The following is a 265,712-nucleotide window of genomic DNA, read 5'->3' on the forward strand; positions in this document are numbered from 1 at the left end:
TGAAAATGCATATATCGACATATAAATGTTTTACTACTCATTTACGACACGATGTACTAAATAACATAAAGCCTTCTAAGCATATTAAATGATATAACCTTTGTTATATGTTAACCGTCTCTGTATATGGATATCCTCATCGGGATAAACTGTTTGACCAGACTTGAGTTAGCTGTTTGAGGGGCGTCCGAGAAGTTGCAGTCTTTATGGATGGTCAACGTCTTTATTTCATTATAGAGACGTTTTGGTATGGATACTTGTGCCGTTTGCAAGCACTCATACCGAAAGGTCGCTATTATGCATAAGTAATTTTAATTGTCATTCCAATAGACTTGAGAGATAGGAGATACTAATAGTAATTCCGTGCCTCTTGGAGATAATAAATGATGGAGGTTACTATGTATCATCATCTCATGTTAACCATCTCTGTGAATGGACCATTGGCCTTCATACGAATAACAGATTGACGAGACTGGAGAGAGTATGAGGAAGTCATGACGTTATATGAACTGGGCTGACCTTGTATTTACGGTCATGTTCTAAAGTACACGGACAATTCATATTGACTTAATCCAAAGCTTGCAGAGTAACAACATGATATGACGATTACTCTCATATTCAGAATCTTCAATACGAGTGGTAAAGATATTGCCTGCACCCATCACGATGTGCCTTTGAGTACCAAACAGATTGATTCCTATTATATTTCTTAAATTCATGGTTCAAAGTGGGTATATCTCTCCTACAAGGTCGATTTACAAACATATAATCACTGAGCATATTTAGCAGACGTAACGTATGGTGTGTATGTTCTTCCTTGAACATGTTAACTTTACATGAGCGAGTGACGGGTAGTTTAGCCATTGAGGGTATCTTGAAGATTGGCCGGCAAGGGCAGGATCGACACTAATTTGTTTAACAACTTTGGTCTACAGAGCACTGGTATTCATGTATAACATCCACAAACACTGATGACTGGCATTTGCAGATGGAGAATACTGACGTGGCGGGGAACGATGGCAACATTACTCTCGCCAATATGACACGAATCCTGCGTATCAGAATGTAAATGTTGTCTATGACAGTGTGGGAAAATCAAAGAGCTCATGGTTGGTGGTTGATGCTTTGAATATTTTTATATCGACTGATTAATAAGGCTTACTTAGCAACCACATTAAGTGTATGAATTACCTTACTTAACAACCACATTAAGTGTATGAATTACCTTTCTTAGCAACCACATTAAGTGTATGAATTACCTTACTTGGCAACCACATTAAGTGTATGAATTACCTTACTTAGCAAACCACATTAAATGTATGAATTACCTTACTTGGCAACCACATTAAGTGTATGAATTACATATTTATTTTGAAGGCTCAGTAGGCGAATGAGTCTTCCAGAAACACGACCGTGTCTACAGATTTATCAAGCACAGTTGTAGAAGAACATTAGGCCAAAAATCGGATGCAGCATATGGACTTTTTAACTGTACTCACTGTATTCCGTTTTTTTATTCTGTGTGTGTCTGAAGTTATAACATTTGATGTAGGCTGAGAAGTGGTTTCCTATATTCACTTAAGGATATCGAGAAAAAAACGAAATGTGAACTTGAGATTTCCTGAATTTACCAAACAGGGGTTCAGATGGCAGCCAAGAGAACTTGATTGTTGGAATGAAAATATATCTTTTGAACGCGTTACGGACGATGTCACGAATAAGTGTATCCATGCTCGAACGCATACTCATGCACACACGCACACACGCACACACGCACACACGCACACACGCACACACATAACCTCACCAGTGCTAATAACCTGCCACGGACAAATACACACTTAGCTGTCTGATTGTTATGTGCCATATATATGTATTAAAACACCTGAGAGGTATCGATTTTGCGTTTTGTGAAGAAATACTTAAAATCATCTTTATGCCAGGTCCATAACTCAAAACTCTAAGTTAACTGTAAGCAGGCAATACATGTTTGTGAGCTCCCACGTCAGCCTGCGTGATCATGCCCATTGCGTCACATGGAAGATGAAACACCTTCATTGTACACACATACACGTAATAACTGACTAAAACAGCAACCCCTTTAAACCGGCCGCGTTATCTACGTCCCCGGATTAACAGGTTCGAGAATTGCCAGGGGTTTTCCCTGATCGATACAGGAGGAATATTCTTTGTAAAATGAAGAATCGACATTAACACAATGCATACGTGCGTAATTTACCTAGTGATGATGTTGGTTGTGGGTTTGAATGCGAATTGTACAACAATTAATTCGCGGGATCTGTGAAGCAAAGAGGCATATGTTTACCCATTCAGACAAACTGAACAAATCCTCTTGGTCCTGTGCAACTACTCGACGTCATCGGAATATATATTTGGTCAAGGTGATATGACAGATCAATATAACCTTGTGCAAACAGCTGTTGTTCAACGCCTTATATATTTGCCCAGCTACATTTTGACTCCAAGGTTTTACAAACGTACGCTTTTGGCTGTATGAGCTCTTAACTTCAAGGCGCTAGTTAAAGAGCCTTGCGGTCAAAATCCCTCACCATTCTGGGACTGTATTCGTATATTGGAATGAATTCCATTGATTTGGTTGCAGTCACCTGATAAAATGTATTCAATTGACGATATTTGTGTAACCAACCAAATAGTTTCATGATCTCTCATTTGAACAATTATTGGTTGCTAATCATTATGCTCAACAGAAAATACAGACGCAAAAGGGTTTCGACTTTGTCCACCACACAGCCATTTGTCAAGGCCGACCGTTAGTGTGTGCGTGCGTGTGCTTCGTGTGTGTGTATGTGTGTGGTGTGTGATGTGTGATGTGTGGTGTGTGTGTGTGTGTGTGTGTGTGTGTGTGTGTGTGTGTGTGTGTGTGTGTGTGTGTGTGTGTGTGTGTGTGTGTGTGTGTGTGTGTGTGTGTGTGTGTGTGTGTGACTTTCCATAGTCGCTATGTCTTTGAGGTTACATGGTATCGCTGGTATGTCAAGTGAAGGCTCCAACAAAATGGTTTTCGTTCTGTACGACATCTGCGCCCTTGTAGAACACCAGACACACCGGGTAAACATGTAAACATCGAATGGCTACACACTACATCACCATTCAATAATGTGTGCGTTCAAATTCTAAAACATCAGTTTAACAACCATGATGACATCTGTTTCAGACACAACACACACTGACCACTGTGTTTTGGTCACATGATCATCGGTCACAGCCACCAGCAATCTCTGAGTGTAGTTGTGTCAAGTGGTATGCGGGCATGTTACGGTCAGGAGGCTCATTTCCGCCAGACACACATCGCGTTAAGATGCTTTATAGTCAACAGAATACTTGTTGTGTTTGTCCCCTGGCTTCATGCAAATTATTAATATCACTGTCACTATAAGCTATTGTTTTGGCAGCCATTATGAGCAACGGGAGTAAGTCAAGTTCAACGTGGTTCAAGTTCGGGTCAGAGAATAGAGCTACAGACAGTTATATTCGGACACCTAAAGAATAAAAGTCAAATGTTACACATTTGTGAAGAATCATCATACCAATGTTCAATTTCTGTTCAATTTTCCGTTGCTTATGGCAACAAGTCGATCAACATGCACACAGCCGAGAACGCCTTTAATTATGAAATGGCAACAAGTTGATCGACATATGCACAGCGTCGAGAAAGCCTTTAACATGGCGGTCCATGGAATTGTGCATTGTGGAACCACACGTAAGTTGATCAGTGTGATGCCATTACTTAAACAGCAGTCAGAAAACTGAACTGAAATTATGTGTACAGAGCAGGGCTGATTTCACGTTTGCCTGTCAAATTTTACAAAGATCCATCCTAAAACTCACTTCATGAAAATTATTCCCAGATCGACTTGGAGTGAAATAATGTATCTGAGAGGGATACTCACGCCTAAACTACACGAGTGCATGGAAATGCGGACTAGTACAAGCAACTACGTATGGACATGAATACACGTCGCTGTATAAATGAATGAATTACAGACTCTTCTTCTAATGCTGTTTCCCCTCAACATTTACAATGATGAATAGATACTATGTTCGGAACACACAGAAAGAAGCTGGCACTGCTCTAAATTTGCTTGATGGACTTGTTTTTACACGCTTTGGATAAATTTGAGTAAATATCGTTTGAGCTGCCTCTAGTCCTGGCAAGGACACCGATGAAGTCCTCGAGGAATGCATCACAATGCCCCCTCTAGAATTCATTGTCTGACGTTAAGGAAAAGTCTGATTTCTCCTGTCAACTCATTTGACAATGCTGTGCTACTATCCAGTGTTTGCACTATCCATACTTTGCCTGTTATTATAGTCACATTTGTCTCACACAGGATGATTGAGTGTCTGACAGTTCCTCTCCACTTGTGACATTTATGCATGTTACGACTGTTATCGTTACATGTATCGTGTCTACAATAGACTCTAGAAAGTGTTGGAATATATTAGTTGCAACTGTAAATGACAGTAACTGAGTGAATTACTAGTTGAGATGACGTGGTGTTATTTGAAGAGTATTCAACAACAGTGAGTAGGGGTTCCAGAATGGTTTTATACAACGATTAAGGCTATGTGCCTTTGTTGTGTGCATACATTTTACTGTTCTAAGGCTTATAGTACCTATAATAATAGACAGTAGACTTATATTGATAAAACAGAGCAATTCAAGGACATTTTCTATATGTCTTGTTTCTAATCTATTGCCAAACATGTTCTGGATGACTGTTTGGAAACACCGATTCCTGCTAAGTTCTAATCAGGAATGAAATACATAAATCTAAGTGTCACTACTAGAACCTTTCATTTTTCGTGAAGTGTAAACCGGTGTCACTCCGACTGAACGAGAATGTGACTTTATATTCCCTTTGTGAATGATATAAACTTCAAATGATGAAGCTCAAGTTTGTTAAAGGTCAGTGCTGTAAGCGCGTATTGAAACAGCCCTGTATTTGATTCTCGTGTGATATTTAACAAACAGACGTTTGTTTGATAAAATAATCGAAGGAAGAGTCATCAGGTTTGTATCGTCTCCTAATGACTGCCTTGCGTGACAGCCAGCGAAGTCATTACCCATTAACATCCACACTTTATGTGGTCTGTGCTGTACCAATCCACAGTGTTAAAAGAGCAAATAGCAAGAGTTAAAAGCCCATTCGTTAAGTCCCCGTTTAAGCAGAGTTCTTACCAGCAACACAACACATAACAACTCATAATTTACAGCATACTGCGCGAACGTGGGCTGGAATCTCATTGAGCTGCTAAGTAGTTGGCTGACTTTATAATGTAGAGCCCGATCGTGGTATGAAAAAAACTAATGACGATAAAAAATCACCATTTGTCTGACATACCGACGGGAATAACTATATTCAAATGTTAAAGCTATTAATTTTCATTCTCCCAGATCACGTGGGAGTAATCGGATGTATTACATGTTTAAACAAACTTCATCTGGCCTTATACTAAGGCTTCAGTTTTAAATGTCTGCTTCAATTTCCGATGTACATTATCTATGTTCTTTGTTACTTAAGTTTGATAATGATGCATTGAAATACGAGTTGAAATCTATTCGCAGTGAACCTTTCATTGCATCATTATTCTCAGTAATATTGTTCTAATAGGTGCATTGTAATGACTATACTACTCCTGGGTGTAGTGGATAGTGTGTCTGCCAGTTGGAGGGTCCGAGGTTCCACCTACTGACCTGGTCATACCAATCATAGTAGTCGGTGAGACCGCCCACATGTACATGTGTTTTATATTAGAGCGAAAAACATGGACTGTTTGGCTTAGAGATATATTGCTGTGTGAACGCAACATGGAAACCGTGTGTCACCTATGTGAGCGAGCCTGTCGTAGGTCTTCTAAGCCAGATCTTGATGTCGCTACAGCATAGAATTTACTCACTCACGCATCCTATGCGGGGTGGTAGCTATAGGTTAAAGTGTTCGCTCATAATCCCGAGGATAAACCAGGTTTGATTCCCCGCACGTGTACAATGTGTGAAGCCCATTATTGTGTCCCCCGCCGTCATATTGTTGGATTATTGCCAGAAGCGGAGTAAAACGTTACTCACTCACTGTACCTTTATTTTAAAAGTGCCCAATGGAACTTCACTTGTAAAGTACATAATCCAATATGATTCCTGATCCGTGAACACCCCCGGTAGAATAGATCTTGAGTAACCCATGCTTGCCACAAGAGGCGACTAACGAGATCGGGAGGCCAGGCGTGCTGACTTGGTTGACACATGTCATCGGTTCCCAGTTGTAGAGACCAATGCTCATGCTGTTGATCACTGGCTTATCTGATCCAGACTCGATTATTTATAGGGCGCCGCCATATAGCTGTAATATTTGTCGCAAATCTAAACTCACTCACTCACTCAATATGATTACTTGTGAGCAACGGTTACTCACTTCGCCTTTTGGTCACTTGTAAACAGATCAATATCCAGGCTTGTTCAATGCGAGTACTTTGGTTACAGGTCAAGTGCCGAGTGAAAATAATCAGTCTCGAATATCTGCCCATACAGATTCAGTTAGGTATAAAAAGCCAAATCGTGCTGACAAGTATATGAATTGATCACGAAATCAGTGCTGACACTTGTGTTCACGAACGGTGAAGGATCCAGTAGCTAACGCCACTTACACAATTGTCACTGAAGGAGTAACTGGCAGTGAGTCAGACCAGAAACTCTATGTAAGGGTCATAGCTTACACAGGTACATTGAGTCGTGCATCATGTACATACATGTATGTCCTATTTGATAAATCCTTTGAATTGCATGTACCGTAATTTTTCAGGAATGAAATCCAAAATGTCCTTGTTGACTAAACGTTTGCAAGAGATTTCACTTAGCAGTCGGCAGTCGAAACTTCTGTTATGTTAACTAATGTTAATTGGCTACTGGTTAGGGTTAAGGTAGCTGCTAACAATTAACACTGACTCACCACTAACCATTGTGTCAGATGCTGCATAATTTGATTACATGTCACGTTATACCGACGGCTTCCATGCTATCAAATCACTGTTCTGAGTGTGGGTTAATGCTCATTTATTAACAAAATATTGACATACACCTTCTAAGAAATAGTACTTGTAAACAACATAGTAAGTATAGTATTTATCGCAAACAGAGATTGATGAGGATGTCCTATATTGTCAGCGATCCACGTGTTTGTTTTATTGTAACTTGCGCTAATCGTCTCAATTTTAAGTGTAATGCCAAATTTGACCAAATCTTTGGCTCCATACGTCACCACAGTTAAACTCATTAGAGCTATAAATTGACTGTAAAAGCGATCTCTGAAAGAATTATTGGCAAATGTGATTCTGTCTATTTAACCATAACTCATTTCCGAAGCATTTTGGTGAACGGAGTCCGAAGCAGGGTAGTTGTGTAAAGAAGTGGCTTCAGGAATACTGGGGTTAGAGATGAATCCAAAGAAGTGTGGCATTAAAGACAAGTGCTTTATTTCTGAAGTTAACATGTCTAAGATTCACATGTCAGCATTGTGTATTTTGTCTTCTAATTTTATAAAGATTTTATGCAAATAAAGCCCTGCCACATATGTCATACTTGGGATTAAACTTTCTTAGTAAAGTACAAATTTTAGTACTTTTTTGTTGAGTCCCATCCGGGATTCGAACCCGCACCATCAGAGTCAGGCACCTAATCGCCAGCACACAAAGTCAGCCGCCTAGCCCGCTCGGCCACCGCGATTTCCACTAAATGGTATTGTGTATTCAAATAAAGCCCTATAGAGAAGTTCTAAGTGCCAGCTGAGTTTAGCTTTGGATATAATATTTACTTCATATGTTTTTATTGACAATGAGATGGATAGAGTTCACGTATCTCATGTACTTCCTAGACAATGCCATGTAAGGTTTTTATGTGTCAGGTGCTCTTAGGACATTTTCCGGTTTGCAGTTCCAGTTACATGTAGAGTGTCACAGTTCCAGATACATGTAGAGTGGCACGTGACATGTAAAATGGTTGCTAGTCCTGTAGAAACATGTGCACATGCTGAAAAGTGGAATTGTAGTGGACAACATTTCATGTTTCACAATGGAGTTTTAAGCAAAACTCTCTTGAAAACACCTTATAAAGCGGAGCTTCAATCTTGTGAAAGTAGACATTAAAGACCAAAGATGATAGACTATTATCAGACATGAAGAAGACGTTGACAGTGGAACATCTGCAATAAGACTGTCGGCATATACTTCAGTGTCCTTTTGACACATTGAATCTTAATGCATTGAATAGATTGATATCAGTATGAAAGTAGTTGAGGTGATATCACCGGTCTCTGATATTTTTAGTTCAGGTGCAGGGCGAGTATTTGCGTATTTTACTCAATTAATTTCAAATCTGGGAGTACAAAAACGCATAAAAATCACTTAAAACTCAGTGGCTCTATAATACCTGCGTACTTTCCTTTACTCAACTAAATTGTATGATAATTCGTCCAGACGCCGGGGCTCTACAACAGAGTGAACAAAATTAATGTTATGCAATACATATATATATACATATGCTAGTCACAGCCACTGTCCGAAGGTTACCGTAGTAGTCACGTGACTTCAATGTTGAGTGTTTGAAAATGGCTGCCAACTATTTGGCAATTTAAGAATTACTAAACATTTAGGCCTACTGAGAGGACTCGGACGTGCTAACCAATAAGGATAAGAAACTCTGTGTGAAAGTACTCAATACTTTAAACTAGTAGGAGTATAAATAATGCTAGTTGCTCCCCAAAAGGTGAAATTACTCATACATAAACAGACATGGGAGTAAATACCTAATTGCTTGAAAATTTATCTGGACCTCTGCAGGTTGCAAATGAAGGTAAATGCATTGGCAGCTGGACATATATGGAATGATATCAGATACCAGATACTTACGTTAGCCCTCTGGTCTAGATTCTGACGTTTCATTTCAATCATTCGGATTCATTTGCATAATGGAATAACGTTCTCCCAGAGGATATTTATATGGAATAGTGGTGCAAAATGTTGAAATACAAACACCTTTGTGCCGAACACGATTGATTCAAAGTAAAACCTTGGCCCTGTAGCTTTCTACATTTATTCATTTTATCTCAGGTTGTAACCTTGTATAGATGGAAGTATTTACGTAGGTTGATTGTACTACGTCACAATGGAGACAGTGAGGTAGCCTTGTGGTTTAGGCGTTCGCTTGTCACGCCAAAGACCCGGGTTCGATCCCCCACATGGGCAAAATGTGTTAAAGCCACTTCTAGTGTCCCCCGCAGCAATATTGCTGGAATATTGCTAAAAGCGGCGTAAAACTAGACTCATTCATTCATTCGACACAATGGTGTTTGACTGCACTGTATAAAGTCAAAGGATTTCAGAGCAACACTCACCAAGTTCACTACTACCAGTATAGCGTTTTTCAGCTGCACTGTATAACTGAATTTCCACATATGCAAAGAAATATACATTGTGTTCAAAACAAGCGATGTGGCTCTTCTGTCATGGTTATAAAATAATATCAGTAAATTAAACACAATCCGTTTTCACAATTGTCTCCTAATACGATAAATGCAGTGTGGAGAAGGCGACAACAAATCGCGTCCTTTCTGCACCACATCTTCAAAAATAGCTTGATGGAAGTAATATCCTTTCAGAAACATCTGTATGTATCAGAGTCATATATATCAGCTATAGAGGTATATCAGCTATATTGGTTGCTTTTTGACGCCTCAGGGGCGAAGACGTGTTGTCTCTGTAATGAACCGCAGGTGCCATTTTATCACAAACCTTAAACAGCCAGCGTGTGTCAACGCTCTCTATCAAATACCAGTTTACTCCACCTTCAATAATAAGTATCTTAGGGATACCGATTCCAGGGAAGTTTTGTCTGAGAAATAGGGCTGTCAAGGGCATACTTCCTATTTATTTGCTCTAACAGAATCATGTATATAAGCAGTAAACGATTTGAACGACATTGCACGTTAAGGGCGTGTTATGACAGAAACTGTAATATATGGGCTTCTGTATGAAGAATCTTACATGCTACAATCAGTCATCCTCTCATCCTCGAGCAATCAACAGTATTACATGTATTCCTTAAGTCTATGTACAGATTTGATGGACAAGACCTCCACTTTTAAACCTACCGCAATTTAATCTGACCAATAGGTCTTGCTTACTAACCGGAACAATATCTCAGCCATTACAGGAATTCCGGCTAACTATGCGGTGAAATATCTTACGGTATGAGTACATTTTTAGTAGATTATTGTTTACCACTGGGCTTATATTCCTGTTGTGTGGCGCCAGTCTACTTATAATCTGAACCAGACGCTTTGCTGATTGACTTTGCTTTGCTGAGTTTGTTCCACGGGATCATAGGCGCCAGCTGACCTGACCCCCGATCCATACAGTCACATCTCACGACGAGAAAAAAACGCTAGATACCGATTCAAACACAGAAGCGCCACGAGGGGGATGTTGTCACAGAGCATTTGATGCTATTATTGTCTTACCATTTTGACGGGCTACCTTGGAGTAACGTCGAAGAGCCTCGCCGATGTGCATCCTTGTGACTGACAATCACAGGCTGTCAAAATGTCTGGCTATGAACGTCTTGTCCAGGTATGTCTTTCAAGCAATGGTTGACCTCTTGTGTCTCAAACTGTCTTGGAAGCGTTGACAGACCTACAGTCGTAAGCAATTCATCGAATTAGGAACTAATTCCGGCGTCTGGAGTTCCTGGTACGTCCCACGCGTCAACAGTTGCGTCCACACCTTTGTCAGCTGTAGACAGACTGTCAGCACTGCAACCATTGGGGCGAGTTTGGGGTCATTAGTTGAGATCATCCTGTAGTCGTATTCCCTTGTACTTATGATTACACGATGCCATTTAGAAAGTGGTCAAATGCAACATATGTCATATTTGGGATTTCACTTTCTTGGTAAAGTACAAATTCTAGTACTTTTTTTCGGTTGAGTCCCATCCGGGATTCGAACCCGCACCCTCAGAGTCAGGCACCTAATCGCCAGCACACAAAGTCAGAGCGGGCTAGGCGGCTGACTTTGTGTGCTGGCGATTAGGTGCCTGACTCTGAGGGTGCGGGTTCGAATCCCGGATGGGACTCAACCGAAAAAAAGTACTAGAATTTGTACTTTACCAAGAAAGTGAAATCCCAAATATGACATACGTTGCCCTTGTACTTAGTTCTAATTTTGCTACATGAGTTTTACTGGACACAACCTGTGTTCATGGAACATGGGTCTGTGCACAGCGATGAGTCCTGGTGGGAATTCCGGGCTAGCATTTGTCCCCAGTCGTCTCGGGCGACTTAATGGCCTGGGTGGTAGTATGTCGTTAAACTCTGTTAGGATGGACAATCGCTCACATTATCCATCAATGCAATGTCTGGTCCAGATACAATCATTTTTTTACGCAGAACGTAAAATATTTCTCAGTGCAACTTTTAAAATACAAAGAAAAGAACAATCCATGCACCACATCGGTTTCCTTATTGTGAAAACATAATGCAGTTAGGTTTTTTTCTAAATTCATGGTTTTGGATATGGGTCTGTGACGAAATGAAGCATTGCTATGTCGTCTGCATCTGACTTGAATCAGGATCTGGAGTCAGAATGAATGATCGACCCCATAATGACCCATGACCGACGCAAACGGTGTTTATTTGTGCGAATAGCATGAAGAGCCAAGTACTTGTCCAGCACCATCTATTTTCGTTGAGGTATCCTTTGCTTTCCTTCACCCATGAGACAAAATAACACAAGTCAGTCACGGACGTACCAGCTGTGCCACTAGTCATAGACAGGAGGTACCGTTAAAACATGATGGCTGCAAGAAACATTTTCATGGAAAAGGTGGGTACTTCATGGAAAAAGTGACCATCATCGCAATATTGTCCTCTACACAGTGAGGATTAATATATATTACAAAACCTTTATACAAATAGTTCACGCTGTGGCTACATGTGAAAGAACTTCAGCACCATCGTATAGAACTCGGGTAAATGTGTCAAAAATAGTAATGATCTGGAATCATTTGAAAATATCATGCAGTATTACAAGAGGGAACATAAAATAACTCGTAAGGTTCATTAGGACCTTTTTGACGAATCCTGTCTGATCAGATTTCTGCAAAGAAACCCTTCAGGACTTGACGACCGTTTTCCGTAAACACGGTGTTAAATTTCGCTCGCTCCGAAAATGAAGGTCTGTCATGTCCTCCGCATAGATACAGTGTGTGCGATGTCATGGAATAAGTTCTGGGATATTATTTCAATTCGGTGAAAGATGAAGGAACGCCCACACTATTCTACATTCTTCAGTCATTGTGTTATTACATTCTCTAGTCTTGACATTATGACATATACACTCAGCACGAAAATAGCCGTCTATTCAAATTTCTCGCTTGAGCAAAAGGCGAAAATATCACATATACTTTCAGTCTACAAATAGAGTGAAATATTCAATTTGATTTCAGCAATTTCAAAGAGACAACCAAGATCGAATCTATGGTGAATTACTGCATTCTTAAGTTTCTGTGTATAAGGACCAGATGTGATTGATGTATGTGCACGAGACAGTAATCTGTCAAAGATTTCAGATAGCCCCGTCATTGAAATACACAAGGAGATTTGAATGGCTAACGTGCGAATCTTAAGAACACACATACCAGCATGTAGATCTAAACCACTAACTGACAAACACACTGATCAACAAAGACATATTACCATTATTCAACAGATTTCAGGAATTGATTCCAATGACGTTCTTTTCCTAAAGAAACCAATGTTGTATTTAAAGCTTCAGCAACCATTTCTGTTGAACACACAATGTAAGATATGCAATGACATTCATCATGACACCATTGGAAATCCTGAAAATCGGATTCAAGTGAAAGCTTCAGAGACAACAAACCCTCCACAACCACCGCCAATTGGTCACTAAATCTAATCCTCATTCTCATAAGGTGATGCAACTGACATCAAGAATTTGAGCCAACGACATCCTCAAGCGATTTTTAAAATGCTTATTCTTCAACACATAGACATTTTTTTAGGGGGGGGGGGGGGTAGTGAATCAAAGTTGATTAATCTTTCCACGATTATCCAGGAATAAAACTCAAGCAACATTGAAGCTAAATGCCTATTTTCATCTGATTATAAGCGTTCACGCAAAAGAGCATGTGGAGTGTGACTTAAATGGCGATGTAGATGGTTAACATGCCCGAAAACAACTTTCAAAACTAAACGTTTGCACTAAAAATATCGGTGAATTATACACATTTGCCTAGAATGTGCAGGGATATGCACAGGAGACATTGTGCAGTGAGGGGTTCAAGGACCGTCGTGGCTGTATGAATTTTGAAGTATCAGAATTCAATAAATTCAATTTTACGTCTTGGTGTAGCATTAAATGTAAATTTCTGTAGACTTCAATATTCCTTTGTTGCCCGATTTCTCAGTGTAAATGAACGTTCGCACAACGCCACCTCCTAAATTTCATTCTAACAAACATTCCCGAAACATGCCTCTGATAAACGCAGATCCACGTTAAGCCAAAACTGTGTTGTGCCCTCTGAGCATGGAACAAATTTCTCCATATAAGTTGTTTGCAAACATTCGAGGCATTGATTAAAGATTTCTCAGCTGGGCAAAGCCAATGGATCTGTCCTTGTTAGAGCTCCTGGTGATCACGGCTTTCCAGTAGAAATTGAAATTGGCCCTCTCACAATCAAAACACATCTACACGAGTATTGCTGAAATACTAACAGCTGTCACTTCCCTCTTATTGTTGAAACAAATTTCATTAGATGACTATTTTTGTCAGAGAAGGCGGTGTTCCGATATTGGCCTTCTTCTAGTTTTCTGCATCAACAACATGGATGATTTGAATTGAAATACACGCGGCCTCTTTGACTGGGATGGAAAATAAGTTTGATTTGAATCCGTTATTGAATCCGATGTTTTAGCACTGAACTATTGTAACGTTTATCACGAACACCCTCATTGGTTTTTTGCTTAATATTATTTGGGAAGTTATAGCGAAATGATAATTCTGGTTCTGTTCGAATTCCAGAAACAGCATCAAAGGAGACTATAGATGAACAGAATAGCATGGAGGATGAAAGAAAATATGTTCCAGGCTTGTCATAATACATTCGTAACAAACGTTAACGAGTAGGCTGACTGATGTTATACTCACACTGATATCAATCGTATGTTATGTTTGGCCTGTCCACATGTCATGAATTTAAATCAGCTGCACTTTACAACATACAATAGAACAAGTATATATGGGTGACAACTTTATTTCTAGAACACAGCGTTTCGATACAGGTTCTTGTATCGTTTACATACATGAAAACTATTTAAGATCCTGTATTGAAACGTTTTGAAATATTTACTGACTCGTTGAATGTTGTACCCTCGATCTAACAATGTATGTGATGCTCAATGGGGTATCGTCTTATCTTTTTCATACTCATGAGCAATGTTCGTTCACTCTTCACCTCTTTCACAACCAGGAGCATATAGTCAGTATGCCACCATGTATTATCATTCGATCTATCTATACCAGCATCCAGAGGTAGACACGAGGGACCCTTGCATAAGCAGATGCCTTTCTTTTTGTCCTGAAAGTTTACTAAAGCACCTTGAAAGACGGGTGGAAATGAAGTGTGCACCCCGTTTTCTCAACAGTGTGCACACCCCGCACCTCCTTTTCTCAAAAAGATGTATCCGGTCCTGCCTTGAGATATTTCTGTTTAACCGTACAGATGACTCTGTTACAAGGAATCTACGAGTTGTGACAAGCACAAAGCAGTGTAAAGATACTGTGTGATTTGGCCTGTTGTTTTCATTTACAAATATTCCACACGTATTATAGATATATCTAGAAATGAAGACTGGACCAGACAATCTGATGAAGATAGTGTAAGGAAAGAACTGGATACCACTGCAACCAAGACAACGAGCTAAATCAACCGATCAGTATGTTCGCTTCTACCGACCAGCAGGTGTCGCTTTTCCTTTTGGTCATGCTACAGATGCTCTGTGCACTCAGGTAACAGACACTGGACTCGAACACCCACTTGAATTGCCGGAACATGTCAAGAGACTTCCTTTAATTCACAGAGATCGGTCCATAGGGTAGACCAACAAATCAGACCAGAGGTTGCCCCTAAATGACAGAGATCGGCAGTAACAGTGCCCTTTATTTACAGCTAGTCATGAACTATAGCTGATATGAAATGCAATAAAAGTCATGGACCCGTGTGTCGCATCGTTATTACAATGTTTTTGTGGTGTGGGTGTACATTGTATTATATTGTATTATCAGAATCGTTCCTCAACGCTGTGGCAAATAATCATGACAGAAGAAACGAATAATGCAGTAAACATTCTTAATTCACATCTTTATTATTTGTAGATATTAATCATATAATATGTAGCAGGGAGAGCTAAGGGGTTCATGGAATATTCAAACTGGTTCACCATCGGCTATCTTTTATTGCCAAAATATTACATTTCTAACCATTTGCACTCACCGTTTTACTCACCGAAACAATGTCTATATTATGTGCCAGTTAATAAGAGAAGAAAGGAATTATGCAGGCGTGGTCTGTTCGTTAATTCGACACGAACAACACAACTATTATTTCTCACTCCTAATGTACATACTAACATCAACAAAGACAGGTAATATCTGTTTTTTTCGTTCAAAGAATCTTTTGTGATTGCTTCCCACGTTAAACCACGAACATACTACCAGTCTATGTTGATATCCACGTGTACCTTTGGGGCGAAAGAGAATAGTTATCTCGTTTGTATCAAATGAAACTGATGTTTGGCCATGGAATGTTCCGTTTGTACTGACAAACTAAACACGACTATTTAGGTTGTATTTTATTTATTTATTCATTTATTTATTTTAGTATGGTTTCTGTTTTGTTTATTTTTGGGGTTTGGGTTTGTTTGGTTTTTTTTGTCTATTTGAGTTATTTGTTAACGTCACTGTCCATCTATAAAAGTATTATGACGAAATGGAAGATATTTTCTTTCATCTTCTGTGCTATTCTAGTTCGTCTATAACCGACTTTGATTCTATTTCTGGAATACGGATACTCCAAAAACAGAAATCTTGATTAGCGTTTCTCCTTCATTTCCGAACTAATATAAAGCACAAATTTCAATACGGAGGTTCGTGATAAACGTAACGATAGTTAAACGCTAAACCATTATATCGTATTCCATAGCGATAATGCGGAAATTGATTGCAAGATCAATGAAACTTTATTTCCACCCACACAAACATGCAGCATGCAGCATTCCATCCTATTGGGTCCCAGGTTGATGCAGAAAACTGGCAAGAGACCCGGAACAACACCAATTCTGACAAAAGTAGCCCTCTAATGAAATTTGTTTGAACAATAAGAGGGAAGTGGCAACTGTAAGTATTTCAGCGATACTCACGTAGATGAGGTTCGATTGTGACCGCTAGGAATGGGCTGATTTCCATTTGTCCTGGAAAGCAGTGAAAGTCAGGACACTTTAGCCAAGGCCAGTTCCAATGGCTTGTCAAACTGATGAATCTTTGATCAATGCCTCGACTGCTTCATAATAACTTATATGGAATGGGTCGTTTAATGCTCAGTTTGGTGTTACTTTTCTTCACGATGTCACTTGAGGGGGCGCAAAACTACAAAAGCTCCGAGGGGTCAAAATGTTTTTTCTTTCCTAAAGCAGTATGAATACTCGTTTATCGCGGGATACTTTCGGGATACTCCGACAGGTTTGGTTTAGAAAGGGTTACAGGAGATGCTGTTGAGTCAATTTAGTGTCACATTTCCGTTAATGCAACTTGTCATTAATGCTGCAACAAGAAATGAAACTGAAATTGTTGTGGTGATTTACAGGCACTGCTGTCGTATTGCTCTTGTTCACATTCGGTCTTTCAGCCAATAATTTGCCAGTTTACTAATATTTGCTTGACTTGGTGGTTCAGTAATCCCCGAGGTTTTCCGGAAACAAGACATCAATTTACCATGAATGTTTCTTGCAGCCATACTTTTGATAGTAGACGCGTTTCAAATATTAAGTGTTCTTTGATTATTTTTAACACCAGAAAGTGCAGTATCATGGGAGTTCTGATCAATAGACGTGTGGCCTCAGGAAGCAGATACTTACCTGTTCATGCCGTCTGTGTCAGTAACGGCTGATACCAAAAGGAAAGGATCTTTTACCTATTCTCGCAACGTCCTGGTATCATCACCAAGCTTGTGTGATTTAGTTATGAGATGTGCAAAATTATTTCTCTCCTTACTCAGACCTGCATTTGTTTCGGTCGATACTTTGGACGTTTATATTTTAAGGTTTCCCATCTCATTTGTTTCACCCATGTTGTCCTTTCGGGCACTTTCACTCCGACACCGACATTCTCGCATTGGAAACATACAAAACTCATTTTGGAGTATCAGAAAAAGCCATCCCAACTATTAAGCTAGCATTTCAAATACTCCATACGATAATGGAAGTGCGAGTCAACTTAACTCATGATCTGCTAGTCCTATAGACTGAACCTGTGACATTCAGAAATATAATGATGTCTTCATTCTGAAAACATCATGAAAGACGTAACATGTTGTATCGCTACTCAGCTCACACATTCCAGACAAGGTGGTTTCAGGTTGGGGTATCGAGCTTATGTGTCAGTCAATGATCAGGTTTAACATCTCTAGAGTGTGTGTAATTGGGCAACAGAACCGATGGGTGCCCTCGTGGTGTTGACGCCAAATTGCAGAAACTCTAAAGAAATATGGCCACACATGAAATTAGAGAAAGCAGTCAATAAGTTTGAATAATGAAAGTGGAACATGTGAGGCTATCGATGTTAAAACATATAAAATATTAAGGTGTTTTGTAATGTTTCAACAATGAAACGTTACATAGTTTCTCTGGGAAAAGCTTCAGAAGTCAATGAATTTACCGATTTGTCAATATTGCTTACTTTGATCATATATCATTAATGCATAATTGCTCAAGATTCTGATGCAGAACGGTATCTGAATTCTTGACATAGCTAAACTCATGAATCAGGCAGACATCACGTCAATAGTCTGTGTATTCTCACTGTGTCGACCAAATCTTACTTGGGTTGTTGACGTCATCACCAGCCAATGGATGCTTCGATGTTGTGTGGCTCGACGCGATATTTTCCCTCTGTTGCAGTGTTCTGCTGAAGCGCAGATGTCGTTTAGTGAGAAAACCAATTTGTCTCCACTCTCGTATGATTCCAGCGATTCCCTCTTGCGTCACAGGCACAACGTTTCCTCCTACAAGCCCTATTTTGAACACCAGTGATAATATGTATCAGACTACAGTTGTTTACAAAGGAAAGAAAACCAGGGGGTTAAGCTGCTATATTTGACACATTACTTGTTACACCCGTAGTCTACCTTGATGGACAAAGTTGAAAAAAACATGTGAACTTGCATTTCCTGGTTAAATACAATTATCAGCTTTCAATAATTGTCAAAATGCAGAGAAAATTATACGTTTTGGCTGAATACACAATTAGCATCGACTGAGTAGACTAGGTGACTATAGCCAGCGGAAATCGGCTATACGATCGAAAATGTTGAGAAATGTTTTTCGGTATCACTGTTTCATGGTTTTGAGAACCCCATCACAGGTGACTCACTTTTAATTGAAAAGAATTAAAAGTTTGAAATTAAACATGTCTCCGTAGATACATATGGCGTTGAACTATAGCTGAAAAGTGTAATTCTATTGATCTGTCACATCACATTCCATAATTATGTTCTGAGTCCAGCGGTTGCACAGGACCAACATAACTTCACTTGGATTGCGTCCAAAATTCGAACTCTGTTTCAATGACTAAACTCCTTCCTTTTCAGTTCAATAGACAGAAGCAGCAAGCAGAAGCGACAAAACCCCTTTTTAGTTTTTGTTTATTTTGTGTGTGTGTGTGTGTGTGTGTGTGTGTGTGTGTGTGTGTGTGTGTTAGGTGCATTGAATTCGGAAATATGTGTCACATATCTCCCATCACATATGTTGAAAGCTTTAGTGAGGCCTTGTCTGTCGTAACCTTGCCCAAACAACTTCGGAGCAAGAGTGGTACATGACGCTCTTCAAAATCCTGATAAACATGAAGAAACAGATTGATGACAGACGAAGGGTTTTAATTGTTGGGATTCTCGGATTCCAACCGACGACGACCATTACGACTTGTATATGACCCACGTCTGCACCACGTTATTGGCGCGTTTTTTCAGGTGGTGATCAAATTTCCCTCAGCCGGAACACCATCATGGAATATTGTGTGTCCGACTATAGAGATAACATATCCAGTTTAAGGCTGCTGAATGTAATTACATGTGGCCCGATCGTGTCACGATCATGCAATCTGACATGCTCACGAACATGTTTTGCTTGAGGAAATTTAACAGAGATTTAAATCTCTGTTGTGAATCCGACATGGAGATGGTGTTAAATATATTTATGCAAAAAGTTAATTATCCCTGTTAGATTTATGTGTTTAAGCCCAAGACAAGTAACGCATGACGATTGTTCAGCTAGGCATTCTGCATTCAAAATGTACTTGTCCGAATGCGTGTGGGTATTGAAACTTGTAAGTTTTTGCGTTTGCACGTGCGTATGCCTTCTTGTCTGTGTGCGTTTGCGTTTGTACATGCATTCGTGGAAAAAGAACCCACTTCCTGACATCCAGACTTAATATATCAAACTTATACTAGGATTCAAACAGCAAAGTATTCAAAACTGCAAGCTCAACCTTTGTGCCACTGCAGTTTCAAGACAATTTCAGTTACAAGTTCAAATTATCATTTCTTTCTTGATATCCTATAGCGAATGAGAGAAACCTGTCATCCTGATCTACTGTACGCATAACGTTAGTCACAGAACTTTAGGTGGAACGTACAAACGTTACGCGTTAACCACAGTGCTTAATGTCCTCTTGCCGTATCTTATTGTTCAAAGAGACTGCTCAAGATACGTAACAGACTTCACTTACTGACACTGTATAAGACCAGTGTCACTGTAGCACGTTCTAATGCAGCAGTGCTCTTTGACTTTGTGAACCCACTAGGGTTTCAGAAGGAATCACTGAGTTGAGATCGGTCTTTTGAATATATATGCAATTCACATGCTTCATGTGACTGCTAATAAGCAGTTGATATCAGATTAATCCATCAGCTACCAACAGCAGCTCTTTTATTTTCTCAAATGTCATAGACCACTTCATTAGTTTCATAGAATGGCACGATTCGTGTCCAGATAGCCGGAATAATGTTACAATTGTTCCCTCTCACCGTCACATGTGCAAGGTTCAGGCCCCAGTATTTGTGGATGATACAGTAGTGTCCTGTATGTAGTGATTGGTGTTGATCCTGCCCCAGATGAGAAAGAATAGTTCTTGTGTTGTTTGACTTTGTCAGTGAAACTAACCTTAGAATAGATTTGTTTTAAACTGACACATAGTCCAGCAATCGTTTCGGGTAAGGTAGTAAGTGCGTAACACTAGTGAAAACATTATTTTGAAACTTTATAGAACGATACAAGCTTTTAACAATAAGTTACGCTGACGATATGAATGAAGTATTCGTTTTCATAAATGCGTCCATAATGACATTGTAAATTGTGTACTATTTCATTGCAACTATATCAACAATAATTTATCACTAGTAGTTAATAAAGGGTACCGTCTTGGCCGATCCCCTTCAGTTACAGGCATCCTCTTGATCAATCTCTGAAATTCAAGTGCCTTCGCAGGTCAAATGTCTATGACATGACGAAAAGGTAAATCGACACCTTCTTATCGTTGGTAAAAAATATATAGATCGGATGATTCAGCTCGTTGACTTGTTTGCAGTCGCACCCCGACTTTGCCTTATAATGTATATCGCGGATCTATCTCTCGCAACCTACGTTTCTACATATATCTATCATAAAGCCCGATTATTTCTGAATGTAAAGACCCGTGAAGGTCCCGGGGTAGAATAGGCCTTCAGCAACCCATGCTTGCTTTAAAGGGTGACTGTGCTTGTCGTAAGAAGCGACTAACGGGATTGGGTGGTCAGGTTCGCTGACTTGGTTGACAAATGTCATGGGTTCCCAATTGCGCAGATCGATGCTCATGTTGTTGATCACTGGATTGTCTGGTCCAGACTCGATTATTTACAGACCGCCGCCATTTAGCTGGAATATTGCTGAGTGCGGCGTAAAACTAAACTCACTCACTCTGAATGTAAACAACAAACATTTTTTCACAGTTTAAATACACTACCTACACTGTTGTCACCAAATATTGCAAATATTGATACCGATGAATCACAATCTAATTGGAAATCTGTTCATGATTGAACTTTCATTTGAACGCAGAATGCCAAAAACATCAAATCAACTCTGGACAAAACGCTTCATACTGTTCATCTCCAAAATAGAAGTCACTTAACAAACTATCATCATTCCGTTTTTTTATTTTCCATGTGAAGTTTTAAATTAACTAGGGTAAAGTAACAGTAGTACTGTTGCAGGAACAGCCTCAAGGGGCGAAGCAAGCGAGGCTTAGGATGTCAGCATTTAGGGGTTGTATCAAAACTAGTCTGGACTGGGTTCTGAGGAAATTCCTGATTCGCTTTCACTACTTTCATAGTGTACACTTATGATGACTGGTTGACTGGTGGCTTTAGCTAAACCACTGCATGACGAAACATTTCTGTAAAGCCTATGATATTTGGAACTGTTTGAATAATTCACGTTTAACTGACGAGAAAGTAAACTGAAATATTATTTAGAATCATCCTGAAAAAACATTAATCTTTCATACTGACTGAATAAATAACGAGTCGATTACTCCTATTCAGCATCTCTAATACGAGTGGTCACTACTAGTTTGTCTGGAACAATCACGTTCTGCCTTTGTACCAACAGAGTGAATCCTCTGAAAGTGTGTAGATTCACAGATCCAAGTTTGCTATATCTCTTCTTAGATCGATATAGCATTATGAATATTAAGTAGAAATGTGTTTTCCGCCTTGTATGTATTGGCTTGAACATATTAAAATTGCAAGAGAATGTGCTTCCCGGTTTAGGGACCCGGGACGCTCTGGCATCCAGTTTCTCGAAGACTGACTTCATGGAACAGGATCAACACAAATCTGTACAACGGCTTTGATCTATGTGACACTGACATTCATGTAAAATACCACATACACTGATAACTGGTACTTGCAATATTGACGAGGCGGGAAACAATGACAACATTATCCCGCCAATTTGACACGAACCCTGTCCTTGTATCACTGAGACTGTGGTCCATGACATTTGCGAAAGTCGAAGACCTGGCGTTTGTTGTTGGATCCGTTCATTTGACATCAGCTGATTAAAAAAGGCTTATTAGCTGCTACATTAAGCTTACGGATTACATATTTATTTAGAAGGCTCGGATCGAGTAAAGTGGGTAGAAGAGGCTTTCTGAAACTCGACCGTGTCCACAGGTTCATGAAGCAGTGTTGAGGAAGAATATTCGGCTGTAATATGATATAGCGGAAGAGATCGGACGGGTTTACATTGAATACGGTGCTTATTCATAATGTATTGTGTTACAGCTAACGCTTTTTGGCGCCTGGAGTTCTGATATCTGATGCGTACACGTGCGTATGATGACAGGAGATGGTTTCTCTAATTCGCAGAATTATTTAGAGAGAAACGAAACTAAAAATTTCCTGAAACTTTTAAAATGGTACTGTTACGAATGGTTCAGCTGGCTTCCTTTGTTGTTTGAATTCTAACATAAGTTTGAAACGATAGGTGTGTGTGTGTGAGACGGATCTGCACATGCATGTGCAAACGCAAACACATGTGAAAACATACATAAGCCCCAGCCGGCTGACAGTTATGTGTTTCATATGTTGTACCCAAACACACAGATAGAGTGAGTGAGTGAGTACCGTCTTACGCCGCTTTTAGCATTCCAGCTATTGGAGAGGTATTGATTCAGCATTTTGTGTAGAAATGTTTAAATCATTTCCGTGTTGTGCGAATACCTCAGCAAATGGTTGTGAAACCCCATTTCAGATTGTATTGTCATGGTTGTTGGGCCAGATGTAATTACATTCAACAGCCTTAAACTGAACAAGTTATGGTCTGTGGTCTGGAATTCAATGTTCCATGATGGTATTCCGGTGGAGGAACATTTGCTCACTGAGTGAACATACGCGACGATAACATGGTGCAGAGGCGGGTCATTTAGCTTCAAGGGCATGGTGGCCGTGGGTCCCAATACGAGAATCCCAACAATTAAAATCCTTCGTTTGTCGTCAGTCTGTGATCTCTGTTTTCTTATCGATGCGGAAATGGTTTTGTCGCTTTTATATATTTAACTAAAGAGATTGTAGATTATTCATTCAGAAGTTAAAGTCATGTTGACCGTATATAATCCTGTTATCGTTTTCGTGCTCCTGTGCAACTATTGGACGTTATCAGAATATAATTGCGCAAGGTGATATGGCAAGTCAATACACCTTTCTGTTAACAGCTGTTGTTCGACGCTTTATGCATTTACCAGAGATTCAAAAGGCAAATTTACAAAGTAAGGTCGTTGGCTTAGTATAAATACGAGAGGTGTTGGTAATCTCGGCTGTCACGTAAACGGTGACACATGAAACGTACCAACATGTCACCATCACATTTGAGATTGTCTCATCGTTTTGGTTTTAGCACAGAACACAAGGTTTGTTTACTTAACCTACACAAGTGGTACAGTGAACATACAGCTGTTTACATGTTCTGTGCACATATACATTTGTTGAAGCATCTATCAGCTTCAGGAACCTGTCAATACTGGGCTATGTATGATTATCCCAAATATGACATATGTTGCACTGGGATATGTATGATTATCCCAAATATGACATGTGTTGCAATGGAATATGTATGATTATCCCAAATATGACATATGTTGCAATGGGATATGTATGATTATCCCAAATATGACATGTGTTGCAATGGGATATGTATGATTATCCCAAATATGACATGTGTTGCAATGGAATATGTATGATTATCCCAAATATGACATGTGTTGCAATGGAATATGTATGATTATCCCAAATATGACATATGTTGCAATGGGATATGTATGACTATCCCAAATATGACATATGTTGCACTGGGATATGTATGATTATCCCAAATATGACATGTGTTGCAATGGAATATGTATGATTATCCCAAATATGACATATGTTGCACTGGGATATGTATGATTATCCCAAATATGACATGTGTTGCAATGGGATATGTATGATTATCCCAAATATGACATGTGTTGCAATGGAATATGTATGATTATCCCAAATATGACATGTGTTGCAATGGAATATGTATGATTATCCCAAATATGACATATGTTGCAATGGGATATGTATGATTATCCCAAATATGACATATGTTGCAATGGAATATGTATGATTATCCCAAATATGACATATGTTGCAATGGGATATGTAATTAAATAGTTTTGAATGTGTGCCTGTAGGACCCGAGCTTTGTTTAGAAAAGGAGAATCCGTGAAGTTCCCGGTCAGAATTGGTCTTGAGCAAACATGCCTGTCGTAAAAGGCGACAAACGGGACCGGGTGTTCAGGCTTGCTGACTGGGATGACATGTGTCATTGTATCCCAGATACGCAGATCGATGTTCTTGATGCCGGTGGTCCGTTGTGTGTTTACCGTCTGTATCCAGTACTGAATCTATATTCCGTTTTCTATTTTCTGTATGTTAAGACTGCACGGAATGCATGTATATCGGAACATGCTTTTCAAACGATACGTATTGCAATATTCATATTCGGTCAAGAACATATATGAGGTTTTTGTGATTATCTTTATGATTTTGATTAAAATCTACGTAGACTTTCATTAACAACAAATGTTTTCCTTCGTTATTCAATGATAGAATGGTACACTGTAATACTGTAAATTGGAAATGAACGAAAATAGAATCTCTGTCTATGCAATCTAATTTTGAGATTGCTGTTATCGGAACCATAGTATGTTTAGGGACTTATAATGTAGAAAATAGAATTGACATGTTCAATTAGTGTCACTCACTCACTGTCAAACACTTACGTTGCTAACATATCATATCACACTACGTACCTGAATCACAATACATTGCAAAACAATTTACTTGCCAGTACACAGCCCTAGTTTACAGTTTTGTCCGATTGCTGGTGTTATTTTTCTTTTGGCTTTGTTATGGCACACAAAGTGTTCGCAGTCTAGACTGCCAATTGTCCGATTTCCATTTGTGAAAGTCGCAGTGGCTGAGGGAGTGAGGCGGCTGACTTTGTGCGCTGGCGATTAGGTGCCTGACTCTGAGAGTGCGGGTTCGAATTCTGGATGGGCCTCAATTCCCAACTGTAGCATCTGTTACACGTGCAGTGTAGCTGGCTTTCACACATTTTTACTCCCAAAACACTGCCTGTTTTCCCAACTTGCCTTTTTGTACCGAAACCCAGATTTATACAAAAGTTTCATAACTATTATCTGAATATAGTCAAGGAATGTTCTGTGTCCATGTGTTTCAGCAAGATGAGTAAGGAAATGAATATTTTTGATATGCCGTCCTCTAACAATTCTCTTTCTGAAAACAGTCAAGTTTGTCAACTATCAAAAGAGGACGGTTGTGCATTGTTTCGATAATTACAACTTCTTCAACTGTCTTTCAGACAACCCAAGTGCACATACAGTGCGTTTAACAAATTTACCTGGTACATATTTAAGACCACACCTTCCACTTTCGCCTTTCAAAAACTCATAAACTGTAATTATATGTTCCCTATGAGTATAATAACGGTACAGCTGTACCCCGTTTACCGACTCAGATAGTCGATGTGCATATATGATTATATAGGCATATATTAACCGGTTGTTAAGGATGGAATCCAGTTACAGAGAAAAGGTTATGGGTTGATGCAGTAAACAGAAATTGAGTCAAATTCTGAACATTTAAATTGACAAAGTATAGTATTCCCAGAAATTATTGAGAATCATGTTGCGTCATGTAACTCATTACGTTTATTAACTTCTGGAGTTTTACTTACATAAACATGTTAAAACATCATCCTTTTACAGTCTCAGTCTTGTTTTAGTACTTTGTTAGACCTCCTCGCTCAGCAATGCATGCCTGAATACGCCTAGGCACACTACCCATCAAAGTTTGTAGGTAATCGTGTGTGTATTAGACCACCTTGGCCTTCATATCTTCAATATTTCTCAGTCCCTTTTGGTTTATTCTGTCCTTCATGACTCCCCACACATTCTCAGTTGGGTTTAGGTCTGGGCTGTAACTGGGCCAGTCTAAAACTTGAACATTTTCGCCCGACAACCACTGTTTTGTGTAGCGCACAGTGTGTTTTGGGTCATTATCATGCTGGAAAATCCAATCATCTTCATACAATGTTTGTGCTGTCGGAAGAAGGTGACCATTTAGAATGTCAACGTATCTTTCTTTTGTCAAGTTTCCCGTGAAAACACACAATGGCGTCACTCCGCGAGCCGATATGCCACCCCACATGTGAAACTTCGGGCTACGTTTTGGTCGCTGGTAGATAGGTTTGACAGTATCTTTGGTCCAAATTTTCACACAATTAGGGAAAAACCAAACAGAACTTTCATCCGAAAAGAAAACATTATCCCAATCTTGACTTTCATGAGCCCGACACCAGTTTAAACGTTTTTCCTTTTGTGCATCTTTCATCAACGGCGAGGGAATTCCACGTTTTTTCACCCAATTAAGTCTCTGTAATTCCTGCCTAACTGTTTCATTGCATACCTGAGGACTTCCTCTGCTAATTATTTCATTTCTGATGTTCTCAACACTTTTCAATTTGCCCCTAATCACAATCTGCCCAAGTCTTCGGCGATCCACAACACTGAATTTCCTAGGCCGACCTGCCCCTGCTTTGTGCTCTATCCCGGTTCCTGTTTGAATATTCTTCAAAGTTCTGTATACTGTAGACAGAGGAATACCATGTCTACAAGCTAACACTTTAGCATCAGCCTCACCCCTTTCAAAATCATCTAGAATGAGCTTTCTTTTCTCTCTAGCTGTAAATTCTGCCATGTCAACACAGGAAGCCGTCTGCTCAGACAAGGGAGATAACTCTTGACGTAATGAGCTGCCTTCTAAGCCTTCAAGAGTTGTCTCCCTTATTTAGTATGCTTAGTGCATAGTGAAAGCCCTTTTTCCAATCCTAGCATCATTAGAAAAAAAACAAAGATTTTCTCAATAATTTCTGAGAACACTGTAAACGTGACATATTGTGCAATGGTAACGTCATTCAGTGTATTTGTTACCGTCATTGTCGATATAAGAATGTGTTATGACAAACCTGAAAAATATTCCCCATCATCCTCTGTGCTATTCTAGTTCGTCTATAATAGAGTTTGGTTCTATTTCTGAAATACAGATATTCCAAAAAGAACAACAACCTTGATTACTGTTTCACTATAGTTCCAGTAATAATATTGAGCAAAAGGTTCAATTAGGAAAATCGCGATAAACATAGCAATATTTCCTCACCAAAACATCATATCATATTTATGATTGTAGCAGAACTTGATTAAAGGATCAAATCAAACATTATTTTCAACCCACACAAAGATGCAGGTTGTATTTCCATTCAAATGAGTTCTGCATTGAATAGCATCTCCTCTCACAAAAATAACTATCTAATGAAATTTGAATGAACATTTAGAGGGAGGTGACACCTATTAATTTTCCTGCGATACTCACGTAGATTAGCTTGGGGTTGGCCCGATTTCCATTTGTCGTGCGAAGTCGTGGCCATCAAGAAGCTTTAGCCAGGGCCAACCCCGATTGCTTGTGTAGCTGGTGAATCTTTGATCAATGCCTCAACTGTTTACAAATAACTTATAATGAATGGGTCGTTTCACGCTCACTTTGGTGTCTTTCTTCACGTTCACTTTGGTGTCTTTCCTTCTTCGCGATGGAACCAGAGACAGTGCAAAACATAGGACTTAAGGCATGTTTAACGCAGAAGACTTTCGGGACAGTGAAAAGCCTGAAACGACCGTCGATATTTGCACTACAATAATTACTGCCGTCGACACCAACTTAAAAGTTTATACGACAATATGTGTGTTCTGACTTCCTAAAACACCAGTGACATAGATAGTAGGTGCATCAATGTTTAAACGTGTTTATTAGCATGTCCACTCATGTCTGTTAGTTATTTAATTCTGTTTATTGGCACGTTCGTTCCAGTTGCGCAGTCAGGTGTTCAGACATACATGACGTTGTGCTGGACAGTTAATGGGATGTGCATGTCAGCTGCTGGTTCCTTGGTTAGTTGGTTAGTGGTTCAGATCTGTATAATCGTGAGTGGGTTCATAAGACACGCAGGTTAGCCATTCAAATTAACATGTATTTTAATGAAGTGGTTATCTGGTAAGTACAATAAAAATCAGGCAGATTATTGTCTCGTGAATATACAAGTCTCATCAGGTCCTTGTGCAAGTGTGCTGCTTTCCTTCGTCACGGGAGCTCCACGATGTAGTAATTCACCATAGGTTCGCCTCAGGTACCATCTTTCAAAGGTCTGAATCACGTCACTTAGAAACACTTCACTGTATTTGTAGACTACAAGTACTTGATATTTTCCCATAGTTGCTCAAGCACGTACTTTGAATAGACGGCTATTTTCGTGCCGTTTGAATCGGGTAACACAAAACTATTTTGAGAACGTCTGAAGTGTATTTGTCATAATGACACAAGAAATAACACTGGAGAAACTAGAATAGTGTGGGAGGTACGTCATGTTTCGCCAAATTCCAAATATATCTCAACTGATGTCTAATGATACTTCATACACTTTGCCCATGTAGAAGACATGTCAGGCTGTTCGATGAGCGACCTAACCTTAATTCTGTGTGTACGAAAAAGAGTGTCCTCAAGGGTTTCTGTGCATATCTCAGAATCATACGACAGTCGAGCAAAACATCGTAATAAACCTTAAGACTTGTTTCCTATCTCCACATGTAATACTCAATACTATTTTGTATTGATTCCGAAGCATTAATCTGTTTTGACATATTTACTCGAGGCCTATCCGATGATTGCACTGAACTACTTTCAAAAGCAACCAATGTGCGAACTATCTGAGTAAAGTTTTCCGTTAATCTTCATAGTGTAGAGGGCAATGCTGCCATGAAGTTCATTTCTTCCTTTTGTTCTACAAAGAAATCTCATCAGTGAATTAAAGCTCATCTTAGGTCGTTCATCAAATACTTGGCCTGCTGGTTGTTATGCTTTTGTTGATTTCAGCACATGGGTGGATCGATCAGTCGGATCTGAAGTGTTCCGGAATCAAGACCTAACATTCCCTGAATATGGTTCGCCGTATCAGATGGCGCTGAACATATTTCATGTCACAGCTTGTGTCCCGATCACTAATCTGTTACCACACATTTTCCATGGTAATATCCGATGGTGTGACCTTCTTACAAATACAACCATTGTGTGAAAGATCTAAGTAAAGGTTTTCATGTTGTGTATATTAGTGTGACGTTGGTCATTTTCCTGTCGCAGTCTTCTTGTATGATAAACATGCCCTATCAGTCAGCGAATCACAGGTTATGACGCATTACCGCTGTGGTTCATCTTTGTTTTTTCAAACAATACCTGGCCCGCTGTTTACGAACATTTCCTTGATTTCGGGCTCACGGCTGGTTCGCTCGTCCCTGGGACGTTCATTTACCCTGAATATGTTTCTTAAACACATAATTGTGATAGATGTATGTAACAAATACTACTCAAAAAGAGAAACGCATAGCTGAAAATTGTTATCAATTTGTACACTTAAGGTACAGTAATACAGGACAGTCATGAAGAAAACCTGAATGAACATTAACGGTCCAATGCAAGAAACTGTACGTCACAAATGACAAGTGTCACCATTAGCATCAGTGGTTGCTAGGCATCGGTGTGCCATAGACTGGACCAGATTCCGGATGAAGTGCCTGGGAATAAGTTGGTCCTCAACCCTCAAGGCCACAAACAGAGCATGTAACGTCTGTGGCTGAGGGTCACGCTGTCGCACACGACGATCCAATTCGTCCCACATATGTCCAATAGGGGATCGTGAGGGCCAATCAAGAGCCTGAACGTCGTTCTGGGCAAGGAAATCCCTGGTTATTCTTGCTGTATGCGGCCGAGAGCTGAAAAATGACGTTCTGGCGGTGAGCCTCAGTAAGTCTAGGCATGACTTTAAAACCCCTTGTAATGTTGTCAACTGTCGCAAGAGCATTAACCCCTCCCCTACCCTACCCCAGCCTTTATTGGAAATGATGCATGAAACGTGCGTGCAATTTATTGCATTTATTGAGGAAAACATATTTTGGTGCGTTTTGGGGAGTTGTCCTCAACGTCAATAGATTCAAACTCAGAAATGTTTGCACCACCCTACTATCAATGCGTGTCCTTTTCTCTTTGGAGTAGTTTATGACGTATTTTTACATTATTTCCAACAAAATCAGTGAATTTCGCTGCAGTGTATGGATCTATGGATCTATTTTAGTCTCATTTGTTTCCATGCTGCTGTCTCATAGTGTAGCTCCGGTTGGTCTTCTGTAACTTATGCTTGTCGTAAGAGGAGACTAACGGGATCGGGTGGTCAAGCTCGATGACACAGGTCATCGTATCCCATTTATGTAGATCGATGATCATGATGTCGATCACCGGATTGTCTGGTCCAGTCTCGATTATTTACACACCTCAGCCATATCGCACGGAATATATTGCAGGGTGCAACGTACAACAAAACTCACTCACTCTTGGTGTGAACACCTTGGAGATGCATCTTTTCGGATTTTACTTGCACACCAAGCAGTCGTATTGTCAGAACACTGTTGAAATCAGCGTTATTTCAGCCCAATCATTCTATTTTAGAAATATGGAAATGAATACCCCAAAGACGTATATTTACATTTGTGACTTCATTGACAACACGCATGTACATTCAGATTTTGAACATACAAATAAGGGAATCTAAAGAGCTAAGCTAGCATTTGAAATGTACCACCCAACGATAGACACTTGACACATGAGTTGCGAATTCCATTGACTGAAATTTTGACATTCAGAAATACGAACATGTCTGTACACCGAGTCTCAAGGGTGAAATATTATATCGTCACTCAACTTACACATTCTGAACAAGGTGGTCTCAATTTGGGTAATTTAGCTCACGTATCTATGAAAACGATCTATTATGAGATCTCACAGCTCTAGATTGTGTAATTGGGCAACCTAAAGGATAGAGGCGCTCGCGGTGTTGACGCCAAAAATTGCGAAAACTCTAAAGTAATACGAACAAACATGCAATTAGAGAATGTCAGCAATCTTTTAGAATCCTGACCATACTACAAGAGATTAGATCAATGTGACTTCACTCAACAGTATGCTCTTATGAACAGCAAAATGTACAGTTCACATACTTTTCCTGGGACAGGATTTAGGCGTCAGTGAATTTACTAATCATGTAGATATTACTGAATTTAATCTTTTGCTGCACAGCAGCATTATCACTGGATTGTCTGGTTCAGACTCGATTATTTACAGACGGCCGCCATATAGCAGGAATATTGCTGAGTGTGGCGTAAAACTAAACTCACTCACTCACTACTTAGTGGAGTTTATTCCGATAATGCCCAGTATCTTCGTGTATCCCAGCACTAAAGGAGGAATACATTCATTCACTTTGCGAACCATGTTTCAGCCATAGTCCCGAAGAAAAGTCCTGGAAATTCTAAAACTTAATGAAACTACCCGATTAAACCGAACATGTTTTCTCAATGTCCGGTGTAACGTGATTATACTTTTTATGTCAGTCATTAGTATTTTATTTCCTCCAAAGTGCCTATCAGAGTTTCAGAAAGACTCATCTGCCCACTGAGTCGATCGAGTACTCTGAATAAATACCTGATTTACATGCTTAATGTTGCTGTTGACAAGCTTTACTAATCAGTCGATGTCAAATGAATTATTGGTCATTAACAACCAACACCAACTCTTCGATTTCTCAAAACTCATAGATCACACTTTCAGTTTCATACTGTGGCAAGATGTGGCAAATTGCAGAGAATAATGTCGCCATTGTTCTACTTCCACACCAATATATTATCCATCAGTGTTTTACTTAAATGACAGTGTTTTGTTGACCGAACAAATTTGTATTATACACATTTGTGTTGATCTTGCTCCATGAGGTAAATCTTCCAGATGCCATTGGATGTCAGGGTAACGAACTAGAAAGCACCAGCAAATGCTCTGGTAAGGTTAATGTGTTCAAGTAAATGCATACAAGACAGAAAATACAGTAGGTAAATATTCATAGTGCTATAAGGTACATATGACTAGGACTGCACAGTATTACCACTATACCTGTATATCGCAATACCCTTTTAAAACTATACAATAAGGCATATTACAATAATTTTCTGAAAACTGGTATATTGGGTAAAGAACATGTATGAAATTTTTGTGACTATCTTTAGCATTTAAATTACAATCTACATCCTTCCATTCACGAAAAATATTTTCAGTTACAAAACGGCACACTGTCATGCAACAAATTGTATAAAATGAAAGCAGAATCCATGCCAACATAACCTAATTTGCTAGTTTGAAGGTTTGTGTTGTTTAAGATTTTTAAAACTACTAAGGCAGTTTAGTTTCAGCCAGCTAAACGTACTCATATTATGAAACATTTCTAAATATTATACAGTTTATATGGATATTTCTTTATAGATCATGATGTCACAACCTACACAAACCGGGCATATCTAAACAGCAACGAAAGTTGTGGTCCATACTTGAGACAAAATCCGCTGAACACTGGCTAAAGAGGTCCTTCCTGAGCATGTCGCGTGGTCTGTCAAAATCCGTGGTCTGTCAAAATCATACCCATAGGACTTTGCGAAACTAGAAGACTCCACTGATGATTGGTACTGAGTTGTCTACAGTGTAAAGTAAGCTGTTAGACAGACCAGGAATTACCTTACCATTGTTTGAAAGCGGCTTTAAACCCAAACTGTTTTCACCACTGTTACTTACAATGCTGCACGACATGTACTGTGTCATGACTGTTACATATACGTGGGTGAAACTATGCAGCACCTGTCGATTCCCTGTCCTCATTATCTTCAATCACATCACTTATCAAAACTTGCTACAAAGTGTTTACATTGCCATTTGTCTTCTTTCCTCGTTGCTTACTTCCTCACGACTTCCTCGTTGACGTTATCACGTCTGCAGATAACACAACGTCTCAATCAGCATCTGAAAACACCTGTGCATCCAGACGTAGAATTAAAGCAAGGTAGCAGTCGTGTTGTCTAAATCCTTCCCACATTGAACCCAAGAACAGTCCGTATTGATAAACACATTTTGCGTGAGGAAGAATAGTTATCGTCCATCTTGTACTTGTTTAAAGCTTTCCTGCATTATGTATTTATTCTATAATTAGATGTCAAGAAAGAAGTGAATTATTATGACACAAGAGTGATTGATTGAATCAGTGGGTGGATAAAACAGTTGGGGAAACAGATATTCTAGTCCTATTATATTATTCATAACAATTATCATGTTGGATCAAACACGTGCATTAAACAAATACCTATACATTTTGTATCATGTCATTGAAACAGACCAGTGTGCACTGGTTGTAAAGTATTTAGAATGACAGCGTTTGCCATCTTTTTGTACACTGACACTTACAGTGAAACTGAGAAACAAATCGTCATTGCTTTTCACACAGAATTATAACTGGACTTATAAATTCACTTTTGATTTCAATTTCTTGAAACTCTTAATTACTTTCCTAAAACAAACTCCCTTTTGACCGATCTCTGTCCATTATGGGCACCATCTGGACTGGTATCTGTAATGTACGGACACTCTGTGGCGAATAAATGTATCTGGTGATTTCACTCGGTACATTGTTTGTTCGCGTGTGATGATACCTTGATCTTTGCTCAGAATATTAATTTGATCACTGGATTGTCAGGTCTAGTCTCGACTTTATACGTCACAGTCTTCTAGTTGAAATGTTTCCGAGTGAAAATATCTTACAACGCAGAGGTGATAACGTCCGTAATATTACTGAGAAAAAAATCCAATTACGGGCTTCCCGATAGTTCATCGTTAAAATAACACGCCGTATTCCACAGTGATGATGGGAAAATTGCAAGATTGCAAAATCAAATCAAACCTTATTTTCCACTCCACACAAATGTGTAGCATGTATTTCCTTCCAAATGAGTGACGGGTTAATGCAGAGAAACTGGAAAGGGTGTTCATGGCGGAACATCACCTTCTCTGATAAAAATAACCATCTAATGAAATTTGTATGAACAGTAGAAAGGAAGTGACAACTATTAGTTTTCGTGGGATAGTCAGGATAGTCGCTTTGATTGCGACCACTAAGAATCAGCCGATTTCGATTTGTCCTGGAAAGTCGTGGCCATCAGGAAGCTTTAGCCTGGGTTAGCTCCAGTCTCTTGTCTAGCTGTTGAATCTTTGATCAATGCCCCGACTGCATTCAAGCAACTTAGATGGAATGGATCGTTTCACGCTCAATTTGGCACCTTATCTTTTTCACAATGTCAGTTGACATGCTGCTCAAGTCTTAAGCGATATGGGGAGTTTGTTCGTCCACTGTTGGAGGTGATGTTACACGAAATTTAATATTAGATATTTGATATTGATAGTTGATATTAAAGCACATGCAGTCAAAGTTTCATAAATGCAACATGTTATATATGCTGCAACAAGAAACTGAAAACTCAACATTCAGCTGGGATGTACATGTGTGTGAACCTATTACAGAATGAAAAAGACATAACAACACTGATAATCCTCCCGCGCATAATTAGGTACATGAAACGAACACATAGTACGTCATGTAGTCGATAATCACAGCAGTTGAGACAAGCATTTTCGTCATTGTGTGTTCTTTTTGACCACCTTGTTAGCCATGTAAATCACATGTCTCATACGTTTTCAAGTGAACGCTTATAATCAGTTGATAATTGTTATCTCCCTTCACTGTTTGCTTGGTTTTGATTCCGGAATAATTCTGGAAGGATCTTCCCTATATCTCACAAGCTTCTGGCGACGTGATCAGCAAACCAAATAATGTTGCCATCGATTTAACCAGCATTGTGTATACACCTCTGATCTTACGCGTGAACTCATGTCTTAGAAAGAGGATTGGGGACTTAGTGACCAATTGGCATTGCTTGTGCAGGATTTGTTGTCTCTGAGGTTTTTACATTAAACCCATTTTCAAGATTTTCAATGGTGCCATGATAAATGTCATTGATTTAATACATATCTTACATTGTGTGTTCAACAGAGATGGGTGCTGACGCTTAAACTTAAGCATATTGGTTTCTTTAGGAATAGCACGCCACTAAAATCAATTCCTGATAATCCTGTGTTGAATAATTGTAATATATTATCGATGTTAATTTTTCGCGTATTGATGCTGGTAGTCCTATACGTCATGTGAATATTATAAGGATTGACAGCAGTGATTACATTGATGGCATGAGATTTGATGGGTTATTGATGTCAACATTAATTGGCTCTCCTTCCACAGCAATAAGTACGTTCATTGACATCAGCTGTCATTACCACGGTTTGTGTATTTGAACACAAATATATCATGACACATTTGAAAAATCAATGTTGGAGGTGCTTCAGTTGGCGTCTGTAGTTCGTGTCACGACTGTTAGTTGTTTCTTTTCACGACTGTTGTTGTTCACGTAACTCTGTTCGCGTGTGTATATCTTATCACAGTTGTAAGTAGGTAAAGTCTGCGTGTTGGTGTATTGGTTAGTAGGTTAGGCAGGGAGCTGTAGATCTTATTCACTTCACGGGAGCTTCACGATGCAGTAATTCACGACAGATATCATCTTTGATACGATTGGAATCACGCCAGAGTGAATATTTGATTTATCTGTGGAGTGCCAGCTCTGAACAACGTTCCCCACTGAATAATTTGAGGGGACGGCTGATTTCGTGTCATTTGAATCGGTAAAGTGTATCTGACATAATGTCACGAGAAATAATAATAATAATAATAATTTGATTATGGGCGTTACGTCATGTTCAACAAAACTACATTCATGTGACAATACATATTTGATGATATTTCATGCACTGTGGCCATGGACAGGACAAGTCCGACCACCACCATCGGAATGACGAGCTAGTGTTGTATTTCCTGAGCTAGCCAACTTCGGTAACTCAAATGTTTACGACAAACGGTCTTCATGTCCTCAAGGGTTTCTGTCAGACCTCTGATCAGAAGACTCGAGAAACGTCCTAATGAACGTAGAAGGTTTCAATGTCTTTGCTTGTAAGACTCTACGGATTCTTGATCACTAATCTGTTTCGACGCCTTTACCATAAGTTCAGTGGCAACCTGATTTCATACAAATATCATCAAATGTGACAGTACAGACTTTTATATTCAGCTCGAGTACAGTAGTCATATTTGCTTGAGAACAATGCCAGAATCTGTATCGAAACGTCACTTAACCCGAATAAAGAAGTTGGTCATCCATAAAGTTTGCCCTTATCCTACAACAGCTGTAGAGGCAAACACCCAAACTCCCTCAAAACCATGTCAACTCATGTAGATATACCAGCTCTAAGACTCCCCATAGAGAATTTCAACTTCTAATTCTGTACTATAGTACAGAGATATCATACAATTTACATCAAGGGACAAGATTCAGTTGTCATTTAATTGACTGATTATGTATGTACTACAGGCTTTGATTTTAAACTATGACGTTCCATTAATACGCAGATTTCTGGCGTTGAATGGTATCAAAATATATTGTTGTTGTTTGGGTTCTTTTTTTTCTTTTTTTTGTACTTGATGTTTTGGGGGTTTTGGGGGTTTTTTTGGGGGGGTTGTTTTGTTTTGCTATGTTTTGTTTTGGGGTTTTTTTTGGGAGTTTTTTTTTTGTTTTATTTTGTTGTTGTTTCTTGTTGTTTCACGCTGCACGAGGTTCCATCAGTAAAGAGATAATCGTGGGGGGAGCCAATCCATGAACACTGATCTTTACAAAATGGGAAACGATAAAGGTCTGTCCGTGACAACCTCAGAATAGGACGTGGACCTGTTGCCGAGTGTCACGTGTCACTGTTTACGTGACGGCCGAGGGTACCGACATCTTTAAACAGGAAGCGACCTCGCCTTGTAGATTTGTCTTTAAAAACATGTCTGGATTTATGCACAAAGTGTTGAACAACAACTGTTAACTGTGTTGATTTGTAATATCACCTTGTCCAATTATATTCCGATAACGTCCAACTGGTGCACAGAAAACGTTATTAAAATTACATTCATTGTGAACAGAACGTTGAATGGGTAAACCTCTTTAATCCAGTATATAAAAGCGCCAACACCCTATCCGCATAAGAAAAGAAATAACATACAGAGTTCATACTGATGACAGAAAAGGGTTCTTATTGTTGGGATTCTCGGATTCAATCCCCAAACCATTATTTCTTTGTAGTTAAATGACAGACATCTGCAACGTGTTATTTGCACAAAACGTGTACTTGTCCCAATGAGTGTGGGTACTGGCACTTATGAGCGTTTATACTTCCATACACGTTTGGTTCCCGTGTGTTTGCGTTTGCGTGTACATGCATTGTGGACAGATCACCGTACTCCAGACATCTGGCTCTCACACACACCTAATATGTTAGGATTTAAACAACAACGTATTCATGACTATCAGCTGTGACGTTTGTGCCACTACCATCCCTGTTATCATACACCACTGTACGCATCATATGTCCTTACATCAGACGTAAAAAGCATTGACTGAAGCATAAATATGGAAAACAGTATCCACAGTACTTAATGTCCTCATGATGTGCCTTATTTCTTAATTCTTATGAGACCAATCCGCATACACATTACAATTCATTTATTGTAAATACATCCGATCGCTCACGCTACTTCACGTTTTGACCTAATGTTCTTTTACAACAGTGCTCGTTGAATCCGTGGACACGGTCGACTTTCAGAAAGCCTCATCCGTCCTCTTTACTTCATCCGTGTCATCTGAATAAATATGTAATTCATATGCTTAATGTGGCTGCTAAAAAGCTTTATTAATCAGTCGATGTCAAATGAACCGATCCAACAACAAACACCAGTTCTTCGATTTGCTCAAATGTCATAGACCACACTGTCAGTGATACAATGGCAGGATTCGTGCCAAATTGACGGGAATAATGTTGCCATTGTTCCCCGCCTCGTCAATATTGCCCATCTGCAAATCCCAATCATCAGTATTTGTGGATGTTATACATGAATGCCAGAGCTCTGTTGACCAAAGTCGTTACTTGATCTTGCTCCGTGACGTCAGTCTTCAAGAAGCCTTTAGGTGTCAAGGCATTCTTGGTTCTAGGGCTAAACTGGCCTGCACATGCTCCTGCAAAGTAGCATACTTCCCATCAAAAGTTTAGACTCACTAGTGTAAATGTAGCTACTTACTTAAGTCAACTGTTTTAAACTAGATTTTGAAACATTTTCCATGCTGTTTACACACGAAATGATGTATTGTTATGCAAATTCGGAACGTTGAAAAGAGTGTTGCCATGAGTTTGTTAAATAAATGATGAAACGGAGAGAAATTTGTCTGATTCTTAACAAAATTTTACAGAAGAACGATATTTGCACATGCACGATATTTGCACATGCACGATATTTGCACATACTTTTCAGTAATTTGATACATGATCCTCGTGCAATTCATCTGCATAAAAGTTTCAGTTTGTTCCCCATGGTTACTGGAGAAATTCACCTTCGAAATAACCACAAATATATACATAACAGAAAGTGATTGCTTTAAGCGAGTGTAAATTGTTGCTGAGTAGTATATGTTCAAGGCAATACATACAAGACTAAAATATATTTCTGTTAAACACACTTACTGCTATAACCGTGAATTTACACACTAAATAATGAATCACTATATTACATAGAATTTGTTTCCGACACACCGTTCTACAGATGGCCGAGTTTGAACCACGGATTTAACATGTATCACTCTGGTGGTACAAAGGCAGGACTTGATTGATCCAAATAAACTCCCGACCACTCGAATCTGAAATGATGAAAAGGGGTTATGATCTTTTTTTTGTTCACATTCGGCTAGTGTTTGTTATTCAATCGGTTTGTGTTTTTGCAGCTTTTTTTCAAATACTAAGGCAGTCAAGTTTCTAGCCAGCTGAAAACACACCTATATAATATTACTCATACTATGAAACATATCTAAATATAATACACTTTACACAAACTTTTCCAAATTAAAGTTTCTGAACCTATATATGTGACCAGGCGTACCTGTATTGTGACCAGAGTTGTGAGCCTTATTTGCTACACAATCCGCTGAACATTGGTTCGAGTAACAGATCTCTTATGAGTATAATTCGTGGCCTGCCACAATGAAAGGATTTCACAAAAGTTAATGAAAATTCAATGATGCGTAACGCTGGGCTCTCGTCTTTGAATATTAAGTCCAGACTCGGTTACTACACAGGTCGAAGTCACATCGCAGAAATTGTGTTACTTAATGTTGCTTGAAACCGGTTTTACAACCAAATCACTTTCACCATTGTTACAATGTTGTGTGGGCATGTACTATGCTCAAGTTTCTTATTGCACACACTTTAATTCGCTTTAATTAACAATCAAAATTGACGATTGAGTTCAAACTTGACAATTATCGTTAACACATTTTGGGGAATCAAACTTAGAGTTCACTCACATAGAATCAGCAAAATTGTACAAATTAGGATACCTCAAAGTCTGTATATGGAATGAATTTGTCGATTGATGTAGTCCATAGGTACTTGGGTCCATACTCTGCGAAGATGCGCACAATATGTCGATCTTGACGTTGTGCACTTCGTGTTGATCTGAGGCCTGAAACCATTCATGCAGTCGGTAGATTGGCCTAACATGAACATTGAAATGATTGGCTACCCACCGTTCAGGCTGGTCGTCCTATAGCTTAGTTCCTCTGATCTTACCTTTCGTAAATCGTGGCATGACGGTTGTGTTGAATCAAGAATGATTTCAGACGAAATGGTTTCACGTTCATAACAGGATTTCACAATATGAACACTTTCACGGAAACTTTTACCACGTCTACCTGTTTAGATCCGTTCAGTCGATGTGCTTTTCGTTCAGTCGACGTGCTCTTTGACCATAAAACACACTGATCTTGATAATAACTGTCAATTTGGATTGAAAAACATGTACAAAAGGGTAGAATCAGGATAAAACCACAACACTGTAACAAAACCACTTTGCATTTAAAAGGTGACGTTTCTTTTGCGGTTCAGTATACTAGTATGTGTTGTCACTGTTACATACACGTTGTATGGTATTATGATCTTCAATCAAGCCATCTATCAACCCATTTTCTAACATCCTCACTACTAACTTCCTCACGACGTTGTCGTTGACTTTATCTCATCTGTAGGACAGGATAACGTCTCAGTCAGTTTCTGATAGCAGTTTTAGACACAGACGTAGAATTCAAGCAAAGTAGCAAACTTGTCTAATTCCTAAGAACAGTCTGTGTTGAAGAAATTATAGTTATCGTGTTGTAAATGTTACATGAAGCTGAATTTTTGGACTTTTGTCGACATTATTTGCTTATTCACTTATTAGATAGCAAATAAGTTCGGAGTGGGAGGGTAAAACAGCTGGGTAAAAATATTCTAGCCTTATTATAACAGATATTATGTTTACTCGTTATTTTGTTATTAAGCAAACACCGTGTACATGTTGTACCATATCAGACCAGTTTGCACAGGTTGTAAAGTATTTAGAATGACAATGTTTGTCTGGAATCTTTTTGTACACTGACATGGGGTACTAACTGTGAAGATGAGAAGAAATTCACCATTGCTTTTCATACAGGCAAATATTTTGACTTTGAAATTCACTTCTTACGTTTTGTAGAAACTCTTCATTGGGTGTCAAAAACAGACCCTTTCGGTCGAAGGGCGTCAAAGAGCGTGACAACAGCTCAGGTAACAGTCAGCCGAGCGAGAGGTACGCGTAACGGTTTGTCTTACGGGTTGAGCGATTGATTAATCTCACACAATGAACTTAATTACTGATGTTAAAGCTTTTATTTACAAGGTCTATGACTTCTACCAGTCTGAAACTTAACGGTACAGACCACTTTCCGCATTTGATAAATTTCTGAAACGTACATCTTGTGCTGTTGGGGTTCCAGAGCAGCATTATTAAAACAACGACAAACTCCATCTGCAAACACGAGTGCCAGTGACGAGAGTGTATCAAAATCCACGTATCAAAATCCGGAAATTGAAAAACTTGATTCGCTTCAAAAACAACTTGTCCAGAACAAACTCCGGAGTTTATGTAGCAAGAATAGACAATTATGGCGCATATTGCAAAAAGAAATGGAAGCTGGACATTCCCTCTCAATATCAGGGTACCAACTTTGGAAACTGTTTCGAAAGATCGGATTTCTGTACACCAAAGTTTTTGGGGAAGTGAGACGTGTTCTTTGAGAAAGATCAGATTTTGTGCGAATGAGAAATAATTATTTACGTACATTACGTCAAAAGAGGAACGAGGGGTTTGAGTCTGTTTGTCTTGGTGAGACGTGGTGAATGCAAACCACACTGCAGAACCGCAATGGGTCGCCAGAAGACTGCCAGTAAGCAATGGTGAGCGACTCATAGTGCTTCATGCAGGTTGTAAATCTGTGGGATTCTTACCTATGTGTTCTCTTCAGTTTAGGGCTAAAGCCAAAGAGGAATGCACAGGTTTTAATGGAATGGGTACAAAAACGTCTGGTACCGGTTTTGCCATCAAAGAGCTTAATTGTCATGGACAGTACTCCATATCACCGGATACTGCTACGAAAGTCCCAACCTCAAATTCAAGGCCGTCAGACATGATAACATGGTTAGAAAGCCATAATGTGCCATTTCCACGTAACACAACAAAACCCAAACTTTAAGAAATCATTAAAATCAACAAAAGCACACCTGTGTATAAAGTTTACCAGTGTCTGAAATTACAAGGTGTGATGTCTTACGTTTGCCGCCTTATCACTTTGAACCCGACTGAACTGATCTGGAGCATCATCAAATCTGACATTGCTCAGAGTAACACAACGTTTAGAATGACACACGTTCAAAATCTAGTCCGCGAATCAATGGCTAAGATTTCACAAGACGCGTGAAAAAATCATTTGACAAATTTGAAAATGCTGTTGAGCATAAGTCCTGGCTTCAAAACGACAAAAGCGACAAAATAGGCGAGTATCAGTCCCGAGTGCACTCTGATGGCTCTGACAACCGCGACTCCATGTCCAATTCAGAAGCACAGGATGATGACATTTGATACCATCCCCAACCGATGAAATCAACATCTCACGTGCCTCTCACTTACCTGGCTGTTACCTGAATTGTTGCTTAACCCATGTCAGAATTCTTGCAGTATGAAATGAAAATAATGATGGTTTCTTCAACAGCTTTTAGATTTTGTTGCCAAAACATATACCATTATTATTCTGCAGAGTTGATGTGTTTTTTACTTTGCGTTAGTTTGATTCATTTACGATTCTTTGTTTTTGAGTTAGGGTGCAAATCATTGGGGAGATTCTGACTCAAAGGTACTGTGCTGTTTGCATATAAATGTAACTTCATCTTTGCCCAGAATATTTATCACTGGATTGTCAGGTTCAACTTCGATTTTATACATGTCACTGTCCTTTTGAAGGAGTGTTTCTATGTGAAAACAACTCACAATGTAAAGGTTATAAGGAACGTGATTTTATTGAACAAAAATTCCAATCAAGGGGTTTGTGGTTAAATAGTTCAACGTTATACAGCATGCCATATTCCATAGTCATGATGGAAAATGGATTGTATGATCCAATCAAACCTTATTTCCACTTCACACAAAGATGCAGCATGTAAATTTAGTTCCATCAAATGAGTCCTGACTTGATACAGAATACTAGAAACTGGAAAGAGGCCCATGGCGGAACATCACCTTCTCTGATAAAAATAACCATCTAATGAAATTTGAATGAACAGTAGAAAGAAAGTGACAACTATTAGTTTTCGTGGGATAGTCAGGATAGTCACTTTGATTGCGACTACTAAGAATCAGCCGATTTCGATTTGTCCTGGAAAGCCGTGGCCATCAGGAAGCTTTAGCCTGGGTTAGCTCCAATCTCTTGTCTAGCTGTTGAATCTTTGATCAATGCCCCGACTGCATTCAAGCAACTTAGATGGAATGGATCGTTTCACGCTCAATTTGGCACCTTATCTTTTTCACGATGTCAGTTGACATGCTGCTCAACAGATATGCCTTTGGCGATGTGGCGAGTTTGTTCGTCCAGGATGCACTTTTGCACGAACGTTACACCCACCAAGAGAAATTTGAAATATGATATAATAGCATATGTTGTCAATATGTTTCATAAATGCAACATCTATGCTGCAAAAAGAAAGTCTGAAATTATTGAATAATTTTACTCCACATTGAGCTGAGAAGCACATGCATATGAAACTAAATGGAATGGATATAAATACACTGAATATCCTCACACAAAGCGCACACTTAAGTGTACAAAAAGAGCACAAATATTATATAATGTAACCTATAAATGGACCAGTCTAATGTTGACCACCTACACTATTATGTAAATCACATTCCACATTCCCCGTGTTCTTTCACGTGAACGCTTATAATCAGTTGATAATTGTTATCTCCCTTCACTGTTTGCTTGGTTTTGATTCCGGAATAATTCTGGAAGGATCTTCCCTATATCTCACAAGCTTCTGGCGACGTGATCAGCAAACCAAATAATGTTGCCATCGATTTAACCAGCATTGTGTATACACCTCTGATCTTACGCGTGAACTCATGTCTTAGAAAGAGGATTGGGGACTTAGTGACCAATTGGCATTGCTTGTTCAGGATTTGTTACCTCAGGTATTCACTAGAAACTAGATTTCCAATGGTGCCACGATGAATATCATTGATTTAAAACATATCTTACATTGTGTGTTCAACAGCGATGAATAGCACGACACGTTCAATCGGTGACCATTTTCTGCCGAATAATAGTAATACATTATTGACGCTGGTCGTCGTTTACGTCATGTGATCATTATATGGGTTGACAGTAGTGATTTCATTGATGGTATGAGATTTGTAGGGTTGTTGATGTTCAGCAGCAGTCTGAAATAATCGGCTGTCCTTGCACTGCAACATAACTATGGTTTGTGTAAGTCATGTTGAAGACAATTCCAATCATATCCCGAAGCATATCTAATATTACTATACCCATATGGAGGACATGTCAGACCTTCGTCATCGGAATGACTCTGTTAACACTTTTGTTTTCAGTGTTTACGGAATATGGTCTTCATGCCCACAGGGATTTCTGGCAGACCTCTGATCAGACAGGAGCCGTGTAAAAAGTCCTAATGAATTTGATTGGTTTGGCCGTTCTTCCACGTAATACTTCATATATTCTAAAGATTCTGGCTCACTAATCTGTTTCGACATCTCGTTTACCATACCCTGCGTCACTGGCATAGCGAGCTTCTGTTGAATGTACTCCAACTTTGTTAACTCAGTGTTTAAGGAAAACGTCCTCAAGAGTTTCTGGCAGACATCTGATGAGGCTGTGGTTGTAAAACGACCATGATTCTAGATCACTAATCTGTTTCGACGCCTTTACCATATTTCATTTCTATGATGTCTTTTATATAACACAACTGTGGTGCATAAGCATGTTTTTCTCCTGCAGGATTTTATGAATATAATGACTCTTTGAGGTAAATTGGATGTGATCTTCCAACAATGCTACCGGTACGTACTCTTTTCAACCAATCCCTGACCACGTGTTTCACTTCGAGACGTGTAGTTTGGTCGCCCCTGAAACAATGCTCGGAATTGTACCGAATATGTTTCTTTTTATCACTTTATTTAGCTATTGATACATTTGTGGTTCAAGTAAATATACGAGGTTATGGACACGGGTAGTATCTAATCCCTACACTATAGGAATACATGTGCTGTTGTGATTTATGTGAAGAGGTTATGGCAAGATGATCAAAAGGTGATGAAGTGAAAAAGGCAGCAAATTTGTCCATTTCATACAGGGGGTATAGGTATATTTTAATCCAGCAAACTGTGGATGCGAATTACATGTCTTCCACATATATAATGTTTTCTTGTGATGACAATCAGGTGTAAGGCATCATTTCGTTTTTCTTTACGTCCAATAAAATATGTTTTGTATCCAGAATTAATTTTGTGCCTGAACCTTGTTCAGTGCGGGCTTTTAGTTGCTCTCACAACGTCTTCACATGAACACACTCAGAAGCTATGTGCATAACTGATTCAATTTTAGCATTACAGAATGTGCAAAAAGCGGATTGTGTCAGTCTAGAGTTAAACAAATAAGTATTTGTTGTAATGTTTCTTTAGACAATTGTATATTGAAGCCATCTCATCTGTGAATTACAAGTTGTTCTGAAAGATAAAAACTCTCCCGATTTGTTCTGATATATCTACCTTGATATCTCATATATGTACCATTTAAGTTTGTATTCTACAAAGTAGAAAATCTTGCATCTTTTGCGTTCTTTATAGAGAATATGTAAATCATTGGGAATAAATGACTCCTCTACTTTACATAGAAATAGCTTTTATCGAAAGTAAGTACGATTTTGTGGAGTTGATGATACCCCTTGTTTTTTAAAATAAAAACAAAACTTGTAAAGTTTGCATCCTTGCCCACGCTTCGTGAAACAAGTGTCCAAATATGTTTCTAGCAGTTGTAATTTAGATACGTAATTCAAATATAATAAATGTTTTCATAATTTCCACCACTATCGGCACGCAATATCGTTTCTGTGGATTTCTGGTCCATCGGTCACTATATTCACGTTTATATGTACAGATACATATATACTTACTCAATTACTTGAGCATATTTTGTTATTGGCGTGGCTATTGGCAGGGGAAGACATGTAACCCTTTTGACGAACTCATGGAGTACATTGTTAGATATGGAGTATCAGAAAAACGCTAGGCTAGCATTTCCAATACACCATCCCACATAGAACTGTAATTCACCCTGACTCATGATCTGCTAATTCCACTGAAAGAATCTGTGGCCTTCAGAAATATCATCATGTCTTCACACCAAGTCTCGGGAATAAAATATTGTATCACTAGCCAGCTTACACATTCCAGTCTAGGTGGTTTCAAGTTGCGTAATTTAGCTCACGTGTCAGTCAAAACGATCTACGATGATATCTAACTTCTCTAGAGTGTGTGTAATTGGACAACAGAACGGATGGGTGCGCTCGTGGTGTTGACGCCAAATTGCAGAAACTCTAAAGTAATACGAACAGACATGAAATTACAGAATGCAATCAATATTCTAGAATCCTGAACATACCACAAGTGATGAAATCAATGTTACTGCATAAAATATTAAAATGTTTGGAAAGGTTTTCACAATTCAAAGTTGCACATTCTTTTTGAGGTAAAGATTTAGATTAACTGATTTTACTGATGTTGTAGGTATTGCTGACTTTGATCTTTTGCGATGGTTCTCAGTTATATCTCCAGACCCTGATGTGGAATGGTGTCCGAATTCTTGATAGAACTAAATCAATGAATCATGCAGACTTTATGCCAATAGTCTGTGTATTCTTGCCTTTGTGGACCCAATCATATTTGAGTTGATAGTGTGTTGATGTAATTAGTGTCAACACTGGCTGGTGCTCGCCATGAGCTAACTCATTGTACAGCACAGAAGACGGACTTTGGTGAGGCTTCTGATTTTGAAAATGTCATGATAACGTTTATACTAATGGTACTGGTGACAGTGCATATATTATCAATATTCATTATATTGCTGATTTTGTAGGTACTGACGATAGTGACAATTTTGTATGTTGCTGAAATTAGTCACATTGCTTATAATGCTGATATTAGTGGTACTGTTGACAGTCGATATATTGCTGATTAAGTAGGTATTGACGATAGTGACGATGTTTGATGTTGCTGATTTTAATAACATTGCTGAGAGTGTTGACACAAAAGTGTTCTTGACGATGTTGCAGATTTTGCTGATAACCTTGCTGATTTTACAGTTATTGAAATGGCCGTTTTTACAGAGAATGACTATTCAGGAATTTGGCTGATAATGTTGATAATACTTCACATTACTGATTTTGCTATTACTGATATGGATTATTTTACCCACTTTTCACTCATTCACTCACTCACTCACACACTAAGGAACAGGGAATGGAACATCATATGTTGTTTCGGCAATGTTCATACACCAGCATATGCATTAGGCACCTGTTGGCACCTGTTTCATCTAATTTATTCTGGTCTGGTTCCAATCGTTGAGTAAGGTTCCTCATCAATATCAGACCCGTGAAGCTCCCGGGGTAGAATAGGCCTTCAGCAACCCATGCTTGCCATAAAAGGCGACTCTGCTTATCGTAAGAGGCGACTAACGGGATCGGGTGGTCAGGCTCGCTGACTTGGTTGACACATGTCATCGGTTCCCAATTGCGCAGATCGATGCTCATGTTGTTGATCACTGGTTTGTCTGGTCCAGACTCGATTACTTACAGACCGCCGCCGTGTAGCTGGAATATTGCTAAGTGCGTCGAGAAACTGAAATCACTCACTCACTCATCAATGTTATCATTTTCTTTGGTTGATTCTAAATGTATCATCACCATATGTTTCATGTATTCCGGATTCCGGTGCCTATCATTGAGCAGGTGTTTATGGATCTAACCATTCGCCATGATTAATTCTGTGGTTGCCAGTACCTTATCTGAGCTAGAGAATTCCACGGAGGCCAATACAAAGACTTCAAACAGCCTTGACTTCTCCTACAGACCCTAAACTGTCACGTCATATTGACTAATAAGGAAATATGACTAATATGATTGTGTTACTATAACGTTACTGACTCCTATCACGGATACGGCTCTCAGTTAGTTTAACAACATCTGTGTTAGAAAAATGGGTTTCGTCAGCAAGCATAAATCCCCCGCACTAATGAAATACCAATCATAAATAAGACAGTACAAAAAATATTGAAGATATTACAAATCATAAAAAAATGATTCAGTAAAAGTATAATAGAATCATAAATTGTAAATTAAAAATGATCTTGCCAATGAGTATCTCAAAACGGCACGATTATCAAAGCCCTTGATGTCACGTCGCAATTATTAAAAAATAGGATACATGACGTAGACTTATATTATAACGATAACTGTGAGTCTGAAAATCAATAAATATGTTGTATCAAAAGTAAATACCTGTTACATGTTTGTCTGTTTAAATCGCTACATCCTAGTCTTAACTTACTGTGAATAGTTTAACTGTTACCAGTTTTATAAGTAACCTATAAACATTACTCTGTGATTTTCTAAATTATGTGAAAAAATCAGTATGACAATATCGCTTATCCAAATTCATCCAATCCACGGTAAAACAAACTCTTACTGATTTATGAAACCACGATATCACATATGATCATCTAAATGTATGTTTCCAGTTGTCAAATAAAAGTGACAAAATTCTTTTCCATGTTCAAAAATAACCAGACTCGGCTTTCTGTTGAAACATACAATTCATTTAACGTAAAAGGCAAAAATATGGTAGCTAAATATTTGAGTGGATGATTGAAAATCCCACACGACCCCAGACAAGTAAGAGCAGAATGTCCGGACCAAACATTCCAGTTACAAGAGAAGAATAATTTACTACGAGAGATTTCGTTCAGATAGTGACATTGCCAGGTGTTAAAGGCTGAGCACAGAGTGCCCCACTTGTCACAACCTTTATCTACACATATAAACAAAGGCAAATCACTCGTAGAGCCTTTATAGCAACGGGAGCATGCTGTAAGAAAGCATATATTCGTTGCTGATGCAGCAAATGTTGCTCCACTTTAACGCTTTTTGAAATTTATGAATGTTCCAATTCCGATCAAAAAGGACATACAACTATTCAGCATCTCCTCAGAAAGAGCATGTGTGAGTGTACATCAAAGTTAAGAAATTAGTTCAAAGGGAAATCCGTAACTGGAGTGTGGGCAGTGTGCAGTGTCTTTCTCTTCATCGTGACATTTTTGAAAAGTAAAATCGATAAAACCTTCTTTAATGAACATTTTAAAACCCAACGAACACATTATGAAAATGTTCGTATTCCTGTCTCAGCCCGGGATGAAGGTGAACAGCAGAGCATCCATTATGGTAGGAGCATCACCACAGGCTCAATGAATTAGTTCAGATATGGCTCTTAGTCCTGTAAGTGGAGATGTGAGTATACCAGGTGCGTGGGAGGACATCTCCCATGCACAACAACGGCGTCAGGTGTCTCATAAATAAAAGTGTGATATTATCGTTATTGTGCGAAATGTCAAGGAAACATGTTCTTATATTCCCTTGATAAAAGTACGTCTGTCATACACCATACATTTGTAGAAACCGACCCAACACATATTGATTCAACTATTTATATTATGTGGGTGCGGATGGATGGGTGAGTGCGTGTGTGGGTGAGTGTTACAGGGCATCACGCTGTTCTGTTAACTGTGACATAGATATGAAATGAAACTCACACAATATACCAGTGGCAGGGGGGTAGAGTAGCAGATAAAGCGCTCGCTCGACACGCTGAAACACAGGGTTCGACTCTCCACATCGGTACATTGTGTGAAGCCTATACCTGATGTCCCCTCCGTGATGTAGCTGGAATACTGCTAAACATGGCGTAAAACATACTCACTCACAGGTAGTGGCACTATAGTAAGGTGGGATACATTGTAACCATTAATTGAAAGATTCATTTGCATTATTCAGAGTGAGGAAGTTGGTTCTACGTCTCCTTTTGCAATATTTCAGCAATATCACAGCGGGGAACACCTGAAATGGGCTTCACACATTGTACATTTGGGGAATCGAACCCGGGTCTTCGGCGTGACGAGCGAACGCTTTAGCCACTAGGCGACCCCACCGCCCGCATTAATCAGACAATTACGTGCTTATGAAACTGAAACAGAATTCTATGCTTTGAAGCCTTGACCTCCTTTGCGTATCTCTTTACAACACATACAAATATCATATACACAGTCTTCGATCAATCAACAACACGTGAGGTTTGTATCAATCAATACAACTTCGCCTGAGGCAGACATACAATCCATTCAAGCCTTGTGACACACGTGTGTGTACGTCTGTGTAGGTACCTTAACGCATATATCAGCTCTTTCATCTAATGCCCGTAGGAAATTGTGATGTCATTGGTCTCCGTTGCTGCCAATGAATCTCCGCTGCTGTCATATCAGCGAACGGTCAACGATGAGCCAGCCCCAGTTTAGATTCTTGATATGAGTACGTTATATGTGTCCTCCGTTATTATTGTAGTGCAGATAGATCGACGTCTCTTAAACCATGGCTAGAAAAGCCTACATTGTTAATATAAATTGCATACCTTATCAAACCAACTTCATGAATATAGGACTCCTAATAGAATATCATGCTCGCGCTTTCATTTAATAATCAAAACAGCATGAAAAATGTACGGACAACAGAAATTACATGATGACACCGAGTGTTCACAAAACAAATACTGATATATTTCGGGGCTTCAGAGTACGTTTCTTTATATGTTTGCATTCGGAACATATCACTTACGAGGACAAAAATGTACCTTGCATTTATTAAAATATTTGTGGATAGGTTTTCGTAACAGGAACTACCTACTTCATTGTTTATGTCACTAGCTTTGGCATATGTGTTCACGCAAGAAAAGAACACCTTACACAAATCAAACAATCGTGTACTATGAACGTTTACCTAAACCAGGTTTGTCAAGTATAACAGTGAAATAGTAAGGTGGGATATTCAAGCTTGTTACCCGGTAACCTCATGCAGGAATGACGTCAGTTGGGTTGTAGAGGCAAGAAGGAGGTCAATTAAGTAAATACATTTTATAGAATCAGCGAGTAGGTTATATGGATCTGTGTTTGCACATTGCAACGTATGTTGCTTTGACTCAAGGACATTTAAGAACATTTAAGTACTGTATAATTTTGATCATTTTGAAGATTACTTTTATCGTATCACTTCTGCCAAGACAATCAAACAAGTCCGTATATATGTTAAACTGATTTCAAAAGTGATTTCAAAAGACGCTGATACACACTCAATGAAAGAACCAGATGTGTTACAATTTGTCCAAGTTCAAATATAAAGGCAGGGGTCATGGCTGGTCATATGGCGCAGGTAATATTGTTAGTACATGGTTTGAAAACATCTCGTGATGTTGACCAAATGAATTCAGTACATTTCATCTCACACCCACAAGAAGTCTTGACTTGTTATAAACACATGCAAAGGCTAGTCAATTGTTTACCGGAAAAGATTTGGGAAAGTATGGTACGTCAAAATGGGGAAGTGCATCAAATTTGGAAACATCCCCTACACATCTACTATGAAAGACTTTGACACTCGAAAATTGACATGTATTAGAACTGTTTAGCGTTCGAAAACAGTTTAATATTTAGTTTAGTACCCCCTATTCTGCAGATACACTTTGAGTTAGGGTAGTAACATGACATGCAGAGGTACAATGGCGTACTGACGGTGGTTATTAAGACCACCATACACCCCACACACCCACCCCACCCCACAATTCAGCATGTCAAGCATTTCCATTTTTAGCAGGCCATATTCCATAGAAAGTAGTTTAATGGATGTAAGGATAGGTACGTTATATATAGCACACGGACCTTCTGAAGGTGGCCTTTAGACGCTGGTATGATGAAGAGGAATATTTTTTATGAATATACAACTTTTTCAGTGCAACAGATGCGCATTCACTGTTCGGTGAATGTGGATACACTTAATAATCTATGTAATACTCGGATGTTATCTTAATCATCATTAACTAAGATATTATTACATGTTATTCGTATTTACAGGTAACTTTGTTCATGTTTTGTAATAAGTGGTAATTCAACAAATACGTGTATGGCGGCTTAAAATGAAACAGGGCTATTCCAGATGTTTGGATGCAGGTATTTTATTTAGTGTTTGTAGGTTTGCATTTTTTCGGTTGCTGTGTTCAGCCAAATACACTTTTGATAACGTTTCAGCCAAATCAAGTTAAAGCGTGTACCTTTCTGCGACTTTATATTGTTCAATCTCAGGTGTATTTAGATACCGTGATGACCTTGACCGAGGTAGCAATCCATAAACTATACTGGCGAGATGATAAGCAGGGCTACTATTGAAAAAAGACACAACAACATGGGTAAATTCAATATTTATTGTTATCGTGTTTGGTTCAACATGACAAATGCATTTGGTTCACATGACTGAAGATCAACAAATCCAATTCCTCATAGCGTTAAATATATTACTCATTGTTGTACAATATAGAGTCTTTGTACATCCCATCACTCTTTGCTGCATATTCCGTTAAAAATGTACAATCCGGACAATATCCAGCGAACACCACCGGATCACCGAGTTCTCGGATTGTCAATTATGACTTTTGTTAAAATCACCAGAAACCGTCCCTATATGCACCATAGTTTATACAGCCACATTCATACATGTAAGAATGAGCCAGAGAGTTGACTCATCCACGGATCTGGATGGACATCCATACATGTAAGAATGAGCCAGTCAGTTGACTCGTGCCCCATTCTTGATGGACATCCATACATGTAAGAATGAGCCAGTGAGTTGACTCGCTCCCCGATCTGGATGGACATCCATACATGTAAGAATGAGCTAGTCAGCTGACTCGTTCCCCATTCTTGATGGACATCCATACATGTAAGAATGAGCCAGTGAGTTGACTCGTTCCCCGATCTTGATTGACAACCACACATGTAAGAATGAGCTAGTCAGTTGACTCGTTCCCCGATCTTGATGGACATCCGCACATGTAAGAATGAGCCAGTGAGTTGACTCATCCACGGATCTGGATGGACATCCATACATGTAAGAATGAGCTAGTCAGCTGACTCGTTCCCCATTCTTGATGGACATCCGCACATGTAAGAATGAGCCAGTGAGTTGACTCGCTCCCCGATCTGGATGGACATCCATACATGTAAGAATGAGCTAGTCAGCTGACTCTTTCCCCATTCTTGATGGACATCCATACATGTAAGAATGAGCCAGTCAGCTGACTCGTGCCCCATTCTTGATGGACATCCATACATGTAAGAATGAGCCAGTCAGTTGACTCGCTCCCCGATCTGGATGGACATCCATGCATGTAAGAATGAGCCAGTCAGTTGACTCGCTCCCCGATCTGCATGGACATCCATGCATGTAAGAATGAGCCAGTCAGTTGACTCGCTCCCCGATCTGGATGGACATCCATACATGTAAGAATGAGCCAGTCAGTTGACTCGCTCCCCGATCTGCATGGACATCCATGCATGTAAGAATGAGCCAGTCAGTTGACTCGCTCCCCGATCTGGATGGACATCCACACATGTAAAAATGAGCCAGTCGATTGGGGTAGGGTGGTTCTCATGACGAACCTGCTTCAATCACCAATGTTTGTATTGCGGATACTGATCTTACTCATCGATCCTGATTTCGTTCCGATTGAGCGAACGTTGACTTTATAGCGAGGAACAGTTCACATTTTCAGGATTTACACTCGTACAGACATGACGATAATGAACATTACTCTGGTACCCTGTACACACACTGTAAACACACGATGTGAACAAGGTGTGAACAAGGAACACGGACATTCCGTATGTAAGAGTGCGGGGTGCATACCCAGCTAATATCACAGAGATATATCCACTAATCACAGCATCCTCATACCCATAACAAAATATATCAATAAACATTCCATTCCTCATCCAAACCCGTCCACATTGGACTATGAGCAATTCCCACATAGATCTATGTTTTCCAGAGTTGTGTGTATAAGGATGAACCGGTCGTATAAAATATGTATGAAAGTAATCTTACATTTTAATAACCAATGTTAATATGAACAGTAACATATATCAACAACAAACAACCATTTGAAAGACGTTTCGTGGCCTGTGTGGAAAGTAAAAGATTGTCTGGGCGTTATAAGAATCGACTATTTGTGTATAACAAGCATTACTTGTTCCTAAAATCCTAGACACGGTGTTGTAATGAGACCTTCCAGAAAGACAAATCTTTACCCCAGAATGTTATAGGGTAAAAAGCAATTCTGAAAAAGGCTTTGATTGAATCAAAGTGCTAATAAAACTAACATCCTGTCTCGTACACTTGAAAATCCGTTACACATACCGCACCTGTGTAGAATTGTCGATCTCTTGCAGCTGTCTTCCTGAGCATCTTACAGACATTTATCAATGTTTCCATATATGGTCATTACCCACGGGCGCTTTACTATGGCAACACGTACAGTAGACCATGGACTTCGAACAGCTGTGACGTAAATTTGCTTCATGAAGTAGGTACAGGGTCATTATCGATCATTAGAGAACAGAGGACTTGGTACTAAAATCTTATGTCTTGACATGGTTCCTGTGACCATTACAGACCATGTCTACACCCTACACCTACAGCGATTAGGTAAGCGTGACTCAGTGGGTAGACTGTTAGGCTTTTATGTGTGGACATAAGCAATAGTAACTGCCGTCGTGAAATATTTACTGTACGAGTAATTCCTGTACTTTGCCTTCATTTTTCAGCTCGTTTGTGCGAAATGTGTAGTTCAGCAGTAAAGGGACAATAATGCTGTTGACCAACTCTGGTATACAACTGTTTCCTGCATAACTATGTCACGAAGCAGAACAGCAGAACAGGCTTACAGTATCTGTTTCGCCTCAGCTCATTGCTGTGCACATACTGGTGTGCCTCATTGTATATCATCGTATACCTGTCGGTGTGGCTCATGCTAATGTTCAGTTGTCGGTTCGTTTCCGACTGTGTCATAAGCACGTGTTTATGACTCATTATCACACGGTTCCCAACATCGCGGGTCTGCTGTGGACACACAGGCAAATCACTTCATCAACCAACACAGGAGCATCCGTTACCACTCAAAATAGGGAATTGTAACGGACATCGCTTTTGCAATCGGCGAGTCAAATCTTGAAACTACATCATTACTTGTTTTGAAACAGATGTCCCCATCACATACATTTTAAGGGAAGCTGAGAAACAGACTTGGCATTCATTCGTCACATCATTGAAACGGGTTCGATTCGTGTAAATCCGGATACTCATTCAGCTCATTACGACGGGGTGTATTCGGAACCAATGTATAGCACGATTAATTCTCTTTAATATCGCTGGTTCAAGAAATATATGACATCGTCATGGTATTTGATCGGGGGATATGTTCGAAATTGAAGGCAGTCAATGCATGTCGGGTTACGGGTTCCAAATCCAGGAACATTCGGTTTTCAGTGCTTAAGAAGGGTTTCTGTAATGGACAAATAGTACGACACAATTTGAAATTGTTAGACATATAAGATGTGTTCATGTGAATGGTCAACAGATTTACTCTTATAAATATTTTATTCGTGTGCGTTTTCAAGCAAAAGTCTAATTGTACAGGTCATGCTAAGATGTATCATAGGGTTTAGTTTCACGCCGATATTAGCAATGTTATGTACTGAGAAGGAGGGGGACACAAAAATGAGTTCCACACACGAATCGAATAATCCGTGATGAGCGAACGCTTAACCGCCGCCCCATCCATTAAAAGTTTCTTTGTTTCCGGATGGGCGAAAATTTGTTCATGGCAAATTAAAGACATACAAAGACACAGAAGGATGTGTAAACACATGGTAAAATACTACCAATAGTCAAGGACGTTATTCTCTTGCTAACATTTACTCCATCAGTTAGTAAAACCAAAGTTTTTCACTCGTTCATAAAATAATCAAGCTAATAAAGACATGTGAATTTAGAAATGATACAAATTTCAAGTTGTCGCCTGATTGGTATACTAGTGGTAATTTCATGAACATGGTGCGACTCGTTCTATACCTCATGGCGATATCTGGTGTTCTATATTCCCTTTGATCCTGAAATTCATTCGTTTTCTATAATAATTAGCATAACGATCTACCTACTAATAACATTGAAAATTATAATATTTATAACTGTATTAATTCAGAAACTTACTTCACCGCGTTTTAAGGAAAATGTGTATTTTGAAGCTTCGTTCGTTGCTTTTTGTTGAAAATACGAATTTAGTTAATTCGTATCTACATATATTTATTATAAAAATCAAACTATCAAGTTTGCGTCTTTACGACAAACAGGGATGTCACGAAGTCAATGTTGTACTGCTATAAACAGTGAAAGCAATTAAAATATGTCTACCCGTATGTATCATACCTCACATTCACACAGGCACCCTGCATTATGTCTTCTTAGCTGGGACTTCTCAGCCAATTAAAATTGCAGGAATTTGAAACTGTCAAGGGTGCTGAAATCATTTTATGTCACTGTGTTCGCTGAGAAAATAATTTGTAACAAACTCTGAGTGAGCCCCAGAGGGTGTAATTGCCGGTACATTCTACGTTCCACAACACTTGTGACACTAAACATGAAACACGTGTAATGAATGATATACTTCCTGTGTGACACGCGCGACATGCATCGCACCTCCGAGTTATGTCTAACCATCCTCATTTGCTTATTAACGGGTGTCGCCAGTATGAGCACAATCGAGTTATCACAATATGACTGACCAGACAGTCAGTGTTACTTGTATGTGGCCAATGTATAGAGTTTACATGACCTTCCATCACAGTTTCAGTCAGTGTTAGGTCACTGTAGATCCATACTCATCTGCCTGTCTCAGTGTCTCATCGTTGCTTTTGAAGCCTTCTTGAGGAATGATAACCTCGGACAACATCCCCGAAGAAGCTTAATATACACTTTCCTGAAGTCTCGCATGAATAACGGGTAAATAATTGGGTTGATCAAGCTATTGCAGTACCCCAACCACACAAATCCAATGAAAACTTTTGGCGGTACGCACCTGCAGAAAGCATCTGTGATGTTACACACTAGAAATGGCGCCCAGGTTACGACATATGCCCCCACTATCACCCCTAATGTCACTGTTGCCTTTCTGGTGAAAGGTTCTCTTAGGGACTTGTTGGAGACATCCTTGCCCAGTAGAACGTGACTCGGAGCTATGAGAGTTCCCACAAAAAATGCTTGTCTCTTAGCTTCCTTGGACACACGGTAATACAACACAAAGGCAATGATTATTGGAAGCAAGATGGTAACAGTGGAGGCTGTCAATGCATATGGGAGACTGACAATGAAGATACACTGGGGCTCAGTACTAAAGATTGTCAAGTTTTCTAGCGATGGAAGATCCGGGTTGTGCCAACCGTTCTGAATTGGAACGAAGGATGTACATATGGCGATTGTCCAGGCTGATGACAGGAGTAGAAGAGCCCTGGAATGTGTCATTAGTGCGTTGTAACGAAGCGGTGTCATTATAGCGAGGTATCTGTCCAGACTTATCAGACACACATTGAGGATTGACGCGCTACACAACATTACGTCAAACGACGCCCATATTGAACAGAAGTCGTTCCCAAGTATCCATTTTTGAAATATTTCGTTCAATGTGGCTGGTACCATGACCATGGTGGCCACAAGTATGTCCGCAAAGCTTAACGACACAATGAAGAAGTTCGAGACGGTCCGCAACTTCTTGTTGGACGACACAGCCACGAGCACCAACACATTTCCAGCGATCGTCAGAAGTATTATACAGAATAAAGTGACACCAGTCAGTATCCTTCCTATTGTTATGGTCTCCGTGGCGACGTCGTGAATCACTGGTCCGACCCCTCGGGCCACGAGGAGGGTAGCGTTGGTCTGGGCGGGGAAAACAATGTCGCTAAAACGGCTTGTGAGACCCTCTGACGAGACTAGGTTGGAAAAGTTCATCGTCCAATTCAGAAGAAAAATACACTGAAGCGGTGCATGGATCGGTATATAGCACAGTGGTCGATCGATACTTTAGCCAGCATACAACGAGAAGCCAGTCCGCGCTAACCTGTGGGGGTGGGGAGAGGAAGTTCACAGTGACTCGTCAACACCACTCCCCCACTTCACAATGCTGTGGCCTTGAGAGTGTTTGAATTGGTAAAAGTAGGAAGTTGTGTCTCCTTACACCTACATGCACAGGACAAACAGATCACGTCTCTGTGGCCAAACGGTAGTAAATACAATCAGAATTACTTCTACAGTGGTGCCATTGAACAAATAGTGTCGTGTGCTGTCTGTTTCACTGCGTTCTTAAAACACTTTTCATTGAAGTTAGTGTCAGTATCAATTTTCACATATTTTAAAATCGATCTCAGTTTCACTTGGGGTTACCAAGTCTCATTTCGCTTCGTCTTATCCTGCTTTTGGTGAAGACTAATCGCCCATGGAACTTCAAACTTTGGCTCGATCGGGTTGTTGCTGTTGTTGTTGTTGCTGCTGCTGTTGTTGTTGTGTGTATCAGAGAAAAATAGTCCAAACTTTATACACACTGAAAACAGACAAGAGTAATGTATTCCTTTTGTGACCTTTCAAGCCAATCTGTTATTCCCAGGAACTGGGTGTTTACGAGAAGATTGTCATCTTCCGCAATCGGATTCCGCTGATGCTGGATCTCGGTAAGTCCGTCTAATGGTCTGCTAGCATGGTGCCACCGTTCCCCAGCTCGGATCTACAAGAGAGAACACAATAATTCCTACACTGACGTGATTCCAGAACAATGGGCATAAAGGGAGGCTACTTGTGGAAGATAGTTCAGGTGTGTGGTTAACAAGCCACAAGTGGCAGAGGTAATACACAGAGAGTGAAGGCGGAGACGGACGTATTTCGACAGACTAACGATCAGGGCCTTTTTTCTGATAAAGTAGTTGTAACCTTCTTCCTATGCTTTAACACACGATGCCCCGAGTCTGCGGGACCCGTGAAGGTTCAGGGGTAGAATAGGCCTTCAGCAACCCATGCTTCCCATTAAAGGCGACTATGCTTGTCGTAAGAGGCGACTATCGAGATCGGGTGGTCAGGTTTGCTGAATTGGTTGTCACATGTCATCGGTTCCCAATTGCACAGATCGATGCTCATATTGTTGATCACTGGATTGGGTGGTCCAAAACCGATTATTTACAGACCGTCGCCATATAGCTGGAATATTGCTCAGTGCGGCGTAAAACTAAACTCACTCACTCACCGAGTCTGGGTTTAAGTAGGACAGTATTACAGCTTTATGGGACAGTATGACCACCTTATGTGAATCAAGGATTCGAACCCATTACCATTGGTTTGGTGTACGCCTATCGGCACAACGAAAGTGGCGAATTAAACATAAGGGCCATCCTGCCCACGACCAACACGAAGATGTGGAGCTATAATCCTGCAATCTTCACGAGTCGTGTGAGAAAATGAAGCAATTATGAAGATACCTTAACAACAAAGCAGACCTTTGTTTGGGCCAGGTAAACACAGGTTGTCAGAGAGATTACTTCAGATTAATCAAACACGACGCGGAAGCTAAAACTGTAGAATGTTTGTTCAATTCGAGTCACTCAATATTCCATCTTCGAGATTCTGTAGCAGAAAGTCTCCAAAGTAATTCAAGATTTGACAAAGAAAGCAACTGAGGGAAACGCCACCCTACCCCGAAAACACGGCGCGTTATTCTTGATACTCGTCTAGAGACGGTTACTCAAACAGACTGATATTGTTAAAATAGATTGTGACGTGACGGAAGTTGAACCAGTCAACTAACACTGATTGTTATCACTATCCAGTATCTATTTCAAGCACCTGATAATCATTCTCGGCTGAAGTCCATGCTGAGTACTAACAATCATTGGGTCGTTCGCACTTAAAGGAACATCTATATTATTTTTCTACATCTTCAATAATGAACAGAACTTCCATGGCCCCAGCAGGAATGCACCCGACGTCAACTAATTGGGCAGTCTTTATCATGTCACTATCGATTTTACTTTCCCTGTAACACATCATACTTTTAATATTGATGTATCGTATTCTTTGGGGGAAAACATTTACAGTATAAATTATTCCGGAAACTGTGTTGAAAGTGAAACTGAATATTGATTGCACCACACATTGACATTTTACCTGCGGGTTTCCGTCTTTGCGTTGTCTTAGTGACGATGTCTGGATGACGTGTTGATTGAAGACAAGAGACATTCTACTTCCCTCGATCATTAATAAATTAGCACTAATTCATGTTCAGGTATAACGCAACTTACAGACAACATGAGATAAGAACCCTGACCTAGGTATTACAAAGATCCGTTTTGCCGACATTCATACAGGACACCAGACCACTGACTCTTGTTATTGTTAATTTCGCCATGGAGTCTAGAGTAATGACATTTTGACCATGAGATAGTTCTGTGATCATCCTTGTTCATATAAAGCATCTGCACTCAATCAATTCCGAAAAGACAGTTTAATGAAGTAGCAACTACTCTCAGATCTATTTACAGGCTATTAAATCAATTTAACCAAAGCAAATAAAAAAAATCTTGCATTAAGTAGTTTCTATTTCATAGTCTAATCGACATGCCTAAAATATGTACGAACCTTGATCATATTTCAAGTTAATATGACCGTACGTTATTTGTTTATTGTACAATGTGTTGTTGGGTAATGCCAAGTCGTCATCGAGGCGGTCTGTAGAGATTTCCTTTGAAACAAACGGAACCAAATTGCATTATGTTTTCAGCAGATCGTTCTTCGTAATGCCAAAACAAATTAAACCCAGATGTGTGGTCTCGTGCGCATAGAAATTGGCTCCAGTGCATGCAAAACGTCACAATTCCAATAAATCCTCAATACTAGCTTACCGCAAGCAAACTGAGCTGCTGACCTTGAAACGTTTTTTTTTTCTTTGAATATGAGTATGGTATTACGATGTTAGCAATATTCCTGCATAGACCATTACAGAGTTACAGATGACCGATCAATCCGGCTGCACACTGCATGTGAAGCAAGGCACCGTCTGTAACCTTTTACACCAAATGAAAAGTGCGATCAAGCTGAATTTGTAGACTTAAACCTAGAAAAAATATACGTTCGAGTTGTTGATGTCATAAGGGGATATTTTAAGGTCATCAATCACAGAAAAAATACACTATATCCTTTTTGGCTGATGATTTTTAGGCACAAAATGTTTCAGATAAATAAACGTGATCCCGAGAGCTTGATACGTAACACTGGCATCTGACAGTTAGAAATTCCTTTGGTGAGATCTACATGTTTACCTCTTGCCGGATACGGAGCGAGGACGTCTGATTGCAGTAGTTATTTAACAGCACTATTAAGCAACAAATCAGCTGCTACCTTTTGTTGGCATCCGAATTTAGGACAGGTATAGGTCATAAAATATGTTGTCATAGCAACTATTTCAATCAGGAAAATTCAAGAACTATTTCCTGATATATCTATGAAATACTCCGCATGTTGACAAGAGGACTGATTTCGTAGACTGGATGTGATCAGAAACATATTAAACAAACGTTATGGATAAGAACAGTTTCTATATTTCGTTCAGCCCTCACGCAATAAAGGAGTTGTTTTCCTTTTAGTTTGTTCAATAGTGTACTTCTTAAACGACACTCAATCAAGTTATACAAAACACTGTTATAACAGCAGGGAACAATACACACAAAGACTCAATGTGAACAACTTCTGTGAACCTTGAACGTGCGACTACCGACCGTAAAAGTGAGTGAGGGAGTGAGGGAGTTTGCGTCGCTTTTAGCAATATTCCAGCAATATCACGGCGTATCCATATGGGATACTGAAATCGGATCTTCGGTGTGACGACCGAACACTTTAACCTGTAGGCTACCCCCATCACCGTAAGATGGTGAGATCACGTTCAGAAATGATGAGTTTCCACCTGCGACCCCGACGAAGAATGACAGTGAGAAACGGGCTTGACGTGATCAATAGTATCAGCGGTATGCTCTTCTGGGCCGACGTCAAGTCAAAATAGATTAATGCCTGCCGTCTTCACGGTATTATGTATGATACTAGGATGTTGGTAGGACAACCATACACAGCTGAACTAATCAAAACATTGGTAAACACAGTCCCAGGTATGAGACACATTTATGGTTCATCAGACAATGCCTCATTAACGTCTAAGTAAAACACTTAGTGAGACACATGTGTGGTACATCAGACAATGTCTCATTAACGTCTAAGTAAAACACTTAGTGAGACACATGTGTGGTACATCAGACAATGTCTCATTAACGTCTAAGTAAAACACTTAGTGAGACACATGTGTGGTACATCAGACAATGTCTCATTAACGTCTAAAGTAAAACACTTAGTGAGACACATGTGTGGTACATCAGACAATGTCTCATTAACGTCTAAGTAAAACACTTAGTGAGACACATGTGTGGTACATCAGACAATGTCTCATTAACGTCTAAGTAAAACACTTAGTGAGACACATGTGTGGTACATCAGACACTTAGACTTCTTATGATAGTCAGACAGGCTATGTAACTAAAGACATGGCTACTACAGGCAGTCAAGCAGACTATTAACAGCACTTCTACTGACGGTCAGACAGCATATGTTGGTGACGGCAAGCTTTATATGGACAGAAGACAATGTTACTGATGACAACGCTGTTTAAGATATGCTACTAACTAATAATAACTAATAATATTCTAATAACTAACATAACAGTCAGACATGCCATGATACTAACGACAGTACATACTTGTTACATACGACATGTTTTGCATAGACAGTCATACAATGACACCAATCACAGGGGGTGGTTGGGTAGCCTTGTGGTTAAAGTGTTCGCTCTTCACAAAGAGGACCCGGGTTTCGATTCCCAGCATGTGAAGCCCATTTCTTGTGTCACCCACACTGATGCTGCTGGCACACTGCTACAAGCGACGTAAGACTACACATATGCACTCACGCTCTCACGCACTCACGCACTCACGCACTCACGCACTCACGCACTCACGCACCAATAACACAAAGCCGCTATACACATGAAGTATGGACAATACGGGTCCAAAGACCAAAGATGTATCATTCTTGACGATGGATTAAGTGAGTGCGTGTCGTTTACAGCCGTTTGAACACTGTTTCATTTTCGGCAGTTTGACACCGAACTTCACGGGGCGGTTGGGTAGCCAAGTGGTTAAAGCGTTAGCTCGTCACGCCGAATACCCAGGTTCGAATGCCCACATGATCCCATTTTTTTGTGTCCCCCGCCGTGATATTGCTGGGATATTGCTAAAAGCGGCGTAAAACCAAACTCAGTTAGTCAGTCAGTTGACCTTCACATTTTGCATAGATGTGTGGAATCTAGGTATTCGGGGTTTCAAGTAAGTGCTGAAATCTCTAATTAGACAGACACAGACGCAACCCAAGCATACATCCTCCGAATCAGCCACAGCGGCGGTGTACCTGAACAGTCGCTTGGTAAACCATCTGACATACCCGTAGGGAACAATTTGAACTGATCATCTTCTTTCTACAGAAGTTAGATAAGAAATCAAATTGAAACGATTGTTTCTCTTTTCGTTTCCGCTGTTATTTTATTTGGCCTGGGATGCAATCACAGCAACAAAGAGATTATCTAATAACATGATCGGCACTGATACGGCGCAATCCGTCTCCGCTTATTCAATAATTCACTACGACTGCGGCAGTTTTCCCAGTCTGAAAGTTGTCTCCCTTTATCTAATTACATCTGCGTCTTTATAGAGGAAGTCGACGCGAGCGTCATTGAGACAGCATCAGACATCAAACAATTGTGCCAGGGAGGACAGACACAACAACTGAACATACCCTGTGGGAGAAATCTAGATCTGAGTGGACCGACATAGGTGGCACTCACGCACCAGACTTGGAAACATTTATCCTAGTTGTTGATAAATGTCGGAGGATAATCCCCTATACACTTGGTCAGGCCCATGGGTCAAATTGTCTAACCTATGAGGTTTCACAAGAGTGGCCAGGTTTGGTTGGTTGATGAAATAATCATGTTATTAATCCCTATTTTGTGGGGCCCATGTCCTTGGTTGATAAATACACTGGTCAAAAATAGTTAGGGTTATGTGCGAATTTAAAATTTTGAATAACGATGTATTTATTCATTGACACACTGACAAAATGTCTGTCATAAAAATACCAATACCCCTAATTTATTTTGTCCAGTACATATTTCATTTCTGCTGCCTCAGCAAAAGGAGACATTGTTGATAGATCTCTTAAGCGTCTTTCTGCTATATTCCAGAAGTATAGTGTTAGGAGGGGACCCAAATCGGATTCACACAATGTAAAGATGTCAGGATTTGAACGATACCTTTAGCGGCATCGGTGGACGATGAAACCACTAGGCTACCCCACAGCCCCACGAAAAACCATACTACAAGAAATCGATGAAATGCGTCACTCTTCATCACATCCGGTATAGTCGAACACGATACTATGAATACGCTTTCGTCTCGAGGTTTGTCAGTTTATTCTATTTTATCTTATTTCATTTTATTTCATTCCATTTTCTGTTTATTTCATTTTGTTTTAGATTTATATATTATGTTTTATACATTTCTTTAAAGTATTTTGTACGGAAGCATAGTAGGGCCACGATGAAAAATGTTTTGTCCCATTATCTCCCACGAGGGAGACACTATGTCCTACGTAGGACCTCATATCTCCTACGTAGGACAAACTATCTCCTGCGTAGGACTTATAATAAAGACTAAAATTTTTCTACTACGCTTCCGTAATTTTTTTTTTTGTTTTGTTTTGGGGGGATTAATTTTTTGTTTGCTTGTTTGGGATTTTTTTTTTTTTTTTATGTTGTCACAATTTGTTTGTTTGTGTTTTCGGTTTCCGAAGTGGAATGTGTCAGTCTCCATGTTCAACACACTTTGAACTAAATAAACATGACATAACACGATCCATTTATCACTGGCATGCATGTATGAAACGAAATACTATGCTGGGGTGCGTCTTTTATACTCATTGCGTTAACACAAGTTCACCTTCAACATACAACAGTTTCTATGATAGATTTACTCGCTGAACAATACTGATCTCCTCGGGATGTGTATTCGTGAAGAATATGCAACTGTCCTAATACTTCACGATATATTTTCTAGCCCTGGGCATGTATGTTGGTGAGGTTGATTGCATCAGGTCGGACCGGTTCTATTGTTTTGTTTATTTATTTATTGTTTAACGCGCACTCAGCAATATTTCAACTAAATAATAATGGATGGAGTCGGTAAATACTCTGGACCAGACAATCAAGTGATCAACAGCATGAGCCGCGATCTATGCATTTAGGTTATGATGTGTGATATAATGTGTGAACCCCATTTCTGATGTCCTCCGCTGTGATATCGCTGTAATATTGCTAAAAGCCGCGTAAAACTAAACTCATCCCCTAGCACACTTGCGTATTGTCGTCAGGCCATCATGTGGAAGAATCTTAGTAAATGACTTTGCATGGTTGTAGCCTGCTCGCGGTTCAGGGCCACTGGTTAGGTTACCCACAGATTGGATAAAACACTGGTTGCCATAATGACCTGACATGTTGCCAACTAAATCATAAATCAACATACACTAATTCCTTCTCATTACCACTAATGCAGAAGTCTGCACCATATTAAAGCATTTAAGACACGCACAACTCGAGATGAACACCAGTGTGTCCGGACGGGTCATGGTGGCCAGACAGCTGGAGATTATGTGCAACTGAATCACCGGCTTAATTACCCCTAGTCTTATGAAGCTTGTCATGGGGACTTGGACCAGACAGGACAGACAGGATGACCAAACAACCTCCGTCCTGGTCGACAGGGTAAACACAGCAGGGAGTCTCTGTCCACTTCTGTTGGAACGTGAAAGACGCAACGCCTCAAGACACGATCGGTTATGTTTTGCCTATTACTTTCGGGAATTAAAGTGGCAATTTAAAATCAATTTTCTGTGTGTGTAGTAATCGTATCTATTATTACTGTTCACACGGTCGGCGCGGAGTGTGATGAGAAAGACATGGTTCCTCCAGGTGATGATTTCCAGGAATTGGTCTTTCAAACCCTTTGCCCGGGACCGTGTACACAGAGCCGACTGAGATTGAGAGTTGAGTGTCCTCCAGGGCAATGAATATCCACAACATACAATGTAATCCAATATCACAAACACGAAAAATATCTAAGAAATGCTGTCTTTTCTGAAAGCAAACCTATTCCGCGGTTTCTGTGTGTTGTTTTCTTTGAGGTTTATTAGGTTTGGAAAGAATAAAACCAAGAAATTCTTTTGATGGGGAAAATACCCCGCAGATTCTATCGATTTACGTAACATCAGTTAGATTGTTCGGAGATTGTTTTCTATCAAGAGACCAGAGGCCCTCTATCCGCGAGCCGTGACACAGCAAACAAATATTACATTGCTAGTTCTAAAGTTCAGATGAGACACGTTTCTGCACCAAGCGTTTATCCCACACAGAGATATGCATCATCGCCATCGCGAGTGGGCAGATTGTGTTCCTTTCAGGTCCTTCTTTGACTGCCTGCAAGGAGCCGTGATGATGGGCCAACCCTGGCGTTTCATGCCTCAGACTTGCTTTTAACCACGTGTGTGAAGTCAATAGCTTTTGAGATTGAGGCATGCCCCTCTATCTGGAATAAAACACCGGGCAAGCGTTGTATGTGTGCGGCGCCTCGTACATTAGAAACCCATGCATGTATTTCAATATACCTATAACTGTAAATAGTAATAGTGATAGACCACTTACATGGCTCATATATCCAGGCACATTGTCTGCCGTCCGGTCATAAGACACCATCGTACTTTCCGATACTTTTTCAACTCCCTGAGGAACATACAGGCATGCTGCCTGTCATGCCCAATGAACTAAACTCTTACATTGCCAGCACGTCCTCGCATATACTCATTTTATAACTGGGTGGACTGAGACAATGTGGAACTAAGTATATTGTCCAAGGATACCATGTGCCCACCTCGGGTGCCCAACGTAGGTGTTTCCACCGGGGACTGAGCCCGGGCCTTCAGAGTGATAGATGACGCCTTATCTTCTCTAAGAGTTTATAACTCAAAATAAAACCTCCGCCAGTGGTACATGAGTACATAAACTGTACTGCAGAATGTAAAAAGTATGGAAGAAGGTGACAGGAAATGTACTAGAACTAGAACATATACACTGGATGCATTTACCGCGTTTGATTTGAGGTTTAGTACTATACTTCTTTATACTTTATACTTTATACTTTATACTTTATACTTTATACTTTATACTTCCCTCGTATGAACATCTAAAGATGTCATGTCATTCATCCCCAGTAACTTTGATTATTTTTACATATTCTTTCTTTTCTTGCGAGATTCGTCCTTCTCCCTCTTTCTATTGGCACTTTATGATTTGGTGGTATGATATATAGAACAGGTTTCCATATGTTTTCTGATTGCAGTATTTGTCGAGTGAAGGTGAGTTTTTGAAAACCTTGTAATATTGTCCTTTGGACGAATCATCCATTTCACTTGTCGACGATTGTAAAAACTGGTGTTTCAGGATAGATTCAGTTTTTGATATAATCCAGGACTGAGATGTTTTATGAAAGGGATTTACAAATACATCTGGTATATACCAAATATTTGTTTCACATGAATCAGCCAGGGATCACTGTTCATGATATAATCTAAGAGATGCTATTTTTGGTTTGGATGAAGATTTCAGTTTGCACCAATAAGTGATTATTCGTTTAGAGATTTGGGGCTGAATATGTTGTATTCCAAGTTATCCCTAAACTATAAAGTTCGGGGTGTTATATCTAAGACCGATAGCTAATTGTAGGAATTTAAGATGAACACGTTCACTGACATCGCAATTTTCGAATCCCCATATTTCACATCCGTACAGTAAGGCTGGTATAACTATTAAATGCAGTGAATATGGTGTCTACAGGTAACTGGATATTTCTTTTCTACTCGTTTCAGCTGTGATATGGATGCTTTCATGTCGAGTTTAAGCATGTTTAAAGACAAAGTTCAAACGCCCATTTCTATGTAATAATATTCCTAATATATTTAAATGTATATCTATCGGTAATCTCAACCGTCTGATCACTGAGATAAAAGTGGTGGTTTTGGGGGTTTTTTCGTGTTTTTGTTTTGTTTTTTTATTAGCTGCAGACCCAGAGCAAAAACAATACAAACACTATTTTAGTTTTATCAGTATAACATCACGTTTCCATGTTGCACACTGCACTATTGCGCTCTGCAGATATGATGTCTTATACTCTCTGTGAATGAGGATGTTGTTAGCACCCACATAAGTGCGATTTGCAAATACCTCGGACTTCTGATTTGCTTCATATATTGTTTTTGAAACAGAATAACCCATGCATGTATTAGGTACCTCTGGACTTACAAGCGTAATTTCGTATAACAATTGATAAGTCAATATGAAAGGCGTTGTTCCGTTCACCCAGAGGATTGTCTTGACCCCACTTTATGACTGCCCTTGGTGGATAATTGCTCTTATAATGCCGCACGCCGCCATATTCCATCTATATTGCGGCGACCTGACCATCTGATCCCGTTAGTTGCCTCTGAAGACCAGCAAGGAATCAGTGATCCCTCAAATATAACAGTTATCTCCGGATGTTACTACCCTAGGTGCCAGGATAAGCAGCTTACACACACACGCACGCACGCACACACACGCGCACACACACACATGTACGCACGCACACACACACATCCCACAACTCCTATACTGTGTATGCAATATACCAAATATATCCCCGTACCGTTACGCTCAATAAGTAAAACGAAAGACGAAGAAAAATGACAAGAATTGAATTGAACAGAAAACAAATGAATAAATTAAATCAACAACAATACCTGTAACGAGTATTTGTATACAAGATGTCTAGCTGTGTCGACCCGTAGTAACATTCGTTACTTGACTTTGTGAACATCAATTTCTGTGTATTGTACATAGCGGCCTGTTGCTGTGAAGGCTTACACCGCTATCAAGCTAAACTAGATACTATTAGCTTGATCATGGTTAAGCTACATCAAAACGTCGGTCTAGTAAACAAGAGTATATTATTCATAAAGTAGTATGCATAGTTATTTACTCACCTGCTCCTAGGAGACCAGTCACACAAGCACACCTACAGGTTTGATGCATTTGAAAATATGTTTATGTACTTAACACGTTTCTGGACGCATGACGTCTTTCACTCGAGCGTTTCCGTGCGGTAAATGTCAGGTGTAATTAATACAAACAAAGCACACTGGGAGGTCTCGTTTTAAACAACACGTGTTTGGTTCCAACATCATGCTGGTAGAAAAGAAAGCAATAATCATATAATCATGCCACTTCAAAATACTTGAGGTGACTGTATTTTCTTTTCACTGAAGAGGCTTACTATTGTTACAATGCAGGGCGAACACTCATATTTTATCCGTCAAAATTGCAATTCTAATCAGTTCGAATTCATGTTCAGAAACCCATGCTTGTCATGGCAGGCGACTAAAAGCATCAAGGCTTCATGACGTCACTGGTGCATGTCGTAGTTTCCAAGTCACTCATGATGTCAACCATTGGAGTGTCTGGTAAGGGTTGATCAGTTACAAATCATATTCACATATATACATTATTGTTGGACGCGACGTTAAACAACAAAGAAACAAAATCAGACCTCTTTATTACATACTGCTACATTATATGAAGCCAAGTGTATTTATGCATATACTCTTATCGTACCTCACACATGACTGTCGTTTTCTAATTGGCTAAGCGCTGTTCTATTATTTTCAATGTACCTCGCTTACACGCGATGTATTATTTTCAAAGTACACCGCTGGAAATTAGTCTGTAGTATTGAAAACAAGACCCGATGTGTCATATCTCTCTTGTTTATCTCAGTTTCCTTTTCATCATATACACTATGTTCCGGTAAGCATCTCAAAAATACAATTTCCCGCATGAACGGGCATTTCATTGTGAATTACCTGAGGGAAGTTTACCTGCATCAGAAATTGTAACTATGTAATGTGAATAGTGGATTGCTTGCTTTGAAATTAAGCAACATGACATTTTCTGTTTTTAAATAATAATGTAGCAATTGTATATGTTCTTAAAATGAAACTCATTTGGAGTTTATACTTAAATGTTCATGAATGCTAGCTTGTTCTCGTCACCATATGGCTGGAATAATACCGGCATAAAGCCCAACTCAACTCAATTCAGCTTAAAATACCTTGGACATTAAAAGGGAGAGTATCAGCAACAATGGCCTGGGCATTAATGACGTTTGTGAATGTGTTGGATATCAATCTGAGCTTCAGCCAATTCAATTCCTTACAAAATCAGGTCAGCAGTAGATATGTCGGACATGTGGTGCATCACGTTTACGAACATTGATTCCTCATGTCTTGGTAGATATAATAACAGTCTTCATGCCCTGGTCAGATGGACAGTCCGGTCACTCAGTAACAGGGTCAGTCGAACCACAGTTCCAGTGAACATTGTCGTCATGGTTACTGAATGTTCAGTCCCAGTGGTCACGCACAGCGGTTGACAACATTCTTATAAGATTGTGAAATTCAGATTTATCTAAAGGAAAATATTGTACAATTTGAAAAATAATTTATTTGTGAAGAATGTTGTTATTTTAGCATGTACACATCTTAATGTTTTCAAGATACTTCTCACTTATTTTTGTAATAATCCACATATGGAAAAATTCACCTTATTTATGAGATAATGCTCTAAGTCAGTTCTAAAATGTTAATCATTATAAGTACTCTCTATGATTTACGAGAATGAAATGTTGGTCTGTTCTGTTCTATTCTGTTTGCTCAGCATACTATTTTTCCATCTGAAAAGGTTCTGACTATTGTTGCACCTAAGTGTACTGGGTAAATTCTGACATTTTTAAATCTAAAAGGATGTGTGCAAAAATATTGCACGTACAATTCAATGAGCTCCGGGTAAATAGTTGACAGCTGTATCTTAGCATGTGCTACGTTCTAACAATTGTTCCGCCTTAGCATGTGCTACGTTCTAACAATTGTTCCGCCTTAGCATGTGCTACGTTCTAACAATTGTTCCGCCTTAGCATGTGCTACGTTCTAACAATTGTTCCGCCTTAGTATGTGCTACGTTCTCAATAGAGTTTCTTCCTACCATGTGCTACGTTCTCAATAGCGTTTCATCTTAGCATGTGCTATGTTCTCAATAGCGTTTCATCTTAGCATGTGCTACGTTCTCAATAGAGTTTCATCTTAGCATGTGCTATGTTCTCAATAGCGTTTCATCTTAGCATGTGCTATGTTCTCAATAGAGTTTCTTCCTACCATGTGCTACGTTCTCAATAGAGTTTCATCTTAGCATGTGCTATGTTCTCAATAGCGTTTCATCTTAGCATGTGCTACGTTCTCAATGGCGTGCCATCTTAGCATGTGCTACGCTCCAAATATTGTTCCATCTTAGAATGTATCAGGTAAATTCTGACTTTTTGCAAGTAAGATGATATCCATCAAAAACTATTGTAATGACAACTGAATAAGCAATGAGTATGCAAAACCCTGGTTATTGTTATAGCTCAGAATGCAATGATAATGACAATATAATAAGCTTCAAGTGAATCATGACACGTTTTATAATACACTGTACAGTAAACACTGATTTACTATGTAGCACATTGGTGTCAGCACCCGATTTCTATAATGACTGCATTATATTCTAAGCATAAAGTATTCAGTGCATTCGAATATGCCTGCATCATTATGTATCAACACCTCACACACACGTTCAGTACACGTGCTTCATGCTACGTACACATATATTACTGAATTCTAGTCAGTAATTATGTTTAATCTTGGAATGCAGCAAGTACACACGTCGGGAATATTTGTACCAGTGGCCAGGACATTAGTTCTGCTCCTAGATCCCTATTGTATTTATACGGTAAGTTAGAGATCCTCTGCCAAATAACTTAATGCTTTCATATATTCAAACATGTACACGCACACGCACACGCACACGCACACGCACACGCACACGCACACGCACACGCACACGCACACGCACACCCTCGCCAAAACGTACCATCTATTTCATTTAGGAATTCTATCCCTAAAAAGGTGTTCCACTTCGTGATACAGATGCACACGCACACGAAGGAATACACACACATACATACATACATACATACATACATACATACATACATACATACATACATACATACATACATACATACATACACACACACACATACACACACACACACACACATACATACATACATACATACATACATACATACATACATACATACATACATACATACATACATACATACACACACACATACATACAAACATACATACATAGGTCAAAAAGGTGCTTACCAGCTGTTTCTACCAGGGAGGACTACATACCACTGTACAAGATTTCCGAACAAGCATCAATATCTCATTTTGGAGCAGGGTTTTAGGTCGTGGAATCTTGATTAGTTTTCATGTTCGTTCATTTGTGATTTAGATTATCAGGGATCGATACAGTACGCAGATTTTCCGTATTGTATAGCATAAGCCAAGGCCTGGGAAGGGTTTCGGAATATGTAACATTTAATGAAGTACGTTAATCATATATGCATTGCATACATGTGACTCTAATTGTTTGCTGAGAACTCACATCTGTATGCATTGCAGGATTTGCCCATTGTTTATGTGATATAATGTGTAGAAGGCCACTCGAGACTATAAACGGGGATGTTCACGTCAAATGTTGTGTTTCGACTTCAAGCACGTTTGTTTACTGGCAGTCAAATTAAAAAAATGCTTTGAGACAGTGTTCTTGACATAATTCCATAGAATAGTTTGAACATCACAGTGTGTATTACGACAGTCGTTCTTTCAAAAAGCAACTTAAACAGTAGGTGGGATTATTAGTACTATTCAGAATTTTCAAGTAAAAATTGTTTCCAAATAGCATAGTACACAGTGCGCGTGTGTGCCTATGTAATACAGATATTGCATACAGAAGGATATTCAAAAGCATAAACAGCTGAAACAGACTTTTTTTACATGCACTCAAAACATATATGATAATTTGTATAAAAAGCACTTTCAATTAATATTGGTACGCACCAGGCAATGTAACGCTAGGGTAGTATTAATTAATTTGATGTTCACTGACCTGGTCGTCGTGAAAAGAGCATTCCGTCACGGCTTGCTGTACCAGGAATCACAACACAGTGGTTGTAGGCTGACTAGCCACACGCTGTGGCCTGTGCACATGAATCCTGTCAAACTGTTCACAACAGTGTCACACTGCTCACAACAGTGTCAAACTACTATTAATAGTGTCAAACCGTTCGTGTTTTGTTTAATAATGGTTGACATATCATGCATTGTTGATACATGTTTCTATTCCGGGAACAGCTGTGATTGTGCATAATCGGGCATGGTGCATATATTTAATCATGTTTAATTCACTTCAATTATTAATAACGATGTTTTTAACATTTGTTTTGTCAGCAGATGTTTAACTTGGCATATTAAAAGGTCAGTTACTGTCATTGGTCCTTTGGAAATATTGTTTCGATTGATGACAGTATAAGGAAAAGATAGGAGGATATCCGTTTCAGTTGTTTAGCTTATTCCGGTACACAGCTCCCTGTTCTTCAGGGCGTAGGGTACAGTATTGTTTAAAGTTTTCGCTCGTAAACCTGCAAACCCGGGTTCGATTCCCCACATTAGTTCAATGTGTGAAGCCCATTCCTGGTGCCCCCTGTCGTGATCGATATTGCTGGAATATTGCCCAAAGAAAATTAAAAAAATAAATTCACTCACTATACCCGCCTTCTGTATAAATTTGTCCGCCACTGAGTTTTTGAAAGCTTTCCTCTTAGATACAAAAAAGTATTGATATTCGCCCGCATGAATAAAAGCTGAAAATTACTTTCGCAAGTAATGAGAAAATGCTATTGTTATCTGCGTTTTGACTATATTCGATGATCACGGACACAGTAACGAATAAAATTAGCAACTCTCCGAAATTCGAAAAAATGGAGTGTTGATTTCATCGAAGTCACCTTAAAATAATCTACAACCCTTGATGTATCGAAGTCATCGTCAGACAACATCAACAAGTAATCGTCACAGCACCTCAACCTTCCAGCATTCTAAAACCCTTAGTGTGTCAAAGTAATCGTCACACCATTTAATTATTCGGGACAATAATGCATTTACAATGCATTGCGACACACAAGGATTGATAAAGAATATCTCTTGTGTATCTAGTTCACGTTTCTCATCCATGTTTGTGGATTTCAACGTCCCGTTATTCATATAGGATGAAACATGCGACGGTAAAAGAAATTAATTTGGTCAATCGATATCATATTTTTAATTTGTCATGTAACATGACATGTAACATGACATGTAACATGATATTTTTGTGTTATAGAACAAACGATGTCGGTGGATCGATTCAATATGTGAATTGGTGGTTGTTACCTTGAAACATAATTTACACCAGATGATACATTATGTAATGAACTTCGAAATATGTTAAGTCTCTTAAACATCACATTAGGTACATGTATCAGATAATACCTACCTCCAGTTACCTCCAGTCAATTCCCGCTCAATGCTACATGTAAGGTAGTGTTCAGAACGAGGGACATTCCGACACACGCCCGTCTCCCACGACGTCCCGGCAGCGTCATCACGTGGATCACCAGAGAGACCATCAACGACCCCGACATGAGGAAATGGACAATGATAGACGGCTTCAAACGGTAAGCGCTCACTGTAATTCGCCCGGCGGACCGAGCTAGCATTCACTGTCAGCCTCGTAGTTAGATAAGCTCATTGGGACATTGGCACTTCTCTGAAGAAGTCCTGGAGAGCTCTGGAGAATCCCACTAAGAAGATGCCACTGACGAAGTGATTCTGGACACTGGGTAAAATCCCTCCAGGCCGACTACACCAATGCCTGCCTTGTCGCTCGGTTGTAGTCAGTTCTATTGCAATAGGTAGGAGATCAAATCAATTGAACCTCTAGAAGCCCAGCCACCGCATTGGGCAACTAGAAGGCGAGCTATAATAGTGATATCGCCCTAAGCTGGTAGTTAAAGATCGATTTCGGCCATTTACATGACAACGTTAAACTGTTTTCTTTCACAGAATTGACGACTGAAGGATTAGGTAACAGAGTTTAGGGATCGTAAACCTGTAGACGTGGCGTGACATGAGTCAACACTTGTGTAAACTGTCAATGAATCATGTTGATGAAGTAGGTGAAACAGTCGCACAGTAATTAGTCTGACAGATTATGGCAGTTTGATCTCTGCTAGCGTTCATCAGCCACAGACGTAAAATCCTGGACTGAGACTTTAAGAACACTTTATAAACTTTTATTTTGTAAAGGTTTGCATATAAGTGGCGTCTACCAAACAGCACAGGGACACAGGTAAAACGTCATTGCACAGGAAATGTAAGGACAATTATAATGGAAATGTAATACATTATATTTCCTTGGTGCATGTGCTGTGTATAACAGACACGAATGTAATAGTGGTCATAAGACCTTGAAAACAATAAGTGAACTAAATGAACTCAACTACACAGGCCAAATAGAATTCTGTGATAAAGTCATGCAAGTAAACCAATTCTGGAATTAAAATCATAATGCCTGCATCTAAATTTAAACACCTTTTTAAAGAAATTTCAATTAAATGTCTTTACGAAATCTCAGAATACGCATTCGGTGACATAACTTTGTATGGATAACACAGTGTGCGCTTGTCCGACATGGCCTTTGACCTCATGCTGCACAGTCCCTGACGGGCCAGCGTGATTCCCTGGGTCAGTTACGCCTGCGCAATATTTTGTCAGCGCAGGCGCAACAGAGCCAGGGAGCCGGGCTTCTGACGGTCGTGTGCTCTGATTACATTAGGCATGCATTTAAACAGAGCTTACAGACAGTACACAGATTACATGTAATCGATGCATTATGATTACATGTATAATTATATAAGCTGATCGTCGCACACCCAATTTATTTTGTACGGTAGTAAAAATGCAACTGATCATAACAATTGTCAATTAATAATGATCATCATTGTCAAAACATTCTTATCATCATCGCCCGACACTCCCTGTTGCACATGATGTTTTGTGAAACCCCGTGCCCCCACCCAAGAGCCGAGATTATTCCTAATTATATTAGTAACCTATAATCCCGACTTCTGCATGATAAATATACTCATGGTATACCTCAATCATAACACAATTAGTTGTTATAAGTGTATATCAATTCCACATACTGTTATTCATTATGCGACACGTCTTACAGATCTGTATTTTATATATGTTCGTCCGTCGCACTGAAGACCTGGGTTCGATTCTCGACACGGTTGCAATGTATGAAGCCTCTTTCTGGTGTCTCGCTGCTGGTGTTGATGGAATATTGCTGATAGCGACGTAAACCCTCACTCACTTCACATCTCACTAGGTACTCTCGTTCATGGGGGTATTCACTGTCAGTCTCTTAGTGGATATTCGTTTATATCGCTTAGACACAGTTTTGGAAAGACATATAGGTGTGTCCTACCCGAGCACCATATTAAAAGAAACAGATGTAAAGAAACCACTACCTCCTCAATCAAAGATAGACTTCACCACGTAAATATATGAGTGAGTGAGTTTAGTTTTACGCCGCACTCAGCAATATTCCAGCTATATGGCGGCGGTCTTTAAATAATCGAGTCTGGACCAGACAATCCAGTGATCAACAACATGAGCATCGATCTGCGCAATTGGGAACCGATGACACGCGTCAACCAAGTCAGCGAGCCTGACCACCCGATCCCGTTAGTCGCCTCTTACGACAAGCTGAGTCGCCTTTTATGGCAAGCATGGGTTGCTGAAGGCCTATTCTACCCCGGGACCTTCACGGGTCACGTAAATATATATTAAGGCCCCGAGGTATACGGATCGAAAGCTAGATGATTTTCCCAACAAAATGAGCTATAAATGGTCAAAATCGGATCATTATTTCAAAGTTATACGCCACGGCTCATCGAAAACAGCTAATTCCACACATAGATCACAAAAGACAGCGAAACATCACCTTTGAAATTCTATATTAATTCCAGCCACGTTAACAGCGCCTATGTAGAGCTAGATTCGATCGGCAGTTGCATTTCACGGGTCTAAATTATATTGCAACATCTACATGTTTTTCCGCGACAGTAGTCAGGTATTTTCTCCAAAATCATCGGAAAGCATACTCACTTGTAGGCCATTTTAAGTGGGGAAATCTAACTTTGATTGAGGCGGTGAATGCCACCGTTACCTTGCTTTTCTTTGATATAGTACTAGGGTAGGCTCTATACCCCAATATATCTTACTAACACTGTTTCTAGGCGATACAAGCCCCTGTGTTTTCGCTATCACACGTAAACCCTAACTGACTCTTACACTTACATCTTTGTGTATTAACATACACAGTCAGATATATTTCACTCATGGTTCAACGAGACGGAATCGTGTGAAAAGACATGATGTCTCACATTACTATAGAAATCATTTCACAAAACCGGTACATAATAACGAGACGCGTATTACCAAACATTTACGTTAGTTTTACAATAAAACGTGGGGACATAAACTCCTTCCTTGTTTGACTCCATCGCTACCTTGGCTGTTATTAGTTTCTTTTATCACTATCTTATAAACTCATATAAGAAAACAGAGAATGGATTAATTTTACGTGACGTCAGTGACACTAGTTATTATATAGATTATCCTTTCAACTGTTTCCTGTTTCCCAGAAATGAGCTTCACTCATTGTACCCAAGTGGGGAATCAAACCCGGGTCTTCAGCGTAACAAACCAACGATTTAACCGCTAGGCTACCCAGCTGCCCCTTTACAATGAGGTAGTGGCAGTATCGAGATGATTATTTAGATAAGATCGATGTCAAGCCTTTTATTTGTGTTTACATTTGTTCCTTGAACGACGTGCAAATACACCATCTGTATGACAGAGATGTGTTAATAACTGAGTTTGGGACAAGCGATACATGCATCATGAGTATAGATCCACACAACCTGGACTCGATAATATGGATCGTGCATTTAAAATATTATCACCAACAATAGGCACCGTCATACACGGCGTCATCAAACACCTGTAAATATTTGAAAGAACAAAAATACTGAAAAAGATGCCATCAAAACGGATATGCTGTATAAGCCGTTTGTAAATCAAGGTTCTTTTCAAAGCCTTGCAGACCGTATAATTCGAGTGTCATATAAGGTTGTCATATAATTCCACGGCCATTAGTGTGGTGTTCCTCTATATAGAGTCGCTGTTATTAACCCCATTAAACATGCAGCTAACGCAGTGGCTATGTAAATGTCATGTTTCCAAATATAGCTATATTCAAATATATCACGGAGGTGTCTATTTCTGTGGACTCTGCTACTATTGGAAACACTGGGGACGTGAAATCACAAACACAAGCAAATTACCCTGAGCACGTCACAAGGTAAAGTTTAATATGACGGTAACACGAATAGCTCTCACTGCATTCATGACGTAGGAAATCTGTCCAGAGATCAGTGTTTAGTTGCAGCAAGAATATACGAGGATATTTACGTCAGAGCGTACTACATAAGTTTCTGTTTTGGACATGGAGGATCTTAATCTGGCATTCATCAGTCTTAAAATATATTTTTGTTGCAACAGATGTTACAGCTGATTTTGACCTTAGTAGAATGTGTTTTAGAGGCCATTTTAGTTTTACCATTCGGTCATAGTGTGCAACACTTGGAAATTTCCTTTTTGATCATTTTGGTGAGCACATGGTGTCAACACTGTTCAGTTCATATGTGGCCAGGGGTCAGTGGGACACAAAAAGGCTACAATCTATCGGCATAATGTTTTTTTCGAAACTGTTAGTGTAATTAGACCTTCATTCAGTCAACGATGACATCACTGTGACCTCAATGTGACTCCTTGCTAGTTTCAAAGTTATGTAGTAGCAGCTCGCTCACTCGCTCGCTGCCACATTGCTTAACCGTCTTATTCAACGTCTTATTCAGTATCCTACTGACTATCTCACTCACTATCACGCCCTCGGTCTTAGTATCTCACTCACCGTCTTAGCCATTATCTCAATCATTTTGCCACTCTCTCGCTCACTCACTATCTCACTCAACATTTCAATCACTATCTCACTCCACATCTGACTCACTATCTCACTCTCTATCTCACTTTCTAACTCTCAGTCTCAGTATCTCACTCACCGCCTCAGTCATTATCCCAATCATTATGTCATTCTCTAGCTCACTCACTATCTCACTCCACATCTGACTAGCTATCTCACTCCATATCTGACTCACTATCTCACTCCACATTTCAATCACTATCTCACTCCATATCTGATTCACTATCTCACTCTCGGTCTCAGTATCTCAAGCTCCGTCTCAATCAAAGTCGCACTTCATACTTCACTCACCATCTCACTCTATGTCTCATTATCTCACTCCGTCACCGAGTATCTCACACCACATCCCAATCACTATCTCATTAGTTTTCTCAATCTTAATCTCACTGTACACCTTACTGTCGGTCTCACTATCTGACTCTCGGTCTCACTATCAATCAGTTTCTCACTCACTATTTCACTCTAAATCTCCATGATCTCAATCATTATCTCATACTTAAATCCTTCGCTATATCTCACTTTCTATTACGCTCTTGTCTCACCTCCCCACTCACCGTATCAGACATTATACAATTACCATATCACTACTGTCTCACTATCAGTCTCACAAACTGTTACACTCACCGTATCAGACATTATACAATTACCATATCACTACTGTCTCACAATCTGCCTCACAAACTGTTACACTCACCGTATTAGACATTATACAATTACCATATCACTACTGTCTCACAATCAGTCTCACAAACTGTTACACTCACCGTATCAGACATTATACAATTACCATATCACTACTGTCTCACAATCTGCCTCACAAACTGTTACACTCACCGTATCAGACATTATACAATTACCATATCACTACTGTCTCACAGTCTGCTTCACAAACTGTTACACTCACCGTATCAGACATTATACAATTACCATATCACTACTGTCTCACAATCAGTCTCACAATCTGTTACACTCACCGTATCAGACATTATACAATTACCATATCACTACTGTCTCACAATCAGTCTCACAAAAAGTTACACTCACCGTATCAGACATTATACAATTACCATATCACTACTGTCTCACAATCTGCCTCACAAACGGTTACACTCACCGTATTAGACATTATACAATTACCATATCACTACTGTCTCACAATCTGCCTCACAAACTGTTACACTCACCGTATTAGACATTATACAATTACCATATCACTACTGTCTCACAATCAGTCTCACAAACTGTTACACTCACCGTATCAGACATTATACAATTACCATATCACTACTGTCTCACAATCTGCTTCACAAACTGTTACACTCAACGTATCAGACATTATACAATTACCATATCACTACTGTCTCACAATCAGTCTCACAAACTGTTACACTCACCGTATCAGACATTATACAATTACCATATCACTACTGTCTCACAATCTGCCTCACAAACGGTTGCACTCACCGTATCAGACATTATACAATTGCCATATCACTACTGTCTCACAATCTGCCTCACAAACTGTTACACTCACCGTATCAGACATTATACAATTACCATATCACTACTGTCTCACAATCAGTCTCACAAAAAGTTACACTCACCGTATCAGACATTATACAATTACCATATCACTACTGTCTCACAATCTGCTTCACAAAATGTTACACTCACCGTATCAGACATTATACAATTACCATATCACTACTGTCTCACAATCTGCCTCACAAACTGTTACACTCACCGTATCAGACATTATACAATTACCATATCACTACTGTCTCACAGTCTGCTTCACAAACTGTTACACTCACCGTATCAGACATTATACAATTACCATATCACTACTGTCTCACAATCTGCCTCACAAACTGTTACACTCACCGTATCAGACATTATACAATTACCATATCACTACTGTCTCACAATCAGTCCCACAATCTGTTACACTCACCGTATCAGACATTATACAATTACCATATCACTACTGTCTCACAATCTGCCTCACAAACTGTTACACTCACCGTATCAGACATTATACAATTACCATATCACTACTGTCTCACAATCTGCATCACAAACTGTTACACTCACCGTATCAGACATTATACAATTACCATATCACTACTGTCTCACAATCAGTCTCACAAACTGTTACACTCACCGTATCAGACATTATACAATTACCATATCACTACTGTCTCACAATCTGCCTCACAAACTGTTACACTCACCGTATCAGACATTATACAATTACCATATCACTACTGTCTCACAATCAGTCTCACAAACTGTTACACTCACCGTATCAGACATTATACAATTACCATATCACTACTGTCTCACAATCAGTCTCACAAACTGTTACACTCACCGTATCAGACATTATACAATTACCATATCACTACTGTCTCACAATCAGTCTCACAATCTGTTACACTCACCGTATCAGACATTATACAATTACCATGTCACTACTGTCTCACAATCTGCCTCACAAACTGTTACACTCACCGTATCAGACGTTATACAATTACCATATCACTACTGTCTCACAATCAGTCTCACAAACTGTTACACTCACCGTATCAGACATTATACACTTACCATATCACTACTGTCTCACAATCAGTCTCACAAACTGTTACACTCACCGTATCAGACATTATACAATTACCATATCACTACTGTCTCACAATCTGCCTCACAAAGTGTTACACTCACCGTATCAGACATTATACAATTACCATATCACTACTGTCTCACAATCAGTCTCACAAACTGTTACACTCACCGTATCAGACATTATACAATTACCATATCACTACTGTCTCACAATCTGCCTCACAAACTGTTACACTCACCGTATCAGACATTATACAATTACCATATCACTACTGTCTCACAATCAGTCTCACAATCTGTTACACTCACCGTATCAGACATTATACAATTACCATATCACTACTGTCTCACAATCAGTCTCACAAACTGTTACACTCACCGTATCAGACATTATACAATTACCATATCACTACTGTCTCACAATCTGCCTCACAAACTGTTACACTCACCGTATCAGACATTATACAATTACCATATCACTACTGTCTCACAATCAGTCTCACAAACTGTTACACTCACCGTATCAGACATTATACAATTGCCATATCACTACTGTCTCACAATCTGCCTCACAAACTGTTACACTCACCGTATCAGACATTATACAATTACCATATCACTACTGTCTCACAATCAGTCTCACAAACTGTTACACTCACCGTATCAGACATTATACAACTACCATATCACTACTGTCTCACAATCAGTCTCACAAACTGTTACACTCACCGTATCAGACATTATACAATTACCATATCACTACTGTCTCACAATCAGTCTCACAAACTGTTACACTCACCGTATCAGACATTATACAATTACCATATCACTACTGTCTCACAATCTGCCTCACAAACTGTTACACTCACCGTCTCACTACCTCCTTCACTGTCTCAAATCTGTCTCAAACACTCTCACATTCACCGTCTCACTACCTCCTTCACTGTCTCACAATCTGTCTCAAACACTCTCACATTCACCGTCTCACTACCTCCTTCACTGTCTCACAGTCTGCCTCAAACACTCTCACATTCACCGTCTCACTACCTCCTTCACTGTCTCACAATCAGTCTCAAACACTCTCACATTCACCGTCTCACTACCTCCTTCACTCTTTCACAATCTATCTCAAACACTCTCACATTCACCGTCTCACTACCTTCTTCACTGTCTCCCAATCTGTCTCAAACACTCTCACATTCACCGTCTGACTACCTCCTTCACTGTCTCACAATCTGTCTCAAACACTCTCACATTCACCGTCTCACTACCTCCTTCACTGTGTCACAATCTGTCTCAAACACTCTCACATTCACCGTCTCACTACCGCCTTCACTGTCTCACAATCTGTCTCAAACACTCTCACATTCACCGTCTGACTACCTCCTTCACTGTCTCACAATTTATCTCAAACACTCTCACATTCACCGTCTGACTACCTCCTTCACTCTCTCACAATCTATCTCAAACGCTCTCACATTCATCGTCTCACTACCTCCTTCACTGTCTCACAATCTGTCTCAAACACTCTCACATTCACCGTCTGACTACCTCCTTCACTGTCTCACAATCTGTCTCAAACACTCTCACATTCACCGTCTCACTACCTTCTTCTCTGTCTCACAATCTGTCTCAAACACTCTCACATTCACCGTCTGACTACCTTCGTCACTGTCTCACAATCAGTCTCAAACACTCTCACATTCACCGTCTCACTACCTCCTTCACTGTCTCACAATCTATCTCAAACGCACTCACATTCATCTTCTCAGTACCTCCTTCACTGCCTCACAATCTGTCTCAAACACTCTCACATTCACCGTCTCACTACCTTCTTCACTGTCTCACAATCTGTCTCAAACACTCTCACATTCACCGTCTGACTACCTCCTTCACTCTTTCACAATCTATCTCAAACGCTCTCACATTCATCGTCTCAATACCTCCTTCACTGTCTCACAATATGTCTCAAACACTCTCACATTCACCGTCTCACTACCTCCTTCACTGTCTCACAATCTGTCTCAAACACTCTCACATTCATCGTCTCACTACCTTCTTCACTCTCTCACAATCAGTCTCGCAAACTGTTACACTCACCGTCTGACTACCTTCTTCACTGTCTCACAATCTATCTCAAACACTCTCACATTAACCGTCTCACTACCTCTTTCACTATCTCACAATCTATCTCTAGGACTCTCACACTCACCGTCTCACTACCTCTTTCACAATCTTGCAATCTCTCTCACACACACTCACATTAATCGTCTCGCTACCTAGCTTATTCTTTATCTCACAATCTATCTCACACACTCTTACATTCACCGTCTCGCTACTACTTTCACATTCACCGCCTCACTACCATTCTCGCAATATCACAATCTATCTCAAACACTCTCGCATTAACCGTCTCACTACCTCATTCTCTATCTCACAATCTATCTCAAACACTCTCACATTCACCGTCTCACTCACACAGTTGGTTAAGCTCACACTGTTATAACGCATTAAGCAAGGTAGACAACCCCCGCTCTACCACGGAATAATCAATCCGCGTTGTCTTCATAGATGCAGTATATCCCCGTCGAGCACCTGCAGACACCATTCTCGGCAGCGTGGCATTTATTGTATCTATTGTACACGTACTGTCCGTTTCTCATTATGCTTTTCAGTTTTCCTCAAACCGAATTCATACAGGTAATTAATTCGCTAAAATTACTCCTCTATGCACTCGTTAAACAGCAACAGTTTAACAGTAATCATTTATGTTTCTATGACATTCATAAATTACCATTTCAACTTGTTTTGAGCGTATTTGAGAAAAAGATTTCTTTGTAGAAATATCACATCATCAACCACATGATCAATAGTTCCAAGAGTATTCCCATGACGCATGTAATCGGATTATTTCAAAAAGTGTGGGATCAATTTCATAAATTCATGTTGTTCCACCTGCTTCAAAGGTCACAATGACCCTGTTTCTGGGAATAGTCACAGGATTTGGAATTTCGCACAACACGCTGGAAGCCATGACACTTCAGAACCAAATTTAAAACCAGTCGCAGCCATTACCTCAAGCTAATTGTCTATTCATCATAGATTACCATTTCACGTAATACCCAGATGTACCGTGTTATCTTCAGTGGGAAGTATAAGATTTATATGATGTCAATCTGTCAGATCAAGCACGATGCCACTGTGTTATTGTATGATATTGGGCGTTGTGTTTTATCTGCAGATGAACATCGCACCATGATATTATTATCTTACTAATGCCCTTATGTAAATAAAAACGATATACAGAAATGGATATAAACTGACGAGAACAAAAAACTACACAAGTGTAATTGTTGCTGCAATCCTAAATTTGCGTTCTAACTAGTAACATTATTGATGGACACTGATTGTATAGAGCGCAACCATGTTTTATTTGCCAAACAGCAACCAAAAACATTTGTACGTGTTTTGTTCGATTTTTTACATAATTGTGATTATTATCATATGCACGAGCAATTTTCGTGAAGAGGATATCAAAACTGTTTGTCGTGAAGACTGAACAATCATTAGACAAAAATCTCAAGATAAATGCCACGACTGACGTCGGCTCATCGGGAACGGGCCACGGGAATATCATAAATATGTGTTTCCAACAGCCACATTGCAAGGACATTGGGTTGCACAAGGCAAACCATAATTTGGCTGTTTACCCGTTTCAGTATGACTGGTCAGATATGTGATCGACCCAGAATTGTACGTCCCAGTGTCAGAACACCCCAAGAGGATCGCTATATGCGCGTCATTCACTAATGCCGATGAAGTCATCAGCAGCCACACCATTGAGTCATCGTGTGAGCCGATTCACAGTAACAAGACGACTTTGTGTTGCTGGTATATGGGCACACCGACCGCTGCGTTGCATGACCTTGACTTTCCTGCATCGTTGGAACCTTCTGAAATGGTTCTTCTGGAACCTTATGTATATGGGATTTTAGTTTGAAAAAGGAACATTTCAACTTTGTATATTTGTATAAGATAAGCTTTGGGTTCAACTTGAAGAACTGGAGAAATGGTTGTTAGTCTGGAGATCCAGAATGTTGCTAGTCTGGAGATTCAATGTGTTACTAGTCTTGATACGTGATGTTGCTAGTCTGGAGAAGCAGGATGTTGCTTTTCTGGAGAAACAGGACGTCGCTAATCTGGAGATCCAGGATGTTGCTAGTCTGCCGAAGTGATGTTGGTGTTTGCTAGTCTGGATACCAGGATGCTGCTAGTCTGGAGATCCAGGATATATTCCAGCAATATCAATTCGGATAATACGAGATGTGGGATTCACAGACTGTACAAACGTGTGGACTGCGGCGTGATGAACGAGCACGTTAATCGCCAGGCTACCTAGCCCGTCCCTCTGCCGAAGTGGCGTTGGTGTTTATAACATAGATTAGACGTTACCCGTGGGACAATCAACCATATAACAAGAATTCTAGAAGGCAAATGTAACAGTTAAATAAATAAGCTATCTGAATGAGATATCAAAGCGTCAATGGCATCATTTACGTACGTACTGTGCCATCATCAAGGTACATCCCAGGACAGCACCCTTTTCTTATCATGACTCAATTACCGGTCCTCCTTATTGTGTAAGATTGGACATTTCGGAGTATGTTACAGGTTCCTAACATATCAATTTAGTCAATAACGACCAGACCATTATCGATTTTAGAGCAAAGTTTGAAGAAAAAGAGGACATTTTCGACTTTTTTAAGGTGATTTACTTCTTGTTGGGTCTTAGGCACGGCTTCGCGTTCAGAACCGATTAGCCAAATGTCCTCTACATCTGATGAACGGGATGCCAGGTAATATTTCTGTTCCTGGTTTGAAGTGATCAGATTTACGGGGTTTAATGTAAGTACCGTCACTCTCGTAATTTGGTTATTAGGTTACACACGCGAGAAAAACAGACTTAAGCACGATGTAAGGTTCATATGAAAGTAGATTTAAGTTATTTTCATCTAATCGTATTCGATCTGGTGGAAAGGAATTTCCATTTGTCATAATTACCAAACGTTGATGAAGTTCATATCTTGGAATTTCCTTTTTCGGTCTATTTTTGTTTTAAGTTGTTCAGTCCCAGTGGGGCTAACGAACAAATCAGGCATAAGAGATAGTAGAATTCTGGCTTTTTAGACGCACAGGTCATGAATAATGACTCAATCTAAGTTTCTTGCTATGATTGGGAAAGGCCACAGTTCATCTATATTCATAAAGTTTCCTGTCATTCTTTTTTCGTGGAAATGTCAAAATGTTTGGGTGAAAATATATTCTGTAAATTATGTCTGGTGGTTTTTGTAATCTTTCTATTAAGCCTAAGACATAATGTCATCCGGGGTGGGGTCTGTTGTAATCAGGGTAGTTGTAAGGTACTGATGTGTACTAAGGTGAGGTGATCTCTCATTGTGCTGTCTCTCTATCAAAAGGATATGGTTATCCATAAGGGTGTTGATCTATCTCAAGAAACGTGGTGATCCAGGTTGTCCTTTCCGGGTGTTGGTCTATCTGAAGCCCGGTGTAATCTACTATTATGTAAAACGTCATCTTACACCCGAGTAGTGATCAGTCTGAAAGGGTGGCTGCGATATGTCATCAAGGTGATGGTCTACTTGAAACAAGGCGGGTTTGTCATTCGAATGGTGATCACTCTAAACAGAGTTTTGTGATCAAAGAGATAGTCTATTTGAAACAAGGGGGATTTGTCATCCGGATGGTGATCTGTCTAAATGGGGTTTTGTGATCAAGGTGATAGTCTATTGGCGACACGGTGGGTTTTGTCATCCGGGTGGTTATCTACTTAAAAGGTTTGTGGACACGGTGATGGTCTGCTTGAAGCAAGTTGGGTTTTGTTATCCGGTTGGTGTTCTATCTAAACGGGGTTGTGTGATGACGATGATAGTCTATCTGAAACATGGTGAGTTTTGTCATCCGGGTGGTTATCTACCTACAAAGGGTTTTGTGGACACGGTGATGGTCTGCTTGAAGCAATTTGGGTTTTGCATTCGGATGGTTATCTACCTACAGCGGAGTTTATAATCAAGGTGATTGTCTATTTAAAGAAAGGAGGGTTTTGTCATACGTGTAGTGATCTGTCTAAAACGGTGTTTCTAAGCAAGGCCATTGACTATTTGAAGAAAGTGATTGTGATTCGACAAAGTAACGCGGCAAGCTATTCCTTGTCATTTCAGATCATTGTCACACAATTCTACCAGTTCTGCAAATCAAAGGTATCAATAAAACAAACATGTTTGACGATTCCAGATATAAGTAGAAAGACCTTGGTCGAGACACATCTGATGATTGTCGGTAAGGTTCACCAACGATGGAGAATATTCCAGATCATCATTCTAGTGATCAGTAATGTCTAATATGTTTACAACTTAAGCAAGGATTGGTAAACATCGGCAAACAATGCTGATCACACATGTCTGCTGTGGACGTTTCAGTCGTATGTAAGATGGCCACTAATTAAATATAATGCGAATAGTCGTAGGATAATAGCATCATGGAATCTAAGTGTCAACACAAAAAGCTGGAGAGACTACAGTAGCGTTAACATGTGGGTACAAGATCTGGAATACGTGTATTGCTCACAGCCAGAAATGGTACACACATTCAATTTGACGATAGTAAATTAAATCTCATTGAGCCTTCGTTCATAGTGACCAGCGGCTCTCTGAGCAATAAATAGCAATTCTCGGTTCCCAATTCTGACCAAATGAGGTTCCAATTTAACATCTGGGCCACAGCGAGTTGCCGGCGTTAGAGAGTTTGTTTGTTTGTCGTTGACAAACTCATCACTCATAATTTGACTGAATAGGTTTCCGTCCTCGATGTATCTGCTGTGATCGCAAGGATGGCTTCAATGTCAAAGTAGTTTAGGATTATAACCGACCCCGGCAGCTCCCAAATGGGATTGCTGGTTATTGTGATTTGTAGTGTGGCTGCGGTGAAAGGTTTGAAGGCTGGTATATTCATCATACTTCGCTCTGACATCGGGGAAGATCAATTACATACAAAGCTACAAATAGAAAGATTTAAGAACCCAACGCCCAATATTTCATACATTGTGTGAACTTTGTCCAAGTTACATTTGCATATTATTTGAATGAGCTACTGAATTTACTGCACCGGTGCATTCCCTCTGAAGGACTTCGTTCAGTCTGCATACCATGCCTGTAAATGAGAGCAATGGCATGAGAAAGCGGCATCAGGTTTGGGTGGCTGGTTGGTAATCAAGGTCATACATTTCATTTGTATAAGATGAGACTTTGATAAAGACGCTTTCGGGGTGAGAGGTTTATAGCTTAGGCAATGTTCCTAGCTCTCAGTTTGAGGAGTTTATACTATAATTTGAAACGATCCTTAGTACGGTACTACTCCCATCCTGGATTCGAACCCACACCTTTCAAGCTGCCTGCACATATAGTGTGCGATTTAACTCACCCAAAATGGAAGTCCGACAACCGAGCTTAATGTATCGTGAGTCCATGCTTCTTTTTCATGGAAGGTTAGTATAACGTGGGACACATGTTCACATGATACACCATGCTTCCACAGATATCAACTTTCACCAGTTCGATAGTCATATCAATAAGGGCATTTTACAGCCTGTAAAAAGAAACATGCAAAATCATAACTTTTTTGTTCAATTTCATCTCAAGCACGGTATTTCTGAAAGAAATCACGAAACATCATTCCGAAAGAATCTTCCTATTTTCGAGACACGTTTCTGCATCATTTCCTTTCCTATCAGCTTGTTATCCAACATGTACAGAACTTTACACACGATGCACCTTCACAGAAATTTCCAATCAGTCCGAGCATATTTTACTCTCACTTCGATACAGGGAACATTCAAGTGCAGCAGATTTCGATTTGAATTAAAATCCCTCACTGACCATACTAGTTAATGTTTTGTGCATTCAAAATAGGCATGCGTGTAATTTCTTTAAGTTCTTGTTAGAGTGTACATTTAAATCATTCTTAATCCAGACATTACTTTTTGTGTATCTCTTCTTTCAGAGTCCTGCCATCATTGGGGCTATGATTTGTGTTCTCTTGTAGCTGTTGTGGGATGGTGAGAAGACATTGATTGTCCAGGATCAATGATGTACTCATACAATGGGCCGAATTCTCTGTTACGGTTTGCAGTGTGGGCAATCTAAAGAGGCGGATTTTCTGCCCAAATACTTCACTTGATGAGCTGTGATAAAGCAAACGAGGAAAAAAGCTCTCCCCGAATTATCCAAGAAATCATCTGGAGGTCGTTGTGGGGAAGATCCATGGCGGATGATTGCTTGAGCCTGACATGAGATGACGGGGAAACGAATATTTACTTATAATGCTTCCCGGCGGATAAATGATTCATTTTGTCGTTCCAACTAGGAGGGAGTATCAAAGGTTATGTTTGACCTGTGGTCTCTGTTTAGATATGGGGGGATCTCAAGATGCTGGAGCTGCTCAGCTACAAATGCATCATTATCTGAGGATGGGCAGAGATCGATAACCAAATGAATGTGAAAGGTGTATGGGTATCAGATATTCCAGTATTGACAGTATCAGCGAAGATGATTCTAATGAATTATAAGTTTGGTGAGTTTAACGCCGTTGTCGGTAAACTGCTTGATTACAAATTATTTCTATTTGGTGGTTACTGTTTAAGAAATCAATATTGATGATAATGATGCTTATGATATTAATTTAAGAAAGAAGATATTGATGTTATCTACCGGTAGGCTCATAACAGTTATGATCCTACTACAATGGATTTGAACTGTCATCAGTCAGAAGCTCAAATGTTACTGTAACAGCTCACTGAAAGAGCATGTGGAGGAAGCAGTGAAGTCTGACTTTTATGATCACAAAAAAGGGCGTGAATAAAAAAAAGGGCGTCTATTATTATAATTTTTTATGATACAATAACACGTTGTTTCATCTTGCATTCAGGTTTATCTGTTTTTAAATCATTAATGCTATGTTTACTTTATTATGCCCAGGTCTACATAGAGGCTGCCGAAAATTACTGTTTATGGACAATATATTTTGTTCTGTGTTATTAAAACACAAAATGTTATACAGTAGAGGTTTTGTTTTCACAATCTTGTCTGACAACAGGGGGTCATTGCTAAAGGAAGAAATGGACAAGAAAGCGCTGAAGAGTTTTACTTATCAATTAGAGTTGCCTGTTTTATTTGTTTCGATTGATTCACGGATGAAACCTAGCATGCTGATAATCACATGTTCTGCAGAGTTAAGGGCAATACTGATCGTCCGTCTACAAGATGGGATGTGGAGTTTACCATCAGTCAGTACCGTCTGCTGTTGTCATGCTCAGTATCGATTCCTCCACTCCTTCCTGTGTTGAAGGCACAGTGGAGTAGTCTCATGGTCAGAGCGTCCACTCGTCACACGTTCAATTCCCTACATGGGTAGAATACGCGAAGCCCACTTCTGGTGCTCCCTGTCGTGATATTGCTGGAATATTGATAAAAGCGCTATAAAAAAAACATACTCACGCACTCTTGCGTTGGACAGATGTTCATCTGTAGGTGGAGTTGAAACTGACGTGCATGTCCGTCGAGGTCAGCCCACAGATGGCTCAGACCGGGAAATCTGGACGGCCATGTCAAGACATCGACGTTTCAAGAATGAAGATAGTCAGAAGTGAAGCCAACTGTTTCATGTTGAAATAAACCCTCTGTTGATTGACAATGGGAAGATCGTGATGTTGAAGAATTTAGTCGATGTGCCGACTTGCTGGCAGATTTCCCTTAACCACCAAGTCCGATCGTCGTGTGTAGGATATGGCTCATACCACACCATCACGCTTCCGTTATCGCACCTGTCGACTTGGCCACCGAGCTTCGGTGGAAAACGTTAATTTTGACGTCAGTAAACATGTTCTCTCCCATCAGGTTTCATTACTGCTGAGAATCACTACCAGTAGACCCGCCGCCATTTTGTCAAAGTTCATGTTTATAGTGTGAACATCCATTCGTAGGTGGGCATCGAACTTTACCAATCAATGCTTCCGGTCGTCTGGTACCATTTCCCACTTCTTGCCGACGATTCCTTATTGTTTCGTATAGTCCAATATCCATGCAGGAAGCAAGAGTACTGTACCTCCCCATGGTGCCTGGTATGGTGATCTATCTTCAGGTCCTGGCCACCATTAGCCTGTTTTTATTTGGCATTTTTTTCTGCAGTAATAGATTCTATTACAAAATGCAAGTATTAAACCAAATCTGTGATATACTTGTATTTTGACATCCTTCGACGACAGGTTTACACGATATAGATTTATTGTGGTTTAATTCATGTTCTCGTCACATGGCGGAAATGCTGCCGATGTGACGTTAAATATTTAGTCACTCATTCACTCACATGTCCTCAAATTATCAATGTTTCGAGTGGCGTCAACAAAGTCCACTTTAAGACGAAAGACCCCGGGTTTCATTGGTAATATTCATGAAACAAGGCAAAGTTCGAACGACTAGAGGGTGACATCATTTCACTGAAATCAATATTCACAGAGTTAATTAGTCTTCTTGTCATGGTTTTACAAATTTCAAATATTTAAGGAAAGTCCGTTCGATTAATGGTTTCTAAGAAACCTATTTTTCGGCCCCAAAAGAGGTCTATTGTATTTCTTACATTAATTTCTGCGAATCCTCACCGATAAATAGTCCGTAAAAACAGTAACAAACGATACAGCAAACACAGTGCAGCTGTCGAGTTCGCTCCCCAACTTTAGCAATGACCAAAGTAAGGGGTAGATAACTCATCCTGACCTCAGTGATTGGTGAAACCCTAGCCATGAAGGTACCCTCAGTTTACGTTGATTTGAAGCAAATCCCTCCTTCAAAGATCGGAAATAGTATGTGCACTACAGACTGGATTAAATGGAAGAGGTGTAAGAGCTATGTTTAGAGCTAGACTGGTTTAATAATTTTGTATTTTGAAAGATGTGTTTGAAAAAATGACTTATTGGTACACATTTGCCATTACAGTAATGAAACGTGTCTTATTTTAAAGAAAAAAGTATGTACTTAATAAATCATACCTTAAGATATATTTTTGTTCATGTGACAAAGGCATTTGTAGAACACACTTAAATGAATGACTTTAACATGTGGTCTGCATTTTCATCAATTTCATGATCGTGTTACCTCCCTTTAAAATCTAAGCCTCCTCGCTAAAGTTGCTATGCTCAATGATTTTTCTGAACATGTCATATTATTACAAGAAAAATTACATTATCTCATAAGGAGCTTAAGAAAGAAAAAAAATATTTTTATGGATTTTTATGAAAACTCCTGCAAAATAGCACCACCAGGAACAAATAACAATCAAACAAAACAGAAAAAGTGACAACCGTACATAAAATATTCACCTTTGGCGAGAAAAAATGAAATCTTTAAATCACACATGTGTCTTGTGTCCTTATCAGAGCTGATTGGTGGGAAAGGGTGTCCAAAGTGATTTGACAAATAGCAAAATAGTGGAGAAAATATAGGCGGAAATGGATGAATTGTTCAAGAACATACATTAACGTTATTGCACAAAGTTTGTCAACTACAAATTTAAGAGGGGAGGTGTTAAAGAAACTAAGTTTAAGATGTGTTTTTACTGAATAGTTGCAGTGAGTCAAAGCATGGTATATGGTTAAAATCAAGTCAATATGGTCTATGGTTAAAATACAAGTTTCTTGTTTTGTGTAATATGTTGCAGTCATCAGTGATTGTCAGTATGATAGCGCCAATCTGTTTAGTTTTGTCTACTCCTAATTGATGATAAATCTATTTAGGGAATGTATAATGATTTTGATGATCACTTAATCAGTGAAAATTATGTAATACCGTGGGACAGAGTCATCACCTAGTCTGTCTGGTCTGTCTGTTCAAACCCGTGAAGGTCCGGGGTAGAATAGGTCCTCGGTAACATATGCTTGCCATAAAATGTGACTCAGCTTGTCGTAAGAGGCGACTAAAGGGATCGGGTGGTCAGGCTCGCTGACTTGGTTGACACATGTCATCAGTTCCCAATTGTGCAGGTCGATAGTCATGCTCTTGATCACCGGATTATCTGGTCCAGACTCGATTACAGACCGCCACCATAATAGCTGGAATATAACTGATTCCGGCCTAAAACTAAACTCACTCACTATACTCACTATGTTCGTCTGTAATCAGTACATTTCCGGAGAACTTGAAAACCGGTCATCCAATATTTCTGAAACTTTACATATACACCAACCAAGTATTGAACATGTGATATTTTCCAGACTTGGAAATGTTTCCAGGTTAGGGTTTGTTTGTGAAGCAGAAGAAAGATCTAAGGATTTAAGCTGAACTGGTGGGATAGTCTTGTCACATTGATAAAATAACAAGTTTTCAAAACAAATATAAAATATTTGTGCAAATGCTTAACATAAATTTCTGAAAATTAAATGATAACGTTAAATTACTAAGACAGACAGGCCATGAACTCTTTACAGGCAAAACCTGAGTGTTTAATTTTTTCGCATTGGGGTTTTCCCAATTCGTTTAATTCGCAAATTGCCTCCATTTTCTAGACTTAAAGTCCTTTTCCTATTAGTGAAAAAGCGACAAAACTCACACAGCATTAGTCTCACTTTCGTTCTTTCGCACGTGATAGTCATTTCCGCCATTTTGGATTTTTCCTTTGCATGTAATACTTATTAACGCAAACCAGTCGCGTTTTAAAATTTTACGTCAGTTGTATCTCAGTACTGTTCATGGAAATGCGAATACCGCATGTACATTATATACGCTTGTGTTATATACGCTTGTAATTGGTTATATGCGTTTGAAGACGAAATTCCTCATCTTAATGTCTGAGAATACATCCTATAGACTACCTAGGTGTCTACATGTAAATGACACTTCTGTAATGTTACTTTCAGCCAGTGTAGCTCTTCGTTAATGTTTGCACATGCGTTTAAAGACGAGATCTGTCGTCCTGATGTCGAGACTGAATCTCATAGACGTTTGAACCAGCAATACAACGCCATTCTGATGGTTGATGTCGTTCCAGAACACAGTGACAGGTTTCAAGCTGTCATCACATTGTGACTGCCTTAACACTCTGAAACGATCTGCGGAACATCAGCAGTGTTAAGGTGTGTACCCAGTGTACAGTGGTCTCCGAGAGGCTGGTCTCCAGTCACGTTGGGAACATACATCTGTAGCCCGCTGACCCGTTATCCCAGAAACATCAATTAGGCAGATCGGGACGGGGGCTCCAGTACCTTCGACTTATAAACTGAGACTATGGTGCCCGAGTTTGGATGGATCCCAAACTCCAAATTACCGAAAACGACTGCTGTGGAGGGGACAAGATAACGGACAAGATTATAAGAACTGGATGAAACCCCAAATGCCCTTCAGCGGGGCAAGAATGCAGGTGTGTGCTCGCTCCAAGGCCCGTCTCACAAAGCTATCGTAGCGCTCCTACTGTCGTACTCCTATACATAGACTTACGACAGTCGTGTCGCTATGATAGCTTTGTGAAACGGGTCGGAGGGATTACACACGTGTTGAATGAATTGAAGACCGCCCTCGAACGACGTGCTGTTCCGGTGAATGATACCGAGGAGAATAGTCCCTTTGAGAGCATGGAAGGATCGTGCCAAATTCTGATTTCATCACGTTGATCAGGCACGAGTTATTGACAGTTGTTTGTTCTAAGAACTATGACTTTTTAGTGTTCAGTTCCTCATTTTGACGGGAGATCAAGCTGATTGTTGGTGAGCTACAACAAATATTGTGTATGCTATAAAAACAGCATGTAGGCCGCTATATCAATTGCATGCAAATCCTTTGGAAGACTCGCATTTGTAAATGTCATATATACGAATATATACGAATATATATTGTAAGGGAGGTTGAGCTGCGCTGAGCTCTCCGGCTGATGACCCTTGAGGGTAAGCGGCGAGGGATATCCCGGGAGGTCCGAACGAAGTTCAGTAGTTGGGCTCTGGCCATGGAATAAACACGAAGCTACGCCCCCCCCCCTGTTATCGTATATAGAACAATACGATAGTACCCATGTGGGAAATCGAAGCCTGGTCTTCAGCGAGCGGACACTTTAGCAACTTGGCTACCCCACTACCCCTTATAAGATCCGGAGCATGAACAATATGAGTAGCTACAAGCAGGAACGACAATGTTTTAATTGTGGAAATATGGCACTGAAGTATAGCTTTTCAACAGCGGACACCATACACTCCAACAGAGCAATTGGTTGAATTTATTTAGCTAATAAATAGAAAAGTGTACAATACAAGTATTCTGAACAGAGTTTCCCCTAGGAATTTTTAGCAGTCCGCAGCGCCCTGCCATTTTTATTTTGCGCCCTGCCCTTTTTCTAAGACGCCCTGTGCTGTTGTTCACGGACTCGCCTGTTTGACACTTGTCACTCGGTCCGAATTTTAAGAAGAAACAATAGAGTTGCTCCCCTTCGCAAATTGAAGGTTTTGACAACAATTATTTGTCAGTGTTTCAATAACGACGATGATTTGCTCTCGCCATTAATTGCAAATGTGCGTTATTTCACAATGCCAACTATGGAAAGAACCAAGGGGAAAAGGGAAGAGGCTGCGAGGGTCGAAGCTAGGAAGTGTCGACGACTCCTTGATTTCTTCGCGAGGTAGGTGGCTATGTGTGGATACAGTTGGATACTGTTTTGTTACTGACAACCGAGAGTTAGTTGCTTTGACCGGTTTTTAATCACTAGTCCAAGAAATCTCAGATTACATGCTGACATATGGCGGGTACCCAACAACCCGTGACGTTATCCACATTAGGATAAATCAGAGGAGGTTACTCCTGAAATGAGTCGTCTGGAACACCGATGCGCTTAACATTACAGATACAGACTAAACTCTTCCGGAGTGGAATCAATTGAAGGAACTTTTCTCCAATGATCTTGACACTAGCTCCCCTGCAGCCATGCTGGCTGAAAACACTGACAAGTCTGAAACCACAACTGGGCAACCTGTATCCATGTATAGTCAAGCTGCTAAGTATTTTTGCTACAGTCATTACGAGGGTTTCTCAAGAGTGAAGCTCATTGTTACTGACCACAGGAACAGACTAAGTGTGAAGAACTGCAACAGGTTCTTGATGATAAGCATGAGCACATCTTCCACAGCTGACACTGACATGGACAAGGTTGTTGCAGAATTTCTGTCCAGGAAGAACAGAAGAATTTGAGACTGAACAGTTCCTGCTTTCTTAAAAGATTTCTGTGCAAAGAATACAATGACGGATATCAACGCTAGACTATTTCGAGTTTTCATTTTCTGTGAAATAATTGTAACGTATGCGTGTGTAACCTAAACTTGGAAGTCTGTCATTACATGCCCCTTTTTGAAAAGGGTGTGCTTTTTGACATTTTGTTGCCCTGCCCTTTTTCAATCCTGGGGGAAACATTAAGTAGACGTTTTTACAGCTATGGTCAGCTTGTATCTACAGATATTATACTGACATCTGGTTAAATAGCTCGAGGGCATAGAGAATGCAGATTTCATTAAAGTCATTCAAAATTAGTTTTCACTTCTTATCGCATTGGGTCGCAACCCAGCTACCGATAACCCGAGAGAGGTTAAATTAAAGGCACTTCGACTAGTATTTCAGTTTTATAAGCTTCATGTCGAAGCTGCGAGTATTAATGCATGAACGGAACCCATGACAACATTGACGCTGGCAGCTGTTGAGAAACCTAAGGGGGTCTCTGGGGCAGCTATGGGGGTCACTATGGCAGCTAACCGCTGACGTTCCAAGTTGGAATTGGCTTCAGCAACCTATGTTTGTCATAAGAGGCGACTAAAAGGATCGGACGGTCAGACTCGCTGACCTGGTAGACATATATCATCGTATCACAACTGCGTAGATCGATGCTCATGATGCTGATCACTAAATTGTCTGGTCCAGACATAATTACTTACAGATCACCGCCATATAGCAGGAACATTGCGTACTGGCATTTTATAATTTAGGACGTACAATGTTGAACTGCTTTGACAACGGTTCCAGAATCTGCCTCGACACGTCACACTCACCACAAGAAGTTATCCATTAAGTGCGTTCAATATTGTGAGTAAAATTTCGTTCGTCTGAAGGAGGAACCATTTGAACCAGCGCACCATGTCCAGTCAGCGTTTGATTTGTAGGTTTAAAACCCGAGGACAAACCTTTTCAGAACTTTTAGAAACATATGGATCTGTACATGACACGACTGACTCGTTCGACCCCGCATTGATTCCAGGCAATCTTACATACAATATACATGGCCCACACACATTTCCATAATGTACCAGACTTAGAGGATCGATAGAAACATAATTACTTGGTCCTCTCCTTCAGAAGACGGCAGATATGCCAGATTCCACAGATTGTGCAGATGATTTGACACAAATGTAATTAAGGTAATGTAGCACACTGACATAGTGCGACTCTCATCCCGAGTTCCACGAGATCTCTTCGCTGAACGTTTACAGCGGCTGTTGACACTGGACACACACGTGGTATTGGTGATGGGGTTTAATATCGGCTTTACAAAAATTGGGACGTGCATAAACGTGTGTGTCGAACTACTGGTACAAGTAAGAACTTTGTGGGGTTTATTTATAGTGCCGTTGTAGCAACCTTAGCGCTATGACACATGTCATATGTCTAAGCCAAGGTCACGATCATTTTAACGCTATGATATCTTTGTACAGCGGCCATCCTGCTGGAGAACATACCAAAGTGTACTGCAGCTGGCTCGTCAGACCGATTGATCCTTGTGCATCCCCTGAGCTGGGTAACAAGAAGTATTATTATGACGACGCCATCGGATCGAATCTCACAAACCCTCACAGACTCTTTATCCACTAGCTCATGGAAACGGTTACACACACCAGTTTAAAGAGTGAATGAGTGAGTCAATATTTAACCAGGCATCTGCACTTCCTCAACCATACAACAACAAATTAAACACTCATCAGAAACATGTACGCATGCTGATAAGTCAGCTACATGGCACAACCCATTTTAACCAAATACGACCATAAACTATATAATTATATCATACTAGACCGTCTTGGGTCTATGGGGTCCTCCTACATGGGCGTCCGGATTTAATAGCACTCGCCCCAAAAGGCTGACCTGCGTGCACATGTAGCAGAGTCATTAACAGTGCACAGGAGAGTTCACATGCTCATTGTTTTCAAGTATCATGACAATGTTGTTAATAGCTCTAGCTAGCTGCAGTGGATGAAATGGCCTCACAAATATTCTGGATGTTGACAGCTAAAACAGTCTAGCTGTTTGGTTACGTGAATTCGTAATCCAAAAAAGAAGCCTGACACGTACGTTCAATAATCATGTTCTTTATAAATTTATTTATATTGACCAATATGCTTCGGAATCATAAATCTAGAGACGACATTCACAAAGAAAACTTTTGCCTCCCAAACGACCTCCACAGATATTGCATATTATGATTGAGAACTGCCATTTTCTACCAAATCTATAAATATTCATCATTGGACAATGTTTTCAAAAAAATACACACGAGTGTAGATACAGTCATGCGGGATGAAACACATCGTGTTTGACAACAGCTTTGTGAAATACGAGAAAAAAACTTGAGACAACATTTGGTATTCATCCCAGGTTTGTGCGTAGGAATTTGAGATTTGTCCCCAGATGTGTGTGGCAGGACACCACAGTCAGAGAACTTTGTTGATTGAGATCCCAGATCCCTAAAAGATCTGGACGTGTTTGCGGCAACAAGTCCATTAAGGCTATGGTATTGCTAACACTTAGGCATTTTCAGTATTGGCAAGCTGTACTGGCAGTTATGACTGTAAAGTATGGTGAATGTTGAATATAGCATTGCCAGTGTTGACGAGAAAAGTGCTGACGAGTAATCGGAGTGTGATTGTGCCACCATGCTCGTCAAACAGACTGTCAGTAATGACGTCAGTAATAATCCCGTGTTGGAACCTAAGCTCTACAGACAAACTATACTTTATTAATTTGATAAGTTGGACAAGCTACGCTTTGTCGATAAGTCACAACTTCTGTGAGTGACTTTGACCTCCACATTCGCTACTCATGTCATTCCGGCACCCACGGAAAGAAACGAGTCGTTACGAATGTGACTTCTACACAAGAAGTGCCAAGTGGAGTTAACGCATGACGTAAGTTGTGATGGGGTATGACTGCAAGCCATGATTTCAAGACACTGTTGACATGGAGCGTTCATCATGCACTACCGTACTGTCAACTGCAGATCGTCACTGATTTGAATTAAAAAACAACATCATCCACACGAATAAGCATGGGGCTCTGTGTGTCGGTACGGCACGCTCACCGACTTACTGAGTGAGTGAGTTTAGTTTTACACCGCACTCAGCTATATTCCAGCTATATGGCGGCGGTCTGTAAATAATCGAGTCTGGACCACACAATCCAGTGATCAACAACATGAGCATCGACCTGCGCAATTGGGAACTGATGACATGTGTCAACCAAGTCAGCGAGCCTGACCACCCGATCCCTTTAGTCGCCTCTTACGACAAGCATAGTCGCCTTTTTATGGCAAGCATGGGTTGCTGAAGGCCTATTTACCCCGGGACCTTCACGGGTCGCTCACCAACTAAGATTCCGTTCTTGCTGATTCGTTGCGGGTCCAGAAACATGAGGACATGTTTAACTTGTTTTACGTTCAACTGGAATATACCTATCATAAATATACGTAAATGCTATCATACATGTTTGTATGTATTTTTAATTGTATACATAACACTTGACCTGCAATGGCCAAAACATAGACATGTAACCTGTATATATGCGTTTCAGCTTTCCAATATATTTGAATTATGGATCTCTGGTCTTTACACTGAATAAAATCATGTCTTTTTGTCTGAATGTACCTTCACTGTATCCGAGGTCTATAACGCACAGTCAAGAACAATATATCCGTCGTTATCCCGATGTCTTTCAGTCTACCATATCTGTTGTGTCAACAACTTTTGTTTTATGTACCTACCAGCATGAGGTCAAACTTAGGAAAATACTTAAAGTTTATTTAATAAATATGACGAATGAGTCAATATAAGTTTGTTAAACATCACGGCATTGTCACGGTTTGGAAAATTTGTATGTATTCCTTATCCCTTGTCTGTAAAACATTTCTCTCACGGGTTAGAATATTGTTAAGCAATTACACAATATTCTGGCAGTTCAAAATTCAGAGGTAGAACAATTACACTGGAGTACAACAAATACAAGCCGTCTATGGCAGTAATAAATTCCCCTACCAGCATCAATAGATTCTAAAATATACCAAGGCTGGGTACCATCGTGAAAACATGCTCTTCACACAATCTGTTGGTAATGACTATTGTTTGAAGAAGATTCAGGCATTCGTTTGTAGCTAAAGTGTCTCTTTTAAATCGTCCAAGAGTATTTTTAACTATGTCAGGTTAACGAATGTGTTTTTCATAAAGATTCCCGATCCCCCTCAACGCCGATAGCATCTGAAAATAGAATTTTCCACACAACTGCTTACGTTAGATAGTGTTCGAACAGTCTTATGAACCTCTTCCGAATCATACTGTAGACAATACAATCAACATTATTCAGTTATAAATCACATTCGTGAAAGATTAGTATTGTAACACACTTTAGTCCAGAGCTAACAGCGCTTCAAACAAATGAAAGAGAAAAATCCGAAGAAACAAAATGAGCTACTGAAAGCAGCAGGGACATCATCTTAACTGTGCAAACAGGCATATGTACACAGGAGTATTGCACCTTCCACCACTGTGTACTAATCAGCGATCAGGCTAATAAAACACCGCCATTCCTTATCAGAACCCAATACAGTCTGACTGGTCATATGGACGTTTCAGCCTCAACGAGATCTTGGAGAGTCTAATTATCTCAGCTCACAAATGGAGCATGGCCACTTGAACAGTAAGCAGTCCCCCTGGAGATGGAAGCGATTGAAAGCATTTGAAGCCTACACATGAAGGACAGGCATTTCTGTGGGCAATAAGTAGGGAGATTGTCTGACAGAGGGGCTGTTGTAAGCTATACCCCCTGGGCCCAGCGACTGGCAGAGTGATTTCTCCTCACAGGACAGCGGACATCTTTATTGACCGCTAGCATGTTAAGTGCAAATTTGATGATTTGGCAGTTTCTGACCTTCAATATAGGACTGGACAGACTTATGGATGATGTTGAAATGTGCGGTGATGTAGTGCTGCCGTCACGACAGACACTGTCAAATGTAATTATATAAAATTATCGAGATATATTGCAACTTTGAGGCACCGTTTCAAGTGGTATACCTCCCCCATGTGTGATTACAGGATCAGGAACTGTGATGATTAATCGCTGAGACGAAATGAACACTGCGCCCAGTCTCTGACGCAGACCAGGAAACACATCTGCGATATATCCCTAGCAAGTCTGCAATACCTTTGGAAGTCTGAACTCTTACGTTTCCGCAAATATGATTTTACACTGTGCCCCTTGCTAACATACACTGAGGTCTTTTAAGCCAGTTATATCATTCTTAAATCAATTTAATTTCCGAATTTAAATGTTAGCCAGGTGGTTTGATTCGTGTTGTTGTTTTTTTGGTTGGTTTTTAACGCCGCACCCACCAATGTTCCAGCCTTCTGACGTTGTTCTGTAAATAATCCAGTCTGGACAAAACAGCATCCGCAAATGGGATACGATGACAAGTGGTGACAGTGGTCATAACAACAGTGGCGACTTCACTGTACTCAATGTGCAAAGCTCACCAGTCGATGTCGTCTTCGAATTAAGTGTATGTTCGAATATTTGACACTTTCAGGATTGTTCCGACTAGCCGTACGTCCCTCTTCCTCGAGTCACCCTATAGTTTCATACAATTGGGGAGAGGCTTGGGGCATTTATAGTTTCGCTTTCATTTATTAGACTGCTTGGCAAGTGCTGTTGGGAGATGTATGGCTAAAGGACGTTACAAAACTAATATTTCTCGAATCTAATTTATAACTGAATTTAGTCTTCTGGGTCGAGGAGACCCCAGTATGAACATTCTGGGAAACTCCTATTTATTATTTGAAAACGTCTATAAACACAGCCTGGTCTATGAATTTTATAGATATACATGCTTGGTAATTATAATAATTACAATAATTACAAAACAGAAAATATAGGGTTTTAGGGTTTAATTAATGAGAATTAGATAGTGCTTCCCTATCAACTCCTCCTGACACATACCTTGGAAATTGTAATACACAGCTAGTATGAAACCAACAACTAGTATGCAGAAAGCCGTATTAATCGTGGTTGTGGGAAATGGTATGTTTCTCTATCATTTCAGGGTAATCCGACCGGAACTTTGTAGTCATTCACCTCGAGAGTCTGTATTTATGTCGACGAATCGAAATCAGCTTTACGTTTCCTTTATGAGAATCATAAAGGCCTGGCGACGAGAGTCGCCTACTGGCCTCGAGACTCCATACCTGACCTCAGCGGCCTTCTACGTCCACGTTATGTCGTACCACCACAATACATCATCCTAATGTAACGCAAGATACTCCCGATAAGGACGGACAGATATTCTCAGACTGATTGCAGGATATTTGTCATACAAAAGAGCTTATCAGGAGGAAATTCCCTTTACGCTAGAATGGCTGCGGCAGTAAGCGTGCTGACATGTTTACGAAGGACCATCCATTACGACGGTATCTATAGGGCTGTAAAGGCTAACCTTACATGATACAGCGGAAGGCAAGACACCAGCAGGACCAGAAGGGGTTCCTAATGAGGACTTTATTACATGATATGTGCTAGAACGAGCATGGAGGATATTAGATTGCAATCAGTGTTGATTATCAGGGGACAGCTCTGTTTTGCGTGACTGTAGTTGGATACATGTTGGTCGCCTGCAGGGGTACAGGATTTACACATTCAGGGACATTTATAATGTTATAAAGATATACATAGCTCCATGGTCGAGTGTTGTTTCGACTACGTCTTAGCAGCCTGTGTAAGATCGGGATTACAAGGGATACTAGAGAATACACATTTAAGGAGCGATGAGCTGTAACACGTTATTTTGGAGATTACATTTCGTCAGAAAAAAGTTTAGTACTTTGGGGGCCTAGTTCTATCCGGGATTCGAACCCATGCGTTTAGGGTGACACACTTTACGAAAGCACAGATTCTGATATATTATTACAGGATATTTATATAGCACACATATCGATACACTAGTGCATGCACATGGCGTTGGGGTCTTTCCATTGTCAGAGGTCTACACAATGTACATGTTCCAGACTACTAGCTGTCAGATTTCCATTTTTGTTAAACTCTAAAATAACAGATTCATAACACCAGTGCACGCAGTCAGTGATCTAAGTCACTCATCCGGCACATCTTCCACAAACGTTTCAAAGAGAATGTAATCCCAAAGACAGCATATGTTTCGCATGACCATTTTTTAAAAGGCACTGTGGGTAGTCATATCATTCGGACGTGCCAGTGGACGTTGACCAGTGGGTAACACAAAGTACGGGATTTGGACTGTCAGTTGTCAGACTTCCGGTTTTGTGTGAGGTTTTGAATATCAGATAGCGCTCAACCCTCAAAAGTACAAAAAACCTACACTTTACTGAAAAAGTAAGTTCGTTAGTTTAGTTTAACGCCTCACTATATTTCAGCCATATGGGGGCGGTCTGTAAATTATCAAGTAGGGCCCAGTGATCAACAGCATGAGCATTTATCTGCGCAATTGGGAGAAGATGACAAGTGGTAACCAGGTCAGCGAACCTGACCACTCGATCCCGCTAGTCTCCTCTGTCGGCAAGTGTGTGTTATTGATGATCAATTTTAACCCGGATCTTCACGGGTAACTGACAAAAATGTAAACTGAACTAGACCATATCTTACCAGAGATGCTAGTGATCATAAGCAAACCACCTCGCACCGTCGCCGTACAAAGCCATTGATCACCCGAACCATTTCACCAGAAGTGACAAGCAGAGGTAACTAGGCAGTAATTCTGCGAGCCGGAGCCAGTGACATGAAAATATCATTTTTGAAAACAAGGCAAATAAATATATTAAAACACAACTGTACAACACCCAATACACCGACCCTCCCAGCCTCACCCCCATCCGAACACCCAACACACCTAGTCTCCCACCCTCACCCCCATCCGCACACCCAACACAACTAATCTCCTAGCGCCACCCCCATCCGAACACCTAGCACACTTGGCCTCCCAGCCTCACCCCCATCCCAACACACCTAGCCTCCAGCCTCACCCCCATCCCATCACACCTAGCCTCCAGCCTCACCCCCATCCCAACACACCTAGCTTCCCAGCCTCACCCCCATCCCAACACACCTAGCCTCCTAGCCTCCCAGCTTCACCCTCATCCCAACACACCTAGCCTCCAGCCTCACCCCTCCCAACACACCTAGCCTCCAGCCTCACCCCCACCCCTACGCACCTAGCCTCCAGCCTCACCGCGCCCCCCCCCCCCCCCCAAACACACCTAGCCTCCCAGCCTCACCCCATCCCAACATACCTAGACTCCCAGCCTCACCCCCATCCCAACACACCTAGCCTCCAGCCTCACCCCCATCCCAACACACCTAGCCTCCCAGCCTCACCCCCATCCCAACACACCTAGCCTCCCAGCCTCACCCCATCCCAACACACCTAGCCTCACACTCACCCCCATCCTAATACACCTAGCCTCCAGCCTCACCCCCATCCCAACACACCTAGCCTCCCAGCCTCACCCCCATCCCAACACACCTAGCCTCCCAGCTTCACCCTCATCCCAACATACCTAGCCTCCAGCCTCACCCCCATCCCAACACACCTAGCCTCACCCTCACCCTCACCCCATCCCAACACACCTAGCCTCAACCTCACCCCATCCCAACACAACTAACCTCCCAGCCTCACCTCCATCCCAACACACCTAGCCTCACCCTCACCCCATCCCAATACAACTAACCTCCCAGCCTCACCCCCATCCCAACATACCTAGCCTCCCAGCCTCACCCCCATCCCAACACACCTAGCCTCCCAGCTTCACCCTCATCCCAACATACCTAGCCTCCAGCCTCACCCCCATCCCAACACACCTAGCCTCACCCTCACCCTCACCCTCACCCCATCCCAACACACCTAGCCTCAACCTCACCCCCATCCCAACACACCTAGCCTCCAAGCCTCACCTCCATCCCAACACACCTAGCCTCACCCTCACCCCCATCCCAACACACCTAGCCTCCAGCCTCACCCTCACCCTGACGCTCAAAACCTCTATCCCAATCCCACGATGATAGTTTAATGGAAGAGTGTTTGTACAGATCTTACCGTTTTTGCTTTTTCCCGTCATCTTTGAATATATACATAAAAGTGACGGAACCTGTCCTAGTATTAGAGCAACCTCCACTGTACGACCAGACTATGTAAATGACAGCCACACTCCTTTCCATAATCATTGGAAATAGTAAAAATAGGACATGTGGACATGACTTACTACGTCAAATTTGGAAATGCCCCCAGTGTGTCTACCATAACACATTCTGGAAGCTTAATATGGCATCGAAGGCCGCGACCATGATCAAACAGCTTTAAAGCAAGAATAGTGTAACGCTCTTTGAAATCCTCCAAGAAAGAACACGCTTAATTGCACATGAAAAAAAGTTGTCAAAAGTAGACACCAAAGTCTGGAGCTGTTGGAATACTGCTCGACATGAAAGGGAAGATTACTGTGGCAAAGTTGAAGCTATCCCTCAAGTCAACATTGTAGGGGGAGTGGAGGGATCGCTCCTTTTGTCAAACAGATCTAAGTATGAAGTAGATGAGGTGATCTCACTGGTCTTCTATTTCTGGCCCAGGTGGTTAAATCTGTGGAAGGAAATGTGATCAATATTGAACAATGTTAGATCATCTCCTAGTCTGTAGCTTAAGTGACACTTATTTGCTCAATTCCCTTGTTTTGATTTTGTCATTTCGAGCAGAAATTCCTAATCGTATTAAACATGAAAGACATCAGCAAGAAGAGGGGTATAACCCGCGCCTACGGTTAGTGCAACAACGTCTTTACGCAGACAACAGACAACCATGCTCCCATATTCACACACAGACTTAAGATTGCCGCCGTGATAACTCTCCTTCTCATATTCAGCCGTAATGAGACGTCCCGTCACTGGAACACAGACTTGTGATAGTGTCAAAGATGGACGCACAACAACAATGGATGTCTGGCGCTGTTGTTGGTATCAGTGTTTTGTTCGCTTGTTGTTTAACGTCACATTCAACAATATTACATTTATATGGTCAGTACATTATCGAGTCTGGACCAGACAATCCAAAGATCGAGAACATGAACATCGCCCTACGCAGTTGGAGCACGAAAATGTGTCAACCATATCAGCCAGCATGACCACCAGATCCCGTCAGTCACCTCTTGCCACAAGCATGGGTTGCTGAACACAAATTCTAACAGGGATCTTCATGGGTACCATTGGCTGGATTGGTGAGCTGGAGTCAGATGGGATGACATGCATCGGGCTATTGCTATCATTGCACTCCTTGAACATGAACTTTCATTCTGGATAGGGAGTATAAGCGTTAACAAACGTTCCAAAAACAGGTATCTTGTAGAAAACCATTTCTCGTTATCACCACCCTCCAACACAACGCATGGGATGCACGAACACCGTAGACTCATGCAAATGCATGAGGCGTAATTCTTGATTTTGAGGTCGACCATTAATTTTAACAATCGTCTTAAACCACAGAGTTGGTATTGTTTCTTTCTGGCTGCTTTCTGTTTGAAAATAATAACCGTACATATGCAAAGTCTACATCATACACCTGTCAGTAGCGATTACTTTACAAACAACCATGGTCATAAGGAAGAGCAAGTGGTGATGTACTCTCAAAACATTCATTATTATCATATCAACATTGATTGACGCAGATAGTTTTATTTTCAATCATAAAGTAAAAATGAGGGTCCCTTACTTTCTTAAGAGTATTCACACGTGCAGACACAATGCTTCCTGAGGGTCAAGTCTATGATAATACGAGAATCGATCCCTGTGGTATGCCAGCCTAGACATCAAGTCTTCGATCCAGTACCACCCGATCAATTTGTGCGACTTTAGTTTGCAGGGTTCTTGTCGTTCCTCGACCTCCACGCTGGGTGCACCCGCCTGTAGTTTGACAAATATATATTCACTGTGCGTGAGCGACGGAGATGGGTTTGTCGAGTCTTTGATCAGTATTTCGGTTATATCATAGAGTGCCAACTTAATGTTGAGGAAAGCCCATAGTGACACGTCCCAGACGTTTACCGCTTGGAGAAACCCATTAGCGCGGATATGGTGGTGGCAGAACTATTACCAAAATCGGACAAATCGCTGCTTTTAGCACAACTGCCAACAACGACACGGCGGGGGGCTGGGGACACTAACGCTTCACACGATTAAACATCACATCCAAGGGACTGCATCGCTCCTGCCGTTTCCCTTGAAAGTAATACCACACGAGGAGACGAACATAAGGTGCGAAAGACGTTTTTTACATAAGCAATGACACAGGGGAGCATAGTTACAAACCGCTCTAAACATATTCTACTCCTCAGTACGGCTTAACAAACATCATGGTGCTGGGAACACATGGGGAAACATACAATGGGAACATTTTCTTCTCGACAATAGCACATAGGGAGACAAACATAGGATACTGGGGACACATTCTGCTCAGCAATACCGCTAGGGGAGACATACATGGTGTATTCGGAACACATTCTTCTCGACAATACCACATCGGGAGATAAACATAGGATGCTGGGGACACATTCTGCTCAGCAATACCGCTAGGGGAGACATACATGTACATGGTGTATTCGGAACACATTCTTCTCGACAATACCACACCGGGAGACAAACATAGAATGCGGGAACAGGTTTCATCCATCGAAACTCGCCCTGTGTAAGGGGAACTCTTGCCGTAGTGGAATCCGTACTGTAATGGATTCGTTGTTTGGAATCCGTAACATTCAACTTCGGGATCGGTCCGTTGATGCATGTAGTGCAGAACTGAAATAGAATGATTGTACTTCGACGGACAATCAACGTCATTTAAGTAACTCATTCCTCAACATTGGAAGTGCAAAAATGGAACTGAGGTGAAGATTGTGTGTCTGACTTTTGAATTTGTTCAGATAGTGTTCCTACCGGAGTCTTCAAACTCACTGGATTCACACAAGTGCCTCATTTGCCTGTAACCAAAATACACAGAATTAGAAAATTGAGTTCATCCAAGAATACGCATTTGATGCCTTCTCAAATGCTTCACCTTAAAAATTTATGTTTCGTCAGCTGTCGATACTGAAATGGAATACACGCTCACTTGCTGTAGCATCAAGACAGGCAGCTAGGAAATTGCCTAAATTTGGAAAGTTCAACTTCACTCTGTAAAGTACAACCTGATTTTGTGACAGTTATTCAATATGCCTTGATCGAAAACTTCATTGATTTACGACCAAAAATACCTCTTTAAAATTTACCATTTGTTACTGACAATAAAGATATTATCGTGGTTAAAAATTGGGACCAAATATTTTTGAAATTTAATTATTTCAGGCAATAGCAAGTTAATGTACAGAGTGGGTAATTCAATCTTTAGCTGTGCCAAATGAGCCTGACAGTGATATAGCCATAAAGGCTAGAGTGCGAGGTAGTTTCCAAATTTCGCTAGTAGGGCTAGCTATGCCTCAAAGTTTATAGCCCAAAAAATAATTCACCAGAACAACCTATAAAGCACACGATTACAAAAATAAGGGATTAAAATATTGTCGGCATGACACGTGTTTCTCCATTAAGCTGCTGATATGGTGAACATTTTTATCGGACCATAATCTTGTGAGCTTTAACTGTGTATAATTAAAACTCAACAAGTCACAGAGAGTTTCATATCTACAAACTGATCCCATGAAAATTCACTAACCAGTCGGGTCAAGACAAGATATTTTCAGAACGTTCCACGATAATTCAAACATCTGGGAACAGTCAATACGATCCAGTTTGAACCCAGTTGTTCAGTTGCAGGTACGTGTTGCTGGATGTGTTCGCTTATGCTTTTAGACTTGAGGCTATCGAGACATTGCAAACATTTCGTTGCCAACATTTTGGTGATATAGTAACACAATACGCCTCTATTGATGACAGCAATATGTTAACTGGGAGAGAAGTGAGCCAAGACTAGTATTTTCAGCTCTTATTTTGAAACGTCAAGACATGACAACTCCCCTTTATCACTGGGTCCCAAAGAGAGATGCATTACATCCTTCAAATTTACTACAAAAATTGTTCTAATTTACGACAATCCTTCCTGCGTGTAATATATCAACAGCAAGCAAATGAGACTACTGGAATTAGGATTATATGAAATTACATTAACTCAAATGATTTTCTAAAACGGTTACAGCTTTAAAATCAGAACAAAACAAGGTTGAATTCTGTCAAAAGAAATGAGTTTTCCACGAAATACGCAAACGATCTCCGATGACAAAAACACGAACACTGCAAACATTAATCCACGTGGTAGTTTGTCAAAGACAAAAGCAAATGTCACCTGAACTTTACGGAGAAATCAATTTGCTGGAATCCGCCATTCATGTAATAAAAAAAGCTATGCAGAATGCGGGAAAAGGACATGACAGAGGCAACAAACAGACATCTCTATGCTCCCTGAGCATGCCTGAGCTCCCTCTGCTTATTAGTACATATGAATCGGAACTGCAAAAGTCAGAAAGGGGAACTTAGCCTTACAAATAGCCCAATCTTTGACATTGCCGTGATGTCTTGAAGCATAACCAAAGGGAGATAACTCTAGACAGGCGTCAGTTGTGGTCCTTACGGTTCTAAACTCTCATTTATATCAATAATATTTTCTGAACCGATGATATTGTCACACACTTTGAATACTTCAAATTAACAGTCACAGCAAATTGGTATTTTTATGAAACCCTTGAAATGAAATAACATTGTCCACTAAGAAAGAAATCCTTCTGTTTTGAAGTTTGAATCATCGAACTTTGTGTATTGCATTCACAGAACTTTACAAGCGATTTTACGGACGCTTCAAAAGTGCATCTATGCATTACAGTATTATAGTGTTATCGAGTGTTATATAGTAGGTTTACTCTTGCCTGTTAGCATAATTGTTTTAAAGAAGAGCAATCATAAATTTGATAATTAACAGTAGCGGCATGAGTGTATGTACAACTGAATTCTCTTTTTAAGCTGAGTTTGGGTTTCTTGGTGTTTTGTTACGAAAACTATATGCTCAGCATCCTCGACACTTTTCCAAGGTGTAAGTTCCGTAAAATCTCCAATAGTCACTTGTCGTCGTCTGAGGCTACGAGTGTGTCTTCTGCACTATAAATACTAATTGTTTGATAGACATTTTAAAATTTGATGAATCTATAACAAAGCATGCACCTATATATGGACATTCTCTTCCCACAGAGGTTACTTGTCATATCTGACTGTGGGAAGAGAATGATATATGGATGACAACTTCTTCTTTATTGCATAGAGCGACATTTCGGGGTAGATTCTTACACCGTTTTCTATCTAGAAGTGTTCGAATCTACACCGAAGCGTCTCTCTACGCAATAAACAGGAAGCTGTCACATGTGATGTGGTTTATGCGTCACTATGTGAACTGATTTGTAAGAGACACGTCGTACAGTATACGATTAAAAAGTAATGTTCAACGTGACCTTCAACCCAATTTCACCTCTCCAGACACGAATGGGAGGTTCATTTAAATTAAGAGTGAAAACATTTAGTGTCATAAAAGGTAAACAGCATTTCGCCATCACGGATACATTCTAGTCTTAACTGGCGTTCTCGCTTGCTGTGATCATCTTTGTGAACGGAGGGAAGGGTCTGCTTCATCTTAGTTACTCCGTCAAGATGATGATGATGATGATGATGATGACGATGATGATGACGACGACGATGATGATGATGATTTGTAGAATTTACGAGACCTTTCCGATATAATTACTATGTGACTGTTTTTTAATAATGTGATCAACTACATAGTTCTCACAGCCGGTAAGTGATCCCGTTATTCTCTGCCTGGTAGCATGATAATAAACTCAAAACACACATTAGGTTAGAATGTGGAACAAGCAGACGATCTGCCAACAGCAGTGTCCAGAGAGAACGTTTTCTATGGACATATTCAGCAAACGTGAAATGAAACCTGAAAATCATAAGCAAATAGCTACGCTTAACTGGGAGTGTTTGGTAAATGATTCAATACAAGCGTGCCTAGAAGTAATTGCGTCACTGTATTGTATTGTGATGAGAGAAATCACTGGTGTAATCTGAGTCACAGTGGGGATGCACTCTTCGTAGCCTGGAGTTTTAAGATAGATGTTGCAATGCTCCTTTTACACTGTTCTTTTTTTCAGAAATCTGATAAAATTTTCTTTCATTTGACAGCAATTACCAATGAACAAAGGTTAGGTTACCTGTGACGTTTCAAACAGCACAGTCATGTCACGGTGACACCATAGCGGTTGCCTCGAGGCGACATTTCAAGTAAGGATTTAACATAACAAGACGTGAAATGAATAGATTTGTAATACATGTACACCCGCAAGAAGTCCAGCGGACTGTATGGGTCTGTTTTTGTTAGATACGTATCTCGTTCAAGCACTACTTTACGACATTCTTTTCGAAATAAATCGTACATGAAGCTGTATATTACCCGTGATGAGGATTCTAAATGCACAGTCTATATACGATGTCTGAGTAAATATTAATGAAACTAAGTGAATAGTCAAAGAAACTGAACAAAGTTTTCTTATTTGGCTGACCCATGATATCGTATCCTAATTACGTAGATCGATGCTCATGTTGATCATCCGATTATCTGGTCCAAACTCGATTATTCACGGACCGCCGCCATGTTGGCGGGTTTGAATCCCGGATGCCACTCAACCAAAAAGTACTAGAATTTGTAATTTATTAAGAAAGTGAAATCCCAAATATGACATATGTCCCCGCCATGTTGCTAGAATATTACTGACAACAGTGATAGATAACAAACATGCCAAATCATTCCAAATTGTTCATCAGGTGAAGACGCAGGCATTAGTGAGAAAGGGTAGTGCAGTCTTATCTGTGAAAATTCAAAATGGTGATACAGATATACATCTTTCTTGCAATGAGTGCCACATTCTGGTGTAGGTACTAACACCTGTATCAAGCAAGAAGTTGACTGTACACATACCTTGACTTTCCTTCACTGCCATATAGCTGAAATAATGCAGGGTTAAACACAAATCAACACCCTAACATCACCAATCCCTCCACAACGAGCAGGGTCTCTGTAGCCACAGTGTTTTGTTCAGTGACTTCAGCATTGAAAATATCACAATGAAGACCTTGCTTTTCTTTACTCTTTTATTATTTCTCTTGATAAATAAAATATTCAATAAAAATACAAACAGGTGTTGACATTGTATAGTACTGAAAGCAAAACATCATTATAGATTATACACATCTGAGTGAATATGAAAAACTGATAATTTTAACTAGAGAGTCCCATTCGTACAAATATAAGTTCATCAGAAATATTGCCAGTCCTGCAATACAAGTCTTCTTCATGGTTAAGTGGCAATGTTGGTAGGTACTTGGTAAATAGTCACAATGTTATTGTGGTAATTGTAAATTTCCAGCACTACCATAACACTGATGGGTGTATTTCCCCAGGTCCATCATACACACCCTGAAACTAGTACAACCAATGCTATGCAAGTCAATAATATGTAATACATCAAAATTAGGTCAGACCAATTTTATTTCTGGTTACACAGATTTTGTCCTCAGAAAATCTAAAGACAAAGGGGGAAAAATAAAAATGAAATCACCACAGTAATATTCTTTCTAAATACTAAAAGTATTTTACTTTTGGCAGTTAATGAATTGCATATGGGGCAAAAAAGAATTGAAAACAAATTTTTTGTAAGCTTACATTTTGAATACAACATTAGAATTCTGTTTTTGAGCAGGGAAAATTACTTCTAACGTTTTCTTAGTCTTGAATAAACGTGACCAATGGATCCATAAAACTAGAGATAAGATTGGTCTGGCCTAATTGCCTATTTTCTTTAACTGAAGAAAGTCTCTTGAATCCTTTTCATTATATTTTATTAAGATAATTTAAGATTTCTTTTCAGTACAATATGCTCATTTCAGCGACTAGATGTAAGTGAAATTATATCCTACAATCCAACCTACTGATGAGGCTATGTAATGATAAAGATACCACTCCCTCAAGGTATCGGCAGTGTCCTCAGCTTCACATGAATTGATGGGCAGGTGGTAATGGCAGCTGGGATGAGTGAGCGAGATAGGTTTAACACTGTTTTGAAGGAAATCTGTTTTATGAGAGACAATCCTTGAAGAAACATCCAAATGATGTGGATGTTTAGTTTTGATGAACCAAATGACATGGAGATGCTTCTGGCAGACAAATGTTTGTTTGTTTGTTTGTTTGTTCAACTGAACACTTAGCAGTTCTCCAGCTATATTATGTCAATCTAAATAATGAAGTCTGAAAATCCAGTGATTAACATCATGAGCATAGATCTACAAAAATAGGAAAGGATGGCATGTGTCAACCATGTCATCACGCTCAACCATCAATCTTATCAGTCACTTCTTACGACAAGCATGGGCTGCTGAAGACCCACTCTAGCCCAGAATGTCACAGGTCAACAGATAAGTGACCACAGAGGGGTTCCACTGAACAAACTGTACATGCAGCAACAACCTTATTTACGGCTAAAATCTATTGATGCCACATCTACAGCTGCGGGAAGACCTAATGCCCAATCATGGATTTCCGTGTCAACACAGAGAATACACATCATTTCATACAATATTTAATGAAGATTATTTAATGAATCAAGTGACTAGTAAATCCGGCCTTGTGATTAACGTCTCGAATACAAGTTTCTTACGTGTTTCTCTATACAATTCCAGAGTTGATTTTACACAGGTTTAAGCAACATCACAGAAACATCACAGCAGGAAAATGTGCTTACATGTTGAATTACTGCATCTTTCACAAACAAAACTATTTGCATATTCTTTCATTTGACTTAAGTGATTGACAATTCTGGTGGACTGATTCAGTAATATACCAATATATAGTCAATGATCACCACATTTTTCTGATAATTATTGTGGAGAACTATCTATGTCATTTAGAGCTGGGATTCCTACCTCTGCCAAGTTAGCTGAGGTTCTAGTAGGACATAGCATCAATGATAATAATGATTCCAATGTAACAAGTCTCAATTTGAGAAATTCAACACATAAAATCAGATGCTGATCAGAAAGTTCCACTGTTTCTCAGTTTGAGAAACACAACATCCAACATCAGGTTCTGATTAAGATGCTTTGCCATGTGTAGATCATACCAAGCAAGGGAAAGGAAATCAGAGTTATCTCCCCATTAGTGCTACAGGTCTTACAGCTACAGGAATTCATTTAACATGTCTGCTTCCAGCTCCACACTGTACTTGTCCATATCAAATTTTAGGTCACAGACACTTGGTATATGGCTGCTCCTGGATGGTGTGGATGATGTTTCATGAATAATGCAGGAAGACTGCTGAGATTAGGAACATATGTTCTGACAAAAGAAACTTGTTTTGAAAACACACAGCAACGTTCATATTATTATTGCAAAAAGACTGTCTGACATGACTCTGCTTCTCAACATTTATTCTGACTGTAACGTGCACCACTTTTTCAACTGGTGAAGCATACAACAATGAAAAACAAAAGCAGCTAGGTGCCGAGAGGAAGAAACGTACAAGTGATGCAATACATTAACCTCATGATTTGGTTTTCTAGTTGGGAAATGGACATATAGTCTTTAAATTTTCCATGTTTTCTGAAATGAATAGATAGTGAACAAATAAAATGTATTTCCTCTTCCTGCCATGTCTCTTGAAAATTGAAGTATTCCTAAGTACAAGTATTTTGACATGCGAGGAGATAAATCTGCCTTGAAACTGAAAGTTCAGCTGTATTTTGTTATTTTCCATTTATCAACATTTACTCCATCAAACAGTAAAAAGCACTGACAAATATTTGTTTACAATTTTGCATTTTGCCATGATAAAATGACACCTCTACTATTCACTAGATGCTTTGTTTGATGTTAGAGACAGCTCAATGTGACAATTTGTTTCACATAACTACACAGCAGCACTGAAAGAAGTTGAAATACAAAAGTCAAACATGCCATATCTCTAAACGTAGTTACAAAATATTTGACATGTTTTCATGTTTGAACTATGTCAGTTTTCAGGAATGTTGAGCGGTCAGTGAAAATGGACAACCTCATCTATTTCCCAAATTGCCTCACCGAGTGAATTATAAAACATGAACTAAAACAATGTTTTGGTCATATATATACATATATATGATAGATGAACAACTAACAGGATAAATAATAAACCAACTGATTCAGTTCAGAAAGACACCATGAATAACAATATAGCTCTTTTTCACATTTCTTTCTCAGGTATTTAAAACATTGAGGACAGTTAACAAGGTTACACATTTGATGTGATTCCAAATGCCATTTGACTAAAGTGTACAATAGCAGAACACACCGCCATTTGCATGAGACTGTGTATATGTACATATATCTACCAGACAGTGGTGTCAGTGTATAATGTGACAAGACGTTATCCTCTTTCCTGGTGAACCTGGTGTTATTGCACTACAGTTTTGCGTGTAAAACTCATTACTGGCTTTCAAAAGACCTTTCATACAATCACATAGTACCATAAAATGATTCCATTCTATCAAAAAATCAAGATTTTCATCTGCATCAAAAACAGATGTGATTCTATTACTCATGAGGAAACCTGTCCAATTTCAAAACCTTCAAGTTCAGCACACTGACTGCCAGGAAATGTTGACACTTTGATGCCATGCCAACCAAAGATAGGGTTACTGGATGCCCCGACACCCTTATACAGACATCCTGACACCAGGACAGCTCAATACCATGTCACCAGCATATTCTGACACCTTGACACACAGGTACCTCTTTTTAAGACACAGGGATATCAGGTGTCTTGATCCTTACATACACAGACACCTGGATACACACACACACCTGGATATACAGACACCTGCACACATGGATATCTAGCACACCAGGATACACACACACCTGGAGATACAGACACCTGCGCACACAGACACCTGGATACACAGACACCTGGACACACACACTTGGATACATACACACACCTGCAAACACAGACACCTGTTCATGACACCTAGATGCACAAACACGCAGACACCAGGATAAACAGACACCTTGACACCTGGATATTCGGTCGGACACTCTGGCAAGTAGATACATACGCCCATGCACATCAGGACAGAATGACACCTAGATACACAGACAAAAGGACACAGCCACAAAATCCCCCTGACACCTGGATATCTGGACAACTAGACATGAAGACATTCCGACAAATGTGCACTCCTGGACACCCAGGTTGTCTTGAGCTCACACATCTTTACCACCTGCCAAATATCCATTCATGAATCTGAACGCATACAGAAGTTGTTTAATCATGGTGTCTTGTTAATCACAGCCTTGATCTTGCTCTTCATGAGGTCAGTTATATAAATCAGATGACCTTCAGCAGTGATCACAGATTACACTACCACAGTTTCTGGTCAGTGAGTCCCTGTCTATAAAAGCAATGTTATGACATATATATCCTGCTCAGACTGACTTCTCTTGTCCTTTCACAATCACTTTGGTCAGTTGCTGTCAGGGTCTAAGATGACAGAGTCCAAGCTAGTCGTGCTGGGTAATGAAGGTAACGTCTTCTGTTGCCGCCGAACGTTCCAGTGGAGGCAATCTGCCAGACCATCGAACCAGTCATCTATCTGGTCCTTGGCACAAACCGAGGGAACTGGATACATCGCTGTGGTGATACGTAGCCTGGAAATGATCGAGAGAGTTGGTTGTAGCTAATATAGCCATGATATATACACTGTGAGGAAACCAGGTACATTACCATGTTGAGGTATAGCCTTTGAAGTGAGGGTAAGTCGGTTGCAGTAACTATGGTGATGCAGTGTTCACTTCTGGACTTGAAGGGAGTTTATAATGCTATAACCTAAGACAAAAACTAAAAAAAAACTTGTTTTTCGGAAACAGTAGTTCATTCCACATCTAAATTTCAAGGCTAAAACATTAATCTGTAAATATTTTGTTCTGCTCTAGTGTGCTTGGTGGTATGTTCCCTGCAGTAATAGGAGTTTGGGTTTTTTCAAACTTGCTTTAGGAAAACATGAAATTTAGAATAGAATATGCCTACAATGCCTGTATACCTTGGTTTACATTTTCAATGTCACTTATTTTCTGTATTCCAGCTATTCCTTTATCAGCAGAGATTAAAAGCGCCGGATGTAATCCTTTAATTATATATTCTGGGAGTAACAATCAGATGAACACGAATATTTTTGCAATAAAGTTGAAACAGTACCTAAAATTATGATTGTAAATAATCTGTGATACAATCAATACACAATGCCTTTTAGAAAGAGTTCAAATGTAACATGTTATATATATGATAGATGGGATTACACTTTCTCAGTAAAGTACAGATTCTAGTACTTTTGTTAGGTTGAGTCCAATCCAGGATTTGAACCCATATTGTCAGTGTCAGATACCTAACTGCTAGGACACAAAGTCAGCCACCTTACCTGCTAAGTCACCACCGTGGCTTCCACTGATGCAATGTTAAGAAGACCCTGTATCTCTAATGACAACAGTTTACTTTGCTACAAGAGTGTGTTTTTTCTTATTTGTATCATCATTGATTAAGTGATAGTTATCAATGGGACAGAATGTTTAGATCTCACTCATGTTTAGAGTTTTGAGTGTCGATTGTGGGTCACTTTTATTATCATTTATGTTCAATGGTAATAGCATTTTTAGCGCCATGAGATCGCATGTTTAAAAAAAAAACTAAGACAAACCGACACTACATAGCAGTAAAAACTTACGTGTCTCCTTGCTGAATTTCCTGTCTGTTTCGGCCATCAAACGAAACCCAGGCGTTGTTCCGAGCCTCAGGTGACACCATAATCTGAACAATCAAACACATGCTTATAAAATTTGTGAAGGTGAACACGTTCAGGAACACTATAACACCTGAAATGGCAAGTTACATAACTTTTCTAGTTTGAACATTACAACATTTTGGCAATCCAAAGAGACAATTTCCTGCAATTCTCAAAACTGCATCATTTTTTTTTACTTGAGTTATCCCCCTTCATCTCACTTAGAAGCTGTTAATGTGATGCATAGACTTCACCGACATCACAATTTTACCAGTCTATAAGTAGCCTTCACTAGACCATATCCCAGGATCCTCACTACACTATTTGTACAACACATCCAGATCGCCATCACCCTTCTGAAAGACACGGCTTTTAATTGCACTCACTTTGATTTCCACACCAGCCGGGACTACAACCGGCCTGAATGAGAGTGAGTGAGGGCAGATGGGCGTGATGAGGATACAGGGAACGTTGGGATGAATCATCGAAGCACCTGCTGCAACCGCATATGCCGTGCTACCCGTTGGTGTGGAGATGATCAAGCCTGAAAGAGGTTTCGGACATATACTGAGAGAAACAAATTAGGGAACACCAATTCAAAACACTGTTCCTTTATTCATTCTCGGACTTCATCTCATTAAAAGCTTTTGATGAAAACTGGAAAATATTAAAGGGATGCTTGAATTTTCCTGTGTTTCTTTATATGTTTATCTCAGTATATTTAGACAGTCAAGTCACTGGATGGTTTGGGGTTAGCTGAACCATCAAGAATGGTCATAGGAAACTGAAATTTTCACTTACCGTCTCCCTGTACTGACGTGACAAGACGACTCTCTATATACAGATCTATATTGCACAAATATGGGGAAGGCCCTCGATCTATCACAACTTCATTGAGCACCTGAAACAGCAACATTAACACTGTGCCATTGGGTTTATTTTTGTCAGTCTGTTAACACTTTGACTGCACTATGAGTTACCTCGTATACTTCGGTATTCTAAAACAATTTAAAACAGGTTGACAAAAGAAGCACAACAAGCAATAGTCTACTGGTGGTAACAAAGAACACCTGGAGACTTTTTCCTCTTGTGCCTGTTTGCCAACATAGAAAATATGTTTTAAGATACCACGTACATAGCTACAGGATAAGTCACAGTGGCAAATATGACCAGAATTGATACTACCAGCATACTCATGAAGGCAGTGAAGGTGTTAACACCTTTCTCAGCAATAGTAGACATTAAAGTTGATATTGTCTACAGTAACCCATGTCTGCTGGGTATGATGACATGTCATGAACAAAGTCACCACTGAATTTCCGGGCATGTTTCTGGCCAGCAATTAGTCAATCATTGACAACACACTGGAACCACTGGCTCTACACAATGTCATATGAAACAAGAATACTCAATGTGAAGGCAACAGGTACGTATACTTACCAATATATGGGCATCTCCACATTTCTTGTCTATATTTTTTACATGAGGTATTCTGGAACACTCCGATCCCTGATTACATACAACACATTTGAGGCGGTATCTCAAAAGCAGGGATGCATCACCTGAAACAAAATCATCCTGAATGATAAGAATGGTAATCAAATATGGCTACTAGCATAAAACCAATGAAATCGTGTTTTAACAAACCAGGGCACTAACTGACTAACAGAAGGAGAAGAGCATTTTTTCAGGATAGACAATTTCTTTAGTTCAAAAGACGTAGCGTTTCCTGCTGGATAACAGTGTTAACATCTACACCGAAACTCTGCCTCTGTGCAATAAAGAAGTCTATCCATAAAGCGTGTTCCTCTTCATCATACCGACTTCTAAATGATCTCCACGTTCTCCTTAATGCATGCTACTGCAACTATCAAGCAAGTCTGACATCTCTTGTTGGGGAAACACACCAATATCCATACCTTGCAAAACGCTGGTGACTTGTTCCTGGAAGTTGCAGAAATGGAATGGAGTGAGGAAGCCGAGGGACCCCATGTTGAAGGCCATCACGGGAGGAACACTTTGCTGACGAGACAAACACACAGTACTCAAATATAATGACTAAAAATCTCAGTGCTTTATTCAGGCATAAGTGATTGAAAACTTCACAAATGTCCATTGTTATTATTATATCAGCAAGTTTAGATAGTAGTAGGGTAGCCCAGTGGTTAAACCATTCATTCATCACACAGTGCAATTCCCCACATGACATGTGAAAGGCATTTCTGGTGTCACCTGAGGTAATGCTGGATATAAAAACAGAGGAAAAACCAAATGCACTCACGCTGGTTGGATCAAGGGGAGGTAATTTCAACCACCAGACTTATTACATACAGACAGACCACCCTCAAGCTGATATTCAACCAAATCCTTACTGCCACATCTACCCAATATTTCCAAAGAATCTTGGCATGTAAGTCTTGATACATATGTTCAAAGACACTACTTCACACACAACAAATTTTAATTTTCTTCATCCATTTTTTTGTTTGGTACTGAAGTGTTCTAAAACATTTTTATGGGTCAGGCAAATTAAAAATGAGAACATAAATGAGTTAGATAAAGCCTAACGCATCCTAATTTATTCTCCATCAGAAATGACAATATATTGCCTGATGAGTTATCTCCCTTGTTCTGCAGCCCCATGCATCACTGCTGTCGTTGTCACACAGATCATACAGTTCAATCTATACCACTCCATTTAAAGCCGTCAATACTACTCTCAAGCAAACTATTTGAAATCACCCACATTTTAACAGAGCCAAGACTAGAAAGTGTGGAAACAATTCAGCAGGCGAAGGACTCTTTATGTGTTGTCACAGCCCTAGTGTACAGAACATAACCCTGTGCACTTTAACGAACAAAGATGACTTTGTGTCCCAGTCCACCCAGCTGTGAAAGGGTACCTCATAAGGACGGGAAAGCCACATTAATTTGGTGTGCCTAGTTGTATGATCCCCAGGGAATTGAGACTGAAAATATGATGTGCTCTAGTGATGGACATATAATGATAAAAAAAAAAGCATCTTCACGCAGTTGAATATCGGTGCTATACAAAAATTAGCATAATAACAACAGATAAACACATATAGTAAGAAACTCTCAAAGGTAAGTAAACTGGGGGTCAATCTTAGGTACATTTGTCAGGCACTTTGTGTAAGGAGACCCAGACTAGCTAACTCCTTCACTCATTAAGGCCGAGAGACGCATATGTGCGGCAAATTAATTAGCTTCTCACGGAGAGACTCACATGTGTGTTTTACTTTTTAAATTATCAGGCTAACTCCTTAAATCATCATGGACTTACTTGAAATAAAGACGAGGCATAGAGCAGTGTTCCATCACCACCGAGGCACACAATGAAGTCGATCTTGTCAGTAAGATCTTCCTCACCTGCAACAAACATCACCTGTCCATTAGCTTTCATTATTGGCAGTAGCACAAATATGGTAAAGCGTTAATGTTAAACATTGTGATCACTGTCAGTACTATCTGAAGTGTCATTACATGAATTCAACTGAGAGTGGGTGGGTGGGTGGGTGGGTGAGTGAGTGAGTGGGTGAGTGAGTGAGTGAGTGAGTGAGTGAGTGAGTGAGTGAGTGAGTGAGTGAGTGAGTGAGTGAGTGAGTGAGTGAGTGAGTGAGTGAGTGAGTGAGTGAGTGAGTGAGTGAGTGAGTGAGTGAGTGAGTGAGGGAGCGAGCGAGCGAGCGAGCGAGGTACAATACCACTTTGAGCCTGTTGCACGGTATTCAGTACCTGGACCTACTAAAGTGATTTAACCATGGTTTATCAGCAACACTAATGTCATCAGGACTTTAATGCTTCGAAAATAAGTGAGGATATTGCATAAAAGTTGCTTGCAAGCTAAAAAAATTCCCGACAATACGTACACAAAATTGTTTTGTTGTGACTCACCTTCTCTGAATGTCTGTATCTTGGACAGAAGATCCTGGCTGTTGTTTCGGAACAGTTTACTCGTGTCTTCCAGAACCTTCTCCTCTACATACACCACCATATTCTTCTCCTGAAACACATACGTCAGCTTAGTCCGGATCTGTGTAAATGCTTAGTGTCATGAGTCTCTGTCAAAGTAAGTGAAGGTTAAAGTAGCTAGTGTTTTGAGCCTGTATAAGTGAGACTAATGGGATCGGATGGACAGGCTCGCTGACTTGGTTGACACTGTAATCGGTTCCCAATTGTGCAGATCAATGCTCATGTTGTTGATCACTGGACTGTCTGGTCCAGACTCGATTATTTACAGACTGTTGCCATATAGCTGAAATATTGCTGAATGCTGCGTAAAACTCACTCACTCACTCACTCACTCACTCACTCACTCACTCATTCACTCACTCACCCACCCACCCACTCACTCCTTCTGCAGAAGGAATATTCTGTGTCCTGGTTCTACAGAGATCCATACAAGAAGTAGTTTGTGACAGAAATTGTGTAACTACTGAAGTCCATAGTACCTCACCGCATCAAGATTCTTTGCTACTAACAAGTCAACAAACAGACCAACAAACAAACAAACGAAGAACTTAAAACACTTATTGAAAACTGGTACTGCAAATCATGAAATTAATACATCACAAATGTAATGCGAGTGTAAGAGTGTAGTCTAAAATGCATAATAAAATGAATGCGAGCTCAGGAATCTGTGTTGATAATAAAATGTGACATCATGAACCTTTCACGTTCCTTTTCTTTTCACACTTGTTATTTACCAAATAACTTGAATTGAATCTTGTCAAGCAATGAATGGAAATGAGTTAACAATGTTTAGATTACATTGCCATGTTTAATAATGAGATTGCTTTTTTGTACCTGTCTTGTAAGAATTTATAATTTACAAATGCAATCTGACACTTCAAAGGTGAGCAAAGATAGTGAAATGATCCTGTGTGGTTGGAAATGTCTGGTCTGATATGCTTGAGTGACTTGAAACAATGCCCACTGATTGCAAGCAGTGATAATTACATGTGACTTGAGATACTTGTACTAAAGTGATTTGTTATGGTGTGATGTTTAGTGTCAACACTTCCACCATGACTATGATGAATGCTAACATGAAGACAATAAAGAATACAATAGGTTTATGTCTTCTGCTGTCAAAAGCTGAAATGTGTCATTCAGTGACCACAGTAGGTTTTGTATGAGTGCATGCAGATATAAAATTATAAATATATATGCCAAATCTTTTGCACATGAAATTTTCAGTACAATCCTGAATCATGTTAAAACTGACTGTTTGTCTCTATGATGTGGTTTTAAGGTACTTTTTAAAATTATGTACATCAGAATCTATGCATCCAAAACATGTGTGCAAAATATTTTTTGTGTGGTCTAATTATTTTTTGGTGTGAAAAATGCATGTTTCTGCATTAATGTGAAAACTGGTCATTATAATAATGCGAGAAGAGTACAGACACATTTTTCACAAAAAATAAAATGCTTTAATGATTTACAGTATTTGCCAACTTGTCTCACCTCTATAAGCCATACAATGAGGTCTTTGAATGGAATGATAATGGACTCATCAAACATCTTCCTGACCACCAGGACAGACAGGGGAGGTTTGTGCCACTTCAACTTCTGACAGCCTGGGTCGGGAATGGTTCTGAAAAAATCACACTGAAACTTATTATGAATTCTACTGCTATAAATAATATTTACCTTCTCTGGACATGTGAAACTTACATTACTGTGTTCTTTAAGTTAAATACACAACTCAGATCGGAATCAAGAGTATGTTAGTTCATGAAGCGCTTTGGAGAAAATCATCATCAGGTAACCTGAGACTATTCTAGTCCTTGGTACAAATTTATTGTTTTGTTGCAGTGTTGATAGTCCATGTCCCTACCTCCAGTGTGTGCTTGTCCTTATCTTAAATACATGAGTGTCAGGATGAGAGCTCTATGGACGTTAATGTCTGTATTTTTCAAGAATATTTCAGAGTATATCATGTGACCATCCAACTGATGAAAGAGTGAGGATATACTCCAAAAATGTTGTAATGAGGATGATATCCATAAGACACTCTTAGTCTTATGACTTCTGAATGCCATTCATAAACCTGACACACGATTACCCTCAGTTTAAGCATGTGACAGTCCTTATCTTACATTTGCCTTATTTTAGGTATGTGTATGTGAGTGCTTGAGCTTATGTGAGTGCTTGTCCTTATCGTAAATATGCACTTGTCCTCATCTGACATGAGTGCTTGTCCTTAAATGCGTGCTTCTCTTTATTGTATGTGCTTGTCCTCATCTGAAGTGAGTGCTTGTCTTCATCTGACATGAGTGCTTGTCCTTACATGTGTGCTTCTCTTTACTGTATGTGCTTGTCCTCATCTGAAGTGAGTGCTTGTCCTTATCATAAGTATGTACTTGTCCTCATCTCAAGTGAGTGCTTGTCCTCATCTCAAGTGAGTGCTTGTATTTCTCCTATATTAAGTATGTGCTTGTCCTCTTGTGCATGTCATTTTCTAAGGTGTGTGTCAGGCATTCTTTATCATTCAAAAGTGAAAAGATGGTCTGTCCATAAGAAAATGAATGTAGTGCCCTGTACACATGTGTAAATATCTGACTGAGTCACACTGTCTGCCATAACGACTGAGGGGAAGTATTTATTCACTGACATGATGAACTAAAGGTCACATTACCTGCCTATCTGTCCAGCAGTTTGTCAATCTGTTTGTCTACCAGCAAACTACAGTGAAGGGTAGCTACAGAGCTCTCTAATATCTTGTAATCAGTGATACTTAGTTACCTACAAAAGGTCTGAAACACTTTACTGTAACACAAAAAAGGGGTGACAAAACTGAAATCGATTTTGTGACTAAACAAGAGGCTCAGAACATCTGAATGTCATGCTATAGGTATTTCAGCTGACTAATGACTGAACTGGAAGCAGTGTCTCCATCAGAATAATAGTGGAGCTCACAGGAAGCATCTCTTTATGGAGCTATTGCTGAATGATGTCTGTATGACATGCTCGGAAACTGTGATACATGAGTGCTGACATGACTTCAGTGTCAGTGATTTTGGTTTAATATCACTGGTATTTATCTTTGTTTCCCTTGTTGCTTAGCACTGCATCCAGCAATTTTCCAGCCATATGACAGTGGTCTTTAAATAATAAAATCTGGACCAGATAAACCAGTGATTGACATCATTGGCTCTATCTTCCTAGTAGGGTTGTCAAAGATCAATTCTTTACAGGTGAAACGGTTTATAAGATACATCACAACAGGTCATCTGTAACTAATGTGTAAGGAAATCCTGAAATCAGGTTTTTGATGAGTGAATGAGTGAGTGAGTTTAGATTTACACCGCTCTTTGGGGAACTCTGCATTGGTACAATGTGTGAAGTCTATTTTCTGGTGTACCCTGGAATGATATTGTTGGAATATTACTTAAACATGTTAAAGCGGCATAAAACTAAACTCACTCACTCACATACCAAACAAGCACACTTACACAACATACATCACAAACACAATAAATCCCTGCCCACTGGACTCTCACTTCATGTTTTGAGCATGTGGTCCAGTGCACAGGTCACAGGTCACAAATTTGATGACGTAAAACAAAGCAGGCATATGGAGTAGCTGGACGGGTGAGCATGTTCGACCACCTGGCTCCTCAGAGTTCCAAGGGACTGGTCCCACTGAAACACAGGTTACATCTGGTGTCTCCTTTGGTTTGAGACTTTGTTTCTAATATTCCTCTGTTGACCTATCAGTGGACTGACAGGCTGAGTTTGGTTTTATGCACCTTTCAGCAATATTCCAGCAACATCACAGCAGAGGAACAACACAAATGGGCTTTACACATTGTGCCCATGTCAGGATTCGAACATGGGTCTTCAGCATGGCAAGCCAACACTTTACCCACTAGGCTTCCCAACAGCCCCTGACATATCAGAAGATGGGTACCCAGTATTATGAGATGGTGATGTGTCAGTAAACCTTGCACTTCATGTAATCACATAACTATACTCCAGAGGGGGTGATAATGACATCTGAGTGCACGCTGATCCAATAAAATAATAAGGTACAACCATGAGAATTCAGCTCGTGAATGAGATGTGATGCATTAACAATCTGACTTGCTTATCAATATCATAAATCATGACAAACAATGTCAGCGCATATGTCATGTGGCGAGATAAACTGTCAAAATAGCTCTGATCGAAAATATGCACTTTGTCGTGATTGACATTCTTGTTCCCAGGCAACTAAAATTAAACAATAGTTATCACTGTGTATAATTTACTATTTACATTACATCATTAGCCCTTCACTATCGTCTCAGGTGACTGATAGCCAAACACAGAATTCTTGTAATAGAGGTAGTGTATTCATAGACATTGCTCAAAGTTGTCCTGATTTTGCACATGGATTTTCAGCCTTAAGAATCAATTACACATAAGAAAACTGTCATGACAGGTTGTCAAACATCATCGGAACACCTTGGGCAGTTGAGGATCATAATAACTAAATTAACAGAGTTGGAGACAGCAAAGCAGAGGTGGAAATAATGTTAAAAATGCTAGTGTCATCTGGTACAGTTGTACATCGAAAATCACTTTCCCTGATAATTTTTCCCACTACACTGGCCAATTTCTTAAATAAGCAATATAATTAACATTGGAAAATCAACTGGACACCGGTACAGTGTGATGTACAAATTTGCTTGCCCAACAGAAAAATACACTGGACTGTTCAGGCAATGGTTTATTTCCACCCATGAAATAAGGCTCTGTCAGACCAGGGAGAAATCATTGTCACAAAGGTACTTTGGGTTCATATGATCAGAATAACAGCAAATTTATAGAGTTGAGACATCAACAAATACCCAGTGATACAAGAGAGACGTCATTGTCATAAAGATTGTTTAGTTTGGGTTCAAATGATATGTAGCTGGAGACATCAACAAAGGCCCAGTCATATGAGAGAGAAATTATTTTCATACAGATTGTTAATCATACTGGTTCACTCCCATATCCGCATCTCAGTCTGTCAAGTTATAAACTGCAAACAAACACACTCCATTTTACAGATGACATTGAATTGTCAGGTCATTTTCACAAGTGCACATGAAAATCAGAGGTGAACACGTACAACTTGGTAGCCAAAACTACACAAATGACTAAGCTATCTGGCACATACTTAGTTGAAGCAGTACATGAACTTTTGTTACAAAAGCATGAACTCTATGGCTTGCAGATCACACAGTTCAGCTTCAGGATGCATTTTACATCATATGACAAAACTGTGTAATCAATGATCACAATACAGTGGACTCTGTCATTACCAGCACCACTCAGGACCAAATAAATATGCCGGTTTTGACAAAGTGCTGATGTTTACAGAGGCCGATATTGCCAGAGTCCACTGTATGTGATTGTTTATGATACAGTAATATTGTCATGCTTCGTGGATTTTATGAGACGCTTTAATCAAACATGGTGAATTTGCACAGACGTAACGGAGTGAACGATCATCTGTGAGATTACTAATATGAAAATTGTATAAAGAAATGTAAAATAACCAAAATCCAATGCAGAACTTGCTCTAGGAAGGGTCCATTCTGCTTTGTGTCAATTTCTTCATCAAACTGTCATACAGTTAGATACATTTGAATGTCTTACATAAGTAGCGAGCATACACAGTAACAAATATTTCACAACATATTGTACAACTATACTACTCGCCATTAGCTGAACATGAATAACTGCACGCGGTTTCGGTTTTGTTTTGTGAGATATGAACTCATGTGTCATTTAGGGTACTATGTACGTTTCTGTATAATGATTCTGTATAGGGTACATTTCTTAATGCAGAAACGTACCTGGGATACACATATGCAGTACCTACACTGACAGTCACCCCTTCAGTGTCAGCATACCATGCATTAAACACTTTCCTGTGATGTTATCTATCACAATTTCTTATAAGAATTTTTAGCTTTATCCCTCAAAGTTAGTTCACAGATATTTATTCATAACCCATCAGCATTAGTACATTTGGTAGATAAGCTCCTTAGCTTTTATCCATAACTAACAAAGGTATTAAATACTTAACTGAGTACTATGGTATACACTCCATCACATAGCAACAAACCTTTAAGTTTGAGGCACGGAAGCTTTTAGAGGTTAAAATGCACATTATCTATCACCTTATGCTTGACCAATTTTATTTCTTCTTTTACAGATTTCTGTCCTGAGAAAATCTAATGGCAGGAGGTGATTTTGTTAAAAAAATCACCAGTCAGGGAAAAAGTCACATGAGTTTTTAACTGTTTTAGTTTTGTTACACCATCTAGAAATAAGTTAAGGAAGTTTATGTTTCACTGTGATTTCAAGAGTATTTCAGTGTATTAATGATCATATTTCTGGGCATGGGAAAAATTATGATTTTTTTTTTTCATTCTTGAAAAGATATGACCAGCAGTTTTTTCAGCAGTGTTTTCACTGTAGTGAACATATTATTAGTTTCTGTGACTGCAGCGAAAATATCACTTTTCACACGCTAAGATATATACTAAGCTATTTATATTACCTATAATATCTTTTAAAAAGAAAAAGAAAACAATGTTCAGTAACTCTATAGCTGGCCACCATCACATGAAATGTTCCCATTATGCAAAAGGATGACGTCAACCGCAGTTATTTTGCAACAAGATGTTAATCTGACTTTCACAATGCAGCGGATCTCTTCACAAACACTGTAAAAAGTTGAACAACTACAACAAACTCATTATATATTTGCACAGGGTGTAGCTTGCCAAGTTTATCCTGAAGTAGCTGTGTATTTGGTATGTTGGCAAATAACCTTCGGCTGTGCAATAGTTCCACATTCACCTATCATCACTAAGTGATAACCGCAACAGATATTTGATAAGATGGCCCAAATTTATGAATATGCACTCCAGTACAGTAAACATGGAATATGATGCACATTAGGGTGATAACACGCAGAACAAATATATACGGCCAAGTTTGGATTAATTCATATATTCCATCTCTTCAACAGGTAGTTTTCACTTTTTGTAAAAGTGCCTGGCATATATATGAAGTTTTCTCCACAATAAACTTTCAGGCTAGGATGCTTGATTAACATGTGATCAGAAACCCCCAGCTATTCCATAAATTGGGATGAAACTGACATTTTGGTTGTCAACATTAGCAATTGGTGGGAAAGACAATTTATGGAGGCCATCTGGATCCACAGCTCCAAACCTGATATTAAAACGGATCAGGGTGTTTTCCTACCAAATGTGTCATGCGCAGAATAAAAGTCTATCAATGTATAAGTTTCTCGATGTTTAATTAATCCCTTAATCACTGTACACACCTTGATTAGTAATTCACACATGTTTTTTTCCTATCATTGTTTTGATTGTTGGTTCCCAGTCAATTATATCATGTATGTCCAATCCTTGTCATTGCATAAACATACCACTTCAACTCTCTGAACTTTGCATATCAAAACACACTGTTTAATCCCCCTGATCTCTTGACATCTCAGTCTGTAATATTATCTCACTGGCTTCCTGTACATGCTGTATATTTTGCTCCTTACCATATTCTGTCATTCAACTGATGAAGGGGCAAAAACTAGCTCAGAAATGTTGTGTTGTAAATATTTAAGAAGTTGTATATCCATTCCATTCATCATTATATAACTAAATGCCTTGTTCCATAAGCATATATCAGTGTATTCTGATTCAAGTTAAGACAAAACTGCACAGAGAGGGGCCTGGAGAACATGTCATGAGTTTTCTCTATAATGACCCTTCAGGCCACATTGCCAAGCTTCCTGATTGTACATCAGTGTATTTTGATTCCTGTTTATAGATGACTTTGAATAACAGTACCATGAGTACATATCGTGAGTTCTCTCTACTGTGAACAGCCCTTCAGGCCACACTGCCAAGCTTCCTGATTGTACATCAGTATTTTCAGATTCTAGTTAACAGATGTTATCATACAGTATCTTCACATATCGCGAGTTTTCCCTACAATAACAGTTCAGCTGGTTTTGCTAAACCTCCAAGTTGTTCATCATTGTTTTCTGATTCTAGTTCATAGATAACATCATATAATGGTACCTGCAGTACATATCAATTCTCTCTACAACAATCTATCACCCCAGATTGCCAACCTACCTACGTTTTCAAAAGTAAGATGTTTTCTTATTCCAGGTCATAGATGACTTTATACAACAGTACCTTCTTTACACATCACAAGTTTTCTCAACAACGACAACAACAACAACAACAACATCAACAACAACATCAACAACAATAAAAACAACTCTTCAGGCCATATTTCCAAGTTTCCCACTGAACATCAGAGTTTTTCATTTCTGATAAAGATTTCATGCAACAGTACCTCGAGTACATAGCATGAGTTCTCTCTACAACAACCGTTCAGTTCAGACTGCTAAATTCCCCGAAGAAACATCCTCATATTCTGGTCAACGTGTAATTTTACAGAGAGTTGCCTTGGGTACATGTAAGTACTCCACAAACCATATGTGGGTCCAGGTATTTTGAAAATGTGGGGTGGGGGTGGAGGTGGGGGTGAGGGGTGAGGGCTGTGGCCAGACTCCCATGGCTCCAACACAAAAAACAATCTTCACAGTGGTCTAAAGTCATTTTTGAAACCCTCGATCTGAACAGACCCCATTGAATATGCCAATGCATAAACATACCCTTAGTGTCTGTACCATCAACCATCACCATTCAGGTGTGACCTACCAGCTCCACTATATACAGTCAAATCCCTCACACATACAGCCAGGTAGACATTGCATCCCTTGCCACTCACCTGTACAGCTGACCAGGTGTTTTCATTAACGATAACCGGTCTATTAACTTTCCACGACCCCACAACTAACCTGTAGATGGTGTTGTTATTGTCATCCATGATCCGCCACTGACAGCATCGTCGTCAACAGCACTTTGCAAGCATGGCCCAGAAGGAGGAAGAATATTAAACTACTCTGGAAATGCTTAACAGTCTTCACCCACATTCAACAGTTCACCAAACTGTCAGCTGGTCCCAGGTGTCCTAAAGCTCTGTTCACATGCTCTGCTTCAAAGGACTGATATGGGGCAATAGGTTTCTTGCTGATAAAAAACATCTACCATGTGTAATGCACAGAATAGGCATCATTCACAATCAACAATGAACAGCTCTCAGTAACTCCATACATTATATAGTTCTGAATACAAGGGAAGTAACTCCTTGTATTGATGTATTGTAGTGGCAGTTACCAATAATGAAAGGCTGTCATAAACAGTCTGTTGACTTCCATCAACAAAACAAGTCCAGTGCTGTGAGTGATTTTGCACAAAAGTGCTTCCTCCTGATTTTGTCAACAGGTATGTGTGACGTACGCCAGTCACGGTTAGCTTCCCCCCTATTGATATATACACAACGCAACACTTGGGCTACTGTGCGGGTCACATGACACAGTTCTGCACTGGACTGTTGTGTTCTACACTGGACTTTAGTGTTCTACACTGTCCTAGCATTCCACACTGTCCTAGCAACACTGTTCTACACCGTCCTAGCTACACAGTTCGATAGTGTTCTGCACAGTCCTACACATCGGGGTGTCACAGACGGCATGCTTCAAATCCTTGTCTCTCAAAACAATCCCACTCAGGTGTCAGCTGTCTACGTTCACAGCCATGATTTCTGTCAAAATAAATTCAAAGTCGTCAGTCAGAAATGGTTAGTGATGGATAAGATCAGGTTAAAATTTGTGTCAATATGCCCTGGTCCAGACGTGTGATGATCCATTTGTGCTTGGCAACCATGACAGTGAAAACAGCTTCCCCTCATAGCGGTATATTTATATAACAGGCTGGTTACATACAAGTTAAATATACCCGATGTACAAGTTAAATAGTCCTGGGTGATGTGCTCCCTTAACATTGAACGCGTTAGATATACACAGTTGCTACTCTTGGCAGATTACATTGAAAAAAAACAGACCAGATATTCACATTAACTACACAAGACAGATTACATTGAAAAAACCCAGACCAGATATACACATTTACTACACTGGACAGATTATCTTGAAAATAAAACAAACCAGACTGGATATGCACATTTACTACACATAGTAAGGCTGATTATCTTGACAAACCAGACTGGATATGCACATTTACTACACATAGTAAGGCTGATTATCTTGACAAACCAGACTGGATATGCACATTTACTACACATAGTAAGGCTGATTATCTAGATAAACCAGACTGGATATGCACATTTACTACACATAGTAAGGCTGATTATCTTGACAAACCAGACTGGATATTCACATTTACTACAGTAGGCTGATTATCATGACAAACCAGATCGGATATTGACATTTACTGCACATAGTAAGGTTGATTACCTTGACAAACCAGACTGGATATTCACATTTACTGCACATAGTAAGGCTGATTATCTTGACAAACCAGACTGGATATGCACATTTACTGCACATAGTAAGGCTGATTATCTTGACAAACCAGATTGGATATTCACATTTTCTACACAAGGCTGATTATCATGACAAACCAGATCGGATATTCACATTTACTGCACATAGTAAGGTTGATTACCTTGACAATCCAGATTGGATATACACATTTACTAAACTGGGCTGATTATCATGACAAACCAGACTGGATATTCACATTTACTGCACATAGTAAGGCTGATTATCTTGACAATCCAGACTGGATATACACATTTACTAAACTGGGCTGATTACCTTGACAATCCACACCAGAGATACACATTTACCATAGTAGGCTGATTATCTTGACAAACCACACTGGATATACACGATGAACTCTCCCAAAAATCCAAGTCACATACACTGCCTAAACAGGTTACCCTACTGAATGTACTGCCGCAATGAACTCTCCCTGCACCAAAACTAGGAAGTTAAACACTACCACCCTAAACAAAACAAACATGACAAGGTAAAACTGGAACCGTACCCACCATTTAGCTGTATCATGATCCACTCAGTGCAGTCTACAGCTACTGTTTGTGGGGTGAATTTCATCCCTTGCCAGTCAAGTTTCAAATGAAACCGGAGACAAGTGTGAAGCATTGTGTAACAGCTGTAAATGTTCAAATGTCGGAGCACAAGAATGACAAACACTGGTATGAATAGTGAATTGTGTTTACATCCCACAATTACATATTTCCCTGACATTTGCTGCACAATTCTTTTGTACAGTGTCAAATTTCTCTCAAATGTCATGGCTAAATGATGAAAGTGACCAAATATAATAGACATTACAACTGGAATTATACTTTTTTAATAAAACATAAATTCTAGCATTATAATGGAGCTGAGTCCCACCCATTAACATGATTAAGTATCACACTTACACAAATATCAAACCGCCTTAAACCATACATTTAAACCAACAGCAAATCAAGGCCGAACTTCTGATTCACTTTCTTATCTTGGAGAGTAAAATACATTCTACACCACCCAACTGACAGTAAATTCTACTAGCCCAAACTGAACATTCATCTGCCTGGGCACTGGCAACAGACTCCCAAACCATACTGATCGTCATCAACACTACACCAATAAGTGACCATCATGAAAGTTGCCTAAATAAAGATGGTTAGAAAACATAAAAAAGAAATCATGCAAAACACTTACTCAGGTGTTACTGGATTTTAAAAAATGCAAGAGATAGAAAACTGCATAGTATTAAGAACTGAGCGTATATAAATCTCGGTTTAGTCTCTAATGACCTACTTCTCTATTCGCCTACAAAAACAAAGCTGACTTATTAGGATGAAAAAAATGCACCCAAAATCTTATAATGAAACCGCCCCAAGCTATAGTTATACTGATTGACTGTTGTTTTAAGAATGTTTAGTGGAATAGGAAGAAAAGTATATCCAATATGAATTTCATTATTTATTTAGATAAAAAGCATTGGCGAATGAATATTCTTCTTTTAGTAGTGATTATTTTTATAAATGGCCTAACATGTCAAAATATAAGCAACTTTTTTTCAAGTTTTTATTTCCACAAGATACATGTTAGCATGGTTGCCATGTGCAAGGCAATAAACTTACATGCTTTGTAGCTTTTTTAATCTCACTTCTGATCTGGTGAAAGTTTGGTTTAACTTCTTTTCTGTTCATAGTGTAAATAATCTTCTTTACTTATTAGGCAGACAATGTTTAGAGGGTTGTTATTTTTCCCTCTAAAACCAAAATAACATATTTTCTAATGTTAATTCAATTTGTTCTTCACCTAATATCCTCAGAAATGAGGACAATTCGGTCCGCACTCCCTTTACAATGCTACACTCAAACAGTAGATGCCATACAACCTCTTGTGCCTGTTTACAAAATGTGCATAATGGCAATTCTCTAATTCCAATATTTTTAAAATAAGTATTAGTAGTTAAAACATGCTGGGTAATCTTGTATTGGAAATATTTCAAATTTACACTCTGTATAATCTATTGGGCATTAAAATGTGTATCTCCCAATCATTCTGGGGAAATTGTCTTCCAAGTATTTCTTCCCATTAAGACATTAAATATCTTTTGATATCATAAATTAAGTCATTTTATACTTCAGTATACCTCTTTTTCTTCTTTCAAATAGAAGAGTCCAGTTTTACATCATAGAGGTGACGCTCCTTTATCATTGTGCAATGTGTGGTCAACAGATCATGTAGTGTTGTTTTAAGAATGTAGCCAAATAGAGATGTAGCGAACAACCCATAAATCTCAACCATATCATGAGATGCAAGTGACTACGTATGCTCCTTTTACAAGGAGTCTGGCAATATTGGACAACATCCTTAAAGACTCACACCTAACAGATTTATGACAACTCAACACTAAATACCATAAGCACAAGGACTGTTCTAGTTCTCGGGTACGTGAGTGAGTGAATTTAGTTTTATGCCTCACTTAGCAACATTCGAGCTAAATATGATGGTGGTCTGTAAATAATGAAGTCTGGACCAGACAATCCGCTGATCAACATCATGAGCATTGATCTGCATGATTAGGAAACAATGCCCTGTGCCAATCAAGCCAGCAAGCCTGACCACCTGATTTGATTAGTCATCTTTAAGTAGTACATGACCTGTGATTAGACCAGTACAAGCAAACCAAATGCATACATCCATCACACACTTATCACATAGTATCAGAACTAAGTCACCTCAGTGCACCAAATGCCATAAGCTCCAAGACTGTCCTGGAGCCATGCAGATCAGTGCATGAATTCCACTGACTGGATATGTTCAAAGGAACCAAGTGCATACACCCTCATAGATAACACTTATGAAATACTTTATGAAACAGAGCATGAACATGAGCGTTTATAACACAAAATCTGTCAAATGAAGCATACACATGGGTTATGAGTCCTTACACATAAATAAATAAACAGAACCTTTGTTTTATTTATTTGCGTTTGTAGGTTAAGGTAAACAGGTTAATGAACTGCATTAGAAATGATTTTGAACACAGTCAACTTTAAAAGATTAAAAAATGTCCAGCTGTCCTGACTTACCCAAACTGCTCAGTAACTGTGACTTGACAAAACTGACCTCTGTGACATAATCTGTATGTACAGGTACCCCTAGCCAGCATGGATGCTTCTTCACAATTACAATCACAGAACTGTCAGGTCCAGGCTAGATTACATACAGGCCGATGTCATACACATGGAATATTGCTGAGTGTGGCATTAAACAACAAACCCACTACTTGGCTAAAAGGGAGCCCCCTGCTTCTCTGCAGGTCCAACTGTAAATAACATACTCGTACCCCGCAAATGTTGTCATATTGATCATGATATCTAAAGCCACTAGTCACCATGACAGAGCATTCCTAAATTTCATGCCTTTTATATACAAAATAGTTGTCACGTATTCTTTATAAACAAATGATTTAGCAATAAATCTAAACGATATTTTCTTCTAGTTGAAACTCTTGAGATTTCAAATACCTAACTACAGGAGAGTGAAAAACCAACAAATATACAATAACAAAAACCTGAATCAGCCAAATCTAAAGAACTAGTACTGCATATGATAAGTTTTCAGAATATAACCACAAAATATCACAAGCAGATTTATGTACCAGCCATGATGATACGCCAAAGTAATTACTCAGAATAACAAGCATGAATAGGGAAATAACAATGCAAACAACTGTAAAAGACAAATATATAAACATAACAGACCATAACAAATTGATGAAAGATTACAAGGGCCATAACATGTTAACAGAAGACTGACATGTACCATAACATGTTAACAGAAGACTGACATGTACCATAACATGTTAACAGAAGACTGACATGTACCATAACATATGAACAGAAGACTGACATGTACCATAACATATGAACAGAAGACTGACATGTACCATAACATGTTAACAGAAGACTGACATGTACCATAACATATGAACAGAAGACTGACATGTACCAAAACATATGAACAGAAGACTGACATGTACCATAACATGTTAACAGAAGACTGACATGTACCATAACATATGAACAGAAGACTGACATGTACCATAACATATGAACAGAAGACTGACATGTACCATAACATGTTAACAGAAGACTGACATGTACCATAACATATGAACTGAAGACTGACATGTACCATAACATGTTAACAGAAGACTGACATGTACCATAACATATGAACAGAAGACTGACATGTACCATAACATGTTAACAGAAGACTGACATGTACCATAACATGTTAACAGAAGACTGACATGTACCATAACATGTTAACAGAAGACTGACATGTACCATAACATGTGAACAGAAGACTGACATGTACCATAACATATGAACAGAAGACTGACATGTACCATAACATGTTAACAGAAGACTGACATGTACCATAACATGTTAACAGAAGACTGACATGTACCATAACATATGAACAGAAGACTGACATGTACCATAACATATGAACAGAAGACTGACATGTACCATAACATGTTAACAGAAGACTGACATGTACCATAACATGTTAACATAAGACTGACATGTACCATAACATGTTAACAGAAGACTGACATGTACCATAACATATGAACAGAAGACTGACATGTACCATAACATGTTAACAGAAGACTGACATGTACCATAACATGTTAACAGAGGACTGACATGTACCATAACATGTTAACAGAAGACTGACATGTACCATAACATATGAACAGAAGACTGACATGTACCATAACATATGAACAGAAGACTGACATGTACCATAACATGTTAACAGAAGACTGACATGTACCATAACATGTTAACAGAAGACTGACATGTACCATAACATATGAACAGAAGACTGACATGTACCATAACATGTTAACAGAAGACTGACATGTACCATAACATGTTAACACAAGACTGACATGTACCATAACATGTTAACAGAAGACTGACATGTACCATAACATATGAACAGAAGACTGACATGTACCATAACATGTTAACAGAAGACTGACATGTACCATAACATGTTAACAGAGGACTGACATGTACCATAACATGTTAACAGAAGACTGACATGTACCATAACATATGAACAGAAGACTGACATGTACCATAACATGTTAACAGAAGACTGACATGTACCATAACATGTTAACAGAAGACTGACATGTACCATAACATGTTAACAGAAGACTGACATGTACCATAACATATGAACAGAAGACTGACATGTACCATAACATATGAACAGAAGACTGACATGTACCATAACATGTTAACAGAAGACTGACATGTACCATAACATGTTAACAGAAGACTGACATGTACCATAACATATGAACAGAAGACTGACATGTACCATAACATATGAACAGAAGACTGACATGTACCATAACATGTTAACAGAAGACTGACATGTACCATAACATGTTAACATAAGACTGACATGTACCATAACATGTTAACAGAAGACTGACATGTACCATAACATATGAACAGAAGACTGACATGTACCATAACATGTTAACAGAAGACTGACATGTACCATAACATGTTAACAGAGGACTGACATGTACCATAACATGTTAACAGAAGACTGACATGTACCATAACATATGAACAGAAGACTGACATGTACCATAACATATGAACAGAAGACTGACATGTACCATAACATGTTAACAGAAGAGTGACATGTACCATAACATGTTAACAGAAGACTGACATGTACCATAACATATGAACAGAAGACTGACATGTACCATAACATGTTAACAGAAGACTGACATGTACCATAACATGTTAACAGAAGACTGACATGTACCATAACATGTTAACAGAAGACTGATATGTACCATAACATATGAACAGAAGACTGACATGTACCATAACATGTTAACAGAAGACTGACATGTACCATAACATGTTAACAGAGGACTGACATGTACCACAACATGTTAACAGAAGACTGACATGTACCATAACATATGAACAGAAGACTGACATGTACCATAACATGTTAACAGAAGACTGACATGTACCATAACATGTTAACAGAAGACTGACATGTACCATAACATGTTAACAGAAGACTGACATGTACCATAACATATGAACAGAAGACTGACATGTACCATAACATGTTAACAGAAGACTGACATGTACCATAACATGTTAACAGAAGACTGACATGTACCATAACATGTTAACAGAAGACTGACATGTACCATAACATATGAACAGAAGACTGACATGTACCATAACATGTTAACAGAAGACTGACATGTACCATAACATGTTAACAGAAGACTGACATGTATCATAACATGTTAACAGAAGACTGACATGTACCATAACATGTTAACAGAAGACTGACATGTACCATAACATGTTAACAGAAGACTGACATGTACCATAACATGTTAACAGAGGACTGACATGCACCATAACATGTTAACAGAAGACTGACATGTACCATAACATATGAACAGAAGACTGACATGTACCATAACATGTTAACAGAAGACTGACATGTACCATAACATATGAACAGAAGACTGACATGTACCATAACATGTTAACAGAAGACTGACATGTACCATAACATATGAACAGAAGACTGACATGTACCATAACATGTTAACAGAAGACTGACATGTACCATAACATGTTAACAGAAGACTGACATGTACCATAACATGTTAACAGAAGACTGACATGTACCATAACATATGAACAGAGGACTGACATGTACCATAACATGTGAACAGAAGACTGACATGTACCATAACATGTTAACAGAAGACTGACATGTACCATAACATGTTAACAGAAGACTGACATGTACCATAACATATGAACAGAAGACTGACATGTACCATAACATGTTAACAGAAGACTGACATGTACCATAACATGTTAACAGAAGACTGACATGTACCATAACATGTTAACAGAAGACTGACATGTACCATAACATGTTAACAGAAGACTGACATGTACCATAACATGTTAACAGAAGACTGACATGTACCATAACATGTTAACAGAAGACTGACATGTACCATAACATGTTAACAGAAGACTGACATGTACCATAACATGTGAACAGAAGACTGACATGTACCATAACATGTTAACAGAAGACTGACATGTACCATAACATGTTAACAGAGGACTGACATGTACCATAACATGTTAACAGAAGACTGACATGTACCATAACATATGAACAGAAGACTGACATGTACCATAACATGTTAACAGAAGACTGACATGTACCATAACATGTTAACAGAAGACTGACATGTACCATAACATGTTAACAGAAGACTGACATGTACCATAACATATGAACAGAAGACTGACATGTACCATAACATGTTAACAGAAGACTGACATGTACCATAACATGTTAACAGAAGACTGACATGTACCATAACATGTTAACAGAAGACTGACATGTACCATAACATATGAACAGAAGACTGACATGTACCATAACATGTTAACAGAAGACTGACATGTACCATAACATGTTAACAGAAGACTGACATGTACCATAACATGTTAACAGAAGACTGACATGTACCATAACATATGAACAGAAGACTGACATGTACCATAACATGTTAACAGAAGACTGACATGTACCATAGCATGTTAACAGAAGACTGACATGTACCATAGCATGTTAACAGAAGACTGACATGTACCATAACATATGAACAGAAGACTGACATGTACCATAACATGTTAACAGAAGACTGACATGTACCATAACATGTTAACAGAAGACTGACATGTACCATAGCATGTTAACAGAAGACTGACATGTACCATAACATGTTAACAGAAGACTGACATGTACCATAACATATGAACAGAAGACTGACATGTACCATAACATGTTAACAGAAGACTGACAAGTACCATAACATGTTAAAAGAAGAATACACAAACCATGCATATTAACAAAAGCAATTATATAAAACATTTTTTTTGTAATTGATCATTTTTATATCTGTTTCCCCTTTCACAGAAAAGGCAATAGAGCCAGGGACTCAAAGGTCCTTTGCAAGAAAACTTCATTGATATTATAATGATAACAGAAAAAAACGGAATTTTTCTTAAACAAAGCTCAAAAAACAAAAACACCACCTGACACCACAACACATTCACTCACCAAACACAAGAACTAGTTTCAAATATTCACAGTAAGTTTGTTTAAGTTCAAGCTACATTTTTTTCACTACAGAACAAGAGGAATGAATTCAAAAAGTCATTTAAAATTTGCAAAATCATGATATAACATCCACTTTTTATAACTTATCTTGTTCACTGTTCACTGTTTTACTGAAGGACATATTCTTTTCAATAAAGTACTTATCTTGTAAATAATGTCTAAAATGTTTAAAATTAAAATACTTTTGAATACCTTATATTTATACATGAACAGCAATACTAAATCGAACACATGTCATCAGCATATTTGTTTAACCTCTCATTCAGAACACAGTAAGTTGCATGACCAAGTTCATGTAATGGCCATTTTGACATTTATCATTCAATAACATTTCCAAAAATCTTACACACATGTTCATAAAACCAAAACAAGCAGGAGATTGTTTCAGCCTCATACTATCCGCTAATCTTGTCTTAAATAAAAATGAATTAGTTGACAGAATACAATATATCACCCTGAACTGAAACCATCAAAGTTTAGTATCCCATGTAATCTTTAAAGGTTTCAAAAATATTTTTCCCTTTTAAGTGCATCAAACGTACACTCGATTATGACTTTTAAGTTAACATCAAATGCAATGGAAGCATGATAATATCACATGGGTCACCTAGGAACAAACTTGACTTTTCGATTAACTGTATTACCATCTAGCTGCTCAAAAGATGTAGGTTTTATTACCTGCAACATAGTTTGATAACTTTTAATAGTCATGATAGGACCAAAATAATGGATAAAATGTATGTCAAGTTCTAAAGTGTTCAGGCCATACATGCTAACAGAACAGATGAGCTATAAGAGTTAAACGTTGTTATTATAATACTGATAATACCAACATAAGTTTAGACTTAATAACGTAATAACGATCGATGCTATACCACCAAGTATACACTATACTAGATATAAAATTATAGCATAGCAGATGTATATACCAGCCCTGAGAATCATTAACATATGCAAACGTGTAACCATTAAGGTAAGAGGCAGATCTTTGCTCTGCACTTCAGAACATCAGTCTCTTTAGTAAGTAAGTGCACATCAGTCATCACACCTATCTCAGCTAAGTTAGTGCACATCAGCCATCACACCTATCTCAGCTAAGTTAGTGTACATCAGCCATCACACCTGTCTCAACTAAGTAAGTGCACATCAGCCATCACACCTGTCTCAACTAAGTAAGTGTACATCAGCCATCACACCTGTCACAACAAAGTACCTTTGAGCTCACCCAGCTTGAGACACAACAGATGTTTCCAGCACTAACACCAGTCACCATATCCACTAATGGGGGCACATCACGTCAATGTACAATCAGAGTACATACAGCTGGTCATGTTGAAGCATATACAACCCACTGAACACATAAACAAAATCAGTGATGTGATAAGGTCCACACAGTCTAATTCTTCAACGACAAATAAGGTGTTCATACTCTACATGTCTACACTGTGCCTAAAACATGTCGAACACACGGACAAAAAGTGGCATGTCAAATCATTCGGTACGCAAATCAGGTATAAATGTAAAGACAACTGCAGTCACATGATTCCACACATCATGCTATATTGCCATGTTACATACATCTTAAGAACTATTTATGGATAGACAACTTCTTTATTGCAGTGGATGGAATGTTTCAGTGTAGATCTTTACACCATTATTAAGCAAGTGATCTGTGTTAGGATCTACACAGAACACACACCACTGCAATAAAGAAGTTGTCTATTCATAAAAAGTGCCCCTCTTCATCACACCAACTTCTATATGCCACTTAAAGAAAGTACATACATCTGGTAGACCTGTCCAGCCAGGTCTATGCAGTCACAGAACCCTAAAAATGTCTATAGAAACTGAAAATGTCTTTCAAAGACAAGTTCAGGGCAGCATGACGTCTCCACGAGCCAAACATTTCCTACAGAGACTGAGACTAAGGGATTCCACATGACCTACAAGATCTCAAAGTCCGAACAACCGAACACATACCATATGCAATCACTTGGAACATATGAGGTCAAAACATGGATACTGTATTGTGGGAGTCATACAACGTCCACTGAAGGTACTGATGTAAATGAAAAGGTGATAACAAACTTGCAATATCATATAAACTAGGCCAGAAATGATCAATTAGTTGATGCACGTTTTTTCACAAATCTATCTGTGATGCAGGTAAAAATGTTCAGCGAATTCTTCGAAGAAATTGGGTGTTATGATTGATTGAAACATATTTGATCATAAACACTGAATAACTTTACTTGCAGCTTTAATTACTTGTCTAAAAACATATGAGCTCTTAGGAATAATTGTTTGCTTTTGAAAGGTAATGTTACATATAGAATCAAAAGTTTCATCAGCAACCATCAAGACCTCATGCGTTCCTGCTACAACAAATGAAGAAAACAAAATGCACATATAACTGCAACCAAAAAAGCTTCTTGTATAATATCAAGCAGTTACTGTGTTCAAGGAATATGTCTGTCAATGTTCACATGTAGAAACAATATCATATACATCATAAGCTGTACACAGAAATGTGTAGATAGGACATATCTATAGTAAACCTACATACAAGAACATTTTGGGCAAGTCCACCTGCAATGACTAAAAATCCATACATCACAAGCTGTACACAGAAATGTGTAGCCAGGACATATCTATAGCAAACCAACATACATGAACATTTTGGGCAAGTCCACTTGTAATGACTAATTGTCAATATAGTATGGGTGTTATGATTGATTGAAACATATTTGATCATCAATGAACATTAATGACACAACAAAATGGCGGTTCCCAATAGAGTGAAGATGTTTTCCTATTGTCGTTGTGTGATGTTTCCCTTAGATCAAGAAAAACAGGAAAAAAACACTTGTGCTGTAGGGCATTCACCGCCTGTCATCCATCATCTGTGATGATCAGATAGGCATGAAACTACAGACAACACATTCTTTTCAGTCAGTCAGTCAGTGAGTCGTTCGGTCGATCAGTCATTGAGTCAGTCAGTAGTCGGTCAGTCGGTTTAACAGTCGGTTGGTCGGTCGGTCAGTCAGTCAATAAGTAGTCACTCAGTGAATCAGTGAGTCAGTCGGTCGGTCAGTGAGTCAATTACTAGTCGGTTGGTTGGTTGGTCGGTCGGTTGGGCAGTGAGTTAGTCGGTCAGTCTTGTTTTCTGCTACTTTCAGAAATATCCAGCAATATCACTGCAGAAACGGGTTTCAAACAATTGTACCCATACCGGGCATCAAACCCAGGTCTTTGACATGATGATCAAATACTTTAACCACTAAGCTACCTTATTGTCTTGTAGGCATTCTAGAAGTTGGTGAGTCAATAATTAAGAATGATTTAATCGCACAGAGCAACATTGTAGTGTAGATTCTTATACAGCCATCAAGCAAAATGTGAACATGGTGTTAGAATCTACTCCGAATCATCACACTATGGAATCAACAAGAGTTATCTGTTAGGTTGTTACTAAGGCTTCACTACCAGACTAGCTCATCAACCTGGCAATGAAGAAACACGATGTGTTCATTACAGCACTCCATCTTCTGACAGACTGCAGAAATGTAGGGGATACATGCAGAATTCCAGTACAGGTCCTATGTACTCCATGCATGACATGCCAAGTGTTTAACTGTGCAGGAATAAAGGGACTTGTAAAAAATAAGGATAAGGCTCCATTCCTCTAATTCTTCATTCCCCCAAATTCTTCATTCTTTCCAATCAAACCGATTTAAAAGGGAATTCAACTGAATTATAAGCACAAAACAGACACATTCCTGGTAAAGTTTAAAAAGAGATGTTATTCATGAGGTGTTCACAATTCCATATGTTTTTCAGAGCGTCACTGGGTTTTATATAAAAGGGTCAAGGTCAACTGTAATTGAATGAGTGACCTGAATATTAAAATTGCATCCAACTCCTCACAAGACTGGATAGAGAAACAGAACATTGACCTATAAAATCCTCTATTCTTATCATCTTCAGGATTGTGTAAATTAATTGTCACCTAAGGCAAGACCTGAGATAACACTATTCATTGTACAAAATCATTTCACACGGGATATGTAACATTCCTGAGCATCCCACTTACTCACCTCACACAGCTAGGAGTTGAGCATAAACTGGCACTCTACAGTTCCATCTGACATGGAGTTGTGCAACCACAGGAGCTCTATAACATCATCTCGCACAGCTAGGAGTTGAGCATAAACTGGCACTCTACAGTTCCATCTGACATGGAGTTGTGCATCCACAGGAGCTCTATAACATCACCTCACACAGCTAGGAGTTGAGCATAAACTGGCACTCTACAGTTCCATCTGACATGGAGTTGTGCAACCACAGGAGCTCTATAACATCATCTCGCACAGCTAGGAGTTGAGCATAAACTGGCACTCTACAGTTCCATCTGACATGGAGTTGTGCAACCACAGGAGCTCTATAACATCATCTCGCACAGGTGTTGTGCAAACATTGGAACACTATGACACCATCTTGCACATGCGTTGTGCAAACACTGGAACTCAATAACATCACATTACACAATGGCTGTGCAAATATTCACACTCTATAACATCACCTTACACAAGAGTTGTGCAAACACTGGAATTCTATAACATCACTTTCACATGAGTTGGGCAAACATTGGAATTAGTTGTGCAAACATTGGAACTCAATAACATCACCTTACACAAGCGTTGTGCAAACATTGGACCTCTATAACATCACCTTACACAGGAATTGTGCAAACATTGGACCTCTATAGCATCACCTTACACAGGAATTGTGCAAACATTGGACCTCTATAACATCACCTTACACGAATTGTGCAAACATTGGACCTCTATAACATCACCTTACACAGGAATTGTGCAAACATTGGACCTCTATAGCATCACCTTACACAGGAATTGTGCAAACATTGGACCTCCATAACATCACCTTACACATATGACAAACACCAGGTCTTTGAGTATATGTCTCTTTCATCAGGCAACAATACAATATACATCGAAACACGTCTTGCTCATATTACAGAAGTAGAAATCCATGAACAGTATGTTTATACCATGTCACACTGCTCTATAACTCTTCCTAAACAATGAGAACAACAGAAGAAATACTAGCATTGCTATTATGCTCAATGAGAATAATTGAAATACTACCTACATTCCTTATGAATATTCATATCCTTACTCCCTCATTTCCCCCTATAACATCTCAAAGATCCTGAAAAACCTTACTATGGAGAAATGTTTCACATCACTGCACCCTCATGTTCATGTGGCATAAATTAAATACACCCTTCCTTGTTCCAGCTATTAGCCAATCTTATTTTTTGTTTTAACAAGGATGTAGATAAGTATACCATGTTTGACATAAACAAACAGGATCTCTGTGCAATATGGTCTATAAACACTGGGAAGGCAGGAAAGGTAGGGCATTCAGTTCATCATGATATATACTGCCCACAGCAATAAACAGGAAAGTGCGAAGACAAAGTGTATCAGGGATCTACTCCCATTTATGAAAACTCACAGCTGTGAGACTCCCAGTTGTGAGACAGTGGAGTAGGTAATTCACAAAGAAAACACACTATACTCCCCTATATGACAGAATGGATTAAAACTAGCTGATTTGGGTTTAGCTATGCTACTGCACCATATAAGCAAAACAGTACAGACATTTTATTCTCAAAATCACTCAGTGACACAGAGAACATACAATATTCTGATACATATTAAAACACTAAACCCAGCCTTGCTTTGAAGTTTTTGAGTTAAGTGGTGAATAATGACATTTCATTAAACACATTATTCAATATTAGGATTTTTACAGAAATACTGGGAAAGAAATTCAGTCTGAACTGAATTCCTATAAAAGTTATGGAATTGTAAAAGTGATCACAATCAGTAATTAAAGCCATTATTGGCTATGTCGAAACTGTAAGCTGAAATCAGAAGGCTCAGTCTCTGACACCTGGAAAGGGGCCAAGGATTCACTCATTCAGGGTTCATACCCCTGTCATCTTCCTAACCTGCTAAAATTGGGTCCTTGTGCTACTGACTCAACAAAACAACCCACCAAACTTCTGTCTGCCTTATATTTCAAGAGCCCACTTTTCATTAATGACAGCAATCAATACTTTATACTTTTCTTATTATTTATTATTACAGGATATTTAGACAAATATCCATGCAACTAGTACATGCTCAAGGTGCTGGTATTGTTGCCCCCTCGATCATTGGATGTCAAGCTCAATGTCACATTGTACCATGAATCTCAACTCCCTGGAAACATACAACTATAGACATACAGAGTCATTGCGGTTGTCTCATCCATACTAGGTACCTATTCACAGCTGTTGGACTGGGTCACAGTACTTTGTCCAAGTTACTGCATGTTACAGTGCCCACAACTAGGTGTTTGCCCGTATTCATGCGGCCACCATCTGGTCATATACCAAAGGATTCATGGGTTCTTTTAATTGCACAGGATTGTGTACCCCACACTAGGGACTGTGACAATACAGAAAGACTCTGCACACAAAGTTGACTCAATGGATTTTAACCACTTCCAACTGTATTTTCCTGTACCTCATATCACAATAGTACTACCTTAATATCAAAACCTGTCTCACTGCACAATGTTGTTCTAGGGTTAAAGTCTGTTTCACTGAATTATCATGCATGTGACAGACAGATCATATTTCAGCATAAAGCCACCAGAAAAAAAAAATTCATGCTCATGAAAATTGAAAAAGATATACAGCATGCTGTAATAAAGATAATTTTTGTTAGAAGGCTGATATTTTTTGTAAGAAGGCATAGGGCTAAATCTGTATAACTATACAGATCAGTTTAAGGCCAATCCCACAGTCTCCTGTTCATTATTAAGTGACCTCTCGTGATTCAATATGATCATATGCCTTCATTTATGTTTCTCCAAGGGCAATATAGCACCATTATGAGTCTCCAGTGTTGTGTTTGACCTGATTCTTGTCAAAGGCATCAAAACAGTGTTTCCGATAAACATCAAAGTAGGGAAAAAAAGAACTGCCTGCTCTGTAGTCATTCCCAGACACGCTTGAACAACTTTATTAACCCAGATTTTCATGTGGTCATAGTATCACGAGAACCGGAATAGAATGTACCTACTCCGAGCTATCACCATGACAACAAGAAGCATCATGGTTATGATTATCACCTACCATGACCCCATAACAGTCGTCAACCATCCAGAGAAAACTACACTACACAACCCACTACTACAGCCAATGCACGCTGAGTCAAGGGCCACTGCCAAGAATCACATTTATGTCACGGAGATTGATGCATTGATTGTCTTCACAATAAATACTGATAACCATGAAAAGCTTCATGTAGTTTCTGAGGGACATGACCCCCTTAAAAAGAGGATGAAAAAAATACATGAAGCTATGGACATAACTCTGGAACAAAATGATTATGTAAGCAATCTTGGCAAGGAATAACAATGCAAACAGCAGTGTGTAGGATTATAACAACCACTTGTCTTGTAACCTTCCAACCTGCTACACATAGGTTGTAGCCTTCCAACCTGCTACACATAGGTTGCAGCCTTCCAACCTGCTACACATAGGTTGTAGCCTTCCAACCTGCTACACGTGGGTTGTAGCCTTCCAACCTGCTACACGTGGTTTGTAGCCTCCCAGCCTGCTACACGTGGGCTGTAGCCTCCCAACCTGCTACACGTGGGTTGTAGCCTCCCAGTCTGCTACATGTGGGTTGTAGCCTCCCAGCCTGCTACCTGTGGGCTGCAGCCTTCCAGAGTGTTAAATATATTGTAGCCTTTCAAGCTGCTACATGTGTCTTGTAGCCTTCCAACCTGCTACATGTTGTAGCCTCCTAACCTGCTATTTGTGTCTTGTAGCCTTCCAACCTGCTACATGTCTCGTAGCCCTCCAACCTGCGTTGTGTGTGTTGCAACCTTACTTGCAGACACACTTAGAGATCTATATTTAGCCCGTGATAATTTGACTTTTTGATGTTGTTTTTTGTTTTGTTTGGTTTGGTTTGGTTTGGTTTGGTTTGGTGTTTTTTTCTGCATTAGCTGAACTGATCAAGAGTTACTGCTCATGAGTGTAAAAGATTATACCATTCATAATTAAGAGGATTTTAACCACTACTGATTGTCAGGAAACCCAAAATCACAGTCCCTGAACCACACTATTTGCCTGATGTCAAAGCCCTCTCTGCAGTGCTAAAGCCTTAAATTTAGCAAGTCTAGACTTCCTCCAGTTCTAAATCTTTGGTCTCCCTGAGGCTCCTTTTCAACTTATATGTATTAGTTTATTACTATTAAAATTATATACATTCTCTTAGACTCAGAGACTAAGCATTAATCTATCTGTTTACCAGTATTGCCATGCACAGAATTTTTTAGCAATATTTATGCATATTCAGTATCGTGCAAATCACCATTCAAGGTCAAAGGCTGTGAAGGAATTAACCTACATAGAGACACCACAGAGATATGTGTAAGGCCTGTGGACTCACTCGACCTCTCTTATACAAATTTCTTGTTTGAGGGTTTTTATTTCATCTTCGATATGAGAGCATATGTTAAGATAAATCTGCATTACACCTTGGATGCATCTACAGGACTGATGAATTTATTACCTCGCCTGGAGGGCTTTTCATCCAGTCCAGTGCCTATGGTGGGAATCACAACTCACTTTCACTTCTTAAAATATCTAACCGATTAAACTTGCCATCACAAATCATGCAGAAGTATTCCGAAAGAGGTAGGAGTTCTTACATATACTTTTTTCATGTTTGAGACCGCTGTCTTTGTTGTCACTGGCAAGCTCAGTTGAAATGGCAGCTTAGCTAATTGGCCACGATGAGAATGTGCAGCCATCAAAAGGAAGTAACTGGCCAACTTGTAGATGCATAGTGGAGATTTTTGGAACGTATACCCTTGAGATATCGAGCATGCTTCCAACTGTCTACCCTCACTTTGGGAACCAAACTAGAAACATAATGACCTGGGGATACTGTCACGAAGCAACCATCACTTAGGATAAACTTAACTTCCATTCTTTAGTATTGCACTGAGGTTACCTCAGTTACTTACGATCACCTTAGTGCTTTGTGAAAGGAGGACCAAGTCATCAAAAGCAGCCACCTTCTACGAACATACAATGTACTTGTTCTGGCTCTAGCAACTATTTTTGATTTAACTATTAATAACACAGGTTTACAGATTAACAACTGGTCTCAAAAAAAAAATCAAATATGTTTCTCCAAATGAAAAGGAGCCATGATACTGTCTTCATTTCAGAAGCTGTGGAAATCTGGACACCACATTTTCTAGACTTGCATGCACTTTCTTGGATATATTGGATTCATGGTCTACATGACAGACTGTCATTCTCAAATGAATCTCAAGTCAACATTGTCCTGAATTCAGAAAGAAAAATGTTTTCAAACAATTCCTGTTGTAAATAAAATAACACAATTTTTCACAATTTTTCTTCCATGGAAAACCTAACATACTGAGAAACAAGAGCTGGTGTTGTGATTTAAGTGGGGCTAGTCGAGCGTTGTCAAGCAAGTCAAACTTGTTGTGTCCAACAATGCAGACTGTAAAGTAAGTTGTGCTTGTACCACAGAAGCATGACTGAAACTCAAGCCTCAGACACACCAGGAAATGTTGGTTCACTATGAAGTCTGTAGAAACCTGAAAATGAAATAACTCCTGTGGAGAAGATACTCACAGAACTGTGGCTGAGTTATCAACCAGGGAGCCCTTTGGTCCGAACTTGCAGTGGGGACTCACACCATACAGTGATCTGGCTTTCCTGAAAATATAAACAACACTGTCACTCCTCTATAACCATATTCAGAGATGGTAACAGGTGAAAAAGATTTCAGCTGAAAATCAGCAGGGGTTCTGAGCCCCCAGCCGGGTCCAGGGCAGGTCAAGATCCACTGATTTGCTTGTAAATCCACAGATTTCTGCAGATTCGCAGGAAACTGGTATCCCAGTGTATTTCTGCAGTCAACACGTTTCTGTTACCACTTGAAAATTAGGGTATCGATATGTCATGTATTCTAAGCATCTTACAGTGTTTTAGTTTCTAAATCATATTGGGCACTATACATATTTTGTATATGGATATTACATTGTATATCAGCACTGGAAATACCTGCCTGCCCGACTGCCAGGGACAGGTTATTTTCAACATGGACCGCCACATTCGCCTATCACTACAGTCGGGTTAAAATTTCAACAGTCGTGTGTATGAAGATATTTTGTGGGCAGGTAAGTGTTGGTCAGGGCGGGCAAGTTTATATCTAACCAGTCCTGTGGTCTGGCTGAATTTGTGGGAAGTTTCACACCCTGACATTATCATGATATTACGATTACAATATTGATTAATAATCAAATTTGTGGCTCTGTTAATGTACACAGTTGAATCTCTGAACATAGTTCCGCAGAAAATGTCCAGATAAACAAATGCTAGATATGAGAACCTCTAGGTCAGTCAAACAAAATCTGTGGAGTCACTGTCCGGAAAGTGGGACACAATGCGGTGTCGGATGGTTATTTCACACACTGTGTCCATATATATAAACACTTTAGAAAGCATTTCATGCAGTACATATTTCATTTCATTTAGACATCGCCTGCCAGACAAGGTTATAAGACAGCTGGGGTTCTGAGTGAGGTTGGTTTTACACCACATCAAGCAATATTCCAACAATACCAGTGCCACATCGGGGGGACATCAGAAATGGGCTTCACATATTGAACTCATATAGGGAATAGAACCCGGACTGAGGAGAGTCAATGCTCTCAACCGCTGTGCCACCCCACCCATCTGGGACTCTGATAAGCAGGGTTCCGATATAAAAACAGGAAGTACATAGATCTAGGCCAGCATGTAAGCAAGGTAATATGAACTAATTCCTTCATTGTCTAAATTGAATTTTCTGCCTCCTCATTGTTCATCATTACTATAGTAATCTTTACATAAGTATGGTCTGTGACTGTGAAAATTGAATTTAGTGACAATATTCATAAATTTCATAAACACAATATGAAAAAAGAAAATTACCAGTTCTTTGACATGATGATGCAGCTAGACATCAACACATACTTCCTCATGTGAATATACCCACAGTGTCACTTACTTCCTGCTATACTGAGACAGACATCTTGTTAAACACATCACTTATCCATGGCAGATTTTGGACACAACTTTCATAGGAAACATATATGTAAGGGAAAACATATACTGAATGAATCTTGATCATGTTTACCATTTGTGAGTATTTCTCTCACTGTTTTAACAAAGTGTAGGCTGAAATAACTTGTGGCCGTGTTTAACACTAAACACAAGCTCATGATCACTCATCTATGCTAATGTTTAATGTATGTGCACCTATCATGCCTATAGGTTATATTATAGGGGGCTTCATTCAGTATCTGATTTCTGGACTCTGCAACTTATGAATATGATGACAACCAAAAATATAACTATTCAAGCAACATGTAAATAAGAGCAGAAATCATAAAATTCAACAAACGGGATGAGTGAGTGAGTTGTGTTTTATGCAGCACTCCGCAATATTCCAGCTATATGGCAGCGGTCTGTACATAAGCGAGTCTGGACCAGAGAATCAAGTGCTCAACAGCATGAGCAACAATCTGCACAATTGGGAACTGATGACATGTCCAACAAAGCCAGCGAGCCTGACCACCCCATTCCATTAGTCACCTCTTAAGACAAGCACAGTCGCCTTTTATGACAAGCAAGGGTTGCTGAAAGCCTATTCTACCCAGGACCTTCATAGGTCCAAGAAATGGGTTTTTTGAAAAATGAACATGTTTTGTTGCACAAGGCGTTTCATTTTCAAGAGATGAAAGAGGAGTATGCTGAAACTGTGTCAAATATTGGCTGCTTATGTGGCCTTGAATAGTGAGTGAGTTTACTTTTACAATACAGTATGGCGTCAATCTGTAAATAATTGAGTCTGAACCAGACAATCAAGTGATCAACAGCATGAGCAATGATCTGCACAATGGGAAACCGATGACGTGTCTACCAACACAGCGAGCCCGACCACCCAGTTCTGTTAATCACCTCTTACGAAATGCATGGGTTACAGTAGGCCAAGACTCTAACCTGGACTTTCTTGGGTCGGTCTTAAATAGTAATATAAATTATAAGTTTCAGTACTGATTTCAGTTGAAGTAACCATAGTTACTGGTGTTTTACTGTTCACATGGAAAACATGTCACAGGTTAGTACTGCATGAATTCACACCTGTTACAATACACTACACATGCTGATCGTTTCCTATGTCAAATGATATTAATTTTCAAACAATAAGGGGAAATATTTAATAATGACAGAGTCTGATAATTACTCAACTGTTAACAAATACAAAGCACTCAGTCAAGCAAGTTAACTGAAATGAAATTATTGTCAGGGGGTGTTTTTGACACAGCATTTTGTCCACAGTGTACAATGAAACATGTCCGTATTCCCTGATACTTGGCTGGGCATGTATATCACACAATACAAATAGGCCTGCCAACATGTTTGATCTCTGCAAGGAAAATAATTATCTATTACCAGTCTCTTGCCCAAATTATAGTACTATATTGGACGACTACAGATATATCATTACAAGATTTTTTTACAGTCTACATGGAAATCAAAACTGGAGCTGTCACAGATGCGGGTGATCACAGAATATTCAATGGCCCCACTACTGATGCTGTTTTAATTATGTACAGCTTGATAACTACACAGACATGTATGTCTAAACAAATACTGATAAGTATCATATCAACAAATATCACACCTGTGTTAGAATTGATATTCAGTAACCCATGCTCACAATAAGAGGTGACAAACAGGATTAGGGTTGTACGGCTCACTTGATTGACACGTCATCATATGTCAATTGTGTAGATCGCAATCAGTGGATTGTCTGGTCCAGGCTTTATTATTCACAGAGCCCTGGCAGTTAGCTAATATTGCTGAGTGGGGTGTAACACTAAACTCACTCAATCACAAATATCAACTCAAATGGACTTATCTGAAGGAATACAATGTTAATATGCTGATTATCCACATATGCAGATCCTTGTACAATAAACAAATTTACTACACGCATACACTGCCCTAATTAGGGGTTATCTCCCATTCTTCAGACAGTCATTATTCAGTCAGCTTAAAGCAACAACATTTACAGTCTACTGGGTTTGCAATTTGTTTCACATTTAGCTTTCTGGCTGTAACTTACAAATCGTGGTAAATTTGAAAAATAGAGCATGCCAAATACACTCATTGATGTTTATCTACTTCATGACAGGGATTTGTGAAAGTGTGTTAAAGGCGTATCAAGCAAATATCTTGTAACTGACTATACATTGTGTAACTACTTACACCTTCCTTAATACTTACCTAAATGTATGATGTAAATTGGGGAAATAAAGATGAAAATAAAACAAACTAGTGGTAAATTTCCATTTAACCATACCCATGGCAAGAACCCGGAATTTCTACACATGCCCTAGTTTGCTTAGGCCTAAAGAGTCAACGATTTTTTAACCTTCCCGATTTTATCACTGTATTGTACAGACACTAATAGGGTTTTGATATTCAGTAAAAATCCAGAAATATCATCATAGATTGATTTGCATTATCAGCAGAATGGGTATAGAAATATCCAATAATAGCTCCACATGTTGCTGACCATATCCTCTTTATCATATACAATATCATCACATGTCATTGTGTAGGAGTTCTAAGGGTCTAACATTAATCATATTAATGATGCCACTGGTTCTTAGACATTGTAGTCACAATCAACTGATACGTTGCTATGTGTAGGGAGGCGACCTTACCAAGTGCATATTGTGGCATGCATTACAAGGCAAAGTCATGCACTGATGATGGGTGACAACTATGTGTCCAACATCAAGTACACTGGAAAATGACATGGAATTTATGAAAGCTGTACAGGATTAGAGGTTCATATCAAAACAGTGTTTGCATTAACAGAGAAACCTGAGTTTTTAACTCAATGATAAAAACACACAAAAGATATTTTGCCTGCATATTTTGGACACATAGATTCTGACCTACTTAATTTTGAAAAGTACCTTAAAACAGCAACACAAAGAAAAACAATATTTTTTAAATGATTCAGAATTGTCATGAAAATTTCATGCACAAAAGATCTGGACTACATATTTATACTTTATTTCTGCATGCACCCACACAAAGCCTCCTATGAACACTGCAACACCTTATTCAGAAATGTATGGCCTTGGTTTAATGATGTCAGATCTTTGGACTAATTGTATAGTTTATAGTGACAGAACACTGACAACTGCATATTTTCAATAATTCATGAAATATTTTCCAAGTGAGATGCCACACTGTGGTTCAAGAAGCTCACAGTAAACCAAACTTGCAAGCGCTGAGTAAACTATCATCAGTCATTTCTTTATTGGTAACAAATCATAGAGAATGCATCTGTGTTTTCTTTACATGCCACTTAAATAACACTAATTTCCAGCTTTATTAGATTAGAGTGTGTGAGTTTAGTTTTATGCCACACTCAGCAATACTCCAGCTATTTGATGGTGGTCAATAAATAATCCAGTCTGGGCCAGACAATCCAGTCATCAATTGCATGAGCATCAATTTGCGCATATTGGAACCAATGATATGTGTCCACCAAGTCAGTGAGCCCTACCACCCCATCCCTTTAGTTGCCTCATATGACAAGCATAGTCGCCCTTTATGGTAACCATGGGTTGCTGCAGACCAGTTCCACCCCAGATCTTCATAGGTGATTAGATTAAAAGCCTGTGTTTATCAAAACATAGATAATAAAATGTGTAAGGGTTCTTTGCTGCCAGCCTTGTATACGTGTCATTTTGGATGTCTGCACAAGAAAAAAAAAACATTTTTCATAGACAAATTATCCTAAAATGCGGAACACTATTCCACTAGCAATAAGATAATTTGATAATGATCATTTGATGTGTACAGCTATATCGCAATGCGCTTTGCCATTTCAGTCATAGTAGTGTACAATATGTAAAGGCTACTAAACTGCTGACTGACTCTTTTTCAGCTTTCAGTCAGGCAACAACCCCACAGTGTGGTCACTGAGGTGGAAAGTACACTTACAAAAAGGCAATACGCCTGAGTGAGCACAGGGGTTATCAGCTGTTGTTTACAAACAAGCTTAAAAAGTGTCCCTTTATGCAGTAAATACATGTCAAATTCATGACATCAAGCATGTAACTCTAAAAACAGCCTGGCCCTGACCCACATAGCATATCAGCCTCTGCCTAGATGACATTTGGAAAATTAAGGACACTGTGTCCTCACGCGTGTTATTATCATTGACCAAAGATCGTACTCCGATGTTAGTCTACATGGTTTCGTCCTGACCCTTGCTGGAACAGGCATGTAGAATATTGAACATTAATGGACTGAAAACTAAGAGGTTGGGGAAACCTACCGATCAGCCTATATTAGGCCAAACGGGAGGGCTGTTATCCTCTGTTCTGACTATTTTCCCATATGTCAATGGGCCTATAATTATGGTATCTATCAAATAAATTTGAAGTCGTGAATTTCAGCATTAACATTATTCATGCTCAAACATCCTAAAGTATTCATTCAATACTTTTTAAGAATTTTCATTATACATAAAAGGTGTCTGGAAACTGTTCGTTAAATATTAGTCTATAATGTTTTTCACACTTTTCAATGAAATTTAATGACACAGATGTTTGGTTTTAGTTGTCAGCAGGAAAGTCTATGCAAAACTGTGTTCTAAACGAAACATCTTTTCCTCAACATGATATAAAATTCCATTTTTCAAGCTGAAAAGGTCCATTATCTATTCATCTCTGTGATGATATAAAAGCATTTAGTGCAGAAATTGACAGTTTGTGAAATAATTAGCTAAATTGTGGCAAAATAAGCAGAACGGTCGGTAATATCCCGTTCGGTATATTATAGACCGATGAGTAGGTTTGCCCAACCTGATTCTAATGCGTGTCATCACGTCCGTTTTACCTATTTCGACGCATCTTTGACTGCTTTGTTCTGTGGGGTGTCGTTGAATTTTCAACAGCGTTCTCTTTCATATCTGTCTTCTCAAGTGCATCCACAACCTCATTAATTTCGGGATCGTCATGGTGATTGTAGTTGTTGGAAAATTCGGACTGGGATCGTGAGATCAGCTGTCGCCCGCTGTGTACGTTGTTTGACATCGTGTCAGTCTGGCTGAAAGAATGTCAGAGATAAAATAACATCACCCGCCTCTGCCACTGGACTGCTCGTGTGTCTGACTGGACAAATCCTGTCGTCAGAGATCGTACGACACACTATTTGACATTTCGGTCTGCTTTGAGAAATTCATGTTTACTTCCGTACTCGTTTCCGCTTCCGGAGAGGAAGTGCGCATGTATGATGAATGTATACAAATGACGGAATGATGAGACGGAACGGAAACTATCTTGACTGACAGATAGCCTAGCTAGTATGCCACTTGTATATCCCCAATCAGTTAATAATCGAGTCGTTACATATGCATTGTGTATCAAGTTCTGTTTCTCTAAATTATGCCACGACAGCTGTCAGTTTACTAGTGTTAACAAGAAGCAGTTTTTGAAGAGCTAGATTATGGATGGCGTCTTTTATCATTTAAACTTAGAGTTTATGTGTATTTCTCGTATTTATAAAAATGGGTTGTGGTTCGTTATGAGGAATCACAATGTGATAAAGCTTGGCGGTTAATCCACCCATAAAAAATATCAATGATGCATGTATTCTGAACAGAGTAATACATCTTGTGTCAATGTCAGTCAGTCAAGAGGATTGTTCAAAAGTTGTTTTCGCCTGTTGCGTTTCATGATTTTTCACATTTACCTACATCAGCTGTTATCAGACGTAATGCGCCTGATGAGTGTTGATCAATAACTGCCAGGGACTACTGGGAACTATATATACGTCATTGCTTATCAGCTGTTACGTTGTGAGGAAGATGTCCAACGCTTACCGTGGATACAACTTCCGCAATATTCAGTGATGTCAAGAATCTATGGCCTGGTGATCATTAAACGTTCACAAAGGAATGAGACATTCACCCGTACATCGATAACAAACACGCTCGCTCACGCACACAAATGTGACTTAGTTGAAGTGAAAGGGGTTTTATATCCGGCTCAAGACTACTGCACTTATGGAAAACGACAAATAAAAACTAACACAGGCGTGCAACTGTTTGTCTATGTCAGTAGTATAAAAACCAGCCCAGTAGAGCACTCACCCACACACTTTTAACCTTGATTAACTTGACCCAGCTTCTTACTGTCGAGTCACTCCGAAGAACTAGTTCGATTCCCCACATGGGTAAAATGTGTGACGTCCACCCCCAAACGTGATATTGCTGGAATATTGCTGAAAGTGGCGTAAAACCAAACCCACTCACCCCTTACTGCCGAGAGAAGACCGAGCAATATATATAATGTACAACTGCTTTGGTATAACGCCACCGGGAACAAAACCACCGACCGTTCTTCAAGTAGCCACTCTGTCTTCTCGACCACGGAGGTCCGCACGTTGAGGATAACACTGATCTGTATACATTAGGTTATGTGTACACAGGGTGTTTCGATCGAGTGATTTGTGACATTCACAAAATGTTTAAATGTGAGGCAACGGTTTCAGCTATAAACCGATTAAAGCGAACACGGAAATTAGCTTATGAGTAAACATTCTTAATATCACGCTGAAGCGGTTTCAATAATCAAAGTTGGCGGTTTGTTTTCATTCAGATACGCAATATTGTCGCAGTCGTAACTACATAAACAAGATTATGTCTTTATGGACATTTTACTGCTATATAGCAAGAGGTGAGGCGTGAAGTTAAATATGCCCCCTGGCAGTCGTTATTTAAACCCGTACACTGTAATTAACACGACCCGTGTGTCCCCACTAGTTTCTATCTCTGACGATGAGAGACCATTAAAAGCGGGCATTGAAGGATAAAGAAATTCTGTATAATACGGCCACGTCCTCAGACGGTTATATTGCATGAAGCGGACATAAAATATAGGATTCACGCCTCTATCGAATGATCGCTTCCTCAAGATGTTACATGTTTCAAATGAAAGCTTTAGAGCTTTTGACATGGACCTCAATCTCTTTAACAGTATTTAGCCCACATAAATATTGTAACTGTTACATACAATAACGACAGTTCTAACACGGAGATTCTTCCATATATGTGTTTGTAATAAACAGATCGGGTTGCCAGACTTGCTAACTTGACGGACACATGTCCTCGGTTTCCAGTTGTGTAGTGATGCTCATGTTGTTGATTACTGGATTATCTGGTCCAGACTCGATTATTTGCAGACCGGCGCCGTTTTGTTGGAATATTGCTGAGTGCGGCGAAAAACTAAACTCACTCACTAAACAAGATGAGTCTTTGATATCCCAGCTCACATGCCTTTCTACAGATATACAGCCTAACAAAATTGACAGGGTTAACCTATCAGATACAGTATGTGACTCTGACACAAAGTCGACTAGTGCTTTGTCATGCTTTGATGCCGAGTGCCAGGGTTATGGCGAGCACCATGTATAACATCTTTTGATATGTTGGTGTCAAAGGATCGGACAATTGAACTTTCCAAAATAGTCATCAATACTCCCTAGACTGCAGAGTATATCTAGATACCCCTTCACAACAGGGTATACCCAGTCTTCCTAGACTCCAGGGTATATAGATACACGTCTTAGACACCAGAACATACCCAGACTTTCCACTGACACCGGAATGTAACCAGATAGCACTATACATGAGAGCATACCCGACCAATTCCAAGACACCAGAGCGTACCCTGACACTACCTAGACTCCAGAGCATATCTAGATACCCCGACACACCAGAGCATACCCAGACATCCCTAGACACCAGAGCGTAACCAGACACCCCGACACACCAGGGCATACCCAGACATCCCTCGACACCAGAGCATGAAAAGATACCATTATATATCATAGGACATTTACGTACCCCGACACAGCAGAGCATACGCAGGCATCTATACTCCGACACACCAGAGCATACCAAGACACTTAATAGACACCAGAACATACCCAGGCACTTCAACAGAGAACGCCAGACAATCCATAGACACCAGAGTATACGTGTCATACCCCTACACAGCAGGGTATACGTATGTACCCTGTATGCCCTCGGTACATACCCGAGGGCATACCAAGATACTACCTGTCCACCAGACACCCATACACTCTCATATATCTAATTCCTGGCAAATCTATAGAAATGATTACTTACCAGCTATAGACAATCAAAATCTGTAAACTACTAACACCGCATATATATAACAAATGCGGCTACTTCAACTTTGAACTTGTACCCGGCAAAGTGGTGGCGTTCCGCAGTCTCCGACACTGCAGAGAGTCAAGTAGGAAGAACCAGGATATAATGTGCACTCGCAAACTAGCGACATTACATTAGACTTATCGATTCTCGATTTGAGTTGATATATTGTTGAGCTTGTCAATAATATAGCCATTATGTATACTAATCACGCCGACGCTCGTGACGACAGAGATGTGGAAATCTCGGGGCGACTTGAGCTGGACCATATTGCTCTTAGGGACCGTCCATAATTTATGTTCACTATGATAATTTATGTGCGTGTGGTGATGATGTTAAGGGATGGAAGTGAGCACCCAGTTTGTTCTGGGTGATAGGGGGGGTCATCAGTTTTGCACACATGACGGGGAGGTAGTTGATTATGATGATGCAAACGTACAGGTCACTTCCTTTGCACATAAGGAGAACACAGAGATCACGAGGCATTTTAAATCGCCATGTCTTGTCCTTAGGTAGTGGATGTACACAATAAATTGTGATGGTTTGCCTTTTTCATTCACATAAATTCTTACTTTGGTTAAAAAAGTAATTATATGACAGGGGCAGTTAAAGCAGTTACATGAACCAGGGAGCCTATATATGTAGTAGAGCTTCCCTGCATGAACACAGATGCATTCATTTTCGTCAATGGCAAGATTCAATGTCTCTAGTCAGTAATGAACGTTACTGTGATGACTTCTGAATACGATATGTCCTCTTGCAGATGGCGTCATAGAACAGGGATAATCTACAACATATGTAAAGGCTCCCTGCATGAATATACAGACATTGGACAAACACCTTCATAATTGCTGAAACGAAGAAATGTAAAAATTACTGGCATGAACGTGAAATGAACTTTTCAACCCTTCAATGTTTTGTGCTCCGACTCTACGTCAAGGTTTTGAAAGGGTCAAATACTGGCGTTTGAAAGTTTAGTGTTGTTTATAGTTGACCATACGCCCATAAAATAAACACTTAACTCCTCAGAGATGTTCAGGATTGAGACCATCACAACAACATGTAAAGAAAGTTTAGGGTTCTCACTATGTTTCTAAAAGTTTGACCCTTTTGACGTTCCCTTGGCCCTTTTGACTTTTCGAGTTCTAGTCCTTTTGTCCTTTGACATGTTCCCACATTAGCAAGTACTAAACAAAAGTTGATGTTCCTGGCGAGCAAACTGATGGGGAAAGACCAGCTGTCTTTACAAAAGGATTATTCAAGGCTTCTCTAATATGTAATGAAAGCATTAGCTGTATTGGGTGATCGTTGTTTTGGACTGTGAACAAATGCTTACTTATTACGCCAAGTCGCGTGTAAAACACATTTTCTGTGAATAAATCAATCTGACATTGGCTTTGTGCAAGCAAAACGTATTTATTGCGACGTGCCTTGTAAATAGTGATTTGAACCCATTTCATTTGTATGTTTGTACTGCGTTAACATTTGAAAAATCAATAATTGTAATCAATCAGAGTTATCCGCCCTTGACTGTCTTGTTCACAGGTGGCAGTCGACTCAAAACATGACAGGTGTGAGATGTGATGAGTGTCCCGAGTCACTAGAAAGATGATAGAAAGAAATCTTGAGTAAATTTTACCAGTGAAACAATGGTAGCTAACAGGGCGCTCGAGGCGGCAAAAAGTGGTGACATTGACATCCTGCAATCTCTAACTGAGCCCGCGCGAGTGGCCGATAAACACGGAGCGACATGTTTACATTATGCCGCAAGGGGAGGGAGCGTCAAAACAATTGAATTCCTTGTCAAGAAAAAAGGATTTAATGCGATCAAGAGAAGTAATGTTGGAGCTACGGCCGCACACGATGCCGCTGCCACGGGAAATTTAGCAGCTTTAAAATGGATTCTTGAAAACACGGAGTGTAAAGTGGACGACCAAGACGGCACGGGTGCGACCGTCCTGCACCTGGGTACCCGGTATGGCCACGCCCACATTGTCACCTACCTTCTGGACGATACTAACTGTGATATTATGAAGAAAACGGCAACTGGCGCCATGCCTCTACACTTTGCTGTTGTTGGTGGAAACTTGGATATTGTCAAGATGCTTGTCAAAGAGGCCCCAAGGTATATAAACACACCAAAAGTCTTGGGACATTTAATTGTATAATAATTGTATGCAGGGTAAGATTTCCGTTCGTGACCCACTGGGATTTTTTTTAAATCATTCCATGCCCAGGGATATAGGCCTATGATTTTTATAAAAATCTTAAACCTTACCCAAAACTGTAACCCTAACTGTATCCTTAACCCCATGTAATCCTAATAAATAGAACACATTTCTATTTCACATTTTCTTCACATTTACATGGTTTACGGGCAGAACTCTTACCGTAGACGTCAATGGGCTCAAATTCTTGATCACTAAAGTCATGGCTAGTGTTCGGATAACAACAGGGAGTCGTGTTCTTCAAATCATCTGCACAAGCTAAGGCAGCTGATTATGAGCAATGAAATGACAAATATCATGTATCTTTAGTGATTCCAGGGCATGTTAACTTGCTGTGTGGTTTCATGCTTGATGTAAGGGTAGACTGAAATGTGGATTGGGTGGTTTGGCTCTCTGACGTGGTTGTCATTGGTTTGCTGGGTCCATGCCAGATTATGTATGCAGACATTTTAAAATAGCGTACGGTAGAAGTAGAAATATTGCTGATACACAGCATTGTCATATGTCTAATGTGATTATGTTTTCCTTGTTTGTATAAGGGGCGATTTGGTAGACTTTTAGTGAAACTGTTCTTCATCATGCTGAAGGCCTGTGTTCAGTTCATACATGGGTACAATGTGTAAAGACCATTTCTGGTGTCCTCACTATGATACTGTTAAGATATTGCTAAAATCAGCTTAAAACTATACTTGCTCGCTCGCTCACTCACTAATTTACTCACTCACTGAACACAGTATTATTGAGGATTCTACAATATGTGAAAACCCTTGTCACTGTTTCCCTTATTTGTAAACAAGGGACTCAGATTAGGAATGGCCTTCCATGTTGATCAAGGCTTCCATCATGTTCAGGCACTAGAGTAATAGCAAGGAAATAAGGATGTCTGCTTTGATATCAACATAAATACAAAACTAACATTAGACATGATGAATTTTCATAGCCTTGTTGGTGAACTTTAACATGTCAAATTTGGGAGTGGTCATTTGCAATAGAGGTCAACAAGCTAGGACTGTTTACAGTCTTATGCTTGGTGATAGGCATGTTCACTTTGGCATTTACGTTGTTATCCTCGATGTCCACAAACATTGTTTTCATAAAGTATGATTGATTTCATTCTGTCAAATACCAGAAACTTATCTGTGTAACTATGTTACCACAGGTATTCACCAGAATCTTTAAGTTACCATGGTTACTTGTAAAGCTAACGAAGTATGGGTTTCTAATCAAATTAACCTCATGGTATTAAACTCACAACTATGACAACATAGTTTTAAACACGAGCTATCTGTTCACGCAATGGTAGTCAAACATAGAATTTACACAGCTACCCTAGGAGAGTGACATTTACCTGGACAGACACAGATTCTAGTCAGGTGCGTTGTGCACATGGCAATGCTGACAATATTGTGGTTAGTCTGTGAGGCTCTGTACCCAGTCATATTAAGTAAGACATGTTGTTAGTCTCATAGTATTTCAGTGACTGGAGAATGCCTCTTGTGATTTTGAACCTTGCAACTTTTTGTGATTTAAAAGCCACCAGACTGATTATATTACACACAATGTACCTTTATTTACAGTTCACCACCCAAAGGGGTGGCCTTGTGGTTAAAGCAGTCTCTCATCACGCCAAAGACCAGGGTTCAATTTCCTACATGGGTACAATGTGTGAAGCAAATTAAGGTGTCACCTGCTGTGATTTACTGGAGTATTGCTTTGTAAAACGTTACTCACTCACGACCAAACAGTTATTTACTTGCCAAGTAAGGCTTCAAACAAACAGAATTATTGATAATTTGTATTCATATGGTCAGTATCTAAAAGGCCATGGTGACACACACAACATATGTCCTGATGGACTCTTTTTCTGGAATACAAACAATCCTTGACATATTCTACGAGATTGAAAGGCATTATGCATAAGAGTCTCATTTGATGAATATGAATCATGATGAGTGTTAAAGCCTTCTAATGTGATCATCTAATCTATTGATATCTAACAGGGATCAGATAATTCATGTGATGGACTCCTTTTGTGTTGTGGTTTGGAAGACACATTGTTTGAATATTTTTGAGGCAGTGTTGAAAATGAATGGACATTAGTTTATGATTTTAAGTACAGCTTTGGAATATAATGACCCTAAATTATGTAATTCTAGGTGTTTGAGTGATATGGGTATTTTGTTGGGTACTCAGCCATGTTGTGAAAGACATAATTACATGTTGTTCAACAAGTAGTTTTCCCTCATCATGTTCATCATATTCTCAGTGATCAGAAAGTCAAAGTTAAATGTCTTTTAATCCAGTGTGTGAAATTTACACTGGTCCTCTGGTCACTGTCTAGTAGGCATTCATCAGGACCGCTAAGTTTTCAGTGGCCCTGGTAGCCAGAGAATTTTGTAATGATAGTTGAGTAAATCTACAAATGTTATTTTGGTCTAATGAAATACAGACAGGATCACTAATTATTGTACACTCACTGGTCTAGTGGGAAATTTTGAAAGTGTTTTCCCTATTAATCACATTCACCTAGTAGTGATTATTTTATTTGAAATAACTTTCAAATAGCCCGTTAATGTCATTGATTAACCTGCATTGATTATCTACTGAAACAGAATATTTGTTGTAAAATAGTGAAAATTACACAAAAACATTGAGCACATAAGACCAGGGATAACTGTTAAAAAAAACAGCAAGCGTGTAGAATAGATGGAATTTTCTTTAAATATGTATGTTTGATTTTAGACTTTAAAGGGATACAGCAGACATTTCAGCATTCCAACAACCACCATGATGACACCTATTTGTATACAACTCAGGGATTGGGATAGAGAACCTCAACAATGGGCCATCTTTAGGATTATTAGCCATGTTCTGAATTTAGAATGGGACCCTGCTCTTGTATCAATAGTAAACTTCTAAATTCTAATGGGCCAGTTTTTATTCTAATGTGCAAAATGGCCCATGGACCCTGCCTTTCCCAATCCCTTAGAATGTTTCTAATTTGTATGCATGATGTAGAGCCCGTTATGTTAGAATGTAGTTGGAGTCCCTAGGTTTCAACTGAAGGATGTATCGTGTATCTGGTTACTGTGGTAACATTGTTCAAAAGACAGTGGTAGTATTATCTCCCAGCTATTGTGTCATGCTGAACATGTAGGCTAGGAGTAGGTTAGCTTAACGGTTAAAAGTGTTCATGTGTCCACCAAACTTGGGTATGGTTCTCTATATCAGAAGCCCATTTGCACTGCCCTCTTCCACATATGAACATTTATATTTAGCATCAAACTATTTTGCATTGACTCACAATGCTGATCTGATGTATTCCCGTATTCAGAATTTTAAGTCGTTTTCAAGTTGTTTTTTTTATGGATGTCTGAGAATACTATCCATGATTCAAGGTATATCGCGTCCATGCTACAGGGATACAGGTATATACCCTGTGTATCATATCTCGGGAAGCTGTATTGTTAAAACAGACATCACAGTCAAAGTGCTGTCATGTTGCAGAAATTCTGTACTAAGTTACAGGTTGGACTCAGATTGAGAAAGGGGACACTTGAGCATCCAAGCTGTAGTGGCAACAGGGGTGTGGGTATTTGTCATTTATGAACACAAGCTGACGACACAAAAACCCTGCATGACAGAAGATGGAGAAAGTCATGTCAGAGATTAACTTGTAGTTGTCAGGCACTGAAATGCTAATGGAATATGTTTAGTATAGATGTTTGTATTCTAGCGTTCACTTATGACTGAATGAAGCGTATTTAATGTTAGTAAGGGCAGTGTTTTCTCATCAGGGTATTGTGTGTATGTTTTTAAAGTGTTCTGCTTTTGAACATTGTTGTGCATTGATTAGTAAAGTAAAAGTTGACATAACTAAGAAACTAAAGAGGTGACAATATTATCTAACATTACTTCAATCCAAAATTTATCTTAGGTCATGTTGAGACCTTGTAGGACACTAATAAACATATATGACAATGAAATAACACTGACATAGCAATGATATAACACACAGCATGACACAGAACGTGTAAACACACAGCATGACACAGAATGTGTATAAACAGTGATATTGCAACAAAAATACACAAAGTACAATACAAGAAGATATATTCCTGTGAAACAGTAACTAACATTAATATACTAATGGCATATCACCAAGTTCATCACATGATATAACATGATACAGTCCTGATAATTCACATTGTATAACAAGTCATACAGCCCAGGTAAACATGTGACATAACACTTACATTACAGGTTGTAGGACTATGATATAACACATAATGTAACAATCAAGAACTTTTCTAAAGTTACCTGTGGAATGTGAATTGAAAAGGACAGATATGTATCACAAAACGTACATGTTTGCCAAATACTAAATTTCATAATTATTTGTTTCAGCTTTGTCTATGATGGATTCATTTTAACAAATTTATCATGTTTATGCTGTTTTCAATGCTTTAGAATATGGAAGAATTTTATAAGACTCCTCAAACCCCAGATTTCTTGTTTTTATTGATCTGGTTATTAGTGATGATAGCAGAGAAATAGAAGTCACCTCAACCTAATTATTAACCATGGGAAAAGGAACAGTGATGTTATTAATTTCTGTTTTTAAATTCATTAAGACATTTGCCTTTGAGACTGAATGTAATGAAGTAGATCTGTCATGACAAACAACAGGACTGTAAAACAGTTATCCATTAAAGTTTCAAGTCTTGTCCAACCAGCTTCTAAACATTTAAAAATTATTAAAATCATGGGTTCATGAATCATATAATACACATATGACATAAACAAACAAAACCCCACCCATTAACCAACCCATTTCTAGAGACATACTTGGATCATGTAGACAATGAAGTATTTATTTATCATTTCAAGCTCGCCACGACACTGTAGTATGAAGACACACAATGAACAGTGGTCTTTCACATTGTATATCATTGATATGAAACACAATGAGCAGTGGTGTATCACGTTGTATATCATTGATATGAGACTTGATGAATATTGTTTATAGAATCTAACCAGCATGAGACTCAATGTTAGGTGTCAGTCCCCACCTAGATATTAGACAGGTAGCACGTTCGTTTACTTGCATTGCTTACTGCTAATGTACACTGAATAGACTGGACCTATGGGTCAGTATTTATTTTGGATGATATTAGACGATATGTCCCACTCCCCTAACAACCCACAAACAGTTGTGCAATACGTGGTGTAACAGTTGTAGAACATACATATGATGCATTGTGAATCGTGGTGTACCACATGGTATATCATTGATATAAAACATGATGAACAGTGGCATATCACATCTTATATCATTGATATGACACGTGATGAACAGTGGCATATCACATCATATATCATTGATATAGCACATGATGAACAGAGGTATATCACGTCTTATATCATTGATATGACACATGATGAACAGTGGCATATCACATCATATATCATTGATATAGCACATGATGAACAGAGGTATATCACGTCTTATATCATTGATGTAACACATGATGCACAGTGGCACATCACATCTTATATAATAGATGTTATATCACATCTTATAACATTGCTGTAACATATGCTTAGTAGTGGTGTACCACATTGTATTTCACTGAGTGAGTGAGTTTAGTTTTACACCACACTGAGCAATATTTGAGCTGTATGGCGGCGGTCTGTCAATAATCGAGTCTAGACCAGACAATTCAGTGATCAGCAGCATGAGCATTGATCTGCGCAAATGGGAACCGATGTCAGCAAGCCTGACCATCCAATCCTGTTAGTTGCCTCTTACTACAAGCATAGTCGCCTTTTGTGGCCAATTCTACCCTGAACGTTCACAGGTATTGTATTTCATTGATATAACATATGATGAACAGTGGTGTATCACATGTTATATTATTGATATGGCATGCACTTAACAGTGATGTATCACATTGTGTATCATTGATATGTCACAATGAACAGTGCTGTATAACATTGTATATCATTGGTATTACAGTGAACAATAGTGTATCACATTGTATATCATTGATATGAAACACAATAAACAATGGTGTATTACATTGTATATCATTGATATAACACTTGATAAACAGCGGTGTATAACATGGTATTGCATCAATACAACACATGGCATGAAAGTGGTGTACCACATGGTACATCATTGATATAAGACATGATGATAAGTGGTGTACCACATGGTACGTCATTGATATAAGACATGATGATAAGTGGTGTACCACATGGTACGTCATTGATATAAGACATGATGATAAGTGGTGTACCACATGGTACGTCATTGATATAAGACATGATGATAAGTGGTGTACCACATGGTACGTCATTGATATAAGACATGATGATAAGTGGTGTACCACATGGTACGTCATTGATATAAGACATGATGATAAGTGGTGTACCACATGGTACGTCATTGATATAAGACATGATGATAAGTGGTGTACCACATGGTACGTCATTGATGTAAGACATGATGATAAGTGGTGTACCACATGGTACGTCATTGATGTAAGACATGATGATAAGTGGTGTACCACATGGTACGTCATTGATGTAAGACATGATGATAAGTGGTGTACCACATGGTACGTCATTGATGTAAGACATGATGATAAGTGGTGTACCACATGGTACGTCATTGATGTAAGACATGATGATAAGTGGTGTACCACATGGTACGTCATTGATGTAAGACATGATGATAAGTGGTGTACCACATGGTATGTCATTGATACAAACAAGTGGGATAACAATTATGTGGTGCATGGTATAAGTGATATTACATGTGATGAACAATGGTTGAATATATGGTTTTTCAATGATATGACACAGTATGACAGTGGTAGAACACACAGCATGACAGTGATAGAACTCATTGTATGACAACGGTATTGCACTAACAGTGGTTGAACCAACTGGATTACATTGAACTGTACTACAGTATGGACAGTTCATGGTATACTTTTGATATAACCATAGTAATACTGTAGTAACACTGACATGACATTGACATGACATTCTATATAACATTCAGAGCGTCAAAGGTGAGTGACTTAGCCAGGATAACCCAGTATAACCAACACATGCTATGTTACACAAGGTCTGTTTGTACATATATTGTAAGGGCTTCTTAAAATAGATGCACATAATAGCCCTTCTTTATGTGTGTGCTGGGGGATAAGTTGGCGAAGGCTGAAAGTAGCCTTGAACATATTTATCATGTTTATGCATACTGTGATATTCGATAAGAATACTGTGAATTTTACACGTCTCACGGTCTTTAACCACTGCTTACATTAGGAAATTGTCATGGAAGCATACGAATATTGTCAAAAAAATATTCTGAACAACAGAATAGACAACAGACCTCTTTTTGAATAGGTATTGTTCTACACTATGTATGTAATAACTAGTTCTTTTGCCTTTGACATCTTATTTTGTGTAAGCATATATTTTATCATTCACATTCATGGGCGGATCCAGGAATTTTGAAAAGGAGAATCGGCGTCAAGGGGTGTGAACAGCACCAGTGCAAAAGAAAAATCTTCAACATGGTCTTAAGTTGTTTTCAATAGTCAGCTAAAGGAGTCAGTTGTTTCTGCCATCTAATCTTTAGAGGAGTGGGTATGGTAGCCTAGTGGTTACAGCATTTGCTTATCACGCCAAAGACTCGATTTCAATTCCCCACGTGTACCATGCCCATTTCTGGTGCCCCTGCTGTGATATTGCTGGAATATTGCTAAAAGCAGCGCAAGACCAAACTCATTCACTTATCTTCAGGGAGATGGAGTTTTGGGGGGACAGAGACAGAAAAAGGTGGTACAGGGGCCTGTTTCACAAAGCTCTCATAAGCCTAAGATCTCGTAACTTGTCTCATAGCATTCATACCTCCTGTACTGTAACACAGGAGGCAGGAATGCCATGAGAAAAGTTACGAGATCTTAGGCTTACGAGAGCTTAGGAGGTACAAATGCTACGAGACAAAGTTACGAGATCTTAGGCTCACGAGAGCTTAGGAGGTACAAATGCTACGAGACAAAGTTACGAGATCTTAGGCTTACGAGAGCTTAGGAGGTACAAATGCTACGAGACAAAGTTACGAGATCTTAGGCTCACGAGAGTTTAGGAGGTACAAATGCTATGAGACAAAGTTACGAGATCTTAGGCTCACGAGAGTTTAGGAGGTACAAATGCTACGAGACAAAGTTACGAGATCTTTGGCTCACGAGAGCTTAGGAGGTACAAATGCTACGAGACAAAGTTACGAGATCTAAGGCTCACGAGAGCTTAGGAGGTACAAATACTACGAGACAAAGTTACGAGATCTTAGGCTTACGAGAGCTTAGGAGGTACAAATGCTACGAGACAAAGTTACGAGATCTTAGGCTTACGAGAGCTGACTTGTAGCACAAAAAACTTGTAGCACTCTGTAGTAATTTACTGAATTGTACAGTTATTGATAAAAGTACCAATTATGGAATACACAACAAAGAAATGTGGAAAGAAAAACTTTGAAATTTTGTGTTTACTGGAGACAAAAGAATGTTGAAGGAATAATGTTGTGTTGATTAACTGTATCTGACCTTGATGTATACATTGTGTCCCATTCCCAGATGTTGATGCAACTCAGTGCAAGGTTTGAGTTAGTGCTTTATTACTTGCACTGGTGCAACCCAATACTGTAAAGTGCAACCTAGTTAGGTGTCTAAGTATCACTCGGTGCACATCAATTTTTGAGTGGGTAAACCACTTAATACAACATCTCAATAATTCAATTGCATCTTTCTGTCATTACATGTCACTATAATAGCAGTACAGCTTGAATCTGGTCAGTGCAACTAGGCTTTCATCTCAGGTGCACCTGGTGCAAGTAGGTAGACATCTCTTAAATCAAGCCCTGCAGTGGTTTGGTGGATGGAATGTTTGCCTGGGGAATTAAGAGATGATGGTTCAATTCCAACCCACATCAAACCAGTAGATATAAGAAAACAGTACTTATTGTTACACTTCTCACTCACTCACTCACTCACTCACTCACTCACTCACTCACTCACTCACTCACTCACTCACTCACTCACTCACTCACTCTCACTCACTCACTCACTCTCCTTCACTCACTCACTCACTCTCACTCACTCATGATGTTTGTATTTTGTGATTAAGCTTGGAGTCCATGTTCATCATAAGCATGTTATCTCAGTCTGGACTATTACTGTTTGTAGACATCACACAAAGCGATGAACATGGCTATATAAGTAACATAATCAGGAACAATGACCTTAACCTCATTTACCTCACTCTTATAACATCCACCCAGTTAAAGCCAATAGTGTTTTATTAAGGGGATCAAATGTGTCGTCTCAATAGGGCTATGTATGTTAAACTGAGACAGTATCTGAGTAGGCTAGCTCTATAAAACTGGCCTCAATCTGGCCTAGTACATGCTGACACACATACAACACGTAACTTGTGAGTGCAGTAGTTTTTAGCACAATAGTAGGTCCCTCTTTGACTGAACTCAATGTAAAGCAACCCAACCCAGTCCAACCTGTTACCCAACTCAACCCAACCCAGTCCAACCCAACCCAGCCCAGCCCAAAATCTGAGATGAATTTGGCTTTTCAGCAACCCATGCTTGCTGTAAAAGGCTAACAATTTTTAGCATAATAGTAGGTCAATCTTTGACCGAACTCAAAGTAAAGCAACTCAACCCAGTCCAACCTGTTACCCAACTCAACTTAACCCAGTCCAACCCAACCCAGCCCAGCCCAAAATTGAAGTTATAACTGATTCTTCAGCAACGCATGCTTGCTGTAAATGGCTAGGAGAGATCAGATTTTCAGACTCATTGACTTGGTTGACACATGACGTCATATCCCAGTCGTGTAGGTTGATGCTCATGCTGTTGATCACTGGATTGTCGATTTTTCAAAGATGACCATATAGCAGAAATATTGCTGAATGCAGTGATAAACCAACCAACCATGATATTATTGTTTAAAACCCAAATTCACTAATGTGAGGTACAAACTTATCAGTCAACCCTTATTCTGTCATGTCCTTGCATTTTCGGAGTATCACAAAATATTCTCTTTCTGTCTCAATTGCTGCATAAACAATTGAAAAATATTACTTACTTAAACAAGATAACTTTATTTTAAACACAAGCTGACACACAATTTACAATGTCTGTATGAAGCACCGCCCCGCTGTTACAAACGGAGTGAGCGCTGCCATCTAAGAACTATGATCTGATCTATTGCTAAAAGCGGCATGAAACTCACTCACTCACTCACTCACTCACTCACTCACTCACTCACTCACCCACTATCAAGCTCATCATGCTCATCATGCATTCTTTGGATGTCACAGTAAATTTTTACCCTCATGTATATATCTGATATCTAATCGCACAGCGAATATTTTCTTGACACAATTTTGCTTCCAGAGCTGGTTCTGGTTCTGGTACAGGTGACTTCCCAAAAATGCATGTGACACACCGACTGTGTCGTATCAAATACGCGTCCAGTTTGCAATACTGTGTTAAGATAATTTAGTCTGTCTGACAGTCCCTGAACCACATTAGTTTCCTTACTGCCTAGCCCATCTTAAACAATGCTAAAGCCCCAAATACAGTAAGTCTAACTGGGGCTCCTTATCAATTTAAATCAGTGTGTTTGTTACTATCAAAATTATATATATTGACAGACTAAGCGTTATTCTACATTAAGTGAGCTGTAGCTGTTATTTTCATTGCTGGTTTATATTTTCATTGCTCAGTAAAGTTGAGTTACTGTATATTAGATACATATGTTTGATCAGAAAAAAATCTGTAAAAACATCTGTAGAGACAAAGTGTTTTGCACAGTGTGTGTACAGTCCACGACCTAGGTTTTCGAAGCTCTCTTAGGGCTATGACAGTCAAAAGAAATATGTGGCACTTACGACTATCTTAGCGCTGAGAGAGCTTCGAAAATCTAGGCCTGATGATTTTCATGGTGTTATACCTATTTGTATGCAATCCTGTCCACGTGCTTCAAGTTGATAGCGATACAGAGACATGTTTGGCATACTTTATGCAAATATGTGGATCTATGATCGCTGGAATGTCTGAACCACATTGATTATTTATGGGCTGTCGTCATACAGCTGTTCCATACTATAATGCAATATTGAACATAAGAAACAAGGGAAACCATCATTGTGTGACGACTTAAGTTCAGGGGGCGGTGTGTTAGGCTAGTGGTTCAAACATTTGTTCGTCATGGTAAAGATCCAGTTTGATTCTCTACATGGGTGCAGTGAAGCCGATTTCTGATGTGTCTTGCTGTGATTCTGCTGGATTATTGCTAAGAATGGTGCAAGACGAAACTCACTCACTCACTCTCTCACTCACTCACTCACTCGACCCATGAAGGTCCGGGGTAGAGTAGTCCTTCAGCAACCTATGCTTGCCATAAAAGAGGACTATGCTTGTCATAAGAGGCGACTAATGGGATCAGGTGGTCAGACTCCCTGACTTGGTTGACACGTCATTGTATCTCAGATCACTGGATTGTCTGGTCCTGACTCATTTATTTACAGACTGCCGCCATATAGCCGGAAGTGCAGTGTAAAACTAAATTCACTCACTCATGTACCCCCAATCTAGAACAGTCCTGAAAAATGTGCTTATGGCATTCTGTGATAAGTTGACATATATCTGATAGTTGTTAGTTATTAGGGGTGTTGTGCAATATTACTTGATTACTCTCTCTCTCACTCACTCTCACTCACTCACTCACTCACTCACTCACTCATGCGCCCATATTGTAATGTCAAGCAGGTTTAAAATGTTACATGTTACCAGTGTCACATGATTATCTATGCATGTCCAATTGCAATTGTTGCAGATCCGTGAACCTCCAGATGAACAATGGCGTCACTGCAGTGTATCTCGCTTGCCAGTCCGGACTGCTAGATATACTGAAGTTCTTGGTTCTCACTGCTAATGGCTCCCTCAAGATTAACTCCTTTGATGGCATGGCTGTCCTCCATGCCGCTGCTCAGAAAGGCCATCTCAGCTGTGTCCAATGGCTTGTAAGTTGCACTGCTTGATTCCACTGCTAAAGGCCATTTATAGACATTATGATTCTTTTCGAGATTGTGTTTCTAGATTTTTGTTCTTTCAAGGACTGGTTTGAAAGATTGATAATCAGAAATATCATTGGAAAAATATCAGATATATAATGGGAAAATGATTGATGATTATTGATATGAATATTTTTTGTTTTATCATTATCATACATGGATACAAAAAAACATAAATACACAAATTTACAGCTCTGTTGGGGTGTCTGCTTCCATATTATGTTCCTTGTGTTATTTTGTTAGTGATCAATTCAGTACTCACCACTGATCTGAGATATATTGACTTCTTTCAGTCTTTTTGAGCATTTGTCTCAAACTTACTTATCCAGTATTTATCAATAATCAATCAAAATTTATTGAATGATTATCAGTTTCTTTGATCTATACAGGGATGATAATTTTCTGTGAATACAAGGAAATACTCAGATTTAAATGCAAATCAGTCGATCTTTAGATTCGTCTAAAGCCAGGAAGAAAATATTCCCGCTTATCAACGTCAAGTACCCACCATTGTCTCTTGTGCTATCAAATTTCAGATTTTCAGTGTAACATCTCAGATACATTGTTTTGGCCCATACCCCCAGCTGAAATCACTTTCACCTGTTGCCATCTGTGTCCATATTGATAGCTTAAACTTTACTCCTTATGCAGAATTACTAGAAGCTCTTCTCCTTGGCTGATCTGGTATATCGGAGTGCACAGATGGCTATTATACAGGCCTAATGACACAGGGTCTACAACTTCTCCCGTGATGATGACTTAGGTCTCCATGACACTGAACAAAGCTAGTACAAGCATGGGAGTCCTTATAGTTAAAGCCAGTAGCTCAGGCCTGTCTTACATATCATGCAAGTACCCAGATAGCAGATACACAGTGTCTTTTCAGCTCTAAGAGAATTTATTGTTTCTCTGACTATTTCAGTTAAGACAGTGAATAATAAACCACCAGTTCACACTTAAGTGACTTGGAATTCCTTATGCCCCTCAACTTTTCTGTTATTTGTTACCATGGCAATAGGTCTTTTATAGGTCAGTATTTCATCTCCTGCTGTCACATTGCAGTGAGTTTAGTGACCGGCATGGTCAAGCAGCTCTGTGAAGTTGGGCTGGCTAATACGGAAAGAGGTGCTAACTTTTCACGAGGGCACTTAAAGATTCATTGACATCATCACTTCTGACTATGGCTTGAAATATTAATGTGTATTGCTTGAGGTTCTGTGTCAGGTAGATTCACATGGTAGAGGCAGGTGTTTCATTCATGATTTTATTTTGATTTCAGGTTTTTAATGTTGAGTAAGCTGTCATCAAGCTGTATGCAAAGTTTTATATTTATAAAACTATTGATCTTACACTCATTATCTCCAGGATTGGTGAGGTTCCCCAGAGGATAAAGTGTTCGCTCATCATGCCAAAGACCTGGGTTTGATTCCCTACATGGTGGAATGTGTGAAACTCTAAGTCCATTTCTGATGTCTCCCACAGTGATGTTGCTGAAATATTGCTAAAACATCATAAATCTACACTCACTCACGCACCAGGTAGCGCCACCAATACATACTTCAGTCCCACAGTCACAAAAGTTCAAAATTGTCTTGATGACATGTGGTCAAAAGGGTTCACTACTCCAGTGACCAGTAGTCTTTAACATCTAGGGATACATCTGTGCATTTACCTAGTCAGTCACATGGCACTCACAATAAAAAATGTATTTCAAAATATGCGCAGATAAAAAGTGCTTTTCAAAAAAAAGAATGAATCCGCACTTTCCTGTCCTGTTTTACAATACAATGGTCACACTATATTGGCTTGTAAGGCTATGTCAAACTATTAGCAGTACGCCAGTTGTATAGTTACGATCACTTTGTGAAAGGGTTACTACAACTGGGCTGCGTCTATGTAAACTATAGGTTGTACAACTGTCGTAGAGCTGGGATCATTTTCTTAAAGGGGTACTACAAAAGGGGTATGTTTATGTAAACTATAGGTTTACAACTGTCGTAGAGTTACGATCACTTTCTAAAAGGATTACTACAACTGGGATAAGTCTATGTAAACTATGTGTTTTACGACTATCATAGAAAGGGGTGCTGCCATATGAATGAAGGATGATTTGGGGTATTTCAAAGTGTTCTATTAATGAATGCTTGTTTTCTTGTCCCATTTAACAATGCATAGGTTTAGGTTTTTACAACAGTCGTAGAGTTATGATCACTTTGTGAAAGGTGTGACACAAGCCTATGTTAAACTACAGATTTTACAACAGTCATAGAGTTACGATCACTTTGTGAAAGGTGTGACACAAGCCTGTGTTAAACTACAGATTTTACAACAGTCATAGAGTTACGATGACTTTGTGAAAGGTGTGACACAATTGTTACAGTCTATAATAAACTGTAGGTTTTACAACAGTCATTTGTAACGATCACTTTGTTAAAATGGTGCTTGTATCTGTTTTTGGATCTACTCATTGTCTACAATCTGCTTATTAGACAAAAATACCGGTTACCATAACCTGATTAGTTTTGAGTTGCTTGTTTCTTATACACAAATTGAAAAATCTACAGGTATACCAGCTTTAGCTGACTTTCCATAGTCCATTTCATGCATGCATACGTAGATGCTTCTATACAGTTACTGAATTTACCTTTCTATGTATGAACTGTACTGAGCATAATGCATGGATCCACATAGAGCCCCTTACTCCTTTGACTTGAGGTGTTGGAACTTGGCTTCCTTCATGTATCATTATGAGTGCTTCTGTTAGGAGAACTATAAATTTAGACTTTATTCAGTCATTACAGTGTAACACCTGGTGTCACGAAGTGGTTTCCTTCATGTATCATTATGAGTGCTTCTGTTAGGAGAACTATAAATTTAGACTTTATTCAGTCATTACAGTGTAACACCTGGTGTCACGAAGTGGTTTCCTTCATGTATCATTATGAGTGCTTCTGTTAGGAGAACTATAAATTTAGACTTTATTCAGTCACTACAGTGTAACACCTAGTGTCACAAAGTGGTTTCCTTCATGTATCATTATGAGTGCTTCTGTTAGGAGAACTCCATGAAGTTAGACTTTATTCAGTCACTACAGTGTAACACCTGGTGTCACAAAGTGGTTTCCTTCATGTATCATTATGAGTGCTTCTGTTAGGAGAACTCCATGAAGTTAGACTTTATTCAGTCACTACAGTGTAACACCTGGTGTCACAAAGTGAAAAGGCTGTCATGGGCAAGGAAAATGATAGTGGGTGCAAAATTTCAAAAGCGTATCTTAATGTGTTGACGCAAGGGCAACAGGACTGAACAGTCTTTTACATGTAACCTTTCTGGTGACCGTACGTAACCAGATCCTGTCATCACCTGTAACCAGCACACACACCTTCACAGCTGAAACACCCTGGCATTTCTATTACATCCTCTTAAAAACTTCTTTATCAGATTCTCTCTAATTAACAAGGCTGGTTCCTTCTTATCTTGCCCAAATCAAAGTGATTTTGTTATGGAAATAAGGGGTTTCTTTAACACTTACATAATTATTACATAAAATGAAACTTTTTCAAATCTGTTGTGTATAGGAGAAAACATGCCTCCGAGGTTTTGGTAGACAAGGTAAAACTGGAGGGGGAGGGAAATCTTGATGGGAGGAGCCCCAAGGAATTTCCCGACCACGATGGTTTACTTTGTCTACCAAAAACCAAGGAGAAGTGTTTTCTCTGACAATGGGTAATTACAATGTAGATGATCATTAAATGAAGCTACATAACACTAACTGAAACGCATGTGGAATCAATTTTAATGGCAGTAACTATAAATAGATATTTCAAATGCACTGCCTTTTTTGGCCCAGTTTCCTTGTGGTAGGGCATCTGCCTACAAATTTGGAGTTGCAGTTCCAGTCTTGCTAGGGAAAACATTTGCACTTTGAGCTTAATCTTGAATGATATGTTTCAACTGATTTCAAGCACCCATATGTTGTTTGAATGTTGATATTCATATAGAGTTAGGAAAAGATGACTGCAAAAAGTAAAACCTGGGAAGAGGTCTTTCCAGCAAAAAGTAAAACCTGTTCCTGCAAACCAGAAACATCAAATGCGGTTATTCTGGGAAAGCAAGAGATGACCTAAGATATAGTAGTGAGAAGCACACTTCAGATTTATGTCATAGACAGAAAAATGAACATTCTGACCGTCGGAAGGTCCAAGTGCGTTCAGTTAATGCAACACTCAAGGACTAAGTGTTGCTGTCGATGTTGAAAAAACATGCTTTTTCTCACGAAAAAAGAAGCTTTCTTTGGTGCAGTGTAGGTGTTTGAAGTAAACCAGAGTAATATAAAGTTTACTTCTAAATTAAGTCATGTGAGTTTTGGAGTTTTGGATCACTGTCAAGTCTCAGGGACATTCCAACATCAAGATTATTACGTTAGGATATGTAGTAATATTATATTATTATTACTGTTGCTTTTTGCTTGAAGTCAGTCTCACATGTCCAATAATGACTTGGAACGTCAAACTATTCAATTTCCTGTTATTGTGCCAGGACATCAGGATAGATGTTTGAAGTTTTCATTTCCATATCAAGGTTCCATCCAAATTTGTGTGGCATGTATGAAATTTGTTATTTTCTGGCAAAAAAAAATAAATTGACTACATGCAACACAACCATGTCATCACCTGAAGGCAATAAAACCTTGGCAAAGCCATTTCTCCCAAACCCTTTTGAGGTACCATCAAGCGCTTTATTGACTGTTTTATTTGTCATTGAATTTCAGAATTCATATTTTATGCGAAAGGTCAAGGTGACCCAGCCTTCAATGAAAGAATTATTGTGTAACACAGCAAGATTTATTATTCCGAATGAATAGTCAGGTCACAAAGCACTTACACATGACTGAGCTCAGGTTGCATTAATCTCAGTTTCTCTGTAGAAAGGTGCACGAAGTCCATTGGGACATTCAGTACCTTGGGCGAACAGTCAGTGGTAACACTAAAGTATTAATGTTGCATTATGACACACTCTTAACTTGAGTGGTGTTTGTTTACAATATTGTAGACAATGAGAGAGTTTGTTGCGTTGAGGATGTGTAGGCAAACACAGATAGGGCATTTGAACTCTTTTTAAATGTTCTAATTTCGTTTAAATGCAGTGTGAACAAACACAGAGAATGTCATCATAGTCATGTACTGCGAGTATGAGTAGTCTTCATTTGTATCTGGCAGCGATCCGGCTATCATAGCAACTGGCCTAGATGGAGGAACGTTCTGTCATGGAATTGAAGTCATCAACATTTCTGTCTTGTAGTTGGAGAAAACTTTTGGCATGGCTGCTATGCTGTTGCTTCTTTTGGCATCTGGTCCTTCAGGGATTAATCATATCTGTAACTGCTTGTCTTCATTATTGTTATATGGTCCTGGAAGGGTTAACTATGTCAATGACTGTTTGTCTTCTTTATTGGCATTTGTTCCTACAAGGGTTAACTATTTTCGTAATTATCGTCATTATTGTCTTTTGGTGTTAGCAGGGTTTGCTGTGTCTCGAACTGTTTGTTTCCTTCATTTGCATTTAATGTTAGAAGGGTTATCTTCATTAAGGTTCATGCTTTATTAACCCCTGGTTGAAGAAGGGTGAGCTATTCATCGATGACAACTGGTGAACTAAGTTTTGAACAATACATTTGGTTGTCTGCATTATTGTCATCTGGCCCCGGAAGGGTTGCTATATCCTTGATTGTCTGCACTATTGACACCTGACTTTGAAGGGTTAACTGTGTCCTTGACTGTCTTTCCAAGGGTTTACTGTATTGTTGCAATCTAATCTATTTAATCTAATTGTATCCCAGTTTGATGACAAGGGAAATCAAAGTTCAGTCACTTTTGTTTCACTACGTCTGGAACTGCTGCAGCTGGCTTCTTGGAAGTGGTGAAGATATGGTCAGCGACTTCAGCATCAGTTTTCTTTCAATGCAGAAATGAATTCTTAGGGAAGCTTGTTATAAAAATTCAGGAAGAAAGCAAGAAAAAGCCTTTCAAATACTTTGGGATGATTTAATGTTTTCATTTTTGGTCAGTGTTGGTATTACCAAAATTCCTGGAAACAGAATTCTTCAAATAGGTACTCTGGTAGATCCCTGATCTACCTCCATGTGTATGTGGTTAGTCTGCCTTGTCTTCAACATAAGTCTTGAGTGACCAGTTTCCTGTCGAAATGCAGACAAATGTAGAACACCACTTCTGTTCTTGCTTCAAATACTGAAAGGTGCTGTTCATGCTCGGAAGAGCTTGGAAACAAGATGGGTGTGTCTATCAAACAATCAGGTACATAATATTGCTGAGGGTGTGGCTTTGTTGAGTGGAGAGACATTCCTTTTGAGCCTTTTTAATGATTTGCTCACATGACTTTAAGTATTTTGTAATATTTTTCAAGCATGACCTAAATTTGACATATTGTTGTTGAGTATTGACATGTGTCTGGTGGCAGGGCCCCTGCTTGGATCCTCTTCTTTCTTTCCTTCAGCATTCTTACAATAGTTGTCGATTCATTATTTCTGTTTGTCATGACTTCTTTCAAGTCGCTGATGGAGCCAAAATTGCGCATGGTCGAGAGTTCTTTGCAGTCAAAGAGGATGTGTTCTATAGTTTCTGGGTCTTGATTGCATAATGGACACATATCACTGTCTGTCAGATGAAGTTTGAAGAGATGGCTTTGACAAGGGTAGAGGCCAAGTTTGATTTTGGATATGAGAACTTTATGTTGCTTTGAGAGAGATTTGTAGCGCAGTTGATTTGGGTGGTCTTGTAACTTGTGTTATGAACGACCTTTCACTTCATTTGCCCAGTTATTCTTCCACAGGTGTTTGGTGCTGTGGTACAGTTTGTTTTTAAGGGAGGAAACCATGGGTATGTGCTTGTTGACTGGACCATTCATTGATGCAGTTTTGGCTATTTCATCTGCTATTTCGTTTCCTTGAAAGCCTGTATGGCTGGGGATCAACTGAAGAGTGATGCTGTCCTGTATATCAGAGATGAGGTCAGTAATTGCCATGGTTTGATGATAATACTCTGATGGAGTGTTAGACATACTTGACATATTAATGTTTGAACCAGATTGAAATTTTTTGTAGACATTATTCAGCCGTTTTTGTGTAAAATATTTTTATTTGAGTTTGTATTTGGGTGGTAAGTGATAAGGTTCAGCATGTGTTTTGTAATACAGTAGAACATGGATATAGCGAATACGGATATAGCGAACAAACGGATATAGCGAACAAATTAAAAGTCCCGTCAATGGTCCCTTTATAATATCATTAAAATTATACGTGAATAAGGAACTCGTGAGTAGCGAATTAACGGTTATAGCGAACTGATTTCCTGACCCAAAGCCCAATTAACGATGTGAGTAGCGAACTCACTCAGTGTCAGCTCAGTGTCAACTCAGCGACTTAGCGGTATACATCAACCTTGTGGGCGGTGAATCACCATTGTTTGATAGTCATTTATTAATTAACAACATGTTCTAGATAATGTATTTGAACAATGAAATCAGAATTTTAATGTCAATGTACAAGAATAAAAATATGTAGCCCATGTATATACGAGTCTCTTCATCTCTATAAGCCAATGTGGCGGTCAAATGTGAATAACGAACAACAGATATAGCGAACTAAATCCCTTGGTCCCTTGGAGTTCGTTATATCCGTGTTCTACTGTATATGCTAATATCTTACCTTCATCAGTTAATTTCCACTTTGAACTTTGACCATGCTCCAATTCGCACATTAATGTGGTCGCCTGACCTGAAATTTTGAAAAGCTTAATATAGACATTATGCTGTCAGTACTTACTTGTACATTTTACCTCTGTTTTAACAATGCCCTTGAACTGTTTTAAGGGCATGTTAGCTCAATAATGTTCTTTTCCTCTTGAGAGTGACTGATTAGGAAGAGGAATGTGTACATGTATCTCCAAATGATCATATCATCTTTTGTTCAAGTCATGTTATTTTAGTTTAGTAAATACAATGTATGTGAATGAGTCATTGTTGACAGCAGTTTTTTCAAAGCTTCTGCATTTGTTGACAGTTGAAACTGAGTGAGTGAGTGAGTTTAGTTTTACGCGGCACTCAGCAATATTCCAGCTATATGGCGGCGGTCTGTAAATAATCGAGTCTGGACCTTACAATCTAGTGAAACTGCTGACAGTATCCAAGTGAGATGCATTATTGAGAACATTATGTAGTCTGATCTTATTGACCAATTTGGCTTAAGTCACTGTTAAATACATATTGTACTATCACCCTCTTATAGGCACAGCTTATGTAAGCCCAGAGTAGGTTATAATGTACATTACCGGGTAGATTAGGCCTTCAGCATCCCATGCTTGCCATACAAGTGTTCTAAGTGCTTGTCATAAGGGGCAACTGACAGGATCGGGGGTCAGGCTTGCTGACTTGGTTGACACATGTCTTCAATTCCCAATTGCGCAGATTGATGCTCATGTTTTTGATCACTGGATTGTCTGGTCTGCAGACTCGATTGTTTACAGACCGCTGCCATATAGCTGGAATATTTCTGAATGTGGCGAAAAACTAACCTCACTCACTCACTCTAATGTACATTAATGTACTAGAGGAGATGGAAAGGGATGAATGTATCCCAGTTGACTCAAGGGATTAGGCACTGTTCTCAGCAATATCTCATCATCATTCAAGACTCTGTGCAGATACTTTTTTTATGTTTATTGGATAACAGTTTATGTTACAGGTAAAACCTCCAGACCGTGCAATTAAGACCTCTGAGCAGGTCTTACAGTTCAAAAGTAAAATCTCCTACCATGTCTTACAATTTGATAGTAAAATCTCCAAGCAGGTCCAACAATTTAAGCCAAATATTGACATGCAGGTCCTACATTCCAAATGTAAAATGTTCCCCTAGGTCTTTCAGTTCTAATGTAAATGGGATTCTTAAATAATGGGATACAAACAAGTGCACCTTCTGTTCTGAAGTTATGAGGAAGTGAAACATTCAAAGATGAATTCATGAGCTGGTTATGTTTTTGTTTTAATACTCCTAGGCCAAATGTAGAGATATAATAAAAATCAGGTAATATGATACATCCAGCCTTATCACCCATACTGCATATCTTGACCATGTTGAACACCAGTGCTTGTCACCACACATTAGACAATGTGACCAATTCTCAAGCAGTTTGTTTATGAACATGTGGACACTGTTTCAACAGTGGACTGAACCCAGTTAGTTTTTAGTAACGTGATACCTCCTGTAGCTAGTTCCACATCACCAAGAATTTTTGGAGGGTGGGAAGTGTCATACTAATTACTGAATAACGCGTTTACTGCTGCTGAGAGATCCTAAAAGATGGGGCCTTTTCTAGCAATTTGGCCTAGGACTATTAATTTCTGACTCAAAGAGGTGATGTTGAATCCACTATAGGGCATGGCATGGCAATATAGCAATAATTATGGCCATTTAATCATGTCTTTACTCTCATGTGAGATGTGACTTAGGTCAGACTGTTTACAATCAGTGGCAAGTGGCAGCCAATTACTTCGTGAGAATTGCTGGCCAAATGGGTACTGTCATGGTGGTCACTATCCAAGGGAGATAACTCTTTCTGCCCTATCAGCACATATAGGCACTGTACGTTTCTTGGTCTCAAAATGTTGAGTGGAAAACTTTAATGTGCCTTTTGGATATAAAGCATTAAAACCCCAGATTTAGCTCTGATTTGATGTTTTGGTTGGCATTTAGACTTGAAGGATTTTCCTATATCCTGTACATTTGGCACAGAACAACATATACAGGAGAATGCTTTTTGATGGATTTGAAAGGGCAATTACATGTGAACATGTTGTTTTACCATCAAGGATAAAGGACTCATTATATACTCACGTTAGACACCAGTGATTTATTGTCTTGCCAAGTTATCAGTGAGTTTTCATGAAGATGATAAAGTCTCACAACCAGTGTATATATTGTAGTGGTTTAAGAAGGCCCAGCCTGAATGAAGTTTTAAATCCAATTATCAAAAGGTTTAAGTCTCATGTTCCTGACTGTTTATTTGCTTTACACCTCACACCTTGGAAATATTCCAGACTGGTGGCAGTCTGTAAATAACCGAGTCTGCTCCAGACAATCCTGTGATCAATTGCATGAGCATCCATCTTGCAGTTGGGATATGATGGCATATGTCAACCAAGTCAGCAAGCCTGACAACCTGATCCCATTAGTGAGTGAGTGAGTTCAATTTTACGCCACACTCAACAATATTCCAGCTATATGGCGGCGGTCTGTAAACAATCAAGTCTGCAGACCAGACAACCCGGTGATCAAAAACATGAGCATCGATCTGCGCAGTTGGGAATTGAAGACGTGTCAACCAAGTCAGCAAGTCTGACCCCACAATCCCGTTAGTCGCCTCTTATTGCAAGCATAGCTGTCCTTTATGGCAAGCATGGGTTGTTGAAGGCCTATTCTACCCTGTGACCTTCATGGGTCACCTGATCCCATTAGTCACCCCTTGTAGCAGGCTCCTGAAGACCATTTCTAGAATCTTTACACATTAGTTCTGATGGATGGCAGTGGTCAAATAAAACCTCCAGGAATTAATGCATGCATAAGTGGTAGTGACAGGTAATTAGTAAAGGTGAGAATTGAGGAGGAAACAACTATTGCAAACCAACCAACCATTGCAGTAGTGTTTTTCCACCTTGAATTGTCTCATTTGAAGCTATTTCCTATATGAATGTATAGTTTATATGAAATAAAGAAAAGTTGAAGTAGTTTCAGTCTTTTTTCATAACTGACAAGAAACTTGAAACCCAGTTCAAATACACAGTTACAACATGAACTTATTGTTGTTCACAATTTCAAACTCCAAAGTGTTCGCTGTGTTTGCTGTCACATTTGTTTACGAGGTCTGTCATAACTCTAAGTCAGTGAACAAATCTGGTACTTCCTGTATTTTGCACAGTGCAATTTTGCGGACAGAAGTCAGTTAGTAAACTACCCATAGATACACATGCTATCAATGTATTGATAGGTTTTAGTTTCTACCGTAGATTGATTGCTATCAGAGACTCAACAATTGCAATCCATCAATAGTTACATGTGTCGTTACTGCCCTAGTAATTGGCACTGATTGATGATAGTGACAGGCATTGCAGATGGATAGACAGTGGCACAGATAATTAAAATGTTGATTTAATCAAGACTATACTTCCCCATAACAAAGGTGACATCCATATTTTTTTCCCTTTATAGCTTACATGCAATGCAAAACACTCCTTTACAGATTCGGATAACTTTCAGTATTTGCTTTCAGTAACAAATTATCAAAAATGCAAATTCAACTTACAAGTTAAAAAATAACATAAAGCTCTGCCAAATAAGAGTTCAAACGATTCACTAACTTCATCCCAGCTGGGGGAAAATGTGGTTTCAACAGCTGTGTTGCACTGTGCACATAGTGCATGTGCAGTGAACAGGTTTGCACAGCTTGAAACAGGAGCAGGAGTAATCTAATCTTTGTTGTGTACACAAACAACAAATAGTAAATAATCTGCTTGCTACATAAAAAAATATGTTGATAGTGATAAGCAGCCTCTGTGTCAGACAAATATCTCTTTTATTTTAATCAAGAGTATGTGTCTGTCCACCTGTCTGCTAATGACAATGTGCAATACATAACTTCAGTCACTGACCACTGTGCAACCTATCAGGCTATACACCATAAACAAAGTGAGTGAGTGAGTGAGTGAGTTTAGTTTTACGCCGCACTCAGCAATATTCCAGCTATATGGCGACGGTCTGTAAATAATCGAGTCTGGACCAGACAATCCAGTGATCAACAACATGAGCATCGATCTGCCCAATTGGGAACCGATGACATGTCAGCGAGTCTGACCAACCGATTCCATTAGTCGCCTCTTACGACAAGCATAGTCGCCTTTTGTGGCAAGCATGGGTTGCTGAAGGCCTATTCTACCCCGGGACCATCACGGGTCCCATAAACAAAGAGCCCTGAGAGTATCAGCAAATGAACCAGTCAGTGAAAATTTTTGTTGCACATAAAGTATATGTTGTTCATCTGTTGTAACTGTTGTTCTGTGTTTCTGTGTTCTAGGTTGAAGAACAGAAGTGCAACCCCAATGAAAGGGACTTCGATGGTGTGTCACCTCTACATTTTGCTGCCACTCGAGGTCACCATCAGGTGGTAGAATGGCTGTTAAAACATGGAGGCAGGGTAACGCTTGACAACCTTGGGGGAAGTCCACTGCACAATGCTGCTGAGATGGGACACGAACAGGTAGGTGATGCTTGACAACTATGTTGGAGTTGAGGACAATAAATCCCTTCATAAATTTGCTTAGATGGGATGCAGTCTGGTATGTGATGCTTGACATTCTGGGAGGAGGAAGAGGTGTGATTGTCTAATAATGGTGTTCCCAATAATTAAGAAAAAAAATCAAACATTGGTCGATGTGACCAAACAACCAAGCAATCAATCTCATTTTTGCTTAATCTAGCTCAAATGATTTTTGAGCCACTGTTTTAGTGTTTGAGACACTTGACAGTAGAGAGTAGAGCATATCTAAGAAGTTGTCAGGGCCTGAAAACATATTTGATTTTTGAAACTCATGTCACTTGCTGAAAAGTCATGACTGAATATTTCTAGATTTCTCTGGAAAGTTTATATTCATGATGTAACAAGTTGCATCATTTTACATTGGATGTGAAATTTGCAAATGTAGTTTGCACAGTTTCAAAATACAAGAAAACCATGAGAACGGAGAACCATGTTATATTTATCAGCAATAACAACCTGAATAGGAAAATAAAAAATGACACCAACAAAGTTTTTTTTATTCCTTGTTGGTACTGAACTAATTCTTAATTGTGAGATTTCAACCAACACTATTGTCTCACAGAACTGTTGAGATGGAACAGAAGCAGGGAAAGAATGCTATTTCCTGCAAAGATTTAATGGCATAAAACAACAGAAAACTTTAGTGCTGCAGTCATGTTCCAAGCAAAACTACAAACTATTTTATATTATCCTAAAGACACATCTGATACTCCTTGATTCAGCTAGATGAAGACAAACACAGTTGAGCCTTACGCTGAGAGCTAATGAGCTGTGAACACTCCTGTCTTGATGTAGATGTAACTGGTGACCGACCCTGTCAGTTGTAACAAACCTTCCCCCAGTAACAAGCTTGGTTCTCACGGGTACTGCCCCCCTAGCTGCGCCCCCTTCTTAACGTGTGGGACTCCACACACCTACATCACATGCTAGACCAGGCCTGTGTGGTATTGATGACAAGCCCAGGTGTGTCGGACATGGAGAATTGATCATTTGTGGGATTACTCTTTGATACTGGCTTAGGTAGCTGAATGTGAGTGAATACATCTGGTATTTAGCATTCAAGCATATCTTGGTCTCCTACGTCAGTAGTCTATTTAATACATGCAGTAGAGTATACTGTACTTGAATCATTATTCGTGTTAATGCAGAAACATGTGTTTTTCACACAAAAAGATAATAAAACCACCAAAAAAATATTTTGCGTGCAAGTTTTGGACCTATAGATTCTACATAATTTTAAAAAGTACTTTAAAACTTCAACATATAGGCAAACATCAAATTTTAACGTGATTCAGGATTGTACTGAAAGATTCATGTGCAAAAGATTTGGACTACATACTTATAATTTTATTTCTACACGCTCTCGTACAAAAACTACCACGATCACTGATCATGTCGGGCTGTGTATGTTTACAAGTTACACTGAAATGTACCAAATAATGTAAAAGTTCCTGAGATGCAATGATAAAGTAACCCTTTCTTTGCAAGAAAAACCAAACACTTTTCAAATCTATTATAATGGATCAGTGTTAAGAAAAACAGACAAAATACACTGAATATTAAAAAAGAGTTTAAACAGATCAGCTTTGTATGTTTACAGATTTCATACAAACTGATGCTATTTAAACCATATATAGTTTGCAATCCCTTTCTTAAAGAAGTAATTTGAATGTTTATTTAAGTGTGACAAACAGTCACAAACCAAAATTTAAATTAGCATTGTCAAATATGTAATTACCAAACTATGTCTTTAAAAAATCATTCAAATCCTAAACCTCAACCTATTATCCAGTTTGTTAGAGACCTCCATGAAGAAGAGGTCTGATGAGGTCTGAGGAGGTTAAAGCCATGTAGATTACAAACAGTGATGCTAGCTCATTAAAGTAAGGAGAGTATCTGCCCCACCACTTAGCGAATGGTCGCTGTGTACTCAGCCTGACTCAAGCTTTTTCCTTGGGATAGAGGGAGGAATCAGGGATGTATGGGAGACAGATTCTCCATGTTTACCTCCCTTGTACAAACACTCACCTTGTATCTGTAGAGGAGAGAGATGACAGGAGTATATCACATATTTTACTGATGTAGGTAGTTGTGATGCTGGTGATTGGGTTCAGTTGTGGCTCAAGTCAAACTTTATGTGGGTCAAAATGATTTCTGGAATGATATATCTTTGTCCTATCAGATTTGTCACCAAATTTATCATCAAAGGTTCAAATTTCACATTATTCTGAATATTTTTTGAGTTTTGTTATCACTTATTGATATTCATGTTTTTTGTTTGAAAATGTAAATAACTACATCAAACTGACTCATCAGTTAAACATGGCTCCCTCGCTTACTTATTGTGACTGCTTTGTCAGCTATACACAGAATGCATTGTCAACACTTCAGACTTAAAATAATATTTCCTCTTGGAGTGGCTGGGAATAGTGTGTAAGGAAACTGTGATCAAGTTGTCTGCATGGTTTGATGTGTGTCAGCTTACACAGTAAAAATGTGGGTTTTTCATGACGTTTGTCACCGGTTTGTATAGTCCAGAGTTTTGCTTGTAATGGTTATGTAACATACGTACAAGTTGTGGAAACATGCTTGCTTGTTGTAAAGATACCTTTCTTCTGCTACATGATCCAGACCAGAATATTGCTAAAAGCAGCTTAAAATTAACCTCACTCGCACAATCCTAAGGAACTAATTCTTTCATATATTTGGTCAGTAAAATGCTGCACTGATTTTTTCACAAAAATATTGCTTGTTACAGTATTTTATGTTGTCAAAACTTGATGATTTCTATGTTTGCCAGTGATCATTTTCAGCTGAAGATATTTTATTATAGTGTAACTAAGATGATCAATTGTTTTCCATCAGGGGATGTGTCTGTAACCTGAATTAATCTTCTTTTATCAATATGTGGTAGATGAGGCTACTCTAGATGTCATTTTTTATCAGACATTAGTGTAGGGTTATATCTGTTGCTTAGTTGCTTTGTTGAGGAGCATGTGCTCACTTCCCAGAACAAGTGTTGAAGCTGGATTTCAAGTCAGATTTGTATAATCTGTCTGGAATTGAATACCTAGAGACTGTTTAACTTGCTTAATGTTTATCCAAAGAAAACATATGTGGTGCACAATACTCTCTCTCTCTCTCTCACTCACTCACTCACTCACTCACTCACTCACTCACTCACTCACTCACTCACTCACTCACTCACCCACCCACTAATGTCATTTCCCTTGATGATATAGTGAGAGTAATGCATCAACATGCTCGGTCAGTGTTATTAATAATGTCCACAGTGTACACACAAAAGCATCTGACATGAAAACTCCTTCTCTGACCTTGAGATCAGGTCAAGGAAATCAATGTATTGTAGATGTAAGTTAATTACCCAGTTACAATAAGCCTTAAAACATTTCAGCACGATAACAATCAGCAGTCGTTAAATACAAACAGAATTCTGTTTGTGCAGGTTTTTGTTAAACAGTCCTGTAAACATAATCAGTGCAATTAACACATATAAAAACTGATCATAGATATGTACACTTTCACTGTTTCCATGGAAACTTGCACCTATTGACCTAGCTGCTTAAAAAAGCGTACATCATTGTACAGATTGCTATGCATTCAACCAGTGAGAAGTCCCAGTGTATACCTGGCCAGCATGACTAAACAGCTCAATATCACCTCACATATACAACATTAAACGTGCACAGATTTCACACTTCTAAAACAACAGGTAGGATCTGTGAGTCTGGGAGCACTTCTGTCTGGTGGATAAAAGGGAGATATTCATTAAGATATTTAAAGCAGGGCTGTTCTTATCTGTGGTGTGTCTGCAAGGTGATTGTGTCAGTCATATTTGTTGACATATGCCCTGGGGAAGTGTTCAGTGTGACAGCATGGGATGTTAACCTACTTGTGGGTGCGCTTCACTATAGACACAGAGTTGGAACCAGCAAACACCATGCTGAGGTGCTGACAGCTGGCTGAAACTCCACACACAGGTGAGTTCATCAATAACTAATATCATAGTGACATCAACCAACTAACCCACACTGTGGTGAGTTTAGTTTACACCATACAGAGGTGAGTTCACGTTAGACCATACAGAGGTGGTCACCTGACACGATACAGAGATGTTTACCTGATACCATACAGAGGTGAGTTCACCTGACATCATACGGAGGTGAGTTCACCTGACATCATGCAGAGTTGAGTTCACAGGACACCATACAGAGGTGAATTCACCTGAGCTCATACAGAGGTAAATTCACCTGACATCATACAGAGGTGAGTTCACCTGACATTAGACAGAGGTGAGTTCACCTAACATCATACAGAGGTGAGTTCATCTGACATAATACAGAGGTGAATTCACAGGACGCCATACAGAGGTCAGTTCACCTAACACCATGCTGAGGTGAGTTTACCTGAGACCATGTTGAGGTGTGTTCACCCGAGATCATACAGAGGTGTTCACCTGACACAATACAGAGGTGAGTTCAGCTAACACCATACAGAGGAGAGTTCACCGGACAACGTACAGGTGAGTTCATCAGACACCTTACAGAGGTGAATTCACCAAAGATCACAGAGAGGTGAGTTCACCTGACAACATATAAAGGTGAGTCTACCTGACAACATACCAAGATGACTTAAGCTGATGCCATCCAGAGTTTGATTATAATACACATACTGCCCTTGATGACAGCCTTAAGCAAACATAAATCCATTGATATATGAATGAGACTGGTGAATGTATCATCTTTATGTGTGTGTCACACATCCATCCAGGCAACAGTGATGGCAGGTTAGCCCACTGAAAGAATTTTCTTGTAGTTTTCTATACATTTATTTCATTGTTCACTATGAATAATAATCTATAACAAACCTATATAATATGTAACCTCTTGTGGCCTCATTCGGTTTCAAAATATGAAGAGAGTTCCAAGGTCATGATGACCCAGATTGACTGCAAACGAGACACGCTTAAAAAATGAATGGCAAAATGAAGCTTGAAGTTTGATTTCAAGAGGTAATTTCTAGTCCATAATAGTATTTTATGATATTTAGTCCAGCTGTAGAGGCCGGGCAGGTGGAAGAATTCACATGCCACACGTCTCTAAGACAGAAGCCATTTGTATCTGAGTTTTTTATGTCTCTGGTCTGGGTGGTGTGACATTTCTTCTGAGGTAGATGTATTTTCAAAATGATTAAACGCCCTCTTAACATCTAACTAATTTGCAACAGTTTGTTCGTTGATAACTTAGCCCTTAGCTTAATACTTCATAGAAAATTTGAAAGAAAAATAAAAAAATGTTTGACTGAAATGCAGACTTGACCTGGTTTACCTGCAGTTTAATCAAGTCATTGATTTCTGGGTTATGTCTATGGTTTTTGAACTGCCGCCTCCACTGCAAACAGTATTGTCAGTTTGAAATGATGTCAGTGCAGCACAGCTGCCTGTGTTGCTAGGTGTCCTACCTGTGTTGCTAGGTCTTCTAACTGTGTCCAAGTAACAAATTACAAAATCGTTCAGACACCATAAGCAAGTGAGACAAATAATTGATTTTGATGCAGTTAAGATCTGAATATTTATGATATTAACTAACAAAGAAATATTATATGTATATAAGAAAAAGTCTATTAAACATTCTCCTAACTGACATTTTCTTCGATATTATTTGAACCTGAAACCCAAACAATTCACTGCTCTTATGACTGGGGCAATCCAAAATATAACTTAACCTACATGCTTTATTTATCATATGTATGTTACTTCACAATGATTTGGGCAAAGTGGGATAGCATAGCATAGTTGTTAAAGTCTTTGCTTCTCACACATAAGTCTTGGGTTTGACTCCCCACATGGAAACAGTGCGTCAAGCCCATTTCTGGTGTCCCCCACTGTGCTTGAATATTGCTAAAAGCTGCATAAAACTAAACTCACTCACACTTAACGAGTCGTGTATGTGAAAGCTTTATACCTCTATGTTTAAATGCCAAAGAAATTAAACAAGGTGAGAAAGGTCAGACCATGTGTTTTAGACGTCAATAATATGCAATTGAATATATTTGAAAAATTAAATTCTTTCATAAACAATCAAGCCACGTATGAATTTCTCACAGTCTCCTTCACTCATACTGCTGTTAAAGAAAAGACTGGATGTTAATATGATATCATGTTTGTGAGTTACCTGTGTAATAAGACCTAATTACCTATATTGTAGTCATGATTAATATTCATTCAATTACAATAAAATAAACTTACTTAAGCGCCTTTCAAATCAATCACAAGATATTTCCGTAAGTAAGTTGACAAATCTTTTAAGACTTGTATTTTATGTTGAACATTAAGTTGAAAACTTATATCACTGTTTAAAGTGAAGGTCAGGCATGTGATGGAATATACCCACTGTGTACACCTCACCACTATGCACACCCCTTTCATATAGAATTCCTGCCTGTAAGACACCTTTAGTGCTGTTCTTTTCAGCTCCCCCCAGCATAAACATTAATGTTGAAATACCTTTCACTTATCTGAAACCCCTCTTTGATAATAGAAGATTCCAGGAGAGCCTATTTGTTAAACAGCTGGCAGAGATCTCTCGCTCCACCTGCCTCGTTAGCAAAGGTGTGCTGAACTTGTGTGTTTACTGGTGTACCTGCCCGTTGACAGAGGTTGATGTTTAGCACTCTCATCACAGAGGGATAATGATGTCTTAGTCTTTAAGTCAAGTGTTGTGTAGACAGGGGTTCAGGCTACAGAATACAGGTGTGTTGTGGCGGAGATAACAACGTTCTACTCAGGTAATTTAGAGTGATTAGTCAGGTGTTGTTTAAGGCGATGTGGTGTTGTTTCATTCATTTTTAAAATGCATGTAGCAACAGTCTGTAATAACCAGTCGAACCTCAGTGTGGAATTTTACAATACTTTGAAAATATTTGTACTAATATATAAATGCTTGTATTATTGTTGATGATACTGACCTGTGAGGAGATATGTTGTTCGACCCTGACTACAGACAGGTTGTGCAGTCTGTTTTAGTATTCTGTATGGTACCCACCCACTGACAATTGTTTTAGACTGATTTCTGTAAAACAAAGCTAGATAATAACTTCAGTGTCAACAGATGTTCCGGACCAGTAAATATGAATGTTTGATCCAAATAGTCAATATTTAAAAGATATGTTTGAAATTCTGTCTAAGTAATATTTCACAGTTTTATAAGGTAATCTGATCATGTCAATCTAGATATATCCACCTCCTGGGGCATTGACTGACCCTGGTAGAGTTATCCTGCATTATAGCTTCGTCATCTGGAGAAAAAACACTGAATGAAATGTGATACTGTAGTGATGGAAGCTAGTGGCCAAATAGTCAGGTAGACTTGACGTAGATGTTGTATTCCTCCAGTCAAGGAGAACTTAAAGCACACATGGCATATGGTTTAAAGCACACATGTTGGTTGAAACCCCATGTTATATGGTTTAAAGTGCATGTGTCATTTTGTTTAAAGCACATGTCATATGTTTAAAGCATATGTGTCATGGATTAAAGCACATGCGTCATCTGGTGTAAAGCACACATGTGATGTTGTTTTAAGCACATGTCATGTAATTATAAAGCACATGTCATACGGTTCACAAAGAGAAGACATTATAACCTATCAGAATTGGGGAAACAATTTCAGTTATTTTTTTTTTTTCTGAAAAACAATTTGAATCTTGTTCATGCCATAGAACTAGTGACCTTTCAGCTCTTGCAGGATGTTGTTTGAACATGGTTCTTTCGTTAATTCTGGTTCATGTCGTGAATACAGGTACCTCACTGAAGTAGCCAATTTGAAGTTTAGAAATCTTTTTCTTTCCTTTGACTAATTGGTGTCATTTCATGTATACAGTTCCAAAATATTTTATAAATGTCCAATATTTCCTCTACTTTTAAATTAGACAATGTTATGTCTAGCAAACTGTGTCTAACAGGCTTTTTTGTTATGACATCTGCTACAAATTCCTTCCCTTTAGAAAGATGTGTCAGTCCCATAGGATCAGAGAAGCAGTAAGCTCATGGAATGAAGGTGCCTTTATGCCCATTATGTTGCTGATGGAGACCACCACAATCAGAGCAATAGAGTTGCGTTATGAAATGACATCCTGGCGCCCATCGGTTCCTGCTAATACTGAACCATTCTGCCCCATCGCCATGTGATCAGACATGCATGACCGCAGGTCAGCTATGCATAGCAATAACACTGTTCAGTAGCATTGCGCTGGTAGGGTAGTGCTGTTATCAGCGGAGTTAAAGTCATCACAGAGTGGTGCAAGTGTTGGTATTGTCTGCTGTTTCATATGATCCCTACATGGTGTCAGGAAACCCAAATGTAAACCCTCAAACCCCCAACGTCATGCCACTACCCCGGAGTAATGCACGGCTTCTTATGTGCTATAAAAAAAAATTATAGATAATAGCTTCTTCCTGTATTTTTCACATTGCTTCTGGGCTAGTTCTTGCCCCTTCCACCTAGAGATAGGAATAGAATATTTTTAAAAAAACGTGTATGACTCGCTTGACAAGTGTATGTCTTGAAGACAGCCCTTGTCATCAGTCAGGGAAGTCGTTTTTACACTTTGATAAACCCTGTAGCCATCATTCTGTCACATGATAGAGACAAGAGCAGATATTTTATCACTGCCAACTGTGGGTTCTCATAATGACACCGGTAATTACACATGAAAGGAACTACATATTTAGCGAAAATATTTCAGCAGACTCTTCAATCTGCTGTTATAAACTAAACACTGTGTGGCCTGAGTCAGCAGGTTTCATTAGGCTTCTGTTGTTACTTCTATTTATTAAGTTAGATGGACGGAATGTCAGAGTATTATTCCTTTCATAGTTGGAGACATTTTAACTGCCTCAAGTTTTCTTTGGACCCGGAAGATGCATCTTCTTAAACACTACATATTCAGGAAGTTCATAGGGTTCTTGGTATCTGTGTTGATAATATTTCAATCTGGAGACTTCCTACATCAGTGACACATTCAACAATGGTAAGGGCAGCTTGACATTCACCTTTACACTGCTTTTAGAAGATAATGCAACCTGGGTCATCTAGATTACACTGGGTCTGATGTTCCATCATTGACTCTGTTATTTCCATCATTGAACTTGTTGTTCACATCGATGATCTGATATTCCCATCATTGGATCTGCTTACATCTCATCAAAGTGTAATGTACCCCAACATAAGATCTGACAATGTCCAGTATTCGATATTATATATATATATACTCCAGCATTAGATGTAACATCCACTGTTGGAAATGATGTCCTCAAACATTAGATCTGACAATGTCCAGTATTTGATATTATATATATACTCCAGCATTAGATGTAACATCCTCTGTTGGAAATGATGTCCTCAAACATTAGATCAGACAATGTCCAGTATTTGATATTATATATATATACTCCAGCATTAGATGTAACATCCACTGTTGGAAATGATGTCCTCAAACATAAGATCTGACAATGTCCAGTATTTGATATTATATATATACTCCAGCATTAGATGTAACATCCACTGCTGGAAATGATGTCCTCAAACATTAGATCTGACATTGTCCAGTATTTGATATTATATATATATTCCAGCATTAGATGTAACATCCACTGTTGGAAATGATGTCCTCAAACATAAGATCTGACAATGTCCAGTATTTGATGTTATATATATACTCCAGCATTAGATGTAACATCCACTGTTGGAAATGATGTCCTCAAACATTAGATCTGACAATGTCGAGTATTTGATATTATATATATACTCCAGCATTAGATGTAACATCCACTGTTGGAAATGATGTCCTCAAACATTAGATCTGACATTGTCCAGTATTTGATATTATATATATACTCCAGCATTAGATGTAACATCCACTGTTGGAAATGATGTCCTCAAACATTAGATCTGACAATGTCGAGTATTTGATATTATATATATACTCCAGCATTAGATGTAACATCCACTGCTGGAAATGATGTCCTCAAACATTAGATCTGACAATGTCCAGTATTTGATATTATATATATATTCCAGCATTAGATGTAACATCCACTGTTGGAAATGATGTCCTCAAACATAAGATCTGACAATGTCCAGTATTTGATGTTATATATATACTCCAGCATTAGATGTAACATCCACTGTTGGAAATGATGTCCTCAAACATTAGATCTGACAATGTCGAGTATTTGATATTATATATATACTCCAGCATTAGATGTAACATCCACTGTTGGAAATGATGTCCTCAAACATTAGATCTGACATTGTCCAGTATTTGATATTATATATATACTCCAGCATTAGATGTAACATCCACTGTTGGAAATGATGTCCTCAAACATTAGATCTGACAATGTCGAGTATTTGATATTATATATATACTCCAGCATTAGATGTAACATCCACTGTTGGAAATGATGTCCTCAAACATTAGATCTGACATTGTGCAATGTTGGATATTATGTTCTCAAGTGAAAAGAAAAAACTACAAAAAAAGTAACATCCGGTATTGGATCTGATATGCTCAATTATTAGATTGGATTTTATGCAGTATTGGATCTGTTATTATACAGCACTGGATATGTTATTATACAGCACTGGATCTGTTATTATACAACACTGGATCTGTTATTATACAGCACTGGATCTGATGCCCATGAGATCAACATGACATGACCATCCAAATAACAGCTGGAGGACACCCGTCAGTTATGTATGTGTAATAAGCTTCGTTCTACTACATCCCTGAGACTGACGGTAATAACTGAGATATCTATTGATTGTCAGTGGTGTGCTCGGGTGTGACTGTTGGCTATTGACCAGACTTCTGTAAGAGAACCCACCCAGCAAGGCATCTGTAGAGCCAGCAGTCTAGTCGTTGCTTGAGTCTATAAATGTGGATATAATGGGCAATCTTACATGTATATATATATACTTGCGTGTATGCTGTAGCCACTGGAAATATATGTCTGTTTTGTATCTGTTCAGTGCATCACTGGGGGTAGACTGATAGCCTAGTGATTAATTAGTTCCCTCGTCACGCTGAAGGCTATTTTTCATTCCCTCACATGGGTACATTACGTCTGAAGTCTTGTTGCAAAACAATTTTTTATTTTGCTTCTGTAAGCATTGATCCTAATGTCTCAAACACTATTTGCCCAAAATTACTTTGTCTTTTTTTAAATCTTTGAATAAGGACTCAAGGGCATATAGAAAATCTAGTCTTGCTTTCGAAGAACATCTTTGAGGACTCACCTAACTTCTATTTTGGATCTCAGTGCTCATGCTGTTGATCACTGGATTGTCCGGTGAAGGGTTGATTATTTACAGACCGCTGACATATAGCTAGAATATTGCTGAGTATGGTGTAAAACTAAGCTCACTCACTGGCTCTTTTTTTGAGAAATATATTTTCTGCAGTCATTTCATTTTGACTAAAAATATTTTAATACTGTATTTAGGGAAAAAGTTGGAGATTGTATCAACGGAAAGTGGTTAATATTGAGAATATTTGCCAGTATAAGTCTAATGGAAAACCAGGTGTTATGCAAAGACTTGTTTATCTGATTTATCACCTGTGTATTATGCATCTCAGTGGGAAAATAGACACTAACAGTGCTTCACTGGTTGACTTCATGTGACACTTATGCAAACAAGGTATCAAATTGAAAAAAAACCAGACTCATTAAAATACAGTTAGCACAGTAAATGACATTTGTATTTGAAACAAGTCAAGATGTCTTCCTTGAAGTGTTGACGCTTATGTAGAAAGTGTCTTTGGAAGTTCCACGTTCACAAGTGTGAGCATTGTGTTAAACATACAAAACAACTCTCTATGGAGAGTATGGAATAAATATGATTCATCGTGTATTTACAAATATTTCAAGAAAGTGAGTACATTGGTTTGATGCTACTTAAAGCAGTATTGCAGTTACATCACGACTTGTCTGTTTGATGTACAAAAAAGCCCCTAGCGATGCAGGCCCTGGACTTCCACATCTGTTAAACCTAGGAGTGTGTTTGATACTAAATATGTCTTGATTGAGTTGCAACGTATACACTGGGCATATCATGTTAGATTAAATATATATACATATGTACCATGTTACTGATATGGTATATGTTTTGATATCATTGTAAGATATGACATATAGTGCATATCATATAGTTCACAAATATACATATTGTGTAATAATATTGGAAGATATTATGCATATACATCATGTGTTAGATCTGATATAAATGTTTTGTAATTACCATGTAGTAGATATTGTGTATATCATGTAAATCATGTGATACCTATAATATATACTGAGAGGCATCAATAACACATATTGTCCTTTCTGCACCAAGTTTGTTTTAGAGATGTTGCTGTTTCCAAAACTATAATATTGTGAAAGGACATGGTTCAGAAATGTACAGCTGTGATGTTTAGGTTTGAATCCCACATTTTCAAATCACAGGGACATAACATCTCAAACACACCCAAGAGTATTTGTGATGGCAATGCAGTTGGATGAACAGAAAACCATGGTTCATGTACAATGTGCACACTCAGCTCCCATAAAAGCATGGGCCTAGATTTTGAAATGGCTATCATTCACATTCACAATTTCACAGTTGCCTAATGTGAAAAGGAACCTAACGATGAGAATGCTGCGTACTGACCAAACACAGAAGGATGTTGTTAATCGCAACAGGAAGTGTCCAGTACCACCTGGAATCACTTCAGGTTATGCTTATCAATACCTGGCAGACTCAAGGCTTGCATGGCTGCCCAAGGAGGACACACACGTTATTGAGATGTGGCATTTGACAGTTCTGTGTTCTCATACCTCTTACGTTGGAGATGCTCGCAAAGACATTGTTGCACCCATAATCACTTAGTAAACACTGCAGTACCGTTAAGAAGTCATCATAATGCCATTTCCTCTACTGTGATATGGACTGAGGAGAATATATCTGACATTTATTCCTGATATGCATTTTTAGTGCCTCTCAGTATATATATTATAAGTTGTTCACTGGTCACAAGGGGGCCATGGGCTCATGTACCCTCGATGTTAGTTTATGTTCCTTGAGTTTGTAGGGCAAGGGGGACATCAACAAACCTCGAGGGTACATGAGCCCATGGACCCCGAGGGACCAGTATTTTACAGAACACCTGAATTTTAAGTTTGAACTGTTTGAAGCACTTCAGTTGAATGCGAGGTGAATCACCATTTTGCAGACAGCACAAGGTAAACAGATTTAGAGTTATCTCCCTTCCATCGATTTTCAATCGAAAAACATCAGTAATTTCTGTGCTTGATGCCTGATTCAATGTTATTCGAGACAAAGAAGTACTACCACGAAGCACCAGAAAAGTTCGGAATTCCCAGCAGTGTACATTGGAAATAATAAATCGCCTGTAAGCGGGGTACAATGAAAATAATAGAATAGAGCTTAGCCAATCAGAAAGTGACATTCATGTGTGAGGTAAGATAATGTGTATTGCCTTCAATGTAACCTGAGACTAGTCATCAGGACCTTGTAACGTCTTTGACGATGTCACTGCCTATCTCCATCATGCATGTCTTATTATCAGCATTCAGCTAAAAAGGAGAAGGATCAAGTATATCACCTTGTCACATCCTTTGTCTGACTCCACACTAGCTTCTTAGCCATGTAGTTAGGCCCTCATTGGCATATATCTCAGTTATCAATGAGAATTTATCTCAGCTCTTCATCCAAGAAAAACCATTGTCGCTTAGTATTGTAGTAATTTGTTTTGATGTATTTCTCTTTCTCTGTATTTTACAGTGTGTAATTTTACATTGCTTATCACCATGCTAGAATTTCTAAAAATAATTTCTTAGATTAAAGTTTAAGCTGAATATAATGGAGATAGACATTCACAGACCCACATTCATAAATCATATAATTTCATGATAGAAACAGGTGTCACAAGTATTGTCAGATGCTTGATCCAAGATGGCAGGATATTGGTCCCCTGTAACCCATGGTGTATTTAACATGCAGTTGCATTTGTCAGCTTTGTCTTGATCCAGTGTGCAGGTTTCAATCCCAGCATCAGCTTAGCAACATTTCTTGGTTCATCTGCCCCAAACAGGCAGTTTGTAAGCAGTTGGGAGCAATGGGGTAGTCTAGCAGTTAAAGCGTCCACTCATTACAACAAAGACCTGGGTTCAATTCCCCACATGGGTACAATGTGTGAAGTCCATTTATGGTGTTCTCTGCTGTGATTTTGATGAAATATTGCTAAAAGCAGCGTAAAACCATATCAATTCCCTCACTAATTCACTATAAAGCAAACATTAATATTTGTGAGACATGGGCTGCATTTCACAAAGATTTATTGTTAAGAAAGTCCCAAGAAAGTAGTAATATATGAAGGTTACAATTCCCTCTGTGCCACAATTGCTTTCTGAAGCCGACCACTGCTTCACTTTTCTGTCATACTCTTACACAACTGAATTGAGTTAGAGTGACATAGAACTCACTCATTCATCTTTGTTGTTCATAACAATAAACTATTTGCTTGGTTGCATCTTTGAGACATTTGCTTGGGTCACATGTCAGTAAGTGTGCTGTCTTATCACACAACCGTTGGACAAGTTCAGTCATCACCTGATAATGATGTCAGAAGCTTATGTATAAACAGTGCATGATCATCACCATAACACCAATGTTAAGCTACTATGACTGAAGCAGGTAAAAAAGTTATGTATGAATATTGATTAATGTTTCATGCATGGATATATATAATATTTTATAACATTTAATAGCTTTTCTAAATGCTTTCACCTGTTTGTATCCAATTTTCCAAATTGATTACATTTTATTTAGGTGTTCATGCATGTCCCTGTGTATTTAGAAAGATAAAGATTGTTATAAGCACACAACTATTGCAGGTTTAAATTATTTATATTAAATATCACTGTGACATTTCCAGTGGGATTTCATTGTTAGGTGCTTCATGATAATCTAAATATGTGATAAACTATTTTCCTGATACAGACCTTTACCAGCATAAGAAAATAACAAAATTAGATTGTCATAAATCACCAAGCCTGGAATGATAGTCTTAATTAACATTTGAATGAACTTGCAGTTGTTAGTTTGACCTAAAAAATTCAAATTTGAATGTCCACATATTGATCTGGGGCAACACTTGTAGCCCCCAAACTGGAGTCAAGGATTGAACAAGGAAATGGTAACTACTTATAGCAGGTAACAGACTATTTGCCAGTGCAGTCACTCCAGTTATTATGAGATTTCTATGGCTTACAGATTCATTACGAAAGGCAAAAACATCAACTCTGGAAAGCACCTTGAATCAACTACAGTCAGGCCGCGTTAATCCAGACATTTCTGTTTTTCATCAAAAGCGTTCGGATAGTGAAACGTACAGACTACTGAAACGAACTTTTCTGAACACAACTACAGTAGGGTTACTTCCCTTTGATATGGCAATACAAAGACATACGAACGTATACAAGTTTCAAAAGACTTTATTACAGTTTGTAGACATAATAACTTGAATATTCATATAATAACCAATCAATGCATACAATCATGTCTGTATAGATTATACATACACGTAACAAAACTCATTTGTGAAAGAAATCTACAAGACGGTAACAGTTCTGAATGGTGGAGCTGTTTGCTTCTTCAACTCGCAAGTTGCACTTAACACTTCCCTCTGAATGGAGCTTACGGTGTGAAGGGATTATCCAAATCTTTTTGATGTACCACCGGATTAATGAAGCAAAACTATATGTAATTAGCTAATCTGTTACCGCTGATACGGAGAGTGAAGCACCGGATTACTGAATCAACAGGTAATGAGTTTACATAGTAAAGAAGATTGGTTACAGCTCGCTATTGTTCGGATATCGCGGGAATCGGATTGTCGGGGTCGGACTAACGCGGACTGACTGTACATAATGATGTGAAGTTACTGAGGTGTATGGGAAATTTGGTCATATGTCTAAACATTTTAGGTAACATTTACTAGAACATAGTGAAAGTATTAACTATTTTATGTATATCTATTCTCTTTCTCGTATTCCACAATGTATCCATGGTGAATGCGTAGTCGCTTTGTTTTAATGGAAGTAAGCAGCTATTTTTTCTCATTCAGGAAGTGTGAGATATAGATAGTTTGCATTTAACTTTGAACTGAAGAGGCTTTATCTTGTTGTTTACATCACTTCTTTCAGATTATTTTGGTTTCATTAAGAAATATATTTTTCAACTCATAAATCTTCTTATGCAATGTCAAAGGGAAATCTGTTCAAGTATGTGCTGCGACTAGTTTTGTTAGGCTTAGTATTCGAAAAAAATATTTCAAATAGAACTTATTTCACACCACAACACTAGAAGACATTAATCTGTTTCGCACATTACCTGTAACTGAAAGGAAATTTAAATAGGAATGTGTTTTTTTGTTACACTTGACATCCCCTGTAGCCCTGATACGATCCCCAGCTGCTGCAGATGTCCTGGTGCAGGTTGTCATTTTGGGAGATGACACCAGCTTCTGTCATCAGATACATGTGTTTCAGAGTTGGCTTTATTTCTGAGTATGTGATACCTGAACTTACAATGGTTTTCACCCATGTCACCCTGAGGTTTCAAGTGTGGAGGGCAGTAGGTTGTTAGTATGGTATACAAAGGGTAGGATCAGGGTTTGATGCCCCACATGGGTACATTGAAGGAGCTCAATTCTGGTGTCTTTTGCTGGAATATTGCTGGGACCATAAAACCAACCAACCTCTCAAGTATGCACACACTCCCCTCCGCTCCACTCCGCTCCTCTCGTCCTCTCCACCCCACCCCACCCCACTCCACTCCGCTCCACTCCACTGCATTCCACGTCGCTCCTCTCCGCTCCACTGCACTCCTCTCCACTCCCCTCCTCTGCGCTCTACTCCGCTCCTCTCCTGCCCTTTCCACTCCACTGCACTCCACTCCACACAACCCACTGCATTCCACGAGGGTCCGCTCCACTGCACTCCGCTCCCCTCCACTGCGCTCTACTCCACTCCTCTCCTGCCCTTTCCGCTCCTCTACACTCCACTCCACTCCACACAACCCACTGCATTCCATACTGGTCCACTCCACTGCACTCCATTCCCCTCCACTGCGCTCTACTCCGCTCCTCTCCACTCCAAGAATGTCCCCTGATATGAGATGTGCCACCATCTAGATACTGTGTGTAACAGCTGTTGAAGTGCTATAACCTAGATGGTGTGATTGTCAGGTGCATGTTGCACTGCTTATATGGACATAAGTGTTTGAATCTTGTGCAAACACTCACTACACGTTAAGGTTTCTAAGATGCTAGTTTGAAATCATGTGTAACATAAGAGAGTTTTATCAATATCAATTTTATGGCCTTAACAAATGAGTGAAAAAAAAGTTACCAAGATTCATAACTGCATCATTTGAAAATTAATTTTTAATACATTTTATCAGTATCTTTGAAACTGACTACCATCAAAGCAATCATCTTTGTGATGGTTAAATAACATGTACATAATGCTATTTTCCTGAAGCCACATCTCAACTCTAATTTGCTTTGTTTACTGTCATACATATTGTTTCTGATGCTGTAGAGATATGTGCCCACTGTCTGTCAGGATCTGCGTTCAAATCCACTGCTTGCCTATTACCCTTGGTCTGTCGATCAGTATCATGATGAGTGTTGTACACTTGGCTTTCCATCCATTGTTTGTAGTGTGATGGGTAGCCTGGTGGTAAAGGTGTTGGCTTGTCATACTGAAGACCTAGGTTCAATTCCCACATAGGCACAAAGTGTGAAGCCTATTTCTGACCCCGATTTCTCGAAACAAACTTAAGTTTTTATTCAAATTTCAAACTGAGTTTGACAATTTGAAACAGCTGAATTTTTAACTCAGCTGCATTTCTGAAACAAAAATGCCCAAACAATGCAGGTAATCTATCCCCGAAACTCAAATTGTCGATTCTGTTGAGATTAATATTGATTCCAGTTCATTCTGGGAAATGTTTTTTCTCAAATTTGAGTAGCTTAAGTCGAAACTCAGACTTGTTTTGTTTTGAGACATTGGAGCCTGGATTTCCCTGCCATGATATTGCTGGATTATTGCAAAATTTGTAAAACCATATTCACTGAGTCCAAGTGTGCAACAGAGTGCTCAACTGTCGGACAGTATTCTCTATTCTCAGTCTGTTTGTCTATCACATCTGAAAGTATTCTTGCATTTTTTATCATCAGAGTAGTCTGGTTGTCCAAGCAATTCTTCATCAAACCATGTATCTAGGTTCAAATCCCTACATTGGTTCACTCTTGGAATATGACTAAATTTTAACCAGCTTACATATTGCTAATCCCTCATAAGACAGTAAGGTGTTGACAAATAGAATTAAGAAGTTGATAGGACTGATATTGAAAGTATGCCAAGTACTTAAATCTTTAAGAGCTATTATGTACACTCATTTGTGACTGAAGCTGCCTAATGGTCCATAACATGAGATAATCATGGCTCTTTTTTATAGACTGATTGACAGTATCGTGTTTCTAGGAGACATTTATTGGTGTAGCGAGCAGATTGATGGGTGGATTACTACATTACGACAGCCTAGAATTACTGCTATCTCTCAATACTCATCGCATGTTGAGTGTCAGACAACAAAGTGAGATCTGTATCATCTACAAGGCGATGACATGTATGAACAAATACAACCTACATTTAAGTGCACAGGATCCTATCACAGGTTATGGGCGGATATATTTTTCAAGTGGCCCTTTGTTGCAGTGTGAATGAACACAGAGGTGATTGTGGAATTGAAGTTTTCATTTTTTAGTGTGATGTCTCTGCGGAGTCTTCAACAAGCATGTCCTTGTACTTGTACTTTCACTTGTACTTGTACTTCAACAAGCATGTTATCAACAGTGGGGTGGAGATTGTAATGTAGCTAGGATTATACGCAGTCAGAGATCAACTTGCACAGGCTTTGTCTTGATCAGTGTTGCTGTCTGGTAGTGATACAGTTATTGGACAAAGTGATTTTTAAACATATTGTCATTTATTGTACTTACTGGTATTTGTTTTATTGGGGTTTTTTTTTGGGGGGGGTGTCCAGTGGGGTAGCCATTGTAGTGGTTAAAGGTATCATTAGTCACACCGAAGCCAATGTGTGTAGATCAGGCATCATTTCTGGTTTTTTCATGCAATGATATTGCTGGAATATTGCTAAAAGCAGTGTGAAACTCACTCACTGTGTTTCAGTACTGGTTCTTAACTTTTAGTTCATGTGTGTTTGAACGGTGTATGAACATAAATAAAATATGCATATCCACCATTTGTTACATGAGCGCAATTGTGATCCGTAAATAGATATGTGTTGATTTGGCTGCATAGTTGATATTCAATTGTGGGTTAGATATTGTCCAACAAAACTAGTAAAATGAAAAGGTAGGAAACTTGTGAAGGTAAAGACAACTTTTTAATCTGAAGTGAAAGCAAACATTAAAAATGATTTAGAGATCTGCTTGTCTTTAACACTGATGTTGTCCAGCTGATCTCTTGCGTAGATATGAAGTGTGTAGTTCCCTGTGTAATGTTTATCAGAGTCAGATGAAGCAGTGCCTCTAAACTTGCTGAACATTATACAGGCAGAATTATTAACCTTCACCACTCCCCCACTTGAAACTGCAGTTATAACTCAAGATTGTCCTGTTGTGGAATGTCATAAAATGGATTAAGAACAGATTAGGAAGCATTATCAGTCATATATTCCAACAAATGCACCACATACAGAAATAAGCAGTGAGCAAGTCTTCAAGTCATGACTAATTGGTGAAATTACAGACCCAGATCACTAGATGCTCTGAAGGTACGATGTCCATATTTGTGTACATCCGGACTAGAAGTTTTGCTTTTCTGCATCTATTCCCAACACCTGTGCATTGCATAGTACCCTGAGGTAATTATCAATAATATATTCAAACAAATATATCACATACAGAGATATGCCAAGTGCTGTGTCCAAGTTTACATGTCATAGCCATGTGTCCTGTACTGAAGCATGACATGTGGTCTTCCAATTCCCCAGCCTTCTGGTCCAGAAGCTAATCAAGGCAAGTAAATAATTCAGGTAGAGCTACAAGCCATGGCCTTGCAGTCAGGGAAGAAGATGGCACTAGTGTTGTTGAGCTGCTGGTGTAGATCTTGGGACAGGTGCTTTTGGTGGGGCGGGTGTGTTTTGTGTTGCAGATGTTTTTAATAGGGACAGTGCTTGTGTTGGTGCGGATGCTGGCGTTGATGATGGTGTCAGGTTAGTGGAGTCATGTCAATGTAATGGTGCACTATTCAAAAGTTATGTAGGGCGGTTGGCTAACCTGGTGCTGAGAGTGTCTGTTCATCTCGCTGAAGACTATTGTTCCGTTCCCATCAAGGGCAGGATGTGTGAAGCCCATTTCTGGAGTCTCCATGATAATATTAATGGAATATTGCTGCTAGCGGCAAAAAGTCATACTCACTCTTTGAAATGTGTGCATCTGTCAAATGTTGTAAACTTCACTTCAGACATGTCAACACACAGAAGGTGATGTAGCTATAGGGTCATGGATGAATCCTCATCACTTCTATGGAAACTGCTGATAACATTGGATCACCCCTCTGAAACTCTCTTTTTCCACAATCAGAACACATCCTAATGTATATGTGTATTTCTTTCAAAGGAACAAATTAGTTGGATGTCAGACTCAACAAATTGGTTGAGAGCACCTTTGTAATCTGAGGGTTTGGATGGATGCTCACTGGATTAGCCTCGTCCATAAGTGTCCACAGCCCTGTTTTTATGTGAAGCTCCAGTGTAACACAGACCATGACTGACAACTAAAATAGCTTTATGACCTTGACATCTTATTCATGTCCTGTGACTATTTGATTAGATTCTAGAAGACGTTTAGTCAAAGAAGACATAAGGTTTATTGAAAATAATGCCAGGTTTGTTGCATTTTACATGGTTATCATGGGTGTTTGGGTAGCCTTGTGGTTAAAGTGTTTGCTTGTCACGTGGAGTTTGATTCTGCATGTGAGTACAATGTGTGAAGCCCTTTTCTGGTGTCCATCGTTGTGAGTGACAACATTTATAAGTATCTCAAAAAAGTGCTAAAAGTAAAAATTGGTTATGTGTTGTATTAAGTTGTATTGTCCTAAATGGCTGCTTCTATAATACTCATCAAAAGTTTACACTCACTTAAAGTTTTACATAATATGTTATGTACAAACATATGATTACAAACCAACTGCAAACCTTATGCAGATGAATTGCCATGAGATCATGTATGAAATTGCTGAAAAGCTTGTGAAAGTATTGGGCATACGAACCAGTATGTTTTGGTGTAAAGTTCTGTTCACAATTCATTAACTCTGAGTTTCATTAACTCTGAGTTTCACTGAGCTAAATTACCACTTGTGAGTCTAAACTTTTGATGAGTAGTATATATGGTCTTGAAGATCTGCAGATTCAGAGGAACCGATTCAAATACAGTACCAGCAAATGTCAGTGACTCCTAGAGTCTCAGATACTGACGTGTGTATATTGGGATTAGGAGTGACATAAAGAAAAGAAAGTTTCTAGAAAGTACTCCCGGGCCCACCTCCACGGTAATGAGTCAGATATCATGAATTGATAAAATAAGCCACCTTCTGAACACACGTATCAGGATTATGTCCACAGTGTATCAATGTCTAGGATTAGATGCTGTATCTATGTGACAATCAACAGCTGACAGATGTCCATACAATCAATATTAGCATACCAAGAAAGTCTCCCATGTCAGACTGCGATTAACATTGAACTGTCTGTGTGAATTGGGGAAGGGGAATTTTGACAGCCTGTTTGTAATCATCATCTTCAGAAAGAAGTTCAAATGATGATTCCAGGGTAGAGTTGGTCCTCAGCTGTTTACAAAGCACCCTAAAGGATCTGGTGGTTGAACTTGGAGACTTGGCTGATTGTGTGTCATTGTGTCCTGATGGCATAGGACACAGCTCGTAATATCAATCACTGGATTAGCTGGTCAAGATATTTACAGTCCGTTTGCAGAGTTTACCAACACCAAGAGAAGGAAAAAGCAGCAGAGTTCTTGTAGAATTCCCCACTTTTATAGTCCTATGACTTTTTTGAGAATATTCTTAACAATAACCTGACCCGGGAAGGTCCGGGGAAGAGTAGGAGTTTAGCAACCCATGCTTGCCATAAAAGGTAACTATGCTTATCGTTAGAAGTGACTTTCAGGATCGGATGGTCAGGCTCACTGACTTGGTCGACTCAGGTCAGCGGTTCTCAATTGTGCAGATCGATGCACATTCTGTTCATCACTGGATTGTCTAGTTCAGACTCAATTATTTACAAACTGCCGCCATTTACCTGGAATATTGCTGAGTGCAACCTAAAAACTAAACTCACTCACTTAATAACCCAACCCAACCTCTGCTGACATCCTTCACTGCCAGATTGATATGCATCATAAAGATTGAATACAGTGTGAAAGCAGACGGAAAGTGCCTGTTCTTTCAGAGTTTCTGAAAAAGGGAGTCAAAATTTGCGTTATTGGTGATTATATGGCTTATGTGGGATGGTGGCCCCAAACCCCTATTCCCTATATTACTCGAGATCAACAAGTTTGTGACTAAACCTGTTCAGACTCCATGTGATTGGCTCCCACCCATGAAAGGTTCAGTTTCTACTTTCACTGAATAGCTTTAGCAGTAGGTAGTGTTTGTGAGATCATAGATTACTGCTTGTTGTGTGTTGGAATCGTAAATTGGTGCCTGTTATATTGGATTTAGAAGCCATTATTGCTGAGGAGATTGACCTGATTGATAAGCAGGGGTGTGTTTTGAAGACCAACAGTTACATCAAGGTCTTACTGGCTGGTGTATCTAAAGCAGTGTAATATCAGTCACAGCGGGTTGTCTGCACCGCTGTTGTGTATCAGTTATATAGGTGAGCACTTGCTGGTCACTCCACCTTCAATCAGTCAATGAGGTGAGAGGAAATCGAGTTCAGCATATCTAGTATTTGTTTGCAGGTGTGTCTTCGTTTGCATGTGTGTCTGCGTCTGTGTCTGTCTCCTTGTCTAGTTTCATGTCTGTGTCTGTATCTGGTGGTCTCTGTGTGTATATCACTGATTGTGCTGTTGCAGACAAATGCCAGTTTTTGTAGTACCGGCTTGGACTGGCAATAATGATCGCTAATCGGAAATATTGTCATTTGGATGCATCATTTCATTCTGTGAAATATCTGTCACAGTTGGATGTCTGGCAATCTCATAGTGTGTATGTCACTGATTGTACTGCTGCAGACTATTGTCATTTTCCTTAGTACCAGCTTGAACTGGCTGTAGTGATCACTGATCAGAAATATCATCAGTATGATAGGGTACATCATTTCTTTCAAACCTTTTGGGTATTTTTCCTCAAGTTCACTTCTCCAAAGCTTATGATCGATCAATATTTAGTTCATGATTATTGATCTCTATGATCTCCGTGTACCAACTGATTTAGATGCCATGCCACAGTTAAATATGGATACCCTACACATACACAGAGCATGGTATACCCAACACAGATACAGAGCGCAGACATTCTAAGCTGACCAGTCATGTACAGTGGAAGCTGTCCAATCCGGCACTCACTGTGACTGAGGAAATAATCCACTTTAGGGAATGTGCCGGATTATGGAGCTGATGATAAATGCACAAGCCACGGACAGGACTGAGATTATATGCCAGTGTTGACAACTTGCTGTATTGGACAGATGCCGGTTTTGACAGTTTCCACTATAATCTGCATAATGCTGACAGCAAGCCAGGAGAATGATTACTACTATGTCTTAATGGTTAAATGTGTGGCATGATTCCTAAGGGTTTCATCTTACATTTGTTATCTTAGCAGACCTCCATATATGGACACAACAAATGAGTCAATAACAGACTACTGACAAGGAACAGTGGTAGAGGGAAACTGTCAGAAGATGTTACATCTGTCAAGTGTAATCAACTCATGATCGAAGACTTGAGAGTGAAGTGAGTGTGTGTCCTGGTGAATACATACTTCTACTTTACTGATCCTTGTCTAGTCAGGGCGATGGGATAGCCTACTGGTCAAAGCGTTCTCTGATCATGCCGCGGACCCGAGTCAATTTCCCACATGTGTACAATATTTAAAGCCCATTTCTAGTGTCTCTCGCCAGGATATTGGTGGAATATTGTTGTTGGTGGCATAAAACCATTCTCACTCACACACTCACTCACCCACCCACCCCTATATAGTCCGTCTACCAGAGAGGGTCAGTGGTACCACATTCAGGAACCAGACATCATTAAATGTTTCATGTAGGTCAGCCTTTGGTATGATGGACATCTGTAAATTATGATAACAAACTCAAAGGGACCACTTAATGTTGTTTGTATTAACAGTAGTTTGTAGTATGCACTTCAGCTGAAGTATACAACACATGGTCAAAGCAGTTTTTTATTGTTATGAGCTTTTAGAAGGTTTTTAGTGTTTTTAAGCGTGTCTGTGTCAGTGGGGTTCTCTGTTCTTGAAGTTTGCTGTTATAACATTTGAAAATCTGCTCTGGATCCAGCAGTCATCAGTATTTGTGTAAATGATTCTGTGTAGACAAATAAACCAGAGATATCCATGCTATGACATATTCATGACATTTCTTCTGCTACTGTCACACTCAGTCATATAAGCCAGACCATTCAATCACCATTTCTGCTGCTAACATCTTTTACTCCAATATGGGGGCGGTGGGGTAGCCTAGTGGTTAAAGCATTTGCTCACCACGCCGAGCACCCTTCTTCGATTCCCCACATGGGTTACACTGCTGTGATATTGCTGGAATATTGTTAGAAGCGGTGTAAAACTAAACTCAGTCACTATTTAATTGTCATGCCTTTCTACAGTAAGAATTTTTCAGGTTGCCAGAAAGGTATAATGAATAAAAAAGGTTCAAGGATCACATTTTGTTGTTCATTGTTAAGTTTCAGTAGGGCATGTGATGATCCAATTGTTAAATATGGAAGTAATTAGGGGTAAAGTGCTTTAGCTGAAATCTGTGACTCTCTTTACTGTGTAGACTGCTAACATATCAATGTTGCTGTTACACTATGAGATTTTATTTCCTGTATCAAATGCCAGTCACTTGTGCAATCACTATTAGCTGCGTAAGTTAACTGGTTCATTCATTCCTTGTTTTCTCGCTGTTTACATGCTACTGTAACTAAAGGTCATCATCAAATGCTGCAGAGAGACTTCCTGACCTAGTAATCATGGGACAGTTGCATATGTATGGGTTAATGCATGAAACTGACAATATTTCATTATCAGTGCAATATCAGGAAAGAGACACTGCCATTTCAATCAGAATTGAAATATCTGTAACAGTTTTACAGAACAATCATATTATCAGTTTTGATGCAATCAAAATACCAGCCAGTGAATCTGTTGTTTGTTGTGTAACACTGCACTGGTCTGTAAATAATCAAGTCTGAACCTGTTGATCCAGTGATCAACAGCATGCACATCGATCTACGCAATAGTGATACAGTGACACAACCAAGTCAGTGAGTCTGACCCCCCATTCACATTAGTTCCCTCTTACAAAAATGATAGGTTGCTGGAGATCTGATGACTTTTAGCCCAGATCTTCACAGGTCAGTTAGTGGAACAATGGTTGAAAGGTTATGAAGGATCACTCGTCACTCAATATTTATTCCAGCTAATGTGAGATTCTATCAGGGTACCTGCAATATTAGCCTGCCCATAGACACCTAAGGGTAGAAATGTGTTTTTCAATAATCATTATTACAATATCGACCAGGCTTGTTACCAGTGAATGTTGCGGGTTATATGTGGGTTGACCAAGGTGCACTCTCCTTCAAGAGGGGATTGATCACAAGTGACGATATAGCAATATTGACACAGTTTGGTGTTATTGACGTGTCTTGATGGCATTTTGATTCGTGGTTAGGGTGTTCATATTGACCAGATGTCACATTTAGCTTGTCAATAATGTATGGGTGATTTCACATCAGGGAGGGTCATGAAGGAAGGGATTTGTATCAGTGATGTAGTCTGTTCATGGAGCAGTGTATCTTTGTAGTCCATCCATGGAACAGTACATCAGTGATGTAGTCTGTCCATGGAACAGCGTATCAGTGATGTGGTCTGTCCATGGAACAATGTATCAGTGATGTAGTCTGTCCATGGAACAATGTATCATTGATGTAGTCTGTCAATGGAACAGTGTATCTTTGTAGTCCATCCATGGAACAGTACATCAGTGATGTAGTCTGTCCATGGAACAGCGTATCAGTGATGTGGTCTGTCCATGGAACAATGTATCAGTGATGTAGTCTGTCCATGGAACAATGTATCATTGATGTAGTCTGTCAATGGAACAGTGTATCTTTGTAGTCCATCCATGGAACAGTACATCAGTGATGTAGTCTGTCCATGGAACAGTGTATCAGTGATGTAGTCTGTCCATGGAACAGTATATCAGTGATGAAGTCTGTCCATGGAACAGCGTATCAGTGATGTGGTCTGTCCATGGAACAATGTATCAGTGATGTAGTCTGTCCATGGAACAATGTATCAGTGATGTAGTCCATCCATGGAACAATGTATCATTGATGTAGTCTGTCCATGGAACAATGTATCATTGATGTAGTCTGTCAATGGAACAGTGTATCTTTGTAGTCCATCCATGGAACAGTACATCAGTGATGTAGTCTGTCCATGGAACAGCGTATCAGTGATGTGGTCTGTCCATGGAACAATGTATCAGTGATGTAGTCCATCCATGGAACAGCGTATCAGTGATGAAGTCTGTCCATGGAACAGTGTATCATTGATGTAGTCTGTCCATGGAACAATGTATCAGTGATGTAGTCTGTCCATGGAACAATGTATCATTGATGTAGTCTGTCAATGGAACAGTGTATCTTTGTAGTCCATCCATGGAACAGTACATCAGTGATGTAGTCTGTCCATGGAACAGCGTATCAGTGATGTGGTCTGTCCATGGAACAGTGTATCAGTGATGTAGTCTGTCCATGGAACAAGGTATCAGTGATGAAGTCTGTCCATGGAACAGTGTATCATTGATGTAGTCTGTCCATGGAACAATGTATCAGTGATGTAGTCTGTCCATGGAACAATGTATCATTGATGTAGTCTGTCAATGGAACAGTGTATCTTTGTAGTCCATCCATGGAACAGTACATCAGTGATGTAGTCTGTCCATGGAACAGCGTATCAGTGATGTGGTCTGTCCATGGAACAATGTATCAGTGATGTAGTCTGTCCATGGAACAAGGTATCAGTGATGAAGTCTGTCCATGGAACAGTGTATCATTGATGTAGTCTGTCCATGGAACAATGTATCAGTGATGTAGTCTGTCCATGGAACAATGTATCATTGATGTAGTCTGTCAATGGAACAGTGTATCTTTGTAGTCCATCCATGGAACAGTACATCAGTGATGTAGTCTGTCCATGGAACAGCGTATCAGTGATGTGGTCTGTCCATGGAACAGTGTATCAGTGATGTAGTCTGTCCATGGAACAAGGTATCAGTGATGAAGTCTGTCCATGGAACAGTGTATCATTGATGTAGTCTGTCCATGGAACAATGTATCAGTGATGTAGTCTGTCCATGGAACAATGTATCATTGATGTAGTCTGTCAATGGAACAGTGTATCTTTGTAGTCCATCCATGGAACAGTACATCAGTGATGTAGTCTGTCCATGGAACAGCGTATCAGTGATGTGGTCTGTCCATGGAACAATGTATCAGTGATGTAGTCTGTCCATGGAACAAGGTATCAGTGATGAAGTCTGTCCATGGAACAGTGTATCATTGATGTAGTCTGTCCATGGAACAATGTATCAGTGATGTAGTCTGTCCATGGAACAATGTATCATTGATGTAGTCTGTCAATGGAACAGTGTATCTTTGTAGTCCATCCATGGAACAGTACATCAGTGATGTAGTCTGTCCATGGAACAGCGTATCAGTGATGTGGTCTGTCCATGGAACAGTGTATCAGTGATGTAGTCTGTCCATGGAACAATGTATCATTGATGTAGTCTGTCCATGGAACAGTGTATCATTAATGTAGTCCGTCCATGGAACAGTGTGTCATTGATGTTGTCCATTGATGGAACAGTGTATCATTGTAGTCTGTCCATGGAACAGCGTATCAGTGATGTAGTCCATCCATGGAACACTGTATCATTGTAGTCTGTCCATGGAACAGTGTCTGTTCATGGAACAGTGCATCAGTGATGTAGTCTGTCCATGGAACAGTGTACCAGTGCTGACCTTGAATGGAACAGTGTACCAGTGCTGACCTTGAATGGAACAGTGTACCAGTGCTGACCTTGACAGTCAGTCAGTCAGGGAAACAACATTCAGGACATCACAGCATATGGATGTCAACATTTTCAATTAGGGAAAGAGACACACCTCTGTTGTCATGTTCTCATCATTCTGACATTTACCAAACACTTAATCAACATATCTCAATTCTTTTCAGTGGAGAATCACTTAATCGCTTTGTTGTTGCCATGACAACCAAACATTAATGGTTTGTTTATTGTGCATGGTATTTGTTCATGCATTTCACCTGTGATTGGTACTGCTTCATGGCTGACAGGTAAACACTCTCCGCTCCACTGATAGCAAAACTCAGTCAATCTAATGAGATAACCACCAACGAAATGTTTTGACTTCTGACAATGCTGTTGTCAGGCAGAGTCTATGGTTGGCCAGTTATAGATTTCATGTCAATATCCTTGCTTTATATGGTTCCTATTTCAAACAATAGGCCACGTAGAGAGACAGATTCTTCATAAGTGGTAGAAGTAGTTGCAGCTGTCATCGTTGATCTGTAAGCAACATGTTACAGAATTGAGAGTTCTGGAATGTAGAAAAATCAGATTGTAATTACACAGATCCCATGCATTTATGTAATTTTTACATGCTATTGAACCAATTTCTGTCCTGAACATTATGTAATATTGTCAATGTGTGACTTATTGATATTCCAAGTAACTGAACTGCACTCAAATAAACTCTGTGGCAGATAAGAAAAAGCCAACTTGAATGTGAAACATAAAGCACTCTGATGTAATGCTTCATGAATCAATGTTTCTATCAAAAATTATTTGTCTATGTTCTTTTTACAGTAAGGAATGTTAAGGTTAGCGGTCATACTGAGAAGTAACAACAGACTCCACTTGATCATGAACATCAGCGAGTCCTTGCATTTCTCTAGACCTGCTTAGAGGCAGATAGTGTGGCTCATGTCAGCAGGTTCAAGTTAAAAGTCCTTAACTGGAATGAAAAAAACCTCCTAGTTTACGTCATAGTAAATGATAATGTTATGGCATTATGGCATTATGGCATTATTGAGGTGACTTGCTTTTCACTCATGATGGAACCAGTAACATGAAGAGGCTTTTATGTTTAGTTTTAGTTTTATGTTAGAATAATCTAGGACATGACCAGGAATGTTAGGGGATATAAACTGTAGCATGGCATCAAATTATAAAGACCTGATTTCTACAAGGAGCCACACACACATGCATGCTTGTGGCTGTATAAGTTCAATAATAATTAAAGTGATGTTAAAGTCCAGTTCACCTCATCAAACATGGCTGTTTTATACATTTCTGTATTTGGAAACAGGGCTACTCAATCTCTGGCAGCAAGCTTGATTTATCTCTTTATTGTTATGATTATCATAATCGTATACTGTGAGATATACACATTTATGAGGCAACCAGCCATCTTGAGCAAGTTTATGGGACAGTCCGTGATATAGGGTGTATCTATACCTACAGACAAACATCGAGGTATAGCCATTTATTTCAGTATTATATACATGAATTATTTCCCTGACAATAGCCTGAAGAACACTGGCCTTCAATAAGGCAGTCCACCAATCATGAAGTAGGGGCCATCTCAAGAATATTTTGGTTAACAAATTACAAACTGCAATGATTACTAAAGTACCAGACATATCGTTCTTCTTAATTTCACAATTATGTGAATGTTTCACCCAAGATAAATGAACAAATGATGATCAGTCTGTGAGGTCATCTTTTTGAATTTATGAATTATCTATTGAGATGCCCCCTGAATGTTCAGCATGTTGGTTGTGTGAGGTGATATAACAATTGTAGCCACCACACATGACTGATTGCCTAATCTGTCATTGAATACTGGACATGCTCCATTGGAGCTTGACAATAGGTGCTGTCCTGATAGAAACCTTATACTCAGCCCCACTCCTACCATGGTGCCTTGTAACAAGCTGGCTGACAGACTTTCATACCACGGTAAACCACATACTTTTCTTCATAATGGTTGTTGGACGTCAGTCACAATGACCAGGACATGGTCGTCAGTGGATTACTTGTCAATATTGTGTTGTGAACCTTGTTTGTTGGTGTAGATGTCATCACTGGTGTTGAAATGACACAGTGCAACAGCATAATTCTAATGGTGTGAGTCTTCCTCATTGTTCAAGTGTGTTTAAAAACAGCTAAAACACATTTGGGTTTAATGGTTCATTTCTGTGACATTTGAGACATGAATATTAAGCAGGGTCTTAAACTGGCATGAGAGCGTATTTTTAGCTTGCTTGATTCATGGTGTGTCACAGAACTGTTGATAGTTCCTCACCAGATGAACAGCTCTAGGAAAGAGTTCTCTCTGTTCCCCCATATTCTTTCTTCCTCCGATTAAAAGAGGTAAGACTAAGTAGTTCAACTCTATTTGTATCAATTTGTATGTATTATTTGGGATGGGGGAATGGGAGGAACTCTTACCCTGCTCTAAAAATGTCAGTCCTATGACATAAGAAGTGTGGTTAACTATGTGTTTCGTCACCAACACAATAGGTACTGCTTTGAACTGTCTATGCTACGTCCTGTGACACAAGAACTGTCCTTATCTATGAGTTTCATCACCAAGACAATATTTACTGGCCCAAATGATTTGGACTGTGACCTATGACATGTGACCTGTCCTGAACTCTGTGTATCTTATACCATGTACATACTGTTCTAAATATTTACTCTTTTGGCATTTCGCTTTGTTACCTAAATTGTCAATACTCTATCAACACCTATGTTTGATTGTTGTATGACATTGCCACCACACTCCTATCTGCAGAATTTCTGCCAATATGTGTAATCTCCTCAACAAATGTATGCCAGTGGGTTGGTCTAGACACCCATGAATCCAGGAATGGGGAGTCTAATGGTTAAAGTGTTTGTTTACAATGTGGTTAAATTCTCTTCATGGTACAATTTTAAGATGTAACTTCTGCTGATGCCCTGATATCACTAATACTCGGAGTGAAGTATAAAACCAACTCATTCACACCCTCACTCACTCACTCACTCAGTCATGCATGCATGCCCCCACTCACTTATGCACTCTTCTGTCTTATAGTGTATTCAAGTTCTGCTGGACAATGGCTGTGACTCTACCATCACAGACAACAAGGGACTGACTGCTGCAGAACTTGCTGACAAGTGCAATCAGCCTTTCTGTGCTCGTCTCATACGGGGAGAAGTCAAGCTACAGGTAAATACATGCCTCTACTCATCCCCAATAATCCAGGGTTCTGTGTCTCTTTTCTGTGACAATAGCTGCTGTGAACCTATCAGACTTGTTCTGAATCTAAAATCAGTCAGTTCTAAATACAATGGCTGTGACCTTTCATGATCAAAACAAGTTTCTCTCCTGGACTCAGTTATTATCTGTTTCATAAACCACAAGAATTTTATGACTTGAGGTTGATCACTACCCCTGACTTATCATTCAAGAAAACAAATTTTGAGTTAATTTAGTTATTGAACACTTGAATGGAAAAAGCGATGATTTTAAATATTTAATTTTAAATCTTTGCCAAACTTGTGTTCAGAGGAGTATTTTTGATTGGTGGTGAGGAATATAGAACTGGTGATATGGAGGTGGATGTGTTTAGGTACTTATCATGAGAGACTGACGATGTGATTCACTGGATTATCAAGGATGCTCTAATGTTCGATGGGTTTGAAGCTGTGTTTGTTTGGTTGACGGTCCTTTCATTCCAGTTACATATGCTGATGCTATTATGTGAATCACTGGATTGTGTGGTCCTGATGGTGTTATATTCGCAGACCATACCCATTTGATAATGTTGAATGTTAAGTTATACATAAACAAAACAATTTTAACATACAAAGTGTTTGTTCAGAAATGGTTATTGTCTTTTGGGCCAGTAAGTGAAGAAAACATATGCTCTCGGTTACAAAACCTTCAGCTCCCTTGTATCTATGTCCTCCCCATAGTAGGGCACAGCGTTCTATCCAGCATGTCAGCCTTAATTTCTTCCAAGAAAAAATAGTTGCTGTTTACACTCAACAAATATTTTCCTTTTCACTTTGGAATAAAGAAAAGTTGGTATTGGATTAGTCTGCCTTTGTGCCTGCGGTACTTGCCATCCTAATCAGCTTCTGTCACACCATATTGACAGAGTTAAAACTTTAGACATGGATACAACACTAGGCAACCATCTCTAAATAATGTCACGTTTACCAGACAACTAATGTTTTAAAATACAGTGACACAGTCCTGAATTGAATTCCCTGATAAAACCCTAAGGATTACAACAACGTGGGATATATTTACATATCCACCTCCAACTATGTTCCATAGAGCTCTATATCCACCAGCTGTCTATATTTAGTTGTGTCACCTCTACCAAGCAAACTGTTATGATGAGGCTGCGTGATGTGAGGGTTATGTTTCACCGGGCTGAAGATATCTACCAACTGGACTATATATAGGTGTATTACCTGAAGTGGGGACACTGTGATCATATGTTTGTGTGACGGTCAGTGATGTAACAGCTGCACGTTCTTTAAGGTGCCTCATGAGCAAACTTCATCCAGATAAGGGTTAAAATACGAACTGTTCCATGTAAATTAGTGACATTGGCCTCTGTGAAGGTGAGTAGTTGGTACATTGTCCTTTATTAATGTCAGAACGTCAGCTGTGAATGGTTCTTGTCAAATATATTTATTTTTGAAAATGACGTGAGTGGGAAGTTTGACATCGTGCATTGATCTAGGATAAGAAAACATTGGTTAACATGGAATGCCAGTTTTAGGTTCATCGGGGAATACTCATTGCCTGTTGTATCTTCATGAGGGAATATGGTTTTATCTTCATTAGGGAATACTAGTTTTAGCTTCAAAAGTTCTATTTATCAACAGTTATCTCAAGTTTTATCATCAGCAAGGAATATTTGACATGTCATCAGCAGCAAACACAAATTTTGTTATCAACAGGGAACACCAGATTTATCATCAGAAAGTAACGTTATCGAATCCAGATGTGTTAAGCAACTTGGAAATAATAAAATAATGTTTTACAGTATGTTTTAGATGACATACTGAGTTTATTTTAGCAGTTTTTATTTAACAAAAATTTTTACTGTTAATGATAAGTTCTTGCTTTGTACATTGAACATTTGTTTTATTTGGGGATCTGACACACAAACACAGTTTATCAAGAAATGTTGAACACTGCAAGGCTCATTAGTCCAGCAAGTGAGTAGTTCTCAGAAGCCTCAAGAAAAATCTGCTGGTCAAAACAAGTCTGTGGAGAGCCCACAAGAAGTGATCTTCTGTGTGTCTCCATCCTGTATTTTCTCCTGGGACACGTGTGTAGAGGCTATGTAATTCTGTCGTCCTTCCAACATGAAGATTGCTGATGCTGGCTGAATGAGACTGGGCTGGTTGTAGCATGACAAAGTGATGTCACCAGTTGTCAGGAATCTGTCATTTGTGTTGCCTGGAACAGAAAAATGGAAGCTCTTGATAAGGCACTAGTCACTATACTTTGTCACCTACAACATATTATTTATGTTTAGGTCAACAACTGAGTGATTTATTCACAAAAAAAGTATATGTGTTAATAGAGGTGGTGATCAGACTTAGTGACTTGTTTGCATGAATGTCATGTAGCAGGGCGTGGAGTCATCCCACACATGACATCCTTACCTTATCAGCTTGCTGACAGGGTTAACCTCTTTGGTCATGTGATCAGGGCATCCGACATCAAATCAGAAGTCCGTGGTTCGAATCCCAGCATGGGACGTGGAAATTTTGTGGCTGCTACACTCACTGCTGTTGGCATTGCACTCCAGACTGAATACAGACCACTACCTTCATATATCCAGAGGACGATAGGATAGTGGTGAAAGTGTTCACTTGCCATTGAAGACACAATTTTGATTCCCCACATGGGTAGAATGTGTGAAGCCCATTTCTGATGTCCTCCTCCGTGATATTAGTGGAATATTGCTAAAACGGGGGTAAAACTAACACTCACTCACTCTCAGAACTTTGATCATGTTGGTAAGACAAGCATAAAGTTCTATCAACAGCAAAAAATTCAGATCAGAATTTACGGTTAACAAGGTCGCCTGTCATGACACCATCATATCTTACCGAGTACCCATTCACTAATGGATGAAGAGAATACTTTCCTTTTCATAATCCCCACTGAACTTCTAGTATATCCCAAGAGACATATTTGGATGGGTAGCCGCAATCGTTTTTCACAAACTTGTAACTTTTACCCTTGGCATAGTCAGCTGATGGTAAAGTCTGACTGAGTTACATGCCCTTCTACTAGAGATTAAGTCACCCTTGTCTGTTGCAGCCCTCATCTGCCCAGCCACCTCTTGTTCCCAGCACCAGTCGCGGAACTCCAGAAAGACGCCCTCAGCCCAGCGGTTTCCAAGGATACCAACCGAACAGACCTGCGTCAGGTAATTGTCTTGTTTTCCATATCTATGTAGATGTCATTGAAGATGCTATTTACTTGTTGTCATGTCACTCATTACAACAGTGTTTATATATATTTGTGATGACATAAAGCAATAATATCTGTATACAAATGTTTTGAGCAAGAAATGCTGATACCTTTCTCATGAACAATTCCTCCGAAAAATCTTTAGCTTTTCATTTTTAGGGGCATAATGTGTATGATGATATGTTGTGAGATATTTTTTATACAAAGTTGTTTAGAATATAGTATGCCATTTAAGAATGTTACTGTTGCCATGGTGTTGCCATGCTCGATTAAATGTATTTCCATGTGTGTATATCACATTTTGACAGGTATCTTTCCTTTCTTCCCTAATTTTAGATGTACTTATTTTTTTGGTTTTGTTTTTTTTTGTTGTTTATGCACTAGTTCCTTGCCTAGAGGATTTTTGCATGAGAAGAGCAATCTATTGTCCATCACAATATTTACTGCATTCCTTACAACAGTTGACATCAGTCAGTGCCAAAACTCTGCAGAAACTATTTCCATGGTATTGAAAATCAAGGACATTTTAGTTCTTGACAACTTCAGTCCAACTTAGGACATGAGGGAAAACCAAGTTCTATGGATGGTCAACTTCTTTATTGCAATGATTATAACATTTTGGTATAGGTACTCCATTGTCAAGCTAGTAATGATGATACTCTCATTGCAATAAGGAAGTTGACTATCCATAGAACTTGGTTTTCCTTACAACTTCAAACAGGCCTCTCAAAGACCTTTAGGAAATGGAGTAATATAACAGACATGTAGGTCTCTCTTCAAGATATCTGCTAGAATTATGATCATTACTGTATATGCATCATCCTGCATGGAGGTGCCCGTGAAGGTCCTGGGGTAGAATAGGCCTTCAGCAACCCATACTTGCCGTGAGGCCCGTGAAGGTCCCGGGGTAGAATAGGCCTTTAGCAACCCATACTTGCCGTGAGGCCCGTGAAGGTCCTGGGGTAGAATAGGCCTTCAGCAACCCATACTTGCCGTGAGGCCCGTGAAGGTCCTGGGGTAGAATAGGCCTTCAGCAACCCATACTTGCCGTGAGGCCCGTGAAGGTCCCGGGGTAGAATAGGCCTTCAGCAACCCATACTTGCCGTGAGGCCCGTGAAGGTCCCGGGGTAGAATAGGCCTTCAGCAACCCATACTTGCCGTGAGGCCCGTGAAGGTCCCGGGGTAGAATAGGCCTTCAGCAACCCATGCTTGCCGTGAGGCCCGTGAAGGTCCCGGGGTAGAATAGGCCTTCAGCAACCCATACTTGCCGTGAGGCCCGTGAAGGTCCCGGGGTAGAATAGGCCTTCAGCAACCCATACTTGCCGTGAGGCCCGTGAAGGTCCCGGGGTAGAGTAGGCCTTCAGCAACCCATACTTGCCGTGAGGCCCGTGAAGGTCCCGGGGTAGAGTAGGCCTTCAGCAACCCATGCTTGGCGTGAGGCCCGTGAAGGTCCTGGGGTAGAATAGGCCTTCAGCAACCCATACTTGCTGTGAGGCCCGTGAAGGTCCTGGGGTAGAATAGGCCTTCAGCAACCCATACTTGCCGTGAGGCCCGTGAAGGTCCTGGGGTAGAATAGGCCTTCAGCAACCCATACTTGCCGTGAGGCCCGTGAAGGTCCTGGGGTAGAATAGGCCTTCAGCAACCCATACTTGCCATAAAAGGCGACTATGCTTGTCATAAGAGGCGACTAACGGCATCGGGTGGTCAGACTCGCTGACTTGGTTGACACGTCATCGGTTCCCAATTGATTGATGCTCATGTTGTTGATCATTGGATTGTCTGGTCCAGACTTGATTATTTACAAACCGCCATCACATAGCTGGAATATTGCTGAGTGCGGCCTAAAACTAAACTCACTCACTCACTCACTCACTGTATGGAGGCATCTGTGTTAATGTATGGGAGTTACGATAACATTAGTGCTAAGATCACTTCCTGCAGCCGTGCCCAGACAGTTAACTAAGTAAGTACTCCACTGGAATCAAACTAAAAATGCTTTATGGTTCAACTTCTTTATTTTACAAGGTCACAACGTTTCGAGACAGTTCCTAGTCGTGACCTTGTATAATAAAGAAGTTGAACCATAAAGCATTTTTAGTTTGATTCCACCAACTTCTAAATGCCTTTGAAACAACTCATACTCAACTGGAATTGGATAATGATCATTCTCTGCTTCTGACATTTCCCTCAGTCATTTATATGATTCAGGATATGTAGCTGTTTGTGTTGTGTATTACAGTCGCCTCGTCTTCCTCTGACTTTGGTTATTACACAAGTCGGGAAGCTGCCCGCGGCGGCAAACAGATCACTGGTGGGTGGTTGTAACGTGTGCTGTTTGCCTGGAAACTATTTCTGAAATTTCTAGCCTTGCTTTAGCAAATACTTTTCCTGTAAAATCTGTAGACAAAGGGCTTAAGAAACGCTGACCGTTTGTTGCCTTATTACACAATTAACTACAGGTTATATGAAGAAGCTCACTGTATACATCAAGGTGTTAGTTTTATCCCCAGATTACAGCATTCCTTTAACTTCTTAAAATAAAAACACTTTAAAACACTTAAGAGCAATTATTTTTGCCTGTAATGTATAAGAATAGGTATTTATTTGTGATTTTCTTTTTGAAGCCCTGAGTATACAAATGCTTAGTGATATATTATGTCAAACAGCAGAAATGTTAAAACGGTTTTTTTTACAACAAGACATATTAGACTAAATACCACTGGATATATAGTCTTAAAAAAATGTAGGGGATATTAATTTGTTTACATATGATTAAAAATATTTAGGAGATTTATTGGAGTCAATCACTGTTGATATGATATTATTGAATGTTTTGAGAGTGCATCACCATTTGCACTTCCTTACAACCATAGTTATTTGGAATGTAGTCACTTTTGAAAGATGATTGGTGTATGGCATGTAATATGTATGTACAGTGGAAGCTGTCAAAACCGGAATCTGTCTAATCTGGCAAGTTGTCAACACCGTTATACAATCTCAGCCCCATCCATGGCTTCTACATTTACCGTCAGCTCTACAATCTAGCACTTTGTCTAAACTGGATTTTTTCTTCAGTCCCAGTGAGTGCCGGTTTAGACAGCTTCCACTGTGTATGATTTTCATGTTAAAACAAATGACTAGAAACAAACACTAACAAATGTGTGATGCAAGATGAGTGTCAAACTTAATGTTCTAAGTGATTTTTCGACCTTCTTGATAAAATATCAAAGTCTAGAATGGGATCCCATGCTCATGAATGGGCCTACTGCGTTGTGCACATGCGCATCATGCATTGTTTTCAGGGGTGATAATAGAGGGAAATGGTGGTGCGTTCATAAGATGTCTGTCCTTGAAATGTTTGTCAATGTTTACACTTCATATCCAAATTGAAAGTTCATTATCCCCTACTTTTTTTTAGGAGTATATATATGAAACTTGGTAATATTGTCATGAAAAACAATACCTACATCTTGCTCAAAAAGTACCGCTTGGCAAACATGGATACAATTCTATAATTAATCTTCATAAATACCTCCTGACCGACTTCCTTATTGGTGTGAAGATAATGTTTATAAACACCCTCCGCTAAGAGCACACATGATAGGTCATATATTCTTGAGCACATCATGGAGGGGTAGGAGCAAATAACTGCCCTGAAACTATTGTCAGAAATGTTTAGTTTCACGATTAATCACCTTCTCTTCCATAACACACATTATGGTGAATACAGTATGCGTGTGTGTAATATCAGCAGGGTCTCTTCTGATGTCAGGTCAAGTTGTTCCTACCACTTGTTTCCTCCACTTTGCACCCAGCTTGTTTTGCACCATTTCTTTTTCATCTGCACATTTCTTCTACATCAGCTTGTATTGATCCAATATTCACTGATTGTAGATAATCCTATTAGTGTAGATTACTGTCAAGCATATGTGCTTCTATTGGGGCTATTGCAGGAGGGGCTGTGGTCATTTGCCAAAGTATATAAGAAATACTTATTCTGATAATATTTTGGGTGGTTCTCCATGAAGTCAGATGTAATTTGGTCTTCTGGCAGGAGCATTGTTCAAAGGTTAGTGGCCATAACTTCTACAAGTTGCATCATAACTGGATGTTAGCATCTACACCAAAGCATCACATCTACTGCAATAAAGAAGTTATCAATCCATAAAAACTGTTCCTCATTATGTGATCTTGTCTAAATGATGTTAGTTTTGCATTGTGACACCCATGACTTCTCAGTTCTGACTAGAAATTGATGAGGGCAGTTATGAAACTGTTAACCAACAGTCTTTGATTTTACTACAAATCCAGTCAAGCAGGCCTCACTACTAGCTATAGGTTTGTACTCGTCCTTTCATTAGGCCCAGGGGAGGTGGGGTAGCCTAATGGTTAAAGCGTTCGCTCGTCACGCCGAAGACCCGGGTTCGATTCCCCATATGGGTACAATGTGTGAAGCCCATTTTCTGGTGTCCCCCGCCCTGATATTGCTGGAATATTGCTAAAAAAAGCGGCGTAAAACTAAACTCACTCACTCACTCATTAGGCCCCAAAACACCAACTCAGCTGGTCAAAGGTCATGTTTATGTGACCGGTCAATATCCCAGATAGATTTTTTCTTGTCTGTGGATGAGTGAGCTGGGTGCTATGGTACTTACACAATATTTCATTCATGTCATTGTGTATTGGCTTGATGTGGGGCAAAAATGTCAAACATTTTCCACTTTGGTAAAACGAATGAGTTTGGGCATGGGGAGTATAATCTCTTTCTCTCTCTAGTTGGCCTCTTTTCAACGGGAATTTTATCATAGCATTCTGTGGAATGTCATAATGTAATGCAAATATTATCACCTTATCTGGGTGATGTGTAGCAAGATGTGGGCATGGGTATATGATAATCTCTATATATACTGGCAAAGGTTTGTGATAATATTTATATACACAGGGATGTGTGATATTTGGGTCCAGGGTTTGACAGTCATCTCAAGGAATGACAGTCATACTCCTGATGTGGAATGTTAGTGATTGAGTATAGCTTCACATCTCTTTTTAACAATATTCCAGCAAATCATGGTTGAAACATTAGAGATGCTACAGAAGCCAAGACCCCAATCTTGTTCTCAATTTTATACATTTAACTGGCAATAACGTTAATTCTCCAGTAAATCACCTCCCTGTAGGTTCTTGAACACCTTGCATGCTATGTTTCTCAGCTTCTTTGCATTGTACCCAAGTTGCCTCTCTTTGTTTTTCTTCCCTTGTTTTGTGTGGTGCTTGTGGTGGAAAGTTATAGGCTGATGTGGATCATGTTGGTGTAAATCTCTTATTACAACAGATTTACATTGACGTTTTTGTGGATTTATTCATTTCTGAATTTAATCAATGTGAATAATCTTAGTTTTTGGGGTTTTTTTTTTAACAAATGTTTATCTTAAGATAATTGAAACACATAAAATTGTTCGTTGTAATAAGATGCATTTGGGATTACACTTTTTTAATAAAGTACAGACTCTGGTATGTTTGGGGATGAGTCCATCTTGGATATTGTTCTTCCCACGAATTGGTGTTTGCTTCTTATTGCAGTGTTTGCAGAAGTCCATAATAACAAGAATCCAGACTATAGTCGACGTTTATCTAAGGAAACCGGGGAGCCTGAATGTGTCCTTCAGCCAGGTGAAAGGTCATCTATCCACAGGTCACCTTCACCTTCATCACTGCGACCTCCTTCACCACCAGTGTCGCCTCCATACAACGGTCGCAATCGTGGGTCAGTGGTGAGCGAGTTGTCATCAACTGCATCCACCTTGAGTTCACTGTCAGCATCAGCTTCCAGGGAGTTTGAGGAATCAGATGCCCAGGATGCAAGAGTGAAAGTACCTTCACCTCAGAGAGTTCCGTTTTCAGCTGCAAGAGCTCGGTTTGAGAGTCGTCCGCACTCAAAGTACGACACTACTCGTAGCAGTGACAGTTGTGAGGAGTCAGGGGAGACAATTCCAACACACAACATATCGTCCTGGAGATATTCCGAATTGTACGCCAGGGGAAGGAATGTTGTGATTGAAGAAAAGGAGCCTAGTGGTAACATGGCTTCACCAAGGGAAGTAACTCAGAATGGGGGGACAAAGAAGACTGTGATTCAGATCAGAGGCAGTACTATTCGTATCGATGATGGGACAGGTTCACGTGATATTAAGACTCACTCCAAACAAAATGGCAATGTGACAGGCTCCACACCTGTGAAGTCCAGCCAGCCCAAGCTGATAATGACAATGACCCCCTCTCCAGTTGACCATTCTGCTACGTCGACCGCAACGTCCACAGTTAATGGATCAGCTGCCAACGGGCAGATGACAAATGGAGATGTATCCCCCAGAAACTCTGTAGGTCAGTCTGTGGTGAAACCTCAGTCTTCGTCAGTTGTGTCCGAGAACAAGACCGTCACCGCCAGTAACGGAATTACTAACGGAAACACATCAGCAAGCACAACATCAGTGACCAATGGGACATCAGTGAATAAACACAGTGCCCCCACAAGTGGTCGCCCAATGGGCTTCAGCCCACTAGGAAGCATCATGATGTCAGCCCTACCCCCTAAAGTGACGCCACATGCTTCAACTACACCAGCAGCACAGAACCCACCCCCCTCTCCACCCCTACCTCCTCCCCCACCTCCAGTGGAGGACCGCACACCATCGCCAAGCAACACAAACATAAAGTAAGTCCTTATATTAGACAGTTCTTCACTGTAGGGTGTGATAAGCGTTCATCAGGAAAATTGATCATGAGTATAGACAAAGGACTGCTGATGCAAGATAAGGGGCAGGGGTCATGATTGTAAATATGATTAGGGTGTCTTTATCATGACTAAAGGGTGTAGCATCAATGTTGACTTTGGATGGCTGGAAAATGGCCAGTCAACTTTGATAATGAATTTTGAACTTTAGAAATGAATGGAATAGTTTGTTCTAGTATTGGAGCAGCCATGTTTTCTTACCAATCAAGCCACATGTTGATAGTGACACATTCATCGTTGCAGACCATCCAGCCTGTCTGGGGGTGCATTCCAGAACCAGAATGGCTTTGTAAGGTCTGGACCACGCGTTGCACCAGGCGACCTCATAGCTGAGCTGCAGGCAGGCCCAGGAAAGTCAGGGCTGAAGACGTCCAAGGGTCCTAACCGTGGCACCACAATGGTGTTCTCATTCGGCAATGGGAATATGGGAGCAGGTCAACCTCAACCTGCACTACCCAAGACGGTGAGTTGTAAATACTGACTAATTTTGGTACTCATGGGTTGAAGGGGTTGTCAAAACATCAACTTGTCACATGAAAGGACCTGGTTTGATTCCCCACATGACCGCAATTTGTGATAGTGGGGTGGCCAGGTGGTTAAAGCATCCGCTTGTCACACTGGGTTTGATTCCCATTCTTAACATCAATAGTTGGAATGTTACTTTGTTGAAATTTGTTTTCAGAAATCCTGTGGGTCTGAGATCACTCCTGTTATGATTCTTGGTTGTCAGTAGTATACTCATGTGTCTCACCGAAGTGTATCATTTTAGACTCTTACTCTCTTTAGTTTTACAACCATATTAATCTACCTGAAGGTGATGATTCTGAAATATGCTGTCACCAGTCCAGCTTAGGTAAAAACTAATGAACAAATGAAATGTATTAAAAGAGGTTCACCAGTATGTGTTACCTTCCCTTCAGGCCCCAACGAACAGATTAGAAGGGGAGTTTGACCCAAAAAACTTCCTTGACCAGGTGCCAGAGAAGGATTCTTCCGGACAACCAATTCCTCAGTGGAAGAAACAGATGCTGGCCAAGGGCATTGCGGAGAAGGCTCAGAAGGAAGCCGAGGAACGGCGGAAGGTGAATACTTCCTGTCTGGCCACTGTAGTCTGAATTTATAGTCAGTTTAATGGCATGAATGTATTTGTGTACAACTGACACGTATCCTTGGTCAGGTGACTTCAAACCAGTAGATCACACTTAGGTTTGGTAATGTTTCAGTCACATGTGGGAAGGTATTGGAGTCTCGTGTTAGATTTGGCACACAACTTATCATCAGAATTGGTCAGAATTTGATGTTATCTGTTTCATAAAATTTCTTACTAAATTTCAAACAAACTAGAGCTCAACTTGTTTGGTTCCTGTGAATCCTTCCTCTTTATTGTATCATATACATAAATCCTGTACAGTGGAAGCTGTCTAATTCCGCCTCGACACGGACCGACTTTTCTGTCTGAATTACAAGGAGTCCAAATTGGACTGGTGAGAGTGAACAGTTGGCTCCCTTGACAAGGAGATACGCATGCACGGTACTTTTATGATGAAAGACACAACTTCCATGGTGAAACGTGTTTTCGGGGTAATAGCGCAAAAGATGATCATGAACATTATTGCGTATCAGTAGATTATCAAAACTGTAATTCCATTAATAAATATCACCTCATCTTTTGTAAATTTATTGTTAGAATGTTTTGTCCTTCACTGGTTTCCAATGCAACATACATTTCGTGTCTTGTCCGCAAGCATGAGCGCTAGAAGTATGTACCATGTTTTCGTGTTACGCGCTATTTCACGGGGTAATGCCCTTGTATGGAGACGTGTGTGATTCAATCTTCTCCACAGAAATCAACAAATACAACGTATCATTGGTTAAACCATTTTGTCACTGATGAGAAATTACTGGAGTATCGTCTTTTTAGAACAAAATCGCATACCATAAAAATGACACTGAGTGAGTCATGTCAGCTTGCTGAACTGCCTTGTTAATTCCTTTTGTTAATTGGTTATCATCACACCTGATAATAAGTTTGAAGTCAATAATCGGCTAACTAAAAAGCACTTCTGCCTCAGGCAGTCCAGCTAGTCAGAGTTATTAAGCGATGTTTTCATAGTAAATTACCTTGAAGGGCTGAGATTTCAGTCCGAAATCAGAGTTACATGAAGTCCGAATTAGTTAGCCTATATGTAATAATTCTTAGTTAACTTCTGCCGGGAGCAACGATTTGGTCCAAATTATATAGAAAACCGAGTTACTTAGGGTCCGAGTAAGACAGCTTCCACTGTATTTTGAATCCAAACAATGATAATCCTCAGCAATTTCAATAAAAGCCTCTTCACTGTCAATTGTAGACAATACTTGTTTTTGCACATGCATTTATTTATTTGTGATAACAGTATATGAAATAGTGTCTGCCCAGCAGCCAGATGCTTGCTAGTTACATGGCAGGCTTACAACTTTATTTCATAGCCAGCCCTGTGGGCCAATACATTTTTCAAGGGTATACGTTTGACCATGTCATTGACTACGGGAAATATTTCAAAAATAATTTACAAATGTGGTAACTAGATGATGTCCTAGGTGTCATATTTGGGATTTCACTTTCTCAGTAAATAAAAATTCTAGTACTTTTTTGGTTGAGTCCCATCCAGGATTCGAACCTGCACCCTCAGAGTTCGGCACTCAATCGCCAGCACACAAAGTCAGCCGCCTGGCCCGCTCAGTCACAGCGACTTCCACAGTGGGGCTAGCCGGCTGACTTTGTATGCTGGTGATTGGGTGCTTGACTCTGAGGATGCAGGTTCGAATCACGGATGGGACTCAACCAAAAAAGTGCTAGAGTTTGTACTTTACTGAGAAAGTGAAATCCCAAATTTCACCTTAGTGGAGATTGAGAGAATATGAATATGAAAACTTCAGTCATGTGGTTTGATAATCTGATGTGATGCAACTAATTTGTATGACTTCTTGGATTTGGGGGAGCTTTTTCTTCCAAAAGCTTTTATAAGACTTGGTTGATGAGTACTTATTGTGTAAAAGTGTCGAGTGCCTTGTTAAGACATTGCAATGAACGAGGTTGTGTAAAGTAATGAGATGCTAATTGTGAAATTTGAAGATTATTGTATTAATGATTGAATTGCTGTCTGATTGGTTCTGGTATGGAGTGCTCATGGCTCACTGACTAAAGAAGTCTTTGTAGTTTGAGCATACCCTAAATGTATATTTATGGCCACATTTTAGAATCGTAAACCTTTGTAGGATCGTTTCCAGAAAAGGTTTGCTTTAACTTTCATCCATTTTGTTAAGATTGAAGCAGAAGAGGCAAGGTTCCGGAATGTGCCGGCCTGGAAGCGAGCTCTCATAGAGAAAAGGGAAACAGGCAACAAGTGAGTGAAACAGGCAGAACAAGGGGAGGTAACTCTGTCAGCCCTGAACACTTCTGAAAGTCCACGATGTGACCTTAACAGAGATAACATTATGACATCATTTTTAACAATACAGAAGATCATTGAACTTAACAGGTTAAATTGTATATTTTGCAATTGTTTTGTGAATTACTTTTCTTGCTGACTGTACCTGCCAAGTATGTATGGCTGATAATAAGTGTCAAGACTAGACAGACAGACAGGCTTATGTTTGATTATGAGAACACTGTGAGTAAGAGCTGGTCCAGTGTTGTTTATGTTTAGTTTATTATATATATATATATATATATATTGTAGAAACTGAGCACCATGTGGTAAGTCTTTTATGTTTGCTTCATGGATCAGCTTATTACATGCTTGTATTTAAACTCTATATATTCATGCCTGAACTAACCAACAAATATATATATTTCATAAAGTACAGCTAACTAATTTGTAGATTTAAGAATTTACAATTGATACCTTAGTTTTTGATGAGCAGATAGGCTAACATGGAGAATGGGAAATTGATACTCTGTGAAGCAGTCATAAAATCTGACTGTGTCTCACAATCCAGATCAATCCGTGCTCATTACGCATGTTGTGTAGTGAGTCAATGTTTTTGTAATTGCCAAGCATATTTCCAGTTACAACAAACAAGTGGTTAATAGCATCAAGATCCTGGAGTGAAAAATACTCACACTAGATTTGTAATCCCTAAAAATCTCCATAAATTAGGGGTATATTTTATGAGCTCTGCTTAAAGGATTAAATTGTAATGTAACGAAACTAGATCTGGTTCTTGCTTGTGAACAGTTGATTGTCATACTTACCCACTTACCCATGATGTGCACGTTGTAGTGCCTTGAGCATGCACAAGTGCATGGAAACAGGGACCTTATGAATAGACATTTTCATCCACCTGCACCAAAACTACCTTTCACATTGTGAAGTTGTGCAGGTGTCAACTTTTTGTTTACTAACTAGTCTGTTTGCGAAAGTGCTGAGAAAAAAATCATTTTCTAAATGTACCTGTATAAATATGAAGTAATTCAATAAAATCAATGATGAATGAAAACTGGTGTTGACCAATAAAATTGTACTGCAGTTACATATGGCTTCTTCCACACTTATTTCTTTTTGAATGGATTCTCCAAGCCGTTGGGTTTAACATATCACATATTAACATTAACCATCACAGCAAATCCAGGGTTTGATACCCAACGTGGGTACAATGTGTGAAGTCCATATCTGGATTACCCTAGCCATCATATTGTGGAATTTTCCTAAAATGCCTTCAAGTCATGCTCATTCACCTAGGTTTTGATAAGTTCTGAGCAGCTTATGCTGGTAGAGTGGATTACACTGAACATGAAGAACGACTTCATGACTTTGTTCACAGTGGGTTGACGCGTCCTGACCGCATTATTCATATTAGTCACTAGTGGTCTTGTCCAGGTGTTACACAACAAACAATAACAATGTAAAACTTGTGATCTTTGTAAGAGCACATCCAGTGATATTGTGGGAATATATGCGGTTTTCTGATCTGCATGAGTGCGGGTTATATGGAGGTTTTATGTTATGTTGCCACAATGTGTGTCAAATGTGCTTTGGGTAGGTATGTGCTATTTGTGTACCCTTGATAACTGTGACCTGACTTCCTTACTGAAATGGGTGGTGGGATAGCCTACTGGTTAAAGTGTTTACTTATGCCAAAGCCCTGGTTCGATTCCCCACATGTGTACAAGGTGTGAAGCCCATTTCTGGTGTCCCCCCATCGTGATATTGCTGGAATATTAATAAAAAGCAGCATAAAACTGAACTCTCCCAATCACCCAACTCCTCAGAAAGAGAGAATGTCACTTTCATACAAGCTAGCAAGCTTCAATTTCTTGCTTCAGTAATATGACTGGAGTTCTAGTTCTAGTATCTGACATAATGTTATGGATTTCAACGTCTTTATTGTATACACGTTTCTAGGCTTTTCCTTGCACTTTATTCACAAGACAAAGGGACAAGGAAAAGCCCGGAGACGTTGTGTACGCAATAAGAAGAAGTTGACTTCCAGCATATTTTGTCTTATACTTGAATACCATCTACTGTATACCTCTCAAGAACCTCATCTGATGTGCTGTTCAAATGAGTAAACCAAACTCTCAGGAACCAATACTAATTAATATCTATTGCTTGAAGCCTTGAATCCATTTTGTTTTTCATTCTTCCATTTGATAAAGGTAGATGTTTAAGTGGAGTGTTTCAGCTAGTGAGAGACTTGTCAAGTCAGTTTGTTTCTGTTATTCTCTGCTAACAAGGAACTGCATATTAACACATAACCCTGGTAATAGGATGCTGGTGAATGGGTTAGTGAACTCCAAGAGTTTTGGGCTGTGACTTATATTGTGCACAATAAACAAAAACAAACAATACACAATTAGTACAACCCTGTAAAATTACACATCTGGGCTGTGTTCAACAACGTAGTCTTAACCCTAAGTTGATCATACTCACATACTTTAACACTTTATGATTTCTGTGGAACAACTCTCTTATCTTTTCAGATTTTTTTAACTGTTTGTTGCAAATAGTAAAATGATTTCATGATGCAAACATATACAAAGTAAAGCATGTGATATATTCAGTATAGATTGGCACAATACTGCTAAAGACAGCATAAAACTAAACTCACTCATCCCTAAATTGTGTCCATTGTAGGAATTGAAAGGAACAAATATATCTGTCTTTTAACTGCGTTGACAGAGATCTTTTACAAATGAGTTTAAAGATATTAATCATTCTTCTGCGACTGACAATTTCACATTTTTTTATTGTCTAGTGTGTTATATTATATTGTAAAATATTCTTTATTTCATTTTTTTCTTTTAATAAAAACTCTTGACACAGTTGTTATAGGAATGACAACACTATCTCCTCATTTTGGATAATTAACTTATCACAAGATCTATTTTGTTTGATCTGACAGCATTCAGTGTGTATTTATCAAATATGGTTCCTAACATAGTAAATGTAGAAAATATGTCCAAACTATGAACCATCATAACCGAGAATGTCAATTTGACAGAAAATAGTCAAAGCTGCTGTTTCCATGGTGATCGAGGTATATGAGCTAACAGAAAAACAACACATCACTCATGCGAATAACTTTGATTGTTTTCAGGAAGAATGAGATGCCCCCAGCACCTGTAAAACCTGAGACAGGCAATAATGCAACTCGAGTGGACAAAGACGGTCGTCCATTAACGTCCTGGCAGGCACAGCTTCGCAAGAAGAAAGGCATCAATTAGTTTGTTATTCGGTTGTTTGAAGTTGGGCTGATTGTGTAGTTTAAGGCTGCTCAGATGAAACTGACAAATAAAGAACCCCCTGCTGTGCCTCATAACACAATGTGGGTTCTTCATTGATAGATGATTCTAGCATACACAACTGGATCAACATGACATATCATAGCCTGACACTTGATTCAACACGACGTGTCATAGTCTGACACTTGCACCAACATGACATATCATAGCCTGACGCTTGCATCAGCATGACACATCACAGCCTGACACTTGCATCAACACATGTCATAGTCTGACACTTGCCTCAACATGACATATCATAGTCTGAGACTTACATTAACATGACATATCATAGCCTGAGACTTACATTAACATGACATATCATAGCCTGACACTTGCACCAACATGACATATCGTAGCCTTAGACTTACATCAACATGACATATCGTAGCCTTAGACTTACATCAACATGACATATCGTAGCCTTAGACTTACACCAACATGACATATCATAGCCTGACACTTGCACCAACATGACATATCATAGCCTGACACTTGCACCAACATGACATATCGTAGCCTTAGACTTACATCAACATGACATATCGTAGCCTTAGACTTACATCAACATGACATATCGTAGCCTTAGACTTACATCAACATGACATATCGTAGCCTTAGACTTACATCAACATGACATATCATAGCCTGACACTTGCATCAACATGACATATCATAGCCTGACACTTGCACCAACATGACATATCGTAGCCTTAGACTTACATCAACATGACATATCGTAGCCTTAGACTTGCATCAACATGACATATCATAGTCTGACATTTGCACCAACATGACATATCGTAGTCTGACACTTGCACCAACATGACATATCGTAGTCTGACACTTGCATCAACATGAATATAGTCAGACACTTGGATAAACACGACATACCACAACTTTACATTCAGTTCAACAGGGTCCTCACATTCAAACAGGACATACAACAGCTTTACAAAACAGTGTTAGAGAAGGAAGCTAAGAACCAGAAAATGATACGTTTCACAGGCAGGATATGTAAAAACGAGCACCTAGGAAGATCTGATGGAACATCAAAGACATTAGCCTGCTATGTATTGACAAGTATTTTCACTGACGGAAACAGTCATGTCTTGATCATGACACATTTTTTGGTCCAAGATAATTTATGACAGTTCCAATAGATGTTCAGTTTATGAGGTTGATAAGCATGAGCCTTACAGAGCTATCTTGATAGTAGCATGTGAACTAAAGCTTTAAACTAAATGTCGAATGTTAATGGATCATGATCTATATTTAGTTTAATTGTGAACCAAAATACTTGTATGCATATATGATTAGAACATGAGAGTATCTTATGTGGAGGTTAAGTACTTGTATGAAGATTCATACCGAACGGAGATTTTGCTAAAGTTTTTTGTTACCATATGTACATATTTCATGTCACCTTTAGCCTCTCCATTGCTCATGACAGTAAGCTGCTGCAATGTTGAATCTGTGGAACTTTGGTTATACATATACATATGTTGTCAGCCCCTAATATTCTGTTGGGCCCTGTTGGTGTATATTTACACAGTCATATTTAGGTGCACACACATTATACAGTGCACTAACACTATTGAATGTGTAAGTGAGGTGTGATACGATATTTATTTACTTTTGATTTTGTTTCTTTTGTTAAAGGAGAAGTTGCCAAGTTGAATTTGTTACAAATGCTACAGAACTGTTCAATATATGGATGATTTGCATAACATTTGTATAGCATTATTGGTTTACATTTTACATCTGATTTCTTCTGATGATTTGTGATTGAGAGTTTATTTTTTGTGATCTTCACGAGCATTCCTTAATACTAAGGTTATCTGAACCAAACAAATCCATGGCATATCTTGTTAAGGATGTTGCTGCCAGAAATATGTGATGGATAGTGAACTTGATCCTTTTGTTATCACACTGTCAGCAGCGGTTTATTGCAATTAGTAGATATTTGAACTTGAAAGGGGATGTGTCAATGTTAAATACTGATGTGTTAACATCTATAAGATGTTCTCACGCTCATCTCCATACCTATCCACCCATGAAGATCATGGTTGACACATCATTGTATCCCAGTTGCTTAGATCGATGCTCATGCTGTTGATCACTGGATTGTCTAATACAAACATGACTGCTGCCGCATAACTGCAGTATTGCTGAATGTGGCATAAAACTAACCTCACTTTGAATGGTATAAATAAAATATTATGTAACTCATGTACATTCCATCCCTGTTTCATAGGTTCTTTATATTGTTTGCTCTTTTTAACCATGACTTTAATAATTGATGCTTGCTTGCCACGTGAGTTATGATAGACATTATGTTTACATCAATCTGATGTATAGACTCAATCAGCATGAACTATATTCCAACATCCATGTCATGTTACATCGTCAACTATATGTCCAGATATGCTGATGCTAAATTGAGGCAGTTAAGTTAATGTTGGAAATTGGATCTTGATTAGTCATTTACACCAATTAGTGGGTATCATTACCATGACTGACTGCATGGCTTTGATGGAAACGACTTGTGTCACCAAACCACTGCAAAATGTGTTTTCATTACAAGTTAAGATACACGATTATTGATTATTTATTAGTAGTGACAATGTCCAAATCAAATTTCAATTACGGATATATCAAACATTTTTTGATGAAACTTATTAATGTCACTTCAGCATTCAGTATTGTGGCAATGGGTAGTCAGCTGGTTAGAGTGTTCATTCATCACACTGGCATGGGTTCAGTGCTTGCTTGACACTCAAAGACACAGGTTCAGTTGCCAACTTGGGACAATGTTTGAAGCTCTATCTTAGTGTTGCTGGTGGTGCTGGGATATTGGTCAAACTCTGCTCTGTCAGATTTCCTTGCTGTTCATAATCACTTCACATGAGTGAAAATTTCATTTCTCATCAGCTATATTTCAGCCATATCGTTTGGCACTTAAATTGTATGGATGTGAACAGCTGCAGCATTGCTGATGCAGAATTAAGCACTATTCACTCACTCACTCACTCATTCATATCTATATGAAGGCTGTGTTATGTTGCTTGATACAGAAGTTTAATACATTTGCTTTGAAATGCTGTTGACTGCTTTGCAATGTATGTGCAAAATCATTTTGTAATCCCATAATACAGATTCGTTTGAAATGACAGGTCAGCATGATTCTGATGAAAGAGTATTTCTGTCACTGAATCGTGTCGGAAACTAAGTTGTGATTTTAATGGAGCATTTGTGCAATATCTGTCAACTGTTAGTGAGACGTGAAACTGAACATTATTCTGCTGTCTTGAACGGTAAATCCTCAAATACTAATACACAAAACTTTCAATCTTTGAGTTCATGTTCTGTTGACAAATGTGAAGGAGTTCCCTCCCTTCTTCGAGACCAGGAAACTCTTAATGTATTGTTGGTCCTGTGTTTACACTTTCACACAGATATTTCAATATTCCAGTTAAGAATCACTGAATCTTTTTCAATTACCATGAACAATTCTGCATTCATTAAACAAGTAGAGTGGTGATATATAAGTGAGCCATTGAGCTGCCATTTTACAATTGGGCTTTGTGTAACAGAGATATGTTACAGTTAATCTGATTTTGTGATATGGCTTTTATGAAGATGATGTATTGCAGTTGCAGAAAAGAAATTTCACTATGGTGTATATATTTATCTGTTACTTTCGATCTTCCATATTTTAGGATAAAGTGATGGCTATCTTTATTACATTAAGTTCAGTATCATACTTGTGTCACGTATAAATTTTTGGCATGCAATTAATTCTTGCACCTTTTTAGCATATCTAGTCAGTTATATTGTTGTATTCACCTATATTTTTCTTGAATCCAGTGGTCACAGATCGAGGGTCTATGCATGAAAAGTCACAATGATGTCACTGTTTGTCACAATTTACATTTTGATGTCAATTTCTTCCCTATGTTACACATTCTGCCACAAGGTATGATGTCACTTGTAATGGCAAGTTTTGATTGAGTTTCTTTAACCATTGAAGACAATACAGTATTTGTGATATTCTTTTCTTTCATGACTCGCCAAAAAAAACTTTGATGTCATAATCAAGTAAATCTATCATGACAATGTATAGAGTTTTGTGTTAGCATTGTTTTATCATGGTGGCACGGTACAGTGTGATCCAGTAGCGAGAAAGTCACTTTAACCAGAGACCATATAATATTATATGGTCTCTGCTTTAACTCACTGTACTCTCCTGTTCATGATAGTAGTGTACATGACATGACATGATGTAAATAAATGTTGTACAGTCCGTACTGGCTGTGGATGTTTCATATCAACATTTAACCAGAAAAACACATATAACACCACTGTAATTTCTATGAGAAACTCTCCTAGTCTTCAGATTTACAGAAGTAGAATATTCACAGGGAAGCTTAAGAGGGACCTGCCATTTAATATTTTTTCCATAAAGCTTACAATTTCTTACTTTGGAAGGAATACAAGGCTAGGATCAGTGGTTCGAATCCCATTAGTGATTAGTCACTGACAAGTCAAGTTTACACTGTTGCTGATGTTGCTGATTTTGCTGGTGTTCAGTTGGTTCTTACCTGTACAGAATACTTAAGCACCATCAGCCATGCCTATTCGTCAACTGGAATGTTGCTGGAATATTTGCTCAAAGCGATGTAAACCTATACTCACTCTCTCACTCATCTGGGATTGATTTCAATGGGCTCTTAAAAAGTGTAAAGTAGATAGAAGTTATCTGGAGAACTTTCCCTATTTCCAAAATTCAAGTTATTTTCTTACCTTCTGTTATTTCTTCCTTAAACATGAGAATATGTCTTGACATTTTCCTCTCCAGAAACCAAGCAGCAAGTTGATATTAAGCCTTACGAAGCACACACAAGGGGATGTTGCATAATTATCAACACATGGTATACTCAGCAGTAAAAGTATTGGAACTATGGTCAAACACCATAGTGTCAAATAGTGACCTGTCAGACTTACAGCTGGGTTGAAGTAAAAGTTTAAATTCATGTTCATTCCTAATGATATATCCTTTTCTGTGTCAGACGTTGGAAAACTCATAATGTACTGACCAGCAAAAGAAATGTAAATTTCGAAAAAATAAAATCTCAGAACAGTGAGCTTTCATGTTTATGTCTACTGTTTAACAACTTACAAAAAAAAAACATTGTTGCTTTTGCTGTTCAGTATATGTACATGGGACAATGGTGTTTAACTGTACTATAGTATTTAAACTATTTTAGTATCATGTTGTTCATTCAGACAAATGTGTACCCTGAGCCGGTTCCCTAACAAGTTTTGCTAGTGTCTGGATAGGGTTGACAGATTAGGGGCACAGTACTAGGGCCCCAGACGCTGACCAGTGAGGATAGGGGAACATCATTTTGCCAATGGCTTGGGTGTATGCTCATGCTGTCAACCACTTGTCTACCTAGGAAGGTCCAGATTATTGTTACCTAATACTGAGATTGGTAGGAAAAGTGATGGCTGCATCAAAAGTAGGTATTGATTCTCAAAGTTAAAATGTACACTCTCTCTAGAACAGATGATTTGATAGAGGCTTGTATGTTGGACAGTGTACAGCAAACAGAGCACTGATAGAATAAAATAGGTACCTTATGTCACAAACTGCTGCCTGTGTAGGTCCATGACTGCTTACAGATTTAAATATGTATTAATATGCATATTGCTGATTTCTTCACTGCTTCTATCTAATAAATGATTTCAGACATTGAATGTTGTGTCTTGTCTCATTTTCAAAATTTTGGGGGTGGGGGGTGGGGGCAGAGGGGTCGCTTAATGGTTAAGTCCTTAGCTTGGTTGATTGTACTTGAGTACAATGCACGCCATTTTTGGTGTCATTCGCCCTGACATTGCTGGAATAAGGCTATGTTGGATCAGAATAAATTCACTCACTCACTCACTTGCTGATTTATAGGTGATTTATGGGGTAGTCAGCTGCATGAACACTTCATTCATCAGTTTGAACATCTAACATTGATTCACCACATGGTCAAATATATAGAGCACATTTCTCTGCGACCCATCCCTTCACTGTGATATTACTTTGATTTTGCTGTGTAGCAACAGAAACCAACTGGATCTCAAATTGTGGGGCAAGAGGCTCCTGTTTGTAAAGTGAGAGTGATATGTGATGACCTGACAAGTCTTAGCAGAAACACAAGTGAGCTTCATAGCTTTGATTGTTACAAAACTCGCTTCAGAATGATAATTGACAGAACTAAATATTCTGATTATGTTCGATCATCTGTAAATACCTCTGGGCCAAACTAAGTGGATGAACCTTGGAGAAAGAAAAAAAATGAAATGAAGGAGAATCACAACTTCAATGATGACCGCGCTCCTATAACAATCATAACTTAAACAAACTGTAACAGTGGTTGTTCTGAAACCGCTTTGAACGCGGTCATGATCAGGTTGTATTTTCGTATTTTAGTTTCGTACACTGCATGCTGTCGTATAGTATTTTCTCCACATGAAACATATGGCGTCATAATGCCTCAGCTGACCAATCAACATCGAGACTCTCTGAAGTGCACCAATACAAATATCGGAAAGTCATTACCCACGATCATTGTGACCTTATGTGTAATACGAATAATTACATCAGCGGTGTTAACGACGGTCGTGGGTGCCGAATATGACTAGCAGTATCAGCTGTGTCGGAAGGACATTGATCGGAACATAAGTAATACAGGAATAAGGATATTGTCTGCCTTATGTATGAAGTATTGATTTACGTTTCTAATATTTGAACGCGGTATTAGAAAAGTGTGTCTTCACTTACAGTCGAAACTCGTTGCGTCGAACTCTTTTGAACATGGCTCGACTTATCTGATATTCGAGACTGTCATTTAAGTGGATTTGGAAAACCACATGATTCTTAATTCTATTTATATTGTGAGAAGTTATTTCCAACTCGGGACGGGTCTCTAGATTTCAGTGCGGTATGTCAATTAAGTGCCGGTAAATATATAACTTGAGCACAAAGCTATGTAGTACACCTGGGGTAATAATAACTACATGTCACAAATCTATGTACAATATATGTCAGTATTCACCTATCACCTGTCGGCACCAGGGGAAGTTATACTTTTGACTTGCTAAATTCGGATCCGATTCCGACTTTTCAGTCCGATTTACTTTATACTTTGCCCCATTCAACAAAGCGGACCGTTCAAGGCAAATGTGTTCGAAACTGACACATTTTTCTGGGACAGGCTGCAAATCATAGTAGTTGTGAAGTTTTGAATCTTTGTAGAAGGTGTCACTGTAAAAGATTTACTAAAGGTGGGATAGTAAATTATATTTAACGACATCCACACAGTCGTAAGTATCCAACACTCTTTAGGCCTTTGATACCTAATGTATACATTTTTTATCTGTTGGAAGGATAATATTTTCTACACGCCCTGACGCCCTGGTCTGCACAGGTCTGTGCGATATCTGTTAATCTCATGTGGCGAAAATTAAGTTTGAAAACAAGAGTGAGTGTTTATGTAATGATAATTTTAGATGGAGTCCCCGGAAGTGACATCAGTGAGAATGTGGGATTCCTCAAGACCAGATATTGCACGTGACATCCGTCATCATCCATCCCTTTGGTGGATGGCCAAATAATTGGTCAGGAATCACTAGCGAACCAGTGACGCCAGCGACCACCAGGGATCAAAACGACAAGGAGTTACACGAGGATACGGGTTAGAGTTGGTCTTCTGCAACCCAGGCTTGTAAAATGTGACTACCGGGATCGGGAGGCCACGATCGCAGGCTGCGTAGATTGATATTCCAACTGCGTAGATTGATCATGCAGTCGATCACTGGATTGCTTGGCCCAGACTCGATTAGATCCATGGGCGGGGTGGGATGGTTGTGGTTTACGGGGTTCGAACCCTCTGATCCCTTTCTTCTGGGCAACCATGACTTGTGGTCTGTGACGAGATGGGTGATTGACTTGCTTGGTTTCTGCTTCGGATGTTGAAGTCTTATGGTGACTGATGCTGATAACTACTGGGATAGGGTTTCACCACTGTACAACTCGCCACAGACACAATAAATCTTACAGATCACTCCTTTGAAGGGCAGCTTGTTGGACGAAACGTTACGGCCATTATCTTGGGGGATAGCTCTAAGGGTCGAGAGCCGTTGAAGGTGGTATTGATGCCTGCCTGGAGCTTCAGTAATCCGTCAGTGTGAAGTCTTACCAGTGTGGAGATTACAGATAGCCACAAAATGATGGAAGGCTTCTGTTTCCATTGTTCGGTGTACGTACAGCTAAAATGGCGTCGTGTTGTCCGTCCTCCGATTGGCCGTACGGGGACCGTCCACCGTTAACGTGAGTATTGCGCATGTCCACCCATCCATCTGAAACTTGAAGAGTTATGGATCTGAAAGTCTGCACAAAACATCCTAGCTGTGCACTTAAAAGTACCCGTAGTCCCGTAGTCCAACATGGTCACTGGTTTTCTTCACTGACAAAAGGTCTGCTACAGTGAGGCTTATGGTTTTAAATCTTGTTTTACGTCTTTAAGAAATACATATACAGTATATCAATACTATGTGTTTGTCCATTCGGAATCGTTGTTACCGTTTTCTCTTCGTTTTTTTTCCTTTTTTTTTTTTGTTTGTTTTTTTAGTTGTTTTTTTTGGGGGGGGGTTAATTTTGAATTTTACCCATATCCTTACCTTGATGACATATACTCTAGAAGGCTACAATTACATGGATTATTTATTGACATCGTTATAAATGAAACCCCGTCATTAAAACTACTCATTTCGACATTTAACTACTTTAAATCGACCATTGTGACAAGAGTGTACAATTCTCTCCCGCAAACGAAATTTTAGCCAATTAGAGGGGCGTGCCACCGTGACGTAATATGAGGTACATACCAATGTGGGTCGCTGTAGTTTTCTCGTACGTTTACAGGGGTATATTATCATGTTTATAGGTTTGTCTAAACCTGCAATCGTGACAATTGCTTTGAGAAATGAAATCTTTATGTTTTCACAATCTACTGCCACTTAATTTTGTTATCTGCCTTGCCGATTCCGAGATACAACCTGTTTTCATAGACGATTCTGTCAAAATCTCTTGTCATAACGGTTATTACTCTTTCTGTTACAAGCAGTGTCTTGCAAAATTGTTTTGGTCATGATTCAAAAACATATTTAACTACGAGTAGGAAGTACTTTTGATCTTTTAACTTGATGAAAACAAACCATAATGTTGTTGATTCTCAAACTGACTTTAGATTGTGACGCCACGATTTAAAACATGGCGGTATGTAGGCATGTTTTCACCGTGTTACAAAATCTAAACTACTTTCCACTGGTAGTAAGTATGTATTTGTCTGGCAGACAATAGGATTTAGCATGACTCATAACAATTTCACTTTTGGAAGCGAGGTGGGTGTCAATGTAATACTACTTACAATATTATTGTCACTTCGACCAAAACCTCAATCTCTTCCGAGGAGGAAATACTTACGTTACAAGTTGTGTCATGCAAAATCCTTTTGGTTATCAATCATTTACTACTATTACTAGTGAGTAGTTAGGATTTTTTAACTCGGAGGAAACAAATCTAATTAGCATCTTCTGTCATGGAGAGGGGTAGATATCAAACGTTCAGGCTTCCAAAACGCTCACTTTGCTCTCACAAACAACATAAATATACAGTCAAACCCCGTTGTGTCGAACTCGTTGGGTCCAAGGGGAAGTTCGACTTATCCGAGTGTTCGACACATCCGTCAGCATTGAAAAGACCAAGAACCAACACGACCACGTTGCTTAACACATCGTTATTTTGCAGTAGGATACACATACGAACAATATATCTTTGCAATAAACGTTTACGGCAGTATTGATCTTTAAATTACAACATATAATTTAACAAACTCACAAGCGATCCCATTTAGTTGACAGCACTAATTCATTTTCAGTCAGTATAAAAAGTTGTATTTAGTACAAACTGGGGGTCCTGTAGAAATTTGTGCATAGTGACGCCATCACCCGACACCTGGGAGCATTCGAGGTAAACCTAACAATTCGGCATGTCTTTTTTAACGTCGAGAAATCAGCAACATGACGAGCTTGTTACACATTTTCTATACAACTAACTGAAAATCCTTCCTCACATGGAGTCACTGCAGGGCTCTGGCGATAGAGTCACGTAGCCTGTCTGTGGTTTCGTTGGCGGGCGAGAGTGAAGCAGCAACTTTTTGGCAACTTTTATTCGCGCGGTATGAATTAACCACTCTTTTTCTTTAAAAAAAATTGTGTTCCGCTTAAGACTAACCACAAGTCTCTCATGTGTAATGGTTAAAAGAGTACAAAGAATGTTTGTTAGTACTTTAAAGGTTAGTTGTTATATTCCTGCACTCAATGCCCCCCCAAAAAACCTCACAAAATAAACTGGTGTTATTTCTTGGATAATTATTCATATCCATGTCATTTATCAGAGGTCACTACTCTACTATATGTCATCTTGTGAATACTGTGTCTCCACCGATGTAGTGCTACAAGTGGGAAGGGGCCATTAAACTAGAAGAACACACCTAGCCAAGATCGATGTCTTCCATTCTTGGCTTCTCGTGAGCTGGGACTGTGTTCAGTTAGCTGGGGACCAGTTAGTGAAAAAGAGTTTCTAGGTAGCTGTCATTGTGTCCAGTAGGTTGGCTACAGCTGTTGTTATCGACCGTTTTACCTGCCTGTGTGGGCGCTTGTCGGCAACGAGGGACTTAGTAGCGTCATTAGAAATAGCAGTGAGTGCAGAAAAGTCAATAGCTCGTTGGGGGTTGTTAATCAAATACCATCTTGAGATGGTCGTGTTCAGTCAACTTTATGTCAATGCCAACGACGTTATATAAAATTATGAAGACTGTTCGGCTTGTCACGGACTGGCACGAGTGGTCATGAATGTGACGTCATCATGACCTGGCAGCGTACTCTGGGTACAGAGAGCACGCCTTTAACCAGCCACTCATGGTATTAGCCTTGTATAACTGTGTCTATAGCAACATAACATTGCCTATAACACCGCATTCACCAATACCGCCCCTGGACCAGATTATCGAGTGATTGATACACTCAACAACAGACCACATCAACAATATCGCTTAGCCTCACCACCCAATCCACTTTGATACTGTTTACGACCAGCCAAGGTTTCTTGGGATCAATGTTCCGCCCCACGACATATCCGCCTGTCCCAGCAGTTAATCCCTGAAACTCTGTTTTGCTGAATGTGCACAATGACCACCACATTCACACACGCACACACAGAGACACATATATTAACCCCCCGGCCCGGGGGTTGATTTATATTTCAAAACTCAACTGGATCCAGGTCCAGTAACTTTCAAAATCCACCAAATATTTATTTGACTTGACGACAGTTAACAATTTGGTTTCTTTTGCAAATTATCTCTATCAGTTGATAACAATTGCATTTTTATTTCATCATCGAAAACATCTATTGAAAAATTCAGCAGTTTGGCACCACTGCACCACTGGATATATATACTCGCAAGACCGATCAGAACATTCCACTCGACCCGGGCATCGGACAATGGTAATTTTCAGCCCCTAGACTCCGTCTCTCGTTCTCTCTCACACACTCAGTAATATTCAAGCTAGTCATGAAAACATACTTCACGACTCAGACCGCTGACAGTCCACGGCCTTCAAGATGACAAACAAGCCACACATTTTAAACTTTCACATCCTCGTTAGTCAGTCTTTACGACCAGAATGTGGCACCAGGGACCTCTTGTGCCAATTGTAGGCCGTGAACGAAACATTCCAGTCTAGCGGGGGCAAATGTATGTTGTCAGTCGTAGTACCTTCCACCGCTTCCTATACAACCATGGTCGTAACGGCAAAACAAAAAAAGACGTGGCCATTTTGTGTTGTAGCGGTATACTGTATGTCGCCCGTTACACTGTGTGAAGACACCTCTTCATTCACTGTACCGGCGATACATCAGGTGACGGAATGTTTCTCAAAACTAGAATGTGAAATTGTGCCTCTTGTTGTTGATGGATACCCGGTAGAATGATTGAGTTCACTGTTCCGCAATATGGCGGCGGTCTGTGAACAATCGTGCCTGGACCAGACAACCCAGTGATCACCAGCACGAGCATCGTTTGACGCATCTGGGATACGATGACACCGAGTCAGCGAGTCTGACCACCCGATCGGCTCTTACGACAAGGGTGGATTACAGAAGACACATTTTGACCCAGATATAACGGGCAACAAGCCAAGTTACAACAATACGCACTTAACACATTCAGAGTGTCTCTTTAAGCGAAAATGTAATATTGTGCATCTCGTTGTATATGGGTACCCAGTAGGAAAAGATTGTAATGTCAATGCAAACCTTCTATACGACAGTGTTGTTTATATACTGTAAAGCGTTTTCTAAATGCGTAAATGATGTTTAGTGCGGAAAATTCAAATAAATGCCAAACTAGCACTTCTGAAGATTTCCTCTCAGTAATATTTACAACCAACTTTATGAGAGGAGATCGGCAACGGGCTATTTTTTTCATCACTCCAGAGATGAGGATAATACATAGCTCGTTTTCCTTCCCGATCACTCACAGTGGATTTGCTTCATACTAAAGTCAAATTGAACACACTTTATCAAAGTAAATGTGTGCAATATAATTCCGTATTGACCCCAGAGGGTAGTATGCATTTATCGTAATGGCATACCAGTCATGTCCACATATTTCACAGGAATTTACTGAATCTATATTCGGTGCTTCGACCCTCTTTCAAACCAAAATACGTGAGGAGATGGTAGTTGTAACCCCGGTGGTGGTCTACATGTACGTCAAGGGGATAGAACAAGGACCGAGGGGGTTCTTAATTCTGTACTGTACCGGGGCTTGTTGTCAATGTACACTGCTGTATGGCACCTCAGCGGGTTAACGGTGTACTGCCGGTAGCAGTGCAATAGGCCCAGACTAGGGAGTGAGTGAGTGAGTAAGTTACCAATGCAAGTACTCCAGCAATATCACGGCGAGGAACACCGGAAATGGAGTTTACAAAGTGTACTCATGTAAGGGATCGAACGCTCCAACACACCCCTACCAGATCTACCCCAACTAGCCCTAGTACAAGCACATGTACGTTGCCACATATGTGCCGGAATCTTTGCCAGGATGTGAAACATTGTGGCTCACGTACATGTATACATATTTTGATACGCCGCATTGACGATTCAGTGTGTGTACACAGGGCTGTCCAAGCTGTCAACGGCACCTGGTGTATAGAGATTGTATCAGTCAACACAAACAACAGATTCTGTACGATATGTTTGATCGCATGTTTGATTTTTGGAAACTGCGTGGAGCAACTCGGCAGGTTTATCCAAGCGTACATGTAATTACGTCGACATCTTGTTACCTGGAAGCGAAGTGATTGCGATCATGGATGCCATTGCAGGACTTCGATCAGTACACTCTGGGCGACCCCAAAACGGAGTGATTGCGTAGGCGCCATTGCAGGACTTCGATCAGTACACTCTGGGCGACCCAAAAACGGAGTGATTGCGTAGGCGCCATTGCTGGACTTCGATCAGTACACTCTGGGCGACCCAAAAACGGAGTGATTGCGTAGGCGCCATTGCAGGACTTCGATCAGTACACTCTGGGCGACCCAAAAACGGAGTGATTGCGTAGGCGCCATTGCTGGACTTCGATCAGTACACTCTGGGCGACCCAAAAACGGAGTGATTGCGTAGGCGCCATTGCAGGACTTCGATCAGTACACTCTGGGCGACCCAAAAACGGAGTGATTGCGTAGGCGCCATTGCTGGACTTCGATCAGTACACTCTGGGCGACCCAAAAACGGAGTGATTGCGTAGGCGCCATTGCAGGACTTCGATCAGTACACTCTGGGCGACCCAAAAACGGAGTGACTGCGTAGGCGCCATTGCTGGACTTCGATCAGTACACTCTGGGCGACCCAAAAACGGAGTGATTGCGTAGGCGCCATTGCAGGACTTCGATCAGTACACTCTGAGCGACCCAAAAACGGAGTGATTGCGTAGGCGCCATTGCAGGACTTCGATCAGTACACTCTGGGCGACCCAAAAACGGAGTGATTGCGTAGGCGCCATTGCTGGACTTCGATCAGTACACTCTGGGCGACCCAAAAACGGAGTGATTGCGTAGGCGCCATTGCTGGACTTCGATCAGTACACTCTGGGCGACCCAAAAACGGAGTGATTGCGTAGGCGCCATTGCTGAGCGTCGATTTAAAAGCTCACCCGACCCAATTCAGCCCGCGTTGTCCAAGCTGTAACCTAAGTCAGATTTGGTTGACCCAGTGTTAGCCTATGTTAACTGATACATCGGTAGACCTTTCACATACCTACTGACCCCTTGGGTTGTGACTACCTGATTAGTTGCACGTCATTGGTGTCATCGGTAGAGAATTCGAAGATTTCCTTAGTTACTGATACAGTCATGAATAAAAGCATTTTAATGAAATTAATCAAATGATTGCTCATGACATATGCTCAGTCTGCGTCATGAAAATTAACGTTCCACTGCTGAGTGAGTGAGTGAGTGAGTGAGTGAGGTTTTACGCCTCTTTTTGCAATATGCGCAATATCATGGCAGGGACGTCGGAAATGGGCTTCACACATTTTACCAAACTGGAGAATCGAACTTAGGGTTTCGAATTGACGACATGACGCTTTGCCACACAGTCTTTCCACTGTTGATATATACCACTAAAGATCAGAGTCTTCAGTAACCCATGCTTGTCGTAAGAATCGATTAACGGGATCGGGTAGTCAGGCTCGCGGACTTGTCTGACACATGTCATCGTATCTCAGTCGCTCATGATGCTGATCACTGGATTGTCTGGTCCAGACTGCCCCCCCCCCCACCCCCCCCCCCCCCCCCCCCCCCATATGGCTGGAATATTGCTGGTTTAAACAACCAACAAAACCACTGTTGGTGCTCTAGAATTAATAATGCAACTTTATAAATCATTTTGAATGTCGTTTGATTTTACAGGCGTTATTTCTAACTTTGTTTCTAAAATTGAGTGCTGTAACCTTCTGGCAGTCATTACTACAGCCAGAGTTGAATTGTCTGTGTTCTATTTCACATACTGCTCTGAGATATCTTTGATTCCCACTTGTTATATCAAACTGATTGTAGTCATTTAGGTTTGTTGGAAATGGGTTAACCTGGACTCACATTTCAGTAACCAAGCGCACCAAGAAACCGACGGTCAGCACACAGCAGCACCAACCCTGCATCATATGGCAAGTGGGGAAAGCGGCAAATGATGCGGGTCTCAGTGGGCTTGACAAATGGTTGGTTGCTGATATAATAAGGGCGATTAAGGGATTCGAACCTATGACCCTGAGTTTCCATGTCGGATCCAACAACGTTTTTGAACACCAGGATGTATGTTTGTACGTGCGTGCGCATGTATGTGTGTATGTGCATGTATTGTGCTCAAACAGGTATGCGAGTGTGCGTGCGCGCGTGCGTGCGTGTGTTCGTTGCTTCCTTACTTTCGGCCAGGTGTATTTAAGTCGATTTCCCATATACACGAAGCACTTCTAAAACAGTCGAAAGTATGTACATGGTATTGTATCGATAATATGTTCTGTCACATCAATAATGTATAAACATTGATTATTCCAGAATGCCTGATGTACTTGCAAAAGAGGTCCGTCCCTCTGGCTTCCAGCTCACACAGATACGCAAGTCAACCTCGTCAAAATCAAATCACTCACTCCAATACGTACTGGTCTTTGCCAAAATGTATCCTATCGGCCTACAAGTCTGGAATTAATGATGGCACGTGAGACTTGGGGACTGGGATGTAGTCAGGGAATACTGCTAAACAAAGCATGAAAGAAAACCCGCCGAAGTTTAGATCACCCTCTGTTTGTGCACGTGCTGTTGCTAAACAAATATTGAAGTTAAGAACATCAGTCTGGTATATACTCAACCTGTCCAAAACAAGTTCAGTTTTTGTGAAACGAATTGGAGGTTAGAGTGCAGTTTATGAAAGGGCTGGATTATTATTATTTAAAAAAAAAAAAAAAAGAAGAAGTTTAGAACGCATATATTTAGGCTTAAAGTGATTATATCGGGCCTTATGTCTTTAACCATCAAAGCGATATAAATGCTGAGACGATTTTAATTCCTATTCTTTAATGTTTATTATTCTACAGAAAGTCTTAACGATAAAATCTGTTTGTTGACACCATCCTGAGGTTGTCGTAAGAGATGACTAACGGGCTAGCTAACTTGGTTGACACGTGTCATTGTATCCCATGTGCGTAGATCAATGCCAGTGCAATCACTGGAATGTCATGTCCGGAGTCGGTTACTAGTATTTACAGTCCGCCGCCAGTATTGATGATTGCGGGCGTTAAACAACAAACCAACCAACCATCCTGTTTAATTCCTTGTCTTCTATCTAAAGAAATGTGTTTAACAGCATGTCTCTGTTGTGCCAGGTCTTGAGGTGAATGCTTTGTCAATAAACCGACGGGAAACGAAAGCGTAACATTGTTGATGGTGTCGTGGAGATGAAACACACAAGAAATAGTCTTCAGTGGTGATATAGGTGACACGGCCATTACAGTTGTTTGGACATTAGGTTTGCTCTTTTTCGGCGACTAGTTTCAGTACAATACAGTTTTTTAAACATTTTTGTCAAATCACATTATTAAGTGACTAATTTCTTTCGGCAAGAATTTTATTTTATCATCCTAAGCATCTCACCTTGACGGCTTCATTGAAAAGTGTGTACATTAGATTCTATAAAACGTCACAATATACATGCGTCATTGTATCTTCAACGATCAAAGTAAGTGGAAAAAAAACATTAAATGGACACTTTCATCGCGTATATTTTTACCACATTTTTTTCTCCTTACAGCTAAATTCAATTAGAAGGACTTGACACAAGAGACTCGTCGTGTAAAGAATGAATACTAGTCTCGCGGGACTTTGTGACGTCATTGATCTGTACTTGTCCCACTCTGCCTAGAGATCAGCGTTCATAAAGCCTTTGGAAGACTTCAGCGACTTGCTAACTCTATTACCCGAGATCTCTTTCGGGATGTAATTTCATTAAAGGCATGTTGTGGCGCTTTGTAAACCCATTACGATCTTAGCGGCAAATACACAAACTTCCAAAGTGCTACACTTTGATATACAGGCTGTATAAAGATGGGAAATGGCACGAGAAGGGTTCTACCTATCAGGTCATATCTGGTTCCAGTCATAGGGAGATGGCCCCATGTGCCACGTCTATTGTCTATGACACGAAACAAGCCCCCAAATGAACAGTGCATCACAATAGTCCCGAGCTGTGTTAAAATGACGAGGTTGGACATTTTGACCCATGGGTATGCATGACATAAAAATGAGAAAAATGTTTCCAAATGATATCTGAAATAAATAAAAGCGTTATTTTCATCAGGTGTACATTTGGGGTTACTTAAATATAGCCAAACTCCGCTGTATCGAACCTGCGGTTGTGCCGAGGTAAAGTTTTGGTCCTTGAAGCCAGACCGTGAAAATATTGAGTTGACCACCAAACTGAGCGGTAAACTGTCATTATGATTTTCATAAAGCTTAAGGTATATAACTTATGAAATGCCCGGCTAAATGCGTTTTGGGGAGCCATTTTTAAAGATGGCCGCCATTTTCCCGAATCCAGCCATCTGTGTACAAAAACTATGCTATGTGATTTCACTTTATAACAAGACAGAACTTTGGGTTTTATAGGATCCTTTCCCCTACATTCATATCACATGTTCTATACATGTACGAGAATGATAAACCAAATGCGATCCCCCAGTATTTGAAACGTGTCTGATAATCTCGAACAATACAGCACTCCCGACAATCTCCAGTCGGACAGACACACAGTCCTACCTCGCCCCTTGAGTTCCTCACACATCTGACAATGCTTGGGTTTGCTACTATAGGTCGGACATTGTCCGCAAACATCCTTTTAAAGGTTCTAGAATAATAAAGACATCATGACAGGAATTAGTTAACCCGTGTCTCCCTTCACCCGTGTCTCCCTTCACCCCTGTCTCCCTTCACGCGTGGCTCCCTTCACGCGTGGCTCCCTTCACGCAGCAAACTCTACTAAGGTTAACCTATTCTTTAGCACTGCACTAGGGTTAACCTATTCTTTAGCACTGCACTAGGGTTAACCCATTCTTTAGCACTGCACTAGGGTTAACCCATCCGTTAGCTCTGCGATAGGGTTAACCCATTCGTTAGCTTTGCTATGGGGTTAACCCATTCGTTAGCAATGCTATAGGGTTAACCCATTCGTTAGCAATGCGATAGGGTTAACCATTCGTTAGCTCTGCGATAGGGTTAACCATTCGTTAGCTCTGCGATAGGGTTAACCCACCCGTTAGCTCTGCGATAGGGTTAACCCATTCGTTAGCTCTGCGATAGGGTTAACCCATTCGTTAGCTCTGCGATAGGGTTAACCCATTCGTTAGCTCTGCGATAGGGTTAACCCATTCGTTAGCACAGCACTAAGGTTACCTTACGATCACCTTTGTGTTTTGTGAAAGGAGTCCCTGGTCCTTTTCATCAGTCGTAACTTTTTCACAACTTTTTCACCCTAAATGACCATCTGGTCTCTAGGAAGTAAAGCCTTTTCACCCCAACCTGACGTGAGATAATGTGAATACCTCGGGGGTTTGTGTTGGCAGACTCGACCAAAGCTTGGCACAAGGGGCTATCCCGACATTAGCGTCATGTGGAAGGGGGCAAGTGATCAGGTGCTTGGGTAATCATTCACATTCTAGCCAGCATTACAACTTTGGATGTCAGCAATAATAATGGCTGATGCTGTCTGTCAGTGGTGTGATTGATCCATACTCGATTATTCAGAGGCAGAAGTGATGCAGTTGGGGTATTTGTGGCAGCAGCGAAAAACAACATCCGCGCTCAAATTCAGGTGTGTGTGTCTCGTCAGTCTCGAGAATATTCCAGCTATATCGGGTGGACCGTAAATAATCGAGTCTGGATCAGACAATCCAGTGATCAACAGCATGAACATCGATCTGCGTAATTGCAATACGATGACAAGTGTCAACCAAGTCAGCGAGTCGGACCACCCGATCCCGTTAGTCACGTCTTCCGACAACAGAACCCAAGGTCACCTGCCAGCACACCTAAGGGAAGCAACTTCGCAATTACTGCGTCTTGGACGTCCAAGTCACGTGTTCCCGTTGTGAACGGTACGCTTGGTGCCCACCACATTACTAGTTCTTGAGACTGGAACAAGTAGCTACATTATAGGCCTGCTTTAAATCTATGGTCATTACACCACGTAAACCAAGTGCTGTTCAATGATGTCTTCAGAATCTCCAGACGTAGATCCTAAGCATACGGATATCCCACCAGTAATTGTCATCGACCACGGAAATGAAGCACAAGGCCGACTCATCCACAAGAAACTACAGCAAACAGCACTCGTCAGACCAAACTTCACTCCAGTGCCTCGTTCACCATTACCACTGCACCATTGGTCCGTCTACTGGTCCAGGACTGACTACAAACTAGTGCATTTTAGATTAATACCTAATGATTTCGAATCTCTTCGCTAATTAGGCCATCCCCTTGTGAAGGTCACGTGACCAGCAAGTGCCCCCTGGTGTCAGGAAACGTGCTGACACAGGAACTGATGATGGTGTGGAAGAAGGTTTCAAATGACACCGGCAGAGCTTGGTTAATTAAAGATTAAGTACTCTCTCCGACCGCTCTAAGTGAATGAGCTTGTCAATACTGTTTGTAGGATATGTGTTAATTATCACGCCAACATTGAAGGTGGTGAAACGTGGACTTAAAGCCTGTACGCCCGCTCATGCAAGGCTCCGCAATTCGCATTTCCGTTCAAAGATAGCCAAAAACTCTGATTGTGGGTTCCAAAGGCTGGTTTCGTCAGACTGAGAACGCTCTTCTTGGTTTGTTAGCAATACCTGTGCTCGTATTTTGTCGCCTGGGACTTCGGGGCAGTGGAGGTAGCCTAGTGGCTAAAGCCTTGGGTCGTCACGCCGAGGGGTGATAGGGGAACACTGGTGGTAAAAGCGTTCGATTCCCCTCATGGGTACAATGTGTTACGCACTTTTTGGTGTACGTCGCCGTGATATTTCTGGAGTATTACTAGAAGCGGCGTAAAACCATATTCACTCAGTCACTGACACCCACATCACTACGAGTCCGACCTTCTATTTCCACACCAAGGTGGTCTCCTGTTGCCACTGTGTTATCGAACCCATCACGTGACAGATCTGAAGACATGGTTGTGCCTCACCATTATTGTTTGTTGTATTGTTGTAGCGTGTGAATTATGTAGACTTGACACGTGTGGTATCTCTCTGAATTATTTCCTCTTGTAAATATATCATGAATTTGGGAAGGAGATGGAATCTTTGATCAATGGAGAACCTGTGGTCCCTTCACAAGTTCTTAGAATACAGATCTGCATAAAAAACTGCTAACACCGCCGTCTGCTTGTAATATATATAGCCCAATAACAATACCGTAAAGGGCCTTGACAAAACAACACAAATAACGTAGGTGTTCCTGCATGCCTTATATTCGGATATCTCCAGGATATACGTTCCGATAAGTATCCGCTATACCCTCGATGCATCGATGAAACGGCCTGATAATTTTACTACCTCCCCTGGCTGTCTTTATATCCAATGAGATGTCTTCGCTGGGAAGCTGAGCGCACCAATCACGACTCACTTTCGCTTTTTAAATTACTTAACCGATTAAACTTGGCAACACAAATGATGCAGAGGTACTTTGCAAGTGGAAGAAGGAGTTCTTGCATATATTTTGTCATAGTTTCAGACTTGTCAGTTTGTCTGTACGATTCCCCCAAAATCTGATTCACAATGCAAACAAACCTTCGCAACTACTACCGCTATCTTTCTTGACGCTGGCAAGCTCGGTTGTAACGGCGTCTTAGCTGATTGGCAACCGTGAGAATACGAAGCCAACAAAGGATGGTAATAAAATTATCAGGCCGAGCCGTAGATACATCGAGGGTATGGTGAAAACTTATCGAAACGTATACCCTAGAGATATCGAGGATGATAATCAGACCATTAACAGGCTTTTGCTGCAAGGAACTCTTGGCTTCAAAAGATGACTGTATATTCTTTAAGTTATTATTTGCCTGTGTTTAGCGCTGCATTGCCCCAGTCCACTGTGGCGACACTAAATGGTCGAATCTGAACCATACAAACCAGTGACTGATAACATGAACCACGACGGAAGCTGTAAAGTGGTTTGACAGTCACAGTATAACCTCAGGCCCCCTAAGTAACTGAAGGAATTACGGCACATTATATCCACCTTTGACCATCCGTGTTGAATGCGTTTAGGTATAAGGTGTTGTCGGGACTTTACATTGTTTTGTTTTTTTTTCAAGAAAAGCTCGTCACTGCAAAAGAGCGTCGTAAGTCATGCCCCTGGAGGTTGTTTATGTCTAAACATCGGAAGCCCCCAGGTGCATGACTTATGACACTCTTCTGCTGTGACGATCTTTTCCTAAAAACATAATCTATAGCTCCGACAACACCTCATACATAAACACATTCAACACGGGTGGTCAAAGATGGATAGTTATAAAAATGAAACAGTAGAAACTAAAAACAAAACTCACCGAGATACATGCTCCTTTCAGTGACGCCATATTTAGATGTGTGAGTTTCAGAACACGACCGACAAATCACGGAAAGGAACCGAGAAATCTCCGAAGATGGCCGAGCGTGTTACAAGTATTACCGACATTGCTTCCGATAGGGGCGTTGTGTTTACGTCATTACGTCATTAAACTACCGATATTGCTGCAGTTGTTTCGCGAGTGGGCTGCGCATGTTTACATTTGAGATGCAATTCCTTCAAATTTGCTGTAATTCCTTCAGTTACTTGGAGGGGGGGGGGGGGGGGGGGGGCAAAATTCCGATGACTCAAGTATATTCAGATGATGACAATGCTTTGATGTGGTGACGTGGTGAGTATCCATGTGATGGGGGAGCAAATATCCACGTGATAACGTGGCAAGTATTGATGTGGTGATGTGACGAGTATTCGTGTGATGGGGGAGCAAATATCCACGTGATGACGTAGCAAGTATTGACTTGGTGACGTGGCGAGTATTCATTTGATGGGGGAGCAAAAATATCCACGTGATGACGTAGCAAGTATTGATGTGACGAGTATTCATGTGATGGTTGAGCAAATATCCACGCGATGACATGACGAGAAGTAATCACGAAACGTCGTCAAGAAACCTAAAGAACTCCCATCAATATATCGTTCACGACAATACACTTAACACTATTCAGTAAGTATCTCCCATGTCAGCCAGTGAATCCTCGAAGAAGCATTGTCACCTTGACGTGCGTTTTAATGTCTTTATACATTTAGTTCTACAATGGTCAAAATGCGCCACCACAGGTGAGTGAGTGAGTTTAGTTTAACACCGCTTTCCAGCAATGTCACGGCGTGGACACCTGAAATGCGCTTCACACACTGCACTCATGTGGGGAATCGAAATCAGGTCTTTTGGGTGGCCAGCGAACGCTTTAACCACTAGGCTACCCCACCACCACCCAGAAGAATATTATGACACTTTTGATTGTTTCTGAACGACGCGACATGACACCGCGACAATATGATACCGTCACAATGTCCGCCCCTGATTCCAGATCGGGTTGACTATCGCGGACTGGGAAATTAACAAGTATCACTTGCCTCTTTAATGGGGATTGTACCCAATCAACGTAGGTCGTGGCATGCGCGTTACACGCGACGTTAAATCGCCAAAAGACCAAACTTATATTGACATGACACGGACATAACGGAATTAGAGCCCACGAGAAGAGCTAAGACTCACTGTCTGCACTGGTTGCTGCAGTGAAGGAATCTATAAACTATGTAAATCTAAACACAACAACACGTCATACATATCACAACACCACTGGGAGATCCAGGTGAACAAACAGATCGATAAAACATACGACACTCATAGATTAGGTCCCGAGCCGTTTGAATATTGTGTAATGCAGCAAAGTACTGCCTGACTAGTTATGCACATGCACGATATGCGACACGATAACGGGGATTGTCACGGCGATTTTGGAGACAGTAATCCGTCCGTGTGGACGATATCGCAACAACGTGTGTCCGGTGTGGGGAGATACATTTTTGAATAATCAATTGCTTATAATCAGGCAAACGCTGTGAAATGAAAGGAACTGCACGGGTTTTCATTGATTATCTTTTATGTCAGCATGTCCCCCGAATCGCCTGATGAACCGTGAATGGAAACCAGCTCACGTTGCCTGTTTGCGCCTTGTTCTGAAGACGACGTACGGCAACAGTTACAGTACTGAAGGCGACTGACGTCGACTGTTACAGTACTGGAGGCGACTGACGTCGACTGCTGTACATTGAGGTGTAGATGAAGGACGTCCACTTTAGCACAAGGACGCTTCAAAATATATCAATTAATACTAACATCTTATGTGTAGATTAGAACCTTTACAGGAAACACTAATCACGGATAGTACACACAATATACATGCCAACATGTCATGTTTACTTGTGTCCAGCGATCTTGCTGCGTAAAATCCAGTGCACTCACTCGTACATGTTCACATTACGTTTGCGGGAGACACTTCATGTGCAGTTTTTGAAAGCAGCTCCGTGCCTTGTCGTGGTTGAAGGGACTTTGATCTCTATTTTTGTTGTTGTTGTTGTTGTTGTTGAAAGGTAGCGTTTCGACATAAGGGAGCATCGTATAAACCGATAAGTGATGAATACAACCGAATATGAAGGAACCAAAAAGGTTCTTTGAGACATCAGAAGTGTTAATTATATTTCAGTTGACACATCATTGCGAAAATACTTTACTCCACGGACTTCTTCATCAGTTGATTAGTTGATTAATGTTCTCCTACACATATCCCATATAAGGCAGTTGTGAGGTGGGTCGATCTATCAATTACTCATGCATTTTTTTAATTGTTGTTCTCCATCTGTTTCACTGTTGTGCAAATCCATGGCTGCTGAAGAAAGCGATGACGACAATCCTCCATCGTTTATTCATGTGACCTACGTAAGTAAAGCTGAGGTCAACATGTTTTCTTGGCCACTTTGTTTCCAGTAATGACTTGGGCCAAGTTACTTATCGAGCAGCATAAGGCAACAGCTCTTAATGGAAGCATGTGTTTGGCATTTGTTCTACTGAGGTAAATCGATTCCGTTAGCCAACGTACATAGGTCACTTAAAACAATAAGCGGATCAGTGTGGTCGGTGTGCAACATGGTGCTGTATCTAATATTCTGGGAATGTTTTGTGCAGATTTATTTTCTGTCAGTGCATGTGCCAGTTATTTTATAGTATATTTTTAAATAGTACCAGTTAGAATATCAACCGGATGCCCTCAAGAAAGCCAGGGCCTCGTCTCGCAAAGCTCTCGTAAGTCTAAGATCTCGTAAATGTTGTCGAAGCATCCGTAGCTCCTGTGTTACAGTATAGGAGGAACAATGGCTACGAGAAAACTCACGAGATCTTATGCTTACGAGAGTCTCGTGAAACGGGTCCCTGGTTTACACATGTCTAAGGATACGTTTACTTTTAGCAATATTCCGCAATATCAGAGCGGGGAACACATGACATGGCTTCACATACTGTACCCATGTTCTCTAGCGGGACGAGTCAGCCCTTGTACCACTAGGCTACCCCACATGTCTAAGAAATGAGTGAGTGAGATGGGGTTTACTGCCTTTGATCTGTGTTAAAAAAACGCACAGAGCAAAGACATGTCACCAAAATTATTGGTTCCTGGCTGCACAAAGGGAACCATGTGTGCGCGGCAGCTTATAAATAGGTCCAGTCAGACAATCCAGTGACTGACGTTATCATGCGGTTGGGACATGGTGGTACACAGTCAGGCAAAGTCACATGCCCATGTATGTCACTCCAGCTTTCATTTGTCGGTTCTTGCGCAATGATGAATATGCAATTTGTCCTCATGAGAATGGTTGCATTGTCCAAGATTTGTGTTTGTTTGCTTGCCTACATCGCACTCAGCATTATTCAGTTTTTATGGCTGCAGTCTGTAAATAATCAAGTCTGGACCAGACAATCCAGTGGTCAACATCACGAGCATCGATCTACGCAACTGGGACACGACGATATAGGTCAACCAAGGCTGACCACCCGATCCCGTTAGTCGCCCCTTACGACAAACATGAGTCGCTTAAGACCATATATGGATCTTTACGAGTATATTGTTACAGACATTAATCATTATATTATTCATGCCTCACGTGTGGTCATCAAACATAATGATGTCCTTGTCAGAAATACATATTTATTAAGTAAAGACTGGGTGAAGTTGGGACATCAGTATGCTCAACATACTTTATGTCCTGAAAACACAGTGGGACAGTCAAACAGTTGTCCGTATCCATCTTCAGCCTGTGACACTGAGATTCTTTTTTCAAAAATGCATTTAATTAACTTAGTTAGTTTTATCTTGCTGAAACGCCGACTTACATACAGCGCAGAGGTGTGTTACATCCCTTAAAGGTACCAGGATCCCTTGATTGTCACTGGAATTCTAGATTCGCCTCGATGGTGATCTGTTGTCAATATTTGTGCGAGTTTCTTCCTGCAAAGTGTTACAGAAAAGTATAATACTTAATGGATAACAACTTCTCCGTAAAGTATTATACTTTTCTATTATCCATGAACTTATAAAATGCCATTCAAACAGAAACTGTTACAGTAACGTTTTTGGCATGCATCTCAGCTGATTCTCCTTCCCCACTCCTCACACGCAATGAGAGACTAAAATACTGTGTTCTTAACATCAGCCAAATGCATGAGTTAAATACGCTTAATTGTCTGTTTGTTTAGCCTAAGCAAAGAATTTTGCATTGTACTTCAACCATGTCCTGAGCGCTGGAATACATGAAATAATGTTGTGTCAACATACGTCATCATATAATGCCGTCTAAAATATCCCCGGGCAACTGGCATGTAATCAGCTTTACGTGTATTTGCAGCGCGGGATTAGTAACAGTGCATATGCGCCTCCTAATAAGCTGTAAGGAGCCGTGCTGTTCGTGACGGCCAGGTGATGAAACCGCGCCTGTTCAGGAGCCGGGTTACAGGGCACTATTACGAGTTCCTTGGGTTGTCAACTCATTATCGCATTCTCATGTAACTAGTCTACATGTAATGGCCGTCAGCGTGACGAGCGAACGCTTTGACAAATAGGCTACATCACCACCCCTGCATCCCTGAAACAAGCCACTTAACCAGATGAACTGTAACTGAGTGAGTGAGTGAGTGAGTTCTGTTTTACGCCGCACTCAGCAATATTCCAGCCATATGGCGGCGGTCTGCATATAATCAAGTCTGGACCAGACAATCCAGTGATCAACAACATGAGCATCGACCTGCGCTATTGGGAACCGATGACATACGTCAACCAAGTCAGCGAGCCTGACCACCCGATCCTGTTAGTCGCCTCTTACGACAAGCATAGTCGCCTTTTATGGCAAGCATGGGTTGCTGAAGGCCTATTCTACCCCTGTAACTGAAGTAACACATGTACACGTGTAATGCAGTTGCACACTGTTGCAGTGTCAGTGGTCCAGAATAACGCTGCCATACACGGCGATTCCCCTTGATGTGACATCATTAACCGAAGCTTGTGGAACGACCTAACGTTGTCGTTCAGTTATGATGCTGTTGTGACATGTGCGCCATGCTCAGTTTAGCAATTTACGTTATGATATGACGTTACCACGGCTCACAATGCGCCTGTAAGATTCATCACAGAAGCACCGGACCGCGAAACTTTCTCCAGTTCCAGGTTATTTCTTCCACTGTTTGAAACCTCCGCCCTCCTCACTATGCTGCCATCGGTAAACAGTTCGCCTGTAGAAAGCACTTTGCGGCAAAGAAACGAATGGTGACGTCTTTACACCCAGACTCTCCAGCCAGTGCGATGTAACAAAAATCGTGACTTATCGCTGGGCCAATGTTTCTCCTCGTCGTATTCTGCGTTTGAAAGAGTAACAGCAGCAGGTTATGTTGGAATGTGTAGACGATCATCTTGCCCGCAAATCACGAGGCAGCATGAAGCGGCCCTGGAAACCGCACATTAAGTGCTGAAACCAATACTAATGGACGCACTGAACATCAAGGGAACAACTGAAAGCGACTCCTGAACCCAGGTGAAAGACAATCTTGTTAAACTCAGTTTCGGTGATAATGCTGGCATATGAAAGAAACTCACATGCATTGTTTTCTCCCATTTAACCGAGGACCCCTACCCGCTGAGGCCTATTCATGATGTCCGTGTGTGTTCCTTTCTTTAGGAAGAGGACAGGAAATACCGGTCAAGCCAGGTAAACAAGCTGAGCTGAGACATCATCCACATCATGTATTGTCCAGATCCGATGAACTCATCAAAAGACGCTTACCGTCTCAGTGATCATGAACGGAGCCAGCGAACAGGAACGGGGTCATTTTGACGACATCAGCTACACTGCATGCTCTGGTGCTCCGTTTGATTCGCGTCCCAGATTTTCAGTCCCCAATATGCAGTGATAAATAGCATGTCTTTCACTACAATCTTAAAACCTTTTTGAACTTTCATTCCTACAGAAATCGCTTTCAAGCTGTCAATTTCACGTTATCACAAGGTTGTTACCACCGTCGTTCTGTGGAGTTCCATTTACGTTGTCACATCGTTTTGGGCTGACGTTGGGATACGTCTCTTACGTCGCCACAGGGAGAAGTCATGACATGCTGGCGTATTTTACGTTTTTCTTAGTATTCCATTTAATAGCTTTCTCAGTAGTGAATAGTACACATGAAACAAAGCAGAAATTTACTTCAATGTTTATTCGTCAATTTGCATGTTGTTTGGTCGTGTATTTAGCTAAATAGTGAAGAAAGAATCTCAAAGTGAAACGTTTTACAGAATACGTCCTGGTACAAAGTCTCTTAAGAACCGTTGTTTTAATGTTGTGAGGACATTTGCATTATTACATTGCGACAAAACGTTATACATCACGTAAAACTAGCCTGGCAACTTTGCCATGACGTTGCTAATCTACAACTTTGTCATGACATTTCGAAATTAATTTCGAATGAAAGCATGCCTCTTTCTTTGCTCACTGTTATCAGTGACAAAACCCGCAAAACGACGTCTCCTTACATGTTCTTTCTGCATTTTGAATCAGTCTATTCAGTCGTTGTCTGACATCTCTCGGATTGATTCGTCTTGATACGGACGATATGGAGAACTTACACGTGTAAATGGGTAGAGTAAACGACAAGACACATGAAATATTTACATAGCTTGACAATAACACGGAGATGACTTTAATTTCTGTTTTGAAGCGTTTAAGACATATCAGTAAT

The 265,712-nt window shown here is 39.6% G+C and overlaps 3 protein-coding genes across 6 annotated transcripts; 1 reads left to right on the forward strand and 2 right to left on the reverse strand.

Annotated features, from left to right (window-relative positions):
• Positions 1–56,985: 56,985 nt before the first annotated feature.
• Positions 56,986–58,249, reverse strand: LOC137268402 (5-hydroxytryptamine receptor 6-like). Its single transcript, XM_067802970.1, has one exon. The coding sequence runs from the start codon at positions 58,247–58,249 to the stop codon at positions 57,137–57,139; it is 1,113 nt and encodes a 370-aa protein (XP_067659071.1). The 3' UTR covers positions 56,986–57,136.
• A 58,124-nt stretch (positions 58,250–116,373) lies between these two features.
• On the reverse strand, positions 116,374–158,831 carry LOC137268389 (NAD kinase-like). 2 transcript variants are annotated; one of them, XM_067802956.1, is made up of 11 exons: positions 158,452–158,831; positions 152,107–152,190; positions 125,039–125,168; positions 123,464–123,572; positions 122,856–122,941; positions 121,471–121,573; positions 120,992–121,113; positions 120,353–120,452; positions 119,938–120,095; positions 119,495–119,577; positions 116,374–118,424 (listed from the first exon to the last, which is right to left on the reverse strand). In XM_067802956.1, exons 1-11 carry the CDS (start codon positions 158,646–158,648, stop codon positions 118,241–118,243), a joined length of 1,356 nt encoding a protein of 451 aa, XP_067659057.1. In that variant the 5' UTR covers positions 158,649–158,831; the 3' UTR covers positions 116,374–118,240. The 2 variants fall into 2 exon arrangements, with proteins under 2 accessions (XP_067659057.1, XP_067659058.1); XM_067802957.1 differs by lacking the exons at positions 152,107–152,190; positions 158,452–158,831 and adding exons at positions 132,459–133,264; positions 134,576–134,623.
• Positions 158,832–163,328: 4,497 nt separating this feature from the next.
• LOC137268091 (espin-like) lies at positions 163,329–242,923 on the forward strand. Of its 3 annotated transcripts, XM_067802601.1 has the most exons (12): positions 163,329–163,916; positions 175,953–176,139; positions 188,331–188,513; positions 220,188–220,322; positions 223,452–223,560; positions 225,844–225,915; positions 229,185–230,316; positions 230,638–230,857; positions 231,315–231,476; positions 233,701–233,780; positions 234,117–234,133; positions 236,977–242,923. In XM_067802601.1, exons 1-11 carry the CDS (start codon positions 163,441–163,443, stop codon positions 234,121–234,123), a joined length of 2,763 nt encoding a protein of 920 aa, XP_067658702.1. In that variant the 5' UTR covers positions 163,329–163,440; the 3' UTR covers positions 234,124–234,133; positions 236,977–242,923. The 3 variants fall into 3 exon arrangements, with proteins under 3 accessions (XP_067658702.1, XP_067658700.1, XP_067658701.1); XM_067802599.1 differs by lacking the exon at positions 234,117–234,133 and having other exon boundaries at positions 236,977–237,198; XM_067802600.1 differs by lacking the exons at positions 225,844–225,915; positions 234,117–234,133 and having other exon boundaries at positions 236,977–237,198.
• Positions 242,924–265,712: the final 22,789 nt, after the last annotated feature.

Source organism: Haliotis asinina, chromosome 16, assembly GCF_037392515.1.
Source record: "Haliotis asinina isolate JCU_RB_2024 chromosome 16, JCU_Hal_asi_v2, whole genome shotgun sequence".
In the NCBI taxonomy this organism is placed as follows: Eukaryota; Metazoa; Mollusca; class Gastropoda; order Lepetellida; family Haliotidae; genus Haliotis; species Haliotis asinina.

Bases quoted from the DNA above. Each gene is read 5' to 3' on its own strand.
- LOC137268402 (XM_067802970.1), bottom strand. From the start codon at position 58,249: ATGAACTTTTCCAACCTAGTCTCGTCAGAGGGTCTCACAAGCCGTTTT.
- LOC137268389 (XM_067802956.1), bottom strand. From the start codon at position 158,648: ATGTCAAACAACGTACACAGCGGGCGACAGCTGATCTCACGATCCCAG. The intron at 121,574-122,855 runs GTAAGTCCATGA...TTGTCTCGTCAG, and splicing joins ATGCCTCGTCTTTATTTCAA to CAAAGTGTTCCTCCCGTGAT. The intron at 121,114-121,470 runs GTATGGATATTG...ATTTTGTTTCAG, and splicing joins AGTCACCAGCGTTTTGCAAG to GTGATGCATCCCTGCTTTTG.
- LOC137268091 (XM_067802599.1), top strand. From the start codon at position 163,441: ATGGTAGCTAACAGGGCGCTCGAGGCGGCAAAAAGTGGTGACATTGAC. The intron at 188,514-220,187 runs GTAGGTGATGCT...TCTGTCTTATAG, and splicing joins CTGAGATGGGACACGAACAG to TGTATTCAAGTTCTGCTGGA. The intron at 220,323-223,451 runs GTAAATACATGC...TGTCTGTTGCAG, and splicing joins GGGGAGAAGTCAAGCTACAG to CCCTCATCTGCCCAGCCACC.